The sequence below is a fragment of the Xenopus laevis genome, chromosome 1S (assembly GCF_017654675.1).
Source record: "Xenopus laevis strain J_2021 chromosome 1S, Xenopus_laevis_v10.1, whole genome shotgun sequence".
NCBI classification, from domain to species: Eukaryota; Metazoa; Chordata; class Amphibia; order Anura; family Pipidae; genus Xenopus; species Xenopus laevis.
The window spans coordinates 160,702,488-160,990,845 of record NC_054372.1 but is presented as its reverse complement, the minus strand read 5'-3'; the positions used below and the strand labels follow the sequence as shown (position 1 = coordinate 160,990,845).

The window sequence follows — 288,358 nt, the reverse complement described above, 5'->3', positions numbered from 1 at the left end:
TAGATTACCATTGGTAAGCTGTTCTCTGTGTATAGGAAAGAGATAATCAAAAGAACATATTGATAACATTTGAATTATGTGATCTGAAGTGAGTGTCAGACAACATCAAGCTCAAATTTGCCGTTTGCCCAGTGGCTGTTGAAAAGTGTGCGGGTTATGTAGAGGTGTAGAGTGCTCTCGCAATACCCTGAGTATAAGCTACAGTGAAGAATGATTCAGACCATGTCCCTCTGTCTGATTATGTCGCTAACGAGATTAAGTATGATGATTAGATACAGGAATCAACAAAAATACTGATGTTATAGAATTGTACCAATGCACGTATGAGCAGGGAGGTAGGAAGGGACGGCTTAATTGATTGGGAGTGTACTGTAGTGTATCTATGGTGTGTCCGCATGATAAGCTAGAAAACTGATTTCTACTTAATCTATTGCAGTGGCTTGCCGATTGTTACCAAATTCCTCCATATTAGAGGTCGAACTCACTAATCCGAGAGCTCCAGAGACTGAAGTAGCCTCTTATAGTTGTAGCTGGATAATCAATGGTCCTTATATCAGGCCCTATACTGTTCAATAGAGAGAAGGTTTATTATGTGAGTGCTCTCCACTCCTCACGAGAGCACTTGCTGCACATCCCTAAAGTTACTGATTATGATTAGTGATTAGCAGGATACTCTTACCTGGCATGACTTAACTGGATGCTTCTTCTGTTTGTAAGGTGAATTCACAATGCTAATTTGTGCCTTATTATAGTAGACCACTCATCTAGAGATACTGATGTTAATGGCATCTAGTGATAGAAAAGGAATCCTTTGGTAAGTCAATTAACAAGTGAACTCATTATAAAAAACAATTCATATATCTAAGTCAGAAGGGATACGATAGACAGTTACTCTGGTATATCAGACTTTCCTACTACATATATCCCATTAACTAGCTAGTTGAGTTGTTGCTAATAACATCATATATGAATTATTTATGATTATAAATTTAGAATAGAGAATAATAATAAATTTAATTCTTATAGGTAACAAGTATGATAGTGTAGGAAATTATGTTAAGATTATAATAATACTGAATGTCTTTGTAATTGGAGTTTTTCTTGATTTTTCTCTCTTCATGTATAGTATCGGCGTACTTTTACACAAGAAAGTGGACTTGTTTCTATTCTCAATACTAGAAAATTCTGCTAATGTGTATCCAGCAAGAAAAGAAGGCCGAAAAGAGAACATGAGATTTGAGGCTCACCTGCTGAAAGGAAGGAGAGTGAAGGCCAAAACGATACGTGAGCTGCAAACCCATGAATAACTGAGAGGAAGAAGCAGAACGTGTAGTAGGAGCTGGAAGCTAAATAGAGGAAGGAGGGAGCCTTAGGAGGCGCTGATTAAAGAAGAAGAAAAAGGTGCCATAGGCCACGTTGAGGGACTACTTTGGCACGACAAGGCGTCTACAGAGACCACAATAACAATGCCAACAAATGAACGCAGGAAGAGGAGGAGGAATTAAAGAGAAGAGGAATATTATTTATATACAATTAATAAACAGCTCATTCTTCCAGTCAAGTTGCAGTCTGGCAGAATGGCTGTGCAAGAAGGAAGATTTCTGAGGAGAAGTCATTAGAGGAGGATGGTGGATGGTAGTGGATGACAGACTTACTACCGATATAGATATGATATCCTGCGAATTCCCGTAAGACGATATAACCTACAAGCTCATAAGTCTATAACAAAGAAATTTTTTAAAATTAAAACTTTACTCCTCAAATTTAGTATCGACTTTGTCTGGTTGTCTTTCTTTCTTTCTCAATAATGGTTTTAATATGTAAATAGTCTGGCGCAGATGTGTGAAGATTTTTAAAGGAGGAGTCAGAAGACTCTCTCTCATCTGTTATTTGAGTGAATACACGATCCTCTCTCAAGGAACGATCATACTGATATATTTCGTATCGATATCTTCAACATCAACTAAAAAAGGCAATTTGCCAGGACCAACCAAAACAGGAGAGGCTGTGCCTGCTTGGCTCATCATGCATATAACATAGATAGAATTGCACTGGAACGCGACAAAAGATTTATGACTGACCGATCAATTTCCTGAAGACAGATGTACGGCCGATTAAATCATAAACCTAAATGTTTACAGAATTGTATGACATTTCCCAACTAACCGTGCACGATAATTTCTAAAGGATTTGGTGCTGAAAACATAATATCTAATCGGTCAAAGTTAGAGCAAGAAAGAAGAATTGTCGTGTCTATAGGTGGACCTTAAAGAGCAACCAGGGAGGAGAAACAGATACAAGGGTTAATAAGAAAGGGTAACTGTGAGGAGAATCAGCCCCTACTATTGTCTAAGCAAGTGATAACATATCAGCCAGAGATTTAGTGTTAGTGGTCCTTAATCAATATACAATATATTTCGCAGAATTGGTAAATAAGAAATGGCCCACAGTCCTAACACATAATGCAAAGGACTGATATGTATAAGCCATTCAGTGTTGCATAGGGCCATGTCTGGCCCCAACTCATCAGATGGATAGACCTGCCAAATCCTAAAACTTGCCTCATCTGTGCTTCTCATTATCATAATGTTATGATGACATGAAACCCTGGGAAACAGCGGCCAAACTGCTAAGGAGGTGACCCCAACAGCTCCTAGTAAAGGCGCACAAAATATGGCCCAACCTGGACATTGCCCTAAAGAGCAGCAAGTGGAGAGCTACGCTTTGAGAATTAATTTATCCCAGTAGAATAATAACTATAGAGGAGACAGACCCCCATGTTCTGTGACATACAGTGAGATTGTCTCGATCCCCTTGCTAGGGGTTATTTAAAAAATAAAAAGTAAAATGTTCCCATTCCATGGAAGATTAAGTAAGGTGTTTCTATTTTCCAAATCCAGCACAAAAAGCAGGAAACTCAATCCCAAAGAGAACCTACATGCCTCTCACATGACTAAAAGGAATAAAAGACCCAACACATTCTTACCCATATCCTACACTAGTGAGGTTAGTCCAGGGGACAAATAAATGGCAGACCTAGTTGGAAAACAACTCGATTCACCTTTGTTACCCAGTTACTCAAGGAACACCTGAAACTTCAATCCTCAAGATCTCCAGCCACCCATCAAGGAGACTTTGACCCTTCAACAAGATCTTGGGCACTTTAGATTATACTGTAAGTATCTTAGAAGGTTTAATTTAGGTGCTTGGCTTTGTTCAGTTAATTGTGATACTACAAACAGGGGTTTGTTCTGCTCTGTATTGGTAACAAGTATATCCAGAATCCCAGTTAAACCCATGACTATTGAGATGGAGATCAAGGCCTGCTGACCATACTCAGGGTGTTGTAATTATTAATACAATTCTACAAGCCAAGTGTTCTGCCTCCCTTCCTAAGCATTGAAAGTGTGATATTTTTAACTTATCAAGTTGTCTTGAGATAACAATAACTTACAACCTCAGGGATTTCAGCAGACAGTTGAACTCAATCAGAATGACACCCTGAAGATTGTTGAGTAGTTTATTTTCAAACTGTGAGGATCTTGACAGCAGTGAACAAACAAATATGTCAAAAGATTATAAAATGATCCACTCTAGCAATATACATGCAGTTCAAAATGAAGCCTAGAATATACTGTAATACTGGACAAGTGGAGTAAACCAACAGACAGAGAACAGAGGGGCTAACAGGAGGGGAGATGGAACAAAACAAGCCAAAAGCAAACCATGAAATAAATAATGCATGTGTAACATGACACCACATATTGTTACTGCATTATTACCCCCCATGTCACTGTACTGCATATTACAGCATGGCATCTGCTTGTCTGTTTGGATTTATAAATGATATTATTGAGATGATATTCTATATTTTCTTAACAAATAAAGCTGAACTGTAGAATAAATGGGTGAATACACAACATATAGATTCCACACAAATATATGTTAATGGATGCAAAAGTTAATGGGCTTACAAGACGCATAAAGTTTTTATGAGTAAGTTATGAGTTATTATGATCCTTAGATCTGTATAGTCTATTTTCTGGGGATAAATTGGAGGGGTTAAACTTGAGTTAGAGTTAGAGTTAGATATGTAACTAGTTACAACCCAAACCCTATAGTAATTAATTTCATGTTGAGCACAGAGGTAATTGCCCCTTTTCAGTGTATTAAAGGCTATAAGGAGCTTAGATTGAGTCAATTCAAGACTAGTGATTCAAAGTAATATACATAAATTATGATTTTCAACAAGACAATTTGAATTTATGAAATCCAATTATATGATTTAAAGTTTTAGTCTCCCTAACAGTCATTCTATATTTATCCTGACCAAAAGCTGACTTGGTCTGTGGCAGTTGATGTCACATGTGTGTGGAGTGGCAGCATCACAATTGGTCGCCATGATCATTAGGATACATCACAGTGGTTGCCCCTGACACAAGGCTGGGTATAAGGGCTGTTTACAGTTGGGATTGTCAGATTAGTGACTGAATGCAACCCATGAGGACACTAATCATCACCCTATTGATTTTCACTGGATTTTTACGAGTAAGTTCTGTTCATGTTTATGGGTCATGTATAGAACTGTTTTGTAGTCATCGTGGGCAGGGCAGCCATTGGGGGGGGACAGGGGGGAGAGTTGTAGGGGGCCCCGAGGGGTAAGGGGGGCCACACTTACTTGATTAGTCAGGCCCCCCCATCTTTCTGAGAGCTGCTGACTCCGGAAGGCGTGGACGTTTAAGGGGCCCTGGCCACCAATTTCTTATAATGTGGGGGGGGGCCTGGCCACCAATTTTCTTATAATGTGGGGGGGCCCTGGCCACCATTTTTTTTTCTCATGTGGGGTCCTAGCCACCAATATTTTTAATGGGGGGGGCTGGCCACAAATGTTTTTTTATGGGGGCCCTGACCACCAATTATCTTTTTATTCTTTATTAACATGTGGGAACCCTAGCCACCAATATTTTTTAACTGTACGGTGGGTAGGGCAGACCTGTAGGTGGGGCTTGCGGTGGGCGCAGCCCAGGGGCCCAGGAAATTTTGTCGTACGGGCCCTGCGATTTCTGATGGCGGTCCTGATTGTGGGTTCCTGTTATTAGCGTTATCTGTTAATGTACCAGTGACTTATGGGTTTGTTGAGAAGTTTCTATACAATGTACAGTACCCTGTCCCAAACATCTGATCCATGTACTTTTCTCTTATAGGAAAGAGATATCAAAGAACATATTGAGACATTGAATTATGTGACTGAAGGATTCAACAACATCAAGCTCAATTTGCCGGTTTGCCCAGTGGCTGTTGAAAAGGACCGGTTATGTAGAGGATGTAGAGTGCGGCAATACCCTGTTTGTACAGGAAAGAGATCAGACCAGTCCCTCTGCTGATTCCTACAGACATAATAATGTGATGTAAGTCAGTACTTGAGTTATGTGTTACCAATGCACTATACAGGGAGTAGGAAGGGAAGGTTATTGTGGGATGTACTGATATTGTATCTATTGTTCCGCTGTGTGAATAACTGATGCTCTTCTATTGCAGGGCTTGCGTTGTCCAATTCCTCCTATAGAGGGTCAGCTCACTAACCGAGAGCCAGAGCTGAGTAGCGCCATCATTCAGGTAAGCTGGAATCAATTGGCCTATAATTCAGGCCCTAACTGTCAATAGAGAGAAGGTTATATGTGAGTGCCAGTAGGCACTTGCTGCCTCCCTAATTTACTGATATGTTAGTGATTGAGGATCCACCTGTCTGACTAACTGATGTTCTTCTGTTGTAGGAATTCCAACTAATTGTGCCTTATATTGAGACCCTCATCAGAGATACTGAGAATGGCACTAGTGTGAAAGGAATCCTTTTGGTAAGTCATTACAATAGTGAACTCATTATAAAACAATTCATTATCTAAGTCAGACTGGGAATCAGTGAGTTACTCTGGAATCAGACTTTCCTGCTCTATCCCATTAACTGCTAGTGAGTTGTTCTCTCAATAGAATATATGAATATTATAAATGGAATAAATTTATATTCTATAGGTAACAAGTTTGTGAAATAAAGGAAATTTTTGTTATATTACTGAATGTTCTTTGTTCTGAGTTTTTCTGATTTTTCTCTCCTTTCATGTAGGGCGTCTTGTTACCAGAAGTCTTTGTCTATCTACTAGAATTCTGCTGGTCCAGCAGAAAGAAGGCCGAAAAGGACAGAGATGAGGCCCCTGCTGAAAAAGAGAGTGAAGGGCCAAAACGTCCTGCTCAAACCCATGATAACATGGAGGAAGAAGCAGAACTTAGTAGGAGTGGAAGCAAAAAGAAGGAGGAGCCTAGAAGCGCTAAGAAGAAGAAAAAGGTGCATCACTCTGAGGCTCATGAACACCAAGGCTCACAGAGACCAAATAACAATGCAACAATGAACGCAGAAGAGGAGAAGGAATTAAAGCAGCTTCTCCAGCAGTTCATCTGCCAATGCTTGGAAGGAGATTTCTGAGGAGAAGTCATAGAGAGATGTGGATGGGAGGGAGGACAGAAACTTCTCCAGATTGTTCCTGCAAAGAATTCCCGTAGCGATTCCTACAAGCTCTGAAAGTATAACAAGATTTTTTAAAATAAAACTTTACTGAAATGTAATATCTGACTTTTCTTTGTCTTTCTTTCTTTCTCAAAATGGTTTATGTAAAGCTGGCCAGATGTTGAGATTTTTAAAAGATCAGATCCTCATCGTGAGAACACGATCTTCTCGGAACGATCATACGATCGTACGAATTTACCATCAACTAAAAAGGCCAATTTGCCAGGAAAAAAAAGGGGAGCTGCCTGCTTGGCCCTGCAAACATAGATAGATTGCACTGGGACCGACAAAGATTTATTGACCTGGCCGATCAATTTCCTGACAGATGTCGGCCGATAAATCATAAGATGTACGATTGTTCGAATCCCACTAACCGCACGATAATTTCAAAGGATTGGTCGGACTTCCCTAAAATCGGTCGTTGGCAAGAAGAATTGTCGTGTCTATGGGGACCTTAAGAGAAGCACCGGGAGGGAACAGATACAGGGTTAAAGGGTAACTGTGAGGGTCACTCTATGTCTAAGCAAGGGAACAATCACACAGGTAGTGTTAGGGCCTAACAAACCTTTTAGAGTGGAATAGAAATGACAGTTACACTTGCATGGACTGTATGTTGCCATTCAGTGTTGCATGCATGTCTGGCCCCCACCTCTCAGTATGGGCTGCAATCCTAAACTTGCAACTGTTCCCATATCAAAGAATGACATGAAACCCTGGGAAACAGCGGCCAAACTGCTAAGGAGGTGACCCCAACAGCTCCTAGTAAAGGCGCACAAAATATGGCCCAACCTGGACATTGCCCTAAAGAGCAGCAAGTGGAGAGCTACGCTTTGAGAATTAATTTATCCCAGTAGAATAATAACTATAGAGGAGACAGACCCCCATGTTCTGTGACATACAGTGAGATTGTCTCGATCCCCTTGCTAGGGGTTATTTAAAAAATAAAAAGTAAAATGTTCCCATTCCATGGAAGATTAAGTAAGGTGTTTCTATTTTCCAAATCCAGCACAAAAAGCAGGAAACTCAATCCCAAAGAGAACCTACATGCCTCTCACATGACTAAAAGGGAATAAAAGACCCAACAATTCTTACCCATATCCTACACTAGTGAGGTTAGTCCAGGGGACAAATAATGGCAGACCTAGTTGGAAAACAACTCGATTCACCTTTTGTTACCCAGTTACTCAAGGAACACCTGAAACTTCAATCCTCAAGATCTCCAGCCACCCATCAAGGAGACTTTGACCCTTCAACAAGATCTTGGGCACTTTAGATTATACTGTAAGTATCTTAGAAGGTTTAATTTAGGTGCTTGGCTTTGTTCAGTTAATTGTGATACTACAACAGGGGTTTGTTCTGCTCTGTATTGGTAACAAGTATATCCAGAATCCCAGTTAAACCCATGACTATTGAGATGGAGATCAAGGCCTGCTGACCATACTCAGGGTGTTGTAATTATTAATACAATTCTACAAGCCAAGTGTTCTGCCTCCCTTCCTAAGCATTGAAAGTGTGATATTTTTAACTTATCAAGTTGTCTTGAGATAACAATAACTTACAACCTCAGGGATTTCAGCAGACAGTTGAACTCAATCAGAATGACACCCTGAAGATTGTTGAGTAGTTTATTTTCAAACTGTGAGGATCTTGACAGCAGTGAACAAACAAATATGTCAAAAGATTATAAAATGATCCACTCTAGCAATATACATGCAGTTCAAAATGAAGCCTAGAATATACTGTAATACTGGACAAGTGGAGTAAACCAACAGACAGAGAACAGAGGGGCTAACAGGAGGGGAGATGGAACAAAACAAGCAAAAGCAAACCATGAAATAAATAATGCATGTGTAACATGACACCACATATTGTTACTGCATTATTACCCCCCATGTCACTGTACTGCATATTACAGCATGGCATCTGCTTGTCTGTTTGGGATTTATAAATGATATTATTGAGATGATATTCTATATTTTCTTAACAAATAAAGCTGAACTGTAGAATAAATGGGCGAATACACAACATATAGATTCCACACAAATATATGTTAATGGATGCAAAAGTTAATGGGCTTACAAGACGCATAAAGTTTTTATGAGTAAGTTATGAGTTATTATGATCTTTAGATCTGTATAGTCTATTTTCTGGGGATAAATTGGAGGGGTTAAACTTGAGTTAGAGTTAGATATGTAACTATGTACAACCCAAACCCTATAGTAATTAATTTCATGTTGAGCACAGAGGTAATTGCCCCTTTCAGTGTATTAAAGGCTATAAGGAGCTTAGATTGAGTCAATTCAAGACTAGTGATTCAAAGTAATATACATAAATTATGATTTTCAACAAGACAATTTGAATTTATGAAATCCAATTATATGATTTAAAGTTTTAGTCTCCCTAACAGTCATTCTATATTTATCCTGACCAAAAGCTGACTTGGTCTGTGGCAGTTGATGTCACATGATTGTTAGTGGCGACATCACAATGGTCGCCATGATCATTAGGGATGACATCACAGTGGTGCCCCTGACACAAGCTGGTATAAGGGCTGTTTACAGTTGGGATTGTCAGATTAGTGACTGAATGCAACCATGAGGACACTAATCATCACCCTATTGATTTTCACTGGATTTTTACGAGTAAGTTCTGTTCATGTTTATGGGGTCATGTATAGGAACTGTTTTGTAGTCATCGTGGGCAGGGCAGCCATTGGGGGGGGGGCAGGGGGGAGAGTTGTAGGGGGCCCCCGAGGGTAAGGGGGGCCACACTTACTTGATTAGTCAGGCCCCCCATCTTTCTGAGAGCTGCTGACTCCGGAAGGCGTGGACGTTTAAGGGGCCCTGGCCACCAATTTTCTTATAATGTGGGGGGGCCTGGCCACCAATTTTCTTATAATGTGGGGGGGGGCCCTGGCCACCAATTTTTTTTTCTCATGTGGGGTCCTAGCCACCAATATTTTTAATGGGGGGGCCTGGCCACAAATGTTTTTTTATGGGGGGCCCTGACCACCAATATCTTTTTATTCTTTATTAACATGTGGGAACCCTAGCCACCAATATTTTTTTACTGTACGGTGGGTAGGGCAGACCTGTAGGTGGGGCTTGCGGTGGGCGCAGCCCAGGGGGCCCAGGAAATTTTGTCGTACGGGGCCCTGCGATTTCTGATGGCGGTCCTGATTGTGGGTTCCTGTTATTAGCGTTATCTGTTAATGTACCAGTGACTTATGGGTTTGTTTGAGAAGTTTCTATACAATGTACAGTACCCTGTCCCAAACATCTGATCCATGTACTTTTCTCTTATAGGAAAGAGATATCAAAGAACATATTGAGACATTGAATTATGTGACTGAAGGATTCAACAACATCAAGCTCAATTTGCCGGTTTGCCCAGTGGCTGTTGAAAAGGCCGGTTATGTAGAGGATGTAGAGTGCGGCAATACCCTGTTTGTACAGGAAGAGATCAGACCAGTCCCTCTGCTGATTCCTACAGACATAATATGTGATGTAAGTCAGTACTTGAGTTATGTGTTACCAATGCACTATACAGGGAGTAGGAAGGGAAGGTTATTATGGGATGTACTGATATTGTATCTATTGTTCCGCTGTGTGAATAACTGATGCTCTTCTATTGCAGGGCTTGCGTTGTCCAATTCCTCCTATAGAGGGTCAGCTCACTAACCGAGAGCCAGAGCTGAGTAGCGCCATCATTCAGGTAAGCTGGAATCAATTGGCCTATAATTCAGGCCCTAACTGTCAATAGAGAGAAGGTTATATGTGAGTGCCAGTAGGCACTTGCTGCCTCCCTAATTTACTGATATGTTAGTGATTGAGGATCCACCTGTCTGACTAACTGATGTTCTTCTGTTGTAGGAATTCCAACTAATTGTGCCTTATATTGAGACCCTCATCAGAGATACTGAGAATGGCACTAGTGTGAAAGGAATCCTTTTGGTAAGTCATTACAATAGTGAACTCATTATAAAACAATTCATTATCTAAGTCAGACTGGGAATCAGTGAGTTACTCTGGAATCAGACTTTCCTACTCTATCCCATTAACTGCTAGTGAGTTGTTCTCTCAATAGAATATATGAATATTATAAATGGAATAAATTTATATTCTATAGGTAACAAGTTTGTGAAATAAAGGAAATTTTTGTTATATTACTGAATGTTCTTTGTTCTGAGTTTTTCTGATTTTTTCTCTCCTTTCATGTAGGGCGTCTTGTTACCAGAAGTCTTTGTCTATCTACTAGAATTCTGCTGGTCCAGCAGAAAGAAGGCCGAAAAGGACAGAGATGAGGCCCCTGCTGAAAAAGAGAGTGAAGGGCCAAAACGTCCTGCTCAAACCCATGATAACATGGAGGAAGAAGCAGAACTTAGTAGGAGTGGAAGCAAAAAGAAGGAGGAGCCTAGGAGCGCTAAGAAGAAGAAAAAGGTGCACCACTCTGAGGCTCATGAACACCAAGGCTCACAGAGACCAAATAACAATGCAACAATGAACGCAGAAGAGGAGAAGGAATTAAAGCAGCTTCTCCAGCAGTTCATCTGCCAATGCTTGGAAGGAGATTTCTGAGGAGAAGTCATAGAGAGATGTGGATGGGAGGGAGGACAGAAACTTCTCCAGATTGTTCCTGCAAAGAATTCCCGTAGCGATTCCTACAAGCTCTGAAAGTATAACAAGATTTTTTAAAATAAAACTTTACTGAAATGTAATATCTGACTTTTCTTTGTCTTTCTTTCTTTCTCAAAATGGTTTATGTAAAGCTGGCCAGATGTTGAGATTTTTAAAAGATCAGATCCTCATCGTGAGAACACGATCTTCTCGGAACGATCATACGATCGTACGAATTTACCATCAACTAAAAAGGCCAATTTGCCAGGAAAAAAAAAGGGGAGCTGCCTGCTTGGCCCTGCAAACATAGATAGATTGCACTGGGACCGACAAAGATTTATTGACCTGGCCGATCAATTTCCTGACAGATGTCGGCCGATAAATCATAAGATGTACGATTGTTCTAATCCCACTAACCGCACGATAATTTCAAAGGATTGGTCGGACTTCCCTAAAATCGGTCGTTGGCAAGAAGAATTGTCGTGTCTATGGGGACCTTAAGAGAAGCACCGGGAGGGAACAGATACAGGGTTAAAGGGTAACTGTGAGGGTCACTCTATGTCTAAGCAAGGGAACAATCACACAGGTAGTGTTAGGGCCTAACAAACCTTTTTAGAGTGGAATAGAAATGACAGTTACACTTGCATGGACTGTATGTTGCCATTCAGTGTTGCATGCATGTCTGGCCCCCACCTCTCAGTATGGGCTGCAATCCTAAACTTGCAACTGTTCCCATATCAAAGAATGACATGAAACCCTGGGAAACAGCGGCCAAACTGCTAAGGAGGTGACCCCAACAGCTCCTAGTAAAGGCGCACAAAATATGGCCCAACCTGGACATTGCCCTAAAGAGCAGCAAGTGGAGAGCTACGCTTTGAGAATTAATTTATCCCAGTAGAATAATAACTATAGAGGAGACAGACCCCCATGTTCTGTGACATACAGTGAGATTGTCTCGATCCCCTTGCTAGGGGTTATTTAAAAAATAAAAAGTAAAATGTTCCCATTCCATGGAAGATTAAGTAAGGTGTTTCTATTTTCCAAATCCAGCACAAAAAGCAGGAAACTCAATCCCAAAGAGAACCTACATGCCTCTCACATGACTAAAAGGGAATAAAAGACCCAACAATTCTTACCCATATCCTACACTAGTGAGGTTAGTCCAGGGGACAAATAATGGCAGACCTAGTTGGAAAACAACTCGATTCACCTTTTGTTACCCAGTTACTCAAGGAACACCTGAAACTTCAATCCTCAAGATCTCCAGCCACCCATCAAGGAGACTTTGACCCTTCAACAAGATCTTGGGCACTTTAGATTATACTGTAAGTATCTTAGAAGGTTTAATTTAGGTGCTTGGCTTTGTTCAGTTAATTGTGATACTACAACAGGGGTTTGTTCTGCTCTGTATTGGTAACAAGTATATCCAGAATCCCAGTTAAACCCATGACTATTGAGATGGAGATCAAGGCCTGCTGACCATACTCAGGGTGTTGTAATTATTAAAGGAAAACTATACCCCCAAAATGAATACTTAAGCAACAGATAGTTTATATCAAATTGAATGACATATTAAAGAATCTTACCAAACTGGAATATATATTTACATAAATATTGCCCTTTTACATCTCTTGCCTTGAACCACCATTTCGTGACTCTATCTGTGCTGCCTCAGAGATCACCTGACCAGAAATACTACAACACTAACTGTAACAGGAAGAAGTGAGGAAGCAAAAGGCAGAACTCTGTCTGTTAATTGGCTCATGTGACCTTACATGTGGTTTGTATGTGTGCACAGTGAATCGTAGGATCTCAGGGGGCGGCCCTTATTTTTTAAAATGGCAATTTTCTATTTATGATTACCCAATGGCACATACTACTAGAAAAGTATATTATTATGATAATGGTTCATTTACATGAAGCAGGGTTTTACACATGAGCTGTTTTACTCAGTATCTTTTAATAGAGACCTACATTGTTTGGGGGGTATAGTTTTCCTTTAATACAATTCTACAAGCCAAGTGTTCTGCCTCCCTTCCTAAGCATTGAAAGTGTGATATTTTTAACTTATCAAGTTGTCTTGAGATAACAATAACTTACAACCTCAGGGATTTCAGCAGACAGTTGAACTCAATCAGAATGACACCCTGAAGATTGTTGAGTAGTTTATTTTCAAACTGTGAGGATCTTGACAGCAGTGAACAAACAAATATGTCAAAAGATTATAAAATGATCCACTCTAGCAATATACATGCAGTTCAAAATGAAGCCTAGAATATACTGTAATACTGGACAAGTGGAGTAAACCAACAGACAGAGAACAGAGGGGCTAACAGGAGGGGAGATGGAACAAAACAAGCAAAAGCAAACCATGAAATAAATAATGCATGTGTAACATGACACCACATATTGTTACTGCATTATTACCCCCCATGTCACTGTACTGCATATTACAGCATGGCATCTGCTTGTCTGTTTGGGATTTATAAATGATATTATTGAGATGATATTCTATATTTTCTTAACAAATAAAGCTGAACTGTAGAATAAATGGGCGAATACACAACATATAGATTCCACACAAATATATGTTAATGGATGCAAAAGTTAATGGGCTTACAAGACGCATAAAGTTTTTATGAGTAAGTTATGAGTTATTATGATCTTTAGATCTGTATAGTCTATTTTCTGGGGATACATTGGAGGGGTTAAACTTGAGTTAGAGTTAGATATGTAACTATGTACAACCCAAACCCTATAGTAATTAATTTCATGTTGAGCACAGAGGTAATTGCCCCTTTCAGTGTATTAAAGGCTATAAGGAGCTTAGATTGAGTCAATTCAAGACTAGTGATTCAAAGTAATATACATAAATTATGATTTTCAACAAGACAATTTGAATTTATGAAATCCAATTATATGATTTAAAGTTTTAGTCTCCCTAACAGTCATTCTATATTTATCCTGACCAAAAGCTGACTTGGTCTGTGGCAGTTGATGTCACATGATTGTTAGTGGCGACATCACAATGGTCGCCATGATCATTAGGGATGACATCACAGTGGTGCCCCTGACACAAGCTGGTATAAGGGCTGTTTACAGTTGGGATTGTCAGATTAGTGACTGAATGCAACCATGAGGACACTAATCATCACCCTATTGATTTTCACTGGATTTTTACGAGTAAGTTCTGTTCATGTTTATGGGGTCATGTATAGGAACTGTTTTGTAGTCATCGTGGGCAGGGCAGCCATTGGGGGGGGGGCAGGGGGGAGAGTTGTAGGGGGCCCCGAGGGTAAGGGGAGCCACACTTACTTGATTAGTCAGGCCCCCCATCTTTCTGAGAGCTGCTGACTCCGGAAGGCGTGGACGTTTAAGGGGCCCTGGCCACCAATTTTCTTATAATGTGGGGGGGGCCTGGCCACCAATTTTCTTATAATGTGGGGGGGGGCCCTGGCCACCAATTTTTTTTTCTCATGTGGGGTCCTAGCCACCAATATTTTTAATGGGGGGGGCCTGGCCACAAATGTTTTTTTATGGGGGGCCCTGACCACCAATATCTTTTTATTCTTTATTAACATGTGGGAACCCTAGCCACCAATATTTTTTTACTGTACGGTGGGTAGGGCAGACCTGTAGGTGGGGCTTGCGGTGGGCGCAGCCCAGGGGGCCCAGGAAATTTTGTCGTACGGGGCCCTGCGATTTCTGATGGCGGTCCTGATTGTGGGTTCCTGTTATTAGCGTTATCTGTTAATGTACCAGTGACTTATGGGTTTGTTGAGAAGTTTCTATACAATGTACAGTACCCTGTCCCAAACATCTGATCCATGTACTTTTCTCTTATAGGAAAGAGATATCAAAGAACATATTGAGACATTGAATTATGTGACTGAAGGATTCAACAACATCAAGCTCAATTTGCCGGTTTGCCCAGTGGCTGTTGAAAAGGCCGGTTATGTAGAGGATGTAGAGTGCGGCAATACCCTGTTTGTACAGGAAGAGATCAGACCAGTCCCTCTGCTGATTCCTACAGACATAATATGTGATGTAAGTCAGTACTTGAGTTATGTGTTACCAATGCACTATACAGGGAGTAGGAAGGGAAGGTTATTATGGGATGTACTGATATTGTATCTATTGTTCCGCTGTGTGAATAACTGATGCTCTTCTATTGCAGGGCTTGCGTTGTCCAATTCCTCCTATAGAGGGTCAGCTCACTAACCGAGAGCCAGAGCTGAGTAGCGCCATCATTCAGGTAAGCTGGAATCAATTGGCCTATAATTCAGGCCCTAACTGTCAATAGAGAGAAGGTTATATGTGAGTGCCAGTAGGCACTTGCTGCCTCCCTAATTTACTGATATGTTAGTGATTGAGGATCCACCTGTCTGACTAACTGATGTTCTTCTGTTGTAGGAATTCCAACTAATTGTGCCTTATATTGAGACCCTCATCAGAGATACTGAGAATGGCACTAGTGTGAAAGGAATCCTTTTGGTAAGTCATTACAATAGTGAACTCATTATAAAACAATTCATTATCTAAGTCAGACTGGGAATCAGTGAGTTACTCTGGAATCAGACTTTCCTACTCTATCCCATTAACTGCTAGTGAGTTGTTCTCTCAATAGAATATATGAATATTATAAATGGAATAAATTTATATTCTATAGGTAACAAGTTTGTGAAATAAAGGAAATTTTTGTTATATCACTGAATGTTCTTTGTTCTGAGTTTTTCTGATTTTTTCTCTCCTTTCATGTAGGGCGTCTTGTTACCAGAAGTCTTTGTCTATCTACTAGAATTCTGCTGGTCCAGCAGAAAGAAGGCCGAAAAGGACAGAGATGAGGCCCCTGCTGAAAAAGAGAGTGAAGGGCCAAAACGTCCTGCTCAAACCCATGATAACATGGAGGAAGAAGCAGAACTTAGTAGGAGTGGAAGCAAAAAGAAGGAGGAGCCTAGGAGCGCTAAGAAGAAGAAAAAGGTGCACCACTCTGAGGCTCATGAACACCAAGGCTCACAGAGACCAAATAACAATGCAACAATGAACGCAGAAGAGGAGAAGGAATTAAAGCAGCTTCTCCAGCAGTTCATCTGCCAATGCTTGGAAGGAGATTTCTGAGGAGAAGTCATAGAGAGATGTGGATGGGAGGGAGGACAGAAACTTCTCCAGATTGTTCCTGCAAAGAATTCCCGTAGCGATTCCTACAAGCTCTGAAAGTATAACAAGATTTTTTAAAATAAAACTTTACTGAAATGTAATATCTGACTTTTCTTTGTCTTTCTTTCTTTCTCAAAATGGTTTATGTAAAGCTGGCCAGATGTTGAGATTTTTAAAAGATCAGATCCTCATCGTGAGAACACGATCTTCTCGGAACGATCATACGATCGTACGAATTTACCATCAACTAAAAAGGCCAATTTGCCAGGAAAAAAAAGGGGAGCTGCCTGCTTGGCCCTGCAAACATAGATAGATTGCACTGGGACCGACAAAGATTTATTGACCTGGCCGATCAATTTCCTGACAGATGTCGGCCGATAAATCATAAGATGTACGATTGTTCGAATCCCACTAACCGCACGATAATTTCAAAGGATTGGTCGGACTTCCCTAAAATCGGTCGTTGGCAAGAAGAATTGTCGTGTCTATGGGGACCTTAAGAGAAGCACCGGGAGGGAACAGATACAGGGTTAAAGGGTAACTGTGAGGGTCACTCTATGTCTAAGCAAGGGAACAATCACACAGGTAGTGTTAGGGCCTAACAAACCTTTTTAGAGTGGAATAGAAATGACAGTTACACTTGCATGGACTGTATGTTGCCATTCAGTGTTGCATGCATGTCTGGCCCCCACCTCTCAGTATGGGCTGCAATCCTAAACTTGCAACTGTTCCCATATCAAAGAATGACATGAAACCCTGGGAAACAGCGGCCAAACTGCTAAGGAGGTGACCCCAACAGCTCCTAGTAAAGGCGCACAAAATATGGCCCAACCTGGACATTGCCCTAAAGAGCAGCAAGTGGAGAGCTACGCTTTGAGAATTAATTTATCCCAGTAGAATAATAACTATAGAGGAGACAGACCCCCATGTTCTGTGACATACAGTGAGATTGTCTCGATCCCCTTGCTAGGGGTTATTTAAAAAATAAAAAGTAAAATGTTCCCATTCCATGGAAGATTAAGTAAGGTGTTTCTATTTTCCAAATCCAGCACAAAAAGCAGGAAACTCAATCCCAAAGAGAACCTACATGCCTCTCACATGACTAAAAGGGAATAAAAGACCCAACAATTCTTACCCATATCCTACACTAGTGAGGTTAGTCCAGGGGACAAATAATGGCAGACCTATTTGGAAAACAACTCGATTCACCTTTTGTTACCCAGTTACTCAAGGAACACCTGAAACTTCAATCCTCAAGATCTCCAGCCACCCATCAAGGAGACTTTGACCCTTCAACAAGATCTTGGGCACTTTAGATTATACTGTAAGTATCTTAGAAGGTTTAATTTAGGTGCTTGGCTTTGTTCAGTTAATTGTGATACTACAACAGGGGTTTGTTCTGCTCTGTATTGGTAACAAGTATATCCAGAATCCCAGTTAAACCCATGACTATTGAGATGGAGATCAAGGCCTGCTGACCATACTCAGGGTGTTGTAATTATTAATACAATTCTACAAGCCAAGTGTTCTGCCTCCCTTCCTAAGCATTGAAAGTGTGATATTTTTAACTTATCAAGTTGTCTTGAGATAACAATAACTTACAACCTCAGGGATTTCAGCAGACAGTTGAATTCAATCAGAATGACACCCTGAAGATTGTTGAGTAGTTTATTTTCAAACTGTGAGGATCTTGACAGCAGTGAACAAACAAATATGTCAAAAGATTATAAAATGATCCACTCTAGCAATATACATGCAGTTCAAAATGAAGCCTAGAATATACTGTAATACTGGACAAGTGGAGTAAACCAACAGACAGAGAACAGAGGGGCTAACAGGAGGGGAGATGGAACAAAACAAGCAAAAGCAAACCATGAAATAAATAATGCATGTGTAACATGACACCACATATTGTTACTGCATTATTACCCCCCATGTCACTGTACTGCATATTACAGCATGGCATCTGCTTGTCTGTTTGGGATTTATAAATGATATTATTGAGATGATATTCTATATTTTCTTAACAAATAAAGCTGAACTGTAGAATAAATGGGCGAATACACAACATATAGATTCCACACAAATATATGTTAATGGATGCAAAAGTTAATGGGCTTACAAGACGCATAAAGTTTTTATGAGTAAGTTATGAGTTATTATGATCTTTAGATCTGTATAGTCTATTTTCTGGGGATAAATTGGAGGGGTTAAACTTGAGTTAGAGTTAGATATGTAACTATGTACAACCCAAACCCTATAGTAATTAATTTCATGTTGAGCACAGAGGTAATTGCCCCTTTCAGTGTATTAAAGGCTATAAGGAGCTTAGATTGAGTCAATTCAAGACTAGTGATTCAAAGTAATATACATAAATTATGATTTTCAACAAGACAATTTGAATTTATGAAATCCAATTATATGATTTAAAGTTTTAGTCTCCCTAACAGTCATTCTATATTTATCCTGACCAAAAGCTGACTTGGTCTGTGGCAGTTGATGTCACATGATTGTTAGTGGCGACATCACAATGGTCGCCATGATCATTAGGGATGACATCACAGTGGTGCCCCTGACACAAGCTGGTATAAGGGCTGTTTACAGTTGGGATTGTCAGATTAGTGACTGAATGCAACCATGAGGACACTAATCATCACCCTATTGATTTTCACTGGATTTTTACGAGTAAGTTCTGTTCATGTTTATGGGGTCATGTATAGGAACTGTTTTGTAGTCATCGTGGGCAGGGCAGCCATTGGGGGGGGGACAGGGGGGAGAGTTGTAGGGGGCCCCGAGGGTAAGGGGGGCCACACTTACTTGATTAGTCAGGCCCCCCATCTTTCTGAGAGCTGCTGACTCCGGAAGGCGTGGACGTTTAAGGGGCCCTGGCCACCAATTTTCTTATAATGTGGGGGGGCCTGGCCACCAATTTTCTTATAATGTGGGGGGGGCCCTGGCCACCAATTTTTTTTTCTCATGTGGGGTCCTAGCCACCAATATTTTTAATGGGGGGGGCCTGGCCACAAATGTTTTTTTATGGGGGCCCTGACCACCAATATCTTTTTATTCTTTATTAACATGTGGGAACCCTAGCCACCAATATTTTTTTACTGTACGGTGGGTAGGGCAGACCTGTAGGTGGGGCTTGCGGTGGGCGCAGCCCAGGGGGCCCAGGAAATTTTGTCGTACGGGGCCCTGCGATTTCTGATGGCGGTCCTGATTGTGGGTTCCTGTTATTAGCGTTATCTGTTAATGTACCAGTGACTTATGGGTTTGTTGAGAAGTTTCTATACAATGTACAGTACCCTGTCCCAAACATCTGATCCATGTACTTTTCTCTTATAGGAAAGAGATATCAAAGAACATATTGAGACATTGAATTATGTGACTGAAGGATTCAACAACATCAAGCTCAATTTGCCGGTTTGCCCAGTGGCTGTTGAAAAGGCCGGTTATGTAGAGGATGTAGAGTGCGGCAATACCCTGTTTGTACAGGAAGAGATCAGACCAGTCCCTCTGCTGATTCCTACAGACATAATATGTGATGTAAGTCAGTACTTGAGTTATGTGTTACCAATGCACTATACAGGGAGTAGGAAGGGAAGGTTATTATGGGATGTACTGATATTGTATCTATTGTTCCGCTGTGTGAATAACTGATGCTCTTCTATTGCAGGGCTTGCGTTGTCCAATTCCTCCTATAGAGGGTCAGCTCACTAACCGAGAGCCAGAGCTGAGTAGCGCCATCATTCAGGTAAGCTGGAATCAATTGGCCTATAATTCAGGCCCTAACTGTCAATAGAGAGAAGGTTATATGTGAGTGCCAGTAGGCACTTGCTGCCTCCCTAATTTACTGATATGTTAGTGATTGAGGATCCACCTGTCTGACTAACTGATGTTCTTCTGTTGTAGGAATTCCAACTAATTGTGCCTTATATTGAGACCCTCATCAGAGATACTGAGAATGGCACTAGTGTGAAAGGAATCCTTTTGGTAAGTCATTACAATAGTGAACTCATTATAAAACAATTCATTATCTAAGTCAGACTGGGAATCAGTGAGTTACTCTGGAATCAGACTTTCCTACTCTATCCCATTAACTGCTAGTGAGTTGTTCTCTCAATAGAATATATGAATATTATAAATGGAATAAATTTATATTCTATAGGTAACAAGTTTGTGAAATAAAGGAAATTTTTGTTATATTACTGAATGTTCTTTGTTCTGAGTTTTTCTGATTTTTTCTCTCCTTTCATGTAGGGCGTCTTGTTACCAGAAGTCTTTGTCTATCTACTAGAATTCTGCTGGTCCAGCAGAAAGAAGGCCGAAAAGGACAGAGATGAGGCCCCTGCTGAAAAAGAGAGTGAAGGGCCAAAACGTCCTGCTCAAACCCATGATAACATGGAGGAAGAAGCAGAACTTAGTAGGAGTGGAAGCAAAAAGAAGGAGGAGCCTAGAAGCGCTAAGAAGAAGAAAAAGGTGCACCACTCTGAGGCTCATGAACACCAAGGCTCACAGAGACCAAATAACAATGCAACAATGAACGCAGAAGAGGAGAAGGAATTAAAGCAGCTTCTCCAGCAGTTCATCTGCCAATGCTTGGAAGGAGATTTCTGAGGAGAAGTCATAGAGAGATGTGGATGGGAGGGAGGACAGAAACTTCTCCAGATTGTTCCTGCAAAGAATTCCCGTAGCGATTCCTACAAGCTCTGAAAGTATAACAAGATTTTTTAAAATAAAACTTTACTGAAATGTAATATCTGACTTTTCTTTGTCTTTCTTTCTTTCTCAAAATGGTTTATGTAAAGCTGGCCAGATGTTGAGATTTTTAAAAGATCAGATCCTCATCGTGAGAACACGATCTTCTCGGAACGATCATACGATCGTACGAATTTACCATCAACTAAAAAGGCCAATTTGCCAGGAAAAAAAAAGGGGAGCTGCCTGCTTGGCCCTGCAAACATAGATAGATTGCACTGGGACCGACAAAGATTTATTGACCTGGCCGATCAATTTCCTGACAGATGTCGGCCGATAAATCATAAGATGTACGATTGTTCGAATCCCACTAACCGCACGATAATTTCAAAGGATTGGTCGGACTTCCCTAAAATCGGTCGTTGGCAAGAAGAATTGTCGTGTCTATGGGGACCTTAAGAGAAGCACCGGGAGGGAACAGATACAGGGTTAAAGGGTAACTGTGAGGGTCACTCTATGTCTAAGCAAGGGAACAATCACACAGGTAGTGTTAGGGCCTAACAAACCTTTTTAGAGTGGAATAGAAATGACAGTTACACTTGCATGGACTGTATGTTGCCATTCAGTGTTGCATGCAGCTCTACATATTAACCCATATTATACCACCCAATACACTGACTCAACAGGAGACTTGGCTGCTGAGCAATACAAACTGCCACTGCAGAGAACCTATGGTACAACATGGGCAAATGCATTTAAAGGGAAAGTAAATTTGGATGTGGTGGAGAAGGACAGGATTTCTACAGTAAAATGCCATCTTAGGCAAATTTCTTGCCCCAAATCAAAAATGTCCATGGCCACTTGTATACCCCAGAACACCAACCTCTCATATGGCCCCTCTCTGGGCTACAGTGATCAAATAGTTCTACCACAAGAATAGCATTTGCCCTAGTTATTCGTCCCACCATGATACACTGTGCTATCATACATACAATATGCTATTTTCACATCATCACATCAACATCACATGAGAAATGTAATTTCCATCTGCATATTCTCAGGCACTGTCTAAGCAATCACCCCAAATCTCACCCTATCTGACCTTCAGGCTGAGCCCCCTTAGCTCATAACAAGGTTACAGATATATAGAAACATTGGGGTAACAGTCACCCTGCTATAGTTCCAGGGGTACCCTGGCATACATAAGCACTCACCCCAAATCTCACCCTATCTGACCTTCAGGCTGAGCCCCCTTAGCTCATAACAAGGTTACAGATATATAGAAACATTGAGGTAATCCTGTTATAGTTACAGGGGTACCCAAGGCACAAATAGGCACTTACCCCAGATCTCACCCTGTAATTGAACATGTCCATTTTTCATTGGTGACATCTATAATGTCTGTTAGCACTTAAGATGGGTAAATTTGGGTGTTGAGTAGGGAATTTACATGATTATGAAATCTAATTGGTGAATGGCAGTTTTGGGAGAGCTGCCCATTTAATAAGCAACGTCTACAAATATAAGTAGGGGGCCAGGGTGCTACCAGAACTTAACTTAGGAACAAAAAGGTAATATGCAACAAAAGAACCTGACAGCACCCCCACACTCCTCTATTAAAAAATGGTGACTGGTAATTGTAAATAATGATCAATGTGATATCAAAAGGCTCTGGGTCAGTAAGATGGGAGCAGAGCAATCAAACAGTGCAAAGTATAGTATCATAATGACTGAACCGAACCAAGTCCCTTAAAGGTGCCCAATAACATGCTGAAGGGTGAAAGTCTCCTTGGTGGGTGAGCCTACAAATTCTTTTTCTGTTGCTCATCCCATCAGCAAGTTTAGGAGTACTATCGGGAGCAAATACTGGAACCAACCACACATACATAAACTAGGGTTGCCACCTTTGCCATCGGCTGAACCTGAACAAAGGAGGCATGGGAGCATGATCGTTCCATCCCAATCAGAGGCGGCACAATGATGTCGGTGGAGTTATAACACCAGGTCAGGCCTTAGGAAAACCGAACTGTTATGGTTAAAACCGAACATGTGGCAACCCTGGTATGGACTCATTACTAAGCGTATTTAGCATTTGCTTTACATAATATAAGCGGCTTGGTGTGATCACTATCATTGCCCCATGTAAATCTCATGGCATAATTACCATACATGAATAGGTGCAGTACCTCCATATGACCTGTCAATCATCACACCAATAGTGACCCAGCAAGGCCTTGGATTGTAGGTGCCCGTTTTTTAATTAGTTGTTAAAGCAAATCTTGTTCAACAACAATTTCCCCATTTCCTTCTCTGATTCTGAACTAAGTATCCAGCAGGGGGCAGCTGAGTACAAAAAATAGAAATGTGTCGGGTTCAGTGAAAAGAAGCTTCTCATCTTCCTGAGTTGTTTCAGTCACCCTGGGCTGGGGCAGTGCGATCCATCCATAGGCTAATCACAAATGAAAACAGGATTCCAGTTTATGGAGGGATTGTGCCACCCCCAGCCCAGTGTGGCTGAAACAACTCAGGAAGATGATTTAATGGTTTTGGAGGTTCACCTTTACTAAGGTTCACCGGGCTGGGGGCAGCTTTCGGAGGGTTTTAGCTGCTTATATTTCATGCAGCTTCTTTTTACTGATACCCACATGTTCCAATTTCATAGGAATGTGTTAGTATCACTTTAAGTCTTTGAAGTAACAGTAACATGAAAAAATTAGAGTGTTCTAAATATTTAGGGGCACATTTACTAAGGGTCGAAGTGAATTTTCGAATATCAAAAACTTGGATACTTCAACCATTGAATACGCCAAATTTGGCTTCGACTTTGATTCGAAGTGAAAAACTTCGCATTCGAAAATCAAGGTACTCTCTTTAAAAAAAAAGTTTGACTTCGACAATTTTCCATCTTAAACCGGACGAATTGCTGTTTAGCCTATGGGGGACCTCCTATAACCTAATTTGAGTGTTTGGGCAAGTTTTGAGAAATCAAAGGATTTTTGGTAAAATCGTACGATTAAATTGTTCAAATCGTTCAAGTCGAAGGATTTCATCATACGATTTTAAAAAACCTTCGACTTCAAATGTCGAACTACCCAATTCGATGGTCGAAGTTCGAAGTGTTTTGCACTTCGAAATTCGATCCTTAGTAAATGTGCCCCATAGTGTAGTGTTGCCCTGCACTGGTAAAACTGGTGTGTTTGCTTCAGAAACTCTACTATAGTTTAATAAACAAGATGCTGTGTAGCCATGGGGGCAGCCATTCAAGCACAGTGTGCACAGTAGATATCAGATAAACTAAAAAATTCCATTGTAACCATAGGGCTTATCTGTTATCTGCAGGGTACCTGTGCCTTTTCTCCTTTTTTTCAGATGTTAATGGCTGCTCCCATGGCTACACAGCAGCTTGTCTATATCAACTATTTTAGAGTTTCTGAAGCAAACACACCAGTTTTACCAGTGAGGGGCAACACAACATTATATTTTTATTACTTTAATACACTTCCATTCTTTTGTGTTACTGTTCCTTAAAGCATATAACGACCATCACTTGACCAAGTTACTGCACCATTATCTCTCTCTCCTTATATCTATGTCTGCATGTCAGTTGTGTCCTGGGATGGATCAGTGAAAGGCGGGTTTCCTGGAAGTTTACAGCAGAAGCGAGTTCAGTGTCTGTGAGTAATAGAGACAGCGAGGGAAGGGGAGAGTGGTGTGGGGCAGGCAGGGGCGATCCTGGCCCCTTTGCCACCTGAGGCAGCTTGGTGTTGCTGCCCCCTGGTGCGCTCACCTTTTTGGTCCGGGGGGAGTCCACAAGGGTGGCGGAGGGGCCCAGGACGCTAGCTCAGAGATCATAATTGCACTCTCTGCGTTAGAAGAGCCCAATTTCCGGTTCCAGGTACCAGGCGCAGCATTTTTGCCGCCCATGGTACCTAGTGGGGCGCTGCTGCCTCAGGCGAGTTGCTCAACTCACCTCATTGGTGGAGCGCCCCTGGGGGCAGGGGACTTCAGGAGAGAGATTATCAGCAACAGCATAACAGATGTAGTGCACAGAGGGGTGGGAAGTGTGCTGTAGGTCTGTAGGAAAGAGAGAGATAAGCAGCGGCATCTTACAAGGAGTACACTGCACGGCATGCAAGTGTTTGTTTAGGTTATAAACAGCATGTTCCTACATCAGAACACACCGTTTCTGACCTAAAGAAACACTCACATGCAGCATAAGATGCCACTGCTTACTGTTTAATTTATAGTTGGGGTCCATAGGAAAATAGCCATACTGTAAATGATATATGTATAAATACAGCCCTACTGGTACCAAATAATAGCACCCTCTCACCATATGTAGAGGCAGGCAGAACAATACAATTGTTTAACTGTGTTCTGACCAGCCTTTCAACTACTGTATATGCACAACATTTGCATCTCTGGGTTTAATGGATTAACACTTAGAAATAAGTTTAAAGTGAAACAAATGTAGATGTAATTCACTATAATAATTGATCCATGTCTGTTATATTTAGGTTTGACCCCAGCCTACCACTGGATACTTGCGGCATAATCTGTTGGTTGGCGCTGAGTGGGGTACCTCTCTCACACTGGATCTGCACAAGCACATAGGCTGTAAATGCACATGCACCGTTGGGTAGCTGAGTAGGTATCTAGGATCCCCCATGCCTCCTCTCAAATTTCTGGGAATTTTTACTACAAAACAGTCGCATTTAGGGACAAAATATTTTTTTCAAATATTACAGTTTTGTGGTAAAACTAAGAAAAAAATCATCAGTCTCTTTTGCTGAAAAAAATACAGATGTCATGATTATTCATCAACCTGTGGTTTCTGATGGTGGCCCTGCTGCTCAAACTGGGAGCTCCTTCCAGGTGTTGGTGTCCTAACATCAGCTAGGGTTGCCACCCAGCCAGTATTTTACTGGCCTAGCTGGTAAAACACCTGGCAAGGCCAGGGCCAGTGTTACAAATTTACCGGAAATGTAGTTGCCGGTAGAGTTGTAATACCCTTAAAGGGCATGTAAAGTCTAAAATAGAATAAGGTTAGAAATGCTGTATTTTGTATACTAAATATAAACATTTACTTACTGCACCACAAGCCTAATCAAACAAATAATTTATGCTTATAAAGTTGGCTACAGGGGGTCACCATCTTATAACTTTGTTAAACATCTTTGCAAGACTAAGACTAAGTGCACATGCTCAGTGTGGTCTGAGCTGCTTAGGGATCGTCATAAACAAAGCTGCTTGAGTTCTGCATGGCTGGTAAGTAAGGCGGGGGCTCCCCCTGCTGTTCATAAGTACGATTGTTTCCCTGCTCAGCAGTTAGGGACCATCTGACAATTCCTATCCACAGCAGTAAATGAAGGGAGAATTTCACTGCATACAATCAGGTTTCTTATAAAAACGGTACACATTTTTTAATTAAAGTATATTGGAGATGGGGTTCTTTTTTATTAAAGAAGGTAAAAATGGGATTTTATTTTTTTGCCTTTACATGCCCTTTAAAAAAGCCCTTGGCCCGCCCTCAATTCGCTTAGAAATTACCTTTTATTCGGCCTTCTGGCCATTGCTCGACGTGGCTTCGGCCCTTTTGTGGCAAATTGCTTGGCTCCGCCCCCTTTTGCATCATAGGGGAAAAAACTTTTGATCCCGCCCCCCCACCAGTCGGTAAAAACTTTTGGAAAAGGTGGCTGGCAAGGGGCAATTTAAAAGACAAACTACTGTTACTGCCGGATTTGGGATCTATTAGCCCACACACCTTTGGCTGGGGAAAATATTTTCATCCAGCAGGTCAGTGGAAACCAAGAGAGCTGCAAAGCAGGAAGTAGTGTTCTGTTCTGTTAGACATCCAGTCACTCCAGCCTTTATACATTACATTTTTGCCTAACTATATTGAAAACATTGTTTATTTTGCACAGTCTATTTACCCAGTTTTTATTTCTACACTGAACAATTTTTTAAGGTTCACCTACTGGGTTGTCAATGCTTCTTGTAATTTTGCTATGGGTCACACAGCACCTGAAGGTATTAGCGCCTATGTTATTAATACAATATCCGACTTCCACACGCTTTTCAAACGCTCCCTAGATACCACGGCTAAAACGCAGTCAGTCAGGTTTTTTGCCGCCCAGGGTAGCTAACGCGGCCTGAATGCTTTGCAATGATTGGTTAGCGTTAGCGAGTTCGTCTTACGCCATTGGAGTCTAGATCGCACCGTTCATTTGATTGGTGGATTGAGCCCGGGCGGGATTCCAGACGTTAGCACGAAATCACTTACGCGAGTGCTGGTTCTGCTTGCGGAAGTGACGTACACTGTCACTGTTTTTGTTTCGCTTCCTTCCCTGGCTCCCAAATAGCAGCCGGGCTCTTGGAACGCGCTGTATCCGTAATGTACCTCTGTTTGACATGGAAAACAAACGTTTGGAAGTGCCGGACGGAGTCCTTGACGACTTGTGCAGGTGACAACTAAGCTTAAAGCAGGAAGTTGTAGTTAAATTGTATATGGCGTTGCTCCGGTGACTGCTTAGTTGTTTTTTTTTTTACCTGGGTCTGTATGCTTGTAGTAAGGAGCTAGGGCTGGAGTGGAGCCCAGAGATGATGAGCGATGTACAAACAGGTATAACTAGTAGTAATGTAGCATTTACACAAGGCAAAGGCTTAACTTGATGGACAAAGTCTTTGTTCTCTTCTTTATCTACTATGTCACTTCTCCCGCAGCAGTGAGAGGGCGGATATCCGGTGGGGAGACGACAAACACAAAGTTTCCCAACTCACAGGCCTGTATCTCTTATAAGCAGTAACCCCCAGCATGCTCAGCTGCCAGTTGTACTGTGCAAGGCCAGAGGGTTAGAAATCTGTGGCTTTTCTCTAAAAGGGTTGCTCACCTTTAAATCAGCTTTTAATGTGCTTCAGACAGTAATATTTTGAGGCAACTTACAATTGGTCTTTATATTTTTTTTTACGTAAATATTTATTTATTCATGAGCTCTCCAGTTTGCATTTTTGAGCTGTTGCTAGGGACTAATTTACCTTAGCAACCAGCAGGTGATATGGATGAGAGACTAGAATATAAATAGGAGAGACCCTGAATAGAAAGATGAGTAAGAAAAGGTAGCCAAAAACTTGTACCTTCACTGAGTAATATATTTATTGGCTGCTGCGGTCATCGACTCTCGTTTAAAGAAACGAGAATATGAAGGATTAAAAACTATGGGGAAAAAATGAAAATCCTCAACAATTGAAAAGGACATCCTATAACCTACTAAAAGCTAACTTAAAGGTAAACCACACCTTTAACATATTCTATGATCTTGGCATTGATTTCATGCATTTATTCACATGCTGCATAATGTTTTGATGCAGAATGATGTCTACTGAGCATTTCAAAGGTTATTTTAATGTATAAAATACTGACCTAAGGCATGTGTACTGGGCCTCATTTCACTGAGGCAGCTGCAAACACACAGTTTTGATTTCCAAAGTCTCCAGATATTAATATATTATAATCCTTTCATATTACAGGTTTTTATTTAACCAATAAACATTTGCATTTTCAGTCTCCAGCTTCATAGATACAATTTACTCTGGGCCTGCAGTTAAGCACCCCCCCATTAAAATGCGATCCTAAATCCACTTAAGTTCTCCTTTAAAGAAACACGAGGCCTGGCCTAAATATTAATTAAGAATAAGGCTGCAGAATATAATAACCAGCCCTGTAGCATCAGCTTGTAAGCCAAGTCAAACCTTGATTTCTGCTTCATGTTTTTTGGCAACCGCTGAGCTAAGTATGTAACTAGGGTGGCCGGTATTTTACCGGTAAAAATGATGCTTGATGCCAATGTTATTGATAGCAAAAAACGGCAAGAAGTCAAGTCTCTGGGTGTCCGTTCCCTAACATATCTTTTATGGTGTTATGCTCCGTGCAATAGGGTGTGTTTATGGGTTGTATGACTTTTAGCCTTATCCTCCAAACTATCCAAGAATCTGTCAGCTAAAAGTTCTGGCTAACCCTTCTTCAACACCAGACAACAAATGGCATCATCTGAAGAGGTTGTGAAACAGAATGGCTGCCACATACAAAGGAGGACGGTCTCTCCCAAAGGACAAACATTGTGATTCTGGGTAGATGCTTCAAATAAAAGTTTAGCTCCTGCAGGTTGTGACCTTCATGGTTCCAGCAGTAATTGCATGTAATGGGCCTGAATGCAGTTCACTGTGTTAAACTCTTAACAATCAGCAGGGTCATTGCTCTGAAAGTTTTTCTATATATATTTGTATATATCTGTACTGATATTGGTCATAAAGAACAATTGAGTGGATCACATACATATAGAGAAATGCATTTGGAACACAAAGACAAACCTTAAAGGAGAAGGAAAGCTATGGAGGCATTTTATTGGCAATAGATTAGTTGCAATAGTGCAAGCTAGAATGCTATATTTATTTTGTAGAATGTTTACCATACCATAAGCTCTATAAACTGTTTGTTTAGGATAGCATCTGCAGTATTAGCTTGGTGTGACATCACGCCCTGCCTTAGTCTCTCCCTGCACACTCATAGCTCTGGGATCAGATTACAGCAGAGAAGGGGGGGGGGAAGAGGAGCAAACTGAGCATGCTCACGCCCGGGGCAAGGAGGTTTAAGCTGAAGGCAGGAAGTCTGATACAGAAGCCCATGTGTACACCATAGAAGGAAAGAAATGCAGTGTTTCTTTTGACAGAGCAGCATTACTTTAAGGGTTTACTGGTATATTTAGGTAGAATTTCTGATAAAGCTTACTTAGTTTTAACCTTTCCTTCTCCTTTAAAGTGGATCTGTCACCCAGACATAAAAGCTCTATAATAAATATCCTTTTTAAGTTAAACATGCAATCCAAATTCTTTTTTTTATTAAAACGTTCATAGCTGTTGTAAATTCATTTAAAAATCTCAGCTGTCAATCAAATGTTGCCTGCCCCTCCTCTATGCCTTAGGCATAGAGGCGGGGCAAGCAATTACTTCAACTTTCCATTCAGCACTTCCTAGTCACTGCTCTCCCCACATTCCCCCAGTTCTCTTAACCATTTAATTGTGTCGCCAGGGCATGGGGATGGACATTAGGTCCCCCATTCTAGTGCACAAACAATATTTTGAGATGATACAAGGTTTGCCTTCATAACAGTGTCCACAAAATGGCTACTGCCTGCTTGCTGTAATTATGAGTTCCCAGACTGATGGAAACACGATTCAAATAATGTATATAGTGTAATTCAAGTTAATTTTGCTTGACTAACATGATAAAATAGGATTTGGAATAATTTTGTTGGGGTGACTGGTCCCCTTTAGCTGTACGCCACCTGACCCTTACTGTATTTTCTTCATAACCTGATTGACAAATGACAATACTAAAAATGACAAAGTTGTGGATATTCAAGTTTTGAATGCTATATCTGTAGCGCAACACAAGTGCTTGCACCAGACAGCATTTACAGTATTTGTTTTTAAGTAACTAAAGTTTCAGTGCTTTGTATGAACAGTGTGACTGTGTATGAAGATGTAAATATACTGCACAAACATTTTGCGCATTATTAAATAATCTTTACCCTCACTGTTAATTTGAGTCATTTATGGAAGAACCTGCAGAATTGTTATTAATAAAAGAAAATAAGAAAAAATGTTTATTGAACTTGTTTTTTTTTTTTTTCCCCGACAGTCGGTTTATTTTACACATTCCCAGTGAAGAAAGAGACAATGCCATTAGACTTTGTTTCCAAATTGAACTGGCCCACTGGTTCTATCTGGACTTCTGGATGCAGAACATTCCAGGACTGCCTCAATGCGGGATAAGAGATTTTGCTAAAGCAGATATCCTTTGTATGCTTTCAAATGTGAGAAACTCTCAAAATCTTCCTGGCTGCAAATTAGGGATCTTTTCGCTGTAATAAAGCATTACAGGCACTACATTTTGTTACACGGATGTACTGGATCAGGGATAAACACTCTAAAGAAAAGTACATTGTAGAAAGCAGAAACACCGTAGAAAGACTGACTTTCAGCTATAAAGAAACGACATTGAACCATAGAAACTATGATGTATCATTAGAAATTCAAGTGCAATTCTATGTTTTGCTTCTATGTAGAAATCAATGCTGTGAGGGAAGCTGAGAATAATTCTTAATATTCACCTATTCAGATTGTTGTATACTGAACGGACAAAGAAAAATATTGGGATATTTGGCCCGCAAGGAGTTTTACGACAATAAAAAGGCACAAGCCTACATTGTGAGTGTTTTTATATGCTTCATACAACGCTGAAGTGATTCCCTATTCCTGGGTAGAATATATCTTATAAAACAGATGCTTGTATGGATTTGCGCTTCTTCATATTAAAAGTTAATTTTAGGTGAAATGCAGATTGTTGCGTTTCCATTTTTGTACTTACATCAAGAAATGTCTTTGTTTACTGTAGCGCACCGTTTTTATATTCATTTTCTTTGGCTTAATGTCCTCTGTTTGGCTAGATCAACAAAAGTACTTTTCCTTTACACAAGTCATACTCTTCCAGCATTGTCCGTTTTTACTTCCTAATGGTGAAGATATACAGAGGGTTCTTAATGAGTGGAAAGAATACAAAATGGGAGTGCCAACCTATGGTGCTATTATTCTAGATGAATCCCATGAAAATGTAAGTACTGGTATATTGTTACTACCTGCTTCAAAAGGGGACAAGGTTTGGTTTTTTGTTTTGGTTTTTTTTAACTTGTCAACCAGCAGTCCCGTGGTGTGACAGCCTAAAAAAGGGCCTATGGGTAACATGGACACATTTTTGCCCTAATCCAATAATCATAGAGCAGTAGATAAAGTCCAGATATAATAACTGAGCACAAATTATTTTAATAATAATAGCAAGTTCTTGAACATGAAGGGGCAAATTTATTAAAGGTGGAATTGAAAATTAGAATTTTCTAATTTTTTTTATGGTCAAATTCGACTAGGGAATTATCCAAACTCAAATAAATTTTTTTGAGATTTCTCAAAGTCTGGCCCTTTAAAGAATTTGACTATTCGCCACCTAAAACCTGCCAAATTCATGTATAAGTCAATGGGAGAGGTCCAGTGACTAATTTGAAGAGGTCTGCAGCCTTTCTGACATAAGCGTTTTTGGTTGATAAAATACGTCCGAGTTTTACATATTCTATTTTCAATAAATAATCGAATATTCGAATTATGAGTAAAATCAAATTCATGTTAGTTAAAAAAAAAAAAAAAAAAACTTGCATGAATTCGAAATTTGACCCTTGATAAATCTGTCTCCTATTGTTGTGTTTTTTGTTTTTCTTTTTAAGGTGCTGCTTGTTCAAGGTTATTTAGCAAAATCTGGTTGGGGATTTCCAAAAGGAAAGGTGAATAAAGAGGAAGCCCCTCACGACTGCGCTGCTAGAGAGGTAAGAAAACAATCCAAATCACTCACTGACACACTGACACACTTTAGCATGGGCTGCCTGCACATATGTACCATTCAAACATCAGTAAAGAAATGTTTTTAAGTTCTGTATGTGTGTGCTTTGGTAAGATGTACAAGATATATGAACTTTCTTGCTGTCGCTTATAAGGATATAAGATGTTACATAGGAATGCATGTGAAGCAGAGTTATACAGCTCAGTGAGCTCTTAGTTGACTACTGTTATACTTGTAAACTTCTGCAGGGGCACCTGAACAACTACTACTGCAAATATCAGCATCCCTTAAAAACTTTTTTTTTAAGAGGTAAACTTTATTTATTTTTTTAAAATAAAGAAAGCCACTGATATTATTGGCAAAGAAGGGAAAATTTGTATTTTTAACGATACAGTACACACTCATTTTGGCATTCTTTCACACAAATGTAAAGTAATTTTAACTGCAAATCCTTTAGCTGTCTAACCTTCTCCACCCTTCCTCTTGTTATTTGCTGCATTTAATGTGCATTTAACGCTGGTTTGAGTGCAAATAAATTAAATTGCGAATTGATTCCATTATATTCTGCGTTTTACTGTCCAGAACTATACAAACCGTGCTCTTCAAATTCTGTGTTTTACTCCATTTGCATTTCAGTGCATTTGATTAGAAGCTGCATGCTGCATTTTCTTGCACTTGATGCATTTTCAGCTATCCATATAGGTTTTTTATTTGGAACGGATAATAAAATGGTGTTTTTTTTTTGTTGTGCCCAGCATGTGTTTGAAAAACGCAAAAACGAATGTAATGTGAAAGAGCCCTTATGGGCATCAACAACTCTCTTCCTGAGATCCTCCGATACCTTCTTTGTTCAGCCATGATAGACATCCAAAAATATGTTGTATGTGTGATTAGACTATTGGATGCTCTTTAAATAAAACAGGGTCTCACTCACACCTGATTGTCATCCCGCTGACAGAAAACACCAGACTCTAATTTCACCTTTAAATTACATGATAATCCTAAGGATTCCCTTACTTTTGCCACTCACAGAAAAGTTATTGGATTATTTTCTTTTCAATAAATAGATGACCAAATATACAAATGAAGCAAGAATTATTATAACTAGGCTTTCTTCATCTACTTTTAGCACTTTTTTGGAAATCAGATGGTTATGTCACATTTTTATAAAAAAAAAATATATATATATATATATATATATATATATATATATATATATATATATATATATATATATATATATATATATATATATATATATATATATATATATGCACGCGCGCGCATATACACACCCGCGCATATACACACATAGATATTTTGATGAGTTTATAACACAAACAGTGTACATGATAGTTTCTGGTAGATAAACAACATGTAATATTTGCAGGTTTATGAAGAGACTGGATTTGATATCAAAGATCGCATGTGCAATAATGACTACATTGAGCTGAAGATTAATGACCAGCTAGCTCGTTTATATATCATTCCTGGAGTACCCAAAGACACAAAGTTTAATCCAAAAACAAGAAGAGAAATTCGGGTAAGATTACCACATTATTATTATTAATTATTATTATTTTTGCCTCTGATTGTTTGTGCACATCCATATAGCAGATATAAACCCAAAAATACAACTTTGACTAAGGAAAGTCAATGTCATTCATAGCAACTTTTCAATAGAAATTCATTTTGCAATTTAACTTTCATTATTTGCAAAAGTACAATTGCAGGAGCGTTAGACTTGCATTCTGGTCAATTTTACATTCATTTATTTCAAAGGTTTTATTTACTTTAACTTTCACAGGAGTGCTGCTGTCACTGGAAAATATTTAAGCAATTCTTACTTGATATAAGCAAAATGATTTCAGGCATTAGTTCCCTTTATAATTTGGCATCACGTTGTTCTTATCTCTGAAAACCCTTCAACTAGTCAGTTGTTTTTGAGAATGAAGAGCTACCTAGAAACATAGTGCATTATGCATCCTTGCTATATTTTCACAAGCTGCTCACACAGCTTCTTGATTGTAAATCTGCTTAAAGGCAATGGGGACAGCAGTCAGGGAAACTTTACCTGTCTGTAAATTGAGAATCTTTCCGTAAAATACATTTTAATTTTCCGCTAAACATACAGAACATGACTTTTATGATAGACCGTTAACCAGAAGACTCTGTGATTATGGTCATATTGAATGTAGGTGTTTTAGAATTTTCCTCATACCCCACCCCAACCGGAACATGCTTATTTAATGATTATTTCTGTTATGTAAAGTTTGTATCTGTCCACAAGATATTTTCTTTGTTATAGAACATTGAGTGGTTTCCAGTAGAAAAATTACCTTGCCATAAAAATGATATGACGCCTAAGTCGAAGTTGGGAATGGCTCCAAACAAATTTTTCATGGTGATTCCTTTTATTAGGTACGTTTATTGACATCTGTATATGCACAAGATGTAAGTTACTGTGTTTTGCAGTAAGGTTTATTTTTTGTTAGTGTTCCAGATTTAACGTTGGCATGTTTATTTTCTCAGGCCACTGCGGGACTGGCTTCACAGGAAGTTTGGTGACTCCTCAGACAGTGATAATGGCTTTGCCTCAGCTGGAAGCACTCCGTCCAAACCAAACACTGAAAAATCAAAGTATAAATATTCTACAACTCTCTGATTTTTTTTTTTTTTTTTAAATATATGTTGGAATATGTTTGCTTACACATTTTCCACAAGTTATGAGCCTACATAGGGTGGTTGTACCAGTTTCTCATGCATCTTTTCAGGTCAGGGCATACTACTTTTACTTCCAGGCTAAAGCACCTCATGTTGTAAGGAAAAACACACATTATATTTGAAATTATGGGAAAGCAACAGAACTGTGGCCATATTTTGTAAAAATTGAGGCTGCTAGATATAGCTTTTCTTAATTTCTTAGCAGGAATGCCAGGAGGACCGAACTTCTTATAGGGAAAATGTAATAGTAATATCCTGCTAGATTGACTGTTTTTCCACCAGTAAGGTGTTATTGAGACTTAGCATGTTCATGGGTCAGCTTCTTTGCATATTATCACTCTAACTAATAGACCTCAATTGCAAGCAGGGTAGGTTAATCATGTTTTTTTGCCGTCCTGGATTCAAAGTGCTATACCTTCCATGTATTTTTTTTCGAACAGATCCAAAATGCGCTGCATTTCACAGTTCTCTGAACTAAATTCAACCGACCAGTCCATAAAAAACAAGCAGCCGCAGAAGCCATACAGTCATCTCAATACAGCAGAAATGCCAGAAATGCTAAAAAACAAGGTAATATCTATAGATTTTTCATTTAGAACAGTTTAAACCTGTCTAGTTACACAGTGCTCACATTCAGATCTATCCTATTCAGAGAATGTGGTAACAAAACTATAATAATCTGGTTTTTACTATGAGTAAGGGCCTCATTTATAAGAAGTGTGTGTATATAGATATATAGATATATATAGATATATGTATATATAGATATATAATTTTTTTTTTTTACGGTCAGTCAGCAGATATTTAGGTTTTGGGGCCAAATGTTTTGTTTTTGGTTTGATGCGTGGAATCTGTGAAGAACAGAGTTGTTCTAATCTGTTAAGGGGGTTGTTTACCTTTAATTAAATTTTATTATGATGTAGAGAGTGATATACGGAGACAATTTGCAATTGGTTTTTATTTCTAGTTTGAGTTTTATTCAGCAGCTCTTCAGTTTGCAAGTTCAGCAGTCTGGTTGCTAGGGTCCAAATTATCCTAGCAACTATGCATTGATTTGAATAAAAGACTGGAATATGCATAGAAAAGGAAAGGACCTGAATAGAAAGATGATTCATAAAAAGTAGAAGTAACTGCATTTGTAGCCTTATAGATCTGTCGCCTTTTTTTTTAGATGAGGTCAGTTTAAAAACTGGAAAGAGTTGGAAGAAGAGAGCAAATAATTTAAAAACTATAAAAAAGAAAAAATGAAAGCCAATTGAAAAGTTGCTTAGAATTCGCAATTTTATATCATTCTTATAGTTACCACCCATTTAAGAGGCAGTTTTTCTTTAATATTAAGTGCAGTTCTGTCTTGTACTTTTTGGTCTGGAATTTATAGTACAACATCCATGAGCATCTGTTAAGGGCATGGTCTCTAAAGGTGCAATTTTGAAAATGAGCCTTATAACATCTGATTAAATAGCAGCCTCCACTATCTTATTGCTCAGTGTATCAATTAAGCATTCTAGCAACATTCCAGGGCAAAGGGCCATGGCACGCCAGGACATTAGGCGCATGAGATAAATCTCCTCTTCTACAGGCGACGTATCTCCTGTAAATGCTTTCCCACTGGTAAAATGAATCGTTGGTGGTCCAACATACACAATGCTTTGTGTTTCCAAATGCACCTGAGGTTTCCTTGTGAGACAACAACCAACAAGTGAAGTGCTGCATATGTTTTACATATTTGTGCCATGAAGACACAGGAGCACCTGCTTCATGGCCGGATTATTCTCATTCTTTTCTTTTTCTTGCCTTGTAGAATCCAAACCTTAAGAATAATGGAAAGAAGCAGCACCAGGACTCTCCAAACCAGAAGAAGAAAGCAAATGGCGCCCAAAATCAGCAAGTAAAGCAGCAGAATAATATTTTGGTAATTCAGCTGATCATCCCGTGCTATTTAAATGTTTACTTTAAACAACTGTTGAGCTGCATGCGTTAGGGAATTAAAAAGCCTCATATCTGTAAATATCTGTTCTGCAGGTAGAACCAACCAAACAACTTTTACTTGACAAGTCTTTTTCTGGCAAATTTTCATGGTTTTATTCTTAAATAAATCCTTTCTATTCGAGGATCCAAAGAATATTCTGGAGTGTTCCCGTTTTTGTTTTTTTTTCCCTTGTCTCTCAAGTCGGCCCTTTTGTGTAGGAGGCTATAAGAGAGAGAAGCACGTTCATTACTTATTTAGAATGTTGGCTGTGTGTAACAGTAACTGATAAAGTTGTCTTTTCACCCATAAAGTATAGAGCACCTTAATGGCTAAACTATCAGAATGATATTTATTGTGTATATTGGATTTGCAGCACATTGCTTAGGGCTACTTTTTGTGCTCTACTTTAGCACAGTTCTATACAGGTGCCTAACAGGCCATATCATTGTATCTGCTCTTTAAAATTATTATTGTCAGTAACCCTTTTTACTACTGAGATACATGCATGGTTTCAGATAGATCACCAGAAATAAAGACTTTTCCCAATCACTTTCTATTTGTGACCGTTTTTCTAATATTGAAGTGTAAAGATTCATTTTTCACCTTCTAAAGCAGCTCTGGGAGGGGGGGAGGGGGTCGCCGACTCTTTAACTGTTCTCACGTGATACATTTAGTTGCTACATTTCTTATCTCTGTCCCTGCTGAGCAGAATCTCTGAGTTTAATTAAAGGCAGCTGTTAGAATTGATACAATATTTGCTAATATTTCACAGATACTGCTGAGAAATGTATCAACTAAATGTAGCAAATTGTAACCGTTCAGATGCTCCTGGGTCACCAGAGACAGGAACATTTAAACTTTGAACTTCAATTTTGGGAAATCGGTAAAAAATAAAAGATGGAAAGCAATTGAAAAAATGGTGAACAACCTGAAAGCAACTGAACTGTAAAGTGTTTTGGAGGTGAACAACCCCTTTAATTTCCATTTTTCCCACAATTTGTCTATAACACTGACTTCTTTATCCACAGAAATCCGAGCGGAAGCTCAACCCTAGAAGACTTAACGATACGTTTGGAGCAGGTAATTAGGTTCAGATCTCTTAATACATTTGTCACCAGTTTAGCAGGATCTGGTACCACCGTTCATCTCTGTCTTGGACTGGGGAATCTTATGTCTCTTGTGTTTTTACTTGTCCTTGTCATTTATTGGACCCTGTCCTAGCAGGCAGTGAGTAGTGGGTTTGCAGTACATTAAAGTGCATTGTTTCACATTGAATCTGCTTTTCTTTCCCAGACTCTGCACTAGACATGTGTTATCCTAGTGACGAGCAGCAGTGTGACTCTGAAGAGGCTCCCGACACTTGCAATGAGACGTATCCGTGCTCTTTCTCTTCACAAGCTTTCCTGAACTTTCACTTTGATTGTGACGCCATAATGAAATCGATTGATGTTTAAGCTGAGAGCAGTTACACAAGCTTCATTGTAGTCCACATGCCTTACCTTCCTCAGGGGTTTCATGGACATACAGGGATGTAGTGTTTAGATGTATGCCTTCCCAAGGAAAACGTTGCCCCTTTGCTTATTTTGGGTGGGTAGGTTTAACCTTCTTCTTGCACTGTTTTTATTTTTATTATTTTTTTTTTTGTGAAGCTGGCAATCTCTATATCATTTTACATTTCAGTGTTGAAGCTTCCTCTCAAGTGTGTGTTGTTGGGAATTGCCTAAATGGACAGTAGATAACCTTCAGCACTTCAGTTAATTACAGGCAGGGGCATGCTGGGAGTTGTAGTTTTTGCACAGTTGTGAGTGCTGAATATGATCTTTCCATGCCCTACCTTTATGGTTCTCGTTCTGTATTCATATGTTCCTGATGTAGATGTGACACTAGATGTTTTTGTAATTAATAATACATTGTTACTGTATATGTTTTAAGGCAATCTGTAACCTGCGCATTAACCACAATTATGTACTGTAGCTGCCTTGGATTCCAGGTGTCTGTCACTTATTGTCTGTGTCTGTTCTAAGGGCCCTAAGCCAAAGCTGTTATTAATGTGAAGCATTTTGTTAAAGGGGTTGTTCACCTTTAAATGAACATTTAGGAGCAGATTTATCAAGGGTTGGATTTCGAAGCGATAACTACTTCGAAATTCGGCCATCGAATTAAAATACTTTGAATATTGAAGTCGAAGGATTTTTTTTACCAAATTTGGCAATTGAACGATTGAAGTAAAATCGTTCATCGTACCATATTCAGCGATTGATCGAAGGATTTTCCTTCGACCTCTAAAGACTTAGAAAACTGCTCTAAAAGGTCCCCATAGGCTAACATAGCACTTCGGCAGGTTTAATTTGGCGAAGTATTGAAGTCGACTTTTTTTTAAAGAGACAGTACTTCGATTATCGAATGGTCGAATATTCGAACGATTTTTACTTTGAATCGAAGTAAATTCGAAGTCGTAGTATCCTATTCGATGGTTGAAGTATCCAAAAATTACCTCGAATTTCAAATTTTTTTACTTCGAAAATTCCCTCCAATTCACTTCGACCCTTGATAAATCTGCCCCTTAGTAGTGATATTCTGAGACAATTTGCAATTGGTTTTAATTTTTTATTATTAGTAGTTTTTGAGTTATTTAGCTTTTTATTCAGCAGTTCTCCAGTTTGCAATTTCCGCAATCTGATTGCTAGGGCCCAAACATGAATAGGAGAGGCCTGAATAGAAAGATAACTGTACAATACTTTTGTAGCCTCACAGAGCATTTGTTTTTTTAGATGGGGTCAGTGACTCCCATTTGAAAGCTGGGAAGAGTCAGAAGAAGGCAAATAATTAAAAAAAAAAACTATAAAAAATTAAATAATGAAGACCAATTGAAAAGTTGTTTAGAATTTGCCATTCTAGAATTAACATACTAAAAGTTAACTTACAGGTGAACCACCCCTTTAAGAGGTAGTCCCTCTTAAACCCTTCTTGTGCTGGCTGGAACATTTTAGTATGATGTAGATTCTCGATGGTGTTGACATTTTCTTTAAAAAAAAAAAATAAAAAAAAAATTATAAAGAAATTTGAGCCGTTTCGTCGTTGTGCAGTTTGATTGCTGGGACGTTTAGAAAGTCATAATCAGTGAATAGTAGACGGCTTGAATATACAAAAGCAACATTAACCCTTGCAGTGTGCTGTTTCACTTCCAGGCTGGTAAAGAAGGTTAATAAGAAAGATTAGAGAAGAGGAAGTTGTATAAAATAAATTCACCTATAAGATACAAAATGTTGATTTAAAGCCGACTGTGATTAGCAAAGGAGAACATTCCCACATGTGTCCAGTACATTCATTATGAGTATTTAATTACTAGTATATAATTGTACATGGTGCAGTACAGGGAACGTTTAGTCAGGGTGCAGATCATGAAGTATTACTGGTCAGCCTGGCACAACATGCCAGTGATTTATAAAGAAGAGGAGGAGGGTTAACCTGTTCCAGTGCCTTTGTATTTCCTTGTCCTTTATACTATGTAGCGAATAAAGGGAACTCTGTAAGAATGCAGTTCTTTCTCTTTTCAGATATAGGTGAATTTATCATTACTGGGTGCTATGTTGTATGTATCTTGCCTTCTTACCTTAATTGTTCCTCATATATAAAAGCCTGTGTAGGTGAATATGTAGAAATGCTCATCAGTTGCAAAGTATTCTAGAGGAACAGGGAATCAGGCCATGATCTCTTGCTTGTAATGATGTTATGGCAAACGACTGATACTGATCCTGCCTGTACAATAGACTCCCTGAGATGCCATGTACATACATGTTACTTACTGCTACAAATCATTGACTCTGCATTGAGAGAGGCTGGATTGTGACTCCGCTTGTCTCACACATTGATATAAATGATGTTATTCCTAATTGCTCTTTTCCTTCGGGATGAGCCAGTGGGACTGTTTGCTTGTACAGGTATGGGACCTGTTATCCAGAATGCTCGGGACCAGGGGTTTTCCGGATAACGGATCTTTGGGTAATTTGGGTATTCATGCCTTAAAGGGATACTGTCATCGGAAAACATGTTTTTTCCAAAATGAATCAGTTAATAGTGCTACTCCAGCAGAATTCTGCACTGAAATCCATTTCTCAAAAGAGCAAACAGATTTTTTTATATTCAATTTTGAAATCTGACATGGGGTTAGACATTTTGTCAATTTCCCAGCTGCCCCAAGTCATGTGACCTGTGCCTGCACTTAAGGAGAGAAATGCTTTCTGGCAGGCTGCTGTTTTTCCTTCTCAATGTAACTGAATGTGTCTCAGTGAGACATGGGTTTTTACTATTGAGTGTTGTTCTTAGATCTACCAGGCAGTTATCTTGTGTTAGGGAGCTGTTATCTGGTTACCTTCCCATTGTTCTTTTGTTTGGCTGCTGGAGGGAAAAGGGAGGGGGTGATATCATTCCAACTTGCAGTACAGCAGTAAAGAGTGATTGAAGTTTATCAGAGCACAAGTCACATGACTTGGGGCAGCTAGGAAATTGAAAATATGTCTAGCCCCAAAATTGAATATAAAAAAAAATCTGTTTGCTCTTTTGAGAAATGGATTTCAGTGCAGAATTCTGCTGGAGCAGCAATATTAACTGATTCATTTTGAATTTTTTTTTCCCCCATGACAGTATCCCTTTAAGTCTACTAGAAATGTATTTAAACATTAAATAAACCCAATAGGCTGGTTTTGTTTCCAATAAGGATTAATTATATCTTAATTGGGATCAAGTACATATTATTACAGAGAAAAAGGTAATCGTTTTTAAGAATTTGGATAAAATGGAGTCTATGGGAGACAGCCATTCTGTAATTTGGAGCTTTCTGGATATCGGGTTTCTGGATAAGGGATCCTATACCTGTACTACAGAGGCTGATTTTTTTGATGTGAGTTGTGCTTTTATATTTTGTCAGTTATGGGGAACTACCAGTGATGCATAGGGCACCGGTAACCACTTATATGGGCAATAATAATAATTATAATTATAATAGTGCCTAAACCCCCCATTAACAGTTAGCATTACCCTTATAAGGTATTTGTTTTGCATACTCATGGGTTTTATCTACAGTATGTAGCAGTAAACTCCCTGATTATTTTTATTTTATGAAGCCGTATTCACTAGTGTTATGCGCATATGAGTGACCGGACATGCCTGGGGCATTTGTTTTTTTTTTTAAAAAAACGACTGTTATCCCTAACCGGAATGCTTGCACCTTTGGTTATGGATAACCTTTTTACGCAACAGGTGCCCTTTAAACAAAACTGTACAAATGAATCCACATGTTTAGTAAATGCAATGTGCATATCAGAAATGTTTGGCTCCAGAAAACAATTTATAGTGACACCTGTAGTTCAGCAACACCTGGACAGTCGCTGTTCAAGACATAATCATTGACAGAGACGTATTCATTGGTCTGGGGATTCTTCTTGCCAAGTCATTGCTGTGTGTGTGGCAGATAGAACATTCAGTATTAAAGAGAGTGTCACATTAAAGGGGTTGCAAAGGGTGATATTCAGAGTCAAATTGCAGTTGGTTTTCATGTTTTACTATTTGTGATTTTTGAGTTATTTGTTTGCAGTATCAGCAATCAGGTTGTTAGGGTCCAAGTTCCCCTAGCAACCATGCATTGATTTGAATATGAATAGGAGAGGCCTGAATAGAAAGAGGAGGAATAAAAACAATAAGAATACATTTGTAGCCTTACAGAACATTCGTTTTATCGATGGGGTCAGTGACCCCCATTTGACAACTGGAAAGAGTCAGAAGAAAAAGATAATTAAAAAAAAAAATCAATCAAAAAGATGCTTAAAATTGGCAATTCTATGATATTAAACAATAATGCAAAGATGATGCGCCCCCTTTAAAGGTTTCATGGAATTGCAGTTCTCATAACTGGTTTTTACTTGTATGGAGCAGAAGTACTAATAGTAAGTTGTTAGTTGGATGAAGCAACAGCCGCTGTAACTCTGTATAGGAATGAGCAGGAATGAGCAGGGCTCTGGATGTGGTGCTGTCTCTGGCACTTGCACTTGTTCTGGTTCTAAAGGTGGCCATAGACATGGAGATCCGCTCATTTGGCGATGTTGCTTAGCGAGCGGATCTCTCCCTGATATGCTCACATTAAAGTGTGCGATATTGGCCTAATCCGATCGTGGGCCCTAGGGTCCAACAATCGGATCACAACAGAGGCCAAACGGGCGGTCGGATCGCGGGACCGTATCAACGAAATTATGTGGTCAGAATTTCAGCCAGATATCGATCGGGAAAGCCAGTTGGGGGGGCTCTACACACGGCTGATAAGCTGCCAACTTGGTCTGTCGGCAGCTTTTATCGGCCTGTGTATGGGGGCCTTTACACCGTCTTTGTCATGTGATCATTATAATATATAATAATATATAAAAATATAAGAATGAAGAGCCAATGGATTCTTGTCACAGTGGAAATGTATCATTGCAGCCCAAGGTTCCACAGTAAATTATTTCATTCAGAAAATGACAGTTTGTGCCTATTTCTTTTCTAACAAAAAGGCATTTCTAGCACAGAGGCTGGACTAGTCTATTGTAGGGCTACAAGTCCAGTCCTTTGTCGGCAGTGCCTGCATAGGGACTTTTGGCCAATCTAAGAATTAATCGGAGGAATATTCCAAGCAAGTAATGGCCTCTTGTACCCCCCACTCACCTGCACCAGGGATAAGAGACCAGCAAAATGGAGCAGATTCCATCAAAGGCCACAGAAATCTAATGGCATAGAGTTGGGGTAGTGGAACAAAAATTTCTATCGCAACCAATCAACAGGCAGAATTTACTGGTCCTTGTTTAAAAGCAAGTATCACACTGGTTTCCTTTTAGTGAGACAGGCAGCACCACCAGTACTTGGGTTCCAATGAATAAACCAATAGCAAACCTGGAATTTGGTTGTAGGATGGATCATGAAACACACACCCAGGTTTAACACATACAACGTATTTATTCCGAATATAAGAAGATTTGTAAAATAAACATATTATAAATTGCTCTGTATAAATAAATGCAGTATTTTTTTTTTTTATCAAATGAATACGACTATTAGACATAGGCTGGGAATGGAAGGAAGGCATCGGATCATGAGATTACCAAATGACATTCTGTGAGTGGGCAGCATTGATATAGAAATTCCATGGCAAGGCAAAATACTGACACTGAGAGATACATTCTGATTGGCTAAGGCTGACGTAAGAAAACACTGACATGTATGAAACAAAACACGGGAAAGGGAGCAAAGATTGTGGAGACGATAAAGGAAAAATCATGGAAAGAATAATGAGGCACCTGTTTAATGGTTTTTCTGCTCTCTGTGTGTCTTATTTACTTTAGTTCTAGTCATTAGCATGAGACATAGCAGGTCACATGTTTGACTCTTAATCCCCTTCCATATTCCTACCAGTGTGACTGTAAGCGAGCACACTCCTATATATGATACATCATACTAGGGAAGTAGTACTTATTTACCCATGAGCCACATTTAAATGTAAAAATAGTTGAGGAGTAACACGCGCATCCAAAGTGTTCCTGGTGGTACCAAATAAGAGCTGTGATTGGCTGTTTGGTAGCCTCTATGTGGACTGACAGCTACAGGAGACTCTGTTTGGCAGTACACCTGGTTTTAATGCAACCAAAACGTGACTCCAAGTCATGAATTCAAAAATAAACATCTGCTTTGAGGCCACTGAGCGCAACATCCAAGGGGTTGGGGAGCAGTTGTTGGGGATCACATAGTAGAGCTTTCCAGCACCTCTCCATGTTGGGGGTGATTACATTGGTTCCTTCGCCTTTCTATATTGTCTTATCATATTTACAGGAACCTCCTTTTTTATGTTTGTGAAGATCCTCATTCCATCTCCTTTTTATAAGTTGCTGTCATTGTGATTATTTTTACCATACCGTTAAAAAGGAAACCGTCTCTGCTACATCTCCTTGCCTTTAAATGCCAAAACGCAGTAAAATGACCTCATAGGGGATTTACAAGCGCGCCCCACCAAGGAAGACCATATGTTGGGATTCCACAATCCCGTGCCGTTGCACACTTTTATAATAACAGGCGTCACAAATGTATGGCACTGGTTCGGCAAACAAAGGGTTAAAGGGGTTGCTCACATTTGAGTTAACTTTTAGTCTGATGTGATATTCTGAGACAATTTGTCATTTGTTTGCATTTTTTATTATTTGTGGTTTTTGTTTTTTTTGTTTATATATTCATGGCAAATAGTCAATGAAACGTGCACTTGTGTTTTGCACCATTGGGTGATTCATTATAGGATGATGATGATGATGAAGTGTCCATCACAAATAAATGTTTGACGTGAGTTACTTTGCACGTTTCTTTGACTATTTGCCATATGTTGACTTATAGATGGCACACATCCAAAGTATAACGTTTATTAGCTTTTTATTCAGCAGCTCTCCAGTTTGCAGTTTCAGCAATCTGGTTGCTAGGGTCCAAACCACCATAGCAACCATGCACTGATTTGAATAAGAGACTGGACTATGAATAGGAGAGGGCTTAAATAGACAGAAGTCAGAAGATGAAGGCAAATAATTCAAAAACTATTTAAAGAAAAAAGAAAACCTGAAGACCAATTAGCCAATAGAATTTGGCTTTTTTATAACATAGTAATAGCTAACTTATAGGTGAGCCCCTTAAAATAACTGGCAAACCTTTCCCATGGTTTGGCTCACTAAGGGGCAGATTTATCAAGGGTTTATCAAGAATTTCAAACTTGAAAAACTTTGAAATTCGAATTCAAAAAGACCAACTGAAATTAAAGCAAAGGTTTTTTGTTTGTTTTTTGGCCAAATAGGTCAGTTTTCGATCGAATTTGAATCGTACGAATTGAAGTAATAGTGCATTAAATCAAATTTGATTTTTCAAAGTCCACGATTGACTCCAAATAGGTTCTAGGAGGTCCCCCAAAAGCTAAAACAGCAATACGGCAAGTTTTAGATGGTGAATGGTCGAATTTGGATTTTTAAAGAGACAGTACATGATTCATTACGAATTTTTGAATTTTTTTCAATTGAATCCAATTTGGACTATTCCCTAGTTGAAGTACACACAAATTAGCTTGAAATTCGAATTTTTTAAATATCAAATTTTCACTTCGACCTTTGATAAATCTGCCCGTAAGTGTTAATGTTGCACTGGGGTTCATGGGGAAGTGAATGGCAATTGTGAGATGTATGTAGTGACACAGGCAGGCAGAATAAGGGACTCTATATTTATACATTGAATTAAATGACTGCTTATAAAGTGCTGCTAACATTCATATACAAGAGCTCAATTCAGCATGTGGTGCTCCGGCTCTTGCACGACTACAACTCCAACCATCAGACTGGTGCCCCTACACCTTGCGTCAGAATGCATAAGAAAACAAAGTCCCCCCACCCAGTGTAGATCCGGCAACTGCTGCCCTGGAAATCCGATTATTGGGAGGATTAATGAAGCAGGCAAGATAACATTCACGATGGATACACACACTGACATGGCCCCTCTGTTTTGCTTATGTTTGTATTGTTGAAATCCAGGTACAATTAATTAAAAACCTGTGTATAAATATTGCTGTATAGGAAGAGTCTGTCAACTCCCCCCCCCAGTTCCTCTGCAGCCAGAATGCTGGAAGTTGTAGTTTATTTATTTCCCCATGATTATTATCATATGTGTAGAGGATACTCCTCTGTCATTAATCTGACACAGACCAGCATTTGCTTTTGTGCACCACAGGTGATCTATGGGAAACGCCTGTACCAAGGCAAGCAATATGGTAGCTTCTATTCCATGGGGGTGCCCCTGAGAGACTTAAAGGAACAGTTCAGTGTAAAAATAAAAACTGGGTAAATAGATAGACTGTGCAAAATAAAAAAAGTATCCAATATAGTTGGTTAGGCAAAAATGTAATGTATAAGGCTGGAGTGACTGGATGTCTAACATAATAGCCAGAACACTACTTCCTGCTTCTCAGCTCTCTAACTCTGAGTTAGTCAGTGACTTGAAGGGGGACCACATGGGACATGACTGTTCAGTGGGTTTGCAATTGATCCTCCGCATTCAGCTCAGATTCAAAAACAAACAGTTATGACCCATGTGCCCCCCCCCTCAAGTCTCTGATTGGTTACTGCCTGGTAACCAATCAGTGGAAACCAAGAGAGCTGATTATGTTAGACATCCAGTCACTCCAGCCTTTATTCATTACATTTTTGGCTAACTAACTATATTAGAAACATGTTTTATTTTGAACAGCCTGTCTATTTACCCAGTTTTTATTTTTACACTGAACTGTTCCTGTAAACTGCAAATTAGGGGTAACAAGCAGAGAAGGGATGTTCTGTGTTCACAGTAAGTAGGGTTGCCACCTGACCGGTAAAAATGATGGATGATCCCAATGTTATTAATAGGGAAAAAAGATAAATACAAAGGAAGGCTGGTATTTTTTTCCAGAAAAGGTGGCAACCCTAACAGTAAGAGATGCCATTGGGCTGTAGGGGAGTGGCCTAAAGTAATGGTCTAGGTTACATGTTCCCTTGTTGTATGGAGTTGTAGTAACGAGGGAAAAGACCATTTTCAGAGGCAGGGGAGGATTTCAGGGAGCTGGCTTATGGTGGGTGAATTGGTACAATCTTGGCAAGAAAATGATAATACACAGGAGTGGCAGAAGCACTTTGTATGACATATAACTTGTCAGTATTGCACATAGACTGGCAGCATGAGAGCCTGGGTATGAGTGTGACACAGGACAACATTGTTAACTCATTAAGAAATACGCTATGAATACAATATGGCAGCTTCCAGGTAAAGGAATCCAAGTGATTCTACTCACAGTGATCTTAAGAGGCAGCAAAGTGTTCCACCGGGTGTTGGATACAAATGATACAGGGGCTCATTTAAACAAAACAGTGGGGCTAAATTCCAGTGCATTTGCCAATATCAACCAATAAGGGATTTCATTTCTTTTGGGGTTTCAACCAGTATTTGATATCTATTAATCTAATATTGTGGCCGACTGAAACAAACTGCTGATTGGTTGCTACTGGAAAGTGCATGTGTGCAATTTAGCATTCTGTTTGTAAATCTGTGGATACGGGTCACTAGAGGTTTAATACAGGGGTGTCCACCATGTCCATGCACTTTTAGCACTGCAACCCCACTCGTGGCTAATGCTGAGAGTTGTAGTACAACAACTGCCGGAGAGACTTGAACAAGGGTAGGACACAATGAATTGCTGGTAATGATCCCGGGGCAGCAATGTCCTCACCGCTATAATGAAAGTTCAATTGATCTTAAAGTGAAACAAAATGAAGGTGCATCTTCACTTAAGAGCAATGCAAGTCTCTGATGTGGGAGCAGGGCCATTCCATCTGCACCAGGGGGGTGACATTATTTGGCACATACCAGTGTCTCACAGATAAGCACAAGGAGGGAGTGAGTGCCAGTCCTCCCTTTCTCTGTCCCACTAGAATGACTTCTGGTTATGAGGAGAAATCTTTCCATAGAGAAGTCATTGTGTTTCGTACAGAGGAGTATGTGTATTGCCAGTTGCTATACGGGTGCTGCATGGCAATGCTTCTGCACTTTCCTCCTGATAAAACCTTTAAATAAAGGCAATTAACCGTCGCTCTGTATTGCAATATGTATTCCACATAGACTTGCAATGGCACATAGACTGTGTGGGTTCACAGTGAGGTCTCGTTGGTGTGAGGTCTCGAGTTCTCCTCTTCCAGTAAAGCTATTCTCTGTTTGAGCATTCGCACTTGCGTTTCATGCCGCTCAACCATCGCCATCATCTGTGACTCCAGTTTCTTCAGTTTATTCTGGTGCTTCTTCTTGGCCTTCTCATAGGCTGCCACCAGGTTGCTGCTCAGAGACAAAAGGGTGAGATACGGGTTCATTGTCCCATTCCTATTGCTCAGGTCATGAGGATAAAAATCAATATATGTTTAAAGGAGAACCTCACTCTTTCCAATGAGGATTGAATTAATACAAGTAAAACATGTATGGGACCTGTTATCCAGAATCAGGGCTGGTTTATTTACATGAAGCAGAGTTTTACATATGAGCTGTTTTATGCAATATCTTTTTATAGAGACCTACATTGTTTGGGGGTATAGTTTTCCTTTAACGTTAGGGATGTAGCGTGGGGTTATGGAACTGAATCTTACAAAGCAAAGGCAAAAGCAGAGGAAAATTGATCTCATAGGCAGCACTTGGTTCCTTACCTGTTGGCTCTCTTCAAGTCATTGACAAACTCTGCCGACTGCTGATGTCTGATCTCACTGCTCTTTGTGAGTCTCTCTAAGGCGCTGACTAACTCCTGAGCCCGGGACTTCAGTTTCTTCTCTCTGGGGAAAAACAGTAAACTTCTGTAAAGTGTGTCCTGGGCTTGATTTATAATGTCTTTTTTTCCCCCTAATTTTGCATTTAATTAATGATGTTAGAAACGCAATTAAATGGAAAAAGCACGAAAAACTGTAATATACAACTTTGGAATCTAAAAGCTGCTGAGGTCGTGTAGAAGTCAGTGGGATCTGCCCTAAACAAACTGTAAATTATTCAATTTAAGGTTTTAGAATTCTCATATTTTTCTTAGTGCTTGTAAATGCACAAAACTATCATTTCAAGGTATTCAGAGTTTTTTCACAAACTGTCTTTTTTTTTTTTAGATTTATATTTTAGAATAAATAAGTGCTTGTGCTTGTTTATAATGTGAGTGTGTGAAACTAAAATTTTACAAATAGGAATTTACATAAATATCCCCCTTAGGGTCAGGGCACACAGGCAGATTCAGGGAGATTAGTCGCCTGGTGACAAATCTCCTTTTCTTTGGGCGACTAATCTACCCAAACTGCCTCCCCGCCAGCTAAAATGTAAATCGCCGGCAGGATGGCACTCGGAGCGATTTGTTTTCCGAAGTAGGGCGACTAATCTCCCCGAGTCTGCCTGTGTGCCCTGACCCTTAGCGTCAAAGCAAACAGCACATACAGGGGCTGATTTATTAATGCATTCAGATGCTAAAGGCACTTGTGATTTCCTAAAGTCACACATTGTCTCTGCCTGTGAACACCTCAGCTTGCTGCTGATCATTTTTCCCAGCAAAAAAGTAATAAGCTGGGCAGGTTTTAGGTGCCGAGATTTTAATTTTTTTGAAAAACCCACAAGGCGGGGGAACCAATTGGCAACAAACCAAGGTTGAGGAACTCATATGGTTTCAGGATCCAGAGACTCGAGTATTAATGAATGAGCCCCACACTATGTATTGATTCAGTCCAACACTGAACTTCTGTAACACAGATATTTCTCTGTGGTTACACAGTTGCCAAATAATATTTCTAAAGCAGAGATTCCTAACTTATGGGTCACATCCAAATATACAGTAGCTCCCCATCATCCCTTCATACCAGGGGTAGGCAATCCATGGCTTGGGAGCCTCATGCGGCTCTTCATCCTGCTTACTGCGGCTCGGTCTTGCGGCTTTGCCTGTCACGTCGTCTATACAGCCCTCGCATCTGCTGGCGGCTTCTTGAGTGTGTGACTGCGGTAAGATAACGGTTAGCTTAGGGCAGTCGCACACTCAGGAACCTGCCAGCAGGTGTGAGGGCTGTATAGACGTCCCAGGAGTGACCAGCAAGACTGAGCCGCAGTAAGATGATTCATAATGGTTCTTACCGCGGTCACACACTTAAGACAAGAGAGGGAAGATCAGCATGGAGCTTCAGAAACGGAATTTACATTAAACAGATGAGAACACTAGCATTTAATAGGGCTATTCAGTCTTTAATTTATTTCAAAGTAGGCCTAAACATGCACACTGCACTTGTTGTATTCTGTTGTTGTAACAGGTAAAATTAAAAAAAGGTTAAAACTTTAAAGTTTATAAGCTGTTATGTTTTGCGGCTCTATTTTTCTTTTGTGGAAGAGGGGGCAAAATGGCTCTTTTGATAGTAAAGGTTGCTGACCCCTGCTGAATTGCTGGGGTGACTGTGTTATTAAATGCTGCACATTACAGACACTGTGCTCATTACTTTACAAGTGGGTGATTTGCAGGTTGTTGTGGCTAAAATAGGAGGGTGTGTTGCACAGCATACCAGCGCTCCACCGTACTGACCCACTTGAGGAGCCCACCTAAGGCTAAGTCCAGACAGGGAGGCAATCAGCTGCCGATTTCAGCCCTCGACTGCAAACAGAATCCTCTTCTGTGTTCATGTCTGGAAGCCTTGTGACGGCTCCAGCATGAACATGGATTTCGGCTTAAAATGCAAAAGGCTCACGTGTCTTTGCCAAATCTGTTGAGTGTGTTCACTCCGGAGCCGACACAAGGCTGCCAGACAAGCCCAGGCGAACACAGAAGAGGATTCAGCTGGTGGTCAGGGGCTGAGATCAGTCTGGGGATTTCATCAGGCTGATTTCCGCTCTGTCTGGCTCTAGCCTAATCTCAAGCCTCAAATAGGGTTGCCACCTTTTCTGTAAAAAAAATACTGGCCTTCCTATATATTTATATTTTTTCCCTATTAATAACATTGGGATCAACCATCATTTTTACAGGCCAGGCCGGTAAAATACCGGCCAGGTGGCAACCCTAGCCTCCAATGCTGCTTAGTACTATTGGTATCAGGTAAATGATTACAATCACTGGGGGACAAATGTTAGGCATCCCCAGGGATTGTAATCATCTGATTCCCTGATACCAATACCTAGTGGCAAAAAAGCCACACGTTGATTGGGCAGGTTTGAAAATCCTGTCAGACAAAGACTGAATGAGAACACTGCTGCTGCCTCGTTCTACTTGACTCCATAGGCCAGCGGTATAATGTGATTGTTGGCTTGTCACTGGCCACTGTCACACCTCTGCACTGCACATGTTTACTCCCTCCTGACTTCTGAATACATTATTTGCTCTATTTCATATATCACAGTGCAGGAATGACCACTGGACTCTGAACCTCAATTTACACAATTCTCTATGCCATGAAACACATGATGACTGCAGTAGTTAAGCAGCCAGAGCCACATGGCTGCCTTTCTCTATCAGACTGTAGAAGAATTCTTTAGAAAATATGGTTACTAAATGAATAAAATATGTTGTGAGCTCTTAAAGGCAGGGACTTCCTTCCTTCTGGGCTATAACTCATTCCCCTAATCTGCTGCTGAGTGTGTGTTTTGTCTCTCTTTCTTTGTGCCATTACTGTATTGAAAAACTGTACAGAGCTGAGTACTCAGTAGCACTATATGGAGATAAACACGGGCATGTAAATGGTACAACAGAGCAGAGTGCAGTTCACACAGCTGGTCATTAAGGGTCACTCTACTTTCACAAACAAACTGAAATGAGTTCTGAGAATCTGTTGGAGCACAAAGTGGAGGGGGAGAGAGAAGTGGGGGTGAGTATGTAGTGGGTTATGTATTTGTGGCACATACAATAATATCATGATAAATACTATAAACTGGCAAACAACCCTGTGGCACCACAAATTAGACTGCAAGCTCCTACTGAGCAGGATACATTGTGCCTGTAACAGGCTGTGAAATAATAATGTATCACTTTATACTGTTATAACTATTATATTACAATAGAAATGTTTCCATCTCATAATTATTTGTGGCAGAATTATGTAGAACAATTTGCCCAGTTTGTAGCATCATGGTGGCTTTGCACTGTAGCCGTGTGGCACTTGTTTATTGGGAGTCGGTATTTCCCACAGAGCTGGAGCCGGGCCGCTTGTCTGATCTGACACAGGTACAAGTGCTGCATTCAGTTAATAGTGCTCTGGCCGCTCATTATGATAATAATCATCTCTGTGTGGAATAATCAATATACCTGTATAAATAAGTTAACTGAGCTTTTACTGTATATTGAGTTAACCTTCATAAATAGTTTATACAGTATATTTACTGTAAATATATCAATCCTAAATCACCATTTTAGACGTATAAACAGGTCGGTGTCATTGTGCTGCCTATATAGCACCTATAAAGGAGAAGGAAAGGTTAAAACTAAGTAAGCCTTATCAGAAAGGTCCATCTAAATATACCAGTAAACCCCCAAAGTAATGTTGCTCTGAGTCCCCTGTCAAAAGAAACACAGCATTTCTTTCCTTCTATTGTGTACACATGGGCTTCTGTATCAGACTTCCTGCCTTCAGCTTAAACCTCATTGCCCTGGGCAAGAGCATGCTCAGTTTGCTCCTCTTCCCCACCCCTCTCCCTTCTCTGCTGTAACCTGAGCCCAGAGCAGGGAGAGACTCAGGGAGGAAGTGATGTCACACCATGTTAATACTGCAGCTCCTATCCTAAACAAACAGAGAGTTTCTAGAGCTTTTTACTCAGGTATGGTAAAACATTCTACAGAATAAATATAGCATTCTAGCTTGCACTATTGCAGCTAATCTATTGGCAATAAAATGCCTCCGTAGCTTTCCTTCTCCTATAAGGAAATTCCCAGACTCCTCACTGTCACTTTCATGTTGGCACACAAGCTAAGGGAAATTCCAAGTGGGTATATAAGAAAAGGCTTCCATAGAATAGAGCATTGTCAGCTGTGAGAAGGTTAGGAGCTAGGAGATGAAGAGGAGTGATCACATGCATGAAGGATAGTGTGTGTGCTGGATCAGGAGCTGATATGTGCAGTATGATAATGTTCCACATGGTGCACAGCCAGTGAAACGGATCAGCAGCTGCAGACACTATAATATTCAATTCATTCTGGAGAGAGAGAGAAAATGTATTCAGCAGGAGAGGGGATTTAAATTGCCTTTCCTTCAGCAAGGAGAAATAGGGACGGCTCACTATGGAAACAGCGCAGCGAGAAATCCAGTTATGGCTTCTGTCTGACATGTCATCATGAGAAATTAATATCCAAACACTGGGTATTGTTTCAGGTACCAGGGAAATAAATCCTATCTTCCTAACGTCTGGCTCTGACAGATATCATGTGTACATTACCATTGACTGGCTACTCACTACCCATCATGCAATGCCTGCAGTACAATCATATGAAAACGTTTGGGAACCCATCTTAATTCTTTGGAGGTTTATCTCTTTCAAAGTAGCAACTTCCCTTTTATATATAACATGCCTTATGGAAACAGTAGTATTTCAGCAGTCACATAAAGTTTATTGGATTAACAGAAAATTTGCAATATACACCATCTGCAGCAAGATGTTCTTGCAGGATTTTATAGGTGATCTTTGGGTTGTGATACAGAACAATCTTTGTTTTCAGATCTTTTGAGAGTTGCTTTGAGGATCCCATGCTGTCACTCTTCGGAGGAGAGTCAAACAGAAGCACAACTTGCAATTGGCCACCTTAAATACCTTTTCTCATGATTCGACACACCTGCCTATGAAGTTCAAGGCTTAACAAGCCAATCCAACCAATTTGGTGTTGCCAGTAATCAGTATTGAGCAGTTACATGCATTCAAATTAGCAAAATTACAAGGGTATCCAAATTTTTGTACAGAGAGTTTTTCACATTTGACTTAATTTCATACAACTGAATACTGCTTCACTAAAAATGTTTGCTCAGAAAACACCCCAGTAGATGTTCCTGGGAAATGAAAGACACACAATCTTTTTTGTTGAAAGTGGAGTAAATTATTATACAGGCTGAGAGGGGTTCCCAAACTTTTTCATATGACTGTATATAATGTATTGTGCTGTCACATATTGCCAGTATAGAGTTTTCATGTATAGTATTCAGTATCATGCCCATGCCAGCTCACCAGTGACATTATTAAATGGTCATGTAAATATCACGGGACATACACAACAGATCAGAAATCAAGCCATTTAACTTTTTTTAAAAATCACTGTATTTTTGCTTAGGGCACTTTACATTATTTTTTTCAGTTTCAGAGCTAGTAAAGATTTTATTAACTGCTAATATAGTGAATTTTGTTACAACAGTGCCACCAGCTGGTCAGTTCCTGTAACTGTACAGTCAAAGGGAAGTACCTTCAGAAGGTACACATAGAAGTGTTCTGATGTTGCTCTTATCAGCTAGGAGATGGGAAGGGGCATCTGGTCTCTTTCCTGAGCAGAGCATCATCATCATCATCATCATTTATTTATATAGCAACTTCAGGCCACGTCTCTGCTTTCCCCTTCTGAAGGTTCATCACTTTTGATGTACAGTTACAGGAACTGATACTCAGAAAAGCATTCTCATAAATTCCTGAGTAGTGCCCGTCTTATAGTTTGCCATAGGCACAACATTTCCCTTGGATATCAATGGGAAGCTGTCACCGATGTTTAAAGGGGAAATAAGCTTCCACCATGGATTTTTAACTGTTACCCCCAGTACACAGTCTACTCTTCCCCCTGCTCAACTGCTTTGCTTCGCCTGCCTCCAAGTGACGTTGTCCTTTATACCTGAGCCTTTAACTGCAGAGCATTGCAGCAGGGTTAGCAGATTACACATTTTGTCCTGTTCCCATGCTCTAAAGCAGTGACTGGCAAGCAGGTGCCTGCACATTAGGCTCCGACCACGGGTTGGCTTCCATGTGCTCCTATTGTCACCAACCAACTCTGTGCAGCTCTTCAAGTTGGACACAGGTATTGGCAGGCCCGAATTTGTGAAAAGGCCACCTGGGCCCGGGCCTAGGGCGGCAAGATTTTAGGGGGGCGGCATTCTGCCCTACCACACCCACATTGGTTCAAAAACAATGGGTATGCACTGGAGATCAATAATTTTTTTAATTTCCTGTGTGCCAATCCCCATTGCTCCAGTCCAGATGATGAAAATTTGCATGAATAAAGGGGAGGGGATAGGGGCGACGAACGGCAGTGGGCCTAGGGGCACCCACTATATAAATCCGGCCCTGGGTATTGGGAAAAGTTCACTTAGTGGCAGTGGAGATGTTTTGGCTGGAGAAGTTGGGCAGGGGGCTGTACACGGAGTTTACATTTAAAACAATCCATGGGGGATAGTTCCCAGTTATGTGCTATAGGCTTTTAGGTTAATGTCTGATTTGCCATTTTCTCTGCTGGGTGAAAGACGCCAGTGTAGAAATTGCCAAGATCCCCAGTGCCTTTGCCAGTGACATTAGCCTTTTACTGTACCAAAGAGCCACGTAGAAGCTAAAGGGAAACACCTGAGTGTGCCCCCCACCTTTTCACCGATGAGCAGATGTTACAATTTTACTCCAGACAACATTTGCTTTTTGCTGATTGCATTATCTCTCACACTCGCAACTGAAGATAATGTCTCACTGAGGGAACATTTTGATTACCCTATCTTTTTCCCTCTCGCATGCTATCCAATTACTCAGCTGTCTCAAATAAAGATGGTGTAATGATTAACAGCATTAGCACAGACACATGGGCATGCTTGTTGAATACTTGCAAAAGCAAGAACTTGTAGATCGGAAGGACAGGCACAATGCTGAATAAAATACGTTTTTGAGTTTACAGCAGAGGAGTTGTTTTATGCTAAAAAAAAAAAAAAAAAAAAGCCGCCTGGGTGGGATTTTAGTGCACAAGTTGCAACACTGCAAGCACAATGCAGCCATATGCATCCAGTAAGTTCAGGGCTTTGTAGCACCTTGCACCCATTGGCACCCACTTAATTACACATTTCAATGACACACAAACTATAGAAAATCCTAGGAGGCACCCATGTACCATTTCCTGCCCACCCACAGGTTTTTGCTTTCAAATATACGACACAAAGCAAGTGAAAGGTTACTTAAAACTACTTGTTATGTCTTGTAATTATTCTGGTTATACACATTGTTTGACAAATACTTTTTCAGGTACAACGGTGCCTTGACCACCTTATAGCCCCCTCCCCCCCTTCTTCTTTTTGGCAAGTGCATTATGTTATTTGCCCATGAACATTGCTACAGGAGTCATTGTGGGGATCAAACCAAGGCAGGAATATTTCCCCTTACACATGCTAAAGATCTCACCTTCTGAGTGCACTTGTGAGCTCTGACGCAACTTCACTTTCATTGTATGTCCTCAACTCTGACAAAGACAAGGCAGAACCCTCTGTGGAATCCTGAAGAAGAGTGAAGATAGAATAATTCAGAATGATTATACATCGCTCCTCCTCTTAATACTGGATGTTAGCACATGAACTAGACTAGGGGCAGGGTACCTGGGTATTACTAGTTCTAATTCAATCAATGAGAGAACTACAGAGATTGGTAAAGTGAGGATACCTCACTAAAGACATTTCTTGGCTGAAAACTCTCCTTGTTGGTTAGATTTCTAGCAGGGCATCTGTAAATCATACATGTCCTTAAATGTGTCTAACAGAGAAATGCATATTCCAGGCACCATCTATTTCTAGATACATACAGGCTTGCACAACTTCTTTGCCTTATATTTACACAGTCATCTGATGAACTCCCTTCAAGGTTGCAAATACTGTCATGAATCTGCTCACAACCAACATGTTGGCTACTCCACGTTTGGATTGATACCAATCTGGTTTTGCATAATGTTGGGTGACTGCAAATACCAATGGGAAACTAAAACTTTATTTGCCTTTAAATGTGTATCTTGGATAAAGGACCAAATATGCACTCGGCGGGAGGCAGTTCGGGGAGATTAGTCCCCCTGAAGAAAAGGAGATTTATCTGTGGGCGACTAAATCTCCCCGAATCTGAGCGTCTCTGCCCTTAAAGGCAATGACAGCTCCACTGCATGAAATGGACCCAAGGTAGATTAGTGAAGTCACTAAAATGGGCACTATTATATTATATAAAATGTGAATACAGAAATATTCTGATGTCCCAACCTTTCCAAGCTTGTCTTTACTGCTGCTGCTGGTGGAGCTGAGAGATCTCATTCTTTGCTCTTTTTGCTCCTCTACTTCTGACTTGAGGTGCTCGATGTGTACCAGGTACGCCTGTTCCTGAGCATCTCGTGTGCTAAGCTTCAGTTCTAGAGCTTTTTTCTCCTTCTCCAGCAGGTACAACTGTGCTTTTAGCTCAGCCATTTCCTCCTGTAAAGCAAATAATTAACAATATTATCATTCTGGGGAACAACTATGGCCTGAGCACAAGTAAAAAACCTTTACAAGTATTCAGTAGGGTGCTGTAAACATGCTAGCCTTTTATTCAATATAATCTTCAAGAAGATTTTTTCTATTGTCACATTATTGTGATACTGAAATTTTTCCATATACATGAACATTTGCACAGATCATTCTCCGTTTAAAGGCACAAACGTAAAGAAAACATTTAGATTGTAAACTCTTGTGAACAGGGCCATTTTTTATTCTGTACCCCTTGTTTATTAAATTATTAAAGACCAGTTTAATTTATCTTTAATTATTATTAAAGACCAGTTTGTCTCCTTTAAACTCACTGACCAGGACAGTACTCATAGCTCTGGGCTCAGGGGGAGAGGAGAAAACTGAGCATGTTCAAGCCTTAGCCCTGGAGGTTTAAGATGAAAACAGGAAATCTAATACAGAAGCCCATGTGTACACAATAGAAGGAAAGAAATGCAGTGTTTCTTTTACAGAGGACTCAGAGCAGCATTAGTTTGAGGGTTTACTGGTGTATTTATATAGACCTTTCTGATAAAGCGTACTTAGTTCTAAACTTTCCTTCTCCTTTAACAGACCTTTTCTTAAAGAAACAGTAACCCCAAAAAATTAAAGTGTTTTAAAGTAATGTTGCCCTGCACTGTAAAAACTGATGTGTTTGTTTCTGAAACACTACTATAGTTCATATAAACAAGTTGCTGTGTAGCAATGGTGGAAATAAAAAAAAACTTGATGATAAGTGTAGGGCAGCAGAGATGTAAAGCTGGCCATAGACGCAACAATCCGATCGTACGAATCGTACGATTTTCGGACCGTGTGTGGAGAGTCTCGACATTTTTCGTTCGGCGGAGATCGGTCGTTTGGTCGATCGGACAGGTTATTGCATGTATTGCCGATCGTACGATTTTCAGTGGGAGACTGTCACCAGCTTTGTCAGACATAACTATCGTACGATTGCTGTCAGGGGCAGAACATTGCTGATCTGTTCTTTAACTACTTTATTTGATCTGACTGGTAAGACTTTGATCTGAATGGTTAGTGGCAGGTCGGGAGATGGGAAAGTCCGATCGTACGTTGATTCGTAGGATCGGATCTTTGCGTCTGTGGCCATCTTAAAGCAGGTGAGCTGCCAATTAATCATTCAATGATCTCCCTGATAAGTGGCGCCAGTACGTAACAATGGAAGGCCTATTTCAGCGGCAGCTGTGATCAAGGAGACTTGGAGATGTAACCTATTTAAAGCATTGTACGAGGCTTGTTTTGTTGGTTTTTATCTGCTGAATTAAATGGCATCCTCAGCAAAAAAGACATTTATTAAATGGTATTGAACAAACATCAGTCACAAGATGTGCTTAAGCTAATGATCTATTAGAAAAGCAAGGCTTGCTAAACAAATGAGATAAACAGCTGTGTTTAGGAAGATCACAGCTGCTATAAATATACATTATATGCAAAGGCTGGAGGGGGGGTTCTACAAGGCATTGTGATCTTAGAGAAGTTGAATATCATTATATGACATTATAAAGACAATAATAGTTAATGCTGGTTATATTTGCACAACAAATTAATCTATTAATCTGGCCCTAGTCTTAGCTCAGAAAACAGGTTTAATAAAAGAAACATGGAAAGCCCAGGACCCCATGAATTCCCACTGGCAGGCAGGTTGAATTCAGTTTTCTATCTGAAAAGCTAATCATATTGGTCATACACAGACAGTGATGGGCTGAGAATTCTCACATAAATGGCCAGGCTGGCTGCTCAGCATTCATCTCTCCTAAGCAACAAGCAGTGGAAGTAGTTCAGTTTCCCAGTAATATTCCTTTGACGCCATTCTTATTCATTGTCCAACTAGACATCAGTAGGGTTGTACAGTATGTACAGAGCCCTCAGAAATGTTTTGAGCCTGTAAGTGCTGTACGGTAAGATGCTTTTGTCAGGCTTTGCTGTAGTATTTAATAAATGAACACGTGGAAAGTCCAGTAATGAAGTTTCTATAGCACTTAGTTTATATTTCCTAAACTGGCCATAGAATATAATCAGCTTAACCCATCACTTAACCCATTGCTTACTTACAAACCCTGTTGAAACATATAGGCAGGGTGATCCACATGAATTGTACCAGGTGGCTTCATTTGTTATGTGGGTGTCCTGCCTAGCATGAAATGGAATTAGTGTAGCTCAGCTGACTGGGGAGGAGAGAGCAGCAAAACTGAGACCTAAAGATACAGTCTCAGAGGAGTCGTTTAAACTATAGATATAAGTAAATGAGACTAAAAAGAATAAGTGAGGGAGCAGAGAAGAAGAGTGGAAGGGAGAGAAAGCATGATGGCCTAGAGCAGGGGTCCCCAAACTTTTTTTTTTACCTATGAGCCACATTCAAATGTAAAAAGAGTTCGGGAGCAACACAAGCATGAAAAAGTTTCTTGGGATGCCAAATAATAGCTGTGATTGGCTGTTTGGTAGCCCCTATGTGGACTGACAGCCTACAAGAGGCTCTACTTGGCACTATATTTAGTTTTTATGCAATTTAAACTTGCTTTCAAGCTTGGAATTCAAAAATAAGCACCTGCTTTGAGGACCCTGAGAGCAACATCCAATGGGTTGGAGAGCAACATGTTGCTCAGGAGCTACTGGTTGGGAATCACTGGCCTAGAGCCTTAGACCCACGATTACTGCAAAAGTATTTACACTCCAGAGATTCAATAAAAGGCAGATCCTGTACTTTCTTTTTCTCACTCTAACTAGACTTCCTAGGTTTATAACCAGGTGCCAGCACCGCTTGTTGTTGGTAAGATGCAGTAAGCAATATACTGGCTTCCACACAAGCATTTGCTAGCTACTTGTATCCTACAGAAGACAAAGACTGCATGGAAACATACATTTTAAACAGTTTTTTGAAAGGTACCTTTACAACCAGGTAAAGTAAATGACACCCAAGGCAAGGGTTACATTTTAACAATAGTCCCAAGGGTCTCTTAATAAGGCCTAGTTTTGGGAGACCAAACATAAACTGGTATGATGAAGAGTATGAGAAATGTGTGTGTGTATATATATATATATATATATATATATATATACAGTATATATATCTGCTTCATCTATGGTTTTGTTCCTGCCAACCTGAAACGTCATAATTCAGGCTCCTGTTTTTATATCCTTTAATATTCCTAATCAGTGACTGGTTATTAGCGTATGCCCAAACATAAAGTCCCTATTAGCTCTTATTTCATATCTGTGAAGAGGTATTTGAACATCGCATCAAAGCTTTAAAGTAAATGAGATCTAAAGTATCTAAATTAACGAGAAGTGATTCAGTCATTTGAAATACTAAGCATGAAAAGCATCATGAAAAGCATCAAGAATGTCTGATCATAAATGATGTATCTTGTAAAGCAAGTAAACTTTGGATGAACTCCTCAAGCTATATTACCTGCCTTACAGCTCTGATACCTTCACTCTGCTGAGCAAATGATGGCTCCCAGCTTCCCACCCAATGTCTTGGGACTGGTGTATTAAAAGCCAATGGAATTGTAAAATATTATTATTTATTAGTAAAGGCTGACACTAAACTGCTGGCAAGGCACTGGGGAATCCTGCAATTCAGATACAAATATAAAGCTATTACTAGGATGATATATTATTATAATAGCATACAATTATTAATTTGTGGCAGATCTATGAATAGAGGACTGGTAAAACTGACTTATTTGTCATGTTTCAGCTGTTTCAGCACTTTTACAATACGTTTCCTCTATTTAGGCTGCAAAGTCTTCTATGTTTTCCAGCTATAAACATATGCCCATGCATATTGCTGTTCCACTGAGATTTATAAAAAAATACTGAACTAAAGTCAATGTAAGCAGTATATCAATTCATCATCATCATCATTTATTTATATAGCTAAACTTTCAACCAGCGGGAAAGCAGTTTATCTGCAAACAATAATCCAATTTTCTATTTAGGGTTGTGATTGGCTATTTAGTAGCCCCTATGTGGACTGGCAGGCTACAGGAGGCTTTGTTTGGCAGAAAACCTGTTTTTTATGCAACCAAATGCTGTCTCCAAGCCTGGAATTCAAAAATAAACCCCTGCTTTGAGGCTTCTGAAAGCAACATCCAAGGGGTTGGTGAACAACATGTGAGCTCACCCCTACATTGGTGTAGACCATGCCTAAGCCATGACTCACATTGCTCAGTTGAATGTACTTTTTTATCTGAGGAGGGAGACAGTTATGTGGCTTCAAAAAACAGATAAATAGATTTTTAACAGCCAGATTAGAATGACTTTTTATGACACTACCATGTTTGCTATTACAGTGAGTTTTCTGGCACACGATATTTTATTGATGGTGTACCTTTAGGGCATTTTAACGAAGATAAACAAAATGTACCTAATAGTTCCAGGGCTCTGAAAAAGCTAAAAAACCAGGGCCAAAACAAAAGTAATCATGAGAATGGTGGACTAACTGTTAAAATATGTTGATGACACTATTTAAATAAAGGATAAGAAAAACCCATTGTATAGCAATGGCACAAATGGCCAGGAATGTCACCTTAGATTTTGCACATTCTGTCTCCTAAGCAGCGTTTTGTACTACAGAATTTGTACAGAGGCGTATATAGTTCCAAGCAAGCACTGAAATATGTACAAACACTCACTACACATTGCCATGTTCAGTGAAAAAGTCAGTACAGGTATGGACCAGTGATCCAGAATGCTCGGGACCTGGGGTTGTCCGGATAATGGATTTTTCCGTAATTTGGATCTTCATACCATAAGTGTACTAGAAAATCAAGTAAACATTATACAAACCAAATAGGCTGGTTCTGCTTCCAATAGGTATTAATTATATCTTAGTTTGGATCAAGTACAAGGTACTGTTTTATTATTACAGAGAGAAAAAGGAAATCAATTAAAAAAATCTGGAGTCTATGGGAGACAGCCTTTCTGTAATTTGGAGCTTTCTGGATAACAGGTTTCAAGGTTAATGGATCCCATACCTGTACAACAAACAAAATAAAATAAACTGTGCTCCCCACCTCAATTGTGTTGATGTGACATTATATTGGTAATACTTGCTTATAACCAATCCTACCTTCATGGCCATAAGCTCTTGCATTAACACAGCATTCTCCAGGTCGAGTCTCTGACTGTCACCTCGTGGCTTGACATCGTAACTTAAAGGATCTATGTGGATGCTCTCCAGTTCCAACATGGTGAGTTTGACGGCTGCTCGATCGTTCTTTAGCTGCTGAATGTAATCTTTCAGCCTCTGCTCGTCTTCCTTAGTAAACTCAGTGTCACAGCTGCTGGCTGTTGAGCTTGTAGTACTGAAAAAAAGAGATTGAACAGGGTTATTTGGACTTACAGATTTTATGTCAGAACTCTACAGACATATGAATAACAGTATTTTAGCATGCTTTGATGTTCAGCCATGGGCAAGCTTAAATACCTTTCCCTGTCCTCCAAAATTAGATTTAAGGTGCTCCAAACTAGCTGCCCGGGCCACAGAAGAATTCAGCCCTGGAAACAGGGTAAGTCATAAATACCAATCTTTCCTAATGTGGAAACTGCTTCAAGTTTTTTCAATTGGTTTTAAAAGAATGGCAAGTTGTATTCTTTAAAACACAGTAAGTGACAGTATCAGTTCACTGTCCAGCTGAATATTCAAGTTTAAAATACAGTACCTGTACAGTGAAACCTTGATTTTAAGTAACCTGATTTTAAGTTTTCCCACATTTTACATTTTTAATTTGTGGTCCTACCAATTTATAATGCATTTCACTGGGTGCATTTCCTGATTTTTAGTAATGTTTTCCTGGATTTTACATCAAAAACTGCTTTTTTCTCTATGAATGTTAATATTTGTGAAATAAAGAGGTTTAAAATACTAACCAGATGTTAATTTTGCCTTGGTTCTGCCTGTAAATGGTCAATTCCAATTAGTCTGCCCCTTATACAGTCCTGCACCAATACTTATTGCTTTAGGTTGTGTATGTGACTGACAGAGAGTCTTGCACATGCCCCCCATAGTTTAACATTAACACAGCAATGCTTAACCCTTGTTATTAACACAGTAAATATTTTATCTCAAAGTAAACAGACTCCTGTGCTTATATCCTTTCAGTACTTGAAGAAAAAGTTACTTTAACAAATTTCCCTGATTTTACATTTTCCCGATTTTACATAAATTTTTCTTGGTCCCCTGAAAAACATAAAATGGGGGTTCTACTGTATTACCAAATGACCCTAAAGGCTATGACGGATGGAGTACTTTTTTGCCTGCAGTAAATTTCCTGACCCATCCCATTCATTTGAATTGTCCTTGTGTAAAACACTTTATTGTGGTGTGCTGGGGAAATCACACAAAAAGTGCCTCCTTCCACATTTTCACCCGATTACCAGGGATTCATAAGAATGGGGAGGACAGGTATTTTCAGCCATGCTAAAGTTTAGGGCACATGCTCAGATTCAGTGAGATTAGTTGCCTGGCGACAAATCTCCTCTTCTTCGGGGCAACTAATCTCCCCGAACTGCCTCCTGACGTCTAGAATGTAAATCGACGGCGGGGTGGCACTCTGAGCGCTTCGTTTTCCGAAGTCGTCAGAAGTTGCCTCACTAGGAAACTTCGGGCAACTTCAGAAAACGAAGCGCTCCCAGTGCCAAGGAAGCAGTTCGTGGAGATTAGTCGCCCCAAAGAAGAGGATATTTGGTGCCAGGCGTCTAATCTCCCCGAATCTGAGCGTGTGTCCTGACCCTAAAGGAGATTTCTGTAATTTCCCAAACAGATAAACTTTTGGAATGGGTGTCTGAGCTATCTGGCATTATCTTGCTGAATTAGAAAGAGAAAGTGCATTCCCCAAACTGTAGAAGGCATGCGAGTGTCAAAAAGTAGCAATTCCTTGCAGTGTGAGTTGCGATATATTTGGCACCTGCATATCTGGGCAGTTCTGCCATTTATGTTGTACAGTTTTCCTGCAGATGAAAAGCTCAGAATATACCTTTGCATTATTCCTGCAGAGACCTGGTCTTTTCCACCTTAAAATGTAACATTTTGAGTATTTAAGGTCTAAGGTAAAGCAAAACGGAAACATTGGAAACTACTAGAATCTGATATAACAGCCAAGGCAATATCCTGTTAATAATGAGAGGACCAACCAGAGTGGTTGCTCATGTACCCTTTTACCAGGAGATAGATCGCTTGAAAGAAGATTATTTTGCTTTTCTCTTATTTATCTTCCAATAAGAAATATTGCTGTGCAAACACATATAAGGTGAATTAAAGGCCAAATCTAGCATATATACAAAAAGTGCATTTATCCATCGAAAAATATTTTAGGAATAACCAGAGTAAACCATAATAACACCCTTTAATGAACATAGGTCCACATTTTTCAGTGAGATAGCCCCTTGCAAATAATGTTACTGTGGCTTAAGAGGCTCAGTGATAAGTATTCCCTATTAAATAGATCCCAATTCTAGTACATATTGCAATCTCTCACTTGGCCCATTTATGAAATTGTTCAACGTAAAGCATTTATTTCTTAGATGCCCTTTTAATCCCCCTGATTTTGTACTGGAAAAATTATGTCCTGTCCCATCCAGGTCAATGTCTTTCAATCTACCAAGATGGAATGCCAAGAAAATGGCAGGCAGAGAATGAAAACCTGCACCATAGAAATGAAGGTCATTCCAGACTAGATCATTTAAACATCCAAAATAACCACTTGAGTGCTGCGGGTGCAAGTGCATAGCAAAGCAATTCATTAATAGCCATTCCATCAGCAAAGTGCTTTGCTGTCCCTATGGGATAAATCCTTTGTTTGCTTCATTCTGGCAGTTCTTACTACCATCTCAAATTTGTAGCCAAATCCATAGGCTGGACTCCAGATCTTAATGTAATAGCCGCGTCTGTGTGCTATTGGGTTTAGCTAAAATATTGCTTTGGTATAAATTTGCTGACTTTTCTGATGTAAAAGCATTTCCCAAGATGAATGGCTTTTTTAAGGTGGTTTAAACAGCGGTCCCGACAGCACTTTCTGGTTCTGGTTTCATTTATTCCCCTGTCGGGCCCACTTACACACAGCTACAAGTCTTGTTTTGCTGGATCATCAACGTGGAGGAGAAAAGAAAAACAATGGAGAAGAAACATATCAGGACAAACTGCAATTGAATAATGGGCCCCTAATTACAAGGCACACTATGCAGTGAGATTTGTATTGGATAGGTAGCTGCAAACTAAGCTCTGGTTGCCCTAATACTTTGTTTTTCAAAAATAAGCTCCAGCATTCTGTCCCACACCTTCACTTGTAGAAAGCCTATAGCAGACGATGGGCTGGGGTTGGAGAATTCCCTGTAATCCTTTTTATACTAATTTATATTATAATAAAGCTTACATGTTGTTTGTCATTTACAGGTAAACATAAGGTTTTAGTATATATGAGTCTAGCAGGGTGTCACCAGGTAGTGCAGTCATGCAGTGTCTCCAGCAGAACTTCATAGAACCTTATAGACAGATACACTATGGGTCGTGCTGCACAAATATGAACAATAGAAGGAAAAACCATAGTGTGTATCAGTTAGAGAGAGTAGCCTGTAGCTCAGATCAGATGAGAAGCTTCTCTGGCTGTCACTGATTCTGGGTTCATTCTTACATACATGTATGGTTAGATCTGCTGATGTGGGTGGATGATCTACAGAACTGCCTGGATAGGAGACGAATGTGAACTGATGTTTTCAATCCAAATGCTTGGGGGCATCTTATATCTTAATTAACAGCTTACCAAATCATTTTGCTTAGGGATACTCCACTGTACCAAGAGCAATCAGCTGCAGAGCCTGGATAACTTTTCCAGGAAAAACTACAGTCATCAAAATAGTCTACATTAAATAATACCATAAGTTAAGAGTTTCAATCCATGGGTCTCTACGATTTCAGCAACAGCTGAAGACCCAGTACTGCTAGTTATCCTGGTTTTAAAACTGACTTTCAGAGCAGCAGCTCATTTTATGCCGTGTATAAACAAAGCGCTATTAAAAATATGTTTTTCTTTTTTTTTATGGAGGGGTGGGGGTTTACATGGAGCAATATTTGGTATGTTGGCAGGTAAAGGGTTAACATAGATAGGGTTAACATACCCTCCAGAATGCAGGTTAGAAAGCAGCCAGAGCAATCTCATGAGGACTGGTAATCATCTGTTAGAGGAGGTTAGGTCATTCATTAACAAGTCTGCCTGGAATGCAGCATGATCTCAGTTATCAGCCAGGGAATACTATCCCATCATGTTCCATATTACGTTGCTGTGTTTTATCCCCCACATCTATTCAGTTTGCAGCCGCAGAAAACAAAGTCAAAATAAATACTAGGGTTTTCTTTTGAAATGACGTTAGAAGAATCAGAAAATGCTAATAATGTATTTTTCATGAATAGTCATGTACAGAGGTCAGCATAGTTGTCTTACATTGCTGAGGATCACAAGTGGTTTTAGTTAGAGCACCATTAAGGCTTCCACGGAATATACATTAGTAACAGTGTCAGTAATGTCACTCAGGGCTGGGAAAGCTGTGCTTTCTACCTACATGATTTAACAGGCCACAGAGAACATTTCTTCTGCATTTACAAGATATTACAGGTACGGAAACCCGTTATCCAAACAATCACCGAATTATGGAAAGGCCGTCTCTCATTGACTCATAGATACAGTATATAAATGGATATGAAAGTTAATCAGCGATCCTACAACATTCAAAGGCAAAGCTACAATGAAACAGATGAACACAAGTAAAACACAGCATATAAAAAATATGTCTGGCTAATATTCAGGTTATCTGGACACTCCTGCAAAACAAGCAAGGAGGTTGCTATGAGCAGAGTCAAACTGGAACATTGAGGGCCCACCAGGGCTACAACACCAAGGGCCCTCCCGTCAGTAACCTGGGGCCCCCTCTCTACCTCCAAACTTCTGTACCCCCCACATTGCATATTCTTTTCTTAAAAGGGAACTCCACACAAATTCTACTTAAGTTTTTTGAAAAGTAAACATAATTTTAAGCAACTAAATCAATTGAAAAATATGCAGAATTTTCAATGTTTTCGAACAGTTTCCTAAGCCTAGCCCCCTACTCTCCTGTTGATCTCTCTGACTACTTCGCTGAGCTGGCTGACTAAATTTACTTTGTATCAACAGCCATCCTCCAAACCCCACAATTCCCTGCACAAGTGATTTCAATAAGGAACAGAACATCACAGTGCAATGCATAGTGGGGTATGTAGTTCCTGCATGCTGTCTGTAAGCTGTGCAGTAGTTGTTACGATTTGGAACTTCAGTGTTTTAGTCCCTCCTTCCCTGCCAGGATTTCAAATGATGCAGAAAGAGAAGAAGTATTAAACAGCTGGATTTCAGCATAGAAAATGGCATTTATTCATACTTTTTGAAGAAACAGGTAACTGTGATGGGTATATTAGGAGTTTCTGTGTTATGTGGGGCTCTTTATCAAATTTTGGAAGCCAGAGTTCCCCTTTAAGGAGTGGCCGATCGTCGGAGGAGGTTTGCACCAGCGGGGGCCCATGAGGGCCAGGGCCCCTTTTGTGGTATTAAAGGGACAGTAACAACAAAAACTGAAAGTGTCTTAAAGGAATGAAAATATAATGTACTGTGGCCCTGCACTGGTAAAATTGGTGTGTTTGCTTCAGAAACACAACTATAGTTTATATAAACAAACTTATATGTAGCCATGGGGGCAGCCATACAACCACAGAATACACAATGTATAAGTTCTGAAGAATCCCATTATATACTACAGAGCTGATCTGTTATCTGCTGTGTATCGTGTGCCTTTTCTCTTTTTTCAGGTTTGAAAGGCTGCCCCATGGTTACACAGCAGCTTGTTTATATAAACTATTGTAGACTTTCATTTTTTGGTGTTACTGTTTCTTTAAGGCAGTGCTATGTATACGGCACGAGGCAAGTAAATACCTTGTTTTCAGAAGGCTTTATGTTCCAATATATGTTCAAATTGCTCATTAATTTCATTGCATCAATGCATGTATTCAATGTACAAAATACAAAGCAGCTCACTTAGAATTTTAATCCAATTAGGAGTGCCATTTTAGGCAGGAGGCAAGGATTTAGGCAGCACTTTACTAGGAGACTAAAAAAGGCAGCCCTGCTAACTAGATGAAAGTTTTTTTTATTGTAACCAGAAATGTGCCTATTCTATTGCAGAGAGTTCAGTTGTGCTTTCTGCACTAGCGTTGCAGACTTTTGACCTGCTCCAAGTCCTTGAGAAAAATGCATTGGGGTGGAAAGCAAACCCTGTAACACTCTTGGTAAAATTTGGTACAAGTATTTGAAACCTCTTGGTCTGTTGTCTAAAAAAGGAGGAGACGCCTGCTACATACTCATAGCCTTATTCCCCTTACTAGGGAAGTAAAGCAAAGGCAGAACAGCAATTACAGTACAATGTTGCAGTCACTATAGGAATAGAAAAGCAGAGGGCATGCAACAAAAAGTTAATTACAATATTAAAAACAAAATGAGCATCCCTATAAGTTGTATGCAGGCATAAATACATATTTTTACATTACAGCAGTGCTGACAGCTCAAGCTAACACAATAATAATGGCAGTGTGAAAAGCTGTGCCAAACAGCTCATTATTGATCCCCCTTTACAAGTGTTGAAAGTACATTTCAATCAGCCTTCTATTAGCTTCCACATTGTATATCTCATGCCATAAATGTTCCCGCTCAGTAAATATCCAGAAGGTTTATAATGGCAGCAATATTTCATACTAAGCTTTTTGCAGTACAACCTGCATTACAATTTTATAGCCTTGAAATACCACTTTGACCAGCAATTTAATTGTGTGGAAAATGATTAAACAAGAAGTTGCTTACTACCGATTTCTGGGCAGGGCTTGGTTAATGGTCTTCGGAGCAACAATGTGACCGGCCAGATGGTTAGATATGTAGACAAATACCTCTTTTCCCTTTTAAATAATAATTATTGCTCCCCATGGATAGTGCTGTGGTCACATAAATTATTTTGGTTGCAGGTCTCATATTCTAAGGGGTATATTTATCAAGGAGTGAAGTTAGAGATCACCACAGTCCTCTCGAGTGAAATTCCGCCATTCGCCATTCATTTCTATGGGATTTTTAAAGGCGTATTTAACAAAGGATGAACTTTCACTTTCACCCATTGATAAATAAGCCTTTAAAAATCCCATAGAAATGAATGGAGAGTGGCGGAATTTCACTCTAGAGGAAAGTGGCGATCTCTAACTTCACTCCTTGATAAATATACCCCTAAGAATAAGAGATTGCGCCAATGTATTCAGGCCAGGACTAGAAACTGGGCCCAACGACTGGATCATAATGCAAGAGTAGGAGTGTGCGGATCGACGAACAGTCCTGCCCGACTGACATCTGGCCAACTTTCTGCCAGATATCGATCGGGGAAGCCTGTCGGAGGGCCCCAATCACAGGGCAATAAGCTGCCAACTCGGTCTGTCTGCAGTTTTTATTGGCCCGTGTATGGCCAGCTTTAGAGAAAAATAAAAAATAGGAATTTCTGTTCTGCTGCTGCTCTGTTGCTGGTCTGGGAACACATAAAATAACCTCTTTAAAGGGCATGTAAAGTCTAAAATAGAATAAGGCTTGAAATGCTGTATTTTGTATACTAAATATAAACATGAACTTACTGCACCACAAGCCTAATCAAACAAATAATTTATGCTTTCCAAGTTGGCTACACTGGGCCACCATTTTTTAACATCTTTGCAAGACTTAGACTAAGTGCACATGCTCAGTGTGGTCTGGGCTGCTTAGGGCCCACCGGGATACCAGGAAAACTCCCGGTGGGCCCAGGTGTTAGTGGGCCCTTTTACTTTTAACTATGTGGCCAATTTCATGGTCATTCCTTATTTCTTTATGGGAAAAATCTAATAATGGAAGAAAAGACTAAGTAAATATAAAAGACTAGGAGATTAAAGAGGACGAGTGAGGAGAGGAGGAATAAGCTGCTTGAGTTCTGCATGGCTGGTAAGTAAGGTGGGGGCCCCCCTGCTGTTCATAAGTATGATTGTTTCCCTGCTCAGCAGTTAGGGACCATCTGACAATTCCTATCCACAGCAGTAAATGAAGGGAGAATTTCACTGCATACAGTCAGGTTTCTTATAAAAATGGTACACATTTTTTAATTAAATTATATTGGAGATAGGTTTCTTTTTCATTAAAGAAAGTAAAAATGGGATTTAATTTTTTTGGCTTTACATGCCCTTTAAGATGTGGTGGAAATGGGGGGACATGTGCCATTACACAAACAGCTGAACATGGCCTCTATACTATGCACTATAAACAAGGTTTTCTACATACGTTGTGCCCACTGCAGACAATTCAGAAATGTCATGTGTACCTGTGTGCTTGTCACAGAGGCAGATCATACCAGCAATATGTATGGGATGCGTGCCATATGTATATTTTGCCTTGGTTCTGCCTGTAAATGGTCAATTCCAATGAGTCTGCCCCTTATACAGTCCTGCACCAATCACTTATTGCTTTAGGTTGTGTATATAACGGACGGATGCCTTGCACAAGCCACCCATAGTGTAACATTAACGCTGCAATGCTTAACCCTTGTTATTAACACAGTCAATATTGAATCTCAAAGTAAAACACTCCTGTGCTTATATCCTTTCAGTACTTGAAGAAAACGTTACTTTAACACATTTCCCTAATTTTACATTTTCCTGGATTTTACATATTTTTTTCTGGTCCCCTGAAAAACTTAAAATAGGGGTTCAAATGTATACTGCCACATGAGGCACCTATTTCTTCAAGGCCTAGGCCTAGCCCTCCCACCCTAACTCTGCCTAGAGTCTGTGTTAATGGCTACAGGATTTTCTAGTACTCGAAAGAGCCATCAGTTCTTATTTTACTTTCCTAAATACCCACCACTCTCTTATCCAAAGGTCCCCAACCTTTTTTTACTCGTAAGTCACAGTTAAATGTAAAACAGAGTTAGAAAGCAACACAAACTTGAAAAAGTCCATGGGGATGTCACGTAAGAGCTGTGATTGGCTGTTTGGTAGCCCCTATATGGACTGGTACCCTTCAGGAGACTCTGTCTGGCAGCACACATGGTTTTTATACAACCAAAACTTGCCTCTAAGCCAATTCAAAAATAAGCACCTGCTTTGAGACCACTGGGAGCAACATCCAAGGGGTCGGTGAGCAACATGTTGCTCGCAAGCTACTGGTTGGGGATCACTGTCTTATCCAGGGCTTTCCTCATACTATTTTTGTGCAAAGAAAAAGCAAATGTGCTGATGAAATGAACACTGTATTTTCAGGAAGCAAAGCCAATCTAGTTCTGCATAAGTTCCTGTTAAAACAGAGAAATTGTGAGGCTGTTGCTGAAGCCAAGCTTACCTTGTGTGACTGTTTGACGACAAACTTTCCCAGGGCTGCACACTACAACCAGTGACAGCAAAAGCTCCTCCACAACTGCCATCCAGCTTCATAAGTAAGGCCTTAGCTGCATTCTCTGCTGTCTTCCTGCAGTCGTGCGCCCGCTTCAGCATCTGTGTCACGTTCTCATCCACTGACTGCTCAGCTGGATCATAAAAGCCAAAATAACTTGTTAATAGAAAATGGCCACATACAGAATTATCTATATATTCAACTTGGCTTATTGTAGCCTTTGATTTGGTTCTGTTCTAGCACCTGAATGGTATTATTTTGCACTCTTTAGGAAGACACTTAACTGAAGAGAAGAAAAAGAACTGTATGCTATAGTAGACCGACACATTTTACTGCAGGGTGCAAAATATTGTGCATAATTATGAAGAACCACAAACTGATAAATCACAATCATAAAGTCACAAGAAAAATGCCTGGAAAAGTTGCAAATTGCCATTGTCAAGCTATTTCTGTAATTTGTCCTAGAAATACAATTTTCCCCTTGTCAAAAAATCTTAAGATTAATTTCCAATGGACTTTCATGGCATTTTGACAAATGCAATATTGTGGAATCAACCTTAATTAACCTTAACCTTAATTAATACCATTAGTGATTATAAAAGGCTAATTCTGGCCATATTAAAGAGTGAGGTTCACTGCACTGACAGTACAAGACTTTGAGAAAATCATTTTTCAGTAAGTCTAAGGCATTTGGATGACACTAGGTGACATCCAAAAGCTGTTCTCTGAGACGGTACTTCCTTTATGCTGTGTAACTAATGCTAAACAATTGCCTGGAGCTAATTGTAAAACACGAAGTCTATAAAATGTGTCTGCTCTGCATATCTGGGGCTGCATTGCACAGTGCCCTTGATGGAATGAGTTTTTAGCTGAAAAAGGTTTTTATGCCCTTGTATGTTATAGGTTTGATTAATAACATTAAAGGGGTTATTCATCTTTAAGTTAACTTTTAGGATGTTATCAAATGTACAATTCTAAGCAACTTTTCAAACGTTTCAATTAATTATTTTTTTATAGTTTTTTTTAATTAATTGCCTTCTTCTAACTCTTTCCAGCTTTAAAATGGGGATCGCTGACCCCTTCTAAAAACAAATGCTCTCTAAGGCTACACATTTATTGTTATTGCTACTTTTTATTACTCATATTTCTATTCAGGCCTCTCCTATTCATATTCCAGTTTCTTATTCAAATCAATGCATGGTTGCTAGGGTAATTTGGGCCCTCAGAATTTGCAAACTGGAGAGCTGCTGAATGCAAAGCGAAATAACTCAAAAACTACAAATAATAAAAAGTGAAAAACCGTTGCAAGTTGTCTCAGAATATCCCTCTCTACATGATACTAAAAAGGAATTTAAAGATGCACAACCCCTTTAATGTTAGTGTACAAGCATCATCTCGAGAGCCAGTATAGTTGGAGGAAAAAACACAACAATGAACAACTATTTGCAGCACATTGTCTAGAATATATACTTGTAGAAATCTTACCAGGCAGTCTGAATAAATATTTATTTTGTGCTCTAACATAATCATGAATATAAGTATGTCTTATTGCTCTTACCTACGGATCCGACTCCTGCAGCTCGAAATTGGCCAAGGATAAGGGATTGCTCACTCCCAGCGAGGGCCAGCAGCAGTTCATATGCCTCTATACATTGCTCGCTACACCACAAAGAAAAAAAATAAGGATAATCAATTCCCCTAGCAACAAGAGGCTGACATTTTACAGGTAGCACTTGAGTACACGACTTTCCTGGTGACCTAAAGTTTCCCAGCATTTTAACTAAATAGGTGTCACAGTGTCTACCTGTTACTTATTAAAAACTAGAATTCAGAAAGATTGAGGAATTGCTAAGGGAATGGATTAACCTGTGGATTCTAAACCTCACAGGGGGAGCAGGAATAGAATAGACTCTTTCCTGGAAACAGCATGCACAGGAGAGCTCACAGAAGGCAATGTTAGCCACAACAATGTTTGTTGTTGACGTAATTTAACATTCTGAGCATGATGTAAATAGCTTTTAAATTTCCAAGAGAAAGCTTCTTGGGAACCAGTCCAGCCGCCAGCGCCACATCAAATGCTGTTTATTCAGGAGGAGAGGTAAGGCACTGAGAAAAGTAGAACGGAGCAGAAAACTGGCAGGAACATAAGATGTAATATGTAATAGAAGAATGATAAAGGTTAAATGCAAAAAGCTCAGGAAATAGGTTGAAATGAAGGGTGCATGAAATATGAACAACACAATGTATGGCATCTTGCCCGTGATTGTTATATAATGTTCACTGCATCTAGAATTGTAACACCAATTAAAAAAATATTATGGGAGGTTTAAAAAAATAAAAAAAAAAATAAATAAATATATATATATATATATATATATTTATATATATATTTATATATATAGTGTTAAGCCACCATTAAGGTATCTATTTCTAGATAACATGCTGGCAAAACGAAGCAAAATAACTTTGCCCTAAACAAATTAGATCCTTTTGAGGCTTTCATTGGCTTATTTAATCTAATATATAAAGGTACATAGGAAAGACAATTGGCAGGAATGTTCCTATACATACATACACACTGCTTGCTCAATACCATTTAAACTAGTGTAAACAGACTAAACTCTGCACCCTCCACATATCACATTGTTTGCAGAGACAATATATTTTTCTCCAACAAGATGCTGCAGGGCTCACGCAAGAGTCACTGGTGCGAATCCCTGGCAAACAGTCTTTTGCCTTCTGTTTCATCCTAGAGCACGAGGCACTAAGCTTAGCAATACATATGCTGTCATGTCATATTAACAAATCCATTGATGTCCCCTGCCATTGTCTTCTATTCAGTTATTATAGCCAGCACAGGTGCAGGAGAAAGCTTGTCACTGTTCAGTGATAGAGCTAATGCCCTGCATATCCAACCATAACTAAAACAAGGAATAAACATAAGGGCTAGAATGAACATTTTGACATTTCTTGCAGAGAGAGAAAAATACAGTTGCACATTGAATCTCAAGTCTTTTGCAATACCACCAAATTGGTTCCACGGCACCATAACCCCAATATAGCATCTTATTCAGTAACTGTAATGTTACTATAACTATTTCTAAGAAATTGTTGTTCCAGTAGCAGGCAGCCGTACTGTGTAGAATACTACCCAGGTGCCCATACAGAGATAATCTCATACAGGTTCCCATGAAGTAACAATCTCATCCAGTAGGTTTTCAAAAAGTGAGAATTCATAGGTGTCCATGCAGTCTGGATATCAACAAGGTACCCCTGTGTCCACCTTACCCAAGTGTCCAGTGTGCTCAGAAACCATTCATGTCAGGGTCTTGCCATAGTGTCCATGGAGTAACAATCTTTTCCAGGAGGTATCCTTACAGCAAATACTACATCCAGGTGTGTTCAGAGTCTCATCCAGGTGTCCATCGTGGTTAGTGTTAGAGTGCCAATGTGGCCAGAGTCTCACCATGGTGTCCATGGAGCAACAATCTTGAATTGAATCCAGTTTCCATGTAGTTGGTGGAACACCTAGGTATTGTAGCCTAGAGTCCATGAAGTCAGATATTAACTACATGTCTGATCATGCAGTCAGATAATCAGCTGGTTATAGTGCCTTTAGAACTTCAAACCACAGCAATTGTGGAAAGGGCACATGACTCAATTTTTCATCTCAAACAAGTGTGAATAGAGTTGATCCAAGTGTCATAATAACAATTGTTTATGTTATTTCCCCCTGTCATTATTTTATGATGTGTTTTTTATTTCTAAATCACACTGTTTACACTGCAAATAATTCCCTGTACAATATAAAATTTCATTCCTGAACCAGCAAGTGTATTTTTTTTAGTTGTAAAACTGGTGTGTTGGCAGCCATCTCAGGTCATTTTGTCTAGTCATGTGCTTTCAGAAAGAGACAGTGCTGCGCTATGTTACTGCTTTCTGATAGGCTGTTATTTCTCCTGCTCAATGTAACTGAATGTGTTGCAGTGGGACCTGGATGTTACTAGTGAGTGCTGTTCTTAGATCTACCAGGGAGCTGTTATCTTGTGTTAGGAAGCTGCTATCTGGTTACCTTCCCATTGTTCTGTTGTTAGGCTGCTGGCGCAATTACAGCAACAATTTAAACTTTGTTTTCCTGTGCAATCACTATTATATAGTGAATAAAGTTCCCCCTCTTGTAAAATATAAGGATATTATAATTTACAGAGGAGTTTCATGACCATATACAGGTCATGGAACTCAGAGGTAACTTCTAATATCCTCATATTTTGCAACTGGGGGTACTTTATTTATTATAATACACAAGTTTCAGTGAGTCATGTGACAGAAATGACATCAGAACTCACAGTTTATAACTGATGACATCAGAACTCACCGTTTATAAGGATATCATTTACAAGATATTCATGGCTTTTGTGTATTATATAATTATATATCAATTGGCCAAAGTCAGATGTAATGTCACAGGAATGCTTTTTTTATCTTTCCCCTGTTGACTGATAACCTTAGTATATTGGCACCTATTGATTCTGAATATAATTTATTCTATGCTAATGTAAATGGCCATATTTATCACGAAATGAAAACTAAACACACAATTGTGGGGGCAAATAGATTCCTTCATGTGTGAATATTCCACTTATTTCAGTGGGAAAATGTCCATTTATCCATGTGAAACAATAAGGTCATGTTAAGGCACACGGTTGCCAGTTTATAATGTCATTTAATTTGATGGAGGGTATTCTAGAAGCATTGCCTTTTTCTGACTACCCAGAAAACCAAGATATATTAATATATCCCTGACTGTGCCTGGGTCTCATAGTTAAAGATCAAATAAATGTATCTGAAGCATCAAATATCAGATTTAATAATACATATCCATAATTACCTGTACTGCAGTGCTAGCCTGAGGGCCGTTGCATTGGATTCATATTTTCCCACCAGCATGCTCATTCTCTCAGCATTGCTCTTACACTCCTCCAGCGTTATTGTCAACAAATCATTCTGGGATTTTAAGTGCTCAATTCGGCTGTGGAGTAAAGAATCAATATTTTTATCCCGCCATGTAAATTACTGACTGTTTTTTTTCTTTTGCATATCAAACATTTAGAGTGTACTGGGATGAACAAATAATGGCAAGCAGGCAGAACTGAGGATCAATAAGGCACTTAGAAAACCATAATCATACAAGTCTATTGTCAGGCATTACAACCCATTCTCTTTTACTTGCACAGTTTTCTTGTACAGCCGTATTCTTTTCCTTGCCCTGCAGTCATTGTCAAACACTCTTGCAGTTTTATGCACTTTATTTTATTTAGCCAATGAGATGGGAACATCCATAAAATCGGTAGACTCTTTCTTGTATCTCTCTGTGATTACTTTAACTACCTTTTCCATTAGTATCCACTCCTGTTCCATTGCAGGCATGTGCTCCAGCTATACACGTGGAATGTGCCACTTATTACTTTATTTGCTTAGCACCCACCCTGAGAATGCACCAGTGAGGGGCAATAAGGATCTGAGGTATTACAGAGGCAGCTGCAGTCATCCACAGGGCAGCAGGTTTGACATGTATTTTAAAAGAAAGTGGAGTTCAAAAAAAGCTATTATATAGTTGAGCAGCTAAATCCATAAGATGTAGTCCCGAAGGGGAAAAAAAACACAAACAACAGTTGCCTATAAAAATTTAACCAAATTCTGTCACTAAAAGAGAATTAAAAACGCATTCTCGATGTCTGTCAACCTAGGGGTAGAGTGAACAATATAACATTTGTGTGTATGTTCACATACTTGCTGCAATGCTCTCAAATGGCTGATTACAAGTTTACACATTGCACAGAAGAAAATTCTTGCCTACACAGCTAGCAGAAAAATTGAGGGAGTACTTATAGAGTGGCACTTTAATTCCCCTTTACACCTTAAAGTACATGGGCCAATATGTAGAATGTAACAGGCATATGAAAACATTGCTGTGCCAACTGTCAGCCATAGTTCCAAGAATATCAAGAGTAGAAAATAAATGTTGACCCCAAATCAAATACAAATTGACCAGTTGTCACAGATTTTCACTTGTCCAAATTCCATTTCAATTCTCCAGTACTGCTGCTTTGGTGAAGGCCAGGTACATGCTCGGTCACTGTTGGCAGGGGCATAAAAACAGAGGAAGCAGGCCCTTCGGCTGCAGGGGGCCCTGGAATGAACTATTTCAATATAGCTTGCCAGCTTAGGAGCCAAGTAACATCTAGTTACACCACTGAGTGCTAGCCCACAATAATTTGTCTGCTGACCATGCACACATACTGTTTAAGGTTCTTAGCACATGCGCTTCAGGAAGCTGGAGAAAAGAGTCCACAAGGTATTGTCAAGGATTTTTAGAGGTAATTATTACATAAAAGCAGCTCTAGGGCATTACAATATGCTAGTGAAGGCAGATAACATTACGACTTTAGCTGCCCTTTTAGGGCTAGTCCACACGGGGAGATAGCGACGCTTTTGCGGTCGCGGCGACAAAGCGCCGCGACAGTCGCCGCGACCGGCGCAGGCGACAGTTTTGTATGGGCGCCTATGTAAAAACGCCTGTGCTAACCACACGAGGCGATGCGCTTTTCAACAGTCGCCTGAAAAAGCCTGGCGAGGCATTTTCAGGCGACTGTTGAAAAGCGCATCGCCTCGTGTGGTTAGCACAGGCGTTTTTACATAGGCGCCCATACAAAACTGTCGCCTGCGCCGGTCGCGGCGACTGTCGCGGCGCTTTGTCGCCGCGACCGCAAACGCGTCGCTATCTCCCCGTGTGGACTATCCCTTAACAGTCAATTTCTTCTATACCATAGTGTTAAAAAAAGCCCTTCCTCTATTCTCTGCAAACCCCTAGCAATATGTACTGTGTAACTCTAACAAGCTCCAGGCTACCATTAGAGTATACAAGCTATAAATCTCTCCTTCTCTATGTACCTCAAATACAGATGGCACAAGTACTATGGCACTCTAGTAGACATCAACAGATGATTTATTGCAACTCAAGGGAGCTTTTTAGAGGATCTCTACCTGTATAATACAAAATTCCAGACATAACAGCTTGCTACAAAATGTTACATGTGGAATATGTGTCATGGTTTTATTACTGAACAAGACTGCTGGGATTACTGGTATCACGTATCCCTGTGCCATCACCGTACAACACTTTGCACTTGGGTGCAATTTTCAGTTTGAAGACTCAGGTGTTCTTATTTGTTTGGCATGTAAAAGGGAATCTGGTGAAGTTTAGTATGGCTGTAAAACTGGGCCTACATAATATATTCAACCAACATCTCCTGCAGCTGGGAGCCTTAGTACAATGGCTGCTGGAAGGCCACAGGCTGGATATGCTTGCTATAAACAATTGAACTGGTTGTTTTTACAGCAGATTCTACAGGCTTCCCTCACAAAAATGAGTTGTACAACAAAGTATGTTTTTGGGCAACTAACATTTCTGATACAAGCAAGATGATAATTTTGTATATAGAGCTTGTTGTGAGTTTTCTTATATGTTGTCATAGACGGAAAGAAAAGCTTATTCCTCATACCCTGTGCTATAATAAAGAATAATTAACTACATTGAAGGCTCCCCAGTTCCTGTTTTTCTCTATGTTACTGAGTGGAGGTGGCTGCTCCTAAAGCTGTGGATGAGCCTGAAAACAATGACATTAGATAAGAAAGTGAATATATAAGGAACTCTTTTCTCCCTTATTGCCCATACCTGTTCAGTCTCTCTGTCTCCACCTCAAATTCTCTGATCTTGCTCTCTGAGATGGCAGAGCCATGAGAGTATAGGGTCTGGAAGATCTCTTGGATGTTGGAGCAGTCTTGCAGTGAGTGTGCCAAATGTTCTGCCACACTGCTGGATACCTGCAACACACACATTATTACAGGTTTTGGCAATGGAAAATAACTGTGACAGGTTAACATTTACTCTATATGACAAAAGTAGCCAAGCCCTTCACCAGTTCTCTCATTGTACTTTAATAAAAGCCTACACGGATGCAAAATAATTTTTTCTATTCCGTTAATATAATAATGCAATATTATGTTTGCACAAATACTTTGTACCCACACTTTAAAGGAAAAGGAAAGCTGAAATCACTGGGGGGTGCTCAGTTGTTAGACAACCTCCAGGGATTCTAGTTGCTTTCAAACTACCCCAGGCTGGTGCACCTCTTCTTCAAAAAGGACTACCATGCTAAGAAACTAGAATCATTGGGGGTAATTGGTAATTGGTAATTTGCTCCAGGTCGTTGTGCAAAATTCAGCTAAAAACTGAAGTTCAACTTTTAGCAGGACAGTGATCACAAACACAAAGGGAAAAAATGTTGGAGCTGCTCAAGAACAAAAGAAAGTAGAATGTGACCACGCCATGATGTCAAACTAGGCCCGGACGGGCAATCTGTTTATTCGGGCATTTGCCGATGGGGCCGCTCTATCCTTTTGTTTAAGTGGGCCGCTCTTGCACAGATCAGCTGTGCGTTTCCCAATGCAGCCACCTTGCTCCCTCCTTTGCCTTGAATGAAGCAAAAAAAACGGCACAAGAGTAGGCAGCCTGTGCCTGGGAAAGAATCGAGCAGATGCTTTCTGTAGTAATCTTAGGGACTTGGACAGACTAAAGGTGGCCATACACGGAGAGATCTGCTAGTTTGGCAATGTCTCCAAACGAGCAGATCTCTCCCCGATATGCCCACCTTGAGGTGGGCAATATTGGGCGGATCCGATCATGGGTCCTAGGGCCCAAAGATCAGATCCTAACGATGGCTAATGGGCGGTCGGTTCGTGGGACCGCATCAACGAACAGATGCGGCCGCGATCCTACGGGACTTTCGGCCAGAAATCGATCGGGGAAGCCCGTCGGAGGGCCCCAATTAGCTGCCGACTCAGTCTGTCGGCAGCTTTTATCGGCCCGTGTATGGCCACATTAAGTTAAGGGAATGAGGTAGCTGGGCAGGGGGCAGGAGAGGCACAAAACACATTAAGTCCACTCCCATATGACTGATTCTCCCCATATGTTGCTGCATTCCAACTCCCAGAGCATCTGGGGAGCCAGTGTGGAGAAACCTGTACAGAGCTGTGGGCAGGCTGCTTTGTGAGATGTCTGTGTGTATTGACTGGTGCTTCCCCCAGACACTTATCAGCTTATCCCTTACACAGATTTGCCAGGTAGTGTTTCTCTCACACTGAATCCATTAACTCTTTCTTTGCCTGAGTTATACAGGGAACTCTGAGTATCACTCATGTATTATAATGGATAATGTACCCCCTACTGTAAATGATAAGGATATTAGAAGTCACTGAGGAGTTGTTCTGTGACCATATAAAGGTACAAGGCTGTATGAAACTCTAAGTATCACTTGCATATTATAACAAGTAATGTACCCCATACTGTAATGTAACTATTGAATCCTTGTCATTTTTAAATAAGATGTTCATGGCTTATAATACATGGCAAATCAACACAATGGTTAACATATATGTGTGGATGAGTTCAAAATCATTGTGTGTTTACATGTGGGCTGCTTTGATTTTTTTTGCCCGGGCTGCTTTTTACTCCCAGTCCGGCCCTGTGTCAAACCAATTGAAAATCTGTGGCGCTTTTTAAAAATGTATGTCATCTATCTAACCTGAATATCACTGAGCATATCTGGATTAAACACTGGCAAAGCCTTATGTCTAAAAGTTGTCATTGCTGCAAACCTGGCAAAAACATATAAATAAGTAAGGGAAACAATGTCATTAAAATATACAATTTTTACTTTGAATGCTTAGTATTACAAAAAAAATCTAAGAACATTATTTCAGAGTAGAGAATTGGTCAGGGGTCTGACTACGTTATCTGGCAATTTGTGGCTTTTATATAGGGAACAGAACACATACAGTATGTCATGTATATTACCATTACAATACATCAGTGCCAATAATAACATGCAAAATATATAATGAATAGTGTACATCCTATTGTAAAATATAAAGATATTATAAGTCACCAAGGAGTTCCGTGACCATATAAAAGCACAGGGCTGAAGGCCAGTTTCAGCAATAAACAGCAGTGTAATAATCTGTCTCCACTGCATTACTTTATATACTTGCCCCAATGCTGCTGATTTCTGAACCCAGCACAGGTCTCTCTGATGAAGATGATTCTGACCGTGTCTTTGATAGCTTCACCCTCTCCGCAATCTACGAAATATTACAGCATGTCAGCAGAGGCGGCATTCGTTTCTACACATACAATTCTCACCAGCTAACTTTGGAAGGGTATGGGAGGGGGGTCTATGCATCAATGCAAATGTACTCTCTGTCCACAGTCATCCTGTGACCTGGGTTTTTAAGTCCCAAATTAACAGCAAAAGAAGGGTGCTCTTAAAATACTAACATCTCAGGAATTAAATCTTGCAGTGCCATAGAAAGTTGAATCTATCTACAAAATATACCAGATGGTTACATAGCAACACAGGACATAGATTAAGGGTCAACCTTCAGAACTTAAAAAGTGAAAGGGCCACAAATCCAAACTTTTGTACAGATACTGTAACTAAATACAGGGACAGTCCTTGTGCAGGGCAACTCTACAAACTCCACCTTGAACTTTTTGCTGACTTGGGTTTTAAATATTTCTAATCAAAATACTTTCCATGTACAGGTATAGGACCTGTTATCCAGAATGCTCGGGATCTGGGGTTTTCCGGATTTCTGTAATTTGGATCTCCATACCTTAAGTCTACTAGAAAATCATTAGATAAACCCAATAGGCTGGTTTTGCAGTCCAATAAGGATTAGTTTAATCTTAGTTTGGATCATGTACAAGGTACTGTTTTATTATTACAGAGAAAAAGGAAATAATTTTAAAAAATTTGGATTATTTGAATAAAATGGAATCAATGGGCATACGGCCTTATTGTAATTTAGAGCTTTCTGGATAATGGGTTTCCGGATAACGGGTCCCATACCTGTACAGGTATTTGGTCTCCTGAACCATATTATCCCAGTGTGCTGAATTTCATGTACAGGCCTGTGATGCAGCAAGCAAGACTTTATGGACTATCCTGCTTCATAGTTTTCATGAATGTCTATTGATCCACAGCTCCTTGCAAAGCAGTGAGAGATGTTGTGTCTTACTCCTCTTATATGTATTACACGCTTCTTCAGAGGTAATTGCTTGAGCGTTTTTCCCCATAGGCTACAATGAAAAGTCGCCTGCGCTAATGCACGCTGAGGAAGTTCGGGGAGATAGTCGCTCAGAAGACGAGGCGATTAGTCACCAGGCAAAATCTCCCCGAATCTCCTCGTGTGGACTAGCCCTAATCTCCCCGAATCTTACCATGTGCCTCTGCCCTAAAAGTCTCTGGAATGAATCAAAATACATCTTAAATAAATATTACCAACCTTGATAAACTATATCACAATAACGGATGGGTTACGCCAGTGTAAAATATGTTACATTTCTACAGTAAATCAAACTACAGGCACTTCATAAATATCACCACTTTTAACTTTGTAATGAATACTGCCTGCTGATTTCACCAATGGTAATGGAAGGTGTTAAATCATGGCAACAGCTTGATAAATAACACTTTTTTTCACACTACATTTTGCACAGCGTGATAGGCAACCTCCTGTTCCGTTTTCCTTCCCTTGAAAAACATGCAGGACATGTTTTCTAATAAAAACTGACCATTGTAAGTAACACAGATTTAAAGGAACAGTAACACCAAAAAATGAAAGTGTTCTAATGGGATGACAATATAATGCACTAGTAAAACTGACGTGTTTACCTCAGAAACACAACTATAGTTTATATAAACAAGCTGCTATGTAGCCATGGAGGCAGCAATTCAAGCACAGGATACACAGTAGATAACAGATAAATCCCATTGTATACTACAGAGCTTATTTGTTATCTGCTGTGTAACCTATGTCTTTTCTCCTTTTTCAGCTTTGAGTGGCTGCCCCCATGGCTACACAGCAACTTGTTTATATAAACTATAGATATAGTATCTTAAGCAAATACACCAGTTGTACAATTGCAACACAACAGTACATTATATTTTCGTTACTTCAAAACACTTTCATTTTTTGGTTTTACTATTCCTTTAAGGGTTAGTTCACACGAGGAGATTTGGGGAGATTTTGTCGCCTGGCGACTAATCTCCTCGTCTTCTGAGCGACTATCTCCCCAAACTGCCTCAGCGTGTTTTCCCATAGGCTATAATGAAAAGTCGCCTGCGCTAATGCACACGCAGTGATGCGTTTTCCATAGTCGCCCGAAATTGCCTCCGTGAGATTGTCGGGGAGATTGTTGCTCATAAGATGAGGCGATTAGTCGCCAGGCGACAAAATCTCCCTGAATCTCCTCGTGTGAATTAACCCTAAGACTGTAAGATCCACTAGGGTAGAGACTGATGTCAGTGATGTATAATCTCTGCTATATAAAGCATAATAGCAATAGAGGCAAGAATCACAATGCCTGCTATATTGCACTAAAGCAATGTTAATCTTATACAGGTATGGGACCTATTATCCAAAATGCTTGAGACCTGAGGTTTTCAGGATAATGGGTCTTTCCGTAATTTGGACCTTCATACCTTATGTCTACTCGAAAACCATTTAAACATTAAATAACCCCGATAGGCTCGTTTTGCCTCCAATATGAATTTGTTTTATCTTAGTTGGTATCAAGTACAAGGTACTGTTTTATTATTACAAAGAAAAAGGAAATCATTTTTAAAAATCTGGATTATTTGATTATAATGGAGTGTATGAAAGATGGCCTTTCCACAATTCGGATCTTTCTGGATAAAGCGTTTGCGGATAACGGATCCCATATATGTATTATTAAATAAACCAGCCAATTTGCAAATGCAATGCAATCTATGTAATTATAGGGAAGGTCAGAGATCAACAATCAATGCTGACACTGTGACATTACCCTTAAAATATACTGCACTTTTTGACATGAGCTCATTCTGTTGGGTTTATGTAGAAAAGGTACATAAACCCTATCTGAACTTCTAGATATAAATATAATTGTATTCAATTTTTTCACACAGACATTCCTGATTCCATGGACTGAAAGGAAAGCATGATTTCTAAATATGACCTTTGGTCCACAGATGCTGCTGGACTCCCACTCTTTGCATATGCATTTTAATCGACCCTGACACTCTATCAATAAAATGCACACTGTTTTTTTTAACTGATTATATATGCAATTTGTATATGGGACCACAAACATTCAGATCCATTAATAGTACATTTATTATCAGTGATTAAGGAAACTGCTTTGCTGTCTTTTTTCACTGAATGTTTATTGCCATCAAAAGAAATAAAATTCCACCTTCGTAATGAAAAAAAGGACATTTCCCAATTCTTACCAAATGCAGCAGTTTCTTTTTTTGTACAACTGCATAACAAATAGCAGAAGTAGATAATATTCAGTGCTTCCCTTGGTATTAAGGGTCTGGCCACACGGGTAGATTCGGGGAGATTAGTAGCCAGGCGACAAATTTCCTCTTCTTCGCAGCGACTAATCTCCCCAATCTGCCTTCCGGCAGGCTAAAATGAAAATCGAAGCGCTCCATGTTCCTGCCCCCAGGCGATTTACATTTTAGGCAGCGGAAGGCAGATTGGGGAGATTAGTCGCTGCGAAGAAGAGGAAATTTGTCGCCTGGCGACTGATCTCCCCGAATCTACCCATGTGGCCAGACTTAAGGTGCCTGAGCCTCCTTCCAGCAAGGGCTCACTTATCTAGCTCTGCAGGTTAACTCTCCAGTCAAAGACACATGGGAGGTGAGGAGTGGGGCTGAAGTCCCGAGTAGGGTTGCCATCTGGCCAGTATTTTACCGGCCTGGCCGGTAAAAATGATGGTTGCTCCCAATATTACTAATAGGGAAAAAAGATAAATATATAGGAAGGCTGGTATTTTTTTCCAGAAAAGGTGGCAACCCTAGTCCCGAGGGTGCTTTTACTCCACACCCTCACTAATCCTCTAGCTGAGAACACAAGGAGCTGTGTCTCTCAGATAATGCCAGACATTAGCAGGCTACACAATGGCTCACCTTGGCAATGGGAATGTCATTGCTGCTGCTGCTCGTGCTCAGTTCTCCAGTGCTGGGGTTGACCGGTCGGCTTGCTGAGGTGAGGCGGCCATGGCTAGAGGGGCCGGTTGCTTGTACACTCTGCAACCTAGTCTGTAATTCACGCACCTAAAAATATACAGAATCAATCAATTGCTTTGTAACATGTATTAGGCCAAAAGCTGCTATATGTGAGTTTTGAAACAAATAAAATAAATAATAAATAAAGAGATGTGAACAAAGAAATCTGTTTCTTGTATTCTGTGTCAGCACAGAAAGAAAAAAAACAGTAGAAGTGTTAATGTTTAATAGTTTAATTGCTCTGGTGATTACGGTAAGTCACACTACAGATTTAGGGAATAACAGAACACCTGACATTTCAGTCCACTCCCTGACTAGAACTTTATAAACATGTATCATGCTATAACCCTATGGGGCCTCTCCTATACGCTCATTTCCTCTTCACTTATGAAGATGTCCTGCTATTCACCTCCCCCAAACACTTTACTGCTGGCTCCAGAACCAAGTTTAACATGAGGAATCTCTGAGGGTATGCGCAGGCCTACTGTGGGACAGAAGAATTGTCTTGCCAACCAACAGCATCTGAGCTTCACATAAACTGCACACATACCATTGCTTTTTGCAGAAAATGCAACTATTCAGTCTAGGAAACTACATGAACAATGTAAGGACGCAATGAAAAGAAAAAAGGGGCTTATACAGGACCAATTCATAATTTCCAAGACTAAGGATTATTGGCAATCAAAAGTTTTCTTTGAGCATGAGTACATGGGTCTACTGATAGGCAGCTATTGCTCTGGAATGCTTTCTTTCGTGTTTTTGGCTAATACCCATCTACCTGCACTAATATCTGCCCTACACAATGTGTTTCCATGAAGAGGTGGGGTCTGTCTGCAAAGACAAGTGTAATTCTTGTTGATAGGTCTGCACCAATCCCAAATGCCAAATGTGCCATCAACTTTAGGATTAGGAAAACAGTTTTTTGAAATATTGCGCCATGGTCCTAACTCATGAGTCCCTGCAAAAAATCCCAAACAAAATTTTGCACCTCACTACACCAATCTCATTCTGGAAATATACAACTTATGTATTTTTAATAAAAATAAAGTTTTGTGTCAGTCTAGTCAACTATAATTTATTCAAAATCATAGAAGGGGCCTTTCCCTCTACAACCCTGTTAGGTGAATAAAAGGTTCCAAAAGTTTCACTGGCACTCAAGGCTGGTTCCAGCAGGGACAATCCCTTGTGTGTTTATTTGCAGTTGTGCAACGTTTCAGGGTTGGACCCCTTTGTCAAGCTTCTCAAGCATACAGTAATGCTTGACAAAGGGGTACAACCCCGAAACGTTGGATAACTGCAAATAAACACGCAACACTGCTTGAACCAGCCTTGAGTGCTAGTGAATCTTTTGGAACTATTTGTTTGGGAGGGTGCCGATCCCTCCATCACAGTGCACCAAGCGTTAATTCAAGAAGGCCATGGTGTGCAACTGACAATAGGAACCCTAGAATTGCCAGCACCCAGGATGTAACAGTAATTCCAGGGTTCCTGCATCAGTAGGTCAACAGGCTTGTAGCAAGTGAATAACAAGCTAATGCTGTTATTGACATTCAGTGAATGGAAGTGACTTATACCCACTCAGAAAATGCTAGCAACAACTTGTGTCTCATTCACAGTAACACACAAGCTAATTAGTGTAATTTTGCCTCTCTGTCCGCTGCCACAATGATGCTGGCATAAAAAAAACACTGAATTGCTTCTGAAACATGTGCTTTGCCACTCTGCACTGCATTAGGCAATGAGTTTTGTGTCCTTGCGTTTGATACCATAGAATGAGTACATGCTGCATAGTCCCTGTTTACATTGAGAGCAAAAATGCAACTAAAAGGAGGCTTGGAGCATCTGGGGTACCACATGCAGAAAGGGAAATAGTCCTGCATTGCATTCCTATTTTTTTATTTAAAATATGGTTCTCAATGCATGCCAGGATCCATTAAAAGCTAAATTCTGAAGCAACTAACATAGTAGGCACAAACAGAAATAAAAAACAGGATAAGATCCTGTTATATTTATGCAATACTGCCAGATAAACTGCCTTTGCCGCTGAAAGCAATACCTGCAATAGAAGGTGAGAAAGTCTGGCACTTTGGCATTCAGCATAACTTTAGCACTGGCACAGGTGGAAATGGTACACATAGGACTATTAGTGAAAAGGGGAAATAGTTTGCATATACTGTTCTTTTTTTTTTATTAATAAATATCAGTTTATGAGATCTGTGAATTATAATGACGCACAAGTGTTTGCGGAGGTCCTACACAAATGAAATCTATAGAATTAAGGCTGCACACAGACTGAAAAAACACTGATAAGAAGATGGAAAGACAAAGACTTCAGAACATCCTGGGATAATTAGTGAGGTTTCAACCACTGGCTGAAAATGTTGCATCCTGACTTTGTGCTTGTGTTGTGCCTTCACCTTTCATCACACGAGTCCCTGTGATAAGAGACTGGCAGGCAACCAGAAAATCTCAGCCCAAGGAGCCGTGACTGATGACAAGCTGAATTCACTCTAATCTCATAAGTAATGGATCACGGGCAAGAAATGAAAACCTCTAAAAGTGGACGTTAATAGGTGGGTGCAATAAACCATGTTCCTCCTGAATTTGGCACCGCTTCAAGTTTCCATGATCAAATGGAAAACAGGCCAATAAATATAAATTCGGTTGCTAGAAAGGGCTCGGTTAATGAAAGCCACTGACAGAAGCAGGAATATCGAAATGTTTGTGGCAATTAAAGACCAAACGTTACATTCTTGGCATAATTCACAGCAGAATAAACTGCCTCTGAATCTGAACAAGCAAAATGTTGATTTCATTTTTGTGGTTCTTTTGCACCTTATGGATGTGTGGGAAACATAATTCTACTGTGCAGAATAAATCAATTTAAGCAAAAACCTTTGCCACTTTTTTATTTTTTTTGGTCTGGGGTTGACACTGATGTTAAAATCCCTCATCCTCACATAATCCAAGCAAAGGCTTTCCCATTCACGAAAAAGCAATCATTCTGCCTGTCTGCCATTTAATTATTCTCACAGACAATCCTGTGGGCTCAGTGTTGGCTGGAAGATCACATTTCTCTTAACTGTGACCAAGTGTTTCTGTCAGCTGGAAATGCAACTATGGTAAGAAACAAATTCCTGTGTACTTTTCCTAAATACTATATGTTACATATAATATGGAGTTCATAGCCTATTTTAAACTATTACTTCCTAGTAAGAGTAATTAGAAATCTCAAAACACCTGACGTTACAGCATAGTTATTATATTAAAAAGTAATTCATAATCTTATGGATGCCAAGTGGCATTAGCAATACATGCTCCTTAGCAGGGATTTTGAACCTATGCACTGCAAGGCCATCAGATGGATTTAGTTTATTCATTTAAAGGAAAAAAAAACTTTGTGCTGATGTGAAATCTGCCAGGATGGGACACTGCTTCTAATTCCGAATATTTTATAGCAGAATATTCGGACAGAAGAAGTCATCGGAGGTGACTTCTTATATCCTCCGATTTTAAAATAGGGTTTACATTATCGTTTTTTTTTTGTTTTTTTTTAAACAAAAAGCTTTATTAAGTTTGGGAATGTGACACACAATGCACTGAAATTGCTAAACACTGTTTGTTATGATATAATACATGAAAATGAATTACATCCTTATAAAGCATCTTAGCAATGTCATCAGTACTTAGTGATGTCATTTGTGTCACTTGACTTGTGTATTATAGAAAGTAATGTGCCCTCTACAGTGAAATGTGAGAATATTTGACGTCACCTTGGAGATTCGTGACTTGTATAAAAGTAGTCTGCTTTCAGCCTCTTGCTTTTTTTTTTTTTAAACGGGGGGGATAGGGGAACTCAAAGTGGGATATATATATATTTCACATTTTTCATGGTTTCTGTGCATTAAAAAAAACAATTTATTTCTTTAATGCTCTGCGAGCTACCACCAGCCATAACTGAGCAGAACTACAACTCTCAAGCCTCAACAGTTCCAAATTATCAGTCCTTTTTTTTTTTTAATGAGGCCAAATATACTTTTCAACACTAACAAAACCATGTTTATTATTTACTGCAAACGAACACAAGCATTTTAATCTCTTCCTGAGAAAGAAAGTTTGCAGGCAGAACAATTTTAAAGTAATTTAATATATAATAAAATTTATATAATAATCTGGAGGCAGGTTCCATTTCAGTGCAAGAGATGAAAAAGACACTTTAGCCATGCTCTATGAAGGGAACAGCACCACATTTATTCTCTCTGTACACGTCCGGTTACCATCTTCACACTAACATCAATCTTCTATGTCCAACAGCCTTTGGCCCTTCTCTGCCACTGTATATCAGCTTCTGTCTCCTCACATCCACCAGTCACTCCATCACTCTCTCCCTCAATACATCAGACACTGCATGTCCCGCCATACAATTATAGCAACCTCTCTTCCAATCAAATTAAGCAAATAACTTTTGTTAAAGGACAAGGAAAGGCCGAAAAATAAAATCCCATTTTTACTTTCTTTAATGAAAAAGAAACCTATCTCCAATATACTTTAATTAAAAAATGTGTACTGTTTTTATAAGAAACCTGACTGTATGCAGTGAAATTCTCCCTTCATTTCCTGCTGTGGATAGGAATTGTCAGATGGTCCCTAACTGCTGAGCAGGGAAACAATCATACTTATGAACAGCAGGGGGAGCCCCCGCCTTACTTACCAGCCATGCAGAACTCAAGCAGCTTTGTTTTGTGACGATCCCTAAGCAGCCCAGACCATACTGAGCATGTGCAGGGTCAGGGTCAGGCAAAGATGTATAACAAAGTTACAAGATGGTGGCCCCCTGTGGCCAACTTTGAAAGCATAAATCATTTGTTTGATTAGGCTTGTGGTGCAGTAAGTTCATGTTTATATTTAGTATACAAAATACAGCATTTCTAGCCTTATTCTATTTTAGACTTTCCTTGTCCTTTAAAGAGTCACTGTAAACGCTTTACAGATTATTTTCCATTATAATAATGTGTTACTTTTATACATGCATATATTTTTAATGCACCCCACAAATAAATTATTGATAGATTGTGACGCTAGGTGGAGTACACATTGAAAACTGTACTCTGCTAGATAGTCTGGCATTGCTGCAAAGACTACAAAGGGAAATGTTGGCACTGGCCTCTAGATAAACTACAACACATGAAGCTGATTGCCTTCATAGAATTTTAAATCTACTTGGACCCTTCACACTGAGTTGGCAGCTTACTGGGCCGGGTATGGAGTCCTCTGAAGCATCTGCCTAACCAATACCTGTGCAATTGTTAAAAAGATATCTTATGGTCATGTTTCAAAATCCTGTCAGGCAGGGACAGCATCAGTCTCTCTAGGGCCCATTATTATGTGATGTTTGGGAGCCTGTTCTTCCTCTTGCAAAAAAAAAAAAATTACAACTGAATAAAGCACCAAATTAAACTGATTGTGCCTCTTTAGTATCTTTTACCTGATATCATCCCAACCTACTATGCTTACAGGCACTGCCAGCTGCAAGCACCTTGAATCAGTTTTTTTTTTGTTTAAATCAGACTCTTAATTGAAATGTGTTTTTCTTGCTACTAATTTCTGTTTGGCCAATGATTCACAAGCCTTTTAGATTGCCAAAATCCTCTCAGACAACAGCTGTCATTCTCTGATCACCGCAGTGCTCCCTCAGAGGAACAAAACATGCCCTGGGCATAACTATACAGCAATTGAGTAGATCAAATGATATAAAGTGCAGCTGCTCTCTAGCAAAAGTGTGGCTCCATGATTCACTGCTTCCTAATTTGCCAAATGAAATCCCAACCAGCAGGCTTTGCTTTTTATTTAAATGTGAATAATGGGGTGCAACCTGTCTAGTGTATCATTGCTGACCCTACTTGAAGACATCAAGTGGCTGTACTCCAAAGTATTGTGGTGCAGACATTGTCTCTTGTCCAAAATGGACAAATCCCAGCAATAGAGCAGTGAATGCCCCACAGAAAGTATAGCATGCAGAGTAATTTCTTAGTGGATACTAGCCATTTTGTACTTTTTACCATTTGCTTTGATCAAAAATATGAATCAGGCTGAAATACATTGCCATGGTTTTACCTCTCAAAGACAATCTGGAGGTAAACATTGGGTTTGCTGTATGACTGGGCAGAATTAGTTGAGAAGTGAGTTTATGTCCCGGACTCCCGGCACAACAAAAGAGACTCAATCCCAGTTGAGTACTTACAGAACGGGAGACATATAGCAAATGGTTTGTGTGTATGTGTGTGTATGTGTGTGCAGGTCCCCTATGCAAGCTCATGATTACATCAGTCATTAATGAGCCATGAGGATGGAGAGAAACTGCAAGGCATAAGGCTGTGTAGCCAGTAAACCACAATCTGTTAACAGAAAGCATTAAACACCTAATTTAATTAAATCTGCAAGAAAAGAAAAACCTATTGAGAGCACTTTGTTTGATTACAGACGCAAGCAGAATGGAACGGCCCTATTGATCCGATCAGCTTTTTTCTTCTCCTCTCATCACTACTGATTTAGGGAAAAAGTGTGCATGTATACATATCTGATACAGGTCGCTGAATCTAGTATGTTCCCATAAAGTAATAAATCATCCAATGGACAAAGTACTACTAGTGCATATGAATTCCTGAGCTCGATGTTAAATGCACATAGGGTAAATTTTTGGTTTGCTCATGGTATTCACAGTGCAGTCTGGCTAACAACTGAACTTTTCAGTTTATAAATGACCAGTACAGTGTTGCTGGTAGAATGCTTGGGTTTGTAGTTTAAAGCATCCGTAGGGTTGCTGACCTAAAGTAAGCCTTCTCACTAACATGCTTACATAATTCAAACTCAAAAATAATTCTGCAAATGTTACTATGCTCTACCAAGCATTTGGCCAATGTGCATGTATCTACAGCAAGTGATAAGTATACCTATGGGAATAGCAAGGGACACATTTATAGTAGAGAAAAAAATATCTGTCACACTCCAGTCTTCCTTGGAAAGCTACCATCTCCTAACTACAAGAAACTGGCAAAGGGGCATTTCTCCAGTAAATCACAAAACTGTCATTAGTCTCCATCATACAAATAAACTTCCAAACTAAAGGAAACCATTCAGAAAATGAAGCAAGCAGGTCCCAGGCTGAAATGCTATGGCTGCTAAGTCTGGAGGAAGAGACCTCTGCAACTCTGAAAGGTGGTGATTGTTGGAATACACTGTACATGTTTGGCAGCTGCTGAGATGGTCTAGCCAGCCCAGTTTGTGGATGTTATGTAAGGTGATGTTGGCATAGGAATCTAGAAGAAGAGGGGCTGCTAACAGACGTGCATACTGTTCCATCATGACGTCTGTGAAGTGACCTGACACATAATGCAAACAGAACAAGAAACCCTGAATTAGCTGAGTGCAAATCCTCCAAGAACATAAAATGCAGGGGTGCTGTGGCTGGGCTTCTAGGTTTCAATAATCATCAAGTTACCTGTAAGACGTTATAACTGGCTAGTGTTTAGTAGTGGTGTGCGGGTCAGGAAAAACTCAACCCAAACCCAACCTTATTCTGTAAAACTTTAACACGCACCTGACTCTAATTCACAATATGTTGCCATTGTAGGACGGATGTCCAACCTCTACTCACGTCTTCTCACTCTGCATGTGCTTCTGCTTCCGAAACAGGGAATATTCGGGAACAGCGGAGGAGTGTACTTCCCCAGTCTGACCCGCTACCAACCCTAACCAACAATTGCAGGCCAAATTTCAATCCAACCCATTGCAGGGTGCAGGTGAAACTGCAGGTTTCAAGTATCAAATCACTAGTGTGCAGGTTAAAGAACAGTTTGAAGAAAGAGAAGTGGGAACCTAGTTTATCTTAAGGCAAACCAGCACCCAGCAAATAACTTCAAACACAGGCTCCCACTGCAATAATGGAACAACTTTTTTGTAGCAGTTTAATGACTCTTTTCATGACAAAGTTTGGAGAAAAGTTGTTCCTCCCTGAAATGAATCTCGCCCACGACTTTTCACATGATAAACCATGAGACAACTTTTTTTCACTTCACTGAATCTGTCCTATAATATGCAGATTGGACTAATTAGACTAGACTAGACTAATTAGATTATGCAATGATTGTCACTTCTCTATTATTTAGAAAAGGCCAATGGGGTAACCGCAACCCTTCAGTCTGTAAGTACCCTACCCTGCATACTGTTATAGGTGACGAGGGAATGATTGCTAGCTCATATATACTGTTCTTAGCCATATATATATATATATATATATATATATATATATATATATATATATATATATATATATATATATATATGGCTAAGAACAGTGAAATTCGCCTTACAATGTATTGCGGGCCAGGATAATGTAAGTGGAAGGGATCCTATAGAATGTTTTTCTGCAGCTGAATTGCCACATCACTTTATGTTGCCATTCCGGTTTGCGTCTAAGTTGAGCTAACAAAATAAGATATGCAGCAATTGGTTTGATTTGATCTCTGGCCTCTAACGCATTACTAAGATAACCATGAAATTAGGAGGCAGTTTTGGTGCCTTTCCCCATTGATAAAATGCTTTCCCTTCATAATTCCCTTCAATAATTCTTTGCAAAAGAAATGACTCACGGAATTTTTGATTTTCAGGTCTGTTTCCTTTTATTTCAAATTCAATAGAAAGCTGTTGAACAAGACTGGAATATAGGACACTTCTTTCATCTTAGTGTGTTGGCAAACCGTCAGCACACGATAATAATGCCTGCAGGGATGTATAATGGTGAGTATTCTTGTAGCTTTTAGGGCAGGTCCTACATGTGACTCTGCAGGTTTAATTTAACTAACACTCCTGGCAGTGATAAAGGGCAACATATTGGACATGCTGTTTTTACAAACTAAGGTCAGTTCTAAAACACAGGGAATAATGTCTTATCTGGAATTAAACGAAATATGCCACAACACATTACTGTAAAGATCTTTATGCTGTAGGTCTCCTGCCGTATCTAACTAAGAGAGATGGAAAAAAAGACTATACAGCCTGTACTAAATCTAGTGAATGCAATTATATTTATTAGACCGGTTTCAGTTCATTTCAAATCCCATACCAATACAGTTTCCTTCATATTATTTACTATTATCTCCTTTCAATCATCGGGGGTTTGCCAAATGTTATAATCACTTACCTGATACCCCAGGAAGGTGCACCAGTCTAGGGTACTTCTCAGCGAGCAATACTCTCTCAACTTCTTCCTAATTCACATAGTTTCCCATGCTCAGTGGAGTGAAAAACGGAACTTTAACATGCACACTGTGCATGTGTCGGCCCAGGACCGTTGATGAAAGAAGAATCGGAAGAGGTTCGCTCCTTCAAGCACATTTCCCTCTTGCTGCTGATCTTACACTGGAATTCATGGCCATTGCACTCAAAATTCTGCTGCACTTGCAGTGAAAAATGACCCCATAGTAATTTTGTGTTTCAATAGGGAAACCTATTTCTTGGCACACATCTAATTAATTAAATAGTTTCCTTCTGCTTTATGCCTGGTATTTTAGATATACTCCCTGCATTAGTGTCCCATGGGACAAAATCAAATCTAATACTTAATCTGAAATGGCCCACAAACAATTACTACACGACTGCTTGGAATGTTGACATGACAATGAGAGTATAAACATAAATGTGAAACCTCTAATGTAGCTAAAACTAAAAAAAACATTTTAAAAGGTGGTGTAAAATATGTAATTATTATAAAAAGTGTATTTTTTTATGATGGTGTCCCTTTCATTAATTTCTTTCACTCCAGGTGAAAAATACTCTGCCTACCCTAACTGTGACTGGAAAGGCTGCGAGGCGAGATTCAGCTAAAGCAGAAATGGACCCCCGCTGCACATATTAGTGCATATTTCGAACATTTTGAACACCTGCAGCCTTTCTGTATGATTGTACAATTCTACTCAGCATGAAAGACAACATCCTATGAAAACTACAATTCCCAACCTGCACTGCTAATCACATCTGTGCCATTCACCTGAGGGCATTTCATGTCAACAAAAATGAATTGTCAAATGATAATTGTTCTTACAGTATGTTAAGGTGTTTCCCAGCTTAGCTAGTAGGCTCAGAACAGAACAGTTTAGATTTGGGGTGAGGAAAAAGCCACATGAAACAGCAGCAGCAGAAGCTGACAGTGGACTATCTTCCCAAGATGACAAGGAACAAACCGCACTAATTCCAGCCATGGCATTTGCCTAAACTATTAAAAAGCAACAGTGATACTACAAGGAATGCTCTATAAAGTATATAGAATTGCTTTTTATCAGTACATTGATTCAAAAGTAAGACATTGGCTGTGTGATGAGGGCACTGTATTTGCCATTTTTCTGGTCCATAGCACACACTTTTAATAAACCAAACTCTAACTAAAATGTTACCTGTGCTTTAAAGCTTTTGCCTGACAAACTCCTACCTGACAGTAAAATGAAGGCTGAGAGAAGAACACGTTTTGTTCTAAGCAAATGGCAATTCTACTAACTCAACTTTCACTTTTCATAGGTGGAACTTTGTAACACTCTGCTTTGTATATCCAATGTCAAGCCAAAGTTTATACACCAAGATAAGCCTGGTGAAGGGCAGCTATGCTCGAAAAACATGTAAGGGCTGTTTTAAAAGCCCGGGGGCGTGAGTGCTTTTAGCAGGTGTTAAGTACGGGGCCCAGATGCTGGCTGCGCCATTTTCAGACCAATAAATTGCACATGCAAATGGTATGCAAGTTAGGGGCGAGAGAGGGGATGCCTATGTGCCAACCCCACTGAACCCTTTCAAATCTGGGGCAGCCTAACACAGGCCACATTAGATTCAAACAGCAGTGCTCAGGTCTCTATGCTCAAAAACGTTGTTAAGATACCAGAAATTTCTCTGAATATTAATGGTGTTTGAGTTAATGACATGTTTTTGTTAATTCTTTTTGGTCCTTTAAAGGATAAGTAACCTTTAAAATAAGTGAAATCAGGGTCGGACTGGAGCCTTGGGGGCCCACCGAAGCTGCATAATGAAGGGCCCTCCTGGCAGTCCCCGGGGGTCCCCTCTTGATCTCTAAAATCCTGCCGCGATGCAAAAAATGGCACATGTGCATGCGAGAAAAACGATGTGCCGTTTGCACATGCTCAAAAAACACTGCAGCAAAAAAGCTGGTCAGCCAGGGGGAGCAGGTCTGGGCCGGCGGCCCGCTGGCCCAGTCCGACACTCAGTCAAATTGATGACAGTTCTATTCTAAGAACATTTGCAATGTACATTCATTATTTATTTTTTACAAGATATTCTCTAGGAAAAAAATGAGACACAATTCTCAAATCTTTCCTAACCAGAAGAACATTAGACCAGACCTCTTTCTTTCTATTGACTTCTTTCTTGACTAATTGGTGGTTAGAATGGTCAGAAAATGACCAGCAGGTAACTCTGTTGTAACAAAATTCATTCATATTACCATTACATGTATCCCTTAATATCTTGGAGTTAAAAAAAAAAAAAATCAATGTACATTGCAAAAGTGCTTATGGTTTACTGATGCTTTAAAGGAACAGTTCAGTCAAAAAATAAAATGGAATAAATTGAAACACCTTTTATTTCACACAACCAATCATATAAAGTTGGCTAGCCAAATATGTCCTCTGTGGAAAAGCGCAACCCTAGAATCAGTCCCTATGCTGCTATCTCTTTCCTTACTTCTCTGCAACTGGATCCAATCCATTGCGGGCACACGCAGCATATGGGCTGATTCTTGTCCAATCTGACATATGGCTTACATCCGTTCACTCCAGCCTTTATATATTTATACATTTCTGGCTAATTAACTATAGCAAACATATTTTTTAGTCTGCACAGCCTATTTAACCAGTTTCATTTTTAAACTATACATACGATCAGCAGAGTGGATGGTGTATTATGCTTTCTTTGTATTCCCTGCTACACCTTACTCAATGTGAGCTAGTAACCACCAAGCAGGGGACCTACAAGAATTATCAAGAGGGTAGCAAAGCAGAAATCTGTGTCAGGTGTCTTCTCCTAGTGTATTCCACCCATTTACTATCTACTGTACTACCACTATTACCTACCCTATAGTCTGCCATTCCCAATCAGCATGCAAAAGGTATAAAGATTCTAACTAATAATTAAAATCAATTAGAATCAAACGCAACCAGGGACGTAACTACAGAGGAAGCAGACCCTGCAGCTGCAGGATGGCCCAGAGATATAAGGGGCCCCATGAGCCCCTCATTATTAAGCAATCTCAACATTTACTGGTAAAACAGGACAACCTCTGGATAGGTTGGGGGCCGTAAAATTAATTTGCTGTGGGGCCCAGTAAGAACTAGTTACACCACTGTCTGCAACTTACTAAAACTAAAAAAGTGGCATTGCAGCAGACTTTAATCCTAATGACAGGCTGCTTCTGCCTTTTCACCCCACACAAAGCTCTCCCAGCGACATAAGCAGAGCGACAGGGAATAAGACAGAGTCAGGCAGAGAATAGGTGCACATGATACACCGGTGTAGGTTTCACATGACCTGTGCTGCACTTTAGACAAGAACAGCAATCTGTCAGGCTGCCTATAACAAATCAGAACTAGTGTAGCATAATGCAATAAAACATTTTGCATTCAGGCAGCAAATTAACTGATGGCAGCAGCAGAACCATCAATATCACTTGGCAGAGACAGTGCATGTTAGGAGAAGCAGCAGTCCATGTTATGTGCTTTTTTTTAAATGTAGATTTTTGTCTCTATTTCTCAGCAGCTTTGGTAGATAAAGCATCTGTCACTACTTCCCCCAGTTCCCCCTGCACTAATCTCACCAAAACAAAGCTTTCTTAAAGTAACATTGCCATGTTTGTTCAGTTAGCAGGTTCATTCACAGACAGGGGCTGCCCTTGCTGCCAGTAAAACAAGATGGGCCCCTTGAGGGGTGTATTTATGACCTCTCTGGCACAAAGGGACAGAGGTGAAATCCAGTTATGTTTAATTGCTCTGAAATGCTTGAGCTTCCCTGCAACAGCAACAGGCTTCCTATTGTCATTCTAAGAGGATACTGGGAGTTGCAAAACTGCAGCCACATACAAAGCAGATCATAGTAAAATATACCCTGACGAATTTGTTTCCCATTGCCGGAATAAACTTCAATTCACTTTAAGTGAGTGTTCGGTAATGAAAGAGGTGAAAAAGGACCATTAAACTCTGCTGGCTGCTTTCAGAGGAAAAGTCTCTGCATGCATCTAACGCCTGATAATTAAAAAAAATTGTTCAGTTCTAGAGATAACTTCTCCTTTATTTATATATATATATATATATATATATATATATATATATATATATATATATATATATACACATATATATATATATATATATACATACACACACAGGTATGCTCGGGACCTGGGATTTTCCAGATACCGGATCTTTCCGAAATTTCATACCTTAAAAACCCAAAAAAATACCATAAACCCAATAAGCTGATTTTGCTTCCAATAAGGATTAATAATATCTTAGTTTGGATCAAGTACAAAGAACTGTTTTATTATTACAAAGAAAAAGGAAATCATAAAAATTTGGATTATTTGGATTAAATGGAGCCTAAGGGACAGCCTTTCCCTAATTCACAGATTTCTGGATAACGGTTTTGGGATAACGGATCCCATATCTGTGTATATATACACACACACACACACACACACGGTTATGGGTGTTTAATTATATGTGTGTGTGTATATATATATATATATATATATATATATATTTATATATATATATTTCATCGGATAGAAACCGCACTCACAAAGTAAGTAAGTATTTTTTAAAAATTTTTAATTTATTATCATATTGGCGGATGACGTTTCTCAAAGACTAGGCCAAAACGTCAGCCACCAATATGATAATAAATTAAATTTAAACACCCATGACAGTATATGCAGTAAGTCTGAAAAACAAATAATGTTGTAGAAAGATATGAATATATATATACACTACTGATCCACAATATTACCATAGGTGTCATAACTATCTACAGAAACAAACATGCCATGGATCACATTAACTATTCATAAGGATAAGTGGACTTTGGCTTTACCCTTCTACGTAGCCTATCCCTCTCTTCCCGAATAGCATTCATCGTAGCTTTGGTCCTGTTGAGCTCTTCCTCTTTGCTGCACAGCATTGCAGTGAGGCTCTCATTCTCTTCTCGGAGGCCTGCCAGCTCTTTTTCCCAACGTGATCTTTCCTCTGTAAGGTTAGGGTACAAATCCCGTCCCAGAACCCCTTCTATCTCTTCTACTGTCTGCAAAAAACATTAATACTGTAAACAGGAAATGCATTGGAAACTTTAGAATGTTATAAAATATATGCAAAAACAAATAATGATTTGGAAAAGTATTGATTATGGTTTCAAAACCTGGGAATTGTAAACAAAGCAAAACAGTAATTAACCAGATGATAAGCTGGACTGACTACAAACTAAGGGCAAAGACACACTCAGATTCGGAGAGATTTAGTTGCCCAGCGACAAATCTCTTCTTCGGGGCGACTAATCTCCCCAAACTGCCTCCCACCGGCTAGAATGTAAATCGCAGACGAGATGCCAATTGGTGCTCTTCGTTTTCCGAAGTCGGCGGAAGTTGCCTCACGAGGAAACTTCGGACGACTTCGGAAAACAAATCAATCCAAGTGCCATCCAGCTGGGGATTTAGATTCTAGCCAGCAGAAATCATTTCGGGGAGATTAGTCGCCCTGAAGAAGAGGCGGTTTATCACCGGGCGACTAAATCTCTCCGAATCTGAGCGTGTGTCTCTGCCCTAAAAGTATTTCTTCCTTCTTAACCCTCAAGGAAGCACAGATTGCCCAGAGAAGTCTACTCCTACTCTGCTCCATCTTTTTTACTATAGTACAGGCACACAAATTCCTCTTGCAGGGTCAAATAGAAACCTACAAATTTTATTAGCTCCTGCACACTTTATTAGCTAAGTGCAAAGAAAGCACATCTGAAAAAGTGGTCTTTCCCAGAAAGCTTGTGTGTTTTTCCATGCAATCAGCCAATAAAATATATAAGCCTCTGTTTGGACCAACAAGAAGAACTATTGTGTCTGCCAATTTTCTGCCCTAATTTTGACACATCAGTAAGGCAGCTTCATCTGTCTTAATGTGTCTCATCAGGGTATGGAGGACAGGCTAATATTAGCAACACTAAACTGAGTCCATACATAGCTACAGCAATTATAAAACTAAGACATAAACATCGACTTAAAAGTAAACATACAATTATTGTCACTATGTCTCATCGATTACTGGTACCAGAGACCTTGGGAGAAAAACTCATACAACTTGCACATGAGAGTCATCAAGGAATTGTACGTACAAAACAAAGACTACGAGAACTATACTGGTGGCGAGCAATGGATGCTGATGTGGTAACTGCCATTCATTCTTGTGTTACTTGTCAGAATCATGACAAAACAGCTATCACACATACACCACCACTTCAGCCAGTACCATTCCCTGATTCAGCATGGGAAAAACTTGCTATTGATATTGTCGGTCCTTTTACAGATGCTCCTATAGACTGTAGATTTGCTATAACCTTAATAGACTATTACAGTAAATTGCCTGAAATTGCATTTGTTTCTCATATAACATCAGCTACAGTAATAACATTTCTGTCTACAGTCTTCAGCAGAGAAGGTAATCCATAGGAGTTAATATCAGACAACGGACCACAGTTTGTCTCATATGAGTTTGAATCCTTTTTGAGAGAGAGGAATATTGTGCATAGGAAATCTTCAGTGTATTACCCACAAGCAACTGGAGAAATCGAGCAATTCAACAGAGGTTTGAAAGAAGCACTACAGACAGCAAATCTTACTGAGAAATCTTGGAAAGTATTTACAACAGAGTTCCTAAATAACTACAGAGCAACGTGCCATGCAACAAACCAATCATCTCCTGCTGAATTATTACATGGCAGACAGATGCGCACATGTTGCAGACATCAGTTACAGCGCAGTTACATGTTACATGCAGTTACATGTTGCAGACATCAAACTTCCACAAAATACTGTGCCTACAAAATCATCTACTGCTGAAATTGTGAAACGTCAACAAGCCAAATGCAAGGCTTATACTGACAGAAAACGTGGTGCAAGAGAAGTGCACTTTCAGCCTGGATCTTTAGTCAGAATTAAGAAACCAGGAATACTGAAACAAGGACAATCTAAATTTACTACACCACTTGAAGTGAGATGCCAGTGAGGACCATACACATATGACCTGTCTGATGGACGCATATGTAATGCAAGCCGTCTTGCTCCTGTTAGATATGACTTTAGAGAAGCTCCATTTGATGAAGGACATTTTCCTACTCCTGATGTCAACTGCAATAGGCCTGAAGAAAGTGAACCTATAAGGCGTACTGAGAGAATCAGAAAACTGCCTGCATGGACCCAGGACTATGTGATGTGAATAATGTATATTATTGCTTTAAGATGGATTGTTGTTGTTTATTACATTTGCCCAAATGCTTTGCTTCTATAGGAGGAATATGTGGTGTTTATACAAATGGCCTGCGGGTGTCACTGTGCACAGGACTTGTACTGTGCATACACAGGACTTTCTGTACAGCTTGAAAGGGAAAGTGAAAGCTTACTGTTGTGTAATGCCTGCATGTGTCTCTGCTAATAAAGCACTGTTATACTCTACTCATCCTCGGCTAACCAAAACATAGCATATGTCTAGTCATTTAAAGGGATGGTAACACTGAAAGAATGAAATGTACTACATAACTTTGCATATAACCTTTGCTTTTGCATAATTTATAATAAAAAAAAAGATATATTTGTACTTAAAACAAAAACTTTTTGGAAAGCTTTTTGGCTAAAGTAATGAATTTGCATTGTCTATAATTCAACTGAAAACAATAGGCCTGAGAGAGAGAAAGGACAGCTGTACAAGCAACAGAATAAAACGGCCGCCTGCCATCCAAGAAGATATACAAACTGCAATAAAACTGAACTTTTATTTTAAAAAAAATTGCTTATATGTTAAGTAATATACTTAAATTGTTTGGGTTGTTAACAGACCATTATAAGACAGTTCACACTTTACTAGTCTGTATATGGGTATGTGTTCAATTCATATACAGGTATGGGACCTGTTATCCAGAATGCTCAGGACCTGTGGTTTTCCTGAAAACAGGTCATTCCTTAATTTCGATCTTTACACCTTAAAGGGCAGATTTATCAAGGTTCGAAGTGAAAATTCAAATTTCTAATTCGAATTTCTAATTTTGAAATTTGAATTTTCGAGTTATTTTGTGGAATTTGACTAGGGAATATTAAAATTTAGATTCGAGTTTTTAAAAAATTAGATTTTCAAAATTTATTGAATTTGATTCGAATTCGATTAGAGTTTGCAGGTTGATCCTATTCACTGGAGTTTGAAAAATTCGATTGTTTGAAAATTTAAATATTTTATTCGAATTTCGAGTTCATGTGAGTTTACAGTTAAAATTCGATTAGAGTTTTTAAAAAAAATTCGATTTCGATTTTAAAAATGTATCATGTACTGGCCATTTGAGAATTAGAGTTTGAATATTCGCCACCATAAACCTGCTGTTTGCTGTTTTAGCTTATCGGGGATGTCCTGGGACCAATTTAGAGTTGTTTGCAGCCTTCCTGAAAATTTCGTTATTTTCACAGAAAAAAACTCTAATCGAATTTCATTCAAGTTTGTGGGTTGATCCCATTCACCAGAGAAAAATTTTGATTGGTCTTTTTTTATTCGAATTTCGAGTTCATGGGAGTTTTTACAAACTCACCATGAACTCTAAATTCGACCCTTCATAAATCTGCCCCTAAGTCTACTAGAAAATCATGTAAACAGTAAATAACCACAATAGGCTGGATTTGCTTCCAATAAGGATTAATTATATCTTAGTTGGGATCAAGTACAAGGTACTGTTTTATTACAGAAAAAAAGGAAATCATTTTAAACATTTTGGATTATTTGGATACAATAGACTCTATGGGACAAGGCCTTTTCGTAATTCTGAGCTTTCTGGATAACGGGTTTCTGGATAAAGGATCCCGTACCTGTACAATGAGTTGTTTGCATGTGATATTGTACGTTTTTCAGAGGGCTCGTAGTTGCTAAAAGAAAAGGTGAGCTGCTTGTCACCTTGATGGCCAGGTCACAGTGTTCGCTGGTAGTGGTGAGCTGTTCAATGTGTCGGTCCACATCTACGACAGACAAGTTGCAGCTACTCTTCTTTCTTCCACATATGGCTTTCTCTAGGCCTGTTAGCACCCGCTGGAGCTCAGAGTTCAGGTCACTGCAGGTTTCTGAAAGAGAGAAAAAAGCATACTGAACATGTTTTCCAACATCATAGGAGAATAGAGCTTCAGATATTAAAGTCAAGGAGAGCATTGTTTGGTTTTACATTACTTCCAAGCAGCTTGCTTAGTTCTGAAAATATAACATGACATTTCTCTACCGAAGAATATGAGGCAGATTCACAAAAGGGTGAAGTGGCCATTGCTAGCGGCAATTTGCCAGAAATCCTATCTGCAGGGACATCGCCAAACAGGCGTAGAGGACAATTCGCTAGCGAACAAGACCATCGCTAGCATTCGTTTGCAGTCAACTTTTTGCTCTACTTCACCACCTCAGATCCAGGCGAACTGATAAAACGAAGCTACAACTTCCTCAATCTTATGTCAGTGACATCATATCCGGTAAGCCAAAAATCCATTAAAGTAGTAAAAAACACTGGCAACTTTAAAGTGGGATTGCCTTCAAAAGTCCAAACTATAAAAGATTTATGTGTGAGGAATTTTTTAAACTAATTTAAGGGGCATGCCACATTTATATAAGGATGGGCTCATGTCTAGGGCATTAGAGGATCTCTTCTGTCTTTATTATGGCTCATTGGACATGTGTTTGAAAAAGTGGCCACTTCAAGCATTTGCATCAACATTACTAATAAAGACGTCCATACGACTTTCAGGTATCCGCCCTATTCAAATTAACTTAAGCGCAAGAGTGCTAGCAAAGTTTCGATAGGCAGAAATTAACGCAAGCGAAACTTTGCTATGACACTCGCACTGCCGAAGTAACGCTAACGAAAATTCGCCAGCATTCAGCTGCTGAGATGTAACTTTGCATTTTAGTGAATTAGCTTAGTGGTAACGAATTTGTGACTGGCGAAGTGGCGCGGACTGTGTCGAATCGGCCGCTGCCGAAAATGTACCCTTTAGTGAATTTGCCCCATAGTCTTTGACAAGGGACAAGAAGGTTAGTTAAAAGGAGTGTCTATGGCTGGTTGTCAGGTAAATTTCAGCAGATCACTTCAAAAAGCCAAAAAAATGCTTACATTTCTGTTTTTTTACTCTTTGCAACAACGCTGCTGGCAAATCCTAAGGCTAAAACAGTAACTTTTTGCCCGTATGTTTAGAAAGATACATAAATGTGAGATGATGAACTCATAGGTGTCTACACTAACTCTCCCTGCATTTCAAGGGGCACTATAGCCCACTGTTTAACAATGCTTATTTCCATCATAGTTTTGTTATTTCTTGAGCTAAACTGGGCAAACAGGGAAACTGAAGCTACTTCGTGTTTGGTCCTTGGAAGGGAATAGATTGCTAGTGTAATTCCCCTGCATAATGGACTCCTGCTAACAAAAACAGCCACAACAAAGAAGGGAGGAGGATTGTATACTGGTAATCTTATAGATGAACAGCTCATGAGACCAGGGTTTAATAATTCTCCTCTACATTCTACAGTCTTCATAATACACATGCATGTCAAATTAGACTAAAGCTTTTTCATTACCATGAGAAATGATGAAGCCTTCTGCCTGCAGATGTACTTGAACTTCCACCCACATTAATTGAATGCAAAGAGCAGCAAGTATAATTTCTCTATCCTTCCGAGCATGCATGTCTTTTGAAATATATTCATTGGTATAACACTGGATAATAAAATTATTTTACATCTTTCTCTTTGAAGTTAATTAATTAACATTGTGAACTCTACAATTAAGCTAATTGGTCATCCCAAAGCTGTCACACTGTCTTTGCTATGTAATGTAGTGGTGCAGCAGCACAATATAGAAAGTGACAGGATCAGATAGCACTGCATTTTCTGGTGAAACCTTTGCCCTGTCACAATGACGGCAAGCAACATGGTCACTTTGATAAGTCATCTAAGCAAAACCTACTTTCCCAGTGATACAATATAATGACGATTTCTCTCTGTCTGTGAATGCATCTTTGCATAAAACCTAAACATATATAACTCTGGGTTATATTGTCTGTCCATTTCAGTGTCAGTATTCGTAACTAAAATAATTTTTTCAAAAGAGCAAACAGATTTTCATAATTAATTTTGAAATCTGACATGGGGCTAGACATATTGTCAGTTTCCGAGGTGCCCCCAGTCATGTGACTTGTGCTCTGATAAACTTCAGTCACTCTTTACTGCTGCATTGCAAGTTGGAGTGATATCAGCAGAACAATAGGAAGATAACAGCTCCCTGGTAGATATAAGAACAGCACTCAGTGGTAAAAATCTATGTCCCACTGTGACTCCAGTTACATTGAGTAGGAGAAACAATAGCCTGCCTGAAAGCAGTTCAGGTTGTTCAGATGTCTATATTAGACTTAATGCAATAAAGATGTTGTGGTCAGTGAGCTGGTGACAGTTTGCCCTGCTGGTACATTTTAAATATTGGACTGACCATCGTCTGAGAGAATGTGGCTTTTATGACATAGACAAAAATAAATTGCAATGGATCAAGATTTGATTAATGGTTAGCACTCTATAAAACTGAACTCAGCTTTTTATACTTCCAAGATGAATATTTACTGCATAGACCTTCATGAACAATTTATGAAGATGCATAACATGTTGAGTGGTTAAAAATATAGTGCCTGGGCCTTGGTACAGAGATCTCTGTTAAAGTAAAGTCGCTTTTGTTTAGTCTTTTGATATAAAAGAGCCATGAACGTCCAGTAACATACATCCTTATAAATGGTGCTTAGTGATGTAATCAGTTCTAATCTGTGCTTAGTGATTCCTAATTTGTATCACATGACTCACTGAAACGTGTATAGTATACAAATAATGTTCCTTTTGTTGTATATCATTCTTGCATCCTCCTTCACAAAATTGCTTGTCGATTTTATTATCCTAGTTTTATCTGTAAAGTGTTCTTTAGATTAAGTACTATAGAAGAATTCAGTGATTTAAGTAAAGAACACTTTTCACAGCTTCTATGTTGGATATATACAAAATCAGAAAGGACATTTTCATGTTTGTATGATATAGATACTTAAAAGTAAATGCTTACCCATATCTACAGTAACCATAGTGGACTGATTTTCTAGAACTGACACAGAGGTTTGGTCTTGGTCCATACTGCGTGAGTCGTCATTGGTTTCAATTTGGCTGTGACTGTGTTCTGACCGTAGCTCTGAATATTCATCCTCCTCCCTGCAACACATCAAAGAAAAAGTTTTCTGAGCAGAAGAAGTGATTAACAGTGCCAACTGAATATACAGCCCCAGGCCATAATTTAAAGGCCTTCACCACCAAAAAAAGAGATTGCGTGTGTGTGTGGGGGGGGGGGAGGTTGCACGATGGAGGCCCACTAAAAGGATCAGCAATATTGCACAGTCATGCAGCTAACCCTATCTAGCTCGGCTCTATGGCCCTACAAAACAGACAAGAGATTGGTGCCCAGTTACTTTGGTTACTGTGTGTTATCAATGAGCATATTTAAATATATTTACTATGAAGAACACTGCTTGTATGTGACTAGCACGCATAATATCCCAGAAGGAATGTGGGTTGAATATAATCTGAAGCTGATATTAACTCCAATTAAAGTGGGAAAAAAACCTCAGATATAACGAGAAAGAGAGAGTGTAAGAAATGAAATAGAAACCCCTGCATTACCAAATATGTCTCAATGTCACATATAGAACACATGGGGTCTATTTATCATACTGTGTAAAAAGTGGAGTAAGGGTAAGACTTCATGGTGCGCGTGGACCCGACACGTCGTAATGCGACTAAACGCATGCGATGTGTCGGATGTTTTACAGATAGCGGAAGTGAAGGAGAAATCACAGGAAACAACTACATTCATCCGACTATCCGATGAAAATGCAGTTTTTCATCCGCAGCAATTTCTCGTTCACTTCCGTTTTCTGTAAAACATCCGAGACGTCGCATTGACGTGTCGGGTCCATGCGCACCATGAAATCCTACCCTAAAACATTACCGGTGATGTTGCTCATTTCAGCAAATCAGATCTTTATTTTGTTATCCAACTGTTGAAATTGAATTGCTAATTTGCTGCTATGGGCTACATCAACAGTAACGTTTTACTCCAATTTTTACACAGCATGATAAAGAGACCCCTAATAACAATCACCAATCTATTGGATACACTAACAGGAAGATCAGTATATACAGACATCATTATGCCCATATAACATATTTTCATAATTAATCATTATGTCTTACACAGTCTAACAAGGAAATAGCAATAAGTGACTGCAATAAAATATATATTAACATCTAACTGATTTATTGGTTCTTTAAAACATCTTGTGCTGTTGGCACTACATTTAGGAGGTTTTTCTGAAAACTACTCCGACCAAATCCGCACTGACTTTCCCCCCTATTTATCAATAAATTTTCACAAATCTTTCTTGTGCAGAAAAAGTCACAATAAAATCGTGAAAAGATCCGAATCCTAAAATATTTTTGGATTTTGCACTCAAAACCTACGAATTTAGAGTAAAATTGCCCGAAAGTTATGATTTTTTTGGAAACTCAGCGCAAAATCTTTCAACTGTTATGGGGACATCTGCCATTGACTTTTACATGTTCTTGGCAGGTCTGAGTTGTAGTACTTTTTTTATTGGACTTAAAACACCGTGGGACGCTAACAAATCATGAATACATTTTTTTTTTCCTCCAAAATTTTTTTATTTTCCCTTTAAAAGTACGACCAGAAAAATTCAGAGCTTAATAAAAAAAAACCTTCACACCCAAACAAAATCCAGTGCATATGAAAAGAGAACATTCTGTGGGGTGTTCTAGGTTCACATTATTTTAAGTGTACACAAGGTGTAAAAAAAGTGCATACAGCCAAAAAACTATTTAGAAAGGACATTAATACAACCTTGTCTGTAGTGCATCAGTGAAAAAATATAAAGCATATGATGCTGCTGCCTATTAAAATAAACTATAACAAGAGAGTTATGGGAGAACTGGTAGATTTACAAAGACGTTTAAAGGTCAATCAGATTATATTTCCAAACAAAACAGAGAAATCCTATAATACATAATTAAATGGATTCCACATTTAAGCAAATGCAGAGACGCCTGCTCATCTAGAAGAAATACAGCACAATATTCCTTTAGCAGAAATGTTGAATGTTTTCTAAAAACATTTGGAAGGGATTTACAGTAAATACATTATTACATAGCCCCAAATGTTAGTAAATTGTGCTCCACTAACGAAAGTTAGCCATGTTTTTTTCACTAACATTCACTGCAACTGGAACAACTGTAGAAATATTGTCACAATGTGCTCCCAACATTTGCCATAACAAGGTAAAAAAAACAGGAAAAGGAGGTGTAAATATGTAAAGTACAGTGTTCACAAGTTTCTTTCTAGGTTTTAGCTTCTATCAGAATTACCAGATGTTTGTTCATGCCATTAAACACTTTGGCTGTAGAAACATACTAAATTGTTAATGGCCAAACAATATGTCTTTCTTTCAAATAGAACATGGCGGTGTATATGTGTAACAGTGTATATAGTGGCTCTGTTCAATTTATTTATTGTCTGGCATAGGCACATTAAGCTTAAAGTGGTTGTTCACCTTCCAACTACTGTTTTCAGATTGTTCCCCATAAACAAAGAGTTTTTCAATTGCTTTCCGTATTTTATTTCTTACCGTTTTTACCAAAATGTAAGTTTAAAGGAGACATATTATGCAAAAAAAACAAGAATGTACCAGTGCATTAAATTATTTTAAATATAGAAGGAATGTGCTTTAAAAAGTTGTGTTTCTGGTTACTTTATTGTAAATGTCTTCAAAATCCCTACTAGTCCTGCCCATCTGTTCCTCATGGTGCTGCCTCCTTTCCCAGGCTGTGCAGGGTTAGCAGGCGGCACTCAGCAAGCTGCACTGTAGGATAGGAACCAATCAACAGTCAGCAGGACCTGATAGTAACTGAAGCCTGTCTTTACGCATGTGATTGCAGGGCTGCGACTGGCTGTCCAACTCCTACTGTGCTTCTGGCAGGGATCATTAGGACACGCCCACCCCTTATTTGAAACACAGACAAGGACCTCCAATAAAGGGTACATTTTTAAAGATAATTATAGTTTTTAGCCCAATGTGAAGCCAACACCATATATTTTTTATAATTGCCTACAAGAGTAGGCTTTTTTTGTTTATCCTTTATGTCTCCTTTAAAGTTTAATGTTCATGTCTCTGGTGTTTCAGTCTAGCAGCTCAGTGATCCAGGAGCATCCGAACTGTTACAATTTGCTACATTTATTTGATACGTTTATTTGATACATTTCTCAGCAGTATCTGTGGAATATTAGCAACTATTGTATCAACTTTTAATGAAACTCAGGGATTCTGCTCAGAAGGGACAAAGATAACCAATGTATCAACTAAATGTATCAATTTAAAGTTAAAGAGTTGGCGACCCCCCCCCCCCCCAGAGCTGCTTTAAGAAAGTGAAACATGAAATTTTACACACTTTACACTAGAAAATAGAAAGTAATTAGAAAAAGGATTTACTTCTGGTTAACTATCTGAAACCAACTGAATGGAAAAAAAAGTGTTTGAAGGTGAACAACCACTTTTAATGTTTTTTGCAAATGTAAATATGCCGGAACTGACTTCCCCTAATATGATCTGATTCTTTATAACCCTGTAATGTATGAATTTAGTCTGATGGTTCACATAGAGACATGACACAAGCTTCCTCATGGGACTCTAAACTCTATGGTGTAGTGTTATATGTTTAAATTACACTGTTGACACTGCAGATAATTCACTGTTCCAAAAGGTGTTACTGATCATACCTCAAAAAGGGAAATGGGGAAAAAACAAGTTAAAATATATAGTGTAGCTTTCTTTGTTAAATTCAAAAATCAGTGTAATTGGATTCACTCTTATCAGTGTTATAATTCCCAATATAACCTTAAAGGGATCCTGTCATCGGAAAACATGTTTTTTTCAAAACGCAATAGTTAAAAGAGCTATTCCAGCAGAATTCTGCACTGAAATCCATTTCTCAAAAGAGCAAATACATTTTTTTATATTCAATTTTGAAATCTGACATGGGGCTAGACATTTTGTCAATTTCCCAGCTGCCCCTGGTCATGTGACTTGTGCCAGCACTTTAGAAGAGAAATGCTTTCTGGCAGGCTGCTGTTTTTCCTTCTCAATGTAACTGAATGTGTCTTAGTGGGACATGGGTTTTTACTATTGCGTGTTGTTCTTAGATCTACCAGGCACCTGCTATCTTGTGTTAGGGAGCTGCTATCTGGTTACCTTCCCATTGTTCTTTTGTTTGGCTGCTGGGAGGGGGGTGATATCACTCCAACTTGCAGTACAGCAGTAAAGAGTGATTGAAGTTTATCAGAGCACAAGTCACATGACATGGGGCAGCTGGGAAATTGACAAAATGTCTAGCCCCATGTCAGATTTCAAAATTGAATATAAAAAAATCAGTTTCCTCTTTTGAGAAATGGATTTCAGTGCATAATTCTGCTGGAGCAGCACTATTAACTGATTCATTTTGAAAAAAATGTTTTTTCCCATGACAGTATCCATTTAATGTGCAGGTGAATCAATTCAAACATACACATATAGCATCAAATATAGTGAGCCGTGTTTTAGAAAAGGGAAAGATTTTTATAGAGTATAATAAGACATAAAATTGAGTGACACCAATACACGATAATACAAATATATATAAGAACAGATGGGCTGGGGTGTCCATCAACAAATGAATAAATCTATATAAGCAACAGATTTGGGACTTCACCCCCTGCCCATGTAGTTCAAATATACTCAATTAGAATAGATTACACCTGAGCATGTAATAAAATAAAAGGCAATATTTATTCATCACTATGCCAAAACACCTTAGCTAAAACCAATTAAAATTAAGCAGCGCTGCATGTGGAAAAGGGATCCCTTGATATAAATCTTTAGTTCATGCACTAGTGCCAAAAGTACAAGTATGTATATGGACTACTGTGTGAGATAACGCCTGATGCGTTTCGGGTCTACCAGGGACACTTAGTCATAAGCATAGGACACGAAACGCGTCAGGCCTTGGTTCTTAATTATGGAGAATAAAATGTAAGCATTTTAACCTTTTACAATCTGACTCCGGCTTTACTATTTTGTGGGTCCTGGCCTGTGCCAGCCTCTTTTGACGTATCCTGGTGTTTGTTCCCTTTTATTGAAGGTCTCGGGGGGGGTGCACATGGGCCCACAGTGCATAGCAGTAAGCTCATTCAACGTACTTAAAACACTGCATATACTGGTTACATATTTGTATAGCTTATCTATACACACACATAAATAAACTATATGTATATACCAATATCACTATAGTCTTTGATATTATGCTTTCCAAGAAATCAACCAAGCCCCACTTAAAGGCATTAATGGGACAGTAACACTGAAAAAATTAAAGTGTTTTAAAGTAAATAGCATATAATATACTGTTAGCCTGCACAGGTAAAATCTGTGTGTTTGCTTCAGATAGACTACTATAGTTTATATAATAAGCTGCTGTGTAGCCAAGGGGGCAGCCATTGAGGCTGGAAAAAAGGAGAAAAGACACAGGTTACACGGCACGTACCAGTGAAGCCCTGGCCAATACAATGGTGTCTTATCTGTTATCTGCTATGTAAACTGTGCCTTTCCTCCTTTTTCCAGCTTGAATAGCTGCCCCCATGGCTGCACAGCAGCTTGTTTGTATAAACTATAGTAGTATTTCTGAAGCAAACATGCAAGTTTAACCAATGCAACAGTACATTATATTTTGATACTCTTTCATTTTTTTGGTTTTACTGTTCCTTTAACAGAATCTGCCACATATCATCACCCGGGAGGGTATTCCATAACCTCACAGCTCTCACCATAAAGAATCAAATATGCTCTAGTTCTATTCCTCTAATCTAATTTATTGCCATGACCTCAAGTGTGCTGATCATATTTAAGTTATATTAAACTTTGAAATATTAATCTATATCATAAATATTAGCGTTCCCTTAAAAAGCAACTAATATGAAGTAAACAGGAAATGTAGTGCTCCTCTGAAGTCACCACACTCACCTTTCTTCAGGATCTTGTCTCACCTCTTCCAGTGACATGACTTGCATGCCCAGACGGGCACATGTGCACAAGATATCTGCAGATCAGAGCTACATGGACATTTCTTCATGCTTACTATTGTATGATGCAGTCACCAACATAGGAACCCAGAAGTTAACCAGAAGTTCAGCAGAGCAGTGCACTACTTTTTCCTGCATTAAACTGCTTTCCATTTGAATCACTGCAGCAACCCAAAGCATTGTTGGTAACACGCTAAATCTATGTTGTCCAAGAGCTTTACTTACTGCACTAACAAAAGGCTCATTGTTACAATGGTTTTATTTGTTATATAAATTATAATCAGTATTATCAAGTTTATGACATCTGATGTGAAATCTATCACTATTGATGAACCTTATGATGTATATAGAGAAAGGACAGATTTGCAAAGAAAGAAAATACATTTCTAAGGAAAGATTGTTGCCATCCAAAACATACAATAAAATATATTCCATATGCTCAGATGGCTAGAATTATACAACTATGAGGTGTTTGTTCATTAAGAAAGAGATGGATGTTAGAGATTGAGAAAGAGGAGTGAGAAACATCAGGATCTCATAGAAGCTTTTCAAAACAATGAATGTTTGCACAATCAGAGGAAAGGTCATCAGTGAAGAAAAAGAACATATAAGAAATGATAAGAAAATTAGGAAAATTAAAACATAAGTTATAGCCTGGGGCATAGAGTGTCATATAAACAGCTATGGAAAATGATTACAAGTAGTTGAAATGTTCTTAAAAGTCAGGTCAACCCAGAAATATTTTATTACCTAATAAAAGAAAACACAATTTTCCAATATGAATTTATTAAAAACTGTAGTGCTAAAAGTTATTTGTAAATGTAATTTGCTTTACTCCTGGTTGTTACTTTTAAACAATGTTGCAAAAGCCAGTCTCCTCCAGCAAGACAGGTCTGTTAATTGTTGGCTTGTGTTACATTGTTTCAAATGCCAAAGCCACCAGGACATAGAAAAGAAAGGGACAAACTACTTTCAATAGCAATACATATACAACTAACAAAAACATAGAATATTTGTAATGAATGTATATTGCAAAGTTGCTTAGAATTATTTTTATTTTCTTTAATTAGGCAAAAGACTATTTTTTTGGGTTGACATGTCCTTTAACCCTAATCCATTTTTAAAATATCTTGCATATGAACCTTAACGTGTAACTGTATAGCCTGATAACACGAAAGAGAAGAAAATATGGGTAGGTGAAGTAACTGGATTATTATTATCATCATCATCAACACATACAGGTATTTATAAACAAAAAAAGAGGTAGAAAAGGCTTACAATCTAATGTAATTAATGTACAGTAAGTATAGTGCCAAAAAAAAAATATTTGAATATTTGAAAGTAACGTATTCATTTTATGCAATACACCCAAGTGGTCCATGGCACTTAATGAGGACTGTTAAACCATTAAGAGCATGTCTAAATTCTCCCACTACAGGGATTAAATAATGGTGATGTATCATGGTAATGCACTTTGAAAATAAACATTGAGTTACTTTTAAAATGGTCACTTACTGGTCATGTATGCAAATGATACATGTATCAACTGCAACAACTGCTTTATGCTTGTATGCTTCATACTATTGTTGACCATTTTTGCCGGGTTATACAACAAAAGATTGTATCGCACATCCCATGCCATCTTTTAAGAAAAGTCATACAAAACATCATGAAAAAGGCTTTATATTTATACCAGTAGTTTTAAGCGGCACTTGTAGGTCCAAGCTTTTAGGGGGTTTCGTAAAATAATCTGAACAATTTGTGGTTTTCAGGTGATAATTAAAAAAATCTGAGTTTTCATCAACTGTGACTGTTTTGTATTTTTGCAGATTGTATTGAGTTTTCTTGCCCAAGATTTTTTCGTGTTCATTTATTGATAAGGTAAAATTGTGGATGGGAGCTTAGTCGAAGTTGCTTTAATAAAATAAAGAGAATAATTTGGATTTTAGTGAATAACCCCCTTAGTCTGGACTCCTCTTAGCTCATAAAATGTCAAATCATTAAGATATATTTCCATGAATATCTACGACAGCAAATATATATTCACTACAACTGACCTTCAAGCTGGGCTTTCAGTTGTATCTAGGAGAGCAGATGTCATTTTACCCTCAATTCTCACCCTAACTAACCCTCTGCCCCTGCTCCAAAAGTAATACATACATATATATGCAGCATCTATTTAAACTCCATGTTCTTTCTGCCATTTCATGCATGCTTCTGGAATTGACACTGACACTAAACTTTTTTTTCACTACAATTAAAAACAAATCAGACCTAACTCCCAAATCTGAATCCCCTTAATTTACCATTAATTGCTAACGCAACAACTCAAATTTATTGGATTATCGACTTAAAACCAGCGCAAACAGCCTGAAACTATTGAGAAACCTGAAGGTAAAAAACATGTTCCAATTGTTAAAGGGACCATCTGCCATTGACTTCTACATGATTTCAACAGGTTTTAGCTGGAGTATTTTCAGATTTTTAGCAGCTTCAGAGCATAATAAATCCTGAAAAAATGTTCCTTTTAAAAACTCAACCAGAAAAATCTTAGGTTTAAAAAATAGGCCCTTAGAATTGGCAAGTGCTGCATCTCCCTCCAACTTCCTTTAAAATAAGGCAACTTTTACTTGCTATGATTAGATGTTTGTAATCTGTAATCTTATGAACGTTAGCTCCTTTAATTTAGTATTAAGAGGCTAGTAGTTCCCTTACATACACTAAGCACTATTTCTAACGAGTGAGAATTCCAGTAGAACTGTACCTTATGGTTGTCCCTTGAAGTCGATCAATCTTTTTATTTAGTTCAGCTATAATGCTGTGTAGCTCTGTTATTCGCTCCTCATAGCGTAATGTTGTCCTCTCTTGAACATCTTCATGTTCCCTCTTTAAATGTGCCTGCTCACACTAAACAATAGAAAAACAAATTAGAAAAAAGGGCAATTACAGAGTAAAACCACAGGGGTCTTAACTGACATCACACCACCAATATGACATCAACATTTACATCAACAAGTATTATTAAAAACACAAAGGGGCCTATTTATTATACTGTGTAAAACGGAATTCGTCAGAAAAATGGTGTAAAATGTTGTGCAAAATAAATGGAGAATTTATTAAGGTGGGTGTTGTTTTATGCCATGCAAAGGACAGATTTGATGCTGTTATTTTAAACTGCTTCAGACCTTTGTAAGTAAATTCTGGTGGAAGTTGCTCAAAGAAAAATAGTTTAACAAATTATGCCATTTTATGCTGTTTTTTTTTTTACTGTGATGCCTGGCGATGTTTGGCTAATTATTCCACCGTTTTACACCACATATTAAATCTGCCGTTAAGGATTTTGTAAGAGAGTGCATTTTACAAAATGAATTTGATATCATGATTGGATATCTTATATATACCTGTATATATGTAAAACAAGTAAACCAGCAAACCTAACAGGAACTTTATACTGGGCAATATGAATTGTACAACCCAACGTTGTAAACAGAGGAAGAGACTCCCTGAAAATTGAAAGTGTGTGGCAGTTATGTTAAAAAGTGGAGTGATTACTGTAGATAATATTGGTAGATATTGGTATAAGGAATATGGAAAAAGTTGGTGCTTTATAAATACATGTTACTAATAACAGTAATAATACCAGAAGTACTCAGCAGAATAAACCTGACATCTATTGAACCCCAAAATCATTGGCCTGCCCACCCTGTTGTATTTCATATTGGAGAGCAACTCTGCAGCACATTTTGGGCAAACACAACATGTACTGGAGCTATGTACTACAGTGTATACAGAATAATAGAGCCCAGCTTTGGCATAAATACAATTATACCGTATTTACTAGTATTGGCTAACCTTGTGTTTTTGAAGCAACAATCTCTTGACAGGCTGTGCCAAATTAGAATGTATGCATTCATATCACAGATACTAAAAACATGCCTTTCAAATGTTTTCAATTTCCAGTACATCTTGTCCTTGCAATTTTCTAAAAAGCTAAAGCCAGCAACTGAATGTTTTCAGTACTAACTAGAGACTCCTTTCTTTTCCCACAGTCAATGTATGTGGCATGTTCAAGAGTTGGAATTGGAAATTAATTTCTATATCTTTGCCATTTTTACTCCAGAGAGTAAGAGGCAGAGCTTTTTTTGTAAAAAATATTTTATAACTTTAAGTGTAACATCAAATTTCCCAGCCAATGCTGGTTACCCTCAGCTGGTTAACTATCAAATCAAAATATAAGGGAAAAAACAAGAGCATGGCACAGATTAAATTATGATTAAAAAATTAAAACAATGTTGCCAGATATTTTCTATAATATATCTTGTCCTCTCCATCATTTGTTCCCAAGTAGCAAACTCCACTCCTCTCCCTTAAGACCCTCTCCCACTTTACAGAACTGTGTTTATTAAAATTTAAAAGGAAGCTATTAAAATCCTGTATTTGTGAAATAAACTTGTTTATCAAGAAGGCAGCACTCTAACTTACTTGGCAGCTGCAGAAATATGGGTCAAAAGGTTGTTCCATCCCAAGATATTTTTATTTGCAGATGATTCTGCTGTGGTTGTAAGGATTGTGAGCATCAGCCATGTAGCGATGCACTTCCTCAATACAAGAAAACAAAACATTCATTTATGACAAGAAACTACCATGGTGGTGCTTTCGCCGAAAGAAACCTTTAACAATACCATGCTGGATCCTCATACTGTCAGAAGTCTTAACCCCCGGGGAATTCTAATAGTAGTATTCAATAAGTAACACTTGCTCATCACCAGAGCTAAACTTGAGATTATAACAAGTCCAGTGACCACAATAGCTCTGCTCACAATTTATTATTAAACTAAGTTTCCTAAAAGTACACCACCAGGGTATTAAATGCAGATTGTATTTTCCTCCATAAAGCAAGATATCCAACTAAGGGATCGGAGACTACAAACAGCGCAGTACTGCAGTAAATAAACAACTGACTGTAGCCTGTGTCCCCATAATAATTTATGGAATGAATGTCTGGAGGCTCCAAACCTGAAAGTCAGCATAAAAATAACAAAGTACAGTATAAACCTAAATCCCATCATTTCTACTCTGGACTCATGCTACTAGCTTTGCCTTAAAAACCCTGTGTAATCAAGAAATATTAGAGTGAAGCTGCAAATTTATTACTGGATTTATATATACAATTTGATGATTAGACAAGATAAATCGCAATCAGAATATGTTAATGCAAAAGCCATCCATAAACATTAATGAGAAGCTCTTGATTTTACAAGAAACTGAAGTACCAGGCAGCTATTTGCAGAATAAAAGCAAATCTGGCTTAAATATAACAAGAACACAGATTTGGGCAGCCTGTTTCTTTTATGGGACAACTGAACTTTTCTTGACATTGTATTTGTTTACTGGGTCAAGATATAATCATAGGTATGACATGACAATGCATGCATTGTTATAATTTGACAAAAAATAAGAAAACCTATAGAACTGACCAGAACAGATTTAATCAAGGGACAATTAAAAGTGGAAATTAAAGTGGTGCTGCTGATGAGAAACTCACCCCAGACGGCAGCAGCCTGCCAATTACCAGGGGTGGCAAAATAGCTGCTCCAGGTAACTTTTAAGAGCTGTAATTCTGTTTTTAAAATCAGAATTGCAATTGCACTCTCCACACTAGCAATGCACCCCCCAGGACCACTCAAGCACTTGGAAAACCAATTGATTGGGGCGGCAAGGACCCTGGAACACTGCTGAGGGTGGAAAAACACTAAGGGGCAGATTTATCAAGGGTCGAATTGAAAATTCGAATTCGAAATTCAAATTTTCGATTTTTTTTTGTATGGTAAAAGCTGTCAAATTCGACTAGAGAGTTATTGAAATTCGATTCGAGTTTTTAAAATTTTTTAAATTGATTTTTGAGATTTATCATACTCTGGACCTTTAAGAACTCAAATGACTATTCTCCACCTAAAACCCGCCGAATTGCTGTTTTCATCAATGGGAGTGGTCCAGGGATCAATCTGGAATTGTTTTCAGCCTTCCTGACATTCAAGTTTTTTTTTCGAGAAAAAACTCAAAACAAGTTTTTTAAATTCGAATCGAATTTGATTTGAATTCAAGTTTACAGGTCGATTTAATTCATCCGGCTTTTAAAAATTAGATTTTTTTTAATACATTTCAATTGGTCGAATGTAGGGTAGTTTTTAAAAACTCACATAAATTCGAAATTCGACCTTTGATAAATCTGCCTCTAAGTTATAAGTGGGATACTCCCAAATAGCTCTTCTAACCAGAAGAACCTCAAATGACTGGAAAGGTCCAGGGATCAATCTGGAATTGTTTTCAGCCTTCCTGACATTCAAGTTTTTTTTTCGAGAAAAAACTCAAAACAAGTTTTTTAAATTCGAATCGAATTTGATTTGAATTCGAGTTTTCAGGTCGATTTAATTCATCCGGCTTTTAAAAATTAGATTTTTTTTAATACATTTCAATTGGTCGAATGTAGGGTAGTTTTTAAAAACTCACATGAATTCGAAATTCGACCTTTGATAAATGTGCCTCTAAGTTATAAGTGGGATACTCCCAAATAGCTCTTCTAACCAGAAGAATCTCAAATGACTGGAAATATAACATTCTTCATAAATATATATACAGGTATGGGACCTATTATCCAGAATGCTCAGGAACTGGGGTTTTCCGGATAACAGATTTTTCCATAATTTGGATCTTCATATCTTAAGTTTACAAGAAAATGTAAACATTAAATAAACCCCAAAAGCTGGTTTGCCTCATTTCATTTTAATGGAGTCTATGGGATATGGCCATTCCATAATTTGGAGCTCTCTGTATAACGGGTTTCCAGATAATGGATCTCATACCTGTATATTGAAACTGCTGAGCAGTCACAGCCCAGCTGGGCCCCCTATACTTCAAGGCAGAGCCGGGCCAGGCTGGCCAGGGCCCTAGGCAACCTGGCCGGTCGAGGCGCCAGCTGGTTGAACGCATGTGCAAACTGCTGCTCGAGGCACGCATATGCGAGTCCACACACACAAGCGCAAATACACACAACAGACAGGAGGAGAAAGGGGACCGGACACGGGTTAGGTGACAGAGGCGGTATGTGCCTGCCCCCCCCCCCAGCTTTTGCGCCTTAGGGCAAGGCCAGACGTGGTGTTTTTGCGGCGTTTTTACGTTGCGTTTTTAAAAAAGAACAGCCAGGTGTAAATACGCCACTGAAACCACATGCGACCGCCAACATGCGTTTTTCAGCACTTAGGATTCTTTTGCCAACATGCACTTCTCATTGTTCTCAATGTTCTCATTGAATTTGGACGCCATATTTAAAATACGCTGCGTATTTACGTAAAGTGTGGCTTCAAACGTGCAGATCCCATAGAGTCTATTGATTTGGTAGTTTCTTGACGTATTGGCATTTCTGCTAAAAAACACCAATACCGGCGTCCTGTGTTGGATTTCAGCTTGCAAGCTCCCTGTGTGAATTGCCATAGTGCGTTTTCCATTAGTTTCAGTGGTAGTGCAGTTTATGCGTATTTACTCCTGGCTGTTCTTTTTTAAAAACACAACGTAAAAACGCAGCAAAAACGCCACGTCTGGCCTTGCCCTTAGGCACGCGCCTAGTCTGCCTACCCCTAGTTTCGGCCCCAAGTTGTGTAAGAGTTTAGGAGGCACGCAGGCCAGTAACAGCAGGGTGCAGATACAGCATTGCTTTTGCCGGTTTTGCTGGTGCGCCACATGAGTCACAAGTCTTTTACATGAGGTGATTCCCATTGCTCTGGACAGCATAGCATTTTCACCCACAGAAGAGACATTTCACTATGGGCACAAAGCACCCTGTCTGAAATCAACCATGACCACTAAAATTCTGACTGAAAATTCCAGCTACTTGGGAAACATCTTTTAGAGACTTTGGGGTAAATTTACCAAAAAGTGTGAAGTTCCGCCACTAGAGTGAAATTCCGCAGCTCTCAATTCGTTTCTATGGGATTTTGAAAGGCGTATTTATCAATGGGTGAAAGTGAAAGTTCACCCTTTGATAAATACGCCTATAAAAATCCCATAGAAATGAATGGAGAGTGGCGGAATTTCACTCTAGTGGCGGAACTTCACTATTAACTTCACTCTTTCATAAATATACCCCATTCAGTACAGATGAACTGTATAAAAGCGGCTAACTAATTTATAAGACTGATTAGAACTAATTTGCACTACAATGAGCCTTTAATATTGACTTTATACAGGTGAGTTATATGTCAGCTTATCATTATCATAAATTTTCCTGCAAGCGCTGTTGGGTGTGAACTCCGTGGGAAAGACCCAAAGCAGGTTTTGCTGGAAATCAAATGCCTGATGTGTCAGAAGCAACCAATCCCTATTAGTAATGTCTCCTCATTTATGTCAGGCATAATAAATATACTGCTTGTGGGATAATTCCATCCTGCGAATCATTATTCCATTGCTTACCTGAGATTTGGCAAGCTTCTTCTCTAGCATGTCTCTCTCTCGATCCGTCTGCTGAAGGCGCTTGTTTAGCTCCACTATGTCTCCCCTTAAAGAAGCCAGGGCTGCTAAATGGAGCTGAAAGAAAGAGAATGATCACTGTAGGTGCAGCCACTTTATCACTCTCATAAAATAGTAGATGGTTGAAAACTAGATTCCATATATTCCATAGTTTAGGTGAGGTGGGCTAAAAGCAGCCAAAATGCCCACCACTGTATAATAAATGCAGTTACAGCAGGAACTAAAGAGGAACGGTGGTACCATAAGGCTTCCTCATCTAACGATGCAACAAGAACTCCCGTAGCACCAGAAAAAATCACTGAAACTGTTTTCAGAACTAGATCTTATTCATTATGTATACATTTTTTTTCTGATTGGACATCCATTCTAAATGCTGGAGATTTTGCCTATTTTTCTTTTCTCCAAAGTAAAATGCAAACTGCAGTGCGACTTCTGGAAAAGCCAGAAAGCAAAGTGATTGTGATGCTAGATTTTTAATTTGATTACTTTACTTTTTAATCAGGCCTTCTCTTCATCATCTTGGATTTTGGCAAACAAGGGCCTGGTTGCTAGACGAGTGAAACCAGCAGCCACATAAGAACTCACATGGCCAGCCAGAGAGCTGCATACTGACCTAATTCATTGATTAAATAGGAGTAAGATGCTAATCTCCATACAACAATTCACAGACACACTCCAGCTGCTAAAAATAACTTGAATATATCTGCCCATATGCAACCTTTGCAAAAAAAATCCCAACAACAACACTTTTTCTATCCAGGTTTGTTCCAGAGTCTAATTGATTATAGAATTCCTAAGGAGTGTATCCCTAGAATATATGGATCATTTGTGCAGGTCTTTCGCCAACCCAAGAGGCAAGAAATGATTTTATTTTGTCTCTTATCAGGATAAATGTTGGCTATGAAGGGGTTTGCAAGATGATGGAAATCAGTGATTCTAACTTATCTCAAAGTAGCCATGTGCAGCTATCGTAAATACATTCACTTTGATTACCCATCTTATTCTGCAGGCCAGCTCTTTACATATGTACAAAATACACTGGCTCTGCGGGAGAAAGTCTTGCTGTACATCAGAACCCTTTCTGTGCAGATCACCTGTGATGTACAAATTGCACAGGAATGCAGTACAAATCTACAATACATTGATGCATTTTCAGTATCGGTTGAAATAACAGATAAAAAAAACAAACAAATACAAAAAGTATAGTAGAAGTGATACCTATATTGGCTAACAATAAAAATACATTGCAAGCTTTCGGAGCACCAAGGCCCCTTTGTCAGGCAAAATACAAATGAAAGCTAGAAAGGCGCATAATATATATATACTGTTATATCAGTGAAAGGTATTCATTAATCGTTAATTAACCCTCGATATTCGACTAGGAACTAAAATCCTTCGACTTCAAATATCGAAGTCGAAGGATTTAGCGCAGATAGTACGATCGAAGGATTATTCCTTCGATCGAACGATTAAATCCTTTGAATCAAACGATTCGAAGGATTTAAATCCAACGATCGAAGGAATATCCTTCGATCAAAAAAAGTTAGGCAAGCCTATGGGGACCTTCCCCATAGGCTAACATTGACTTCGGTAGCTTTCAGATGGTGAACTAGGGGGTCAAAGTTTTTTTTTTAAAGAGACAGTACTTCGACTATCGAATGGTTGAATAGTCGAATGATTTTTAGTTCGAATCCTTCGTTTCGAAGTCGTAGTCGAAGGTCGAAGTAGCCCATTCGATGGTCAAAGTAGCCCAAAAAATACTTTGAAATTCGACATTTTTTTTACTTCGAATCCTTCACTCGAAGTTAGTGAATCGGCCCCCAAATCATGTGATACACCAGTGGGGCAACATTTCTGCAGTCAAATTCACAGTCTTCAGGACATGCAGGTCTTCATTTTTAAAGGGAACTTTAAAACTGAACGGGAAAGGAAGATTCATGAATTAAAATGTATGGAGTTATTTAATACATTAAGACAGGGCCTTCATTTAGGGTCAGGTTTCATGTCACACTATGTGACCTAACTGAATCCAGACTCCTGGACTATTTACAACCGACCCTAATTCATTGTATTATGTCTACAATTGATGTCTATCTATCGGTAACTTCCTAATTTATTGCCCATGAATACCTATCACCAGGCACATTTCAGGGGCTGCTGCCGCCTGAGGCAGCAGCCCCAATGCTGCCCCTCCTCCTGCTCCGCTCTTCTAACTTCCAGCGTCGGATAGGGTGGCGGAGGGGCTGCATCGCTAGTGCAGAGAGCGATATTGCGCTTGCTGCACTAGAAAAGCCGAATTTCCGTTTTAAAAAACAGAAATTCGTCTCTTAAAGTTACCAGAGGTGGCTTTTTGCTGCCCTTGGTAACTGGCCGCTCCGTGCTGCCTGAGGCAAGATTCTCACCTTGCCTCATGGCTGGAGTGCCCCTGCCTATCACTTATTTAACAATATATATGCTGTGCCTTTCTAGCTTTCATTTGTATTTTGCCTGACAAAGGGGCCTTGATGCTCCGAAAGCTTGCAATGTATTTTATTGTTCGCCAATATAGGTATCACTTCTACAATACTTTTTGTATTTGTTTGTTTTTTTATTTGTTATTTTTGCTACTGGCTAACACGGAACTACAGTTTTTGTTCAGTATCAGTTGAGAAATGGCAACCCTGAAAGGGAATGTGAAGGCAATCACTGAAATGTACACCCCACAGTACAGCAATCGCTATAGAGGTGCATTGAAACCACAATCTGCGCAGAACTACGATGCAAAGTTTTATTCGCACAACAATGACTAAACTGGATCAGCCTACACCACTTTTTAACCCTTGTAATCACTTCTTGCTGTTGTCAGGAACATGTATGAAGTGAGAATGTAGTAACATAAACCTTTACATGTATGTTACTCTAACATTGTTACTAATCATTTGTTTTATTGTGTATCTATTACTACAGTGTGTAAATCACATTGAGAAAACATCTTAAAAACCAAAGCAATATCCCTGTAGATAGTACAGGAGCAATCTCAAGGCATTACAAACCACTCTTTCCAGTGTAGTGATAGTGAGACTTGCTGGGCTAACAGCAGAGAGTGCAATTTTTCTATACCAACGCAGAGCTAAGCCTGGGATTTGAATTAGGTCTCAGCTGCAGGATCCATTTATTTCCATGTCAAAGGTTTTTAACCTCTACCCTTGCTCTTATTTAATGGTAAAATGGTGAAGTGGCAACTATTGCTCAAAAGGGGACAGGATCGTCAGTTCCTCAGTTCTGTATACATTGGAAGTGATATTAGGGCCTGATTTATCAATTACCCATGAATCCAGTAACTTTACATTAGCAACATGTGGCTGCTATAGGTCTAACCTGGGTGTGCATGAGCACTAATCAGTTTTGTGCAATGAAATGGTTAAGTCACCTTCATTTCAAAATCTGCAGTCATAGTTTTGTCTCATAATAAACCTGGAAAAGTCATGCTTTTTTCCCTCAACTTTTTCGGGATTTTGCCGTCAAGAAGCCAACCTGTAAAAATTTAGTAAATTATGTTTTTGCAATTTCCTCAAAAATTTAACATTTGTCCAAAACCAGCAAAGGCTTACAACCTTTAGAGAACCTAAGCAGTTGGTCCCTAAATAATAAGAAGGAATTAGCATATGCAAAGACAACATAAATATTGCAGAAATGACACTGCTTTCAGTCTATCTTAGAAGTATCCCAAACTTCACTCTTTCCCTTAACACACATCTCTCTCTCTCTCTCTCTCTCTCTCTCTCTCTCTCTCTCTCTCTCTCTCTCTCTCTATGTATATATATATATGTATATAAACTATCACATGAATGACTAGACTGTTTTTAAACTTATAACTGAAAGAATACTGTATTTGTTACAGATCATTTGTTTTTTTTTTAACCATTCCAACCACAATTTTCTTTTTAATGCCTTTAAAATGAGCAAAGGGTTTGTTATTCTAGCCCAGTGCTCCAGAAACTCAGAATATAAAACAATGCAGGCGAGGATTTCACAGTGTTATGGTGTAAATGCTCCAGTGACACACGCTCAAGGTGACTCAAGGCAGGCCGGCATATTAAATTTCCTGGTTCACAGCTCCGAGACATATCCGATGGCATCTCTTTTTGTGCAATCAAAATATCACCAGGCATCTTAAGTGCTTTCTTTACCTTGGTGGATTTTCAAAAAAATAATAATGCTGACTGCCACAGAAACATGAAAAAAGAACTGTAGGCAGAAATGTCAGTGTAGAATACAGAGCTGTCCAAGCTGCGTTTCAGAGAAAAATTCTGATATTTCCGTGCCATTTAATGAAGAGGCCGCAGCAACTGCTAATGCTAACCCTAGCCTAATTGTCAGAAGTTCCACAGGAAGGAAAAACAATGACAGAATACATTAAGGGTAAGGCCAGACGAGGATATTCGGGGAGGTTTTGTCGCCTGGCGACTTATCGCCACGTCTTTTACGTGACTATCTCCCCGAACTGCCTCAGCGTTTTTTCCCCATAGGCTAGAGCGCAAAATCGCCTGCGCTAATGCACACGCGGCGATGCGTTTTCAATAGTCACCCAAAGTTGCCTCAGAAACTTGGCAGTTCGGGGAGATAGTCGCGCAAAAGACGTGGCGATAAGTCGCCAGGCGACAAAATCTCCTCGTCTGGCCTTACCCTAAAGCACAAGAAAGGGGTTCTAAACCTTTTTTTCACTAAGGTCCCACTTGCTTATCAGAGCCAACACCCAGGCACCACCACTGAAATCATAATTAGGGTTACAAACATCAAAACAAAACATTAATGATATACACTGTATATTTTTACACCGTCTCTACTAAACAAAATCAAACACAAAACTGAAATGCAGTGTTTTTTCTTATATCGAATGAAGTTGGTGGATACTGAATTCTAATATAATTCTAACATCAAAAACCCATTGCTATTATGACACAAGGGGCGACATTTATTTTTACACAGTAGAGAAATGTATCAAGTTTAGCCTTTTGCTCTGTTTTCATAGAATAATGGTGAATTCTACAGCATACCTACCAACATTTTGGAAATAGAAAGAGGGACAAAAAAAATTTGCTGAGCGAAATTTTATTGACCACGCCCATTTTGTGGCCCCACCCCCAATTACCATGTTTGTTTTACAAAATTTGGCAGGTTATGAAAGTTTGAACACATTTCTGTGGTTTTTATGTGTTAGTACAGTTTTGAAGGTGAATTGGATGCAAGTCACAGTTTCCCCAAGAGACCTGCTTATCTTAGTTGTTATAATTGTTTCCTTGCTTATCTTAAATTGTTACAAATGTATCTAAGTGCACCTGCCACCTATTCTGGCCAATTAGGTTTAAGAAACTTTGTATCTTTTTCAGTGCAGGAGATCAAAGAGAAAGTCAGGGCAATTCAGTAACAAGCGGGTTGAGCTGTCCAAACCAGGACTGACCCAAGAAAAATTTTGGGAAGTATGTTACTGCAGCCTCACTGTACGTTACAAACAGGTGGCTGCTCTGCTAAGCAGGAAGTGAACAATGCACAATGTGAACCTGCTGATGTAATTGCAATGTATTTCTGCAGCAAATGCAATTTAAAAGATTCAAAACTACATTTCACACCCCTCAAACGTTATATAGTAGAAATTTGTCTTTTAGATGTAGTTTCACTTAAAAGTGGTTTATTTAAGTCTGTTTTAAGTTAGTCACTGGCTGGCACGGCTTCTTATTTGCTTTTCATTTCAAATAAAAATAAATTACCCAGCCTCTGAATGGAGCCTAAACACTGCTGGACTACAGAGGCATCTAAATAGCATCTAGCGAAATGACACTTGCCTGGGTCCATTTCAGATCTGAAGCTTTATTGCTTTATCTCATGCTAAGGGAAAATGACATTTTCTAGATGAAGATGTGAAATGTAGTGTTGCAAGCCATTTAACTGACAGCTGCTGGAATGATGTATATTTCAATTGCAGTCATCTTGTAGATCAACAGATCTGGGAAGGATAAGATGCCAGGCAGGTAGGAGCTGCTCGATCACAGTGACATGTTAGAAAGAGGCTCTTTGCAATGGCTTTTTTCATTGCATTCAGAAAAATAATAGGTTCCAGGAAAATGCTACATGGAGAATTAAAAGCAGAATAAAATTATTAGAAAAGAAAATTCTTGCTGAAAATGCTACATTTAATTTGAAAATGCTACATTTAATTTAAAAATGCTACATTTTAATTTTTTATGATGTCCATAAAAAACATGGGGACAGGCTCAGCAAATAAACTGCATGAGGCTTAATGAACTTAATGCTGTAGTTGTCTTCCCCTGCCTCTTGTTTGCCCGATCAGCAGGGTACTGTGCCAACAAAGCAACGAAAGGGGACTACTAGGCAAAAATAGCTTTCATATCATATAACAGGGTCGACTGGAGACAGCCTACAATTTCTTGCCCAGGGCCCACCTGTGCTTTAAGTTACCCTTGGATCTTTCTTGAAACAAGGCATGGGCAGAGATGGGACGCTTCAAATTGCTTAGAATTACATATACAAATAGCAAAGCCAGCACAGTATTTGCACGGGCACACCAATTGCATATTTGTATTATGCAATTATTAATTAATTGCTTCTATTTAAATGTTTCTAGCTAATACGCAGTGGATCTAGCTGTGAAGCTTGACAGCACCCAATAACAATTGAGCGAGTGCACAAAAACAAACAAAACTTCATTCCTGGATATAAAAATCACTCAGTTTTGCAGAAGAAAGATGAATGATGATATACTGATTTTAATTACTGCAATATGATGTAAATTAGTGTAATAAGTAATGAATTTACTTTTTACTTCTGGAATCAGTTATATCCATTGTATATTCAAGCATGGGGGGATTTGTTTCTTGGCACTCAAGTCACACAATTGCCTTGCAAGACAAAGAAGGATTCCAATTTCTCAATTTCAATCTCGACACTGCTGTCTGGAAATGCTTGTGACTGATTGAGTCATGTAATGTAATAAATTGTCTTACACTTGCTCAGTTCTTTTTTGCTGATCTCTCTTTACCTCTTGTAGCAGTTTTAGGTTGGATGTGACCTGTATGTTGATTTTATTTACCCATTTATTGTACAGTGCTTCAGTAAAGTGCTTTATAAATATGTGTTGTTAATAATAATAATAATAATAATAATAATAATAATAGATGGATGGACTGTAATAACAGTTTAAATAATTAGGGTTATGGTTAGCAAAAAGATATCCATTTAAGCCTGGCTAATACACTAACATACACTTTATTCCACACCTAACCTTCCACTTCTAAATCGGTATGGCTGCGTTATACACTACTCAAAGAATGCAAAAAATATGTAACTATGGCTGGAGAAAGCATACATAAATCACAATCTCTGACATCATTGTCACTGCTAAAAATTAACATCTGTTAAATATCAAATGGATTAGATTTAAGCATCGCACGCAAACGTACCACCCCATGCATAGGGGATTATGCTCCTTACAGTGCTTGTAAAGTGATGGTTCTCACTATCTGATTAATAGACTGATTTTTGGCTGGAGGAAAGCTGATGTATGCTACATGAATTCATGAGTTTAAACGAGGAGTGCAGACACACTTTCTATTGCACTGACATTTAAAAATACATTTTAAAACATTTGTTTTGAAATATATTTACTTTTATTAGCCACATTTGTATTATTACGATTAACCAGCAATAATAAAGCTCAAACATATTCTGGTTTCTATCCCCTTTAACTGTTGGGTGTGGGAAGTATGAGATTTTAATATATGTGAAATAGCAGCAACTAGTTTATCACAACAACATAAATAACTGGCTGTTCCGCCTTCACATTAGCAGGAAGCCACGGATTCCATTAAATGTATCACCATTTCTACGAGTTCTGCCGTTTCAACCATGTTTTAATGACTTCTGCAGCAGAATGCTGAAGGAGGCAAGGGAAATTCTTTAGGTAGTTTCTTCCCTTTAAGCATATTTCATACATTAAGCACATTTTTTACATTAGATACCCAATGCTGGGAAATCAGCACATATATTTTGGAGGTATATTTTGGAAAGGAGCAACAACCCCAAAACTGGTTGGAGGAAACTCTTTTCTGGGAATAGGCTACAGCTTTGGGATAAGGAGCATGTGATGCTAGATAAAGTCAGAAATCTGTTATCTCAGAGTTCTCCAATGAAAAGCATGGAGGCACAGGGCATAGGAGAATATTGGCAGTTGTACTACTATTACAGCTGGAGAGCTGCAGGCTGGATTACAAATTACAGGGCCCACAGAGGGTCATACTGTCCCCATTATCAGAACAACTAATGACAGCTCTGTATGTTTTTATCTATCAAACATGCCCAGCAAGACAGAGATGACTGAAAATGATGTCGGGACAGGATATAAGCAATGACATCCCTTTTCCCTAATATATAAAAGAGAACATGTCCTATATACATTTAAAGTTTATCATCCATTTACAGGAAAGTATGACTGAACTTCCTTCCTTCTCTTCTTATTAATTTCAGTAATGGGAATTGTCATATTGCTTGATTCTGGGAATTGCAGCTTGACAGCAGCTAGATGGTCACATGTTGGATAAGCCAACATGTACTGTATATAGGGTTGCCACCTTTTCTGGAAAAAAATACCGGCGTTCCTATATATTTAGCTTTTTTTCCCAATTAATAACATTGGGATCAGCCATCATTTTTACCTTCCAGGCCGGTAAAATACCAGCCAGGTGGCAACCCTAACTGTTCATCACTTACTATTACATTATGTAATAGTAAGTCATTTGTTCTTCTAGTGAGTTTATTTTCTGGCAACTGGTCCTCTTGAAGGTTGTCAACTGCCCTCTCTACACATATATTAGCTGTGCTCCACCTCCTACCACAGGTAATTTGTTGATTAGTATCTAAGATATTAACCTCCACACTGCCAGAAATTGTATGTCCAGTCTGAAATTTGGATCCATCTGAATCCACTAAAATCACTGACCTTTCCCCTTGGTTCATTTATCTTGACTACTTGGGGAAGCCATGGTGGCTCATTGGTCAGTACTGTTGACAATACTAGGGTCCCAGGTTCAATCTTAACAAGTGCAACTTCAAGGACCGTCTTCTGCACAATTACTAGTTTAAGATATGCCAAATAAACAAATCAGTGTCTATTATCAATGAAGACTAAAGTTGGCCATAAGTTGGTGAGGTCACCAAACGAGCGTATATTTCCCTGATATTGGGCTGTTGGGCACTAGGGCCAATGTTCACATCACAAGGAGGAGAATATGGCGAGATCCTCGGATCGAGGAGTGCATCAACTAACCAGCCTTGATCCAACTGGATTTTAATACCCATTTTAGAGCCTTATACACTGCCTAATAAATTGCAGACTCCTAAATGGGGACTTTAAAGCCATTTGTATATCTCCAATTTACATGAGTGCAGGTGGAATGACTACCTATATCCAAGATCACCAGGGGCACAGATAAATAACAAGTATGGTTTTTATTCCAGTTGAAGGCAATTTGTGAAATGTTGCCTGTTCCCAGCCATTGCTATTATTATTATTACACATCCAATCACATGGTTATCATCAAGTTCATGGATCTGATTTCTGAGTGCTGTTGGATGTCCTTGGACCCGTTTTTATATGTGAGCAGAACTCTAATAAACTGGAGATGTGTACAATGCCAACATTTAATTTTTCTGCCCTAAGAAAATAAAAATGGTAAATAGCTTCAGCTCCACTTGCTCACTTGCGTGTGAAAATAGAATGGCTAAAAGAAGAAAGAAACATTGGGTATTGAGGAATTAATCAACCCACTGATCTGCATACATAGGGACAATGCAAAAACCTTCTTGTCCAAATATGTACATATATTTTTCCTGCAGATACAAGGCACATTCTCATCAATATTTTGAGTAACCAATTTCTTTCTCATGGGGAGTTAGTTGTTTCCTTTTAATTATAAAAATATACTAATGGTATACATACTTTCAATGTCTTGCAAAAGTATTTAGATGCTTGATTAACTCATTTTACTGAATAACAAATCCTATACACATATTCTACACAGCTCATTCTACACACAAATTCAAGAAAATTAGCACTAAAATGTTAAACATTTTAGGGTTTATTTACTAAACTATGATTTTTTTCTGGTCAGAATTTTAAAGGACCAGTAACACCAAAAAATGAAAGTGTTTTAAAGTAAAGAAAATATCATGTACTGGTGCCCTGCACTGGTAAAACTGATCTGTTTGCATCAGAAACACTACTATAGTTCATATAAACAAGCTGCTTTGTAGCAATGGCGGAAATTGAAAAAAGGCTAAATGGCACCGGATAAGTAATGGACAACAGATAACATTATGTTCTACAGAGCTTATCTGTTATCTGCTGTGTAACTTGAGCTTTTTCTCCTTTGAATGGCTGCCCCCATTACTACACAGCAGCGTATTTATATAAACAATAGTAGTGTTTCTGAAGCAAACACTGCAGTTTTACCAGTGCAGGGCAACACTGCATTATATTTTAATTACTTTAAAACAATTTCATTTTTTGATATTACTGGTCCTTTAAAGGGGAAAAACACCATTCTTTCATAGAAAAAAAAAACTTAATTTTTTTATGATTTATTAAACCCAGAGGCTGCTCAAAGTCTGATTAAAAAAGTACTCAATCTCAAACCTGCAGAGGTCATGTAAAAGTCAATGGCAAATGTCCTGTTTACTATTGGAATATATGATGATCTGCTCTGGGTTTCGTATAATTATCCAAAGAATTTGTGGTTTTCGGGTTATAAGTTTTCCGGCGTCAAATTTGAAAACATTGTACGATTTGGATTTTTTCATGATATTATCCAGTCTTTTCCCACACCAAATTTCGAGTAAATTTAAATACGCTAAACATGTGCATGGGAGTTTGGTCAAAGTGTTTTTAAGAGAATAGGGAGACTTTTTTGGATTTTTGTAAATAACCCCCTGTATGTGTCATTGTTTTTTTATTAAAGGAACAGTAACACCAAAAATTTAAAGTGTTTTAACGTAATGAGAATATAATCTAGTGTTGCCTTGCACTGGTAAAACTGATCTGTTTGCTTCAGAAACACTACTATAGTTCATATAAACTAGCTGCTGAGTAGCAATGGTGGAAATTGAAAAAAGGCTACATGGCACAGGATAATTAATGGATAACAGATAACACAATTATGTTCTACAGAGCTTATCTGCTATCTACTGTGTAACTTGAGCCTTTTCTCCTTTGAATAGCTGCCTCCATGGCTACACAGCCGCTTATTTATATAAACAATAGTAGTGTTTCTGAAGCAAACACAGCAGTTTTACTAGTACAGGGCAACTGCATTATTTTTTCATTACTTTAAAACATTTTAATTTTTTGATGTTACTGGTCCTTTAAAAACCATAACCATAAGTGTTGTGGAAGCACTAAGATCACACAGCACACAATTGCCTTACAACTGACTTACTTACACAAGTGAATCATTCAAATAACTGCTTCATTTCCTGGATAGAATGCCCATAGTGAAGGAATCCTTATTCAAGTTGTGATTTGGAAAGAATGGTGTAAAAATGATGATTAAAGAGCATTCTAAAGAAGTTAGAGTAATACAAATGCATGAAGAGTAGTGGTAACTGGTGGTTTAATTTTTAGAAAGTGTAAGCAACATCAATCCACCCAGGCACAGACTAGAACTATTCATCCATCAAAACCCACTGAGGAGACAAGGAGAGATGTGAGAGAAGTCACAAAGAAGCCAATAATCACTTTGAAGGAGCTGTCGAGTTCAGTTGAGACTGGATTACAGCTTTGCCTAACGCAGACTATAAGAGTATGTGGTACAACAGACGTTATTACCATGTGAAAGTATGCCAGGAGTATTCCCAAAGGCATTAGAGAGTGACCCAGTTTGAAGCAATATGTGTGGTACAAATCTATTGACATGACATATGGTAATGGCAGAATCACGCTGTGGGGTTGCATCAGCACATGATGCAACTGCCCATTTTTTTCAAATAGAATGAAAAATCGATGCTGCAAAATACTAGGAAATACTGCAAGTAAACCTGTATCAGTCATCTTAAATCTGAAACATAAGGGAAAGTGGTGCCAAAAAAAAAAGGCCAAAGTAATGCTGAAATGGCTCCACAGGGCAGATTTATCAAGGGTCAAATTGAAAAATTCTAATTTTTTTATGGCCAAAACTGTCAACTTCTGCTAGGGAATTTTTAAAATTTCATTCAAGTTTTCTTAAAAATTAGAATTTCGAGATTTATCATACTCTGGCACTTTAAGAACTCGAATTCGACTATTTGCCACCTAAAACCTGCAAATTGCTGTTTTAGTCAATGGGAGAGGTCCTGGGATCAATTTGGAGTTAATTGCTGCCTTCCTGACATTCAAAATGAGTTTTTAAAACTCGAATCGAATTTGATTTGAGTTTTCAGGTCGATCCTATTCACCCGAGTTTTGAAAATTAGATTTTTTTAATACATTTCAATTGGTCCAATTTCGAGTTCATGGGAGCTTATGGGAGTTTTAAAAAACTCCCATAAATTCGACCCGTAATAAATCTGCCCCTAAATGTCATATAAATGCCTTGTTAAAGTCCCAAACTCAGTAAAACGGAGGCCGTGGCACTGATTGGAGGGTGCATACCATCAGCTGAATAATAACACCATGGAGCAAATCTGCCTGTGTGCAAAGCTGGCATAATCTTCCCTCAAAAGACTTACATCTGCAAAGTTGGCTCTAAAATATGATTATTAACATGTATTTTTAGAACGCCAACATATTGTGCTGTGCTGAAAACAGCATATTTCAAAAATTTTAACATTTGAGTTTTAGTAACATATGTCTGTCTGCACACCTGTCATTCCAGAATTATATCTTCCTGATGATAAAGGGGATTGCTAAATCCAAATTTGCCTTGTAAATTCATATCCATCTGACCAGTGCTAGCTCTCTCCTTGGTGTCTGCTTGGCAGGGGTGCCAAAAATTTAGATCTGGATCTCAAAATGGCACCTGACTTCTTGCTGTGATTGTGAATTTCAAGGCTAAAAAAAATAATAATTTAAATAATTTTTATAGTGTAAAGTGAAGTTTATTTTGTTTAACCAAAATCATAAAATATGATATGGAATTATTTCTTAAGGTGACATGTCCTCTTTAACAAAATACACTTTTTTTTTTTTTACATATCTAAGTATTTTTATGGGGAGATTTTTCAAAGAATTAAAAGTGATAAAATGATAAACTACTAGGGTTGCCACCTTTTCTGGTAAAAAATACCGGCCTTCCTATACATTTATCTTTTTTTCCCTATTGATAACATTGGGATCAGCCATAATTTTTATCGACCAGGCCGGTAAAATACCAGACACATGTAACGTCCATGAAGAATGCTTTGGATGGCACACAGAAGATCTTCAGATAAATGCCTTCCAGTCTATTCCCATCTGCTAAATGGGCACAGATAGCCAAGAAGCCAGGTCTTTCCTTTCGGAGCCAGAATTTTCTGCCTTTTCTATAATTATCTTCTTATTTATTATGCATAACAGATGTACCAGTGACTTGTTTATTTATCATTAAACTGAGTTCTGTAGTGTATTACCATTCAACATAATTCATCACTTATAACATTGTGTTTCAATTTATCATAAAACAGTCAATCTAGATGAACAACAATTCAAGTTGCTGCTCTAAATATGAATACAAGACTTCAATCACAATATGTTGTGCACTATATTGCTAAAGATCTTATGACAGGGAACCTTAACCTAAAGATCAGGACACAATGAAGGGCCCAATACTGTTTAGGCAGGATCATCATGGCGCCTCAACTTCTGACTGACACACTGTCTTATGAGCTTCAAGGAGAGAGAGAGCTTCAGCCCTTAAAGGTTGCCATAGACGCACAGATAATATCGCACAAAACTAATTTTCATACGATATCCGGTTTGTGTATGGTGGGAAAAGAGCAGACTGATATCGGAAGAAGACTTGGATATCAGTCGGCTTGTTGAACGGGCTGGACGGAAAATTTTGATCGAGTGCCTTTGAAGGGACCCAAACATCGCCCATTGTTAGTGCTGAATCGTCAGATACAGGTAGAATTCTGTAGTTTCTACCTGTATATCTAACGATTCAGCTCTACATGGTGTATCGAAACAAACGATCTTGGAAAGATCTTTTCCAAAAAGATGGTAATTGTTACGCCTATGGCCACCTTGTGATAAAATTGTATCATTAAGCATCATGTCAATCCTGAATTATATCTATTTACTCTAGTTATTAGTTAGTTCAGGGATCAAGCAGGTTTGACAATGTCCTCCACCAATGCAGTGACAATCTTGGTCAGTAATTGGTGCAGTCAGACAAGGACGTGAAGAGGAAAAATATTGATATATCAGTCATAGTTCCAAGAATATCTAGACTAACAAAAACATTTTGTTCCCCGAATCTTACCCTAGAATCATTGTGTAATGCATATTAACCAAAATATGAAGTAATTTGGGTTGCAAGCTTTTAGGACATTTTGCCCGTTATGGAACACCAACACCTTAAATGAAGTCAGATCATGCCCCACCACAGTGGCTTCTAGAAGCAACCATGCTGAGAAAAGTGGTGTAGGTAAATAGATAGACACCCCCCCAAAGGTTTTAAACATTTCTGTTATTCCTTTGACTCCTTGACATTTATGCCCAAATGCACATGTTTACTGCCTCGATGCCACTCTGATTGCCCTAACTTTTACCACTCCATCTGGATTTGCCCAGCCCTTACTAATTATTGGAAACAAGTGACCAAACTCATACATGATTGATTTGTCATCATTGTATTTGTCATTGCAGCTCGGATGTTAATTCTTGCAACTAAATAAAGAGTTGAAAAATGAAACATTTTTAAACAGATAAATTCATGGATACACAGTTCTCAATGCATACCAATCATTAGTCATAATGTGCAAGGCTTCAGGTCTCCTTTCAAATTGATCTTGTGTTGGCCAGTTGATCAGTTATCCCATTTTTAAGAAACCCTCCTTGTGTGTACAAGCTAAGAGAGCCAAGGAATGGTTATACTGTAGCTGCCAATGAAATGAAGAAAACAGATCACGGACACTGTGCATAGAGAGAATTGTTGAAAGAATGTTTTGCTTTTACCTTTTTCTTTTGCCATTGATCACACCCACATGATACACAGTGTTTTGGTTTGCTAGAGTTCTCTCAGGATGATCTCAATTCAGCTACATCACATTCTTCTAAAGAGGAAACAGCTGCCTTATGGCACATTGCACTGCCTTTATTATTATTTGTATTATTATTATTATTATCGGGTATAACTTATGAATGCTGTCATCTGTTTTGATGTTTTTAAATATGATGTTAATTTAAACACCACTACCTGCATAACAGGACATTCCATTAGAGATTAGTGGGCCAGCAGGCACCTGTCACCTGATACTATTCAAAGTTGCCAGCACATGTGTTGAACACCAACTGCTGATGCCAGAACACCCATGGCAGGAACAAATCACAAATTAAAATGACAAGTTTCAAAGCACTAAGATTATTTTTCTCTGGTGCACGTCCATCAAAGACAGAAGAGCTTGGCATAACCCAAAGGCAGGTGTGTTGTTCCCTTGTGAGAATCCAAACACTCTCTGAATCAGTTCTCCGCTTGCCACAGGATAACTATCATTAAACACACAAAAGCTGTTTGTTGGAATTTAAAACATTTATAAAATGCAGCAAATTACAGTAATTAAAATACTCTTAATGCCACCGCCCTAAAGTCCTCCACAGTGGGGCAAATTTCTACGTGACACAACCAATAAAATAAACTTAACAATGACCATATATGTTGACAATTACATTATATCATGGGGCTAATGCTTCTATGACACTGGAAGATAACAGAATATATCGTATAATGCACTCGGCACAAAACTTGACTCACAGCAAAGTTATTTGGGTTTATAAATGAATTAAACTATTTAGACAGATATGTATTATCAATATACAGTATACACTCTCTGCCTGTACCCGCGTTTATCTGGATCAGGAATGTAGCGCACCATTGTGCAAGGCAATCTAAACATGTACAAATTAAAGGGGAAAAAAACAAAATCCAAAACAGTCAGCACTAACTTATCCTGATTTATATAACATGTACAAGCACACTGTACTGCTTTACAGTTACTGAGAAAAATCAAATCAGGTTTTCTGGACAAAAGTTCTGTGGATAATAGGCTGTAAATGTGATAGGGACATTAGATTATAAACTGCAGTGGGCAGATTATGTTGGCAATATATAAGGATTAACAATAATAAATACCTATGCATTTATTATTACTTTCCATAAGTGTAAGCATTAGTCTTTCCATGAACTAAATATTTTTCCACAGTGCAAACAGCAAACTCCAGTCACCGCCAGGCTACAGCTGGGTGGCAAAAATCATTATTACGAACCTATCGCTCGATTTGCTTCATGTGACTGATTCTGCTTATGCCCACAGGGTAGTGATTACTAGCAGGGATCAAGTTGGTATTATAAGCACTGACATCTATTGCTGGAGACACACCAGTCTGCACATGAATCACTGCAGGCCATAGCTAGTGCACCTGCTTGGAGATTAAATATGTTTGTCCGAAGATGACTATTACACAACAGGAAGAAATTTATCGAGCCAAGTGGCTTCCACAGAGAACAATTTATGGAATTCATTATGCCCCTACCTATCTGATGTAAATTTCCACTCAATACAACAGCTCTGTGCAGCAGAATTAAGAATTTATGTAGCCAATCTATGGCTTAATGGATGCTGCTGTAATACCAAGTTTTAAAAGTACCAACCACTGGAGTCATTTACTGTCAATGATGCCCTGTGGCCCTCCAGCTGTAGTTGAAAGAAAAGCTCCAGCATACTCTACAATTGCAACTTTGCTGGACAATCATGTTACAAAGCAAAAGGCCTGCCTGCCAGGGAAAGAAAAAAGTAGAATTTTAATAAAGGACATCATGCGGCAAAGTGAAGATCTCCAGTGTTCAATGAGTTTTAGAGGAAAAACTGTATTAGAGAAAATATTAGTGCTAATTAGCAGTAGGAAATGTAAAACCATTATCTGTGCTCTGTGGAGCAATTATTTGCTTCTTTTAGGAAAATCAGCCAAATGAATCTGCTACATTAGCTTAGATACCAGGGAGCGATGCATAAATAAAACCAAATCAAAATGAACAATACATATAGATAAACTTCAAGTTTCTAACTTTTCTGTCCCTTAAAGGAAAACTATAACCCTAAAATGAACACTTAAGCAACAGATAGTTTATATCATATTAAGTGGCATATTAAAGAGTCTTACCAAACTGGTCTATATATTTAAGTAAATCTTGCCCTTTTACATCTCTTGCCTTGAACCATCATTTCGTGATGGTCTGTGTGCTGCCTCAGAGATCACCTGACCAGAAATACTGCAGCTCTAACTGTAACAGGAAGAAGTGTGGAAGCAAAAGACAGAACTCTGTCTGCTATTCCGTAATTCAGAGCTTCCTGGATATTGGGTTTCTGGATAAGGGATCCTATACCTGTATTATGAAAATGGTTTATTTACATGAAGCAGGGTTTTACATATGAGCTGTTTTATGCAATATCGTTTTATAGAGACCTACATTGTTTGGGGGTATAGTTTTCCTTTAAAACAAGTAAAAAAAAAGCTCTTTAAGATGAACATGTGGCAGCTTATTTATAGATTTATTATGCTCACAGCACACAGGCAGCTGGTTGGATCAGCCAATTCTTACTTCCACCTTAGAGATATGACAACTATAGCTCTACATAGCACCTATATGGCACTTATTACAATGCCAGTTTCTCTGCTCGCCCTCAGGCAGCCTAGTCTAGCTCACTGCTTAGACTGATTTAATTGTAAAATTGAAGAGTGAACACTGAGGGGGTTATTTACTAAAACTCGTTTTTGTCTGAAACTCGACTTAATTCCTCACCAGGCATTTATACACTGTAACACACATTGCTCGCCTACTAACTGCTGCTGTTTGCCATTTTGCAGCTCCTGTTGTTTTCATTTCCACAGCTTCTGGTGCCTGCAGGCAGTGGGAAGCTTCAGGTAATAGCCTCCTTTTTTTTTTTGTTATTACAAATCCCCGTGGAGCACTTTTTTGATATGAAGCAAAAATAGATAATGCAAGGGAGCTCACTGCACAGGGCATCTGGGGCAAGCATATAAGCTTATAGAATATCAATCAATATAGCAGACATATACATAAACCAGAATTATGACCCAAAATGACACATTCATAAAGGCAAGAGGTAGGATAGTTTTAAATGCACTACCACTAATGGAAGTGATAATGAGATTCTGCCCCTGTTAATTGTGTTTATGTATAACGTTAATTATATAGTATATAATATGTACAGTTTTACATAGTGAGGACACAAACACTTAAAAAAGTATAAATATACAGAGATTAAGTGCATGTTGTAAAAGGCCATATCCTGTAAAGCTTACAATCTAAAGTGCAGGATTCCTTAAATACCATTACACTGATGACTATGCTTGGAGAGAATATGCTCAGCTCAAGTCTCACTGACCACTGCTACCCAGATATAAGAAAGTGATTAAAGTTTACACACATGGACAGTATTGCTCTGGAGGAGTCTGGTACTGTCTTCAACAGTAGACAGTACTGGTTTAAATACTTCTGTGCACATTTAGCGACCTTTGGGTTTCATACAAATCATCTGCTGCCTGTGTGAATTTCGATATGCTAAATTTCCTTATAGATGGGGTTCAAGGTTTGGAATTACATGGACATAGAAGCTTTACTGAATGAGCCTTGTCATACTAAGTCACTGGCAGGTAAGCAACATAAATTCAGCATAAGGCTCATTTACAGCAAGTTAGAACAGCACAAGATAAATGGATGTTTTAATTCAGGGGAAAGTTTAATTATTTAAAATTTTAGGACACTTTAAAATAGGGATGCACCGAATCCACTATTTTGGATTTGGCCGAACCCCCGAATCCTTCTTGAAAGATTCGGCCGAATACTGAACCGAATCCAAATCCTAATTTGCATATGCAAATTAGGGGTGGGAAGGGGAAAACATTTTTTACTTCCTTGTTTTGTGACAAAATTTCCCTCCCTGCCCCTTATTTGCATATGCAAATTAGGATTCGGATTTGGTTCGGTATTCGGCCGAATCTTTCAAGAAGGATTCGGGAGTTCGGCCGAATCCAAAATAGTGGATTCGATGCAGAAAGATTCGGCCGAATCCTGCTGAAAAAGGCTGAATCCTGGCTGAATCCCGAACCGAATCCTGGATTCGTGCATCCCTACTTTTAGAACACCTACTACTGCTTAAAGGGATTCTGTCATGATTTTTATGGTGTAATTTTTATTTCTAAATTACACTGTATTTACACTGCAAATAATTCACTCTATAATATAAAATTTAATTCCTGAACCAGCAAGTGAATGTTTTTCAATTTATAATATTGGTGTGTAGGCAGCCATCTCAGGTCATTTTGCCTGGTCATGTGCTTTTAGAAAGAGACAGTGCTGCACTATGGAACTGCTTTCTGGCAGGCTGTTATTTCAGCTACAGCTGTTGTCTTGTGTTAGGGAGCTGCTATCTGGTTACCTTCCCATTGTTCTGTTGTTAGGCTGCTGGGGGGGGGGTGATATCACTCCAACTTGCAGTACAGCAGCAAAGAGTGACTGAAGAAAAAGTCACATGACTGGGGCCAGCTGGGAGACTGATTTCAAAATTAAATATAAAAAAATCTGTTTGCTCTTTTGAGAAACAGATTTCAGAGCAGAATTCTGCTGGAACAGCACTAGCAACTGACGTGTTTTGAAAAAAACATGTTTGCCCATGACAATATCTCTTTAAGGCTTGAAATAGATAGAGTTTGCAAGTATAAACACACGTATGTTAAACATATCTTCATTAAGACTTAAAGAAACAGTAACACCAAGGAATTAAAGTATATTCAGGTTAGAAAATATAATGTATTGCTTGTAGTGCACTAGTAAAACTGGTATGTTTGCTTCAGAAACTCTACTATAATTTATATAAATACACGGGCAGGTGACCATACACAGGCAGATTAAAGCTGGCGATATCGGTCCTTTAGACCGATTCGGCAGTTTATCTGCCCGTGTGAGGGCTTCTGACGGGTCCCCCCGATCGATATCAGGCCAAAAATTGAGCGGATATCGATCGCCAGGTTTGATTTTTACTATGATCAAGGACCGCATCAGCTAGTTGATGCGGTCCTACGACCCCTCGGCACCCATTCTTTTCATTGTAATCTGATCGTTCAGATTAACCCAATATCACCCTGCCATTAATGGGCATATTGGGGAAAGATCCGCTTATTTGGCAATCTCGCCAAACGAGATCTTATCATGTATGGCCACCTTAAGCTGCTGTATCGCCATGGGAGCAGCCATTCAAAGCTAAAAAGGAGTAAAGGCACGGATACACAGATAAGCTCTATAGTATGCAATGAGATTCTTGAGAACATACGGTATCTATTATCGATTGTGTGTCCTGTGCTTGAATGGCTGCCCCAATGACTACACCGCAGCTTGTTTATATAAACTATAGTAGTGTTTCTGAAGCAAAACCACCAGTTTTACCAATGCAGGGCAACATTACAGTATATTGTCATTCCTTTAAAACACTTTCATTCTTTGGTGTTACTGTTCCTTTAAGGGGCTTGGAATGGCCAAAGAAATACACAAGTACCATTAGCATTTTTTAAAAAAAATATTCTAGTAATAAACATGTTTTTTTTTTTGTTGAATAAATTGCTTCACAAAGGCCCAATATATGCTTTGAAACAGTGACTGGGTATTTTCCCCTTTGTCAGGCTGCTATCAGTTCTCAGTGAATGTTTTACTTTTCTAGGTCACTTTAGCAGCTCACACATCCACATCCATCCACAGAGACTAATCTGATAACAAATCCTCACTCTGACAATTGCCAATTCAAGTCAGAAAATCATATCGCCACCATTTGGCTGACCTCATCATGCAGTGTGGGAATATCTGCTGTCATGCAAGACCTTCATGGAGATAAATGGGTAGGTGTGCATTCCCCCAAAGTTTATTTAGGCCTACAAGCTGCCAATGAACAGAACACGTTCCGACCCAAAGAGGAAACGTCCCACATCATTAATTACGTAGATCCTTATTTACTGGCTAGTGTACTGGAAAAAGGATCAATACAAAACTGACTTCAAGGTAAAGAAATACCAGCACGGAGAGCAGAATATCTGATCTAAAAGAATGTGTTTAGTAAATATTAATGCAGAGGTGCCCAGACCAATTTGCAGTCTACTGTACTGAAGCTATTATGTCAAGGTTTGCCTGTGACTTCACTGCATTGCACAAAAGAGAACAGCCAGTGTTTGTATCTACTGTTTATTCCAATAGGAAGTTCCCAGAAAGGAGCTGTTTCTGGGCAATAATGGGCTGCTGATTTCTTCATACTGATCATCAGCCTGAGATTTACCTTTTGGGCATCACAAGCTTCTTAGAACATCACAAGCTTCTTAGAACATTTTCTTCTTACATACAGTAGCAATCGTTTACTTTTAAGAAGCATATTTATGGAACACTATAAAGGAGCTAAATCAGGATGGTCCCTATATGTGCATGTTGCAGCTAATGGGTTTTAGAGACCCTGAGAGTCTACATTTCAATATACACATAAAAGGAAACTAAGACCTATTGTTAAAGCTCTACCCCTTGATTTATTTTTTAAAGTTGTGGGCCCATATATTTTCTAATACTGTTATATTTATTTCTCGGTTATTGTTCAGTAAAACAAAGTGGCATAGGTAGCCTTACTTTGCCATGCAAACGTGAGTGACTGTGATTGCTAAAGGAGCACTTATGGTTTGGTGTATTTGGTAATCAAATTCCAAAAGGTTTTTAACAAACAACTCAAATAAAAATGTGATCATCATTACTGAGGTGAGAATTAAATCTCTAGAGGCATTGCCATGAAAGCTTTCCATAGGTGAAAAGGGAAGCAATCCAAGCACTAGAGGCCTGAGATTGTTGTCCTGGAAACACAACAGTTCACATTTCTTGACAACAATTAAAAGGTCCCAAGTTACTTACTGACTACAAAAGGAAGCAGCAAAACTAGCTTGAGACCCGCAACGGATGTCTATCAATGTGTAAAGCAGCTTACAAATTCAATTACTCTGATAGATATTGGACATGCTAAATGTAATTCTATTTCAATTAGTAAATTCTAGACAGTATGAGACTTGTAGACAACCATTAAGTATTGAATTTAGGCGATAATCTATGTATACCTCCAACAAACACTGTGTTAGTGATTATCCATTTCACAGTCTGAGTGTGTCTGTTGGAATCTCTTTAGCATTTTGCAGGCTACCAATACAGGGACTGTCCTGACACTGGCTGTGCGCTTTCACCAAAGCTCTCATATCTCATGCTAACATATAAAACATCTCTCTGTTCTACTGCTGGAAGGAAAAGGGGAATGGGATTCAGCCTATGCATTGCCTACAGAGGGTGAAAGGTTGGCAGTGTCATGGGGAAGGCTGTCTAGATGCAAACACCATATTCCTTATGTCACTAAAAGCCAGATTCAGAGATCACTGACAGATCAATTGAGATGTCATTTGCATTTGCCATGCTTAAAACTGACCTACTTAGCAGCTTTAGTAAACCAGAGAGATAACAGTGAACACCTGCATACGCACTATGCCATCTGCTCACTTTAAATAAATATGAGCTAGTAATGGTGAGAGTATAAATGAGAATATCCACACTCATGAATGAATTGGTTAACTGGAAGAACCCAAAGTGAAGACAGTAAACCATTAATTTGCATTATGCACACTTCAATAAGATGAATAAGAAAGTGAAATATAATTCATGATTTCAAGTACTAAAGAGGATGAGGCCTGATGATATACAGCCACTAGTATTTCCCCCAAATCTGGTGACACCATAGCTGGTTGCTACAACCAAACTGACATATCAACAACCATAAAACAATAATCTCAAATCCTTTAAATCTTACAATCCTATGTTTAAAGCATCTATTCCAAGTACACAAACAAAAAAGGATTAAAGAATATTTTGGAAGTATTTAACATTTTATGTTTATATTGGAGGCAAGGCAGACTTTTTATTTGAACAAGACATATGGAAGAAGGGTACACATAAGCTTAACTCAATTCCACTCTTGAAATGTTCTGTATATAGTTGAAAACAGGCCGTCAAAATCACCACCTCTATATAACACATCCTATTTCATGCAAAGATGCTGATCAACATTTCTTTACATTTTTTGTACAATAACACCAAGGAAAGGTTAAGTATATTTAACAAAATAAGTCTTCTTGGGCAACATAGGCCAGTTAACATCTATTTAAAATATATTAAAATATTCATGAATATAGTAACCCTTTTATATTCTAGTCGTACAGAGATTAAAATCAATGAGGCTAACTTACTAATAAAGCCTAACTAAAGTAGTAGGCTAGAAATGTTGTACATTATGTTTTGGGCTTCTGTACCAGCCCAACGCAACAACAGCCCTTTAGCAGTGAAGATCTGTGTCTCCAAAGATGCCCCAGTAGCTTCCCATCTTCTTTTCTGCTGTTTCACTCACATGATCTGTGCTGCTGTCACTTACTGAGCTTAGAGACCCACTCACAATATACAGTACACATAGAATAGAAATGTCACAATATAAGGCTGATTAGTAATTAATAATTAACAGATAATTACTACATGGCAGCATCAGAAATTAATAATCAGCCCTGTAGCGTCATCTTATATTACAGGCCAACCTCATTTTCTGCTTAATAATTTGTGACGAGCCCTAAGCTTAGCTTCTCAACAGCTGCTCAGAGCCCACTGAGCACATGAGTGTTGCAGACACTTTCCAAGATGGTGACCCCCTGTGACAAGTTTAAAGTCCTGGATCATTGCTGCTATTGACAAGCTGAAACTTTAGGCTGGTGTAATAAGTTCAGTTTATAAAATATGACATTTTTAGTCACATTCATTTTTAGGGTTTAGTTTTCCTTTAAGGCCTTAGTTACATGATTTTAAAAGTTGTAGATGTAAAGCAAACAGGCTGGAAATACACAGGATTATCTGAAATGTGACCATTTTTAAGGATGGCTGAAACTATTTTGTAAAATTAAATGTAGCAAAGAACTAAGGCCCCATTTTTTTTTATATTATTGGATGACACTAACTTGCTGTATCCATAACAGGATTCATATGCATGTGAGTACTCCCCAGAACTACCCTCACAAAACAACAATTAATACCTAATCTATGTTTAATACTTCCATATAATCATATTTATGCAATAAAGCTCTGATGTTCAGTAGCGGCTGATCTGTTTACATACAACATATCAGCTATGTAGTTAGAAAACAGGTAGAAGCTGCATGTACTAGTGACTAACAAAATCTGTGTGCATATCCTTAAGTAAAATTGAAATCTTAAAGGAACAGTAATATAGTGTTAGCATGCACTGATAAAAGCTGTGTTTGTGCATCAGAAAAACTACTTTAATTTATATAAATAAGCTGCTGTGTAGGTGTTGGGGCAGACTTTAAAGCTTGAAAAAAGGAACATGTTACATAGCACATAATAGGTAAGCCCCAGGGTCGGATTGGGGGGCCCGGGGCACACCGGGACTACTGTCCAGGGCCCCATCCGCCCCCCTATTATGACGTGCCCCCTACTATGTCGTGCCAAGCGCTCATGCGTGAAGGCGCTGCTCGATGCGCCTATGTGTATATCAGCTATCAGTGAATAGGTGCCGCGCGCATGCGCAGATGGTGCGGGACTGGCCCGGCAGGGGCCCACCGAGTTTTTTCCAGTTTCCCACCGGTCCAGTCCGACACTGGTAAGCCCTGTCCATTACAATGGTGTTTTATGTGTTATCTGTTTTTTAACCTATGCTTTTTTCATCTTTATTGCAACTTCAATGGCTGCTCCCATAGCTACACAGCAGCTTTGCTTATATAACCTATAAAAGTCGTTCTGAAGCAAACACTCCAGTTTTACCAGTACAGAGCAAATTACTTTGAGTAATTAAGTACTTTCAGTTTTTGGTGTTACTGTTCCTTTAAATATGACATCAGCACTGGACGGACAAAACAATATTCATTTTGCCGTGGGGTCACATAATCAATTTTGTAATACGATTAGGAAGGCACAAATGAGCTCTACAAGCCGTCACTAAACACATTCGAAATTAATCATATTTAGGGGGAAGGAAAATTGTGTACAGACTTACAAACATACAATCCATTGGACTGGAACAAGGATGAAGCAGAGCACACTCCTCAATTTTGTATAAGAAGCCCCGGTGCACAGCGTAGAGGGTGCGGCAATCCCCAGACAAATGCTTCAGGTAAGGATACACTGGCACACGAGGTATAATGCAATGCAGGGTGACCCCTTGCTTATTTATTTGTGCGGACGTGCAACGTTTCGGGGCGAGCCCCTTTCTCAAGCATAACAACGTGACCAAGTGCACACCATATAACAAGGAAACAATTAAAATAATTAACATACACAATAGAGAGCACCACCCTTAAGCCCTCCCATCATCTGTGTGATCCGAATCCACCTTCATATGGCTATCTTAAAAAATGTCAAGCCAAAGTCCAACGATAAAAAGTGCTAAAAAGCAACGTGATCTGTGCTCAGCAGTGAAAAATGTCCCATTGAGTGAACATAATTCCAATCTCCTTTAGGATTAATGCAACCATAAAATGTTACTAGAAAAAGGATAAAAAGATAAAAATAGATACAAACAGTGCATAGTAATAACATTACAGATAAAAAACTTACAAAATTGTAACACAGTTCTTTTATAAAAGGTAACTCCTTTATGTTAGAATCTAGCCCTACTTAAAACCAGAAAGGACTACCACGAGAAATGTTCACTCAATGGGACATTTTTCACTGCTGAGCACAGATCACGTTGCTTTTTAGCACTTTTTAGCACTTTTTATCGTTGGACTTTGGCTTGACATTTTTTAAGATAGCCATATGAAGGTGGATTCGGATCACACAGATGATGGGAGGGCTTAAGGGTGGTGCTCTCTATTGTGTATGTTAATTATTTTAATTGTTTCCTTGTTATATGGTGTGCACTTGGTCACGTTGTTATGCTTGAGAAAGGGGCTCGCCCCGAAACGTTGCACGTCCGCACAAATAAATAAGCAAGGGGTCACCCTGCATTGCATTATACCTCGTGTGCCAGTGTATCCTTACCTGAAACATACAATCCATGCCATGTTTGATTCTGATTGTTAGTTGGCTAACTATAAGCAGGTTGATTCTTTACAAACACACAAGATACATAATTTCCACATTAAAATTAAACTTTGATCAGTCTGGGGCATAAATTAGTTAAAAAAATAAAAATAAAAACTATCTGACATTAGTCAACCAGATTTTCTACAAAGCTGATCAAGAGTTAAATGCAATAGGAGTCAGATGGATCTATACTGGAAATAAGAAAGGGCATAGGCCTTGGATAGGATGACTAGAGATAGGGCCAACTGAGATCCTTTAATACAGTCATCCCCAATCAGTGGCTTGTAGCAAGATGTTACTCCCAACCACTTGGATGTTACTCCCAGTGGCCTCAAAGCAGGTGCTTGATTTTTGAATTCCTGGTTTGGAGGCAAGTTTTGGTTGTATAAACTGCCAAACAAAGCCTCCTGTAGGCTGCTGGTCCACAATGGGCTACCAAATGGACAATCACAGCCCTTATATTGCGCCACCCAGGAACATTTTTAATGCTTGTTTTATTCCCTGATTCTTTTTTACAGGAATGTGGTTCACGGGTAAAAAAAATGTTGGGGGAACCCCCACTCTAGCACACTGTCAGGGCAAACCAAATTTGTCAGCAGACCAAATGGAACATTTCCCAAAGAACTGTTTTACATGAAACAAAAGCAAAAACTAAAGAGAAACTGCTTTAATAAACCTCCTAATCCTCCTCTTCTGTACCACCAAGAATATTGAATACTGTTAACATTTATAGGACAATAAACTGAAGACAAAAATCCAATAGAGTCAAATTTACATGTTACACAAGAGCAATACATTGTAATGAATTGTTTTATGGTGTTTGCTTCAATGTAGTAAAACTCAAAACCAATATCCAGATAATATATTACTGATGATGTAATTATCAGGTATACTACTAAATTGTCTGATTGCAATTAAGGATATATTTTTTGTTGATTCAAGGTTAATCATTTAGACTTTATAGGAGATCCAGACATAATAATTCCAGCCACACACACTGGAGACCTAGTTTACCATGTGTTTCAGGTTATTGGCCAGTCTGGAAATGCAGATAAGCCCTTTGTGACAGATTGAATCAATGAAGGCCAACCATTCATGTGTGCTCATGATGCACCAATATTTGGTAGACTGTTGGACAACCTAGTCATAGATTGAGCTTTGCCATAAAGGTGGCCATAGACGCAAAGATCCTCTCGTTTCCTCGATTCGTACAATAGGATCTGTGCGTCTATGGCCAGCTTTAGGCATGAAAATGGAAATTGCTAAATCAGTATCCAGTATTTTGCTTGCATTCTCTACTCATCACACACCATAACTACTCTCTACTATTGCTACTGCATCCTCTGCACTCATTCCAATTGAAATGCAGAAAGATATATTACAGACCTAAATAAAATATTTTTTAAACTCCTACCCAGTATCCAGACTATTCTCTCACTCTTTTGACACTTAAAACTAATACCTATTTAAACAGATCTGGTTCCCTATTAATATAGTATTTGTATTTAAATATTTAGTTTTTCTCATCAGTACTGCACGGTTACGTCACCAATTTTCCTTTCCCGCCACTGGGGGTTTAAAATGGTTGCAGATTGTTTGTGTTTGCACTTTGAGAAAGGCTAGAGCGCTAGCCGAAACTTTGGTCGTATTTTGTTAAATATATATATTTGGACGGAACGATCTGATATTTGCATCCACACATGTGACCACATACCACAGTTTTGTTCATTCTGGCACGTAAGCAGAGCCTTTATGGTTTCCTTCCAGGTTGGTTCATAATCACCAAAGCAAAGTACTGAAAGCATGAACAGATCAGACTTCTTGTGCAGATAAATGCACCTACCTAGAGTAACTCTCACTAAGAATGTCCAAACACCAGTGAGTTGGCCACAGATGTGCAGATTTTAGCCTTGTATACGACAAACGATCGGACATCACAATCTTTCAACCTGCCACTAACCATTCAAATGAAATAAAGTAAAAGATCAGAAAATGTTCTGGCCGTGACGGCAACCATATAAAATTATGTCCAACAAATGGCAGTGACAGTCACCCATTGTTATCATCGGATAGGCAATACATGCAGAGAAATTATCGCTAGCCAACAGAAATCTGCTAACCTGTCCAATCAACTAAACAATCGATCCCCATGGTACAAAAAATGTCGGGCCGATTCACATGCATTACTTTATCTTTACGCCTATGGCCAGCTTTTACCTGTATTGTATTCTGACAGGCTCCGAGGATATATACAGTGGAGGATTACACATGTATGGCCTCATTTCTACTTTCCGTTGGATATAGCCCTAGAATTGTGACTGTTATATAAATAAAGCCTCCAAAAAATTTATAATTAATACTACAACTCTGCAACCTTGTGAGATACATGGGAGGTAGAGTGAGTTTGAAGCAGCTAAAAGGTTGTTTATAATTTCATCCCCAAAGGTTTATATCAGTTATAATTAGGCAAAAGCTTTAATAAGACATCCAATCTCTCAATGATTAATTATTTAGCACTTGCAATTACCTAAGAACACATGTCTGATTGCTGTCTGCATTGCTTCCATGGGGTATTTCTGTATTCCATATGGTAACCCTTGGGATAAATACCCAATACACCCTGTACAACCACATTAATAATATATAACCAATGTAAGACTTAATGATTTTTAGAAAAGCAGACATGTAAGCAGGATAAAAATGTTTTTTTTAGATACTTGTATCAGTCTGAATCAAGCCACAATGTCTGTAGTTTGTTTAAACCAAGCCAAGGTGGTACAGGTCTCATGGCTAAATAACATTTATTAGGTGGTAAAAAGTGCTCATTAACCTTTATTTATACCTGGTGTTTGTACTTTTTTTTTTTTTTTTACTGAGCAGTGACCCTGCAACAAACTAGGTTACTGCTAACCAATAAAAAGGCTGTACAGCAGAGGAATATATATTCCTCGGCTATAGAGGAATGGGACCTGTTATCCAGAATGCTCGGAACCTGGGGCTTTCCAGATAACGGATCTTTCTGTAATTTGGATCTTCATACCTTACATCTACTAGAAAACCATGTAAACATTAAATAAACTCAATAGGCTGGCTTTGCTTCCAATAAGGAGTAATTATATCTTAGTTGGGATCAAGTACAAGCTACTGTTTTATTACAGACATTTAAACATTTGCATTATTTGATTATAATGGAGTCTATGGGAGATGACCTTTCTGTAATTCAGAGCTTTCTGGATAATGGTTTTCCGGATAACAGATACGATACCTGTACAGCCGTTTTCTTGGTGTTAGCAGTAACCTAGTTTGTTGCAGGGTTCTATTATAACATCATTCTTTCTTGGTAAATTTCCAATAAGAACAGTATATTCTGACTTACGAAGAGTTCAGCTATCCCATTAAAAGCCCATGCACAAATGTGGGCCTTCATGCCAGTATTATTAGCCTCAGTCTGCCTGAGACATTATGATTTCAACAGGCTGAAAATGGAAAGTCTGTGAATATAAGAGAAAATCTGTTCACCGCACATGGCAAGCTGCACTACTTGGGGGTTTGTAACCTGTGTCACCTTTTAATGCAGTGACATTTCAGCATTCCATACACTTAATCTGTAAACAATATATGTACAAAGAAGGGCTGCATAAAGCAATTAATGCCCCCACTGTGGTTCTAGAGCAATACACCAATTAATTGGATCAAGTACAGTAACTTGAAGGCTGATCAATAACGTCTGCAGTAAAAGGCAGAGCAGAATGATGGATAGAAAATAACTTAAAGCCGAGCCACTGAAAGAAAGGCAGGAGTGTAATTAACTCCACAATACCCATTTCCAATCTGTGAGCAGATTTAAGCCACTTTGCAGCTAAGGGACCTACAACACCAGGATACACTCATCACCAGCAAAAGGACAAACGTAGGATTTGATTAAAATAGCCCTGTCTAGAACAGAACATGCGCCAGTATAATAATGTAATCAGCCTGACAGTGCCATTTGTCTGAATTAGCTACAATTCCAGATACAGAAAAAAATAACAAATTATAGATCTTAATTTGTGTTTCTTCTTGGTCAACTAACAGTGACCTCTGCTCTCCTGCAGGCACTTTTTATTGCCTTGAATGGCTCTGAGGGTAGCTCCCACTGGGAAAAGATTTGGGAGCAGCTTGCCTTCTTCTACGTAAACAAAAACAGGATGTTTGGGAGTTAAGATGAATTGCTATGGGTTTCTCACAAAAGTTCTACTAAAGTATAGGCTTCAAAAATATCTTCTTATTCCTGAATATAGGCCATGCTTATAATTATTTTATAACTAACTGCAAGTGGGTACAACCAATCATTCTTCTTTATTTATGCAGCACTGACATATTCCCCAGCACCACTATACATCATTCACATCAGTCCCTGCTCCAATGGAGCTTACAGTCTAAGGTTTCTATTGCATTCACACACAGTACGGCTAATTTAATTAGAAATCAGTTAAAGGGGTGGTTCACCTTTAAGGTAACTTTTAGTATGTTATAGAATGGCCAATTCTAAGCAACTTTTCAATTAGGTCTCATTATCTATTTTCTATAGTTTTATTGGTATTTGCCTTTTTCTTCTGACTCTTTGCAGCTTTCAAATAGGCGTTTCTGACCCCTTCTAAAAAAACAAATTCTCCGTAAGGCTACTAATGTATTGCTATTGTTACTTTTTATTACTCTTATTTCTATTCAGGCCTCTCCTATTCATATTCCAGTCTGTTATCATCATCATAGTTGCTAGGGTAATTTAGTCCCTAGCTACCAGAATGCTTAACATGAAAATTGAAGAGCTGCTGAATAAAAAGCTAAATAGCACAAAAACCTTAAATAATAAAAAATGAAAACCAATTACAAATTGTCTCAGAATATCACTGGATTCGAACCTTGAAACCCAGTCCTACAGCTGAGCTGCATATGTATCAAAAGAAGGTTAGGTGTCCCAAAAAGATGCTAGATACTGATACTTAAGGGCATTTGTATGGAGCTGTGTAAAAAATACAGTCTATTGCACAATTTACACAAGAATTTCAATGTAGTAAGGAAAAGACACCTAACAATTCATAGCACATAAGGCAAAATTTGCTTGTTTTTTAATGGGCCCAAATGGGGATTATGTCTGAGCGCACAGGGCCCAGTCCGACCCTGTGTGGCGGCAACTGGGGGCCGGAAGGAAGTTTAGGAAGCAGTGGTAAAAGCAGGTCTGGGCAGGCGGGGCTCACCGAGCTTTATTCCGGTGTCCCGCCAGCACAGTCCGACCCTGTATATAAATGCACCCTTATAGATAGTGTAAATGGGTGATTTTATTCAAAATCCAAGCACTACATTTCTGCTAAAAATAGATACTTACCTTTAGCTTCATGTATTACAGCTATATTCCTTACATCTCTAGAGCATTCTACCTGCATCACGGTTAATTCAAGATATTGCCTCTATTCCCGGTTAAGTCACCCATCAGAGACTGAATATGAGAAGATATTGATGATGAGATATTGAGCACAGTGTAGCTCAGCTGGTTCTCTCAGTATACAATATCTTTTTTAGCAAAGCTAGAGGAAAACACTTCTGAAAAATAGATACGCCCTCCAGTCAACTTCCTAAAAGGAAATCCGAGACTATCCCACCCAACAGCCTATATGTCCTTGCGGCACATGGGTCATCAGTTTCAGGTTTCTGCAGAGCAACTTACAGTGTCAGCTCAGCACTGGCAACATAATCAATTAAAGATTTGATATTACTAAGCCTACACCCCCAGACAGTATGCTTACAGCTTCAAATAACAAATAATGTTACAATTTATGACAATTAATTTACTTTATCTGCCATATCTGTCATTATTTGTACTTGCTTTTATTATACAGTGCTGCAGAATATATTAGTGCTTTATAAATGCTTGTTAATAATAGTAATGATAATAATAATGGAATAAGCACCTAACAAAACACATTGTTTAGGCACATTTGAGTGCGTACTCAAAATATCAAATATTATACATATTGCTGGGCAAATCCAGTAATATCCCCTATAGGGTAAAACTTGACAGCAACTTCACAATAAAGGTATGGGATCCATTATCTGGAACCCGTTAAACAGAAAGCTCCGAATTATGGAAAGGCTCCCATAGGCTCCATTATTTAAAATTGATTTCCTTTTTCTCTGTAATAATAAAACAGTAGCTTTTACTTGATCCAAACTAAGATATTATTAATCCTTATTGGAGCAAAACCAGAAATTGGGTTTATTTAATGTTTGCATTATTTACTAGTAGACTTCAGGTCAGAAGATCCAATTTACAGAAAAATCCCTTATCTGGAAAACCCCAGGTCCTGAGCATTCTGGATAACTGGTCCCATACCTGTACAAGTATGGCATCTATTATCCCAAACCAAATTATCCAGAAAGCAATGAAATAGGGTATTGCCATTTCTCATTGAGTTCTACTAAAATAAAATGTTAATTTTTTACAGATTTCCTTTCTGACATAATAAGATAGGACCTTGCACCACTTGAGGATGACTTAGGTAACATAAATTCAAGTTGATATCAAAACAACTCTTGTTTTGTATTAATGGTCAAAAAAGCATTCCACATAGTAGATCACATACTAGTATCTACATTTCATTATTTGAAACAAAAAGGCTATTTTTTGGACACTACAGTAAGGGGTTATTTATTAAATAAAGCAAATTTTTACTATAAAATCCAAATTTTTAGTTCGGGGATGGAAATGGTCTGAATCTGAAAATCCTCAGACCTGCCGAGGTTGTATATACAGTAAGTCAATGGGAGAGGTCCCTATCCTATTTGGAAGTTTCTGTGATCTGCACTGGATTTTGTCCAAAAATCTGACTATTTCTGCCTTTTTCAGGCAAAAAAATTTGGATTTTAATAAATGACCCCCTTAGAGATCAATAATTGCTGCTTGTAGCCCAAGTAGGCAGCCTCCAAAGATTCTCCTTTGCTATGTGCCTGAAAATTGGGCCTCCGTAGGCCTCCTACCTGTCTGATAGGTGGTCCAGCCCATTGTACCTAACCAAATGAGTATATTTTATTATGTATACTCAGCTTAAGCATGTGCCAGAGAAGCTACTGATCCCCTTGTGGCACATATGACTTTAGGGTGATAGCATATTGTCATCCAGGGGAGATCTGGCCTATCCCCAACTACAAATCTTCTGCAAATACTTTAGCAATGGTGTCAGGGTGAAATCAACTGTGGTAAAACATGAAAGCCCAAAACTCCCCTTCTCCTACATTTCTCAAAGTTATTATATTCATATGTTCTGCCATTGGTGATTCAAAGGGTATTTGCAGGAGATTTGTGGCTGTGTGAAGCACAGATTTCTTGTAAATGCCAAATCTCCTCATCTGCCATTACTGTAAGCAGGAGCTCAAGAGACTATTGATCTCCCTGTGGGACATAATATTTAAGATAGAGACCAAGGCTACTGGTCCCACAAGACATTCCGGACCCTATACTTTTTCATACAGAGTGTTAGCCATGTGCTGCTGGCTGGAATCTCAATGTTAAATCTGGCCACAGGATAAGAGAAATCTTACAATAATAACTCCGGACAAAGCAGCATTCCTGGTATTTCCCAGTTTACGTTCTGCTTCCTTAGCACAATTGCTGTTCACAGAATGTCAAGAAAAGGAAAAAAACTCACTGCAGCTCATAAGAAACCATGCTTTTTGTGCTATGGCATTTCCTTTATATAAACGATGTCACCAGAAGAAAAAAACAGTGCATTGTATGGGCTTGAATCTCGCACAAATTAATTGAGGCAGTCAAACTACTAACTCAAATTTTTGATTTTGAGACTTATCGTTTCTAATAAAACATAAAATTGCCAGTAAATCATTAGGAAGTACATTTTCAACATTGAAGCTTTTTTTTTTTAAAAAAAACTTTTTAAAAATTGGATTAGGCAATACAGCTTTGACTGCAATTGAAGTTTTCTTTTGTGAAGGGAAACTTTAAGTTTTAGAATGTTATAGAATGGCGAATTCTGTTTCGAGTATAGAATGCTGAAATTGGTTTCGAGTTTTATAGTCTTTCTTTGCTTTGCTCTTCTGACACTTTACTAGCTTTCAATTACCCGAGCAGCCAAAAAAAAGATTGGTCTTTGATGCTACAATCTTATTGTTACTGTTACTTTTTATTACTAGTCTTTGTTTTCAAACTATATCCTATTCGTATTTCAGTTTCTCATTTATCAACTACTGCCTGGCTGCTGGGGTAATTTGAACCTTAATACCCATATAGCTGCTAATATTCCAACTGGAGTTGGTTTAATATCCATGTATTTTTATATATTTTCTATAATGGTAGATTGACTGGCTCCTGATAAAAGTGACCTACGTCTGAGTGTGTATGAGACACTGTTGTTAAGAACTAAGGAGTATGTGAAAATAAATAAATTATATAACTTAAAGCCAATTTTATCAGCTAGGAAAATATCACCTACCAGGAATCTTCCAAAAAGATTACATCTTTTATTGCATAGCTATTGCTGACAAATCATTTGGGCAGATTCTATTTATTTCTATGGGATTTTTAGAATTGTATTTATCAATGGAGTTCACCATTTGATAAATATGCTTTTGAAACCCCCATAGGAATGAATAGAAAGTAGGTTTTTCTGTGGTGAGCTCTAATCTCACATCTTGATAAATCTGACCCTTTATATGCAAATAATTACATTCCTATGGGCTTAATTGCATATCAGTAAGAAGCAATCAGGGAACGCATCCCCTTTTGGGTGAGCTAAACAGCATATTAGTCACATTTTGGGGCCTACTTACTAATATTTATATAGATTTTCTTATGCATATTTGAGTAAAAATGGTGTGAAAATACTCTATATTTATAAAAAGTTGACTATTTAAGAGCGTGTGTATGTGTGTGCAAAAGTGAGGAAGCTAGTGACGTGCAGTTCGACAAAATATCAACCTGCAACAGACCCTTACATGCACATTTGCTACCCGCAACTGGCCTTAACTTGGTGTGTTTCCATATTTATAGGTCTGCACCCGTCACACCTTGTTGTTACTGAAGGAGCCGGGTGCACAGGGGCAAATCTTTAAAAGGCAAATGCTGATGCAGAATGGGGCAATGTGAAAAGTGGAAAAGTTCAGCCTGCACCTGCCCACTAGAGAGTGCGTATAAGTGTGTGTGCTTTTCTACTATTAATCAAGTCACTTACAGATAGACTGGCTTCCAAAAAAGTGACCTGAGTGTTGATGTGTAAAGGTGGCCATACACGGGCAGATAAAGCTGCCGATATCGGTCGTTTGTACCGATTTGACAGCTTATCTGCCCGTGTATGGGGGCTTCCGACGGGTCTTCCCGATCGATATCTGGCCACGATATCGAAATACCCCCGATATAGCCATGCTGTTTAGTGGCATATCGGGGAAAGATCCGCTCGTTTGGCGATGTCGCCAAACGAGCGGATCTTTGAGTCTATGGCCACCATTAAAGACTGATGTGAATGAATGTAAAGGTGGCTATACACGGTCCGATAAAAGCTGCTGACAGACTGAGTTGGCAGCTTATTGGCTCGTGTATGGGGCCTTCTGATGGTGCTTCACCAGTCGATATCTGGACAAAATTTGGGCAGATGTCGATTGGACAGACCTTAAAATCCTATTTGATCGCCGACAGCATCTGTTCGTTGATGCGGTTCCATGATCCGACCGCCCATACTCGTGCATTATGATTCGATCGTTGAGTCCTAGAGGGGCCCAAACAAGCGGATCTCTCTGTGTATGGCCGCCTTAAAAGTGTGACACAGTCCTTGGTTATCTCTATTTGAGAAATTTTGTAACAGCCATTATGCAAGATTTGCATTCTTAGGTGAAATAAACCTATGTTATGGTTGGTCAAATCCCAAATAATCAACCCCACCCCATGGGAAGGGCTGCTTTTGATCAATCTGACTGCAGCCTCCTGTCAAAATAATTTCTAAAGTGCTCTGAATGCTTTCCATGAGAACATGAATATTGTTTAATCCATACAATGAACCTCATATGCAGTTCAGCGTTCCTGGTGAAAATATGACTTCAAGACTTAGCAGGAAATCAGGCAACACAGAGAGAAAAGTATCCTCATTGGCTTTGTGCTTGTGCAATGAAAGGAGTTGTTGCCGGAACCATGCATCATGTGAGGGGAGTTCTAGCAACAGTCATTTCAACATGAACTAAAGAAAACAAAAACAATAACATATCTACTCACACAGTAGTGATTTTAGGAAGGTTCATGCACCATTGATTTTTTGCTTTTGTTTTGCTTATTTGACACTGCAGATGAACTACAGTCTCAGCCTTATTTTATTCACTATAGGGACAATGAAGTGGCGCTAACGATTGTGATGGTTTAGTGGTTTTGGAGCTGAATGCTATGATTATCACACTAAATGACTCACACAGACACCGTGAAATAAACATTTCTTTCTGCTATTCATTTGTGAAATTTAACTATGCCTGGGAATGCTCTGACAAGTCTATTCGTGGTCTCAGTTTCCTTCCCCTGGATGGTTTATAGCAAATCAATTAATCAATTTTAGGTGGCGCCAAGGACACAGGGGAAAGAATCATTTCTTGGGCAAATCTGATGAGGAGAAATCTCCTCTTATATAGAATACCCTCTTCTCAAGTGCAAGCTGCATTCATATGGATATTCTATTTTCTTTGCTTAAAGAGACAAGCAATAAATTGCAATATGCTAATGGTTCTTCTAAAAACAAACTGGTTTAAACCCCTAACATTTCCTTAAATAGAATGACACAAGTGACTGTTGAACGAACATAAATTTCCTTGAGGAAAAGGACAGTGATATTTTTTACAGGCACGTGCTAAGCTAGAAACTTGCAACTGACATGCAGGGAGCATAGAAAATCAAACGCAATATGCTGGCACTATACATGTTAATAATAATAATAATAATAATACTAATAAAAGTGCATGCATGGGTGGTAGGGAACCCTGAAGCTACTGCCAGTCTGTGGAAATTCAAGGGTTCTCTTAGTGAGTTTCATCAAAAGGCACAACTTTCTTGTATCCCATGTGGACCATGAAATAAGCCAGTTGCAGGACCAGAAAACTGTTAAACAAAATGTTGCTAATCTTTATGCCTCCTTTCATAAAATATTGGCAGGTACAAAAAATATTAATAGTAAATAAATACACTTCAACTACAGTATTTAAATAAGTTTACACAACACATTACCACTAATAAAACAATATTGACTACAAATGCAAGTGCAAACCCTACTGACTTACCAGATACATAATAAAGGCTTCATACTGCTAATTATATTGGGTGACTGATTGCTGTGCTGTAAGTGGGTAACTCATAGAATGAGTCAGTCAATAAACATGTTCAGCTTTAAATCATAGATACTAAGGAATGTTAGCTCCAGTGTGCAGGAACATCTTTACTTCCTGTATCAGTCTGATTAGTGATGCACCAAATCTGTAAGTTTTGGATTTGGTCAAATATCGAATGGTTTATAAAAAAAAATTTGCAATAAGTGAATCGAATCTGAAACCTAATTTACATATTCAGATGACATAGATTTAAAGAAAATCTGTCTGTGAACAAGAAAATATGACATATGTACAGTTATCCAGAGCTTTTACGTCATGTCATGTGACATGAACATATTGCATAAGGGTAAGTTCACCTTTAATTCCCATTTTTTTTAAAAAAAATGTTATAGAGAACTATTCTAAGCAACATTTAAATTGTATTTATTTATTAACATTTCTATTCCAAACTTGCATGCTTTACTAGCGTAATTAAACCCTAGGGTCAGAAGGCAGATAAAATCAATATATGAAATCTGAAGCAAGCATGGACCTGTTATCCAGAATACTTGGGACCAGATAATGGATCTTTCTGTAATTTGGATCTTCATACCTTAAGTGTACTATGAAATCCTTTAAACATTAAATAAACCCAATAGGCTGGTTTTGCTTCCAATAAGGATTAAAATAACTTGATTTGGATCAAGACCAAGGTACTGTTTCATTATTACAGAGAAAAATGAAATAATTTTTAAAAGTTTTGATTATTTGGATAAAATGGAGTCTATGACAGACAGCCTTTCAGCTGTGCAAAATAAAAAATGTTTCTAATATAGTTAGATAGCCAAAAATGTAATGTATAAAGGCTGGAGTGACTGGATGTCTAACAGAACAGAACTTCCTGCTTTTCAGCTCTCTAACTCTGAGTTAGTCAGCAACTTGAAGGGGGGCCACATGGGACATAACTGTTCAGTGAGTTTGCAATTGAACAATTCCTTTAATGAGGATGTCTATGTTTCATATAGGGATCAGTCAAGGTGTCAAGGATGATAAACTGCTAAGAACATTGTGGGTGGTGATAGAGATTAAAGGGAATGCAGGAAGGAACAGGGATATTTCGAACCACCAACTTAACTGCCCAGAGATGTACAACCCCCCCCCCCCCAAACACCTTGGCCAGGTTCATTCAACTGAGGCTTAATGAATTATAAAAATAACATATATTTAAATTTAGAAGTCAAAGATTTTTTTTAGAAAAAAGAACCAGCACAAGTGATCTCTCCTGGCATCTGTGAAAGAACACAGGTCTTGGCTTCTATGAAAAAACACAAATATCAAATCTGTATGATTGCTTTTTACAGCCAAAGTATTTATTCAAAGGGTTAATGCTGTATGGCTGAATACATTTATTATGCAAAATAGAAGCTAAAGAAAGTCTTTATTATCAGGCATGATTGAATCATGATTATATAGAGAATGTAAAAAAAAGATTGTACAATCTACAAAGCTCATGATTGCCAGGTCAATCCCTGACCCCATTCCGAGGAGAGGAGAAGGCCACACATCTCTGCAGAGGTTGTGAATGTATTCATGACTTCCATATCAGAGAATAGTTTCATATATGCTGCCAGCTTCTGAGTTTAAAAAAAGAAATCAGCACTGAGTGCCAAACCCCTCTTAATGTAAGACAAGTTCTTCCAGGAATGTGACATACTTCATGTGCCTGATAGCCCCCATCAGAGCTGTATGTTTCCCTCATTTGGATAAAATCCAGGAACTTCTCTTTTCCCGTGTGCACAAACTGAAGTTCTGGACAAAATCCAGCAGCAAATTTCACTGCCCAGTGAAAGAGAGATGACTTATATCATTAAAGAGATGTTTAGTATGGAGGTTTTATGGCAGCAGAGACACAGGAATGCAACTGTCTGGAACATGAATTGTCTCAGGTTGCACCTTCACCGCCTCTCCATACTGTATATTCCTCACCCAGTTATTCTTGGACAAGAAAAAAAATGTAACCACAGGAAAACAGTGATAAAAAAATAAAACATACTCAATTTGTAACCAGTGGGAATTTATAAACAGTGTGTCACATTATCTGCCCGTAATACAAACAGGTATAAATTATTCTGCTCAGAGGACATAAATTATATATACAGGCATTCAGTCTGGCAATGTAACCAACTTAACATTAAAACCAGATCAATTCTGAGGTTACAATGTTGTATATTCTACTCTATGGTATTTCACATTCCACTTATTGTACCTTGCTACCAGTTTCAATTTAAACTAGAATAGAACAAAAATGAAATATTTCAAAAACCACAAAAATCTGCTGCACCTCCATTTACTAACAACTGAAACATTTGTCCCAGCACAGTAACCCATAGCAGCCTATCAGCAACTAGCTTCAAGCATTCTTATGTAGACAGAATAAAAAAAGTAAGTACGAAAAAAAAGTGTATTAAAAAAAAACAAAAAACTCATGAACTTTTGAACAAAAGTGTGAGAACATTTATATTATCAGTTCCGTCTATGCATAATGTATATTGGCTTCAATAACTCGAATATAAGCAGCACCAGAGGGGGGAGGGGTAATAATTTACATTCCCTTGGTTAGTTAGGGCTATTTGTCAGCAAAATGTCAGATTTAAAAAGGGTGAAAGAGTAGACTCTTAGCAGTTGCCTAAAGTAAGAATTATGAGATCTGCAAAGTCATGCACAAAGATTTCACTCATTTTAAACACAACCTTGCTACTTAGGGAGAGAAGGAGAAAAGTAGGGCTGACCAGCACTCAAATGGACGGCCTTACTTTTCTCCTTCTCTGCCATACCATTACCAAAAGCTGGGGGTCTGGGGCTGGTGCACCCAGACCACATTTACTACTTTTGAGTAATTTAGATTTTATTCTGGTGCACCTTGTTCTCTTCCTTCTTGCTACTGAGGGCCCTGCTTCAGTGGATACAATTTCAGATGGGACTTTTCCAAATTGTGGGGCTGACCCCATAGGACACAAGCTCCCAAACCGATGGACAGTCATCTCTGGTGGCCTGACACGGTGACGGGGGAAAGCAAGCTCAGAAGAGAGTTGTAAAGGATTCCTATTTGTTGCTCTATATATTCTTGAAAATCTGTAATCTTGCTATGAGCTAAAGGGGGTACCCTGAGCAAAGGGTAATGTGTTGTATCTACCGCACTTCTGCAATTACCTTCAGCTGCAATGGTGGTGCTGGTTCGCTGTTGACCTGGCACGGTCCCTTAGCAACGGATCCGCACTCACTACATTTTTTTTGCAGTTTTTTTATTTATTTTATTATCACCACAACAGTATCAACATTTCGGGGTGGTTTCACCCTCTCTTCCTGGTGAACCCCCCCCTCCCGAAATGTTGATCCTGTTGTGGTGATAATATAATGTATTAAAAAACTGCAAAAATCACTGTACCCTGAGCAAAGGCTGGACCTCTAAGGAGGGCTTGAACATAAATAACAAAAAAATGGGGTATGGGTTCTACTAAATATTTTATATTCTGTAAATGTGAACAATAATAAAACCCAGGTTTCTCCTTTAATTGGGAGCAAAGGACAGAAGGGCGGGTGTGCAGTATAAATTCTTTATAGAGTTTTATGGTTTTTCTCAAATGAACCAATACCAAATGCATTTACAGTGTTTGCACTATATATAAATGTGTTACCCTTCAGTTTCATTTGTAATAAGAGGCCTGTCAAAACTATATCACAAAAGAATTTTCAGCGTTGCTTATTGGGATTCAAAAAATATTTTCTCTCCCTGCGAGTCCTGCGGTATACTTTTTATTTATTGTACATTAATTTATTTATTTATTTGATTTTTAAATTTACGCTTAATGCCGGTTTAGGCTCACCCTTAAGGTTTGTTGGTCCGGGTGCGCAAAGCCCCAGACCCCTCGTAAAATCACCGGATTCAGCTTCCCAAATATGTAAGGATATAATGTCTTACCCGGACTTCGCTGTGACCCAGGTGCAGCCGCCCTGAGTCAGTCGCTAAGGGAAACGCAATACTGCACACACACCAAAATCCTGGACAGCGCACTCTTCGGATCACTCAAGGAATCGCCTGGTCATCACTTCATTGGTAAAAAACTTGATTTTTATTAAATATTCAACATATTAACAAGCTGTATAACCCTGCGCCATGAGGTCTGACGCGTTTCGTGTCACTGCACTTCATCAGGTCTCTGTCCCTATTTCTAGGGGAATTAACCCACTTAGAACTGCTGTACATATGGGAGTAAGACATGAACCTAGGGGAAATATATCTCCCTTCACACTGTGTTCCAGTTACCGGTTCACAATATATATTCACACTATACACACATACATATGGACAATAGTCACAGAATAGCCAGTTCACTATTACTGGAGGTAAAGAGAGCCATGCTTAACAGAGTTTATAATCAAATACAGTCTCCGTCTATTTGATCGTAAGTGAACTCACATGTAGAAAGTCTAAAGGTGGCCATAGATGCACCAATAATAATATTCAGAGCAAGTATGGCGGGAGACAAGATGACCGATATCGGCAGATATTAGGAACTCCCTAGTTTCGAACCAGAGATCTGTTGCATTCCAGGCACTGCTCCTCTTGCTTGAGCCACAGGAGGCAGTGTGGCAACAGCCTGAAATACAATATCTTCTATGGCACTGCCTCCATCTTCCAGGAATCCACACCCTCTATCGAGCTGCGGGTAATTGTTTAAGGGCTATTTAAGCCTGCATCCCAGATGCCTATGTGCTGGATCATTGGCCCTAGCGCTGACTCCAAGCCTCGTGAAAATCTTGATCCTGTTTCGGTTCCTGTTGCTGCTCATGTTCCTGAATCTGCTAATCTTTGTCTTGTTCCTAACCTGTTCCTATCTGGTCTTTGTTTCCTCTGATATTGATCTCTCTGTTTTGACCTTGACTTTGCATGTACTCTGCCCGTCTTGATCTTTGGCCTGCCTGGCTGCCCCTGATCTGTTTGTCTGCTGCCTGCCCTTGACCTTTGGCCTTAACTCAGACTTATACTGCCTTTTTATATACCTCTGCAGAGGTGTGTGCACATTTTTTCCATATTAAAACTTAAAGTTATACAGCACATTGGCTTGTCCAGTCAATCCTTACAGCAGAAGACTTGGATATCGGTCAGCTCATCAATCGGGCAGGCCGGTAAATTTTGATTGGGCGTCTTTGAAGGCACCTGAACAGCCACTGTTAGTGCTAAATTGTCAGATTGTTTCTACCCATATATCTGATAATTCAGCTCTACATGTATGTATTGAAAACAAATGATCTTTCCTACAACCAATGGTAGTAGATCTATGGCCACCTTTAGTGCACTGGTTCCCAAACTGAGGACTCCAGCCTGAAGACTATTTAAGTTGAAATTTGAGGATAATGCTTATTTGTCCTACTAGAAGCACCACTTAAAGGTAATTTAGGGTAAAACATTGAGTGAAGATATGATACTCCATCATTTCAATATACCTGTAACTCTTGTTATGGGAAACAGGGGACCTGGCCAAGCATAGGATCTCAAAGAAGGACTTGAGCACAATAACTTCATAATTTACTTCCTTTGTTGCAGTGACACCATTAGGAAAGAACCTCAAAATATTTTCTTCAACTGCTTAGGCTAAACACATTCTATTACAGAGCCAATGGAAAAATCTGCACAATAACAGTACAATTAATTGGCACCTCTATACAAACTCATTTTGCAACAAGCTAAATCAGCACTTTTAAAAAAATGAAATAGCTGTTTTTATCACAAGGTCAGTGTAAAGCATGTGCAAACGGCAAGCCCATATTCTATTTGTATAGAAAGCAATTATCAGAATCAATAACAAGTTGAACATAAGCCATCCAGGCTTAAATATATCAGGCCTGCAGTGCTAATTATAAAAATGTCTTTTTAGTAAAATTACCCGGGTTGCTTTAAGGGCAGTACTTAATATTGCATTTGTATTTGTAGCCTCCTAGGCAACAGTAAACAAAGTCACTATGACACATTAATTTTGAAACTGCCGCACTTCAGCCAATCCTTCCCTGGCAATTCGTGGCAATGGCTTCAATAATGGCACACAACATAGATAATAGCAAAAAACTGTGATGCAAGCTTCTTGAGTGAACATACCAGGTATCGTGACAGACACAACTTCTATGAACTTTATCTTACAAATGTTTGTGGAAGTAAAATCTGTTAGACATTGGATAATCTTCCGTTGAATTTCAACAAGGCAGATTGTAATGCGTATTATGTGATTGTGGTAAAAACTAGTGGCAAAGACTCTATCTGGACATTTATGTTGATGTCGTCCCATCTGACCCTAGACTGCACTGTTTTCGCCACAGATAGATTTAGAGCATCCGCTCTTTTCTTACTTGTTTGATCCATAATATGAAGACTCAGAAAATATTCTGGTGGCCTTCATTCCCTCCCTTGAATTGTTGTTTTGGAGACCCTGTACATAACTTTTAGACTGCAAATACTATAATTATACATAATTATAATAAGAATATGTAGCATAAGAACTTGATGGTGATGATAATAATAATAATAATAATACATTACCAGCATCATCATCAACAATAACAACAACTATGCAGATAAATGCTTGGCAATAATAATAATAATGATAATAATATTGAGCAGTGCATGTAAGTCCTGGGAAGTGTGTTTTCTACACCTGTGCCATTCACTTTTTGACATTCATAAAGCACAGATATGTGAAGCAAAACTAATCTTAAAGTAAAAGTAACTAAGATATGAGCTGGAACTTGTTTTACGGGTGTGGCACATTTAAGTCAAGCATAGGAAGTTTATGACTATGGAATGGTATGCTGTTAAAGCAGCAAAACATTCAGTGATAGGATAGAAAGCAGTGCTGCTCTCAGACTATTGCAAGCAGCCTGTTTTGTTTTTTACTATAAGAAAGAAAATAAAAACAGAGGTTAAAAAGGAAATCAAGATGCAATAAATGTCAGGGAGAATTCAAGGAACATGTAATAAAGTCAGGTAAAAGGCAATAGGCAACTATTATATAACCATCAGTATTTGGTATCCAAAGAAAAAAGAAGTTGATACAGTGCTCTCTAATAAAGTACTGTGAGACAGGTTATTTTTTAAGGAAAAGAAGCACCAACCCAGGACAGAAGGTTAGTGATTATTTTACTGGATGATGCCCAACAAATTCAACTTTTTGTTCTCCTTTAAAGGTAAGTAGAACCCCCGTTTTACCTTTTTCAAGGGACCAGAAAAAAATGATGTAAAATCATTGGAAAATTTTAAATCAGTGAAATGTATTATGCATAATCTATAGGTGCGACTAGAGTCCTGCGGGGGTCCATTTTTTGGAACCTGTACCCGTCCCCGCAACCTGCAACCCGGACTGGCAACCCACATTTTTACCCGCTTGGACCCGCAACCCGACCTGCAAGTACCTTATCCGCAACCGGGACCCGCGACCCGCTGACCATCAAGAATCAGGAAGTGCTGTCATTGTAAACCGGACGTGCCATCATCGGAAGTAGGCGTGATCAGAAATAAAGGAGTAAAACAGGAAGTGCTGTCATTGTAAACCAAGTGACATCATTGGAAGTAGGAACCGCGGACCCGCGTCTATACCTGCACCCGAAACTTCTACCCGTAACCCGCAGGGTACCGCAGGATTTGCAGGTAACCCGCGGGTACCCAGGCTGCTGCAGGACTCTAGGTGGGACCAAAAAACAATAATGTAAAATGAGTGAAAACTTAATTATCAGGGGATGTAGAATTGCGGTTCCACTGTATTTAAAGGGATAGTGACACATTCCAAGTTAGCAGGATTGTTTAAATATGCCTATATAAACCCTAGTATTGCTCATCATTTCCAATAGAGGTGCCCTCCTTTTTCCCCATAGCTAAGGTTGCCACCTGGCCGGTATTTTAACGGCCTGGCTGGTAAAAATTATGGCTGATCCCAATGTTATTAATAGGGAAAAAAGATAAATATATAGGAAGGCCGGTATTTATTTCCAGAAAAGGTGGCAATCCTACCCACAGCCCACCACTTACTAATCTGTGTTGATTTCTACAGCTTAAAGGATAGTAACAACAAAAAATTAAAGTGCTTTAAAGTAATGAAAATATCATGTAGTGTTGCCCTGCACTGGTAAAACTGCTGCTGAGTAGCAATGGTGGAAATTGAAAAAAGGCTATATGGCACAGTTTAAATAGTGGATAACAGATAACATTATGTTCTACATAGCTTATCTGCTATGCAACTTGAGCCTTTTCTCATTTGAATAGCTGCCCCATGGCTACACAGCAGCTTATTTATATAAACTACTGTATAGTAGTGTTTCTGAAGCAAACACAGCAGTTTTACTAGTGTAGGGCAACACTGTATTATATTTTTATTACTTTAAAACAATTAAATGTTTTGATTTTACTGGTCCTTTAAAGGAGAGAAGCTTTAACTTTAACTCTCCTTTAAAGGAGAGTTGCATCACGCTTGGGGGTGGGGCAGTGTTTTGATAGTCTGGAGTTTTGTCAATAAGTGTCCTCTAGCCAGTCAGAAAAATTGGCTGCCACCAAGTTTCATGTTCCACGTATCAGTATACACATCCTGTATAATTAAAGGGGTATATCACTTTTAAAGTAACTGTTTGATAATTAACAACGTTTTGGTTAGTCTTAATTTTTTTTTTATTACATATGGTTTTTTAAATTATGTTCCTTCCTTTACTGCTTTTGAAGGGGTTACTTACCCCAGTATTCAAAAACTGTTGCCCTGTGTGGCTACAATTCTACTGTTTCTTTTTATAACCTATCTTTCCATTTGGGGCCTTTCTTATTCATCTTGCAGCCTCTTGTTCTTTGGAGCACTAGGAGGTATATAAAAAGAAGCGCATGGCAGGTTAGGGTCTGGTGCAGTTTCTCGGAAGTCCAGTTAGGGTCAGGTGCGAGTCTAATTTTTCTCGACTAGCACATCGTTAGTAGCCACGTGGGCAGCCATTCAAGAACAGGACACACAGTAGATAACAGATAAGCACAGAAGAATTCATTGTTTACTACAGAGCTTATCTGTTATCTGCTATGTATCCTGTGCCTTTTCTCCCTTTTCAGCTTTGAAGGGCTGCCCCCATGGCTACCCAGCAGCTTGTTTATATAGACTAAAGCAGTGCTGTTCAATTTATTACATATAGTGGGCCAATTGCAGGCCCCGATTTGTGGCGAGGCAACAAAGGCCCGGGCCTAGGGCGACAAGTTGGTAGGGGCAGCATGCCGCCTAGCTGCTTGCTGAGGAGCACTGGGGATGCGCAGCCTGGACTAACGTATGTTTCATGAAGCAAACACTGAACTTTTACCAGTACAGGACAACAGTAAGTAAATTATATCTGAATTACTCAAAAACACTTACATTTTTTAGTGTTACTGTTCCTTTAATTGAACTCTATAACCAGATGAAATTCCAAACTGAACAAATCACAAAAAAAGATGGGGACCTTTACAGAAACCAAACAAACCAATTTCACAGTCCTGCTTAAGGTGGCCACACAATATAAAATCCGCTCATTTGGCGAAATCGCCAAACGAGAGGATCTTTTCCCCGATATTTCACTAACGGCAGGGCTATATCGAGGGTAATCTGAACGTTCGGCCCTATGGCTGAACAATCAGATTACGATGAGCGCAATGGGCTCCGACGGGTGGGTCGGGAGAAAAATCAAACCTTCCCGATCTATATCGTGTTCAGATATCGATTGGAAAGACCCGTCGGAAGCCTCCATACATGGGCAGATTAGCTGTCAAATTGGTCTAAACGACCGTTATCGGCAGCTTTATCTGCCCGTGTATGGGCCACCTTTAGATTTCATGTGGATGTTCAAGCCCTGCAACAGATATAACCACTACTATGTTATGCTTGCCCTTGGGGGACTCTTAAGGCTACAAAGTGCAGTTCTTGTAAACACAGATGATATTTCTAATTTAGAGATACAAAGTGGAGACGATGTTATTATGTTAGGCTACTGATACAAAGTCCTAAATTTAGACCTTTGTATGCAGCTCTGGATGGGATAGGAGGCATTCACCATATTAAAAGCAGCAAATTTGAGTCATACATTTAGAATTTAAATCATGGCTTTTAACCCTTTCTAATTTCAAACGTAAAGCTTTTGTCTTTGTAATGTTTTCCTGTTTCAAACTGTTAGTAGTACACACAATGCAGGACTCCTAAGGGTCACAAAGCCTCTCGAAATAGGGCATTAAACAATTAAGAGAAATAGTGTGTGTGTATATGAGATCATATGGAACAGTGTGAAAGAGTGTGTGCCTGCATATTTTATTATTTGCTTGTTCTACTGAGTCATTATCAGCTTACTCTGGTTTCTGCATGTCACCAATATCTAATGCACAGGAATGACAAAGGAAATTACTGTCACCTACTTGTCTCTCACAGTTTCTCATTCATGTTTGTAGTCATTCACATATAATCAGAGGCTGCCCCAAGACACTTGCCATTTTCTATATGTAATGTCCTTCTAAATGTTATTCTCATGATAAAAATCTACACTATGGGGTATATTTATCAAAGAGTGAAGTTAATAGTGAAGTTCCGCCACTCTCCATTCATTTCTATGGGATTTTTATAGGCGTATTTATCAAAGGGTGAACTTTCACTTCACCCATTGATAAATACGCCTTTCAAAATCCCATATAAATGAATTGAGAGCTGCGGAATTTCACTCTAGTACCGGAAATTCACTCTTTGATAAATTTACCCCTTAAGGGCAAAGACAAACGCGAAGATTTGGGGAGATTAAAGCTGGCCATAGACGCAAAGATCTGATCGTACGAATCGAGGATTCGTACGATTTTCGGACCGTGTGTGGAGAGTCCTGACATTTTTCGTCCCATGGAGATCGGTCGTTTGGTCGATCGGACAGTTAAATGATTTCTGTCGGCTGCGGGTATTATCTCTGTGTGTATTGCCGATCGTACGATTTTCAGAGGGAGACTGTCACCAGCTTTGTCGGACATAACTATCGTACGATTGCTGTCAGGGGCAGAACATCAGCTGATCTGTTCTTTTACTACTTTATTTGATCGGAATGGTTAGTTGCAGGTCAGGAGATGGGGAAGTCCGATTGTACGTTGATTCAAACAGATACAGCTGTAACCATAGTACCTGGCAGAGACACCTGTTGCTATATAAAAATGAGAAATATAAATAATTAGCCTTTTCTCCCAAACATACAGCATTTACAGAGACACTAACCCAACAGGTTATAAGGTTCCTAGAAAAGACTTTCACATGGGTTGATTGGCTGAAAAATATCATCTGATCTTTGGGAGAAAACCTGAAAAAAATTGAAAGACCATTCAAACTTTTTACAGATATTTATTCTCTGGCCAGTTTATACCACTAGCTTTTAATAGAACAGCACAAAAGACTTGTTTTGTTGTATATCATTTAGGAAAGCTCTACAAAATGAAAAAAGGTTATACTTTTCCCTTTAAATATGCAGCGAAAAATTACCCACAAATGCACAAATCAACATTTCTTTTTGCTGAAGGTCACAGCCACCAGACAGTGTGAAATATAAATTTAAATATAAGGAAGTATAAAAGTTTATTAATACTCAGCCAATGTTTAACATTCATTCATAGGAGATTATATATATATATATATATATATATATATATATATATATATAGTAAAGAATGGACCCGCACTCCAATGTTCTTAGTGAAAAAAAATTTTGTGTTTTATTCACAATGCATATCCAACGTTTCGGTCCACGTTGGGACCTTTCTCAAGGATATATATATATATATATATATATATCCTCCAGGGTTACATAGTGCTTGACAGTCCACAAGCTGCTTTGTCAGACATGATCTACATTTCGTGAAAACCTGATGCAATTTCTTTTTTCCCTTATGAAGGATTCCTCATGCAGAAATATTCTCTAAATGGTTTCAGCAGCATTCAAAATGCAGATTGTAATCACAGACTGAATTCCAATGCCATATAATCAGAGGCTGCCCCCAAGAGATTTGCCATTTTCTATATTTAATGTCCTTCTAAATGTTATTTGCATGATAAAAATCTACAGCATTTTATAATCTTTATACCAAGTGGGCTACTCTCACTTGCAAGGAATTCAATGCGAATCACCGACAGTGACTTAAAGGCATACTGTCATCACCTAATTACTACCATTTATCATAGCACCATTACATGTGTTTTCACTGCATTCTGTTATTTTTCTGTTACATTCGAGGTTCAAATTTCACATATTTTGATAGAGTGTTAATGTATCTGATTACTTTACCTCAGCTAATCTTCTTTTTCTCTTTCACTCTCAAGCAATAAATTCCAAGCAGCAGTGTAGTAAAATGTTAATAAGTAAAGTTAAATTGATCTGGCTTCATTTTGTGAGACAATAACCCTGAACCAAAAACCTAAAGAAACTGTATTTCTTTAGTAAACTCCTTCATGTGAGAAATTTGCCAGTCTGGGAGGAGTTGGCAGAAGTTGTACTTTAAGTTCATATATCCGCCTGAAACTTGATCAATGTTAACATTTACGTAGAGTTTTAAAAGCCCAAAAAAGACTGTATATCACATGGAGAGAATTGCAGACTTATTGTACTCACACTTTACTAAAAAAAAAAAAAAAAAAAAAAAAAAGTCCATAACATAAGCTGACAGTTGCCAATTTAGATGCAACAGCAAAAGGACTACCCCTGTTACTATTTATCCTCCTACCTGCCGAAAGGCCTGCAGGTTGACTCAGACCACATGCAAGGATTGGGCATGTTGGTTTGAAATTTGGGCGACCAGTGAGGATTCAAGAGCACTCCTTCTCTGCTCCATCTCCTGGAACCAGAGTAGAAGTAGAGTACGGAGTCAGAAGATGTAGGTATGGGTTGGGTGCAGGTCCTAGCTACAATGGCAACATTATTGTTGGGTGTATTTTTTCCTGACCTGCAATAACTACTGCTAAGGTTGAGTGCTCCCCCAGCCTGCAAAAAATTGTCATTGTGGGACCAGTACTAACTTCTTACTGCTCCATATCCAACTTCTGCACATGCCTCTGGTTCCAGCTCAGCCAGCTGTCTGCATTGTATTTACACTGAGTTTAGATACTGCTAGCCAAGATAAGATAAGCTGTACATGGTATTTTGTTGTATGAGACTCTAAAGCTCCCCATAGACGTGACATTTCTTTTTGCCGAATGACCGATTTTAGGGAAGCCCGACCAATCCTTCGAAATTATCGTGCAGTTAGTGGGATTCGAATGATCGTACATCTTACGATTTTTCGGCCGACTTCTGACGGGAAATTGATCGGCCAGGTCAAAAAATCTTTGTCGGTCCCAGTGCAATCTATCTATGTTTGCAGGGACAGCTCCCCTTTGTTTTCCTGGCAAATTGGTCTTTTTAGTTGATGGTAAATCGTACGATCGTTCTGAGAAGATCGTGGTCTCACGATCAGGATCTGATCTTTTAAAAATCTCAACATCTATGGCCAGCATAAGGCAGGGGTCCCCAACCTTTTTTTACTTGTGAGCCACATTTAAATGTAAAAAAAGAGTTGGAGAGCAACACAAGCATGAAACATTTCATGGGAATGTCAAATAAGGGCTGTTATTGCCTGTTTGGTGGCCCCTATATGGCAGCCTACAGGAGGATCTTTTTGGCAGTACACCTGGTTTTTATACAACCTATACAACCAAAACTTGCCTCCAAGCCAGGAATTAAAAAATAAGCACCTGCTTTGAGACGACTGTGAGCAACATCCAAGGAGTTGGCGAGTAACATGTTACTCGTGAGCTACTGGTTGGGGATCACTGCTCTAAGGGTTGGGGCAGACGGCAGATTCGGGGAGATTTAGTTGCCTGGCGACTAATCGCCTCTTCTGCGTGGCAACAATCTCCCCAAACTGCCTTCCGTCTGCCTTCCGCCTGCATGAATGATCAATCGCCTGCGCTAATGCACTCGCGCCGCTTCGATTTCCGAAGTTGCCCGAAGTTTCCAGGCAACTAAATCTCCCCAAATCTGCCCGTCTGCCCCAACCCTGAGGATGGTGGGATATGGGGAGATTAGTTGCCAATCGACTAATCTTCTCTACTGCGGCCAACTAATCTTCCCAAATGCCTTCCCGCCGGCAAGAAAGCAAATCGCCGGAAGGATGGCATACGTATCGTTTTCCAAAGTTGCCTGAAGTTTCCTTGTGAGGCATTTGGGAAGATTAGTCGCCCACAGTAGAGATTTGTTGCTTGGCAACTAATCTTCCCATGTGCCACCACCCTAAGGGTGATGGCCGACCGGGAGATTAGTTGCCCTCGATAAAAATGCACAACAGTGGGCGATGAATCTCCAGAAAATGCTTTTCCACTGACAATACATAAAATCGCCAGTGGTAAAACCTATGCACCCCAAGCTTCCTCACAAAACAACTTCCGGCAACTCCAGACTCCAGAAGAATGAAACGATGCATAGGTTTTACCACTGATGATTTCAGTTATTGCCAGACGTGTTTTGTCGCCAGCAGTCATGTGTTTTTATCATGGGTGACCAATTTCCCCGTCAGCCCTTCAGTCAAACCCACACCCTACATGAACCTCCGCTAGTTCAGCACAGAATTAAAATGCATAATTACCATCTTCAATATAATGACATTTTTTTCATTACAACAAAATTCGATTAAGGTGTACAGTATAGTGTAATATTGGCCATACACTGGGTGACATAAGCAGACACTGCATGTATGGGGCCATTGATGGCTTCCCCAGACGATATATGGGCGAAAATGGCCAGATTAACAAATTAGAAGGGAAATATATATGCTCAAAATTAATTTAAAAAAATAAACATTAAACAACAGGCACCAGATCTGCCTCCAAAGAGATCTATTCTCACTAAAAAATTATGTCAGGCCCACATGTAAACATTTGCATTTAGATAGAAACGTTCCAGCTCTGACTATCTGGGGGCTGTAGATTTGCACATGCTGGAGTGCTAGGGGGGTAGTGCAGCTGCTGGTTGGAGCATCTGTAATCTCAGAAGAGAAAGCAATTTTCTGTTCCCATGATCTTTTGCTTATTTACATTGTAAAGAGCAGCTTTTGGTGATAAAGCAAGAGAATGTGGTATCAAGTTTCAAACTTCCATGAACCAGCTGAGACTTTCACATCCATATCTGAAACAGATAAAGCACAGCCTGTATTCAGAAGATCCCCATTGATCCAGGTGAGGTGGGGGTTGGGTGCATTCTTGCCAGGTATTTTAGCTCCTTGAGCACTCATCCACTGTGGACTAACTCCTCTACATGGTTACTGGAAGCTGTAAACATTGATGCCCTGGCTGGCACACATGCTAAAAGCCAAGCACTCTGTAATTAAAGTAAGATTATAGTTTTATCCTGGGGCTTGGATTAGTAGCTGCTGTAAGGGGGTTCATGCTGCACACAGCTCCTATGCCATACATTCTTTTCCACCCCTAAGGGTAAGGGCACACCTGGCGATTCGGGGAGATTTATTTGCCTGCCGACTAATCGCCTCTCCATTAGGGCGACTAATCTCCCCGAATGGCTTCCCCCTGTCCTCCACCGTCTGTAATGAAAAAACGCCTGTGGCATGGCACACGCAGGTGTTTTTACATTATAGCCAGCGGACGACAGGGGGAAAACCGTTCGGGGAGATTAGTTGCCTCAAAGAAGAGGCGATTAGTCGCCAGGCAAATAAATCTCCCCGAATTCCCAGGTGTGCCCTTAACCTAAGGGGAGCCCCCTGCCTGCTAGCTGAATAGGACATATCTCTGAACTTATTCTATCGATTCCTCTCCTTCCCACAGCAGCCTGGACCATAAATAAAGATAAAGTTGAAGGCCTAATTATCTCCAGATACATTCAAAACCATTCGTGGATTTATAAAAATGTTTGTCCTTACTGGAGGTGGGGCTGCATTGTTTAGAAACACACCTGCAGCGCTCCAGCCAGTAACAGACTACAACTCCCAGCAGCCCCAGAAACCTCTGGAGTTGTAATTTAAAAGGGAACTATAACGAAAATGTAAATTATGAGCTTCATCACTCTGAAATAAGAAACTTTCTAAATACAATATTCTGCATTGTTTCTGAAATAATCAAGTTTATCTTCACTGTCTCTCTCTCAGCATCTGTTTCTCTTCATTCTCTCTTCTCTTTTGCTGTCAGTTAGATCCAATATATCTTATAAGGGGGCTCATTTCCTAGCAGATGTATTAGAGCTGACTCAAATAACTGATTCTAGTACAAACAAAATCTAACAAAATAACTGCCTTTTGCACAAATCCTGCATGTAGAGAGACAGGATTTCTGGTGATTTTAATAGAGTGAGTTCTAATACATCTTCTAGGCAAAAGGAGCCCCCCCCTATAATATATATTGGATCTAACTGTCAATGAGTATCTGACTACAACTACTGCATGAATGAATGAAGAGAAAACAGATGCTGAGAGAGAAATAGTGAACATAAATTGATTATTTCAGAAATGGTACAGAATTTTTAATTGATTGTATTTAGAGTTTCTTATTTCAGTATGCTTAAGGTTATGTAAAATTTTTATTTTCACAATAGTTTCCAGCTAGAGGAAATGGCTAATACAACGGGTTACTGACAGAACAGCTGCCAGCTGAAACCCCTTCCAATAAAAGTGAGAAAGCCAGGCAGATACTTACCATATCAACTGTGGCGTTTAAAAGCAGAATACACCACCACAATGCCTTTATAATGCCTTCTCAGGGAAAAGGTTCCTTAGCTGCTGCTTGACAACTTCATTACCAGCCATCCTGTCAGTGAGCGGGGAATCCAAGAACATGACACCCACTGCAGATAGACAAATATGCCCTGTGCTACAAAACTACACTAAACTGTAGCCTTGGGGAATTTTACTCCACATGCAGGAGTTGTTCAACTAAGAACCTATCCCAAGTGTTGCCCAACGGCAGCATTAACAAACATCACCCTATGTGTTAATGGGTGGTGAACTTTTACCTCTGCCAGTAAATTCCTGCTCAGCCTCCTAACACAGCCTCTCCCCTGAGCTTATGAATGAACAGGTCATCACTTCCCTCTGTCCTCCACTGAGATTATCAGGATCATCTGACTATTCATAAGGGGAGGGGGACAGAGATTTACAAAAATGGAAGACACGAATACAAGAGTTAAGCTGGCCATAGACTTGCAGACTTACCTTCATATCGGATGGTGTCATCTCCCGACCTGCCACTAACCATTCAGATCAAATAAAGTAGTAAAAAAACTTATTGTAGAGCACTATATTAATGGAGAAAAGGCCTATATCCCACAACATTAAGACAATGATTTAAATTTACAGAGACAGTGGCGGAACTACCGGGGGAGCAGGGGGTGCGAGCGGGCCAGGGCCGACACCCCCTCAGGGCCCCAGGCAGCCAGCGCGCCACTGAAAATGCGGGCTGTACGGAGGGGGGCGGGGCCCGGCTGCGCGTCACGCACCAGGGCCCGCCCCCCCACTAGTTACGCTACTGTACAGAGAACTCATCATCCAGTTTTAAAAGTTGGAGGCAGGATCATGCTGGCATGTTTTTGAAATAACACCCAAAAGTTGGACTTTTAGGGAAATGGCTCACTTGATATTTTGGTGGTGTTTTCCGCCTGTTAGCGGCCTGTGTGTGCAGTGAAAGGTGTAACAATGGAGTTTTGCCTCCCCTGTTCTCCGCTGAAGGGTGGTGATATTCAAGGGTCTATTTGTCTGCCTCTTATAAACTAAAGCTGGCCATTCATAAAGAGATCCGCTTGTCTAGCAACATCGCCAAACGAGTGGATCTTTCACCAATATACCCACCAACGGCAGGACTATATCAGGGTAATCCGAACATTCGGCCCTAGGATTACAACGAGGCGCAATCTCCGACAGGTAGGTCGGCAGAAAAACTAAACCTTCCCAATTGATATCGTGGCCAGATTTAGATCGGGAAGACCCATCGGAAGCCCCCATATACAGGCATATAAATTGCCGAATTGGTCTAAAGGACCGATATCGGCAGCTTTATCTGCCTGTGTATGGCCACCTTAAGCAGAGAAACAGTCCATCTGCTCCCACTCGCTCCTCTCTCCTTTTACATTAACAGGACTGCGTCAGCCTGTGTGCGGACACACAGAGTATATTTCAAGGAAAAAAACGTGAGAGTATGCATTTTCACCCCAAAATCCGTTCACTGTGTCTGCACGCAGTTTCACACTGTGTCTGATAATGTATTGTAGAAGAAGGCAGGTGTGGATGGAAGCAGATGGACTATATCACCTCTTACATTTATGTAAAGGGTGAAAGGGGCTTATGAAGTGTGACATCACCAATGTTAAAAAATAATAAAGTGATTAACTGATTGTTTCAGCAAAGAACTTTTCTAAAGATGAATGAAAGATTACTAATGGGTAATTTATATATACACATACAAAATGACCTTAAATAAGAGGCAATATATGTTTAGCACAATCTACTACATATAAGGAAAGGCGGCCATACACTAGATCTTTCTCCCGATATGCCGAGGGCAATATAGGGCTAATCAGATTGTTCGGCTAACTAGCTGATACGACCCTCGATTGTGGGGAAATCCTGGCCCATCTTTACAATTATTGAGCATATATCGGTTGAGGAAGCCCGTTGGAAGGCCCCATAAAGGTAAGATGAAGGACCCAAATTGGCATCTTAAATCTGTCCTTATATGGGAAACTTTAGTCTACATACAACCTATGCAGTGCCAGCTAGATCTACAGAGCAAAGAATGGAATGGAACGGAACAAATTAAATTAATGAAAAATGGAATAAAAAGGCCATATATACATTAGCCATAGAAGTGGTCCTGTCAACAGGTCCAAAATGGGTTATACTGAACCTCTCACTAATTCACACTTCATTTAACTGGTGGTGCAGATCTCCTTCCATGAATAATATAGATCAATTAAGCAGTAGAGAAAGCTCAAAGGAGATGTACAGCACATCATGCTATATGTAGATGGGTATATTACCCCTTTTTTTGTGACCACTCATGCATCAACGTTTGTTGTAAAGGCACGGTTGCATCACCCAAATGCTGATGCACAGGTGGTCATATAAAAAGGGTAAGATCCTAACTACAAAAGCCTGTTTTACAAGCCAAGCCAGAGTCCGACCAGAGTTGGGGGGGAATTCATGACATCAAGAAGAAATAACCACTGTGTAAACATTTTAGGAAGAGTGGCAGCAATTGGTACTTCCTGCCCCCTAGGAATAATTTAGCAGTGTTCATTTTCTTATCTTTAGCACAAGTTTGCAAATGCCTATTTATAGGAAGTAGCATAGTGTCTGCACACATCCTACTTGTCTCTGGGCAATGATGAACAGCTATTCATTTTAAAAGGGAAACTGTACAATATAAAGAATTGCTTCTTTTGCCTGGTCAGCCATGCATTCTGTGCAATTATTTTACAATTATCCATACACACAGGAAAAGTAGCTGACTTTGCACTTATAAGGCATGATTAGTTGTAGCAGTGCTACTGTCCTTCTGTACCTGAGACAGTGAGCACACAACAGAGCCAGGATCACAATAAGGCCACTTATGAGCCTATACATAATAAAGGACTGGAGAGACTGGAATCAGCTAGTGCAAGAGCAGCCACTTGAAAAAGAAGTGCATCTACATCTGCAGTCAGGTCACTTTGCTTCAGCTGGACAAGCTGAACAAGAGAAAGCATTGTGCAGCATCAATATTCCATTAGTACAGTAAAGTGAGAATGTACAGTTGCACTGTACTGTAACCCCCTCCCTGACGTACAGCAGCGGGGAACTCTGGATTGCAAACCAAAATTTGATAAAGAGGCCCACATAACACAGAAACTGCTAATATACCCATTCAAAAAGTATGAATAAATGCCATTTTCTATGCTGAAATCCAGCTGTTTAACAGTTCTTTTCTTTCTGCATCATTTGAAATCCTGGCAGGGAAGGAGGGACTAAAACACTGATGTTACAAATTATAACAACTTCTCCAACTTCTCCACAGTTTACAGACAGCTTGCAGGAACCACATAACCCACAATGCATTGCACATTGTGATGTTCTATTCCTTATTGAAATCACGTGTGCAGGGAATTGAGGGGTTTGGAGGATGCAGGCTGCTGATACAAATTAACAGTAGTCAGCCAGCTCAGCAAAGTAGTCAGACAGATCAGCAGGAGAGCAGGGGCTTAGAGAACTGTCAGAAACCATCACAAACCATGAAAAGTCTGCGTATTTTTTAATTGATATATATTGCAAAGTTGTTTGAAATTATGTTTACTTTTCAAAAAGCTTAAGTTATGTTTTTGTGGAGTTCCCCTTTAAAGATAAGCTCTCTCCTATAGCCTTACAGGCAAATGACAGAGACTGTATGGAAGGCATATATAGTTTTATATGTATCTCAAGTTATATAAATAGTCACATGGAATATGCATTGTAAGCATTAAACCAATTATCAGTCCCTTTTTTAATTTGTTTGTTTACATAGAGGGCCTATATGAATAAAGCATTTAAATGGATCAGCAATGCCCACATAGAGAGAAAATATTCTACATCGGCAATTAGAATTAATTGCATGCAGCTTTTTATTATAAATTGCATGCCTTCTGATACAGTATGAAACAAACAACTATAAAACTTGTGGCTCTTCAGCTGATGCTAGTTTATTCTCAAAGGCAAAGGGATACTGGGTCCCGTAGTTCAGTAAGTGCCATAGTATTAATTGTCAATGTGGACGAGCTGCTGACTTGAAATTATGTAAAATACCTTTATCCCAGTAAACAAGAGTTCTTTCTCAAGCAAGGGGAAATCTCTGCTCAAGCCTAGAACTTCCATCAGGCTCTCATTATAAAACAAAAGGAGGCTAGTCCTGTGCAAGCATGGCACCCTGCATAACACCTATCTAGGGAAGCTGCTGGGAATTGTAGTTTAACAGCATCTGGAGGGGCACAGGCTGTCAATCACTGCAACAAATCAAAGCTGTCACTGTTAAAACCTGTATGGGGAATGCCATACCGTGGGCTTCCTGGGCACATACATAAATACAATAGGGCATTACTATTGGCTGCAGTTGTATAAAGACATCTGAAGGTGGGGGGGGGGGAAGAAACTTCCCCACTAGCCTGGACTTCCTCTCCCTTCCCCCACAATGATAACACTTGGGAAGAACACTAGCAGATCAAGTAACACACTAGGGCAATGAGTTTCTATGGCAGCTGCACACTCCTTTTTTTCTTTGACCTAAAGGCCTGCCATGCAATTACCTTAGTCTAAATCAGTATGTCTGGATATAAACTGCAATTATCCAGTTCAATCAACCCAACTTCCAGTTCTCCAGCTGTTGCGCAACTACAACTCACATGTGTCTTGACAACCAAAGCATTGTGGGAGCTGTAGTTCCAAAAGAGGTACATGTTGCACATTCTTGATGTAGAGCCAGAAGACAGGCAGTGCCAGGAGGGAGCAGTAAATGTGTAAATGTTACATACAGCATGAACTTACTGTTGGGAGGGAAGCGGAGCTTCAAACCCACCGGCAATGCCCAGAGCTCTGCGAGCCAAAAAACACAATTGTTTGCACAGATCATTTACTACTGGCTGTTTTGCATTCCCATCCTGCAATATGCATAGACTAAGCAGCCGGTTGGGATACTACATTGGCTCAGCTGTTCCTCACAGTCACAAATAAATCACGGCTGTTGTGGTCAAAATGATGTGAGTGCAGGAGAGACTATTTATTGTTAGAGATATGCTGCTGCTACTCCAGGCAGGAAGGATAATTTCCGACACTTGAGTGACTGCAACTGACACCCCAAGTACTTCACACACTGATCAGTCTCTGCAAGGTACTCACCTCACTCAGCTCCACGTTGGCTTCTTCCCCGTATTTAATCCCCACTCCGGCATTCATCGTTCTTGTCTTTTTCCAGACTCTAGATCGATTCCCTACATTTCAGTACTTCCGGCACCTTCCTGCCCGTGAAGCACACATTCAGGGATCTGTCCCTAGGTGCAACTTTTGTAAGTGTGTGTGACACCGAAGATGGAGACACAGGCTAAAGCCGTTCTGTGGGGTTGTGACTTGCTGGAGAAGTGCAAGGGAAAAGCATGCACATTTACACCCCAGTCGAACTCTGCAGAAGGATGAGGAGCCAGTGTAAAAGCTGTGCTGCAGCAGCTTGCCCTGCCTCTAGTAGTGTGCTGGCCACTCGGTGGCTACCTCCCAGGGTACCTCCCCCTCAAGGCTCAGAGCACACTGTGAGCCAGTCCAGCTCTTGGGCCAGTGGTAGCCTACAGAGACCCTGACACATCAAGTGGAGAAGCAATTCACTGCTCTTCATGTGAAACTTTCAGATATGAATATACAGCTTTGTCATGATGAAAAACATCTGTCTGCTGCCTAAAGGGTGCTGCGAAGAGGCGGTACGGAGGCTCTGACACACACTCACCACAGAGGGGGAAGGAGGGGGGTGCTGCACACAGTTCATTTTGGAAAGGAATTCATCTCATTTCAAGCAGATCCTGAATTAAATAGTGTTGTGAAGGTCTTGAGTGTGATCCAGAGCAGCCGTCCAGGCAGTGTGTTGCAGCACGTGTGCTGGGAGCTCAAGGTCACTGCTTGTTGTCAGAGGCGCAGCAGAGACAGTGAACAACATCTGCAGATGTCATTTATAACACAAACTCATCAGAAAGTTCACTTGTTGGGGCTGCACTGATGGCACTGGCCAAGATAGGTTCCCCTGTACACACTAATAGAAGTCTAGTTCATTCTGACACTTTGAGGGAATTCACAAAGATGTCAATAAAAGAAAATGTTGGATAAAAATGTTGTGTTTGCGCTGTTTTATTCACAGACCAATTTACTGTCATTTTTCAGCCTCTACCGACAATTTTCACACAAATGACATTTTCACAGCACCAAAATGGCATATGTTAAAGTGATTACAGCACTTTTTAAAATTAGAGCAGCATTAAGACTAATCCATAAAACTTGAAACATAAGATACGTTCTGTAAATTTGGCATACCATACAACATTTTTACAATTTGGCAACTGACAGTTTGAGAACTGTGTACTTACGGAGACCTTTTTAAAAATTTTAAAAAGCTACGGGATTGGGAAAACACAGTTATGTCACAATTATTTGGTTTTTTTTTACTCCCCTTTAATGACTATTTAAGGGGTTGTTTGAGTTTGAGTTAAATTTTAGTATGATGTAGAAAGTGATACTCTGAGACAAATTGCAATTTGTTTTTTATTATTTGTGGTTTTTGTGTTATTTAGCTTTTTATTCAGCAGCTCGATTTCAGCAGTCTGGTTGCTGGGGCTCAAATTACCCTAGCAACCATGCACTGATTTGAATAAGAGTCTGGAATATGAATAGGAGACGGCCTGAATAGAAACATGATTAACAAAAAGTAGCAGTAACAATACATTTGTAACCTTGCAGAGCTTTTGCTTTTAGATGAGGTCAGTGACCCCCCTATTTGAAATCTGAAAAGAAAAATCATAAGAAAATAATTCAAAACTATGAATGAAGACCAGTTGAGAAGCTGCTTAGACTTGGCCATTATGTAACATACTAAACATACTAAAATGTTAAGTTAAAGGTGAACTACACCGTATAGGTCAAGGAAAGAATTAATAGTCTGGGAGTGGAAATTTGTTAGGCATCCCTCAGCAATTATAATCACTAAATTAAGACCCCCAACTGGAGCGCTACATAAATAAAAAAACGCACCACCAACCTAGGGTACAATTCTATTCTACACACTGCCATCTTGTCCAGGCTAGTGCTCTGAATAGTGCATCTGCAAGTAGAGTAAAAGTTTGTATTTTATAAGAGTTTCCTCTGATAAGAGAAGATGGCAGTGGACAGCTCAATAGACTATCACTTTGAGAACAGAAGTTATAATCAGCCACGGGTACCAAAAAATTGACACACCCAGTGATTAACCTTTTTCTTGTCCTAATGATAATTGAGTGGATCCTCAGGCAGTAATTGCTTGAAAATATGGCATTGAAAGCAAAAAAATATCATTAAAGCAAATAGAGGGGCCATACATCACAGTCACAAACACAACACCTCTTTGTGTTGCAGACGTGTTCGAACTGTTCTTTTGTTTATTTTACACAATTTACATGCTGGTAAGTCACACTGTGCATTAGAGCTATTGCAGTGTCTAGCAACTGAATGAGTGGGTTTAAAATAGGCCACAGTGTTTTGTACAGGAGATACCGTGCTAAATGCAGTCCAAGAATGGGCTTCAGGTGCTTCAGCTACAAGTGACTTAGGTAGCCTAGCTCAAGGGTTGGGAAATTTAATAGGGATCCACCATTTCTTGCCTGCAAATCAATATTACTTGTACACAGAGTGACCTATGTTAATGACAGACTTCAGACAGAGAGATATATGTGCGGGCATGTATTTCCCATACACACACAGGTCCTGAACAGATATTTCTTATAGCACATCATCTCTCATTTACTTGTGCTACCCATAATATTAGTATACAGCGTGACAGGCTTAAATAAACCAAAAAATAAAGTAAAATTATCCTTCTGTCTATAAAATCCAAGTTCTGATAACAATGCATTGCTGGGTACAATAAATGCACAATGGAATAGGGCACCGCACAGGACAAGTACAGCCATGAATAAGTCCTACTATAGAGTATCTCTTCATTGTCAGGACCCTGAAATCTACATTCTAGTCATAGCAAGTCTGGGTGCAATCAGCTGTAATCCAACATATGAGTGCATTGATTTGCACCCTCAGTCCAGTGTAATGGAGGGTCTTGAAATCCCAACAACTAAGCAGTAAGGTTGGCAAAGCCACAGGAAGATGCTGCTGAGTCTGGGTGGTAGCAGAAGGTTTTAGGAATACCATTGCTGGGGGTTGGATTTTAGACATACTAACACTTAGAATTGTAAGGAGCATGTCCATACCACCTTACATTTTAGCTAAGTGATAAAGTATACAAGAAGTAGTAAAGAAATTACAGGACCTTCTTCCATGTCCTAACATGGACTGGTATTATTAGAAAATGTCTATGTAACATAGGAATATACGGTAAGCAATCTTTGTACTGAAATGAAAGCACTGAACAAGCAAAGAGAAAAGAAAATCAGACTTTACTAAACAATGGTTTTTCTTACAAGCCACACTGCAAACAAATACCAACCTTGTGGTAAATGTGTAACCTTGTTGTTGTTCACCTTTGGTTTCAAAAGGGCCAAATTACTGCAGAGAAAACCTGCATCAATCTGCAAAAGTGACCAGTTCTTACAATCAATAGAACACTTAATAAAGCTATGACTCTGCAGTTCCATATAGCCACACAATGTTACGCATGCATTAAAAACATTGCTTATATGAGACAGTAACCTTACAAGCAATTACGAAAAGCATTGGAGCACTGGAGCCCACTATAATGTACTTTTGTGTGGAATTAGGATTTCTTTTGACCCTTCGATAATGATATTGCAAAATGTACGCAAAAAGGTATGCTACAGGCCATTCTTATTCATCTTTTACATATGTTCAGCTGGCTGTACACAATCCAGTACTGGCTGCCAAGCAGATCTAGACATTTATTCATCATACAAGGCTGAAAGGCCTTGAATAGCAGATTAATAGTATAGTCGTTTTGCCTTAAGGTGGCCATGCATGGGTCAATAAATGCAGCTGACTTGGTAGGCAGTTTATTGGCCCATGTATGGGGCCTTCCGACGTATTGCCTCAATTTCCCCAGTTTTAAAAATCCCATTCATTTCATGTGGTCCTCGCTCTGAACGCCTGCATTCTCAGTGTTGTGAATCAACCGTTGGATGACCTCGCTAAACGAGTGGATTTTTGTGTATTTGGCAACCTTTACTACATTTGTACATTATTTATTGCTTATTATAATTATTAGCAGTATTATTATTAACATGTATTCTCTAACATACTCTGCAGCAATGTAGAATAGATGGGTGTATACACAGAACATACAGATTTCATACAAAATACTACTGATACAAGAGACAAAGAGGAGTGCCCTGCTTAATAGAGCTTATATACAATTTAAGCAATGCTTAATTCTGCAAAAATCTTTCTCATTTTTATGCACACTTGTAAAAGGGTAAATGTTGCCTATATATAAAAAAGGGCTATAACTACTGTAATTATTTTTTCTATTAATGTTCACTGGAACATTTTCATATCGGTCCAGCCCACAATGTCTTGGTTATATGAACAGAATGTTCTAAAAGTGAAACCTGCAGTTCAGCATATACACAGTGCTGCAATAGGGTCATCCAAACTGAGCAACTGACCACACACAATGTATAATCTGTAAGTCCAGTTCTGTAGTGTACCCAATTGCTCTTACAACGCAGCCCAATTCTTTAACACAAGTCAGCACAAAATGAGAAATTATTTAAGAGTGCTTGCTAACACACCAATATTCCCTTTTTAAGGGGTTATTCCCCTTCAAACACTTTTTTCAGTTCAGTTGGTTTCAGATAGTTCACCAGATATAAAGACCTTTTCCAGATACTGTCATGGTCGGCACCCTAAATCCAGAACCAATGCTAAGCACCCTGTTCACTGCTCTAGCTTCTGCCTTTATCAGCCACCTTTCACCTCGGGAGGAGCCCTCGGCTAATCGGATGCCGCCAGGTCTTAATAAGAGAGGTGCCAAGCTAAGGGTTTTGGACAAGCAACGGGGCACGAACGTAAAGCAAAGTCTTTTGGGCAGAAAGTCACAGTACGAGGCGTAGATACAGCAAAGTCGGTTACCAGGCAGGGTCAGGATTTCAGAAGTCAGGATCGTCACAAACAGGCAGGGGTCACAAAAGGTAGTCAGATATCAGAAAACTGAAGCTTAAACAGCACAAAGGCACCAGGGACTCACTAGGAAAAAAAACCTATAACAGGGAATGAAAAAGATCCCAAGTCCCCTTTAAATTGTTTGAATTTGGCGCCATTGCACGCTGACGTCATTACGCCAGCACCAATGCGCCTATATCTATAGCAGAGGAGCGCCGCACACGCACTAAGAAACCAGCGCATCAGAGGAAGAAGACCGGAGTGGCGGGCGTCCCTGCCCACTAGGCCACCAGGGTGAGTAACCCTCACAGTTACATTCTATTTTCTATGTGACCGTTTTTCTAATATTTAAGTTTAAAGTTGAATTTTTCAACTTCTATAGCAGCTCTGGGGGAATGGGGGCGTTGACTCTTTAACTGTTCTGAATTGATATATTTAGTTGATACATTTGTTATCCCTGAGTTTCATTAAAGGCAGCTGTTAGAATTGATACAATAGTTGATAATATTCCATGGATACTGCTGAGAAATGTATCTAAACTAATTGCATTAAGTAAATGTAGCAAAGTGTAACAGTTCAGATGCTCCTGGATCACTGAGCTGCCAGACTGAAACACGAGACATAGGAACACTAAACTTTAAACTTAAATTTTGGGAAACCGGTAAAAAATAAAAGATCGAAAACAATTGAAAAAAGTCTTTGCTTATGGTGAACAATCTGAAAACAACAGAACTGTGTTTGAAAAAGTGTTTGAAAGGTGAACAACCCCTTTAACTAATCCCTGCAAGCAAACTATTTGCAGCCTGTCTTATCATTACCCTTGCCCAGCAATTAGGGTTTAAAGGGATACTGTCATGGGAAAAAAATTCTTTATTATATTCAATTTTGAAATCTGACATGGGGCTAGACATATTGTCAATTTCCCAGCTGCACCCACAAGTGCAAAAAGACTTTCCTTCTCCTTTAAGGACACATAGGGGGTTATTTACTAAACCACGAATGTAAAAATCACGAAAAATTCATGACTTTTTTTCATAAAATTGGACTGAAATCACAAATTTTTCAGAATTTATTAAACCCAGAGGATGGAAAAGTCTGAATCAGAAAATCTGGTATCTTAGACCTGTCGAGGTTGCATATAAGTCAGTGGGAGAAGTCCCAATGATTCTGTGCTGGGTTTCGTGCAATACCCCAAAGTCTTCAGAGTTTTTGGGCAAAAAACATAAGAAATCAGAGTTTTCGCGTGAAAAATCCGAAAAAATCATGAAAATCTGATTTTTTTCCCGGGAAAATGTAATAATAAATAAGTGTAAAAAACCCGAGCGGATTTGATCGAGTTTGCAGCAGAAAATGTTGAGATAAAATCGGACTTTGATAAATAACCCCCATAATGTGCAGGAATTACTTTAATAAGTTATTTTACATTCTTCAGCAGGAAAGTGTAGACACACCACAGTTTTGAGCATTTTCCCCACTTTCTCCAACACGACTGTTGCTTCCCTTTGCTGCTTGCAGTTCTGTGCCCTGGTCCCCTACTCCTTCTTCAGCAATGTTTGCCTTCTGGACTGCTTTCACCCCATCCTACACAGCTCCTGCTTTCCTTTGCTACTAGAGTCATGTCCCCTTTCTCCTCCAGCAAAGATTACCTCTCCAGACTCTTGTATCCTGCCTGCCCCTACCTTCTTCTCAAGCACAGCTGCTGCTTCCCTTTAATGCTCATAGTCTTTTGCCCTGGTCCCTTACTTCCCCTTCAGCACTGCCTGCCTTCTCTTGTGACCCAGTCCCTTAGTGCTTTTTGCAGTGTGCAGCTAGTCAGAAGTTTCAAAAGTCTAAAATCTAAAAGTAAAAGGGGTTTTGCTTAAAAAAATAAAGCAATTAGCAAGGGATAAGGGTGATAAAGTGACGTAAAATCCAGGAAAACAAAACTTAAAACCCGGCAAATAATCCTATTGAAATGCATCAGAACATGAATAGACCATGGAAAAACAACATAAAACTCGGGAAACCGTAAAATAAGGTAATGTAAAACCGGGTTTCTACTGTAAACAATTCCAATAATATGGAGTGCATTAGCAAAACTATATATACTGTATGTATATATTTATATGTAGGTATATATTTATATATATATATTTTTTTAGCTGACGTTGCACAAAGCTGCTGTATAAATTCACAGCTGCTTGAAATTCAACCTATAATACTATAACAATATCAGAGATTGTCCCACAGCTATTCTTTTTTGCAGCAGATCATAGGATTGTCAGCCGGTATGTGAACCGGAAAAGACAAACAAGCAAACTGTACCATGAGGAATCATTGAAAAGAACAAACAAGGAAAGTACAGCAACAGAAAGCAGGTTGACCGTTTTCCACAAAAATACAGAAGGTCTGAGGGATAATCCTACACATCAATCTCTATTAAATGCTATTTATTTATTATCATGCACATATACATTGGGGCCCTTCAGACCAATTCAGCAGAATTGCCTGAGTAAGGGGCCCTCTGTGAGGCTCACACAACCCCTATCTAGCTGAAAATCAGCAGGATGTCATTTTTGACGGATACAGGTTTGTTTTTTTTGCGTTGATGTGGTCCTCGATCTGATCTCCAGCACAGCAGCAACTCTGATCCAAAAGTTGGATCAAATAGAGTCAAATAACCAGGTGAGCCCAAAATTTCCCACCTCAATGTGGGCATAGCATTCCAAAAAAAAACCATTAACAGGTGAAAGTTGCATTTGTATTATTATTATAAGGCTGCAAAGCAATCCCATGAATCAATTATGGAAAATCAGTACAAGCTCTGGCAAACCATTCTCACAACACAGAACTTCATTATGGGAAAGCTTTGCCCTGGCAAGTAAGGGCAAAGCAAGTCAGAAATTGTTCACCTGGCCCCAAGCAGGCAGCCAAAACTGTAAGGATGGTCAGAGGAGAATGTTAGGTGGTTTTGTCACTGCCTCAAATTACATTTCAGTTCTTGTACGAAATCCATCTGTGCTCCGAACCCTGCTAGCTTTGTAGAAAAAGAGTTAAGTATGTGGACACACCTCATCAAACATACAAATTACATACAGACACTGATCAATATAGTTTATAAGTGAGGGCTTTCACTCATTAGCACTTACTTCTGTTTGCTATAAAATACATAGCTAATCCCTGCCAATAATCTAGTCAGTTACTGAATATAAATAAAGCACAGCTTTGTTTTTTTAAGGTATTCAATCCATGGCATGTCCCCTGCATTAAAAGCACTGTCAAGGTAATTGGAGTTACGGTATGCTTTGACCTTTAAATCATTATGTAAGTAAAGACACCACGAATAAAAAGCATGCTGCGGAATTTCCAGACTCTGTGCTACATTCAGATAGATGCCCAGTCACAAACCGTTACCAATAACATGATATCTCTAAAACACTTCTCTCACCAGTGTGAAGCTCCCCAAATGGCTCCCGACCATCATGTGTCCAAAATCCAGCTCCCTGGCAACAGAGCGTCCTCACAACTTTCAAAAATGGATTTCCATGGCTAGTTTTTCGTGATATAATAAAAGCTTCTTTATTTAATGTTATATTATTTGCATGCCTGAGGAAGTACCGTGAGCTACGAAACCGGTCAGTAGTAACGATAATGTGCACTGTGTCAAGGCTGACATGCAAATAATATAACATTAAATAAAGAAGCTTTTATTATATCACGAAAAACGAGCCATGGAAATCCATTTTTGAAAACATGATATCTCTGCCTATGAATCCCACTGGATTTTGATGGCCCTTCTACATTTCTTCCTACGGCAACACCAAAAAAAAAAAATTTGTAGCACGGATCACAGTTTATATGCTTTAAAATAAAAATATACAAAAGAAGTTGTCCAGTCATGATGATCATTATGCATTATTTTTTAAAACTGCTAAAAGAGAAGTACAACAGTAAATATACAATCCTGCTATTTACAGCTAAATCTGTTTTCACTTTGAGTTTCATGGAGAATTACTCTATAGGCATCTTACTCAGTAAATATTTAAAGTCCACCATCAAAGTGAAAGATTACTGCTATGCTGGAAATTATCTGTTTAAGTTGAACCATGGACTTGATGAAGCAGTAAAAGTAGGGATGCACCAAAGCATTTTTTTAAATTGTATGAATATTGAATTATCCACAAAGAATATGAACGGAATCTGACTTTGTATATGAAAATTAGCAAACCTATCAATTTATAGGTTCAGATTCAGTTTGTCTAGGCACTCATATTTGGTTTAAAAAGGTGCATCCCCACAATAAAGACTGTTTATTGGAATACCACTGCTCCCCCCCAAACAGTGACTTGCTTAGAAACTGCTACTAGCAATTATCAAATTGTAATTCACCATAGGGGGCATTTGAGGTAATGCCCATTTTGATATCCAGTATGGGTATGAGCACAGTTGTGCTCGCAGCTACTCACAATGGAAAGTGATTTGTACAAATTAGCAAATTGCCGCCCTGCTGCAAGGTTTTGCATCCAGCATATGTGAATTCCAAACCATAGAATCAAGGAACATATTCCCATTGTGGCTGGGATAAGCTACAGTACATTTCACTCCAGTATTTCAGGGGGGAAAATAACATTATTGTAACCGCTGTAATGTTTGAAATTTAACACTCTTTTAACAGCCATGGAAACTGACGAAGACCTTTTTGTTCTGCACAAACAGTTCCTGACACACATTTAGACAGCAGACATCTGTATCATGGTTTGCTGTGTCTTCGGAGACCTTGTCTGGCACCATGTTCTCAGACTCCTCGGGGAACGCAAACACTAACGAGGTCTGTGTGGTACTGGAGAAACAGTTGGTTCATTAATCAGTCTGAGAACTCCCCCTTATGACCATTCACGGAAACACAAAGAGTATATCTCTAGTCAGGACCAAATTATAGACAATATATTTCCAAAACAAATGTGTGGCACAGAGGCAGCATGCTGATCTGGCCGTCTGCCCACCTGCCACCCAAGATAAATGGATCCCAAGTTTTGCTGTGCTCAGCACTTACATTAACTACATGTCTTGTATCATGGAAGGCTTGTCTAACAACAGTAATCTGAAGGGACTGGTGGTATAAACTGTAGGTGTGCCAGCCTCCCTTTCTCATTGTTCTCTAATGCTACTGTCTTTCTAGTCTGTCATGCATTTATACAGACACATTTCACGAAATACTGTTTATCTTTACACAAAGGTCATGTAATATGTAATCATCCTTCAATCAGCATCATCATTTTCAATAATTACATGATTGTCACAGATCACAGATGATTGTGATGTACCAGATACTGAGCCGAATTCCTAAAATTATATAACTAAAGAACCAGTTTTAAACTGCAACTAAAACTGGCCTCAGAGTAGAATAGGAACACCCTGTGTTCCCAGGTTTCTTGGCTGACCCATGTGTGGTGACATTACTGAGCACCCGCCTAGTGGTACCTTTGAATGTGGTTGTAAACTATTGTGGAACAAATGTATGCAGAATACACAGCACCACAGGCATAAGAGCTAAAGGGGGAAAAGCAATAACAGAACAACAAGGGGCATTTTTGAAGAAGGGCTACTGTATATCTGTGCACATAAATCAGAAAAAAATTTTTTTTAGAGCTTTCAAGGAATCAGATGTTTTTCAAGAATCTATACAGAAGCAGAAATAGATTTTTTAAGTTGGTTAACGCTGCATGCCTGGCTATTTGAATATGAAAATTGGTATAGCAGCATGTGCCAGAAATTCCAAAATATGTGCTCCAGCCATACAGTAAACCACTCTTAAATTGTCTTCAAGAAAAATAAAGGATCAATAATGTTTAAAAAACAATTCTAAACTCTAGTCGCCCCTAAATTATGAGATCCAAATTTTTTATGAATATATTTGTCAGATCTCCGTGCCAGTGCATCCATCCCAATAGATTAATTAAAAGTACAAAGGTCTGGACATCACAAAATTATATTTTCTCATTATGCTGCGTCTGGGCCTTTCCTGGGCCTTTCAGAGCTCAATGTGATTGGAAATTGGATACAGGATAATAATACAAATGTCTTATTAATATTGGTACTAGGCAGGCTTCCAAAACCAGCTGCATTGCAGCAGAATATAAATCTAAACCTCAACGGCAATGCCAAAATTGGGTCTGCACACAAGGTGCCACACAATGTAATATTCATTAGTCTGGTAATTAAAAGAAAGATTAGTATGATTTACACATCCATAGTGGGTTTTACTAACCATAAAATGTAAAGCTCCTTGGGTTATTTTCACACTAACAGAAGGGCAGAAGAAATCATTAAGCTAATTAAAACTGTATTTTTTAAACTTGTAATATAACTTTGGTAAAAAACAATAAAGAGTCAGTAAGACCAGGATCTATATGCCATGAGTAACAGAAATGGGATATGCAAGGTAAAATGAGCAATGAATATGTTTATATGTCATTGAGTTTTAAATGGATAATATGGCTAATCTACATACAACAAAAGGCTGGCCAAATGGACCCCATACAAAGCCTGGCATGGCTTTAGTGAAATGAGTGGGCATGTCACTCATCAAATGGTATGCTTTGTGTGGAAGTGTTAGTTTGCATTTATTGGGGAAGACAAAAAACTCTATATACAATTTAGAAATGCAAGAAGAGGTCCTGTTGCAATTTAGAAAATGCAAGAAGAGGTCCTGGCATTGGTGCATTGTGCCATTTCTAGGACCCAATGCTTTGTTTTTAATTTGGCATATTATGGGAGCTACGGTAACTTGAAATTAATGCCCGATGAGCTTTAGAAAGCTGGGCTCCTGTGTGTTGTATAAAATAATAGGAATAGAAACAACTTCTGTCTTTTAGGACACAGTCAAATGCTCCTGAAATCTGGCCATGAGCCTGCTACAGGATATTGTATCAACAGGACAGCAACATTTCAACTTTCTAACTACTATTTTATTTAAAGAGAACAAAATAATCCCATTAAATTCCATACGTACTAAGTGCAGAATTGCCATATCCCCATAGCTTTTCAAGTCTCACAGATATTAAGGGGCAGATTTTACTTAGGTCTCCATGTCCTAATAAATTTTTCTACTTTTTATATTTGCCTCTTTATTTTTGGAGACCCTCACACCCTTTGGATACAGTGTTTTTGCAGATTTACTTATGGTCAAATATCGAGGGTTAATTAACCCTCGATATACGACTGCCGAATGTAAATCCTTCGACTTCAATATTTACCGCAAATAGTTCGATCCTTTGTTCGAGGATTTTAATCCATCGATCAAATGATTTTTCTTTGACCAAAAAAGATTGCAAAGCCTATGGGGACCTTCCCCATAGGCTAACATTGACTTCGGTAGGTTTTAGGTGGCGAACTAGGGGGTCGAAGTTTTTTTTTAAAGAGACAGTACTTCGACTATCAAATGGTCGAATAGTCGAATGATTTTTGGTTTGAATCGTTCGATTCGAAGTCGTAGTCGAAGGTCTAAGTAGCCCATTCGATGGTCGAAGTAGCCAAAAAAACATTCGAAATTCGAACTTTTTTTTTATTCTATTCCTTCACTCGAGCTAAGTAAATGGGCCCCAAATGTCCCTCAGATCAGTGAATTCCTATGTCAGAATATATATTGTCAAACACTAATCTGCAGAACCTGTCTAATCCTGCCTGCTCTTGACCAATCAAAGTCACATTCACCAGCACAGCCCACATTATAACAGATACACTAGCCCTAACTTTATCGCTACAACTGTGAGATTGGATGGAGATGAGTAGAGCTGAGCACAGGGACAGAAGAGTCGGGTGCTGAGAACATATAAAGAAATGGAGAAGGGGAAAGAACAGATGAATTATAATGAGGGTACATGGAATACTTATGTATGCGTGAGCACCGGATGACTGGTACGAGCATTCACCTGGAAAATGTGCTAAAATGTTTACCATACTGTATATATTAAATATGGTTCATAAATAAAGTGTTGCCATTAACTTCTCATGCACTGCAAACTAGAATAAAGAACCTTTAGATGGAAATATCCTCCAACGAGCATCAGAGAGATATAAACCGAATTTAAATTAAGTAGTACAACTTAAAGGAACTATAAATACATGTCAGCTGGTTTGATAAGGAAGATAAAAAGAAGGTGAGACATCCCACTAAGGTACAGTTAGAGGACACTACCACAACAACGACCAAGGCTAAAAAAGCAGAACACGTTGGTCATTTATTATGAAGGTTTGAAGGATTTCCAGAAGGAACAATGGCCTCTGGGAATAGTGAACTTCCTGAATACCACTACAATTCCAGCACTCCTTGTAACAACGGCATCAGAACTCGACCATAATATAACATTGGATGAAGTTAAAGAGGCAATAAGTAGTTCACCCACTGTAAAATCCCCTGGTCCTGATGGAATTCCATTCCTCTTCTAAGCTATGCACGCTGAATAATAAAGTGACGATAGACTGCTCCTATGTTGCACAACTTACATTTATTCCAAAAGTTGGTAGTTCAAACCAAAGGTGTGAATTTTATAGTCCATATCAATGCTTAACTATGATGTCAAGATCCAGTATTTGTCAAAATATTCACTCTGTTCAGAAAACCTCTGTTCAGCACAATAACTCAGGCAAAAGGACAGTGCAAGCTCTTGACACGGAAAAAGCATTTTTGTAGAGGGTTTGCTTTCCTCATATATTTAAGACAAGGTAACAGACAGTGTTGCCTTAGCAACCCAAAAAATGGATGTCTATAGTTATATAGATATAGTTAAACCATTATATACTGATGATAGTTGGCAGATCCAGAGGCTTTCTTAAAGGAGACATTTTGTGTAAAAAATAAGAATGTACTCACTTAGATATACAATATAATGTGCTTTATAAAGTAGTGTTTCAGGCTGATTTATTGAATATTTCTGCAAGAACCCTAATAATTCCTCCCTCCCTTCCCACTCCCTGAATTCCCAGGCTGTGCAGGGGAGCCGGCGGCTCTCAGCTCACTGCACTGTAGGATCAATCAATCAGTAGTTAGCAGGACCTGATAGGAAACTGAAGCCTGTCTATGCTTGTGTGACTGCAAGGCTGTGATTGGCTGTCCCCCTCCTATTGTGCTTCCGGCAGGGACCCTTAGAACACGTCCCCCCTCATTTGAAACACAGACAGGGACCAGAGAACATCTATAGGGAGCTCCAATAAAGGGGCTATCTTTAAAGATAATATCAATATTTAGTACCATATAAAAGCAACACCATACAGTATATTACTCATAATATATAATAATAGGGTTATTTTTTTATTTATCCTATATGTCTCTGTCTTTAAGAATTTTTCATGATTTATTAAAGGGCACGGAAAGTCTAAAATAGAATAAGGCTAGAAATGCTGTATTTTGTATACTAAATATAAACATGAACCTACTGCACCACAAGCCTAATCAAACAAATAATTGATGCTTTCAAAGTTGGCTACAGGGGGTCACCATCTTATAACTTTGTTAAACATCTTTGCAAGACTAAGACTAAGTGCACATGCTCAGTGTGGTCTGGGCTGCTTAGGGATCGTCATAAACAAAGCTGCTTGAGTTCTGCATGGCTGGTAAGTAAGGCGGGGGCTCCCCCTGCTGTTCATAAGTATGATTGTTTCCCTGCTCAGCACTTAGGGACCGTCTGACAATTTCTATCCACAGCAGTAAATGAATGGAGAATTTCACTGCATACAGTCAGGTTTCTTATAAAAACGGTATACATTTTTTCATTAAAGAAAGTAAAAATGGGATTTTATTTTTTGGCTTTACATGCCCTTTAAACTCCAATGGTGTTAAAAGTCCAAATAAAAAAGTTCTCCCACTCAGACCTGACGAGTTCATGTAGTCAATGGCAGATGTCCCTAAGATATCGTGATTTGCGCTGGGTTTCCAAAAAAGATGCAGTATTCGGGCCCCAAATCTGAAAAAGTCATGGTATTCGGTAGTCAAATTCAAAAAAGTTGCTGTTTTTTTTTTTTTTACGATCTTAGAGACTTTTCTCGCACAAGAATTTTTTGGTAAAATTTAATGATAAATGAGGGGGGGGGGGAATTGTCAGTGCTGATTTGGTCTGAGTGGCTTTCCAAAAATAGTGAGATATATTTGCAGTTTTGATAAATAACCCCCCAAGAGTCAATTACAGCAAAACAATAATTTTTTTTCTGTTTACGCCCTTTTACAAAAAGAGCCTGTTTATGACTGAACATTGAATGTGGTGGCTGTATTTAAATATTATCCTTATTCAATATTAACAGGTACAACTTTGAAGTCAGATGTGAAGGTTTCTAAACTAAAACTTCAAGGTGGGCTGAAGTCACTAAGGGCAATGATGATACATGAGTTAATCAGCCTGAGATTAATCTCCTCTGACGTGGGTGAATTATCTCCTCCAAATAGTTTCCTAGAGGCTAACATGCAAATCACCGTTGGGGAAAACAACAGCAACACTGTTGAGCCACGATAAATTGGAATATAATGAAACCCTGATATATTACCTGTGAGACAGCTCAAACTCCTAGATACAAGTCATTATAAATCGGATACTGCAGCATAAACTAGCAAAACTTACTGTGTTGGCAAGTTCTAGATAGCTCCCCCCCATGTTATTGCTGGAACTGGAGGTCTGAGAAAGAAGTCTTTGCAGTGCTTCTTGAGTTGTAGCTTTGCTCCCAAAATCCAAAAATTTCTGCATGATTGAATGGTTCTGTGGATCAGGACTCTGAAGATCCCGTGCTCCAGAGTCATATTCCCAGCTCTCCCTTGCTCCAGATAAGGCCCCTGCATAGCAGAATATAAAAGTGATTCAGATTAGACAGCATTAACAAACACATAAATCCTTTGTCTGAGGCTATGGCACAGTTATGAGCAACACGCAACCTTTTAGGCTCAAAATTTTACAAGCTCTACTTCACCCTAGCAACCAGGATGTTGTGTGAATAAGAGTCTGGGAGAAGGATAGTGAAGGGCCTAAATGGAAAGAAAAGTAAGAAAAAAATCACAATACAATTATAGCTTCGCAGAGCAATCGTTTTTTGGCCTCCATGGTTACCAACCCCCATTTGAAATCTGGATAGTGGCAGAAGAGGAAGACATAGGATTCAAAAATTATACAGGTCTAATTGAACAGCTGCTTAGAATAAGCCATTTTAAAACATACTAACTTCCACTTTAAGAAAGTCAGTGGCCTTGTGTGGCACAGATACATTTGTCACAATACAAATCTGACAACATTTGGAAATTTCTATTTTCTTCAATTCTCATCCAGCCAGACAAAAGGGTTGAGCGGATAAATGGGTAAAACAGATGCCAGCATGCACTTATAGTAGAGACATGCCCTGAATGCATTCCAGTATAAAATGTAACCAGATGTTCTGAATTTCTGGCATTATTTCTATCTTTTGTGCTTTAATTTCCAATTTCTAAAACGGGCAAGTGATGTATTACAGTAGCTGGGAAAACAAAGAGTGCCTTTTTTTACCGACAAATCTCCTCTTCTTCAGGGCGACTAATCTCCCCGAACTGCCTCCCTTGCCGGTTAAAATGTAAATCGCCGGTGGGATGGCACTCGGAGTGATTAGTTTTTTGAAGTTGTCTGAAGTTTCCTTGTGAATCTCCCCAAATCTGCCTGTGTGCAGGTTTGTGCAGCACTTCCGGAATGTTTTTTCTTTTACCTGTTTACTCCTAGTTGTCATTACCTCCTCACTAAAAGGGCTACTCACATGTCTTTTTTTTTGGTAATGGGTAATTTAAAAGGAGAGGTATTGAAAAAAATAATATTATAAGCTTCATCGTATGGCAATAAGAGACTTTATAAAGTTAATCATTTTATAATTTCTGTTTCTGAAATAAAGTAATTTTCACTATCCACCCTCTCAGCAATCTCTTTTCATGCAGGAGTCCGATTTTGATTGACAGTTATGTCAGTGGGGGCTCTCTTGTCTAGATTATGTATTAGAGCTACTCAAAATAACCAACTGACAAATCCTGTCTCTCTTTATGAAGGATTTGTGCCATAGTCTGTTATTTTGAAAGAGCTCAAATACTTATTCTAAGCAGAGGAAGTACTCCACAAAAACTGTTTTATTCTGCCAAGCAAAATCTGATTATGACTCCAGCATGAACGGAGTCAGATTGCTGAGAAGGGGTTACTGATAAGTAACTTGATTACTTAAAAAAAAAGTACACATTTTTTAGTCGATTGCATACAGAAAATGTCTTATTTCCATGAGATAAGGCTTTTAGTAAATATTAATTTGAGAACTACTCCTATCCTAACTGCTGTGCATTGGTCAATGCATGTTCCCTGGGCCTATGTTATATTAGTAATTTATGCTGTGCAATGCATACAAATTAAAAATTGTCATCCTTCTTACACGGTATACATCAGAAACAAAATATACTTAGATTATAAACTCTATAGGGCAGGGACCGCCTTCCTCCTGTATCTTTAATACTTAGCTCTTAATCTTTAATGCAACTATACTTTGTATTTACAGGTGTAGGATCTGTTATCTGGAAATCCGTTATTCATAAAACTACAAATTACTAGAAGGACATCTCCCATAGACTTCATTTTAAGCAAATAATTCACATTTTTATTTTAAATCTCTTTTTATTAAAAGTCGTAGGTAATAAAATACAAAAAAAAAAGTAGAGAATAATTCACATTTTTAAAAAGGATTTTCTTTTTCTCTGTAATAATAAAACAGTACCTTGTATATGATTCAAACTAAGCTATAACTAAAGCTTATTGGAGGCATAGGGATTATTTAAAGGGATACTGTCATGGCAAAAAACATTTTTTTCAAAATGAATCAGTTAATAGTGCTGCTCCAGCAGAATTCTGCACTGAAGTCCATTTTTCAAAAGAGCAAATAGATTTTTTTATATTCAATTTTGAAATCTGACATGGGACTAGACATATTGTCAATTTCCCAGCTGCCCCAAGTCATGTGACTTGTGCTCTGATAAACTTCAATCACTCTTTACTGCTGTACTGCAAGCTGGAGTGATATCACCCCCCTTCCTTCCCCCCCCCCAGCAGCCGAACAAAAGAACAATGGGAAGGTAACCAGATAACAGGTTCCTAACACAAGAAAACAGCTGCCTGGTAGATCTAAGAACAACACTCAATAGTAAAAACCCATGTCCCACTGAGACACATTCAGTTACATTGAGAAGGAAAAACAGCAGCCTGCCAGAAAGCATTTCTCTCCTAAAGTGCAGGCACAAGTCACATGACCAGGGGCAGCTGGGAAATTGACAAAATGTCTAGCCCCATGTCAGATTCAAAATTGAATATAAAAAAATCTGTTTGCTCTTTTGAGAAATGGATTTCAGTGCAGAATTCTGCTGGAGCAGCACTATTCACTGAATAAACAATCCCATAGCTGTATTTGTATTTATTACTGTAATGACCCATATTTGTTCTATTAATTAATAATTCTACTGTACAGTGATGCATATATAAGTTGCGCTTGTATAAAAACACTTTACATACATGCATATAGGTTACTAATAACAACACATAACTAATGACTAAGCAAACTAGGCATGGATACAATGGAAGCACCAACCTATGCTGTTTTCGCTTCCAGTTGGCCATGAGGTGATTCTGCCCCTGAGTTTTTTATTTTTGCATAAATCATCGGATAAATCCACTTCCTCCTTCTGTATTTCCCGCACAAGCTGCATGCGGCAGTGAGTAAAGTCTTGGAAAGAGATCTTCCCACTTTCATCTGCCCCAAGCTGGTGCATGATCTCCACAACAGATTCTTCCATGTTAAGCTGGCGGCACACCATCATTAAATCGTTTCTAGAAAATAGTTTACATATCGCAGTGTTAGTGTTTTGCATCTATTATTTTTGACATAAGTAGATCTTGGCCTGAAAATAAGCACTTGAGCATTTTCAGGTCAAGAACTACCCAAAATCAAATCTTGTTTTAAATAAAATAGAGATTTTTTTAAAAAAATAGGGACTGTTGACCTGCACTTGTAAATCTGATGTGTTTGCTGATCCCATGGCTAAACAGCAGCTTGTTTATATAAACTTTAGTAGTGTTTCTGAAGCATATAGGGAAGAATCATGGCAATATGTTCTGCTTGAGACTTTTTTTTAAACAGTAAGTACTTTGCATGTCTTTATATTTCATCATCATCATTTATTTATATAGCGCTGTCAAGATACGCAGTGCTTATATTTCCAAAAACTTCATAAGCTTTTACCTGTGAGATTGAGATTAATAGTGTATTTTGCATTATTTCTTATGCCTGCCCCATTGCTCATCAAGACAAATTCTGTTTCTAGGTGATTTTACCTTCACGGCTAATCTAATGTGCATTGCCAGTTATGGATTTATAAGGACTAAGCAAAAGGGTCACTAGCTTGGTGAGAATTACTTACACAATAATGCAGGGTTGAGATTCAATACGATACATCTTTCATTATGAAGTTTCCAATAATCTCCTCTGGCCTTCTTACTTAATTTGCTCTGCTAAATGCAGACTAACTGCACTGTAATAAGGGTTGGGATGTGGTGGCAAAAGTCAATCAGGTTGCATTACCCAGCGTGTAAACCTGCTCAAAGTGTGAGGCATCTACAGGTTACCCAATAAACGGTAAACTGATTAAAAAGGGATTTTAAAAAAGATGTTACAGGGAACAGCAGCTAACATAAAAAAACAGAACAAAAACATATACAAGGATCACAGAGCCATAGCAAAACAAGATTACTGAAAATAAAAAAAGGTTTCCCTTGACACTGCTACCACATGTACTCAGAATCCTAAATACCAACACAGGCACAAAGGCTATCACATACACAACTCCCTGGCCTCTACTTTTGACATTAGGTCGCAAACACACAGCAAATAAATTAGCATGTACTATGCGAATAGAAGAGTATATAGTTGATTTACTCTACCATAAGAACATTATCTCAGAAACCTATTAAATAAAAATCTCTGTAAGGAGCGCTGAGGAATTATTTTAACAAGTGTACGAGGACAACAAACACACCTTTTATCTTTGCTGCCGGAACACTTGTACATCTGGCAGAATCAGCCCTGGGAGCATTAAACGTCACTACTGAACTGTGAGGCCGCAATAACACTTTAGTGATGATTAGTGCAGAAAGACTTAATGAATACGTTCAGCATGGCTTCCCTGCTGGGAATCTCACTAGGCTGCTAAATCCTCAGGATTTAAGAGATGTAATGATGCAAACATTTACACATTCCACTATGAAACCCTAGCCGCTTAGTTATTTAAATCTGCTTAAAGTTATTGTTGTTTTATAATGGTTTCAGTACAGACATGGGTGCCTTGTAAGATGGCACAACAATTCAACAGTATGTGGTCTCCTATACAAAAACTCAATATCCAGAAACCTCCCATTTTGTGCAAATAATTCCAATTTTTTTTAATGATTTCCTTTTTATCTGTAATAATAGCACAAAACCTTGCCCTTGTAGTAAGCTGGATGGAATTATATGGGCGGGGAAACTATCCTCTTTGGCTTATTTGAAAGGTATGTCAAACTAAAAAAATGTTTTGCCTAATAAAAGAGAAAATCGTTCAAAGCAACTTTGCAATATACATTCTTTATACTTTTTCTATGGCTTTTACATTATGGGGCAGATTCATTAAGGTCAAATTGAAAATTTGAATTTTTTTTTATGCCCAAAACTGTCAAATTAGACTGGAGAGTTATCCAAACCCGATTCGGGTTTTTTCAAAAAAATTCAAATTAGATTTTTGAGATTTATCATAGTCTGGCCCTTTAAGAATTGGAATTTGACTATTTGCCACCTAAAATCTGCCAAATTGCTGTTTAAGTCAATAGGAGAGGTCCAGGGGTCAATTTGGAGATGTTTGCAAACATTCAAGTTTTTTGCTGAGGAAAAAAAAAATCGAATCGAGTTTAATCAAGTTTTCTGGTACTTTAAATTCATCCAGGTTAAAAAAATTCGATTTTATTAATAAATTTCAATTAGTCTAATTTCAAATGTATGGGAGTTAATGGAAGTTTTAAAAAAAATCACATGAATTCGAATTCGACCCTTGATAAATGTGCCTCTGTATGTATATGTACTGCTATTGAAAGCAAGGTTTGTCTGCCCCTTTCTATTCTCTGGCCTGTTGGCTCAGACTGTTGATACAATGCAAGACAATGCAGCTGGTTAACAGATCTGTCTTTGCTGGGGAACCAAGACTTTTGCAACATTGTTTAAAAGAAAAGGAGTTTATTGCCAATAGATTAGCCACAATAGGGCAAGCTATAAGACTATATTTATTCTGCACTGTACCTGAGTAAGCAGCTCTAGAAGCTCTCTCTGTTTGTTTAGGATAGCAGCTGCCATATTAGCTTGGTGTGACATCACTTCCTAACTGAGTCTCTCCCTGCTCACTCATAGCTCTGGACTTAGATTACAGCAGGGAGGGAAGGAGGGGGGAAGGGAGGGGGAGAAAGAGAGTGGAGCAAACTGAGCATGCTCAAGCCCCTGCCCTGGAGGTTTAAGCTGAAAACAGGAAGTTTGATACAGAAGCTCATGTGTACACACCAGAAGGAAAGAAATGTTGTGTTTCCATTGTCAGAGGACAATTACTTTGAGGGTTTACTGGTGTACTTGTATAGACCTTTCTGATAAAGCTTACTTTGTTTTAGCCTTTCCTTCTCCTTTAAAAAGTAACAAACAGGAGGTAAGCAAATGCTGCTTTCAAAAATAATAGTTTTTACAAATAACTTTGAAAGCACTGTGAATGTATATTGGAAAAAGTATCTTAGAATGGTGTGCAAATTTGTATTCTGGGGTGACTTGGTCTTTAATGTTTACATGTTTTTAGTAAAATTATCATATTATTATCCAAACTGAAAAAATCCATTATCCAAAAAAATCCAAGTCACAAGCATTCCAAATAAACATTTCTGCTTCTGTATCTAACCCCTTTAAGTCAATATCCTTGGAGCAACATCCAATAGCCATAGGACAGATAGTCCAAACAGAATATAAGGAGCCTATCTTCACTGATTATTCTTTAATGGGGAACTAGGGGAACTAGCCCCATATGGGTTTTAAATAATAGCATCCCTGCATACCCGCGAAATACATCAGAGTAGAGCAAGGGTGCCCACATGCCTGCTGGCTAAATGCAAGGCTGCACAGCATGGATACATGGTTACAAATTTACAGAATGGATTAGGAAATACCAGCCAAACATACTAGGAAATACTAGCCAAACATTAAGCAATAAAAAAATATAGACAGACAGACAGACAGACAGACAGACAGATAGATTTATGGACACATCACTCATAGAAACATTTATACATGTACATATTAAATAGCAATTGTAGGTATGTACTGTATTATAAAAGCCAGAGATTTCAGCTATACTATTAACAGAATTGCTGGTTCATCTTACTCCACCCACATTTAGCATTTCTGTAAAGAAGTAACACTTATCTGGTATACCCCATGTTTGCCGGCTGAATTCTATTAAAATCATGATGTCATACAAATAAAATGTATAGTTCTGTGGTGAAAACCAGAGTTGTAAAAAGCTCTGGAGGACCTCCAATTAGAAATCCCTGCTCTTAAGAACAAAAGACTCAATTACACTTTGAATCGAAGTAGAACATATCTTTATATTGGAATATGCAACCATTTGTGCTCCAGCTGCTGTTACTACTCCATGCATAACTGCATCAGACTGTAGTGCTAGAGCCAAAAAAAAACACTTTTGTGCAAACATTGCTTCTCCAAGTCTAACAACGAAACTGCTGAAGAGGAAAAGGGAAACTATAGCAAAACTACTGTACTGTTTCTGAAATAATGGTTGATAATTCTGCTAGTATCTCCCCATTCTTCTCCACCTTTTTTTTCTTTCTTCCTTTCTTTTGAGCTAGCCATAGACGCAAATAAATATTTGTACAAAATTTCGTTTTGTACAAATCTGTGGGCTCAAAATAATCGTCCCGATATTTTTCATTCCATGGTATTCCATGTTTAGTTGATCGATCAGGTCAAAAAATTGGCTTCCACTTCACAAACTTCATTAAATACAGTTATACTAATCCAAACAACACCCTATCCATTAATTGAATGGACCAACCCCCATTCTTCCTACAAAGGGGGGCCCGTCAGGGCTGCCCACTCTCCCCACTCTTATTCAATTTAGCATCAGATCCCCTGCTAGGAATCCTTGACTCCTTCACACACTTTAAGGGAATTACAGTGGGGAAAATAGAAACCAAATTGACAGCCTTTGCCAATGACCTCTTACTCTTCGTAGACAATGCACAGACTACACTCCCCCTATTCTTAAAACTCTTCTCAACCTTCGGACATGCATCAGGCTATTCTATTCATTGGGTCAAATCCGTAGCCATGACCCTAACTCTTGAACATACCCCAAAATGGAGTAAAGGCTTTCAATTCCAATGGGCTAAACACTCAATCCCCTACCTAGGAATCCTTTTACCAAAACCCCCACAAATTATATCATCTCAACATATATCCCATTCTTTCAAAAATACACACAGAACTGGAAACAGCTCAAACTACCTAGGCAGGGCCGAACTAATTAAAATGACATTATTCCCCAAAGTATTATAACTTCTCCAAGCTCTGCAACTACTCTTGAGATGATAAATAGCTCAGAGCACAATTTAATGCCTACATCTGGAATGGCAAAGATCAGCTATAGGCCTACAGAAATTAAGCCAACCAAAGAAAAATGGAGGCATTAACTTCCCCTATGTCAAGCTGTATAACTTGACAGCACAATTTAGGAATATCAAAGACTGGTTTCACAATAGCAAAACTTTCACTAACACAGCTTTAGACCAACAACTCATACCACACATCAATTTCACTGCATTACTACACACACCATAATTACTACACTCACCATAATTTATAAGACGAAACACAACATAATCCCCTCCTCTACACAGCTTGGAAGACTTGGAGGCAATTCTGAGCCACAATGGACCTTCAAGCAACCTATTCACTATGGCTTCGCTTTGTTAGTAACCCAGACTACCAAAATGGCACAGTTAGCCCAATTTTACAACTCTGGGGCCAACAGTTAACAGGTCCCATACCTGTATAATCGAGGCATTCACTCTATTCCCAATGATAAACAGACATATTTTCTCCTATTACCAATCTAAAATATACATCTCCAAAGTGTGGCAAGCCCTGCAGGACAAAGACTGGGGCAATGATCTTTTCTGATTTTCTATCAGACAGAAATACTTCTAGAGCTATTACTAGAGCATACTTGTCAATATTAGAAATTAATATTTATTGTGGTTCCTTAAAACTATGAGTGGCTGCACCAACAAAATTAAAAGCTCACAATCAAATTAATTCGCATTGGAAATCCATGTTTTATTATATAAATTCAAAACTTTTTCTTGATGCTGAGATTAACCATTACATATTCAATTGTCACATTATTAATTATTTTACTTCTCCTGTATGTAATTCCTGAATATTTGTAAGTTAGCTGATATATTTATCACTATAAAAAATATCCAGTATTGTTTAACAATGAACATCAGAATTTTGTGACTCAGCTTAGTTTCTTCTTGTACAGTAGTGGTATAACAACTCACACATTTAGATAAGTCCCATGTAAAGGTCCACTTATACGCAAAGATTTTTCTTTGGTGAACGACCGATTTTACTGCATCGTCAAATTATCGTGAATTTAGTGGGAATCAAACGATTGTGCATCTTACGATTTTTCTTCCATCTGTCAGAAAATTGATCAGCCAGGTTAAAAAATTTTCTTCGGTCACAGTGTAATCTATCCATTGTCCAATTGTTTGCAGGGCCAAGCAGGCAGTTACGCTCAGTTTTCCTGGCTTCAACTAGACAATATCGCTTGAAATGTTCTTTTTAGTTGATGGACAAATCATACATTTAAACGATCGTTTCAAGATAATCTTGGTCTCACAATAACGAAAAGATCTTTACATTTATGGCCATCTTAAAACTGCTTTTGTAACCTTATGCTGTACATTACGCCAAGATTTTATATTAGACACCTTTAGGAAAACTCTCTATAAACTGATGTGGATGGGATGTTTCAGCTTTTTATACACAATGCTTGCTGTAGGTTCACTATGTTACTAGTAAAATCCTGAGCCAATTTTTGAAAAATTTTCTTTTACAATTTCGAAATCCAGACCAGATCTGGACCCGCTTAGACTCACTCACTACACACATCGACCAGCAGCTGCCTTATCCACAACCCGATCCACAAATTAGGGATGTATTTTGGGTTGAATTCCATTATATAGAAAGATTTTGTATGTTAGCAAAGCAAATCTAAATAAACTGATTGCACATAGGTTTCAAGGGTGATATATTTTTCATCTCTACACATACTGTAAGTTCTTATTTAAGGCATCTGCATTGCTCACCAAGAAAAATTGTTGGTATTTTGTAATATGCATCCACTACCTCTGTGTGGTGTCCATAACGTACAATTCTAAAATGACAACATATGGTTCTAGAACAAATAAAGGAAACTGTGGGTGGTTGCCTTTATAAGTCTGACATTCCTATTCCAAACCAGTTAAACATATTTATTTCATTTAACACAAGCTGGAAATTGGCTTAACAGCCAATTTAGCAGTGCTGAGAAAAATGGATATGTTCCAAATGTATTTCATGAAGCTTATGCAGTTACTCCAAAAATAACACAATTTCAGCACTAAATTAAAACTAAAAAGCTTCTACAAATGTATATAAACTTGGTTCACTATTAAAGTAGAATCTGTAGTATTTCAAGGCACATTTGTTATGAGTTTTAAGCAACTCTTTACAGAAGCACCTAGAAATTCACCTTTGATTCCCCTTTAAGCAACTCTTCAACTGGCCTAATATTTTAAGGTTTTGATGTTTTTTTATTTATTACCCTGACTTGTCTGCTTATTTCCAGCCTGAAAATGTTATGTGATTGTCAGGGACACTGACCCTAGTACCAAAAAATGAGAATGTCTACATGGTTTCAGATTTTATTGTTTTTCTTTTGTTGCTTGTATTTCTCTTTAGGCTCTCCACCTTCCAGTCTAGCTAGTAGTCTAAAAGATCTGCCATTTAGAAATCCTGGGCATTGCGATGTCCAATAACAATAGTTCAGAATCACAAGACAATTGCAGTGTGGAGAGGCTTTGAACATTTTGCCACCTACCCACAGAGCTATTACTTGCCCTGCAACATACAAGCTTGCAAAACAAATAACTGCTTTCAATTCCAAGTACATATACACATAACCACTGCAAATTTGTAATACTTTTATATTGTAAAATTTCTTAGAATTTCTTTATGAAAGATTTTAATATAAGGTTGATGGTTCCTCTCCATTTGCAATTAAAGCAGAGTCAGCGATCACACAAACTCTAGCATGACTTGATTCTATTTGGGTACAGGAGTGTGCCTCCGGTAAGGAAATTCTTACAAGAACAAACTGCATGTAAATGAAGGGTGAAAATTGCTGCTTTTGATGTTGGGCACAGTGTAATTTCAATATCATCAGAAATATTCAGGGGAAATGTGGAAAGACAGGAAAGAATATCCTTGGGCAGAATATCTGCTATTTTTTGCTAAATAGCAGATTAGGTTCCCATAGATGAAAAGCTAATTCTCTATTAAGCTTGGCCCGCTTAAGTCCTATAAGAGTAAGGTAAAATGCCTTTATGGTTGATGTTAGAAAGGCAAATTACACTTGGGTGTGCCAAAAATTAGGCACCCCCAAGTGATTAAATTTATGTACCTGACACCCTGGGCCGGTGCTCCTACCAGGAGAAAACTGCACCGTCCTGGGGTTCTTACAGTGAGCACCATGGAGCAAGCTTATTCCTGCCTCCTTGGTCTTCTCATGGCTGGGCATGTGCAGTAGAGCAAAAAGCCAAACTTTAACAAAAAAGCTGGCTATTTTGTTCTACTGTGCATGTGTCTACCCTAGTATATTTGAAAACTGGGCTGGTGCAGATTTCTGCTGATAGGAGCACTGGCCCGGGGTGTCAGGTAAATAAATATAATCACTTGGGGGTGCCTAACTTTTGGCACCACCAATGTAAATTGGCTTTAAACTACATACAAATGCATTTCTCCTTTGTATTAGTATAGTTACTACTTATACTTGGTGGCAGAATTCTATGCCACTGAAATCACTAGTTATGTAGTATACACTTGTGTATACACTAGTGAAAAATACACAAATTTTGTTTATTTGCCCCTAAACAGTCATTAGAGTAGTTGTATGCACAGAGCATTCATTTTCTACATGATTCTGTTTACACAAGGAACAAAATGTGTCATATAACTTACCTTAACTAAGGCATTCTCTACACAGATTGGTCGTGTGACCTCTACAAGAAATGATCCAATACTCCTTTGTCCATTATCATTAGAGTTGTGGCAAACAATTGAGCAAGTTCCAACAGACTTTAAATTTTGCTTCAGTCATTTAGCAAATGCACAACAAATATTTGGTTCACAGGTAGTGAAAGCATATTTTGGCCCCAGCCAGTACAGAAATACTTAGATATCGCCTCTGTTAACACATACAGTAAATGTTACACTATTCACACTTATCAGCATTATCAGTGATAGGACAGTATCAAGGCAGAGACACACTCTCATATTCTGGGAGATTTAGTCGACCGGCGAACTGCCTCCCGCCGGCTACAATCTAAATCTCCGGTGGGATGGCATTCAGATCGCTTCGTTTTCAGAAGATGCCTGAAGTTTCCTCATGAGGCAACTTCGGGCGACTTCAGAAAAAAAGTGCACCGATTGTCATCCCGCCGGCGATTTACAATCTAGCTGGCGGGAGGAAGTTCAGGGAGATTATTTGCCCCAAAGAAGAGGAGATTTGACGCTGAGCAGCTCATCTCCCAGAATCTGACGTGTGTCTCTGCCCTTAGCGTAGTGACAGACATTGCAGATCCCAGACTGTGAAGAAACTTAGGCCAAGAATCCGCAGCTCGATGTGCCTGAACCCGAATATATTACACTGGACCGGATGCAGACAGACCTGGCGGATTTCAGTGAATAAATGCAAGATTTTGCATTTTGCACATCTGCACTGTTCACACTTATCACCACTATCAGTGCAAGGACACTTTTAGGGTAGTGTCAGATGTTGCAGATCTCACTGCGTGAATCGTGGAATTTGCTCTTCCACTGCTCAATGTGTGCACCAAAATACAGTGCCTCTGCTCAGATGTAGACAGAAGCAAGATTTCACATTTCAAGCTGAAATCTACTGCATCTGCCTGCACCCGTACCGACGCAATGTATTCATGTACAGGCACATTGAGTAGCCTGCATTTCTCCACAGGCTGAGATCTGCAATGTCTGGCACTACCCTAACTCAAAGGGAAACTACACTCAAATAATGAAGAAAATTTCATTTTGCAAAATATCACTCAGCATAGCGAAAATTAGCTCTCCTCTGGTCAGTACTCCAATTTCAACAATGCCTTGTATGTTCTGTAAATAACAGACCAGTGGACCAGTATGCAAGGTATTGTGGAAATTGGAGTCGTAGCTGGAGCAGAGCTGACTTTTGCTACAGGAGATTCAATGCAGAGAATAAAAAGAGTTACCCTATAAAGCGATAACATTTATAAATAACTTTAAAAACAATGCAGCTAATGCAAAAAGGAAAATGACTTATAATTAAATTTTCATCCTTTATGCAATTTTTCCAATTATTTGGGTGGAGTCCCTCTAAACATATTATTTATATAAATGCTCGCTGCATTTGAAAACACAACAACTGTGTTAAAATGCAGATCTAAATGCTCATGGGCACAAACTGAATAAGTGCTTAGGTGCACTTAAACTTATTACAAACCGACAAAATAACACATGTGTAAAGAAGATCCTAAGAGCCAGAGTATCTATGCAGGGGGAGAAAATGGCACTCTGCTTTCTTCTGCCCCAAAATTATTATGACTTGGTAGGCACAGCATTGGCCTGTTAGTGCCCGGATGGGGCTGATTTAGGCGTGGAAACACAAAAGTGTTTATTCCTGCAGTGAATTTCACACCACCTGTGCACTAAAAGACTGATTATGTGCCTACAAAATCAAAGTGATTCCAGGGCAGAATGGAAGTAGATCGCTATTGTCTTGTCAGGGCCCGAAAGTGCAGTTTGCAGTTGCGGACCAAGGAGGAAGCTTAGCAGGTGTAAAACACAGTTCGTTGTACAAAAAGGGTCAAGAAGAAGGGTCGTTAATCCAGGCAAAGAGGTCAGTTCAGGTTCGTGGTCAAAATACAGGCAAAAGGTCAAGATCAAGAGTTCAGATAATAATAACACACCCAGGAACACAACAGAGTGGAACCTATAATCGGGCAATGGCTGAAATCCTCTGGCGCCCTTTTATAGGTGAATTTTCACGCCAAAACATGCGTGATGATGTCATCTGTCATACGCTGACGTTGCGCGCTGACGCTGCACGTTTTGACGCCGGCGTCCTGACGTTCTGGTGTTCCCCCTGGCCACCGTCATCTTGGAAAGGATGCCGCCATGGACGGAGGCACTGGTGAAAGCTCCGGTGAGATCTCCTTACATGTCATCCCCCCTACTAAGATAAGTCAGTAGAGAAAACACCTTTTGTGATATGCCCCATTTTGTCTACATCATCAGGAGAAAAATGAACCTGTCTGTATGTTTTTGAACTGAAGAAGAAACTGTAGCTTGCAGAGGAAACCCACACAAACACTGGGAGAACATAAAATCTCCATGCAGAGGATGTCAGAATCAAACCCGAAACCTGAACCTTGGACCCAGCATTAAGATTCCACAATCTTTCACAGAGTCAATCGACAGTCAATACTGACAAGAGTCAATACAGACAAGAGTCAATACTTCAAGCTTTTGATCACCTACACAGATTAAATTTACCAATACTGGGTTCACTCGTCTCAATCTGTTGTTTACAGTACATTATACTGTTCTACTGAGGTTCTGCTAAAGGGGAAACCCTGTAAGCCTTAAGTAACATATTACAGCTATATTTAGATTCTATGATGAAAAGCTGTCAGGATTTATAGTTTAGCATCCTGTAAAGTGTAATCTGGCATTAGCAATAAAGTTGTTAGAAAAAGAACCAAGGTTTAGAGGCATTTAAGCCACTTGCTTTCTTCTAGAACACTTACAAAAGTAATCAAAGCCATTGCAAATCAAGCTGTCACTCACAGAATCCCCTCAGGAAGGAATGGGTCAATAAAGGCTACCACCACCGTACAACCAGTGACCTATTTCCAAGTGTGTAACGGTCTGTAAACTTGGGTAGAACCAACCACCAATGAGTCAAAGTATTATAAAACACACAGTGCTAGACCAACTAATGTAAGTACATATAAATATAACATTTAAAAAAAATGTTTATGAATTTTAGACACATAAATCCTCCTTTCAAGGACTACTTTAGAACTTTATTTTCAAACTCATGTAGGCAGTTTATCAGTCTTCAGAATGCATAACAATTTTATCTACTGTAAATTTAAAAAATCTGTGACTCATGGAAATCTGTCTCATTCTACAGTATATATCTATGTGGATTCCACTAGGAAACAAAATAGTAAGAATACAAAAAATAAGGTAAGACTATAAACATCTAAAGAATTGTAAAGCACCATCAAAGAGGAAAAATACCCTTTTTATCATGATTTAATTCAATTTGGCTAATGTTAAAAAAAAAGCATAAACACAAACATGCAAAAATTAATATAAATGTTTTGTTTTATTTTTTCTGTACACAGACATAGCTGATAGTTTGCTTTTTTGAATAGGAACCATTTCCCCACTGGTGCTTTTAGTTTCTCCCCCAATTGTTACTGTGAAGTAAAAGTAATGCTGGGCCTTGAGGTCCTTCTGCTTTTTATAATCGCTAGCCACAAATTTTCTGGAAAGCAGAAGAATTCAAGTTCCAGAATCTATCACTTCACAGTGCAACCAGGAAAGGGAGAGGTTGAATGACACAGAGCCAAAAAGGGGTTGGGAAATGGTCAGAGGCAGACTAGTATGGTTTTCTTTCAGTCACTGGAATCATGTATGCCTTTGTTAAAAAGAAAAACAAATTTGTATGTTCAGTTTGTGCACCATTTTACAAAAGCCAAGCTGAATGAGCCCATAAAAAAGGTATTTTTAATATGCTGCAAGATCCAATCATAGTGTTGGATTACAAATGTTTGGGCCAATAGATGAAAGGCGGACCAGCGTGAAAGAAGATAAAGCTTGTATGGACTGGGCAGAGATCTGCCCAGGGTTCTATGAAAGATTAATCTGCTCCTACCATGAGTGTGGCCTAATTGACATCCCGACCATAAATTGTCTGGGTCACATCTAGTCCTAAAAGTTATTTTTTGTGTTTCACTCCCTATCAGATGACATTACCCCAATCTCACCTTTGCATCACTAGCCAATTCCCATCGTAATAAAAATACATAATTATTATTATTATTCTTTACTCATCATTATTTATTAATATAGCACCAACATATTTCAGAGTTCTTTACAGACATTATATATTAATCACTTCAGTTCCTACCCTAGTGGAGATTACAGGAAACCCACACAACCACAGGGAGAATACATAAACCTCTTGCAGATATTGTGCTGGCTGAAAAGAAAACCCAGGATGCAAGGTATCAATGTTATTCATCGCACTGAAGTCCATTGCCTTTTTGCAAGTTCTGCAAGCACTTTTATCCAACAGCATCTTGCTATTTTTAAGTTCTTAATATTGCCAAAATGAAATCATCTGTAATACAATTACAAAACTGTCCAACATGATCTTATTATATTGCATCTTGGTTGCTCTAATTCCTCTGTAATTGTTCTTCCCATTATCTGACTATCCTCTTTACAATTAGTACTAAACACTATTCTCATATTTATTATTTCATATAACAGTCTGCCTCTGCCTCCAAAAGATCTATACCTTTTCAGAATCAGCATTCTCACTATTAAGTAGATATGTCTTCCTACTTCTCATTTATAAATCCCAAACCTACAATAAGTATCCTGTCCAACAAACATACTACAAGCACAGGGAGAACACACCGATTCTCAGCAAATGGTGCCATGGCTGGAATTGAACCATGGAACTGATCCAGCATGGTGTTAATGTCTGTTCTGGGTGAGCTTAGTTTAAATTTATTTTAAGTACGGTACCCCTCCCGTCCCTGCCACAAGTTATTAAAAAATATTAGATGGCAAAAAAAGTGGAAATAAATAAGTATGTGATAAGACAAAACCTTACACATATCAACTAAGCTAGCATATATACATGTGTATGTGTGTATTTTTTTTATGTTTTACAGTTTTATTGTCCATGTAATGTCCCTTAAACATTTAGGCCCAGTTCCCAATAATTCTATTTATATATAGGACTTACCATAAAGAACCACCTTTGGTCTATAATAATTGCTACTATTGAATACAAAAGACCTTTTCCGCCCAGCAGACATCTCTGTCATGTCCCAAGTGCACAGGGACTAGTTTCCCTGGGAAAGAAAGAGACAAAATGCCAGGTGTGCCATTACCCTTAAGTTGAGTATATATTGAACATAGAGGGAATCCACAATATAGAGACACATGCCCCTGCACAGCTCTTTAACTGCCTTGTTCACCCAAAGCAAATCTTTCCCAGTATGCCTGTAGTAATTAGTGTGACTTCCAAAAAGGTAAAGACTTCGCCTCAGATTTCCAACTGACAGTAGTCTGTTAGAAATGTTTGAGTGGGTAGGGTGCTTCTGGGAATATTATAAATAAACCATGTAGTTTTGTAGGGTGCAAAAGAAGCCCAGCTTTTTACCTCTCTGTGACTGTAACAATACTGTACATCCTTCACTGTCAACGTTTCTCAAATTTTTCAGTATATTGGCCACCTTGGCAAAGGTTTCTGAACTTTGTAGAAACCTGTGAACCTTTATACAGGTTTTTTGGGATTTCCCACAAATACTGGGTTTCTGCGGGAGGTATTTAATTACGCTGAAATAGCATTCGCATTTCCCAATATACTGTCACCCAGCCTCTGTCTCCTGGGAATTGTGGGAACACTGCCATTGAGGCCCCCGGCCACACTCTGTTACCTGCAAATATTTTATTATGCAAAGAAGGCAATATTCTACACTGGAAGTTTATGGAACCGCTCATGTTGAACTTTTGGAAAAAAACTCATTAACGACTCTTTACCTAAGCAACTTGCATACAAGGCTCCAGGTGCCCTTATAAAATTGGAGCAATGTGGGGTTCGTGGCTAGAGGTTAACGCATAGAGGTAATAGAAAAAGAAATGTATAACTAATGTAATGGGAAATACATCTAATGTTTTTGAATCTGGCGAATTCCCCAAGCTCAGCTCTCTCTCTCTTTTGTTTGTCACTCATTCTCTCCTTTCTTCTTCCTAGGTACTGTTGAATTTAACATAAATGCAAAATAAAAACTTTTTTAAAAAAAAAAAAACCTGCACACACACTTTGGTGGGTACAGATTTTTTTTTTTCCCCTAGGAAGCGAGATAAACAAAAACCAGCAGTTTAAAAGAAAGACATTGAATACTAAACACCTGAAGAGAAACATGAAGCAAAGAACAGAATTTGACAAGGTGTTATTAACTGCTTTCTTCCAAGCAACATATTAAGCCTCAAACTATTATTATTAGAGCCAGGCTTTCTACTGAATTCAAAGGAAGGGTTGGCTACTGAAAGATGAATAAAAGACACTTGTAACTGGTAAGTTATTTTAAGAAGATGTGCCTATATGCTTTAAGTGGTCCACTAACGAGCCAGCTACTGCAGACAGGGAAAGTGCAGTGTTCTGCTGCTTGTAAGAACTGAACATGAGTCCCTGTGATAGTTAACAGCTATAGACTATACCACTAATAGCCACATCAAATCTGATGCTTCTGTATTTGAAAATCCTTCTGCAAATGGAAACTTGCAGTCATTATAAACCTTTATTTATATAGACTTAACATATTATATAGCATGTTCCATTAATTACGCATCATTCAATTTAGGCCCTGCCCCAGAGGAACTAAAAAATCCCTATCTCGCAAACACTATTATCAGTTTTTCTTCAGTCAATTAACCTTCTGAAATATTTTGGATTGTCAGAGGAAACCCAAACAAACACAGGAAGAACATATAAACTCCCTAATCAAACCTAGGATACCAGCACTGCAAGGTAATAATGCTTACCACTGCAGAACCATTCGACCCTTGGAAATACAGAGGCTGATATAAATTTGGTCCTTCCGGGCTAAAGCTGGCCATAGAAGTTGAGATTTTTCTCTCCCAAACGTCCAATTCTTGTGTGATCTGACAAATCTGTCAAATTATCGGCCAGGTTAGAAAATTTTCATCAGTCACAGTGAAATCTTAAAGCTGGCCATAGATGCAAAGATCTGATCGTACGAATCATCTTCCGACCTGCCACTAACCATTCAGATCAAAGTCTTACCAGTCAGATCAAATAAAATAGTTAAAGAACAAATCAGCCAATGTTCTGCCCCTGACAGCAATCCTACGATAGTTATGTCTAACAAAGCTAGTGACAGTCTCCCACTGAAAATCGTACGATCGGCAATACACGCAGAGATATTATCTTCAGCCTACAAAAGTTTTCTAACCTTTACGATCAACCAAACGACCGATCTCTGCTGGACGAAAAATGTCGGGACTCTCCACACACGGTCCGAAAATCGTCCGAATCCTCGATTTGTACGATTGGATCTTTGGGTCTATGGCCAGCTTAAGTCCATGGCTTATTGGACAGTCTATGGGACTCTACAATGGGCCTGCCCAACCGTTATCTGGCCAAAAGTCAGACCAATACTGAATGGTTGGGGCAGGAACTCTTTTATATGGTCCTTGCCCCGTTGGCTGTTATGATCATATTGTTTGGCCCAATTGGCCTGATACCACCTGCCTCAAATGTATTACATCAATGAGATGTTAAGGGCGAAGACACACTAAGCTATTCATCACCACAAAGACGAAGAGGCCGTAGGGTAGTGTACAAGTTGCCATGATGAATTGCGGGACGCTTGCGTTATGGTCACCAGTCACCGTAATTTGTTTCAAAAGTGTCACTGTGACTAATTGTCACCTGTGTCTTCACCCTTAATGTTTACTTTATGTATCTAAGTTCCCCCATTCAAAAATCTGACTGCTGCCAATGAGTCATCTCAAAACCTGACCTTCTAGGGTGGCATTCTGTTTTGCCAAATTCATTGTGTTTTCTGATCTACAACAGCTGGATATACAGTCTTTGCTGAGCACCAGAAGTTGGATTGCTGCTCTTTATACCTTGGGGAAGCAACCCAACTTCCTACAAAATCCGATCCACCACCGCTGTAATACAAGTTGGATCAGATAAAGTCAGGCAGTCAGGTGTCAGGTCAAAGTCTGGTGTTTTGCTATGTATATAGATCTGTGTATTTCAATGAGAAGAGCAAGTCATTCAGACCCCATTAGAGACAGATGCAGCATTCAAGGTTCCCTTCAGTCAGGCATGTTGTGTGTTGGATGAAAAATCTTCAATGTATTTACACTTTAGAGTCTGGCCACACGAGCAGATTCGGCCAGACCCTTACGAATTTTGCCTGACTAATGGGCCTGGGTGCTTTGAAAGCTTGCAATTTTATTTATTCAGTTAGCCAATAAAAGGTATCACCAAACTTGACATTTTCTGCATTTTTTCAATGGCTAACAGGGTGCAACATCTAAAAACGATGTAGTTTACACATCAGATTTTCCTATTAGTCCCAGTATATTTTGACCCATGCGACTACATCAGACTCATAGGATGGGATCTTTTGATTCAGCGCGGTTTTACAAAATCTCCCATGTAGTTTAGCTCTTAATCCAGATTATGTCATGCCAGAACAGGCACTGCTTCCCAACTATCCTTCTTTACTCTGGGTTTCCCAGGGAACTGTACTGTTTTTTCCAAAGTGGAAATGTGAAAAAAATAGTTCATAAAATGTAATGAAAATAAATAAATTCCCAGTTATTTGCAGCAGGCAGAGTTTTGGAAACAGCGTCCAACTCACAGTGGTTAAAGGACTGTGTGTGGCACTGAACACAGAAATCTTTTTATTAAAGCCAAAATTAAAACATTATACATAAACAAGCATATGTTTCAAATAAACCATTTACCCCTCAGCATTTTCTAACAGAAATGCCTGGAATGCTCTCTCCCAGCCTGGCCTTTTCCTGATAATTCAAAATGATGAAATAGATGCACATGGCACAAGCATACCAAGCGGTTTACAGTTGCCCGACAATCTGTATCTCATCCCTCACCTACAGTATAATAGGAGGACTTTACAACGGGTGACCCTCCAGCTACAGTTGAGATTACAACTCCCAGTGACCCCAGGACATTTGTATATTTACAGCAGTAACCTGAAAGTTGTAGTAAAACTGGAGCACCCTAGCTGAACAATTTTGCAATACAGCATTAGCCACAAAAGGAAAACAAATAAACCAAACTGAAAAGTGGCCAGAGGCATCAAGTACCAACTGTATATACATTATAACATATTCATACTGCTTCCTAGGCCATTACTGTCCAAAATTGCTCAATTTTACTGACTGAATGTTCCCATGACGCCCCCTGAAACCCATTCCTGCACTACAGGGTGGAGAGTTGTAAAGAGAGCATCTACTGTACTTCTCTGGGATAATGCTGTTTTTTCTTCCTAGCATGACCAATCACAAATATTAGGATTACAGTCAGGGCTGATGTTCAAAAATATAAGTACCATTTATATTAAATACAAGTAAATTTAATGTTACAAAAAGGAAAACAAATTTGGCAGCCCAGAAGGATTGGGCTGAAAATAACACGTTACTGAACATGGTGCAGTGCCTAAACACAATGGCGTATATTAATCAAAGAGTGAAGTTAGAGATCACCACAGTCCTCTAGAGTGAAATTCCGCCACTCTCTCCATTCATTTCTATGGGATTTTGAAAGGTGTATTTATCAGAGGATGAACTTTCACTTTCACCCATTGATAAATAATACTCTTTTGAAAATCCCATATAAATGAATAGAGAGTGGCGGAATTTAAGTCGAGGACTGTGGTGATCTCTAACTTCACTTTTTGGTAAATAAACTCCATAGAATTCCTTAGGTGATTGCATGACTTATAAAACTTTTGCTTGTTACCACTACGCAGCAACAATACTGATCAGAAGTTCCACATTGCTCAGCACCCACTTATTTATAACGCCCACCCCTAGACAATTATGTAGCCGCTATTTTAAAATATAAGGATTCACAGAGCACAGGTCTGGACTGGGATTTAAAATAGGCCATGGCATTTCAAGTACACAGAGGCCCAAACAAACCCCCAGCAGCCCACTTAATAGTGACTGTCTATGGCAACTTGCAGCAGCCCCTCTGGCATTTGTCACAACCCACAGGGCCTGACAGACGGGCCGGTAGGCAGAGGTAGGCAGAGTAGGCATGTGCCTAGGGCGCAAAGCTGGGGGGGTGCCAGGCACATACCTTCTCTGTTGCCTACCCCATGCCCGGTCCCCTTTCTCCACGATTGTCTATTTGGCAGTCTAATTTTGTTTCTGCGCATGCGTGCCATAGCGGCAAATTTGCGTGTTCAGCTGCTGCTGTGACTGGCCAGGTTCAGGCCCTGCTGTCAGAGCAGTTCCATAACCATATAAAGACACACAGGGGCGATCCTGTCCAATTTGCCACCCGACGAGGCCTTCGTTTTTGCCGCCTCCCCACGGCACTCACCTTCAGCGCCAGTCGGGGGGTCCACGTCGCTAGTGCAGAGAGATAATTGCGCTTTCTGCACTAGAAGAGTTGAATTACCGGGTTGAAAACCGGAAATTCGGCTCTTAATTACCAGGAGCGGCATTATTGCCGCCCCTGGCAACCAGGGGAGCTATGTCGTCTGAGGCAAGCGCCCCTGATGACACAGTGCCTAAGGCCGGGTCCTTTTATACAGGTCATGGAACTTTGATGTAACTTTGAAAATCCTCATTTTACACCAGGGATAGAGAATATGTTTTACAAGTGACAGTTTTAGTAAGTCATGTGACACAAGTGAACTGATGACATCACTAGGCACCACAAATAAGGATCTATTTTGAAGGATTGGTTGTCGCTGCTTACATTCACAGTCTGTGTTAATAAGGAAATGGCAGTGAGTCTGTGGCACTGCCTATACAAACAATTATTAGCATTGGGCAGCGTGATGGGCACAAGTTTGTGAAGTGTTCTTCCCCATGTCACATACTTTGCAGCAGACAAGATATGACTTTGAATCAAGTCCCGCTGTAAAGTTCATCTCCCCCTATGTCAGCAGGGAGCCCGTGTGTGCTCTTACCTGCTTATGTATCCGTCCCCGTCCCCATCACACGTCTGAAACAGGCGCCTCATTCTCTCCTCCTCTCCAGTACTGGAAGTGTCGCTGCTCCCGCTACAACTCGTGCTCCCGTTCACTTCCACGGCCGCCATGGTGCACAGCTGTGAGGACGAGCTACTGCCCAGTGCTTGGAGCGGCCCAAAAGCAGCTGTGAAGCCCCCTCTCCCAAGCAGCACTCCTCTCATGGGCTGCCCCTCCCCTCCGCTCTCCTCTCTCCCCCCTCCCTGAGATAACTCACCCGGCACATCTGACAAAGTCCTGTGAGGAGAGAGTTCCTGTATCGACTCTACTGAGGGGAGCTGGGAGCAGAGGGGAAACACTTTTTTAGCAGGGCAAATATTGTCTTTTATGGCAGTCAGGGACGCTGGACCCTAAATAAAACGGGGGTCTTACATAAAGAGGGGGCCCACATGAGCTGCAGCTGAGACTGAGTGGGAAGAGTCAGTCACCACTGGACTGTGCAGCAAAGCTACTTGCAGTGGGGATACAGGTCACATGAGAAACCCCTTGCCCTCTTTTGTGGGCCCCCCTCTGGCCACACGGTCTGTTCCCTCTGATCAGCCCCTACACAGGCAGTAGCTCCTATCCTTGTCAGATATGGAACTATTGGGGTGGGTGTGACCCAAACACACTTGGCAGACTTCGGTAAAGAGAGTTTGCATTTTGCTCCAAAATTTGTCATGTTGACACATCGCTTCCAGATATAAAAACCTTGTGTAGGGGCGGCAATTGGTCTGCTTATTTCAGCAGGCTGATTTTGGCCCCATGTGGTACTAGTCTAACAGCCTGCACTTTAGATGGAGGAGACAATAGTAATCCCCATTTAATTTGGGACCCATGAAGCACTAAATGTGGAAACAATAATGCTTTTCTAAAGCTGTTTTGATAATTTATGACAATCCTTAAGCTTAACCTTCCAACTGAAGCTAAGAACACACTGAGCATGTACATGGTCTTGGTCTTGCAAGATGTTTAACATAGTTACAAGATGACAGCCCCCTGCGGCCAACTTTGAAAATCATTTGTTTAATTAGGCTTCTGGGGCAGTAAGTTCATGTTTATGTTTAGTATACAAAATACAGCATTTCTAGCATTATTTCTATTTTAGATTTTACTTCCCCTTTAAATGGGTGGTTCACCTTAAGGCTATGGATTCTTCCCGTGGTTTCGGTGTGGTCCGTGTCGCAGTTTTTAAAAAAAGCTGACCACCGCTTAAATACGTTAGTGGTTTCAAGATTAGGCAATAGCACCTTACACTAGCGTATTTACACAGCGGTCGGCTTTTTTTAAAAACCACCTGCAGTGAAAATCCACATGTCTATCCATAGCCTAAGTGAACTTTTAGTATGTTATATCATGGGCAATTCTAAGCACCTTTTCAATTGGTCCTCATGATTTATTTTTTATTGTTTTTTAATTATTTGCCTTCTTCTTCTGACTCTTTCCAGCTTTCAAATGGGGGTCACTGATCCCATCTAAAAACAAATGCTCTGTAAGGCTACCCATTTATTGTTATCGCTACATTGTATTACTCATCTTTCTATTAATGCCCTTTTCTATTCATAATTCAGTCTTTTATTCAAATTAATCCATGGTTGCTAAGGTAATTTAGACCCTAGCAACCAGATTGCTGAAATTGCAAACTGGAGAGCTACTGAATAAAAAGCGAAATAACTCAATAACCACACATAATAAAAAAATGAAAACCAATTGCACATTGTCTCAGAATATCACTCTCTACATCATACTAGAAGTTAATTTAAAAGTGAACAGCTTACGGTAAGTACTCTGGCTCCTGTACCATGAGGGAGCCCATGTTGGGGTACATGCATGCACATAATGTTTGAGTGCCCCAGCCAGGGCCGCCATCAAAAATCACTTGGCCCATATGACAACATTTCCTGGACCCCTGGCCTCAAGCCCCACCCACTTCACACCACAGTAAAAAGGCCAAACAGACAGAAAATACACCTCCCTTACACACAAGTTATAAAAAGCCATTTAAAGTTAAAAAAAAATGGTGACCAGGGTCCCCTATAAAAAACAATAAAACATTGTTGGCCACGGGTTGAAAAAGAATACTGTTGATGTTCAGTGGAACTTCTTCTTCATTCTCCTCTTCTTCTTCTCCATTCAGAGACTTTGGCTACTGTAGGCAGCTTCTCTTCTTGTTCAACTCCATATGGTGGCTTTCGTTTCCTTTTACTGTGCTGCTTGCAGGGCCGGATTTACATAGCACGCGCCTATAGGCCCGCTGTCAATCGTTGGCGCGCAGTAAGACCATGTTTCTGCTTGGTAAAAAAGGCAGGGCCCCATACTGCTTCTAGTTTCTCTCCTCAAATCTGCCCACATTGCATGTTAAAACTGTAGCTTGCGTCATCTAATTTCAGAAGCTCACTGTTCTGTGTACCTGTGCTCTAGGACGAATGTTTTCACTGTAAACCCCTGTCCCAGCACTTAGCTCAGTCAGAAAGCAGGAGGCACAACCAATGCAGAAATAAGCAATCCTGCTTTGTTACTGAGCTATGTACCAGGAAGAAGTTTACAACTAAAATCAGTGTCCTACAGTACTATAACAAGTTCCTGCAAATTCTCCTTAACTCATAAGTGCATCTGAATGATGTTTAAGTTGGCGTTCCTTTCGCAGCATTTTCCTCAGTGCTGCCAAACAGGGGCAGCCATTCTGAATTACAGAGACCTGCACCTGTGAATACACCTGCTTATTGTCAAGCATGGTGCAAAAAAATTATGGCAGCTTGCAATTGTTTTTTTTGCACTTTGCACCCTGCTATTTGTAAATTATCCATTATTTGTAAATTACTCCAGTGCAGGGTTTCCATAGTACTTTACACTGCACCTTGCATTAGAATAAATAGGCTCCAAGGCACATGCATATTAGGTGTACAACATTGACACTAAGGGGGTTATTTATTAAAGTCTGAATGCCAAAAACCCGAGAATTTGTGGTTTTTATTTATAAAATACAAATTTTTAGTGGGATTTTTTTCAGGATTTAATCCGGCATCTCAGACCTGCCGAGAAAAAATCGGAGTTTTCAGGTGGACAATTTGTTTTTTTTTCACAAATTTTTTCCCGCACAGTACATTTTCAGGAACATGTATTTATAAATAAGGGGAAAAAACCTGTGCGGATTTGGTTGGAGTTTTTTCAGAAAATAATAAGACAAATTCAGATTTTGATAAATGGGCCTCCCCATTTTATTTTCACACTGCCTAGTGCTTTGCATGCTGTTTCTAAATTCCAGTAAATTTAGAAATAAAGAAAAATAGCTTTATGTCTTAATAAAAGGTTAATTCTCTCTTATTGTGATATATTTAAAACAAGTTTAAGATTACACCATATTTAATCTATGTCGTTCCATGAGTAGGACCTGATACCATAGCAGCAGGAATAAGCTGTGGGTGTAATGCCTGAGAGGCCATGAACTCTAGAGAACAGAATAAAAATCTTGCTAAAGGGCACAAAATATTACATTGCCTTACATTCTTACATTGTCTAGAAGATATTAATGGAAATAATTCAAGCTATGCTGTTTTCAGAACATGTGCGACTTAGCTAATGTATTCCTTAAATCAGAGTGTTCCACAAAAAAGTACTTAAGGAAAGGTTAATCTCTCACTTTGTTTTTGTGCATGATAGATTTAGGTTAAAGGACTCTTCGCTGAAAGAGCATCTAGTGCAAGTGAGAGACTGCCAAATATTCTTGGCACAGGTACAATTAAATTATGCAGGACTTGAAGTATTGAATTAGGTCATAAAAGGGGCAAAAGCTTCATAGTAACATAATGGGCAATTATCTTTTCCCTTGGCTACTAACACCGGGAAAATAATTAATCACTGGTATACATGCATAAGCAAGGAACTATAAATACACTCTGGAAGGCACGTTTCTGCCATACGTCACGTTGCTGTACTAACCTTGCTGTAACATAATGCAGCCATATTTCATTCAGAATGGATAGAAAAGTGGTTAATCTAGATTAGTGAAAAATGCACATTATAAAAGGGGTGGGTCACAATAAACTTTTAGTATGTAATAGTATGCCAATTATAAGCAAAATTTCAATTGGTCTTCGTTATTTATATTTTATTGTTTTGTAATTATTTGCCTTTTTCTTATGCTTCTTTCCTGCTTTCAAATTGGGAGGGGGGTCACTGACCCCATCTAAAAAACAAAGGCTCTGTAATGCTACACATTTATTGTTATTGCAACTTTTTAGTACTCTTCTTTCTATTTAGGCCCTCTCCTATTCATATTTCGGTCTATTGGTCAAATTAATGTATGGTTACTAGGGTAATTTGGACCCTAGCAACCAGATTGCTGAAATTGCAAACTGGAGAGCTGCTGAATAAAAAGCCAAGTAAATAAAAAACAAAAATAAAAAATGAAAACCATTTGCTAATTGTCTCAGAATCATTCTCTAAATCATTCAGGTGCACAAACCCTTTAAAAAGTCCTGAGTTTTACTTTGATGTCCTGCACTGACGCCAGAAAAAGATACAAAGCTTCTGAAACATAATTAAAAATAAGAGGCTTTTTGGTAGAGAGCCCAGAATACTCAGCACCTGCACTTAGATACATTTGTAACAATTTAAGAAGAGCAAAATACAGTTGCAACTATTTAAGATAAACAAGTCTCTTTGGGGGGGGGGGGCTGTGACTTATAGCTTAAACGGCAATTTCAACTCCATAAGCAAAACTGTTATAATACATAAACATTGCCCTGAAACGCCCAGAAATGTGTTCAAACCTTCATAACCTGTCAAGTTTTGTAAACTGGACATGGTAATTAGGGGGCGTGGCCATAAAAGGGGCATGGTCAAAAATGTTGCCACCGTACACGTGGCAGATGTTTTTGTCCCTCTTTCCATTGATTGTGAACAAGTGTTTAGAAAAGCACCAACATATTATCCCTGGAATATTGATTGTTGTGTCATTTCTGCATAATTGCTTGGCATTTAAAGGGACAGTATAGCCCCTTTTTCAACATCGGTTCATTGAATAGGGCTTGTGCTGGACATACTTTAAGCCTGTCCTTTTTCTTAGGAAGTCTCTACGGCTCTTCTTATTTCTTGCTCTAAATGATGACAAAATGGGTGTATATTACATATCATCCTACAAGCACAAGATGGACAGGAGGTAAAGTGGAATGTGCCCCAAAAAAAGGTCACACATCAGAAGTAGCCAAATAATTGGAAGAGGCCATGGTCAGGACAGACAGCAGAACAGCAGGAACTATGAACAGATCGAAGGTCAAAATACCAATGAATCAGCCAACGTTAAACAAGCCAATGTCACAAGACATTAGAGCATTAGTGTTAGCCAATGTGTCATTTTCCCAAGCTTTTGACTCCCTTTATGATGACACTCATTTTATCGACAGTATTACTGGCTTTGCACTTCTATGCCATTATCAAAGAACTGGAGCAAATGTAGGCGTTGGGCCACTTATACTCAGTGAACAGATTTGGACCTTGTGATAATGACAAATATTCCTATAATCGCTAGTAATATAGACCTGCACAATTAGGGAGTTATTTATTAAAGTCTGAATGCCAAAAACTAAGAGAATTAGGAGGTTTTTTTTACTATAAAATCAGACTTTTTTGTGAAAAAAAACTCAAATTTTTCAGGATTTATTATACCCTGAGAATGTAAAAAAATCTTAGAAGGTTGTATATGTCAATGGGAGAAGTCCCGAAGATATCCTGATCTGCGTTGGGTTTCGTGCAATACGATTTTGTGGTTTTTGGGCAATAATCCAAAATAATCTGGTGGAAAATTAAAAAAAATTCCTACAATTAGATTTTTCCCACATAGGAAATTTTCGGCAAAATGTATTGCCAAATAAGGGGAATTTACCTGTGTGTATTTGGTTAGAGTAGATTTCAGAAAATAATGAGATGACCCCCTTAGTCTTAAAAAAATGTTTTCCTCTAATTCTACCTGCCATACCAGCTGTGATTATAGTCAGGGTCGGACTGGGGGGCCCGGGGCCCTCTGGGGCTGCTGTCCAGGGCCCCCCTCCAGACCTACCCGGCCACCCCTGCCGCGCTGCTGCTGCCGTGTTCACTTGTGCGCAGACGAGCACTGTACTTTCCAGGCGGCCCTGGCAGGGAGTAACGTCGCGTGTGTGCGCCTGTGGGATGGCGTGTGCACGCAATACGTTTTCTGGGCGCCAACAGCAGGAAAGTGCCTGGAAATTGTGCATCTGGGTGCGGATCTGGGTTGGCGGGGCCCACAAGAACCAGGGGCCTACCAGGTTTTTTCCCGGTTTCCCACCGCCCCAGTCCGACCCTGATTATAGTGTCAGACACTGTTACCAGAAATAAACTATGCTATGCATGCTATTGTCTTACACATGATGGCATAAGTACTTTATCAGAGACTTCCGCTTAAAGTCTGATCTTATAATTGTATATATTCATTTCGTGAAAGGGATATATGTCTTTAGTGCCTTTACATGGAGAGGTTAATGATGGTGGTTTAATGTATATTATCATAAAATTTAATTGGGATTTTAATAATGACGAAGAGAAACCATCCTTTTTATTTGATGCCCTGGCTTGCAGGTGAATTACAATATTTATTATAGAGGAATGCAATTTTGTAAATCCTTTTGTAAATCCTAAATGCTGCATATTTCTGATCTGTATGTTGTTTTTTTGCAGCCAGGATATGTACTCGGTCAAATTCTACACTGAAACTGAACCCCTTGATATCAAGGGAAGTTATTTTGTTGCACTGTGCTCCTTTGTTTATTCACGTCAGGGTTTATTTAGTCAAATCTTTTGTGCTGGATATGAAGTTTGTTTAAATACTGAAATTGCATATTTGGTGCATCCCCAATTCTAAGTGACTATTTTATATTTGAACTAAATTTGTAAATAGCTCCAAAGACAGACGTTGCCAAAGCTTTATTATTAGCAGACACATCAAATGAAGATACAATAAAAATCTTTCCTTGTTATAATGTCTGCACTGATTCTGATCACAATGGTACTTGGTACAGACTTAACTATATCTAGTTTATTGACAAGCTCCTTTCATATTGTCATAGAAATTTAATGATAAGTTATTTCTCTGTGAACCAACTGAATGTCCCAGTGAAATAAATTTCAGTACAGGATCAATTAAATAAGAATGTCAAGCAATTTTTTAAATAAACTTTGTACTGAATTTGCTCACTTGACAATGTGCTGTCATTGAAATGGAGCACAATGGCTGGATGCCCTATTGAATTCATTACTGTCACTCTTGAAGTGCAAGCAAGATCAATTAACCATTTTTTTACCATGCCATAATACGATCCGATTACAAGAAAGGACTTCTGAAAATATTCAGGTTGGTAAAAAGTTTAAATTTGATTTTTATTTGGCTTGCAACACTGAACATGAATCCATCATGCCAGGCTAGGGTAGGGGAGAGAGGTTCAGATGTAAACAGTATCTCTGCACAACCCCTACAGAGTGATCTATTTCCAGGAAAACTTCCATGGATGCCAATAAGATTTTGCAGCCAAATCCAATTAGAGCTGCATGATGTGAGAACATGCTTGGAGGCTACTGGAACAAGATCACACAACTGAGCAGATTTCTCAGTCTGTGTCTTAACAGCCTGAATCTGACTGTTGTTGTTGGCTATTACCTTCTGTTGAAATGTTATTCCAGTCATTCTTTCAGCCCCAGCTCACCCTACTTGCCAGTTGCATCCCAAGAAGAAATGACTTCCTTACTGTAGGCTGCCCACCTGGGGACCCAAAGCAATAGGTGGAGAGGAGTGTAGCAGCCTGAAAATCAGTTTGCATAATATCAAGGGTGGATGCTTATTTACTCTCCAAAATATTTGTGGAGCCCCAGTTTAAAGGCCAAATATGGTGAGATTTAGTGAGCATCATGAACCTTTGTCTACAACAGTGCTGTCCAACTTCTGTGATACTGAGAGACGGAGTTCTTCTGGCCTACATGGTGGAGGGCCTATAATGGAAGCCAGTGTTGACCACTCCCTGTTTTTAAACCACACCCACTTTAAACCACAAGACCATGTCCACATAAATGGTGGTAGCACACAAAACAACCAAATGGTTGGTGCTCACTGCTCAGTCACAGGCAGAGAATGGCACACACAGGAAGCATAGGGCAGGCAGAGTATGGCACACATAGGCAGAGCATGGCACACCCAAAGACCATCGGGCAGGCAGAGTATGGCACACACAGGCAGAGTATGGCACACCCAAGGACCATATCGCAGGCAGAGTATGGCACACCAAAGGAGAATATGGTAGGGCAGAGCAGGGCACACACAGGCAGAGTATGGAACACACAGGGAGCATAGGGCAGGCACAGTATGACACACAGGGAGCATAGGGCAGGCAGAGTAGGGCACAGACAGGGAACATAGGGCAAACAGGGTATGGTCACACAGGGAGCATAGGGTGGGCCAAATACGGTACACCCAGGGAGCATAGGGCAGGCAGTATTTGGCACACACAGGGAACATAGGGAAGGCAGAGTGTGGCACACACAGGTAGCATAGGGCAGGTAGAGTATGGCACACATAGGGAGCATAGAGCAGGCAGAGTAGGGCACACACAGGGAACACAGGGCAAACAGGGTATGGTCACACAGGGAGAATAGGGTGGTCTGAGTATGGCACACCCAGGGAGCATAGGGCAGGCAGAGTATGGCACACACATGGAGCATAGGGCAGGCAGAGTAGGGAACACACGGGGAACATAAGGCAAACAGGGTATGGTCACACAGGGAGCATAACATGGGCAGAGTATGGCACACCCAGGGAGCATAGGAAGGGAGATTATGGCACACACAGGGAGCATAGGGAAGGCAGAACAGAGCAGGAGACAGGGAAACATATCAAGACCACTCTAAGATGTACTACATACGGTGACACAGTGCTGGTGTCCCACCAGCAGTTTGTATGAGTGTGAACAGGTGAAACAATGTGGGCAGTTTCAGTCTGGGTCTCAACAGTACAGGGCTTTAGGGTTAGTTCACACGAGGAGATTCGGGGAGATTTTGCCTCAGTGTGTCTTCCCATAGGCTATAATGAAAAGTCGCCTGCGCTAAAGCACACGCGGCGATGCGTTTTCCGAAGTCGGCCGAAGTTTCCTCCGTGAGGCAACTTCTGGCGACTACGGAAAATGCATCGCCGCGTGTGCTTTAGCGCAGGCGACTTTTTATTATAACCTATGGGAAGACACGCTGAGGCAGTTCGGGGAGATTGTCGCCTAGAAGACGAGACGATTAGTCGCCAGGCGACAAAATCTCCCCAAATCTCCTCGTATGAACCCTAAAGGTGACCATAGACACACAGATCCTATCGTACGAATCGAGAATTTGTACAATTTTCGGATCGTGTGTGGCGTGTGCCAACATCTTTCGTCCGGCGGAGATCGGTCGTTTGGTCGATCGGTCAGGGTTGATTTTGACCCGATCGATGCCGCCGGAGCCCATTGCGCATTGTAATCAGATCGTTCTGCCATACGGCCGAACAATCTGATTACCCCCGATATAGCCATGCTCGTTAATGGCATATCGGGGAAAGATCCGCTCGTTTGGCGATGTTGCCAAACTGGCTTTTTCAGGCGACTGTTGAAAAGCGCATCGCCTCGTGTGGTTAGCACAGGCGTTTTTACATAGGCGCCCATACAAAACTGTCGCCTGCGCCGGTCGCGGCGACTGGCGCGGCGCTTTGTAGCCGCGACCGCAAACGCGTCGCTATCTCCCCGTGTGGACTAGCCCTTAGAGTTGTGAACAATAGAAGTGTTACAAGTGTGAACAATGCAGGGCCAGATTACATGTATGAACAATGCAGGGGATTAGTCTGAATTTGAGGTTTAAACAATGCAGGGGCCAGTTAATCTCTTTAGTGATACCTTTTAAAGTTTACACATGGTAAACAGACACAGCAGGCAGACTTTTATGTGGGAGGCACACAAGGGGGGGGTTTGCGGGCCATATACATTGATAAATACTTGTGGGTAGAACACTTCTCATTCTCCAAAAAGCTAAAGTTATTATTTACTGTTTTGGATTTCTGAAAAACAAATACAGTGTAATTACACAATTTGACTATATCTGTCTTCATCAACAATAGCTGCCTTGATTTTTTAGAAAATATATGGAATTTATAGATGCTGTGATAAGCTGGTGGCTTGAATTTTTTTGGGGAAATTAGCAATGGTAGGCAGGTAAGCAGAGGATCAGGAGCATAAAGAAAGGGACACCACATCTGGCAAAAAAAAAAAAACACAGGTGGAATCAGGAAAACTCTTCCAATATAAAGTCACTGCTATACAGGAACACAGTTCATTAGCGTTTCAACAGCACACATTCAAAGACTTTTTCCCACACTGGGGTTCTCACCATACAGGTTGGTTTCCAACCAGGCTCCTCACTATGCCCTTCTGTCTCTCCTGGGATATCAGCTCACCAGCTTCCAGCCTGGCTCACCTTCTGGCAGCACCTCCAAACTTTAAACACATCTCCCTTGCAGATTCCAACTCTTACAAGGGAGAAATTAAAGGCAAAACACACCTTTTTACACATTTCTTTGGTCATTCTACCACAATGTTTAATGCAGGCAAGAGGGCTAATTCACAAATTTTGAAGAAAGATGCTAAGTGCAAAACACAGCCATAAGCCGCCATGTATACCAAAAGGTGCAAGATCCTGCGGTTTCCCCATTTATACAGTCTGCCTGCATTAGATTGCAATGTATACGTGAGAGCAGGGTCCTTCGCCCCTTCCCTTCCAAAGGGCTGGGTGCATATGCATCCTTTCTTCCTACAAGAGCACTAGTGCCTAGTTGCTACTAACTAATTGACCGTGTGACTGAGGGGCATGCCCCCAGGCCCCCCCCTAAATTTTTGCTTTTCTAGGCCCGAGCCTTTGAAGCCTTGCCACAAATCCTGCATGAGAGGGTGCATGGGGGATGCATTTAGCCGTCCCCCATCCTACACTTTAACTTTTGTGGCATTCAGATGAGCCTTGTCCTTACTGCCTGCCCTATAGCAAGGGTTACAGACAGGGCTAGCAATCATGTGACCACAGTGAAATGTAAGCTTAAAAACAAATGTAACAGTGTATTTATGTATGCTCTTCTAAGCACTTATATATTTAAATATATATTTATTAATTTATTTCATTCAAAGCTGTTTGTTTTTAAACTGCAAATATAATTAATTTTGTTACAACAGCACCACCTGCTGGTCACTTTTCCAACTTTACAATTATGGAAAATATGTCAGGAAGAAAGATTGAAAACTATTCTGATGTTGCCCATTTCATGACTTGAGTGAAAATCAAATATAAGTATTTTGGCCTGCTTTAGTCAGAAAATCATTCAGACCACCCATATGTGTCAATACAAGCACTACCCTAACATCTCTTCCTATTATCACAGTTTCTGTCTTTACCCCTCTATATCTATGAACACATTTGTTTTTTAAATTGTTCTTTCACTTACTTGGTGGCAGTGCAGCAATGTTTATTGCTGTGAATTTATTTGTACTTGTTTCATTGACTAAAACAAGCATTTACACTTGTGTTTATTAGCTGGTAGCTGGCTGCCTCCTCTTGACTTGATTGGAAAATACCTGGAAGCACCAGTACAGCTGTTTTACAACCTGAAAAATATGCTTCCCAGTCAAGTAAATGGGAGTTTCTTGGAGAGTAAAACGCAACCAATGCTGACGCTGTCAGGTGTTTCCCAATCAATTTGATGGGTGGCTATTTTGGGCACTAAAAGTATTGGCTGAAAAGCATCCCATGTGCCATAAGCTTAGTTTACCATACTGTACGTCCTTATGTAAATAGCATATAGTGCACTTGAAATAGAGGGTGCCTGTTTAGTGTGGTTAATATAGTGTTCTCTCTCTCTCTCTCTCTCTCTCTCTCAGGTTTTTATAGATGTGTGTTATGATGTGTGTGCTAAGTATTAAATAAATGGTAAAGTACATTACACATGAGAATTCTTGAGCCATGGAGCTTGCATTCTACAAAGATAAAAGTAAACAGTGAAAGTCCACACACTGGTTTAAGTCAATTTGTTAGAGGAGCTACTTAAATCCTGCATTTATCATATGTTTTTTGCAGCTGTCCTTTAGTGCTAACCTAGACTGGCAGATGTTAAGAGGCAGCACATATCAGAGGTATGACTTAAAAAAGATAATGGTCTCCTGTCTAAAATGCCTCTTGTGGATTTTAGAGTAATTAGAGGGAAATTCTGAAAAAATAGGAGGCAAGCCCAAAAAATATGAAAGGGAGCAGGCAGGTGCTACAGGCAAATTGTTGTACAGGTATGTGATCCTTTATCTGGAAACCCATTATCCAGAAAGCTCAGAATTATGGAACTGCCATGTCCTATAGACTCCATTATAAACAATTAATCCAAATTTTTAAAAAGTATTACCTTTTTCTCGTCTGGTGCACAGGGGCACTGCTGCCATGAGGTGAGTTGAAAAACTAGCAAAAAACACCCTATGTAACTTAAACAGCCAAAATTCTATGTGTGAGGGTGTGAGGGGGAGACATCTGTCAGGCGGTGAAAAGCCCAGAAAAGCCCCTGCTGGTGCAGCAACAAGTGGGTTACTCTTAGAACTAATTTCTAACCTATGTGTTAGGGTCCCCATTAAAGTAGCAATTAAAAAGTACATTTTACAAAATTTGCCAGGTTATGAAAGATTGAACACATTTCTGTGTTTTTTATGTGTTATTACAGTTTTGCTAATGACAGTGAATTGCCCTTTAAGCTGCAAGTCACAGTTTCCCCAAGAGACCTGCTTATCTTAAATTGTTACAATTGTTTCTTTGCTTATCTTAAATGGTTACACATGTATTAAGTGCACCTGCCATATTTTATGGGCTCTCCAAAAGCCAATTACTTTTTAAAGATTTTGTATTTTTTCGGGCTGTTCAGTGCAGGTGATCAAATACAAAATCAGGACATTTCAGTAAGAATCCGGGACTGCAGGTTTAGCTATCAAAATTGGGACTGTCCCACGAAAAACCAGACAGTTGGAACGTATGCTAAATGCCTGTTTCTTGTAATGAAGCAATACACAGGTCTGTAAATTGCTAAAGTACCTTTCTTTTCAGAGCTGTGCAGATAATGGGTTATAAAGCAGGAAGTCTGTGGAAAATGTAGCTTATAAAAATAGGGGCTTTAGATTAATTCATGTAATATGGTATAGCATTCCGAGATTTGTAATTTTTAGTTCTTGTTCAATAATAAAACCATTTGCTGCTTTTTAAAAAGATTATTTCTAAAATCTTTGCCGTACTGTTCCTTCATGTTCCTTTTTTCCATTATGCCTGTAGTACATATGTTAAAGAAACCTTGCCAGATTTATCTAGAGATGCATGGATCGAAGGCTGAGCGTGTGTCATGTTTTGTACTGTAAAATTTATAACATCTCTGGAAAGAAAAGATTTTCTACAGCAGTGCAGACATTCTCTTGACTTTGTACAGCTTTTCATTTTTTACCGTAGACCCTTATAAAGGGAGCAATTACTCATGCTATGTCTGCTGTTTTATGTTGTGTGTTATGAGGGAGACCAAGACAAAGGGATGAAGAAGCTGGCTATCTTAATCATGGTACTCATTTGTTGTGTGAGAATATCTGTCTGATACTGTACAAGAGTAAGCACCCTGTAATGCTTTGAAACACTGGCAATAAAAAGAAGCTTGTGCTTATGTAGTTATTTCACAGACAACTCACACATTTTTCCTCTTTGCTCCAAAATAAAAAAAGCAAATTCACCTTTTCTACCTCCTACAGTCCACTGGGAACAGTAAAGACAACTGAGGCAGGATCTGTCTTCAAACAAAATACAAATTATACTTGTTTGGCAACCCCATAAAGTAGTGTCTTTCCATATCTTCTGCCTGTCCATACTTTCCTGTAGAGGTATGTGACCTGTTATCCAGAATGTTTGGGACCTGAGTTTTTTTTTCTTATAAGGGGTCTTCATAATTTGGATCTCCATATCTTTTTTTTTTAATAAATGTTTTTATTTATTTTTTCACAAAAGAAAGAAAAACAAAACAAAATTAAACAAAGTATATAAATAATCTGTTCGGAATTCGGAAGACCAACAGGAAATGCCATAAATTACATAGCTTAACATATATAGATATTGAACAAGATATTCACACGATTTTACCATGACTAACCAACAGCAGATTTAAAAGAGTTAAGGACCATACCCAAAATATCATCCCTGTCGCTTATAGACTACTTGTGGATAGCAGACTATTGATTTGGTGACTCCTGGGGGGTGATTGACGATTCTGTGTCTGTGATCTATAAAGATTCTGTATATATTGAGTGGTGTCTTGTACTGCCGTGTTGCTGAGTAACAGTTCTGTATCAAACCACGTGGTATGTCGAAATGCGTAAATCGTTAAATGTTTAGTATGAGTGGGGAGTGAGGATATGTATGTCATCCAGGTCGAAAAAAAAAATTCTGTGTATTCCTCTTTATTTGTAGTGGTTTCTAGCCAGTCCATGTGAAAGATATAGTGAAGTTTTTGTTTAACTAGCGAAAGTGGGGGTACCGATGGGGAAAGCCAATGATGAAGAATAGTTTTTCTAGATGCTGCCAAAGAGCACCCATAACAAAGAAAAGGGAGCCGTCTGTTGAGTTAAAGATCTCCAGTATCCCTGTACATTTTCCCAAAATTTCTGTATTATGGGGCAAAGCCAAATGCAGTGTACCAGGTCTGCTCGAGGCTGATGGCATCTCAGACACTTGTCCCTGTCCAAGGTGCCAATATTATAGCGCCTGAGCGGTGTAAGATAGGAATGATGTAAGAGCTGTAGTGACATTTCTTGGTATTTGCTTGAAGGTAATACCCGCATAGTTTTTGCATGATATTGAAGTATTTGAGCAGTATCTATTTGCGGAAGTATTGAGGTCCATTTAGCTAGAAAAGTATCTGTTGATTCTATTGGCAATGCCGTTCGAAGAATTCGATATATTTGGGATGTAGTTTTGAGTGAGTCGTTTTTAGGCCATAGTGTATTTATCGGATTTTCTTTGTCCGCCTGAGATAAATGTTGAAGAACCGTTTTAGTGAAATGGCTAATTTGAATCGAAAGTAAATAGTCGTTGGAGAGAAAGGGGAATTTTTGAAGAAGAGATTCCTTTGGTGGTATAGTAAAAGTCTCACTAATAATATCTTTTACCAATCTAAAATTTTGATTTTGCCAATCCACAACTGTCTTATTATCTTTCCCTATCGGGAAATTTGGGTTACCAAGCCATGTCAGATAGATAGAATGGTTAGGAGTTAGTTTATATCTGCGCCGCACGGAAATCCAGGTTTTGTATGTGTCAAAGAATAGGGGATGTTCAATTATCTCTTGGGGAATATCTTTTAGGGAGGAGTGAAGAAGTACATTAAGAGATATGCCTCCTGAAAGAAGTTGATCCACTTCTGTTGAAGTATAAACATTTCTGTTATATATCCAATCACCTACAAATCTTAGTAAAGATGCTTCATTATATTCCTTTATATTCGGAAAATTGACTCCACCCCTATCTTTGGTTTGTTGTAGTTTAAACATACTTATCCGTGGTCTCTTTTTCTGCCAGATAAAAGTGTGGAGCATATGAAGTAGTCGTTTGTAATCTGATGGCCTTATGCTGTATGGTAACATCTGTAGTTTGTAAAGAATTTTTGGGAATAGTACCATTTTAATTAAGTGAATTCTGCCGAGAAAGCTAATATTCAAATTATCCCAGGATTTTAACTCTTGTTGGATCTTGCCTATAGTAGCACGAATATTAATCGGATATAATTCTGTGTGTTTTTTCGGTAGTTTAATTCCCAGATATGTAATGTAAGATTTTGCCATCTTAAAAGGAAAATCATTATTTCTGTGTGCTATATTAAAATCCCCAAGTTCTAGTGCCTCTGATTTATTTAGATTAATCTTAAATCCCGGAAAAGTGCCAAAGGTTTCTAATGTTTCTAGGATCGTAGTCAATTCTATTTGGGGGTTATTAACAAATAATAAGATGTCATCAGCGAATGCTGCTATTTTATATCTTGTATGGCCCAGTGAAATCCCTGTAAATGTCTTATTCTGTAGCAAGTGTTTTATTAAGGGATCTAAAGCAATGTTAAACAATAGAGGAGATAAAGGGCAGCCTTGCCTGGTTCCTTGTTGAATTTCAAATGTTTCCGAATTATAACCATTAACTGTGAGGAAAGTTTGAGGGGAGTCATATAATGCTTTGAATAAGTTTAACATGTGTAGTCCAAAGTGTTGGAACTTTAAAAGTCTCCGTATATGTATATGGGCGATCCTATCAAAGTCCTTGTCTGCATCAAGATTTATTAATAATCCTTGTTGTCTCTTTTCCAGGTTACAATGATAAATAGCAGCAATTGCTTTTCGAACGGCTTGGACCGGATATCTGTTTTGGAGAAAACCCATTTGATTAGAGGTAAGTAAAGTAGGGAGAATTTTTTGCAGTCTATTTGCCATTATTTTTGTTATAATCTTTTGGTCCTGGTTCAATAGGGAAATTGGTCTATAAGAGGATGGGTCCATACGGTCCTTTCCGTCTTTATGTAGTAAGATGATTCTAGCATCCGTAGCTTTATCCCACAACTGAGACCCCTGTAAAATGTCATTATATAAAGATGTTAACAAAGGGATTGTTTCAGGTAATAGCATTTTATAAAATTCCACTCCGAAGCCATCTGGGCCTGGAGACTTGCCATTTTTAAATTTAGCGATAGTCATAGCGATCTCTGTTTCTGTTACAGGTGCATCTAGAATTTCCCTATCCTGGACAGAGAGCTTAGTCAGATGGGCGTCTCGGAGAAATTGAAGGCCAGTCTCCGGGGAATCAAGAGTACGTTTATAGAGTGATTTGAAATGAGAGGTCATCACCTTTGTGATGTCTTTTGTAGTACGGGCCCAGCCTGTGGGAGTTTTGAGTTTCTGGATAAAGGTATTGGATTGTTGTCGTTTGACCAAATTTGCTAATAATTTCCCTGATTTGTTACCCCATCGATAGTATCGATTTGCAGTGTGACTTAACTTATGTTGCATCTGTTCAGTCAATAAAGTATTGAAAAGAGCCTTTGACTCAGTGTATTTTTTCTTTGCTGTTATCGAATTAGAAGATTTGAAATTTTTATAGGCCTGTGTGAGATCTCTTTGTAGCAACCGGTACTTTTCACTAAAGGACCTCTTCCGCTTGATCAGGTAAGATATAATGTGACCTCGCATCACCGGTTTGGCTGTTGCCCATAGCAAGTTTTTATCATCCCAATGGGCTAGATTGTCATCTATATAATTGGCCCAATGTTGCTTCAGATAGTTTCTAAAGTCTTCATTATGGTACAGGTAAGTCGGAAATCTCCAATTACGTGAGTAAGGTTGGGGTACAGACAGACGTAATGTAAGTTTCACGGGAGCATGATCTGAAGTATCTATGTTACCAATACCAGCATCTTCAATTGAGGCTAAAAGATGAGTAGATAAAAAAATTTAATCTATCCTCGAGTGGGAATTGTGAACTGCAGAAAAGAAAGTGTAGTCTCTAGTGTCTGGATATAGGTATCTATAAGTATCTTGTATCTGAAGGTGGTCACACAAAGAGTTTAGTGGTTTGATTCTACTTAAAATATGTGTGGATGATGTACCTGACTTGTCCATGTAGGGATCACATACCGTATTCATGTCACCACCAAAGATCAAGTTTGAGGCCCCCCAGGAGTCTAACCGTTGAAGTAAGTCTGCGAAAAAAGATTGGTTTTCAGTATTAGGAGCATAGACATTAACAAGAGTATATTTATTCCCATATATAGTCACATCCATAATAAGGTATCTACCCATTTTGTCTTTGAATATTTTTCCCACCGTACTGTTCAAAGCAGAATGTAGGATAATCGCTACACCTCTATATTTGGAGGTATAGGAGGCAGTAGTGACAGAGCCTATCCATCTATCTTTTAGAGAGGTTGTGTCACGTCTGCGCCAATGTGTTTCCTGTATAAAAGCTATGTGGATTTTGTCCCGTTTAAGGTGATCCAATATTTTACGTCTTTTTATAGGAGTGTTTAAACCCCCCACATTCCAAGAAATGACCCTAATTTTCTCAAGGATATCATCCCTCCTAGGATTAGTAGAATCTTGAGTAGAAGACATAGTAACTTAGCCTATACCTTTTTTTTGAAAAACGTGAATCTTAAAAGCAGAAAGGAGTCCGGTCTGGCTGTCCCAGCGAGCAGACCAGGGTCCGGAGTAAATCAAAATTGCGAGAAAATATCCTGTTCCTAAAGGTACATTGGCCTCCAAATTCCAGATCATAATACAATAAACATAATAATAACTAATCAAAATATTTAACTTGAAAAATTGTGGCGGCATCTCAGCCGTCTGTTCATAACACGCCCTAGATCACTCCAAGTATATGTAAAGTTAAGTAGAAGTCAAAATCAAATAGGACCAATATTCAAACTTAACATTCTAAAATGCAGAAAAACTTGCAATACAAACTGTATTCTGAGGAAAGAAACATTTTTCTTTATCCCTAGAGGAAAGTCCAACCGAAACAAAGGGTCCAGTACCACAAAGCCAAGGAGAAAATACGTTCCTGTTGACAAATAAGGGAGGGAGCATCCTAAAAAGATCCGTCTGTCCAGTCCATGAAACCCAGGATAGGGCTGGATGGCAATCCCGCATTAAACAAAGGATATTGGTGTCCCTCTCCTACATTAAGTAATAGGAACAAGTTTGAAGAGATCCTGTAGGCACAGCTTTGAGGTAAAGCGATGTCATACCAGGATCAAAGTACGAAAAGATTGTATGTCCCTTTTTTTTTTTTTGTTTGTTCTATTCCTTCCATCTCCTTTCTTTGTCCGAAGCAATACAAGGTCGAACAGGTCGACTCAGTAGGAAACAAAATGTGCTGGAATGTCAATGAATCAGCATAAAGGAAAAAATTGTGAGTTGTGTCGAGGATCACAGTCAACCCTCTTGTACATTCTGTAAAGTATCAACATATACACAGGCTTCGTTTGGATTTTCAAAAAATTGTGGTTTATCGTTGGATTTGCTAAGGATCTTCAATTTTGCCGGGTATAACAGAGAGAATTTAAACCCTGCTGAGTAGAGAGTTTTACAAATAGGTGAAAACTCCCGTCTTTTTGCGGAGACAGAGGCAGAATAGTCCTGAAAAATAGCGAGTCGGTGTCCGTTATAATTTAAATCTTTCGTTTTCCTATATGCATCCAGGATTCCAAGTTTGTCAGCGAAATTTAGTATCCTAAAAATCACTTGTCGCGGTCGAGTTGCGAATTCTTTTTGAGGTGGGCCTATCCGGTGATAACGTTCTATCTGGAAGGGCGGAGGTGATGTTGGTAACTGAAAAGAGCTCCGGGAAGCCAAATCATTAAAAGATCCTCTAAGTCCTTGCCTTTAACCGTTTCTGGAATTCCAACAAGTCTCAAGTTGTTCCTTCTACTACGGTTTTCAAGGTCCTCGAGTTTTTCCGCTAAGATGGTAATCTCTTTCTGTTGAGTATCAATGATACATTGTGCTTTGCCCACCTCATCCTCCAAAGATGATATACGGTCTTCTGCTTCCGATAGCCGTTGTGAGTGACTTGTTACTTCCTGGAGAACCTCAGATATGGAATCTTTTATGGAAGCCAATTTTTGATCCAATAATGGACCGAGAATCTGTACAAAGTCCTCCGCTGATGACAATTGAAGTCCAGATTGTGAATGTTGTAAATCTAGTTCAGTCTCTTGTTGAGTGTGTCCCGTCGATTTTTTGGTGTCCTTTGGTTTGGTTGATTTGACTGTTTTAGGCGGCATGGTTGTAGTATTGTCCAGATATTTATCCATAACGGAGAGAAAACAAATGTGTAAATAGCACTTCTCCTTTCCAAAACTGAATAATATTTGTGCAGCCGAGCAGGACTTTATGGTTTGGCCCAAAATAATTTGTGGAGCGAGAGCTTGGGCGTGTGAGTTTTTGGTATCACATAACTTCTCTTATATAGTAAAACTGTAGAGAAATAACCAAAAACGCAGCATTCAAATGGTTGAGAGAATGACAGAGAGTGGCTGAGCCCTGGTCTTCAGGCTTGGGTAGTCAATCAATCAAAAACTGAATATCTGGCCTGTAGAGGAAATCACTCCTGTGGCAATGCCAGTGCAAAAAGAGACAATGGTGGAACTTTAGTTTGACCTTAATTGTGGCTCTCCAAAGTTTATATCTCTGCCTGGTGTGGCACGAGATAAATTGTGTTAATACCCTGCGTCCACCAGGACACGATTGTGAGCCGGTGGGTGTTCTGTTGGAGGTCGGGTAATTTGCTGTGGGGGGGGCCCAGGAACTGGATGATTTTTCCCCGTGCGTTTGCCTTGCGGCCTAACCCCCACGTGAAGCAATGCAGGGAGTTCCAGTCAATATTAATGCCAAATCCCCGGGTCTGGTGTAAGAGGGGGAAGTTTGATTGCTAACCAGGAAGGTGCAGGAAGAGAAATCCCGGTATCAGAAGACTGCTTGCGCAGTAATAACGTGTGCGCCACGTGTCCTTGTCGCACTAGGGGCCTCTATAGGAGTATGCGCCCCTCCCGCTGTACTCGCCTGCCCGTGACCGGACTTACGGTTTGAAGGCAGCAACACTGCGTACGGCTGCAGCCGGTGGTACGTATGTAAGCTGTCTTCCTCCTTCACTTCAGATGTTCTGCGTTGCGGCCGGTCCGGGTCCACGAGGTTGTCACCCCAGCGGGTGGACTTCGGGGATGCAAAAAAAAATGTTGAGGGGGAGCTGCGTCGCGTGGATGTCTTCTCCCCTCTGTTTATCCTGTTACACTTGCTGGTTTTCGGCTGAGTTGGAGTGCGATTCTGCTATTTAAGTCGCAGATATGCGAGCAGCCGACAGGAGCTCTGCTAAAATGCGGCCGTCTCACGGGTCCGCCCCCCGGAAGTCCCCGGATCTCCATATCTTAAAGTGATACTGACTCCTAAAAGCTGCCGAAGTGCTGTTTTAGCCTATGGGGGACCTCCTAGAACCTATATGGAGGCAATTGGTGGAGTTTGAGAGATCTAAGTTTTTTGGGGGAAAACTTTGAATCGAAGTAGATCGAAGGCGCTATTCCTTCGATCATATGATTTGATTACGGACCACTACGACCCCCAAAAACCTTCGACCTCTATTCGGTTGGTCTTGTTGAATTCGAAGTTTTTTTAACTTCAAACTTTGACCCTTGGTAGATCTGCCTCTTAGAGTTTCTAATGCTAACAGACTACTCAGAAACGGAACAAGAGGGGGCGGGCCCTGTCGCAGGATGCGCAGCCGGGCCCCTGCCCCCCTCCATACACCCGGAACTGGCCTGGGTGTACGGAGCACCACAGAGCGATCTACTTCCGTCTTCTTCCTTCGCACATGCGCAGTAGAGCAAAGAGCCAAACTTTAACATAAAAGTCACCTATTGCATTCTACTGCGCATGCTTTTTCCCCAGGAGATTCGAAGAAAGAAGAAGCCAGAAGAGGATTGATCCGTGGTACTCACTGGTATAACCCTGGGCTGGTGCAGTTTTCTGCTGATAGGAGGAGCACCGACCAGGGGTTTCAGGTAAGTCAATACAATCACTTGGGGGTGCCTAACATTTGGCAGCCCAAGTGCTTCTAGCCTTTGCCCCCCCATGACTCCCCAAAGGAAGCACCGGATCTCTCAAATACACTCGCCTTTATGCTTCAGAGGTTGTGGCAGCATAGGAACTCTAGTCCACATATGGTTGGACTGCCCAGTAGCACAACATCAATGGAGCGGAGTACAGTCTCTTATAGAGGAGATCTGTTCAACAACATTTCCATTAAACCCATGGGAACTATTGTCTATACTTTCGATAAAAAATTTAAATAAGCAAACCACACAGTTGATCAAACACCTGCTTTCTGCAGTAAAATGGAGCCTATCCATAAATTGGTTATCTCCAGACATACCCTGACAACAGACTCTGAACAAAATTAATGCAACTTATACAATGGAACAACTATCGGCATGAGTACAGGACAACATTGACAAGTTTGTTGAAATTTGGACACCCTGGCTGAGCCATGTTACTGCGACACGGCTTAACTTACAATAATGTAAATAAAAGGCTTGGGCACTAGGCCCAAAACAGATGCAAGGTATAAGGTATAAGTTGAGCGGGGGATCCAATTCTTTACTTACTGCGCTTAATCTTTCCTTTTTATTTTTTTTTCTGACCTTTCGTTTTCTTAATTTACCTGGTTATTTTTATCTTACAACTGATTGTTGAAATGACATACTTTGTATCACTACATATATAATATGTCAATGTAAACAGAACAGTATATATGTTATGCAACTGTATGGTATGTTTTACCAGGGCAAAAAAATAAAAATAAAACATTTGGAGTGAAAATAAAGGGTACCTCCCTCCATTAAACTGTCTAGTAAAACAAAATATCTCTAGGCATTGGTTATAAGCAAAAGAGTGCAGTGTGGCCTCACATGTCTCCTGAGATTGGGTTTCCATTATGTGTGGGGACGAGAGGTCCAGATAACATTTTTGTTTTTTTTTGTGATACAAAACCATATGTAAAAAGGCCCGGCCCCCTCATTTTTAATTGGCGGAATGCGGACAGACAGACATGTGCAACAGGGTTGGGTCCTATGCTCAGACTAGTAGAGGCCGTGGTTCTTAATTATGGAAAATAAAATGTAAGCTTTTTTAACCCTTTCACAAATCTGACTCCGGCTTTGCTACTTTGTGGGTCCAAGCTTGTGCCAGTCTCTTTTAAAGTTTCTCAGACTAGTAAGCTGTGATCATACGTTCCGGGTTGTACGGAAAATCTGATGTATAGTCCAGCATGGGGCGCACTAAGAAGATAGAAACCAAGGAAAGCAGGGCAAAGGGCTCTGGGCTCCTCCTTGGTGATTGCTCTTAAAAAATTACGTGATGTCAACCTGGCCGCCTTTGTTGAAGGGGACTTAATATGTTAAGGGGCAGATTTATCAAGGGTCGAATTTCGAAATAATGTGAGTTTTTTTGAACTCCAATAACTTTGAAATTCGAATAAAAAAAGACCAACCGAAATGTATTTAAAAAGAAATCTAAGTTTTTTTCTGCGGGTATATAGTCTGTATTCGATCATTCTAATCGAAGTAAGATCGTATTCTATCCAATTCGATTCTAAGGTATTTTTAAAAAAAAACTTAGATTTTTTCTAAATCCACCAATTGACTCCAAAAAGGAGGTCCCCCATAGGCTAAAACAGCAATTCGGCAGGTTTTAGATGATGAATGGTCAAGTCTAAGTTTTAAAGAGACAGTACATGATAAATTTCAATATTCAAATTCGAAAAGTACACAAAAAAAGCTCAAAATTTAAATTTTATACTTTGAATTTTCACTTCAACCCTTGATTAATCTGCCACTATATATATATATATATATATATATATATATATATATATATATATATATATATATATATATATATATATATATATATATATATATATCTGGTCTAAAAATAGAATAAGGCTAGTATTTTGTATACTAAATATAAACATGAACTTACTGCAGCACAAGCCTAATCAAACAAATAATTTATGCTTTCAAAGTTGGCTACAGGGGGTCACCATCTTATAACTTTGTTAAACATCTTTGCAAGACTAAGACTAAGTGCACATGCTCAGTGTGGTCTGGGCTGCTTAGGGGTCGTCATAAACAAAGCTGCTTGAGTTCTGCATGGCTGGTAAGTAAGGCGGGGGCTCCCCCTGCTGTTCATAAGTATGATTGTTTCCCTGCTCAGCAGTTAGGGACCGTCTGACAATTCCTATCCACAGCAGTAAATGAAGGGAGAATTTCACTGCATACAGTCAGGTTTCTTATAAAAATGGTACACATTTTTTAATTAAAATATATTGGAGATAGGTTTCTTTTTCATTAAAGAAATTAAAAATGGGATTTTATTTTTTTGGCTTTACATGCCCTTTAAGACCGGTTATTTAATTATTTGTATTCATTGGTTAGATGGAAATATTTGTGTTGCAGTGAAAATAGATAGCGGCATAGAACATTTAGGGCTCATGAGTTTTTTTTACATCTTCCCTTATTCCCATATAAAAGGAATTGTTTAGCAAGACAGAAAGATGAGTGTGTGATTAGGTTGTTATTACATCTAACACAATTCTAAAGAAGACATTTGTCACGGCCGGCACCCAACACCAGAACAAGTGCTCGAATCCTGGTTCTGAGCTAAGCTTCACCAGTGGTGTGACCACCTTTGAGCTTCGGGAGGAGCCCTCAGCCTAATCGGGTGCCACCTGGTCTTACGAGAGGTTCAAGCAAGTGTTCTGGCAGGCAATGGGGCACGGCTGGTAGCTAGAGTCTTTGGGACCGAGGATCACGGTAACAGACAAGGATAAGGCAGAAGGATCGTCAGACAGGCTGGGTCGTGGCAGGCAGAAAGCAAGGGTCGTCAGGCAGGCAAGGGTCAAAACCGGGTATCAAGCAGGAAGGGTACAAGCAGAAGAGTAGTCGGATATCAGGCACAGGTCAGGATACAGAATTCAGGATGGTCAAGGTACAGGCTGGGTCAAACACGGATAATCAGATTCAAACAGGCAAAATAGCACAAGGCTTCAGAACAGAGCACCAGAAACAAGTTCTATCACGGGCAGTTTGCTGGGAGTGGAAGTGGCCTATTTATACCCTGTTTGGACGCCAAGGTTTTCGCGCCAAAATCGACGCACACGCGTCAGGATCGACGCGCGCGCGTCCGCGTCAAAATAAAGGAAACGAGACGCGGGCGCGCGCGTCCTAAGGAGGCAAGATGGTGGAACCACGAGGCGGGCGTCCCCGCGGCCGGCGTGGCGGGCGTCCCCGCGGCCGACTTACAGCACCCCCAATCCCAGGTAAAACAGATTTCCTTACATTACCCCCCTCTCTAGGGGGGGACACCGGACCCCCAGGCTTCCCAGGAAACTTTAAATGGAACTGCTTCCTAAGACGATCAGCCTTGATGTCATCAACTGAGACCCAGGAGTTCTCCTCAGGACCGAATCCTTTCCACCTAGTGAGGTACTGGAGTTTGTTACGTACCATTCGGGAATCAAGGAACTCCTGGATCTCAAATTCAGGCTGACCGTCAACTTGCACTGGAGGGGGAACAGAAGTAAGGCGAGTATTAGCGGCAGGTTTAAGTAAAGAAACATGAAAAGAATCAGAAATCTTGAAATTAACAGGCAATTTAAGGCGAACAGACGAAGGGTTGATAACAGTAGTGATGGGGTAAGGACCAATGAAACGGGGACCCAGCTTAAGGGAAGGAACCTTTAGCTTGATGTTTTTGGTAGAGAGCCACACCAAGTCTCCCACTTTATACTGGGGTGCTTCTCTACGTCTTTTATCAGCAGCCCTTTTCTGAGCAGAAGTAGCAGTAGACAAGGAATCATGTACCTGGGACCAAATCAAGGAAAATTGTTCGACAGAGGAATTAGCGGAAGGGACAGAAGAACCAGAATTAGAGAAGGAAAAGGCTTTTGGGTGTAACCCATTAACAACAAAAATGGAGACTCCCCAGTGGAGGAGTGGGTAGCGTTATTGTAGGCAAATTCTGCCCAGGGTAACAGTTCTGCCCAGGAAGATTGATTTTCGGACACAAAACATCTTAAAAATTGCTCTAAAGACTGGTTCACTCTTTCGGTTTGCCCATTGGTTTGTGGGTGATAGGCGGTTGAAAAAGAAAGATCGATCCCCACTAACGAGCAAAATGCGCGCCAGAACTTAGAGATAAATTGAACACCTCTGTCTGAAACAATATTACTGGGAAACCCATGCAACTTAAATATATGTTGAATAAAAAGTTCGGACAAAGTTTTGGCAGATGGGAGGTGGGGAAGAGCAATAAAATGACCCATCTTACTGAATCTATCCACCACCACCCAAATTACTGTTTTCCCCTGGGACACAGGCAACTCCACAATAAAATCCATAGAAAGATGGGTCCATGGTCTTTCAGGAATAGGGAGGGGAATCAGTAACCCTTGGGACAAATTTCTAGAAGTCTTGGAGCGTTGGCAGACAGGACAAGAATCCACAAAAGATTTAACATCTTGTTTACAGGTCGGCCACCAAGCACTTCGAGTAAGTAATGAAATAGTTTTACTTACACCAGGATGTCCTGCCATCTTGGAATCATGAACCTCTCTTAGAACCTGTTCTCTAAGATCTTCAGGAACAAAAAATCTCCCAACAGGAGTGTTAGAGGGAGCGTCTGTCTGAACAGGGGATAACAAAGAAGAGAGGTCAGATTCCAAAGTAGCCACAATGACTTCACCCGGAATAATTGTACTACAGTCATCAGTTTCAGAATATATTGAGTCAAAGCTTCTGGAAAGAGCATCTGCCTTGACGTTCTTTGTACCAGGCCTAAACGTCAAGGTAAAGTTAAACCTAGAAAAGAACAAAGCCCACCTTGCCTGTCTGGGATTTAGACGCTTTGCTGACTCAATATACAACAGATTTTTATGGTCAGTGTAGACCGTAACCTGGTGTTTAGCCCCTTCTAATAGATGCCGCCATTCTTCAAAGGCCCACTTGACAGCTAATAGTTCTCTATTCCCTATGTCATAATTTGCCTCTGCAGGAAGAAATTTTCTAGAGAAAATGCACAGGGATGTAACCTATTAGTAGTCGGGTGCCTTTGAGAGAGAATTGCCCCTGCTCCCACCTCAGAAGCATCTACCTCAACTATAAAAGGTAGTGTTGTATCGGGATGGCGGAGGATTGGGGCAGAACTAAACTCCCTTTTGAGGAACTCGAAAGCTTGGATAGCTTCCGGAGGCCACATACTGGGGTCAGCACCTTTTTTAGTAAGATTTGTGATAGGAGCCACAATAAGTGAAAAATTTTTAATGAATTGCCTATAATAGTTGGCAAAACCTAGGAACCTTTGGGTTGCACGTAAAGAATATGGTTGGGTCCACTCCAGGACAGCTCTTACTTTGTCTGGATCCATTTCGAGACCCTTGGAAGAAATATTAAATCCCAAGAACTGTACGGAAGCAACCTCAAAAATACATTTTTCCAATTTTGCATACAGGTTATTAGCTCTAAGCCTACGCAATACCTCACAAACATGAAGACGATGATCAGACAGATTGGCAGAGAAGATGAGGATGTCATCTAGGTAGACCACTACGTATATCCCCAGCAGGTCCCGAAAGATGTCATTGACAAACTCCTGAAACACTGCTGGGGCGTTACATAGACCAAACGGCATAACAAGGTACTCGTAGTGGCCATCCCTAGTATTAAAAGCCGTTTTCCACTCATCCCCCTCCCTGATCCGAATGAGGTTATAGGCACCCCTCAAGTCAAGCTTGGAGAAGATCTTAGCATCCTTGACCTGGTCAAATAGTTCGGAGATTAATGGTAAGGGGTAGCGATTTTTTACAGTGATTTTGTTAAGCCCCCTGTAATCAATACAGGGGCGTAAACCACCGTCTTTCTTACCCACAAAAAAGAACCCTGCCCCCGCAGGGGAACAGGAGGGCCTAATGAAGCCCCTGTCAAGATTTTCTTGTATATACTCTTTCATTGCCTGGGCTTCGGGCAATGAAAGAGGGTAGGTTCTACCACGTGGAGGAATTGACCCAGGAACTAAATCAATAGGACAGTCATACTGCCGATGCGGAGGTAAGGTCTCAGCTGCTTTTTTGGAGAAAAACATCAGAAAAAACAGAATATGCTGTGGGTAACCCCTCAAAGAAGTAGTGGCTACTACAGAGGGAAAACAAACCCCACTACATCCTGTACCCCATTGAGTCACCCCCTTAGAAACCCAGTCTATCAGAGGGTTATGCCTCTGGAGCCATGGTAAACCAAGAATAAGAGGAGAGGAAGCTCCCTCAATGAGGTATAGAGCTATCTCCTCACAGTGTAGATCATTTGCACACATGGAAAGATTTGTGGTCTTTTGGGAAACCACCCTGATCCCAAGGGTCTTTTATCGACAGCCAGAATTCTCAAAGGAGGATTGAGGGCAACCAAAGGAATTTTATTTTTAGCAGCGAATGCTGCGTCCAAGAAATTACCCTCCGCCCCAGAATCAATGAAGGCTGACAATTTAACAGTGCCCGTAGGCCAGGTTAATTTAACAGATAATAGGACCTTGGAGGCAGATTGGGGAGAGGAAACGCCTGCACCCAAATGGAGCTCCCCTTCTCCATTTAGGCTAGAGCGTTTCCCGGCCTCTTGGAACATTGATTGAGGAAGTGACCCTTCTCCCCACAATACAAACACAACCCAAGAGACCGCCTCCGTGCCTTTTCCTCAGGAGAGAGGTGAAAGATGCCCAGCTGCATAGGCTCCTCCTGAGGTTGAGACACAGAGGGGTTTGACAACTTAGCACTAAAATTATGCTTATACAAAGAAGAAGTACCCTGTTCCTCCCGATTTTCCCTCTGTCTCCTATCTACCTGGATAACCAGAGACATAAGGTCATCCAGACTGGTAGATAGGGGGTAATTGACCAGGCTGTCTTTGACAGATTTGGCTAGACCGATGCGAAACTGGCTCCTTAGAGCTGCATCGTTCCAGCCAGTCTCCACCGCCCACCTACGAAACTCTGTGCAGTAAATTTCCACCTCCCGTTTACCCTGGCGTAGTTTGCGAATAGCGGAATCGGCCGAAGAGGCGCGATCCGGGTCATCGTAAAGAATGGCCATAGAGCGGAAGAAAATATCTAAAGAGAAACGGGCAGGGTCGGTGGCTGGCAATCTAAGTGCCCAGACTTGGGGGTCACCCACTAATAGGGTCATTACGAACCTGACCTTTTCCTCGTCAGAGGGAAATGAGTGGGGGAAAAAGCTGAGGTACAGCTTACAGGCTTCTTGAAAAACAAAAAACTGGGTTCTGTCCCCACCAAACTTGGCCGGAAATGCAATCTTGGGTTCCTGAGGTCTGAATACAGCACCCCTATCAGGCAGGGAACCCACTGAAGGAGTAGGAACAGAACTGGCTGGCTGCTGCGAGGGTTCCAGCTGGCGTGTTAGGTTATGAAACCCCTGGAGTAGATAGTTCTGCTTTTGCTCCTGCTCCTCCATGCGTTCCAGCAGCGTAGTTAGCAACAGCTCGGAAGAAGATGGAAGTGGAGCAGCGGCAGCAGCTTCGGTGTGATCGTCGTCCTCCATGGCCCGTGATAATGTCACGGCCGGCACCCAACACCAGAACAAGTGCTCGAATCCTGGTTCTGAGCTAAGCTTCACCAGTGGTGTGACCACCTTTGAGCTTCGGGAGGAGCCCTCAGCCTAATCGGGTGCCACCTGGTCTTACGAGAGGTTCAAGCAAGTGTTCTGGCAGGCAATGGGGCACGGCTGGTAGCTAGAGTCTTTGGGACCGAGGATCACGGTAACAGACAAGGATAAGGCAGAAGGATCGTCAGACAGGCTGGGTCGTGGCAGGCAGAAAGCAAGGGTCGTCAGGCAGGCAAGGGTCAAAACCGGGTATCAAGCAGGAAGGGTACAAGCAGAAGAGTAGTCGGATATCAGGCACAGGTCAGGATACAGAATTCAGGATGGTCAAGGTACAGGCTGGGTCAAACACGGATAATCAGATTCAAACAGGCAAAATAGCACAAGGCTTCAGAACAGAGCACCAGAAACAAGTTCTATCACGGGCAGTTTGCTGGGAGTGGAAGTGGCCTATTTATACCCTGTTTGGACGCCAAGGTTTTCGCGCCAAAATCGACGCACACGCGTCAGGATCGACGCGCGCGCGTCCGCGTCAAAATAAAGGAAACGAGACGCGGGCGCGCGCGTCCTAAGGAGGCAAGATGGTGGAACCACGAGGCGGGCGTCCCCGCGGCCGGCGTGGCGGGCGTCCCCGCGGCCGACTTACAGCACCCCCAATCCCAGGTAAAACAGATTTCCTTACAACATTGCTGTGTAGGTGATTTAATGTTGAAACGTTGAAACAAAGAGCTTTATTCATGTAAATGTAGACAATGTAATTGTCCCCAATAAAATCATCACACTGATGATTGTACATGAAACAGTGCTAATGAAGTCTATAAGGGAAATATGAATGATGCCATTGTTCATAGAAAAAGATCAGAATTTATAAATCATCTGAACATTCTCAATTTTAAAGTAAACTTTATGTAATAAGATGACGTGTAGCATGTGTTAAAACTGGAAGACGTGCATGGCAAAAAAAATGCATACCATAGGAGGATCAAACAATGAGGCCCATTTATAAACACTGGGTAAATTTGCACCTGGGCAGTAATCAATAGCATCCAATCAGTGATTAGCTTATTTTCAGCCAACTGCAGGTTGAACACAAAAAGCAAACATCTGATTGGTTGTCATGGGTTATTGCCACATGACTAGGCTGTGCCTTATTAAAAAATGCCAGCATAGGCACAATACTTTTTTTTAAACAAAATGTAAGTCTTAGAAAACAATACATTTCATATAGTTTATAATTAAAGGGGAACTATTGCCATCTTGTGGCTATTTTTCTTGTTTTTGTTATTTTAATGCATTGAGTGAAAATATGTTTTACAGATCAATTCTAGAAGAGTAATACATTTAAGGCTAATGCAGCTTTTAAGATGTAACTGTGATTCTGCAAACACAAAAAAACGTGTCTTCCAAGTTTATTTCATCCTGGAAAAGCTTAAAAACCTTAACACCTCTGAAAGTCAACTGTGGGTTAAGCATATTGCTTCATGCAGGAAGGAATTTAGGTTTATTTGCTAAGAGGAATTGTAGAAAATCAAAAATAAAAGCAGCCTGTCCATAAATGTTATTTTGAAAATCATTAATGTCATGGAAGTTTTGCTGGCAGCTAGGCTGGGGGGAAGGAAAGAGGGGGTCTACGTAGAGTAGGGCGGGGTAGGGTTTATTTCAGTTAATGGTTGAATTCTCCTATAAAAGAAAAGGAAAACTACTGAAGCAGGTTATTGCCAATAGATTAGCCACAATAGTGCAATCTATAACACTATATTTATTCTGTAAAACAGTTTACCATACCTGAGTAAACAACTCTAGAAGCTCTCTCTGTTTGTTTAGGATAGCCGCTGCCATATTAGCTTGGTGTGACATCACTTCCTGCCTCACTCATAGCTCTGGGCTCAGAATACAGCAGGGAGTGGTGGAGGGAGGGGGAGAGGAGTAAACTGAGCATGCTCAAGCTCTAGCCCTTGAGGTTTAAACTGAAAACAGGAAGTCTGATACAGAAGCCCATGAGTACACAATAGAAGGAAAGAAATGCAGTGTTTCTTTTGACAGAGGACTCAGAGCAGCATTACTTTGAGGGTTTATTGGTGTATTTATATAACCTTTTCTGATAAAGCTTATTTCATTTTAGCCTTTCCAATTAACTGGCATATTAAAGAATATCTTACAAGGCAAGATCCAGTATGCAGAACCAGGGCTGTTATTATAGGACAGTATATACATTTTGGTTTTGCACCATGGTGCTTGCTGAGAAGAACCCGGGGGCAATACAGTTTTCTGCAACTAGAAGCACTGGCCCGGGGTATCATGTTAGTTATTGCAATCACTTCACTTCTTCTTTAAAATAAAATTATACTTTTCCAATATAAGTTGTCCTGAGAGTTGTCCTCAGAGCTCAGAGATGCTGCCTGCATCAATAAATTAAGGTTTTACCAATTTGCCACAATTTTTTAAAATGGCAATTTTCTATTTAGGATTATCCAATGCCACATACTACCAAACAAGTATATTATTATGAAAATGGTTTATTTACACGAAGCAGGGTTTTATATATGAGCTGTTTTATGCATTATATTTTTATAGACACACACTTGTTTGGGGGGTAAAGTTTTCCTTTAATATGATTATTTTTTTTCAGGTCTTTGTTTAAAGACCAGTAAAACCTTAAGTAACAATTAATTATGTGTTAAAATGTCTATGTATTGCTTCTCACTGATATCTCAGACTCATTTACTCTGCTGTTTGAAGGTTACTAAAATGGTTTTTCTTTCTTTTCTGATAAATCATTGCAAGCTGCAGAGACGGACTGGAGGGCCAGAGGCCTACCGGGACTGCAGACTCAGGGCCCCCTGCAGATGCACACGCACTGTGTTCTACAGGTCTCGGCCCAGTCGCGTCAAGTAGAGGCTGGCTCTGGCACAGGATGCTCTGCACCACCAATGTAATTAGAGGACGTAGAGCCCACCAATGCTGGGGCCCACCGGGTTTTTACTTTGTGCCCCGGGAGGCCAGTCCGACCCTGGCAAGCTGCCTAAATCCTCCAACAATCACAAGATACTTGCTACAGTGCATTAGCTGTGTTCTGGCCACTTCAAAACTCATTTTTGTGAAAGCTCCATCCTTGCAGTCCATAAATCACATAATACAATATTAGGAGCATCACCATCTTTGATATGGCTGTAACAGGATTTGAAGCTCCATGCTGTTATTAAAATCACCATAATTAACCTTCTTGTAGCTGACATGAGAATGGGGGAAAAGTAACTGAAATAATTACTGTAATTGGGAATGACTGTAGAGTCAGTTTGGGTGGCAGAATGATAGATCAATGAAAAGTGCAACAATACTGAAATTGTAGGATACTGTATCTTGTGTTGGCAAGACTGTTTAATCATTCTGGCAAACACGCAAGAACCTTTGTTCTCAAATAATCAGTCTAAATAATCTTCTTTGAAGAGGTTACAGTGATGAGCAATGGTGCCCATGGTTTCTTCTTGGCTGCGAAGGGTAATTTTTTTTAAGGTTTGAAGCTTTTGTCCTTTACAGTAAAATTAATTCTAACATTTTCATTGCATGATGTGATGTTACACCACCTTGTATGTTTGTATAATTGATACAAAGCAGCTGCCAAAGTGCCCTGTAGGATTAATCATAGTAGTCTGTATTATTAGAAGTATTTATAAAGAGCTATATATGCCCTGGAAACTCTAAGCAGCCAGCTGAAATACAGGTGGCAAAGAGGGCTGTTACATTTCCTTTAATTCGTTCTGCTCTGAACACTGACTGCAGAAATCTGTGGCATTATATTTTTGGAATTTTAGTTCAAAACTGTGACAAATGAAATTTATAGTGAAGGTGCTGAGATTAATAATAGAGTCTGGGTTATTTGTGTTTAAGAGCATATATTATTGTATTTTGCAAAGCCATCCACCCACCTCCAAGATACAGTTGTGTTTGGAATAATAGCAGTGAAAAAAAAGTGAATCTCAAAATCTTTGTAATAGCTTTTATTTCCATACACACAAATTGGGAACACTGTGGCAAGCAATATTCATTATTATTATTATTTTTATTATTATTATCATATTATCTGTGAATTCTCTGCCTGGTTCAGTCATGTAGATATGATGATACACTGGGCTTCTGGATGGAAATTGCTGCTGGGTGGAAAATAAACTGGAAGCAACTGTTTTCCTTTTTATGCTATATGTACTGTACATCATTCGTTTGTGTGCTGCAAGCCTGCAAATGGCAGTCTGGGCAGGTTTACATGGTGTACAAGTGACAATGTGAAGTTGCCAGTGTCACATTCAGTCTGTTGAACTTGTTTTTTGCCCTGTTTACAAAAGCCTTAGATTTTTTTGTGGGAATATCTCAGATGGCCATTGCCTGAATGCTGCATTTGTCACCAGCAGAGACTTCTTTTAGCATTTACTCTGATGACAGTTAAATGCCTTACAAGGTAAGATCCAGTATACAGAACAAGGGCTGTTATTATAGGACAGTATATACATATTGGTTTCGCACCGTGGTGCTTGCTGAGAATAACCAGGGGGCAATACAGTTTTCTGCAACCAGGAGTACTGGCCCGGGATATCCTGTTAGTGATTGCAATCACTTTACTTCTCCTTTAAAATAAAATTATACTTTTCCAATTCCAATTTAAGTTGTCCTGAGTGAGTTTGCTGCTTCTCTGTACTGTTCTAATGCTCAGTGTTACAGTAAAAGAGAGCTCAGCAGGGAAGTATCAGGATAGGCTGCCTGCATCAATAAATTAAGGTTTTACCAATTTGCCTGTCTCCTGTCCAGATAAAACAGGAGGGGGACTTTCAGGTTTCACATTTATGATATTAGCTTCTTTTACAAAGAAAATGAAAAAAAGGTTATAAAAAAAATGATCATTGGTTTATGCTACAAACCACCTCGTATAAGTGACAAGAATGAAGCCCAGCCACAGTATTTTTACAAATAGAAGCTGCTTTGCAACTAGGTCAAGTTATCATTATGGTTGACTTTAATTATTTAGACATTGACTGGGGTAATGGGGTTGCCAAGACAGAAAAATCTAGCTGGTTTGTAAATATTCTGAATGACAACTTTTTATTTCAGCTCGTTCAAGGACCAATTAGGAATAACTCTCTTTTGGATCTTGTAATAACTAATAATACTGATCTCATCTCTATTATTTGTGTGGGTGAGCATTTAGGGAATAGTGATCACAACATGGTCTCCTTTTAGATGATGTTGCAGAAACAACTCTATAAGGGAGTAAATTAAACACAAACTTTGACAGTATAAGGGCATCTCTGCAACATATTAAGTGGGAAATGCTTTTCACAGGGTTAAAGACAGAACAAAAATGGGAAGTCTTTTAACCCTTTAAGTGCCAGCAGAATTTCACATTTTGGTTACGCGAAATGCCAGCCGTTTTTGAAACATTTTGTGCTCTCTCACTTTAGGGGCATTTTCTGAGGGGAAACCTATAGTTTACCTAGGAAAACTATACATTGTTTTTTTCGGTAGAAACTGAGCTTTCTAAATCTGCCTGAGTTTTCATGTATTTCCACCTGTGCAAAAAAATTTATAGTGCTAAATACCAAAAAAAAATGAAAAATTACCATTTTTCATCGTATATCAATTTATACCAGAAAAATATTTCATTTTAGGGATGAAAATCCAACTGATTTGGAAAGCCTTATGTCTCTCGAACGTGCCAATACCAGATATGTATAGTTTTAGGGAGATTTAGGATTTCTGTACAGCAAAAACTCCCGGCAGTATATTACCGAATTTTGAAAGCACTAAGGCAGAAAACAGCATGCTTTAGATTCCAAGGCAAAAAATCCTGAAACCGTAGGTTTACCCCAGAAAACCATACATTTTTGAAAAGTACACATTCTGCCGATTACAAAATGGGTAACTATGTCTCTCTACTCCCAACTACCAAACATAAAACCTTGTCTGAAAATAGCGGTTTTTCAAAAAAAAAATTCAAAATTCTGAAAAATCATTTCAAAGGTTTTATTTTGCTGCTCCGCATATCCCAAACTATATTAGGTACCAAGAAAAAGCACCTGAAATATGATTGCCAGGGGTCCACTGAACAGTTTGATACCCATTATGCATAGGTTTACCAAAGTATCTGGCATTTAGAGACACCAATATGAAGTTAGCACATCCAAATTGATCAGGACTTTACTTCAGCTACTGAGAAATCAACACATTGACTGCATTTTTTGTGGGGTAAAAACACAGAAATATATGTTTACCCCCAGGGTCGGACTGGGGGGCCCGGGGCCCACCGGGACTGCTGTCCAGGGGCCCCCCTCCGGCCCCCTGCACCCCTACTAAAATATGTCGGCCCAGCAACACCGGCGATTGGCGCGCATGCGCAACAGCGCCGGCGTTCGGCGTGCATGCGCTGGCGGCGCTGCGCATCGCCGGAAAAAAACATTTTTTCCGCGATCCGAAATATCTAGAGAAGGGTTCTGGCCCGGCGGGGGCCCACGAGGGTCGGGGCCCACCGGGTTTTTTCCCGGTTTCCCGCCGGGCCAGTCCGACACTGTTTACCCCCCAAACCCATATATTTTTGGAAAGTACACATTCTACTGAATCTAAAATGGGTACCCATGCCTTTCTGCTCCAAACTACTGAGTCGCAAGGCTTTCCCAAAATTGTCGGTTTTGGTGAAATATCTGAAAATTGCCTCAAACCTTCAACTTCCCAGCACCATATCGCCCATGTATCATTACGTACTAAGAAAAAGCACCCTAAATATGATTGCCAGGGTTCCTCTGAACATTTTGGTGGTCATTGTTCATAAGTTTACCAAAGTATCTGGCATTTAGAGGCCCCAAAATGAAGTTAGCGCATACAAACAGTCCCGTGGGTAACTTCAGCTAATGAAAGATCAACACATTGACTGCATTTTTGTGGGGTAAAAACACAGAAATATATGTTTACCCCCCAAAACCCATATATTTTTGGAAAGTACACATTCTACCGAATCTAAAATGGGTACCCATGCCTTTCTGCTCCAAACTACTGAGTCGCAAGGCTTTCCCAAAATTGTCGGTTTTGGTGAAATATCTGAAAATTGCCTCAAAGCTTCAACTTCCCAGCACCATATCACCCATGTATCGTTACGCACCAAAAAAAAGCACCCTAAATATGATTGCCAGGGTTCCTCCAAACAATTTGGTGGCCATTGTTCATAGGTTTACCAAAGTATCTGGCATTTAGAGGCCTCAAAATGAAGTTAGCGCATACAAATAGTCCTGTGGGTAACTTCATCTAATGAAAAATCAACACATTGACTGCATTTTTGTGGGGTAAAAACACAGAAATATATGTTTACCCCCCAAACCCATATATTTTTGGAAAGTACACATTCTACTGAATCTAAAATGGGTACCCATGCCTTTCTGCTCCAAACTACTGAGTCGCAAGGCTTTCCCAAAGTTGTCGGTTTTGGTGAAATATCTGAAAATTGCCTCAAAGCTTCAACTTCCCAGCACCATATCACCCATGTGTCATTACGTACTAAGAAAAAGCACCCTAAATATGATTGCCAGGGTTCCTCTGAACATTTTGGTGGCCATTGTTCATAAGTTTACCAAAGTGTCTGGCATTTAGAGGCCCCAAAATGAAGTTAGCGCATACAAACAGTCCCGTGGGTAACTTCAGCTAATGAAAAATCAACACATTGACTGCATTTTTGTGGGGTAAAAACACAGAAATATATGTTTACCCCCCAAAACCCATATATTTTTGGAAAGTACACATTCTACAGAATCTAAAATGGGTACCCATGCCTTTCTGCTCCAAACTACTGAGTCGCAAGGCTTTCCCACAATTGTCGGTTTTGGTGAAATATCTGAAAATTGCCTCAAAGCTTCAACTTCTCAGCACCATATCACCCATGTATCGTTATGCACCAAGAAAAAGCACCCTAAATATGATTGCCAGGGTTCCTCCGAACAGTTTGGTGGCCATTGTTCATAGGTTTACCAAAGTATCTGGCATTTAGAGGCCCCAAAATGAAGTTAGCGCATACAAATAGTCCTGTGGGTAACTTCAGCTAATGAAAGATCAACACATTGACTGCATTTTTGTGGGGTAAAAACACAGAAATATATGTTTACCCCCCAAACCCATACATTTTTGGAAAGTACACATTCTACAGAATCTAAAATGGGTACCCATGCCTTATTGCTCCAAACTACCGAGTCGCAAGGCTTTCCCAAAGTTGCCGGTTTTGGTGAAATATCTGAAAATTGCCTCAAAGCTTCAACTTCCCAGCACCATATCACCCATGTGTCATTACGTACTAAGAAAAAGCACCCTAAATATGATTGCCAGGGTTCCTCTGAACATTTTGGTGGCCATTGTTCATAAGTTTACCAAAGTATCTGGCATTTAGAGGCCCCAAAATGAAGTTAGCGCATACAAACAGTCCCGTGGGTAACTTCAGCTAATGAAAAATCAACACATTGACTGCATTTTTGCGGGGTAAAAACACAGAAATATATGTTTACCCCCCAAACCCATATATTTTTGGAAAGTACACATTCTACGGAATCTAAAATGGGTACCCATGCCTTTCTGCTCCAAACTACTGAGTCGCAAGGCTTTGCCAAATTTGGCGGTTTTGGTGAAATATCTGGAAATTGCCTCAAAGCTTCAACTTTCCAGCATCGTATTGTCCATGTATCATTACCAGCATAAAGCATCCTAAATATAAACATAGGGGTCTACTAAACAGTTTGATGCCCAATATGCATAGATATACCAAATTATGTGGCGCACAGAGACCCCCAAATGACAATATGTATAGACATTTTCACGGCTGACGCGCTGGCTGCTGCAATATAACCACTCGGTGTGTGTATTATGCGACATTAGACCACCTAACAGTACAGAGACCCCAGAAAACCATATATTTTCAGAAAGTACACATTCTGACGAATCCAATATGGGTAAATAAGTGTTTCTACTGCAAACTGCCAAACTGCAAAGCAATGCTGAACATAACGGTTTTTATCAAATTTCTGAAAATTGTCACAAAGCTTGAATTTTACCCCATTATATGCCCCACATTTCGTAACTTATCAGCATAAAAACATCCTAAATATGAACGCCAGGGGTCTACTAAACACTTTGATGCCCAATATGCATAGATAAACCAAACTATGTGGCGCACAGAGACCCCCAAATGACAATAGTGTATATACATTTTCACGGCTGACGCGCGCTGGCTGCTGCAATATGAGCACCTGGTGTGTGTAATATGCGACATTAGACCCCCCTAACAGTACAGAGACCCCAGAAAACCATATATTTTCAGAAAGTACACATTCTGACGAATCCAATATGGGTAAATATGTGTTCCTACTGCAAACTGCCAAACTGCAAAGCAATGCTGAACGTAACGGTTTTTATCAAATTTCTGAAAATCGTCACAAAGCTTGAATTTTACCCCATTATATGCCCCACATTTCGTAACTTATCAGCATAAAACATCCTAAATATGAACGCCAGGGGTCTACTGAACACTTTGATGCCCAGTATGCATAGATATACCAAACTATGTGGCGCACAGAGACCCCCAAATGACAATAGTGTATATACATTTTCACGGCTGACGCACTGGCAGCTGCAATATAAGCACCTGGTGTGTGTATTATGCAACATTAGACCCCCCTAACAGTACAGAGACCCCAGAAAACCATATATTTTCAGAAAGTACACATTCTGACGAATCCAATATGGGTAAATAAGTGTTTCTACTGCAAACTGCCAAACTGCAAAGCAATGCTGAACATAACGGTTTTTTATCAAATTTCTGAAAATTGTCAGAAAGCTTGAATTTTACTCCATTATATGCCACACATTTCGTAACGTATCAGCATAAAACATCCTAAATATGAACGCCAGGGGTCTACTGAACACTTTGATGCCCAATATGCATAGATATACTAAACTATGTGGCGCACAGAGACCCCCAAATGACAATAGTGTATATACATTTTCACGGCTGACGCGCTGGCTGCTGCAATATAAGCACCTGGTGTGTGTATTATGCGACATTAGACCCCCCTAAAAGTACAGAGACCCCAGAAAACCATATATTTTCAGAAAGTACACATTCTGACGAATCCAATATGGTTAAATAAGTGTTTCTACTGCAAACTGCCAGACTGCAAATCAATGCTGAACGTAACCGTTTTTATCAAATTTCTGAAAATCGTCACAAAGCTTGAATTTTACCCCATTATATGCCCCACATTTCGTAACTTATCAGCATAAAACATCCTAAATATGAACGCCAGGGGTCTACTGAACACTTTGATGCCCAATATGCATAGATATACCAAACTATGTGGCGCACAGAGACCCCCAAATGACAATAGTGTATATACATTTTCACGGCTGACGCGCTGGCTGCTGCAATATAAGCACCTGGTGTGTGTATTATGCGACATTAGACCCCCCTAACAGTACAGAGACCCCAGAAAACCATATATTTTCAGAAAGTACACATTCTGACAAATCCAATATGGGTAAATGTGTGTTTCTACTGCAAACTGCCAAACTGCAAAGCAATGCTGAACATAACGGTTTTTATCAAATTTTTGAAAATCGTCAGAAAGATTGAATTTTACCCCATTATATGCCCCACATTTCGTAACGTTTCAGCATAAAACATCCTAAATATGAACGCCAGGGGTCTACTGAACACTTTGATGCCCAATATGCATAGATATACCAAACTATGCGGCGCACAGAGACCACCAAATGACAATAGTGTATATACATTTTCACGGCTGACGCGCTGGCTGCTGCAATATAAGCACCTGGTGTGTGTAATATGCGACATTAGACCACCTAACAGTACAGAGACCCCAGAAAGCCATATATTTTCAGAAAGTACACATTCTGACGAATCCAATATGGGTAAATATGTGTTTCTACTGCAAACTGCCAAACTGCAAAGCAATGCTGAACGTAACGGTTTTTATCAAATTTCTGAAAATTGTCAGAAAGATTGAATTTTACCCTATTATATGCCCCACATTTCGTAACGTATCAGCATAAAACATCCTAAATATGAACGCCAGAGGTCTACTGAACACTTTGATGCCCAATATGCATAGATATACCAAACTATGTGGCGCACAGAGACCCCAAATGACAATAGTGTATATACATTTTCACAGCTGACGCGCTGGCTGCTGCAATATAAGCACCTGGTGTGTGTATTATGCGACATTAGACCCCCCTAACAGTACAGAGACCCCAGAAAACCATATATTTTCAGAAAGTACACATTCTGACGAATCCAATATGGGTAAATAAGTGTTTCTACTGCAAACTGCCAAACTGCAAAGCAATGCTGAACATAACGGTTTTTATCAAATTTCTGAAAATTGTCAGAAAGCTTGAAATTTACCCCATTATATGCCCCACATTTCGTAACGTATCAGCATAAAACATCCTAAATATGAACGCCAGAGGTCTACTGAACACTTTGATGCCCAATATGCATAGATATACCAAACTATGTGGCGCACAGAGACCCCCAAATGGATATATAGTAGATAAAATTTACAAGGCAAAACAAAATAAGGCAGTAAAGGGTGAAATGCAAAAAAATCCAATAAAACCACAAAAATCAATGTTTTTTTTCCAGACTAGTGTTATCGGCCGTCAGAATCACAGTTTGAATATTTTAGCTGGGCCAAACAGGTTCTACGGCTAGAAACAAGTGAACACAACATATGCAGAGCTGAAAATGCAATAAAATGGCTAAAAATTCAATAAAATGGCTAAAAATGCACCAAAATACCCAAAATTGCAATATAATCACCGAAATAACATACAAAAGGTATTGCACAGTACGGTTAGCGAATACGCTATGCGTAATGGCAATAAAACATTTTTTTCAGCCAAAAAAAGAAACGATGCGATAAGAAAAAAAAAAAAAAGCCACAATGCCATGTATGTGCGTGTGCGTGTGTACAAATGGTAAATTACATGTTATGTGCGCGTGTGTGCGTGTGCACATGTGTGTAAGTGCAGTGAGTGTAAGTGACCCCCCCAATCCCCAAAAATGTATGTGTAAGTGTGTGTAAGTGTGAATCTAAGTGTGTATTACTGTAATAAGTGTGTGTTGGTGTGTTTGTGTGTGTAATTGTTGCACTAACCTGAAAAAGTCGCTGGAGACTGTTGCAGGCGATCAGGAAGAGCCTCTGGAAGACATCTGCCTCGTGGTTCCTGTCTGTGTGCTGTGGGGGCGGAGATCGTCGATCCGGTGCAGGCTGCAGCAGCAGGACACGTAAGTAACACGTGCCTGCTGCTGTTTTTGGGCCCCTGGGCGATCGCGCCCCAGGGGCCACTCGATCCCCTGCTCTGCTCGTTGCCTAGGGGCAGGGGATCGAGCAGGAACGGAGCGAACGGCTCTAACAGCCGCTCCTCCGCTCCTGAACCAGGAAATGCTGCAGAACGTAGAATCTACGTTCTGTGGCATTTCAAGTACCTTTGCCACAGAACGTAGATTCTACGATCTGTGGCATTTAAAAGGTTAAATGCTGCTTAATAAATATACATGTCAGTATATTCCCCTTGTAAGCAAGGAATGTTGCAAAACAAAACCGTTGTGGTTCAATAGAAGTGTTGGTGTTGAGGTGGGTAAGAAAAGACTTGCTTTTTACGGTTTTTAAGTTAGCTGGGACAGCCGAAACCTTTATCAGGTACAAGGGTGCCAATAAATCATGCAAAAAAGCTATCGGACAAGCTAAAATCGATATGGAAAAGGGTAGTGCAGAAAGCAGTAAAAAGAATCCAAAATTATTTTTTATTATTATTTTCTTAATATCAGAGGGGGGTCAGCTAGTTGATGAGAACAGACAAAAGCAGAGATTCTAAACTCTTATTTTTTGTCTGTCTACACAAATGAGGTTAATGAAGGTTTCTGTTTTAAAAGTCCCAATTCTAGTAATACAACTAATGTTGCATGATTCATGCATGAGGAATTCAAAAGAGACTAGAACATGTTAAGATAAACAAAGGTCTGGGGCCAGATAGTATTCATCCCAGGGTACTTAGAAAGCTTAGCTCTTTGTTTGCCAAACTACTTTACTTAATTTTTCAGGATTCCTTTAGGTCTGGCATGGTGCAGAGAGACTGGCGTATTGCTATTGTGGTGCCACTATTCAAAAAAGGATCCTGTTCTCAGCCTCAAAACTATAGGCCGGTTAGTCTGACATCACTGGTAGGAAAGCTTTTCGAAGGGGTTCTAAGGGATAATATACTGGACTTCATTGCAAATCATAGTACTTTTTGTGCCGGCATGGTTTTATGCGTAATACTTCTTGCCAGACTAATTTTATTTCATTTTAGACAAGGTGAGCAGAGACCTCGATTCTGGAAAGGCAGTTACCTACTTAGACTTTGCTAAAGCATTTGATACAGTGCCACACAGAAGGTTACTGGTTAAATTAAAGGGCATGTAATGTCTAAAATAGAATAAGGCTAGAAATGCTGTATTTTGTATACTAAATATAAACATGAACTTACTGCACCACAAGCCTAATCAAACAAATAATTTATGCTTTCAAAGTTGGCTACAGGGGGTCACCATCTTTTAACTTTGTTAAACATCTTTGCAAGACTAAGACTAAGTGCACATGCTCAGTGTGGTCTGGGCTGCTTAGGGATCATCATAAACAAAGCTGCTTGAGTTCTGCAGGGCTCTGTACTAGGTCCTTTGCTGAAAACTGGGCAGCAAACTTGAAAATGAGGTTCAATGTTGAGAAATGCAAAGCTATACACTTAGGCAAAAATAATATAAATGCAAGTTATACACTAAATGGCAGTGTGTTGGGAGTTTCATTAACTGAGAAGGATCTAGGGGTTTTTTGTTGATAACAAGTTGTCTAATTTTGTGCAGTGTCATTCTGTGGCCACTAAAGTAAATAAAGTTAAAGTGCATAAAAAAGGGATGAAAACATAATTATGCCTCTGTATAGGTCCATGGTGAGGCCTCATCTGGAGTATGCAGTGCAGTTTTGGACTACAGTCCTTAAGAGGGATATAAATGAGCTGGAGAGAGTGCAGAGACGTGCAACTAAACTGGTTAAAATGCTTTTAAGATTGGCTTGGATGATTTCTTGGACAGACATAATATCCAAGGTTACTGTGATACTAAAATTTATAGTTAGTATAAATATGTGTATATATTGTTTACGTGAGTATATGGAGGGGTCAATGTGTGTATATGGATGGATGCCTCAAAACTTCCCTCAAAACTTCTCCGCAATACCAATCCTTGTCTAATCAAAGCCTTAACTCACCTATTTAATCTTTCGCTCTCAACTGGACTGTTTCCTTCTCAACTAAAACATGCACTTGTCACCCCCATTCTGAAAAAACCCTCTCTTGATCCCTCCAATCTTGACAACCTCCGACCTATCTCTCTGCTCCCTTTGATCTCTAAACTACTTGAGCGCCTAGTCTACAACCGACTTACCTCATTCCTCTCTGACAATAACCTGCTGGACCCCCTACAATCTGGTTTTAAGCCACAACACTCCACGGAAACTGCCCTGACTCGACTAACTAATAACCTCTTAACCGCTAAAGCCAACAATCATTTCTCACTACTAATACTGCTTGATCTCTCAGCCGCATTTGACACTGTAGATCACCCTCTCCTCCTCCAGTCCCTCCAGTCACTTGGCCTTCGTGACACAGCCCTGTCCTGGTTCTCTTCTTACATCACCAATCGTTCCTTCAGTGTCTCCTACAATGGAATATCATCTTCTCCCCTACCTCTTTCTGTTGGAGTTTCTCAAGGCTCTGTCCTGGGACCATTACTATTCTCCCTCTATACTTCCTCCCTTGGCAAATTAATAAATTCGTATGGTTTTCACTACCACCTCTATGCTGACGATACTCAGATCTATCTCTCATCTCCTGATCTCAACCCAGAACTCCTAACTCGCGTCTCCTCCTGCCTGTCCGCTATCTCTACCTGGATGTCGCAACCCTACCTTAAATTAAACCTCTCTAAAACTGAAATGGTTCTCTTTCCTCCAACTAACACTAGTAGCATCCCCGACGTATCCATCATAGTTAACAATTCCACTATCACCCCCTCTCCCCAGGCCCGGTGCCTTGGGGTTATCCTAGATTCTGCCCTGTCATTCACTCCTCATATCCAGTCACTTGTTAAATCATGTCACTTCATCACCCAAGACGCTGCCAAAACATATCCAAAATACGATCATTTATCACCCAAGACGCTGCCAAAATTCTTATTCACTCTCTCATCATATCGCGTCTAGACTACTGTAACTCTCTTTTAATTGGCCTCCCCCTCCAGAGACTGTCACCTCTCCAGTCCATAATGAACACTGCTGCGAGGCTCATACACCTCAGCAACCGCTCCTCCTCTGCCTCGCCATTCTGTCAATCCCAGCACTGGCTTCCGTTACCTTTCAGAATCAAATTCAAATTAATGACACTGACTTTCAAAGCACTTCACAACTCTGCTCCACCCTACATCTCTGAACTCATCTCTATATACTCACCCACTCGCTTACTACGCTCCTCTACTGACCTGCTACTCAACTCTTCACTCATTACCTCCTCACATGCTCGCATTCAAGACTTTGCAAGGGCTGCACCCCTCCTCTGGAACGCTCTTCCACGGTCTGTCCGACTTTCTCCCAACCTTTCTGCTTTCAAAAAATCTCTGAAAACGCACTTCTTTCGAGAAGCCTACCCTCACTCTGCTTAACTACCAAACGCAACACCACATACAATACCACATTTCTCACCCACTCAATTCGATCTTGCCCACTCCCACACCTTGTGTATTACTCCCTTCCCTTTAGACTGTATACCTATGCATAGGGCCTTCCTCACCTTTTTGTACCTGTATTGACTGTGATGTTTGTTACTCCATATATTCTATATATGTAATTCATGTGATGTAGTTGTATAATCACATTTACTTTACAGTGCTACGCAATATGTTGGCGCTATATAAATACATGTTAATAATAATAATAAAAAATAATAATAATAAATGCTGGGTTTCATTTGGAGGGATTGAACTTGATGGACTCATCTTTTTTCAACCTGATTTAATTATGTAACTATATGTAACAGAGATTCACCATTACTTTATAACAGAGAAGATGACCCTGAGACCCATAAGAAAAACCTTAAGGGAATTTACTCATCCAAAATGATTATTATGGAGGAATTCATAAAACAGATATAACATGTTTTTAACTGCAAAATGAAAATGATGGGTTACTAGTTTTGTGGATTTCCCCTAAAACAGGTATGGGACCGGTCCAGAATGTTTGGGACCTTGGGATTTCCGGATAAGGGATTTTTCTGTAATTTGGATCTCCATACTTTGTCTGCTAAAAATATTTAAATATTACAGTAACCCAAAAGGATTGTTTTGCCCCCAATAAGGCTTAATTTTTAGCTTACTAAGGGTCGAGTACACAGTACTTTTTGTTATTACTGAGAAAAAGGAAAATATTTTTAAAGATTAGAATTTTTTGCTATTGGAGATGGCCTTTCTATAATTTAGAGCTTTTTTTTTATTACAGATAACAGATCTTATATCTAAATCATAGATAGCAACAAGATAGTCAAGCTGGTACTAAATTTGCAATGGAATAGTGTGTTTCTTCTCATGTGGACATGGAGTTACATCCAGATAAATCTCAGATAGTGGATAAGTGGTCCTGTTTTGTTTTTGGGGCCATCAAGTGTAATTCTAAGTAGTGATGGGCGACTTTCTCCCGCAAAACGCGAATATTGACGCAGGTGTCAAAATAGTTTGTGACAATTCTGACACCAGCGACAATTCTGACGCTGGCGAAAATTCCGGTGCGCATTAAAGTCAATGCGTGCGTTTAATTGTCGCAGGCAACATGTATGAGTTGTCGCCGGTGTCATAAAAATAATTTTGCAAATTTATTCGCCAGCGGCGAAACGTGGAAATTAGACATAAATTTGCGCCTGGCGAATAAATTCGCCCATCACTAATTCTAACCAGATGCTTTCAATGCTGACATGCCCAGCAAATAAAGTTTCTCTACACTGGATTAAATCTTCCCAATTCAGATTCAGAGGTTTTGTGCTTTTGCCTGAAGGAACATTTTACATATTTTAAACTCTTTAAATTGAACTTGCACCAGACTTTTAAACTAACAAACTGGATAATGTATTTACTAGAAATTATGACTTATTTATTGCCTCATGCAGGCTTTGTAGCAAAACATTTATTCTATAGTGTGCAAAAAATATATGCCTGACCGCATTCCCTTTGCAGCAGCAAAAAAATGATGTTCTGTAACGGACAAGCTATCCAGGCTCAGTTCTGAAACAGTCTAATGTTCCTTGGTTGCACATTCTCCATAGAGCACTAATCATAATGAATTAAAGAAAAGAAGATTATCACCATTCTAGCTTTGCGCAGTCACAGTATATGCATATACACTGTAATTTGTTTAGAAGCATTACTATCGCAAAATATATTCAAATTAATTGATCCCAGTTTATAAAGGAACATATACCTGTATATACTGTATATATGAAAAATATTACTCTTTGTATAATGAGTTGTAAAGGGAGTGTTGCGTTTTATACGAAAAACACTTTAACAAGGTCCCCAAAGCACCATCAAGTGGGCAAAATAGATGTATGTTTAAAAAATGGAAGTGTTCAGTTGATTTTAAATGGTTTTCCAAAGGCAGCAGTACTTGACTTATCCTTAATAGGACTTATTTATGATTTTAAAAGAAGATTGATTAAAGAAGAAATGGGTGGTGGCCTGGCAGTAAGGTGGGGTGGTGTGATGTCATTGGCGGGGCATGTCCAGCCTGCCAGCGGTGTAAATGGACCTCTACATAACGGGCAAAATTACCTCATTACCAAAAATAATAGCATGAATCTAGATTGATCTAGGTCCAGACTGAGATTCAGAATAGAGCTGGGTATTTCAGGCACATAAAGGTGCAAGCAGTTACCCAGAAGAGGCCCAATATTTAGTTACTCTCTATTGAAACACACAGCATTTCCCAGTCAGGCTTAGGAATACCCTAGTAGTAAGTGGAATTTGGCAGAAGGGGTTTAGGATGCACAGTGGTCCTTTGAAGCCACAATTCTTGTGCTAAAAACAAAAGCAAATCATAACACTTTTAAATCACTGTTTGAAATATCACAGAAAAATCAACAGCTTATGCTGCCACTAGATGGCACAATTCACCCTAGATATCTTCTTTCAGTTCCCATGGTCCTAATAACTGGGAAATAAATCTTTCTTTGCTTGTGTCTGGAAAAATATTGTATGTTCTTATACAATATTTATTATATTATATAATATTTTGCAGGCAGTACCATCAGCCTATAAACTGATTTCCACCCACAGTATTTGCACTTCTGAGATGTGACCTATCCCGTCGCTTGTAACTGTGATCCTGTCCCCTGAACTACTGATAAGAATTGGGAGTGCAATTATGAGCATGCTGCAGTTAAGCATCATTTGCTCTGTTAGGTGTTGGATAAAGTATTAGCTCCTACCGACTTATTATTTTTGCAACATTAATTATGATTAGCACAAAGGGTCAGATAGTTACTGGAATCATTTATTGCAAATCATCATTTGTAAAGTTACTCAGATTTTTAAGGGCCCTGTAATATTCTATTTAACTCACTAACTTTACATTAAAGGTGAAGCTCATTGTTATATATTTATGTGTTCAGTACCAGCCCAAGGCATCCACAGCCCTTAAGCAGTAAAGATCTGTGTCTCCAAAAATGCCCCAGTAGCTCGTCATCTTCTTTTCTGCTGATTCACTGCACATGCTCTGGACCCACTCACAATATACAGTACACATAGAATATAAATGTCACAATTAGTAATTAATACAGATATTTACTACATGGCAGCACAGAAACCAGTGCAATTAGCATCAGAATTTAATAATCAGCCCTGTAGCATCAGCTTATATTATAGGCCAACCTCATTTTTCTGCTTGATAATTTGCAACGACCCCTAAACCTAACTTGTCAACAGCTGCTCAAAGCCCATTGAGCATGTGAGTGTCGCAGACACTTTCCAAGATGGTGACCGTGTGACACGTTGGAAGTCCTGGATCATTGCTGCTATTGACAAGCTGAAACTTTAGGCTGGTGCAATATGTTCAGTATATAAAAGATGGCATTTTAAGACATATTCATTTTTAGGGTTTAGTTTTCCTTTAATTATTAGCCTTCTTGGGTCACTGATTCAGGCAAATGAAAGCCAGACTGACCATAGGAAATAAAAATGCCATTAGAAAAATTGTTATATTCATCTGTAATTGATTACCAAATAACTGTTGAAATTCCAAGCCTGAAAACTTCATAATGAAAATGTAAATCATTCAAAACAACAAATAAAAAAAATGTCCATTTGCAAATTGTCTCAGAATTCTGATGTCTAATATAAGAGTATTTTACACTGCCAGTTTATACTGCAGTGAATAGGCCAATCATGATTCTGAGGGAATTCTGTAATATTTTGCTCAGGTTTTTAGAAATTACTGATGTTTCCCACACTCTCCACATCCCAATAATGTACTACTACACTAACAATAAAAGATCAATGCATCATTTGTATCATTTCTATATATTATGCAAGGGCCCATGAAAATCTTATCATTTGCATCTGTATACATTACCACTACTCAATGCCTGGGGTTGCACAATTGTTGTCACCTCCTACTGTACAGCGTCTTGCACCAGCTTAATTTTAAGATAAAAAACCCTTTTACTTGACAGTATTTCCCATGCCGTTGGTGTATGTTTAGGTGTCATGTATATTGCATGCATTCTATCATGGGAGATCAAATGAGATCTCTTTTAATGAGATGGAGGATTTCATACAAACTGGACATTTACAATATTGGCAGTTAATTGTACATTTGTTTTTACTCAACTTTTCAAATCAAAACCACACACCAAGTGCAATGTGCAAAGTGCAATTTGGGGACAAGCCACCATATATTTTTTTTTTGCCAACCCTTTTCGCAAAGGTGTTAGCAAATGTTTTTGCCCTATTAAAACATATTAAATTCCCTTATTAGACAGCAATAACTGTCTGCACAATGGGTAAGGAAAATGGCATGTATTCTGGGAAGCCCCTGATTTATAAATAGGGTAATCCGTTTTCTACATTACATTAGTGAGGTTTCTTACTGATTACAATTACATCTTTTTTTTTTCTAGATCTTCTATACAACCCCTTTACAATATTGGCTGCTTTTTCCATGAAGTGGAGGTTATTAAAAGAGGTGTTTTCAGTAGGGATGTTTGTGTGGAGAGAGAGAAGCAAACATATCCTTTTATCACCATTGACATAAGGTGAGTGACAAGTATAAGAGTAAATTTCACTGGCTACATGTATTAATTATAATATGTATAGGGTATTTTTTTCCTGGGTGTGAATCTCATATGAGTTGTGAATATAGAGAGTATGAAGGAGTGAAGACAAAGTGCCGAAGTACACAAGTACGGCTCCTGCATAAACTGTAACAAACAAGGGAAAGTCGTGCTCACTACCAACCAAGCGGGGGTGTGACCATAAAATTCACATAGACAAATACAAGAGGTCCTCTGCACTCAACCCATTAAAAATGTATTTAAGACATTGAGATATTTAGTGCCATGAGCTACAATACCCTTTAAACAAATAAGGATTGTTTGTCCATATTTTGCAATATATTTAAGATAGTGAGCACAACTGCATGATTTATGCAGGAGCCATGGCCAGCTCCATGTTGTAGCTCGCACCCTTTCCAATTACAGTCAGGTGATCTCACTGGTGGCCAATAAATGGACAAACAATCCCGTTTTTGTTTAAAGGGTAAGACATTTTTTGGTCACTTAATGCACAAAATGTCTCAATGTCTCTAAACAAGGGCATCAGTCCGCCAGGCAAACTTATGCCCTTGGTTGCCCTGATAGTGCTGTGGACAGCTTGTTATTGTATGCACCTCATTTTAGTGCTGTTTATTATTTTATAAATAAATATATATATATATATATATATATATATACACACATATATATATGAATTGTGTCCCATACAATTTATACTGATGCTACTGGGAAGCCCTTACACTGTGTTTCTTACTACAAATTTACAAAATAGGATTTAGCAGATGAGAACTATAATTCCAACCTCCACATTAACATAGACAGGAATTCTATGTGAAATTCATTATGGAATGAGTTTCACTTGGCAAGTCATTTAAATGGCTCTGTAAGAGGAAGGGCATTTCTGCATTTCTGAGAGCTTTCATCTGGGCACTTTGGGTGATCCTGGCTTCAGTGTTATTTCGATGGAAATGAAATTGCTGTCAGAGTGACTGAGCTCTCCAGTATCTTTATGACTTTACTACATATTGATGCTGTCATTAAGTAATAATTCCGGCTTGATTCAGTGCATTAGGCAGGGATTGTATATTTATGTAAATGTCCTCTTTCTGTAAGGGAGAATAAATCCCATATGACCTACCATTGAATTAATTTTCCTCTGTAGCAAAAGGTCCAGTCAGTTTTCCATCCATTTATTGCAGGCTTTACTTTTTCACTCTCTGTCTCTACCTCTTCTATGAAGACCATCCTTACCACTTTCAGTTTAATCTTTGACATAGAGTTACATGATCCTGTCAATATGTCTTCCTGTTTTAGTTTAGGTAATTTTAGAAGTCTGATACCTTCTCTGCCTTGGCCTTTAAACTTTTTCTATTTATCCTACTTGTTTTCTAGAGTAGCCATGTGCTCACTGATCTCAGTACAATCTGTCAAAAAGAAAAAAGAATTTAAAGGAATAAATTGAGCACATTGAAATAGTTTATAAGGAAAAAGCATCACAACTTTGAAGACGTTAATAAATTATTAAGATTAGAACAACAAATCTGTATTACTATCGCAAGTATCCCAACATGGTAAGCAGATATAATCTGTATGCTACACATTTATATACCCTCTGGGATAGGGTCGCCACTTGTTTGGTTTTGACCTGAACAGTTTGGCCTGTTCAGGTCTCAGATTTCTCTTCAATTTTCAGCCTTGTGAAACCAGAACAATAATCTGCCCAATAAATAGAAAACATTTAAATACTAAGATACTCACTCAGCATGGCTTAGTTATTATCATGAAGTATAACAGAAACCAGAGAGTCTTCAAGTGTGAATGGATTTTATTAGAGCACTACATGTTTCGGACCTCTAGGGTCCTTTCTCTGGTGCAAGTTACAAGTACATGTAGTGCTCTAATAAAATCCATTCACACTTGAAGACTCTCCGGTTTCTGTTATTCTTGATGTTATTACGTGGAGATGGCTACTCTACCAACCTGTTGAATAGTCAGACTACAAAGTCATTTGGAGGATCCAGAGGGAATAGTAACTTGAATCCTTAGTTATTATCAAGCGCAATTAATTTCTTATTATTACAGAAACCAAAAAAGCAAATCAATCAAAAATAAGAAATTGTTTTTCTAAATTAGCATTGCTGTATTTTAGAGCTTTCTGGATAACTGATTTCTGTATATTAGATCCCATACATGTAATTATAAAGGATTAGGTTTACTCATCAGGCAAAATATAGATATGATTGACACCCATGTGGTTTTAAATTGGAAATCTCAGATTTTCAAAAAGCTGTTTATTCAAATCTTTTTGTCCAATTTAAAACATTTTGAAAACTGGACAGTCAGTTTCTTGAATGTGGTGCAATTGCCCTACCCCAGCATCATAACTCCACCAACATCATTGTGTCTGCCTCTGATGTCATCATGCCCACCCCAACATCACTGTCTCACCCCATATGCTATTTGTCCTACCCCCTTTTATGGGGTTTAACCTCCTGCAAAGGTGGCATATACTAGTATATAGCTTTTTACATTTTTTTTTTAATTTGAAGCCCTTATTGGGATGTTCATGGCTATATATATATATATATATATATATATATATATATATATATATATATATATATTTATAACAAACAAAAGGCTGACATTTCCATATATCAACACTACTCAAAACAACACCCTAAAAACAAAAAACATAGTAACATTTCTGTATCAACATCATACTGTACATTGTTATATTCTAAATGGTGCCCATTCCGTTACTTATGTAGCAATCTAGGAAGTCTCAGACTGGAGCTCCGATCTGAGACTTTCTAGAAGATTGAGACTTTCTAGATTGCTACATAAGTAACGGAATGGGCACCATTTAGAATATAACCACAATGTACAGTATGATGTCGATACAGAAATGTTACTATGTTTTAGGTTGTTTCGTTTAGTATAGATATAATGATGGGATGTTTATGTGGGTAATTTGGTATAATATTTGGGATTTTTTGCGGGGAACTGTATTTTATGTGATAGTTATATGTTGTGAAAAGTCTAAGGGGCAAATTTACTAAAGGGCGAAGTGACTAACGCTGGCGAAAATTTGCCAGCGTGACGTCATTTGGGTACTTCACCGATTTACTAACGGTCAGTGGCGTAACTTTGCTAGTGAAGGAGATAGACTCTAGTGGTACTTCACTCCCTAACTCCTGGCGAATTTGCGCTCTGGCGAATGGACGTAACTACGCAAATTCACTAAGATATGGATTTTACTGAACGTTACCTCGTGCACCAGACTTGTCTTCCCCACCTCAGACCAGGCGAAGTGCAATAGAGCAGATAGGAGTTCCTAAAAAAATAGATGATTTTTTTTCTAAGTCCCAAAAATCGCTAGCGTCTTTTTTTTTTGTAAAATATAAGGATATTATAAGTTACAGAGGAGTTTCATGACCATATAAAAACACAAGGCCAAAGGCCGAGTGTTTTTAAACAGGTCATGGAACTCCTAGGTAACTTCTAATATCCTCATATTTTGCAACTGGGGGTACTTTATTTATTATAATAAACAGTGAGTCATGTGACAGAAATTACATCAGAACTTGCCGTTTATAAGGATATAAATTACAAGATATTCATGGCTTTTATGTAATATATATATATATATATATATATATATATATATATATATATATATATATATATATATATATATATAGTAGTAAGATGAGTGGCACTCCGCTTCTGGACTGCACCCAGTTGCACTGTTAAAGTTTCACATATATTTCCAGACTGAACCAGCAACACAGGGATATTTTTCAAAATAAAAAAGTGTATTTAGTGAAACATGTTCCAGCCAACGTAACGTTTCAGTCCCTCTTGCCCTAAGGCTTCCACACCCTAAACATCATGTGATATATATATATAGCCAATAGACCATAAGCAATTAAGGAATGACATCACATTCAAAGCATTAAAGTGACTGGTGCAAAATATGAAAGTGATTATGTGCATATCATTTAAATAGGGATAAAAATTTCATTAACAAAGTGACGAGTGCTTAATAATATACATAAAACCAACCCAATGGATAAATGCTTGTCAAGATAGGGATACTGTGTGCAATATGAGGTTACAACTACCTATAGTAGATAAAGAAAAACCAAGTTAGCTACAACTTTATTCTAAAGTGCTGACTCAACCTAAGGGGGCCCCCTGATGTGTCTTTCCTTACTTATCTGTTTGAATTTAGAACAAGTATCACAAAATATCGTAGCTTAATTACCACCATATCATATGTAGCACACATAGATATAATCACAATACACAGAAAAAATCAATTGGTAAACCTAAAAGTAAGTCTCTCAAGGGGGGTACCCTCCAGCAATGGGAATAACCAAGGCACCATCATATTGCATGTCCAAATTACTATTCCGTTATGTAGGCAAGAAACAATTTAATTGTAGGGCACTGTTCAAGCCCCAGGGGGATTCACACTGTAATTCAAATGTCCAAAATTCCTCCCTCTGGAGCAATAATCACTTTTACCAAGAGGGGGGTGATGTGGACCGATTATTGCTCCACACCAGGAGGTAACAGATACATAGTGGGGCTCATTTATAAACTTTGCACAGGGCACATTGGTTTGCACCGTGAATATATTTGCCCTGTGCATGGTTATATTTATAAAGCTGAATAAGAGAAACAGAAGTGCAATTTTTTTTCGCAATGTAAATGTCTATACGAGAGTTTTAAATATGGCAAAAATCTCAAATTGCGAATATTTATGTGCACACTCTGTGTTTGATTAACGTCACAACTTTGGTGAGAAAATATTTGCAAAACAGTTTCTCAAATTGTGAATTTAAGTTACTGTCAACGTTATTTTCGAGCACAGTGTGCGCAATAAAACACCCATCACATTTAGGAACTTTATAAATGACCCCCAGTGACTTTTACAGATGACCAATGACCATTCAAGATACACAATCACATATAAAATAAAAAAACAAATCAGAAGTGTTTGATAAATTCAAGGATTATGTGACAAAGACAAGTAAATTTCTCCAGTGACAATGGTGTGCTGCACTAAACGGTCACAAGATGGCACTGTGAATATTGCTATTGGGTGTTTTCAATGATCTTTGCTATTGTATTGCTGCACTCTTTTCTCTTTCTGCTTCCTTGGTTTTTCTCTTTCTGCTTGTTCTTGGTTTTCCCACACTGTTGAATGTGCTCTGTATTATCCCTGTGTGATTCACAAGTTAATCTTCTCACAAGTTGCTGTGCTGAGTGTTCCCTGCGTAATCATCTTAAAAATCACCTCTGAACAGTGCAAAAATCTGTGTGTGTGTGTTTTATAGGTTATGTCACCAAAATGCCAGATTTAAAGCTGTTATTTTACACCTCATCAAACCTTGCTTAATCAGTTTAAATCAATGGGACAAGTGTCAAGTAAAATCACTCTGGAACAGGGATGGACTGGGCTGGTGGGACAATAGCGCTCTCTGCACTAGCGGAGCTGAATTTCCAGGTTGAAACCCGGAAATTCAGCTCTTAAAGTTACAAGAAGTGGCTTTTTGCCGCCCCTTATAACTGGCCGCTCACTGCAATCTTGCCTCATGGCAGGAGCGGTCCTGCCCATGGTATTTTCAAGAGACTCATGAATTTGCACTGGGATTTTACACAGTGGTATATCGTTGCTAAACATAAGTAACAGAAGTGATATGCGGGCCGGCCCGATACCTGTCCTTACCTCCCAACATTTTGGAAATAGAAAGAGGGACAATAAAATTTGCAGCGTGTTGCGTGTCTAAATTTTTTGACCACCCCCTAATTACCATGTTCTTTTTACAAAAATTGGCAGGTTATGAACATTTTAACATATTTCTGTGTTGTTTTTCAGTTATTACAGTTTTGCTAATGAAGGTGAATTGGCCTTTAAGCTGTAAATCTAACTTTTCCCAAGGGACCTCCTTTTCTAAATTGTTACAACTACTTATTTGCTTATCTAAAAATTGTTAGAAATTGTTTGGGCTCTCTGCCAAAAGCCAATTAAGTTAGAAACTTTGTATCTTTTTCAGTGCAGAGAAAGTCGGGACTTTTCAGTACTAACGTGGGACTGCGGGTTGAGCTGTCAAAAGCTAGAATGTCCCACTGAAATTGAGACAGTTGGGAGGTATGGCAAGACTCGTTGGTTATCCTTGGGACCTGTGGGTTTACCCGTATGTTGGATGGGTTCGAGCCAACATTGGCGCCTTTTGAGGGTCACAGGTGTGTGTTGGTCTCTCCTGCCTGCTCTCCTCATCCCCGACCTTACAATGCCGGCTTTAGGTTTTATAGGCGCGTGCCTGCCCTGCCTCTTTTGTAACATCATTGATGGGTCAGCGACCGGTCTATAGATAGAGGGGTAAAGCCAGGTGCTGGTGGGTGCGGGTAACGTGCAGGTCAAGGTTTTCTTAACCCGCACATCACTAGTACACAGCTTAAGGATGCAATTTCTTATGCAGTGAAGTCTGATGATTTGTGGTGTATTTGGTTGCTGTTTTTTTACACAACATGATGGATATGCCTCTTAATGTTTTTATGTAATGCTAGGTGCATTAATCTGTATATACTTCAACCATTATGTGCACATGTTATCTTTATTGAAAACAACCAAAATAAACTCTGAAGTATGTACCTAGTGGGGAATCACCACAGGACTAACCAGTGTGTATCCACAAATCACTTATACTGTAAATTAGATATAAATTCAGTGTCGGTTTATGCAGTTTGAAGATTAGATGTCATAGCCCTGTTTAGTTTAGCTGTGTAGACACAATATTTGTGTATAATCCAAATGCATTTGTAAGGATTATACAAATTGAATGTCCATTATATTGCTTCACATACATATGAATCTGACATCAGAGCCTGGCCAAGTCTACCAGGTGCCCTAGGCAACCTGGCTGTGTGTTGTACAAACGTGCGCATGCATGATGATGTCATATGGAGCCACAGTGACACGGGGTGAATGGAGCAGGGTAGAGGAGAGCTGAGGAGCAGAGGGGAAGGGAGAGCAAACATGGACTAGGGCTAAGCAGAAGACCTTTTCAACAGGTACATGCCCAGAGTCCCCCTGTTGTTGAGCCCTAGGCAGGTGCCTCTTCTGCTTACTACTAGTTCCGGCCCTGCAACAGTTTAGGCTAATGTCAAATGGCTGATTCTCGGGATGCGCAAAAACGCAGCATGAGAATCAGACCTTGCTCTGGCATCAAAGCCTTCTTTCTTGCTTGCAACCAGAACCCTTGCAGCAGCACGAGTATGCATTTCAGTGCTGAAATCCGCTGCATGTGTCTGCACTGGGGCTAACAATGGTTCTGGATTCAGGCAAGGTAGAAGGCTGATGCCAGAGTGGGGCTGATTCTTAGCTTGCATTTTTCCACAGGTGGAGAATCAGCTACTCGCTGGCATCAGCCTTAGCCCTTTGAAACTGCATTCAAGATTGTCTCTGTCCTCATATTAGGGCTACCTAATACAGTAGCTTTGCATTTGGAGGCACAAACAGCATGAGTCAGGGAAGAAAACACTAATTGAAGGGACTGTAGTCAATATTAAGGACCATATTTATTAAAAATCGTGGTTACAAAATGAGCATAAATATGATAAATGTTTACCCATGATGGTATTTTGTCATATTTTTCATATTTAAAAATCTTGAAAATCGTATTTACTCTTCTAATTCAATTTTATGGCATCTCTATTTTTTTTTTATGATTTGATACATTTTAAAAGGCCAATCAGTTTTTTTTGTGACTGTCTTGATCACATTTTTTTGCTGCGATTTTCTTGTATTGCAGCAAATTCTGCCCCAAGAGCCATAGAACTGTAAGAATGAAACTCATAACAGGTCCCATACATCTTGTATTAATGCAAATGTGCAGAAAAGCAATGCTCCTCTACAACATAAACACTGACACTCTGTAAAAAAGGGTATGTTTTTTTCTATTACAGCAGCCATAATGTCTTCTCCAGGTAACATAACAATTGAGGAATGATTTATAATAAACTTTATCAACACACTTTGTTAAACATAAAATCCAGAAGAGCAACTAAGCAAGAGTCAGTAGCTTTGAAATTAGAGAATGAGAGGGTAAAGTAGACTAACTAGCACCTTATTAGCTTTTGGCTCTGTCAATGAATGGATCAATTTCTCATAGCACTGAAAATGAAATCCACTTAGTTGAAGAGCAGGGAACGTGTGTGAGTCAGGCATAGGCTTAATATGACCACAATTTCTATTCAGGAGTCAGTGGATGTTCATCTAAGTGCAGGGTAAATGATGTTTTAACTACTACTGTGTGCACAAGATTTCTTCCTTGTGTTATTTCTGATCTGAGATCCACGCATGAAATTGGGTAAATCATTGTAGCTGCACACTCTCATTCATTGTACAAATGGGACTGCTTAAAAAATAATGAATTGCAGAGTTGCTTTTACAGGGTTTACAGAATTTTAAGGAACATTGTCAATTTTTCTGGCTGGTAGCATTACTATGTTTAAGGAGCCAATTTACAGATGGCAGAAAAGGGTGCAAGAACCTGTACTTTTATGATGAATACACCAATACCTGCCTTCAGCAGCACTGTATTCATGAGGGACAGGCTTTGGTATTTGTTTCCCACCCCCTACCTGGCACCTAACTTGCAAGTCATTCAGTACTGGGATATCTTTTACCCACAAGCGCTATGCTCTGGTGCAGGCGTGTCCAAACTGTGGCCCGAGGGCCACATGAGGCCCAGGATGCATATGAATGCGCCCAGCTTGGTTCCCGAGCAAATTTCATGTTGCAAAGGATATAGGAGATGGGGGGGCTCCACCTATTGCCCAGTTAGTAATAATAATATAATAGTAAGTCTATTTAAAGGAATTGTTCAGTGTAAAAATAAAAACTGGGTAAATAGATAGGCTGTGCAAAATAAAACATGTTTCTAATACAGTTAGTTAGCCAAAAATGTAATGTATAAAGGCTGGAGTGATTTGATGTATAGTAAGTCAGTCAGAACCCAACTTCCTGCTCTTCAGCTCTCTTGGTTTACACTGACTGGTTGCCCTGGTTACCAGGCAGTAACCAATCAGAGACTTGAGGGGGGGCCACATGGGTCATATCTGTTGCTTTTGAATCTGAGCTGAATGCTGAGGGTCAATTACAAACTCACTGAACAGAAATGTCCCATGTGGCCCCCCTTCAAGTCGCTGACTAACTCAGAGTTATAGAGCTAAAAAGCAGGAAGTTGGATTCTGGCTGTTTTATTAGACATCTGTTCACTCCAGCCTTTATACATTACATTTTTGGCTAACTAACTATATTAGAAACATTTTTTATTTTGCACAGCCTATCTATTTACCCAGTTTTTATTTTTACACTGAACTATTCCTTTAATATCCAGGTGTCCCATATTTCAGTGTATAGCTCCATCTGGTTATCCAACTGGCATTGTAGTTCTTTTCTGTGTATTTCCTTTACTTTTACAAGTCAAACGTGTTTGTGTATTTCATGTGTGGCCCCAGACAATTTTTCTTTTTCCAATGTGGCCCTGCGAGCCAAAAGTTTGGACACCCCTGCTCTGGTGGTACAGAGTAGCAATAAAAACAATATATAGCTTACAGATGTAGCCAATTAAAAAATGTCAGTCTCTTAGATTATTTCTTGCCGACCCCTTCACAGTCTCTCAACTGTATATAAGTCCAAAATCAAGCATATTTATACTCCCAAAGGGGGTATGTATAGGAAGAGATCAGCGCAACAGAAATTAAAAACAAGCATAGCGTAATACGTTCAGTGTAAAAAATCACCCCGCGCATACATTAGATGTTGAATAGGTGTGTTCTCCTTTTCCTTCAAGTAGCTAGTGATAGGGGTATAGATTAGCAATAGAGGTAAAGGAAGGATGGTGCCTTTCTTGTATAGAAAAAATAAAAAAATAATAAAATATATTCCAGCGGTGAATAACCTCCACCTTCTATATAAAATGCCTACTTACAGACCACTACTGTGGTATTATGCATATAACAAGGCGCCCCTTCTGGTCCCTCCTTCAAGGTTCGCCGCTGCTTCCAGGTCCCAAATCAGGAATAAAACCAGTAATAGTGTAATACCATTTATTAAAAACTACTTAAAATCAATTAAAAAATTTACACTCACATTTACCCTGGCGGGTTTTGCGCATTGAGTCCAATAAAAAGTTTGTGTGGGGTTTACAGGGATGGTCCTGTCAGCTCACTCCAGACTCCCTTGTGGTGCCTTGCTTCTGGGCTGTTGTGTCCCCGAAACTGTACCTAACGCGTTTCACTGTGTGTTATCAGCTTCCTCAGAGGCGTAGTTTCCATACTGGTTTTTGTCCTTCTTTTTAAAGCTCTTTTCGATGCGTCCGGTCAACTTCCGCCTTCATTTCCGGTTTGTGCGTTCCACCTGATGCGTTCCAACACGCTCACTTCCTTCAGTTCCGCACTGTCCGCCGTGGACATCCATTGTAATAAACACTTTTTGTTTTCACTTTAAGACCTGTGAGTGTGACCTCTTCAAATGATTTCTATATATATATATATATATATATATATATATATATATAAATATACACAATATTACAACCAGACAAGCTCTTATCTTATTTCTTATCCACTTAAAAACTAATCCTCCAGCTTCAGGGCATGATTTTCAAAAGGAGATGATCAAATGAATTACATAATTCTACTTTTTTCCTAAAATTCTGTTGAGCATCTTCGTTTCTTGTAATCCTTTGAGCAATAAGAACCTTTATGTGTGTGAGGAGAAAGTTACAGGAACTGGACTAAAGTGACTGCTTTAATTGGAACATTATGAGGGTTATGAAGTTTCTCATAGTTGAGGGAAGCTTTAGATTTTGCCACTGGGACCATCATAACAGAATGTTTCTTGGAGCAGTTAACGCTGTATTCTCTCAATGATTTTATATTAAAGAGGAGTAGGAAGAGTTGAAAATTAAGCTTTGCTTGTATATTATTCTTTAATTTGACTCCACAGGATAATTATGGAAAGTAAAGAGTAGAATTAACACATTTGTGTAAATATACAGATACACAAGCACCATTGTCTTATTCTGATGTTTCTTTCTCCTGACACATAAATATGAAAACATCGCAACAGATTACATGCATTGGTTACATTTTTCCACATTTAAGGTGGCCATAGATGTTACAATTACGATCTTTCTTGGAAAAGATCTTTCCAAGAGTGATCGTTCATTTCAATACACACGTGTAGAGCTGAATCGTCAGATATACCTGTACATATAGAAACAATAGAATTCTACCTGTATCTGACGATTCAGCAATAAACAGTGGCCGATGTTTGGGTGCCTTCAAAGGCAACAGATCAAAATTTTCCGTCCAGCCCGATCGACCAGTCAACTGATATCCAAGTCTTCTGCCAATAATGGTCGGCTACTCGGCTTGTTTTCCACCATACAAGCACCGAATACCGTACGAAAATTTGTTTTGTACGATATTATCTGTGCGTCTATGGCCACCTTTAGGCATTATCCAGTACATATTATAGCATGGAATTAGACCTCACACATTTTTATCTCCATTGAACAACTTTTTTTTGGCCTCACACATTTTGTGACTCTTTCAGAAAATCAAAATAGACCGTCCTTTGAACTGTATTCTGAACTCTATCACCCCAGAGAATTAGACAAAATAAATTAAGGTTTTAGATTTTTTTGTTTGCATGATTTTGTTTGCATTGCAAACCAAGGAGCAATCCCAAAGGATGGAGTTTTCTTCCATAAGAATGGAAGATAGTAATGACTTGCTAAACTGATTAGTTTTCAGATGTGTTTTTAGCAGATGAATGTTTTCATTGGTAAACTTGATTAAAAGAATTAATAGAGTAATTGTTCCAAAAAAGTATCTGACTGGGGTCCCCACTGATTTTTTTTTAATCCTTTCACTAAATTGAGGAATGTTTTCCATTTTCTGCACTGTTTTTCTTTTCTCCACTTTAGCTCAGCAATGTTATTGTCATGAAGCAAGGTTAGGAAGACACTTTACTACTTAAAGTAACTTCAATTTACACTAGGCCACTTTCTGGCCTAGTGGTGCAACCCCCTCTTTACCTTGAATTCAAAAGAGGAAAGTGGGAGACAGGGGTGTTTTGGGGCTCCATGCCACCCCCCACGCACCCGGCGCATACCATTTTGAACTCTGGAGCGGGTGTATGGGGGGTGCATCACTACAGAGGAGAGTGCAATTGTGCTCTCTGCACAAACAGAGCCGAAATTTTGATTTAAAAAAACAAAATTTCAGCTCATAAAATTACCAGGAACGGCTTTTTAACTGCCCGTGGTAACTTGCAGTGGAACCAATTTCTGAGACCCGGACCCGACCTGAACCCGCAATCCACAGCCTGCGACCCGAACTGCAACCCACATATTTACCCATATTTAACTGCCTTATCCGCAACCCGACCCGCAACCTGCGGACCACCATCACACAGTAAGTGTTGGTGCTGCAAACTGGAAATTACATCATCAAAAGTGGGTGGGATTTAAACAAGTTTTGTAAAACTTTAAAAGGAGTAAAATATAGACAATTTTACATAAGATAAGAAATTTAGATGAGACTCGCAACCCAACCCACAACTCACAGCCCCACGACCAGCAGACCCACAGCTATACCCGCACCTGAAAATCCTCCCCTCATTCTAAAGAGTGCCTGCTTTTTTTGCGGGTAATACGCAGGTACTCGACCTGCTGCAGGACTCTAACTTGCGGGCTGCTGCTGCCTGAGAGATGTTTCTCAACTCGCCTCTTGGCATTAGCACCCCAATAACAGCCAATAATCTCCCTTACTTCACATGATTATGGCTATTTAGTAAAATTCTTTGGATTTAGTGATTTTTAACCTTTTTTTCTCAGGGGATCCAAGTTAAGTCTGAGCATTGACTCAATAACCTACAAATCAGTTCAACAGTTATTTTAATGACTATTTTCTATTGTCACTGTATATGGTGGGGATCATGGTGACCCACCCGAAGCAGCATGGTGACCTTTTTTTTTGAGTCCATAGCATATGAATACCTGGATTAAAGGGAATATTGTTTCCAAGACTTTCAGAGGAGGGTTTGTGTACACAACAATCTTATTCATTCTATGTAATGCTTTTTTCCATTATTTTCCCCCCCCAATGCTTTACTGTCCAAAACAGTTGTTCCCAGGGCTAGATTTACATAGCGGGAGCCCCTAGGCCCGCTGTTGTTTGTTGCCCCTGTCCCCTCCCTTATATTTGCTCAAATTTTCATCATCGGGACCACAGCAATAAGGAATGGTGCACAGGAAATTTAAAATACAATTGTATCTCCTGCTAATCCCCAGTGTTTCCGAACCAATGTGGGTGTGGTGGCAGAGCATGCCGCCCCCCTAGAATCCTGCCATCCTAGGCCCAGGTCTTGGTGGCCTCTCCACAAATACGGGCCTGGTTGTTCCACCTTTTGCTTTTGTTGTATTAGTGTTTGGCATAAATCAGCCATAAACTTGTTGAACTCTGCACTTCTACCCATAAGTTATTTTCAATATCCTTGGCTAGTGGTGGTTTTTAGATGAGAACTCAGCTGGTTTATCTCACATCTGAGTAGCTGAATGAAAGTGACAGGAAATTTGAAGATGTCTTGAGTAAAACATTTCCTGCCATCAGGAAATAAGTTGCTCTTGAGAAGTACCTCTGAAGGCTGATGGGCACAGCCGCCATGTGTTCCATAGTATTATGATATGATATTAAACGAAAAATCAAAAAAAATTCCAACTGCTGAACTGTTCATTTGTTTTCTTTCAAAACACTGTCTTTTGTTCATTCTCATTGGAAAAATAAGACATTTCAGGGAAAAGGGATAGTATAATCTGTCACAACAATATACTTCATTATTTGTTTACGGCAAGTTTTTAAATTGGGAATTAAGATACACTCGTTACCCACACATATTCTTTCTTTAGATGTCTGAATCTCTCTTGCAACAGAACTGCCACTTCCACCACCTCCTCATTCCAATCTGTCCGTGAAGATAAATATGAATCTTTATGTCCTTTATGTCCTACGTCAGCACAATACTATGTGTTAAATCCCCGCTCCGACTCTGGTAGGACAGAAATTAATAGCAATCATCCATAACATGCATAAATATGAACAGGCAGCCCGTCCCCTCCGTGTTTTTTTCTGTCCTTCCCAGGTGGGCGAGAAAGTAACAGATGAAGATCCAGGTTCTTAGGTGCCTGATGGCCGAAAGAGTTACCACATGAGGGTGGGTAACTCAAGGGGGGGAGGGGGAAAGGAAATGAGGTTAAGTCCCCCCTTAGGCTTAGCAGTACCTGTGTGGGGCTCCGCTGCAAGTCTTCTTGGCAGGCAGAAAGCTGACGGCTCTGGGCGCTCAGGCGTGCGGGAGTGACCCCACTGCGCTGCAAGGGTTGCAGAAGTGACTGCAATGTCTCTCAGGAGCGGGAGCTGTTGCCGGTAAGGTGTTTTATAGGTTTCTGGAGGGTGTGGTGCTCACATTTTGCCTCCTTATAAGCCATTCTGCTGAGAGTTTATTTGCCCTCGCTGTCCTTGTATGTATATGTACAGTATGTAACATATTATTACTGATTATTTCCTCTTGTTCCCAGATGTTTCAATTGGGGAAGAGTTTGTGACCAGCCTCTGCCCGAAGATACATCCGGATCCTTTTGTGCCTCGTGCTCCCATGATTCAGGGGGATAATCCATCTCATAACCCTGAAGATTTTATGGTCTGGTTTAGGGGCATGTTATCTTACCTTATAAGGCCTTTGATGATGTAAGATCCTCTGCTGTTCTTTCTACGGGTGCTACAACAAGGTTAACCAGAGGTTATGTTGTTTCGGCTGATTCAGACGGATCTAGTGGCTCAACCTCTACCTCATTTTCATCTCCTCAAAGATCCAAGGAGGAATTTAAGAACGTTATAGGAGTGAAAAGTTCTGCCCCCGCTGGAGAAAAGAAGTAGGATCTGTTAGTTTCTCAGGAAAGAGTTTCCTATACATCCATCTGTTAAACAACTGATGGAGTCAGAATGGCAAAGTCTGGGAAAGAAGCCAGATGTGTCCAAGAGGTTCAAAGACATTTCCTCTGGATGCCCAGGAATTGCAGAAATGGGAAGAGCCTCCGAAAAGAAGTAGGATCTGTTAGTTTCTCAGGAAAGAGTTTCCTATACATCCATCTGTTAAACAACTGATGGAGTCAGAATGGCAAAGTCCGGGAAAGAAGCCAGATGTGTCCAAGAGGTTCAAAGACATTTCCTCTGGATGCCCAGGAATTGCAGAAATGGGAAGAGCCTCCGAAGGTTGACATTCCAGTGGCTAGACTAGCTAGGCCTACAACTATTCCAGTTGAGGAGTCGGCGATCAAAGATCAGATGGACCACAGGGCAGAGTGTGCCTTAAGAAGGCTATATATCACAGGCTCTAATATTTGTAAACCTTCGTAAGCAGCTGTATCAGTTTCCAGATTGCTAAAATTCTGGCTAAACTCATAGGGGGAGGAGCTTGATGCCAGCACCTCTAGAGATGATCTATTGGATATACTAAATCCAGTCAAGCTTGCAATAGATTTTCTGTGTGATTTCGCGATTGATACAGTTAAGTTGAGAGCCAGAACTATGGCTTTGTCTACAGCTGGAAGAAGAGCTCTGTGGCTGTGGTCTGCAGGTCTGGCTTCCAAGAATGCGTTAATTTCTATGCATTTTGAACCCGGCAGATTGTTTGGCTCATCTTTGGACAAGCTGATTGATAGCTTGGCTTCAGGGAAAGGGAAGACTCTTCTGCAGGATAGACCAAAAGTTCAGAAGAGACACTTTTTTCGTCCCTATGCAAGAAAATCTCCTTCCCAGTCCATGTCTTACAAAAGATCTTTCAGGGACAGGGACAGAGATAGAGATTTTGTATCAACCATATTCTTCAGAATCCAGTGGAACAGAAAGCTGTAGAAGAATTTTGGAGTTTCTGGAGAAGAAGGTGGTAGAGCCAGTTCCCTCGTCTGAGCTTTGGAGAGGTGTTTATTCTCGGGTTTTTCTTGTTCCGAAAGCAGACTGTCATTTTTGTCTTATTATAGATCTGGTTAGACGTTTTTTTAAAGCTTCTCAAAAATTGAGACCAAGAGTATCAGTACTAGCTCCTCCTTGGGATTTGAATACAGTATTATCAGGGCTCTGTTAAGATCCTTTTGAACCAATTTCTTTGATTTCAATGATGTTCTTGTCATGGAAGACCTCATTTTTAGTGACCATTACGTTACATTACATTGCAGGCTCTATCGGCTCATCCTCCTTATACAATTTTTTGTCAGAAAAAGTAATAATGAAGACAATGCCATTTTTTTCTCCTAAAGTACCATCCTGGAAGAATTTGAATTCTCAGATTATTCTTCCGGCTTTCTGTAAAGCTCCAGGGGATGAGCGAGAGGAGAAGTTGCATTTCTTGGATGTTCATAGATGTCTCTCCATTTACATTGAAAGAACTAAACCAGTGAGGCAGTCAGAAATCCTCTTTGTCGTCTATGCTGGGAAGAGAAAGGGGTTGAAGGCATCCAAGAGTACTATTGCAGTTTTGGTGAAGAAGGCTATCTCAGTGGAATACGAGTTAGCCGCAAAGGATCTTCCACAGGGGTTGAGAGCGCACTCTCTGAGAGCAGTTTCTACTTCTTGGGCAAAGAGGTCTTTGGTGGATGTTGCAGAAATCTGCAGAGCAGCTACGTTGTTAGACCTCCACACCTTTGCAAAGTTTTACAAATTGGATGTGGCAGCTTCTCAAGATGCAGCTCTTGGCAGCAGAATCTTGGAGTCAGCTATCAGGGCATAACCCCCCCCCCCTTTTTTTTGTTTAAGAGTTAGCTTGCTAAATCCCATAGTGTTGTGCTGCTGTAGGACCTAAAGGAAAAACAAAAATTTAGTCTTACCTGAAATTTTCATTTTCTTTAGTCCGTAGGCAGCACATGTATTCCCTCCCTAAATAAAGTTTTTGAAACATTATAGGGTCTTTATCTTTTTGGGTAGCTTGAAAACTAACACTGAGGGGGGGGGGGCTGCCTGTTCCTATTTATGCATGTTTGTTTGATTGCTAATAATTTCTGTCCTACCAGGGTTGGAGCGGGGATTTAATCCATATTGTTGTGCTGCCTATGGACTAAAGAAAATGAAAATTTCAGGTAAGAATAAATTTTTGTTTTCTCACACAAGCCTCTTAAATTAGTACCTATTCAGAAATATTTTTCAAGAGCTTATTTTAATAATGCCTCTATAGAATGTAACTCTGTAACAGAGATTTCTTGTTTTTTTTATCAGTGTTAATGGCTTCTATTTTTTTTAAAAAAAATCCCTAGTCTACAACTGATACATATTAAGGTGTTTTTAAATTAAACTGGCACACATCATGCACTTTCTTAAAAAGAAATCCCTTATCCGGAAACCCATTATCCAGAAAGGTCCGAATTACGGGAAAAGACATCTCCCATAGACTCCAAATAGTAATCCAAATTTTTAAAAATGATTTTCTTTTTTTCTGATAATAATAAAACAGTACCTTGTACTTCATCCCATTCAAGATATAATTAATCATTATTGGAA

At 39.3% G+C, this 288,358-nt stretch overlaps 6 protein-coding genes across 10 annotated transcripts in view; 5 read left to right on the top strand and 1 right to left on the bottom strand.

Moving 5' to 3' along the window:
• The window catches only part of LOC121399116, a 36,367-nt gene extending 29,889 nt beyond the window's left edge, over positions 1–6,478 (top strand). Inside the window, exons 3-5 of the mRNA XM_041578991.1 lie at positions 5,539–5,616; positions 5,775–5,855; positions 6,122–6,478. Of these exons, the coding sequence (XP_041434925.1) occupies positions 5,539–5,616; positions 5,775–5,855; positions 6,122–6,478 (516 nt within the window). The remainder of the gene's footprint in view (positions 1–5,538; positions 5,617–5,774; positions 5,856–6,121) is intronic.
• A 2,675-nt stretch (positions 6,479–9,153) lies between these two features.
• LOC121399115 lies at positions 9,154–11,267 on the top strand. Its single transcript, XM_041578981.1, has 5 exons — positions 9,154–9,201; positions 9,865–10,065; positions 10,196–10,273; positions 10,432–10,512; positions 10,780–11,267. The coding sequence occupies exons 1-5, from the start codon at positions 9,154–9,156 to the stop codon at positions 11,134–11,136; spliced, it is 765 nt and encodes a 254-aa protein (XP_041434915.1). The 3' UTR covers positions 11,137–11,267.
• A 3,043-nt stretch (positions 11,268–14,310) lies between these two features.
• Positions 14,311–16,424, top strand: LOC121399111. Its single transcript, XM_041578975.1, has 5 exons — positions 14,311–14,358; positions 15,022–15,222; positions 15,353–15,430; positions 15,589–15,669; positions 15,937–16,424. The coding sequence occupies exons 1-5, from the start codon at positions 14,311–14,313 to the stop codon at positions 16,291–16,293; spliced, it is 765 nt and encodes a 254-aa protein (XP_041434909.1). The 3' UTR covers positions 16,294–16,424.
• Positions 16,425–18,969: 2,545 nt separating this feature from the next.
• LOC121399109 lies at positions 18,970–21,080 on the top strand. The gene is made up of 5 exons (XM_041578970.1): positions 18,970–19,017; positions 19,678–19,878; positions 20,009–20,086; positions 20,245–20,325; positions 20,593–21,080. The coding sequence occupies exons 1-5, from the start codon at positions 18,970–18,972 to the stop codon at positions 20,947–20,949; spliced, it is 765 nt and encodes a 254-aa protein (XP_041434904.1). The 3' UTR covers positions 20,950–21,080.
• A 6,234-nt stretch (positions 21,081–27,314) lies between these two features.
• dcp2.S (decapping mRNA 2 S homeolog) lies at positions 27,315–39,351 on the top strand. 2 transcript variants are annotated; one of them, XM_018244316.2, is made up of 11 exons: positions 27,315–27,494; positions 30,728–30,879; positions 31,572–31,699; positions 32,361–32,459; positions 33,864–34,016; positions 34,782–34,894; positions 35,006–35,113; positions 35,638–35,767; positions 36,999–37,109; positions 38,195–38,246; positions 38,460–39,351. In XM_018244316.2, exons 1-11 carry the CDS (start codon positions 27,442–27,444, stop codon positions 38,618–38,620), a joined length of 1,260 nt encoding a protein of 419 aa, XP_018099805.1. In that variant the 5' UTR covers positions 27,315–27,441; the 3' UTR covers positions 38,621–39,351. The 2 variants fall into 2 exon arrangements, with proteins under 2 accessions (XP_018099805.1, XP_018099806.1); XM_018244317.2 differs by lacking the exon at positions 27,315–27,494 and adding an exon at positions 28,151–28,315.
• An 8,092-nt stretch (positions 39,352–47,443) lies between these two features.
• mcc.S (mutated in colorectal cancers S homeolog) lies at positions 47,444–221,133 on the bottom strand. 4 transcript variants are annotated; one of them, XM_018244312.2, is made up of 19 exons: positions 220,925–221,133; positions 201,099–201,337; positions 198,092–198,300; positions 122,844–122,957; positions 117,142–117,284; positions 108,273–108,415; positions 105,098–105,261; positions 101,004–101,210; positions 86,766–86,912; positions 82,798–82,887; positions 80,423–80,571; positions 77,576–77,716; positions 74,246–74,346; positions 72,637–72,820; positions 63,300–63,534; positions 57,950–58,156; positions 57,114–57,205; positions 49,427–49,549; positions 47,444–49,064 (listed from the first exon to the last, which is right to left on the bottom strand). In XM_018244312.2, exons 1-19 carry the CDS (start codon positions 221,053–221,055, stop codon positions 48,884–48,886), a joined length of 3,000 nt encoding a protein of 999 aa, XP_018099801.1. In that variant the 5' UTR covers positions 221,056–221,133; the 3' UTR covers positions 47,444–48,883. The 4 variants fall into 4 exon arrangements, with proteins under 4 accessions (XP_018099801.1, XP_018099802.1, XP_018099803.1 ...); XM_018244313.2 differs by lacking the exon at positions 201,099–201,337 and having other exon boundaries at positions 220,925–221,009; XM_018244314.2 differs by lacking the exons at positions 198,092–198,300; positions 201,099–201,337; positions 220,925–221,133 and adding an exon at positions 182,544–183,381.
• Between the last annotated feature and the right edge of the window lie 67,225 nt (positions 221,134–288,358).

Excerpts from the sequence above, each read along its gene's own strand:
- dcp2.S (XM_018244316.2), top strand. The coding sequence starts at position 27,442 with ATGGAAAACAAACGTTTGGAAGTGCCGGACGGAGTCCTTGACGACTTG. Across the intron at positions 27,495-30,727 it reads GTCCTTGACGACTTGTGCAG|TCGGTTTATTTTACACATTC; the intron begins GTGACAACTAAG and ends TTTCCCCGACAG. Across the intron at positions 31,700-32,360 it reads TAGATGAATCCCATGAAAAT|GTGCTGCTTGTTCAAGGTTA; the intron begins GTAAGTACTGGT and ends TTTCTTTTTAAG.
- LOC121399115 (XM_041578981.1), top strand. The coding sequence starts at position 9,154 with ATGAGGACACTAATCATCACCCTATTGATTTTCACTGGATTTTTACGA. Across the intron at positions 10,066-10,195 it reads CTACAGACATAATATGTGAT|GGCTTGCGTTGTCCAATTCC; the intron begins GTAAGTCAGTAC and ends CTTCTATTGCAG. Across the intron at positions 10,513-10,779 it reads GTGTGAAAGGAATCCTTTTG|GGCGTCTTGTTACCAGAAGT; the intron begins GTAAGTCATTAC and ends CCTTTCATGTAG.
- LOC121399109 (XM_041578970.1), top strand. The coding sequence starts at position 18,970 with ATGAGGACACTAATCATCACCCTATTGATTTTCACTGGATTTTTACGA. Across the intron at positions 19,018-19,677 it reads TTTTCACTGGATTTTTACGA|GAAAGAGATATCAAAGAACA; the intron begins GTAAGTTCTGTT and ends TTTCTCTTATAG. Across the intron at positions 20,326-20,592 it reads GTGTGAAAGGAATCCTTTTG|GGCGTCTTGTTACCAGAAGT; the intron begins GTAAGTCATTAC and ends CCTTTCATGTAG.
- LOC121399111 (XM_041578975.1), top strand. The coding sequence starts at position 14,311 with ATGAGGACACTAATCATCACCCTATTGATTTTCACTGGATTTTTACGA. Across the intron at positions 14,359-15,021 it reads TTTTCACTGGATTTTTACGA|GAAAGAGATATCAAAGAACA; the intron begins GTAAGTTCTGTT and ends TTTCTCTTATAG. Across the intron at positions 15,670-15,936 it reads GTGTGAAAGGAATCCTTTTG|GGCGTCTTGTTACCAGAAGT; the intron begins GTAAGTCATTAC and ends CCTTTCATGTAG.
- mcc.S (XM_018244312.2), bottom strand. The coding sequence starts at position 221,055 with ATGGCGGCCGTGGAAGTGAACGGGAGCACGAGTTGTAGCGGGAGCAGC. Across the intron at positions 105,262-108,272 it reads TATGGTTACTGTAGATATGG|AAACCTGCAGTGACCTGAAC; the intron begins GTAAGCATTTAC and ends TCTCTCTTTCAG. Across the intron at positions 57,206-57,949 it reads GTAAAGACAAGCTTGGAAAG|GATTCCACAGAGGGTTCTGC; the intron begins GTTGGGACATCA and ends ACTCTTCTTCAG.